Source organism: Andrographis paniculata, unplaced genomic scaffold (assembly GCF_009805555.1).
Source record: "Andrographis paniculata isolate CXL003 unplaced genomic scaffold, ASM980555v1 Contig71END, whole genome shotgun sequence".
NCBI classification, from domain to species: Eukaryota; Viridiplantae; Streptophyta; class Magnoliopsida; order Lamiales; family Acanthaceae; genus Andrographis; species Andrographis paniculata.
The window spans coordinates 4074516-4362873 of record NW_026137608.1 but is presented as its reverse complement, the minus strand read 5'-3'; the positions used below and the strand labels follow the sequence as shown (position 1 = coordinate 4362873).

General features: G+C 31.3%; 24 protein-coding genes across 35 annotated transcripts; 13 read left to right on the top strand and 11 right to left on the bottom strand.

The window, feature by feature from the left end:
• Positions 1–27496: 27496 nt before the first annotated feature.
• LOC127265031 (probable disease resistance protein At4g27220) lies at positions 27497–45544 on the top strand. Of its 4 annotated transcripts, none has more exons than XR_007841873.1 (8): positions 27497–27698; positions 28115–28235; positions 28320–28422; positions 38000–41067; positions 41795–42262; positions 43616–44134; positions 44600–44661; positions 45269–45544. XR_007841873.1 is itself a non-coding variant. In XM_051294680.1 (7 exons), the coding sequence occupies exons 4-6, from the start codon at positions 38035–38037 to the stop codon at positions 44090–44092; spliced, it is 3978 nt and encodes a 1325-aa protein (XP_051150637.1). In that variant the 5' UTR covers positions 27497–27879; positions 28115–28235; positions 28320–28422; positions 38000–38034; the 3' UTR covers positions 44093–44134; positions 45269–45544. The 4 variants fall into 4 exon arrangements, 1 of the variants encoding a protein (XP_051150637.1); XR_007841872.1 differs by having other exon boundaries at positions 27497–27879; XR_007841874.1 differs by having other exon boundaries at positions 27497–27879; positions 44600–44687.
• Positions 45545–52441: 6897 nt separating this feature from the next.
• Positions 52442–54496, bottom strand: LOC127264828 (secreted RxLR effector protein 161-like). The gene is made up of 2 exons (XM_051294373.1): positions 54430–54496; positions 52442–52950 (listed from the first exon to the last, which is right to left on the bottom strand). Exons 1-2 carry the CDS (start codon positions 54494–54496, stop codon positions 52442–52444), a joined length of 576 nt encoding a protein of 191 aa, XP_051150330.1.
• Positions 54497–57242: 2746 nt separating this feature from the next.
• On the top strand, positions 57243–58759 carry LOC127264827 (UDP-glucosyltransferase 29-like). Its single transcript, XM_051294372.1, has one exon. It carries the CDS (start codon positions 57243–57245, stop codon positions 58614–58616), a length of 1374 nt encoding a protein of 457 aa, XP_051150329.1. The 3' UTR covers positions 58617–58759.
• An 11904-nt stretch (positions 58760–70663) lies between these two features.
• Positions 70664–72243, top strand: LOC127265086 (UDP-glucosyltransferase 29-like). Its single transcript, XM_051294769.1, has one exon. It carries the CDS (start codon positions 70696–70698, stop codon positions 72040–72042), a length of 1347 nt encoding a protein of 448 aa, XP_051150726.1. The 5' UTR covers positions 70664–70695; the 3' UTR covers positions 72043–72243.
• An 11713-nt stretch (positions 72244–83956) lies between these two features.
• On the top strand, positions 83957–85573 carry LOC127264701 (UDP-glucosyltransferase 29-like). The gene has a single exon (XM_051294202.1). The coding sequence runs from the start codon at positions 84000–84002 to the stop codon at positions 85365–85367; it is 1368 nt and encodes a 455-aa protein (XP_051150159.1). The 5' UTR covers positions 83957–83999; the 3' UTR covers positions 85368–85573.
• Positions 85574–89420: 3847 nt separating this feature from the next.
• On the top strand, positions 89421–90911 carry LOC127264988 (UDP-glucosyltransferase 29-like). Its single transcript, XM_051294608.1, has one exon. The coding sequence runs from the start codon at positions 89421–89423 to the stop codon at positions 90744–90746; it is 1326 nt and encodes a 441-aa protein (XP_051150565.1). The 3' UTR covers positions 90747–90911.
• Positions 90912–94086: 3175 nt separating this feature from the next.
• On the bottom strand, positions 94087–96837 carry LOC127264703 (AP-4 complex subunit sigma). The gene is made up of 4 exons (XM_051294204.1): positions 96644–96837; positions 95574–95660; positions 94528–94596; positions 94087–94455 (listed from the first exon to the last, which is right to left on the bottom strand). The coding sequence occupies exons 1-4, from the start codon at positions 96782–96784 to the stop codon at positions 94321–94323; spliced, it is 432 nt and encodes a 143-aa protein (XP_051150161.1). The 5' UTR covers positions 96785–96837; the 3' UTR covers positions 94087–94320.
• A 6723-nt stretch (positions 96838–103560) lies between these two features.
• LOC127264692 (leucine-rich repeat extensin-like protein 4) lies at positions 103561–105234 on the top strand. The gene has a single exon (XM_051294192.1). It carries the CDS (start codon positions 103733–103735, stop codon positions 104942–104944), a length of 1212 nt encoding a protein of 403 aa, XP_051150149.1. The 5' UTR covers positions 103561–103732; the 3' UTR covers positions 104945–105234.
• A 12081-nt stretch (positions 105235–117315) lies between these two features.
• Positions 117316–120724, bottom strand: LOC127264925 (uncharacterized). Its single transcript, XM_051294523.1, has 2 exons — positions 120010–120724; positions 117316–118100 (listed from the first exon to the last, which is right to left on the bottom strand). Exons 1-2 carry the CDS (start codon positions 120594–120596, stop codon positions 117452–117454), a joined length of 1236 nt encoding a protein of 411 aa, XP_051150480.1. The 5' UTR covers positions 120597–120724; the 3' UTR covers positions 117316–117451.
• Positions 120725–126463: 5739 nt separating this feature from the next.
• Positions 126464–131510, top strand: LOC127264872 (uncharacterized). The gene is made up of 4 exons (XM_051294433.1): positions 126464–126678; positions 126838–127105; positions 127341–127393; positions 131101–131510. Exons 1-4 carry the CDS (start codon positions 126639–126641, stop codon positions 131313–131315), a joined length of 576 nt encoding a protein of 191 aa, XP_051150390.1. The 5' UTR covers positions 126464–126638; the 3' UTR covers positions 131316–131510.
• Positions 131511–131572: 62 nt separating this feature from the next.
• Positions 131573–136283, bottom strand: LOC127264871 (proteinaceous RNase P 1, chloroplastic/mitochondrial-like). The gene is made up of 7 exons (XM_051294431.1): positions 134534–136283; positions 134366–134455; positions 133821–134002; positions 133610–133730; positions 133258–133326; positions 132675–132804; positions 131573–132090 (listed from the first exon to the last, which is right to left on the bottom strand). Exons 1-7 carry the CDS (start codon positions 136214–136216, stop codon positions 131894–131896), a joined length of 2472 nt encoding a protein of 823 aa, XP_051150388.1. The 5' UTR covers positions 136217–136283; the 3' UTR covers positions 131573–131893.
• A 4686-nt stretch (positions 136284–140969) lies between these two features.
• LOC127264887 (probable glutamate carboxypeptidase LAMP1) lies at positions 140970–144349 on the top strand. The gene is made up of 12 exons (XM_051294456.1): positions 140970–142067; positions 142143–142210; positions 142300–142381; positions 142460–142552; positions 142627–142779; positions 142895–142963; positions 143047–143134; positions 143344–143427; positions 143495–143583; positions 143678–143794; positions 143869–144009; positions 144093–144349. Exons 1-12 carry the CDS (start codon positions 141105–141107, stop codon positions 144273–144275), a joined length of 2130 nt encoding a protein of 709 aa, XP_051150413.1. The 5' UTR covers positions 140970–141104; the 3' UTR covers positions 144276–144349.
• On the bottom strand, positions 144268–154576 carry LOC127264888 (probable ubiquitin-conjugating enzyme E2 37). The gene is made up of 6 exons (XM_051294457.1): positions 154288–154576; positions 154133–154202; positions 153864–153969; positions 145408–145506; positions 145152–145292; positions 144268–145082 (listed from the first exon to the last, which is right to left on the bottom strand). The coding sequence occupies exons 1-6, from the start codon at positions 154424–154426 to the stop codon at positions 144432–144434; spliced, it is 1206 nt and encodes a 401-aa protein (XP_051150414.1). The 5' UTR covers positions 154427–154576; the 3' UTR covers positions 144268–144431.
• Positions 154577–166428: 11852 nt separating this feature from the next.
• Positions 166429–171127, top strand: LOC127265079 (bidirectional sugar transporter SWEET17-like). Its single transcript, XM_051294757.1, has 6 exons — positions 166429–166593; positions 166710–166746; positions 166839–167052; positions 167226–167387; positions 168475–168594; positions 170810–171127. Exons 1-6 carry the CDS (start codon positions 166560–166562, stop codon positions 170963–170965), a joined length of 723 nt encoding a protein of 240 aa, XP_051150714.1. The 5' UTR covers positions 166429–166559; the 3' UTR covers positions 170966–171127.
• A 5535-nt stretch (positions 171128–176662) lies between these two features.
• Positions 176663–179259, bottom strand: LOC127264990 (uncharacterized). 4 transcript variants are annotated; one of them, XM_051294617.1, is made up of 5 exons: positions 178894–178955; positions 178574–178662; positions 178046–178121; positions 177814–177958; positions 176663–177014 (listed from the first exon to the last, which is right to left on the bottom strand). In XM_051294617.1, the coding sequence occupies exons 1-5, from the start codon at positions 178894–178896 to the stop codon at positions 176953–176955; spliced, it is 375 nt and encodes a 124-aa protein (XP_051150574.1). In that variant the 5' UTR covers positions 178897–178955; the 3' UTR covers positions 176663–176952. The 4 variants fall into 4 exon arrangements, with proteins under 4 accessions (XP_051150574.1, XP_051150576.1, XP_051150575.1 ...); XM_051294619.1 differs by lacking the exon at positions 176663–177014 and adding an exon at positions 177366–177747 and having other exon boundaries at positions 178894–178954; XM_051294618.1 differs by lacking the exons at positions 176663–177014; positions 178894–178955 and adding an exon at positions 179122–179259 and having other exon boundaries at positions 177366–177958.
• A 236-nt stretch (positions 179260–179495) lies between these two features.
• On the top strand, positions 179496–190498 carry LOC127264989 (uncharacterized). Of its 6 annotated transcripts, none has more exons than XM_051294612.1 (7): positions 179496–179643; positions 187708–187760; positions 187948–188098; positions 189049–189383; positions 189560–189625; positions 189714–189759; positions 189955–190492. In XM_051294612.1, the coding sequence occupies exons 2-7, from the start codon at positions 187758–187760 to the stop codon at positions 190155–190157; spliced, it is 804 nt and encodes a 267-aa protein (XP_051150569.1). In that variant the 5' UTR covers positions 179496–179643; positions 187708–187757; the 3' UTR covers positions 190158–190492. The 6 variants fall into 6 exon arrangements, with proteins under 6 accessions (XP_051150569.1, XP_051150567.1, XP_051150571.1 ...); XM_051294610.1 differs by having other exon boundaries at positions 179603–179721; XM_051294614.1 differs by lacking the exon at positions 179496–179643 and adding an exon at positions 185399–185472 and having other exon boundaries at positions 189961–190498.
• Positions 190499–193228: 2730 nt separating this feature from the next.
• Positions 193229–195203, bottom strand: LOC127264681 (rac-like GTP-binding protein ARAC7). Its single transcript, XM_051294178.1, has 8 exons — positions 194702–195203; positions 194526–194613; positions 194327–194436; positions 194142–194205; positions 193996–194060; positions 193847–193912; positions 193627–193745; positions 193229–193531 (listed from the first exon to the last, which is right to left on the bottom strand). Exons 1-8 carry the CDS (start codon positions 194798–194800, stop codon positions 193495–193497), a joined length of 648 nt encoding a protein of 215 aa, XP_051150135.1. The 5' UTR covers positions 194801–195203; the 3' UTR covers positions 193229–193494.
• A 2196-nt stretch (positions 195204–197399) lies between these two features.
• On the bottom strand, positions 197400–206756 carry LOC127264739 (uncharacterized). The gene is made up of 17 exons (XM_051294242.1): positions 206374–206756; positions 204721–205252; positions 204271–204531; positions 204044–204135; positions 202814–203023; positions 202333–202737; positions 201196–201371; positions 200998–201091; positions 200829–200885; positions 200420–200554; positions 200249–200314; positions 199121–199228; positions 198882–199043; positions 198664–198786; positions 198419–198520; positions 198152–198351; positions 197400–198036 (listed from the first exon to the last, which is right to left on the bottom strand). Exons 1-17 carry the CDS (start codon positions 206515–206517, stop codon positions 197541–197543), a joined length of 3363 nt encoding a protein of 1120 aa, XP_051150199.1. The 5' UTR covers positions 206518–206756; the 3' UTR covers positions 197400–197540.
• A 4063-nt stretch (positions 206757–210819) lies between these two features.
• Positions 210820–220196, top strand: LOC127264880 (uncharacterized). Its single transcript, XM_051294446.1, has 17 exons — positions 210820–211415; positions 212055–212586; positions 212768–213028; positions 213159–213250; positions 214815–215024; positions 215101–215505; positions 216336–216511; positions 216610–216703; positions 216817–216873; positions 217254–217388; positions 217500–217571; positions 218179–218286; positions 218364–218525; positions 218627–218755; positions 218927–219028; positions 219107–219336; positions 219429–220196. Exons 1-17 carry the CDS (start codon positions 210918–210920, stop codon positions 219988–219990), a joined length of 3825 nt encoding a protein of 1274 aa, XP_051150403.1. The 5' UTR covers positions 210820–210917; the 3' UTR covers positions 219991–220196.
• Positions 220197–223734: 3538 nt separating this feature from the next.
• On the top strand, positions 223735–226067 carry LOC127264736 (uncharacterized). Its single transcript, XM_051294238.1, has 2 exons — positions 223735–224034; positions 225270–226067. The coding sequence occupies exons 1-2, from the start codon at positions 223853–223855 to the stop codon at positions 225403–225405; spliced, it is 318 nt and encodes a 105-aa protein (XP_051150195.1). The 5' UTR covers positions 223735–223852; the 3' UTR covers positions 225406–226067.
• Positions 226068–226587: 520 nt separating this feature from the next.
• Positions 226588–228602, bottom strand: LOC127264734 (pectinesterase). The gene is made up of 2 exons (XM_051294237.1): positions 227595–228602; positions 226588–227521 (listed from the first exon to the last, which is right to left on the bottom strand). The coding sequence occupies exons 1-2, from the start codon at positions 228598–228600 to the stop codon at positions 226830–226832; spliced, it is 1698 nt and encodes a 565-aa protein (XP_051150194.1). The 5' UTR covers positions 228601–228602; the 3' UTR covers positions 226588–226829.
• A 64-nt stretch (positions 228603–228666) lies between these two features.
• Positions 228667–233212, bottom strand: LOC127264733 (sucrose synthase). The gene is made up of 12 exons (XM_051294236.1): positions 232972–233212; positions 232031–232155; positions 231670–231948; positions 231070–231598; positions 230892–230987; positions 230633–230806; positions 230442–230558; positions 230206–230372; positions 229880–230104; positions 229245–229808; positions 229008–229146; positions 228667–228920 (listed from the first exon to the last, which is right to left on the bottom strand). Exons 2-12 carry the CDS (start codon positions 232126–232128, stop codon positions 228891–228893), a joined length of 2418 nt encoding a protein of 805 aa, XP_051150193.1. The 5' UTR covers positions 232129–232155; positions 232972–233212; the 3' UTR covers positions 228667–228890.
• A 32576-nt stretch (positions 233213–265788) lies between these two features.
• On the top strand, positions 265789–268745 carry LOC127265074 (eukaryotic translation initiation factor 3 subunit K). Its single transcript, XM_051294749.1, has 8 exons — positions 265789–266010; positions 266165–266221; positions 266343–266393; positions 266508–266570; positions 267522–267572; positions 267697–267763; positions 268007–268089; positions 268206–268745. Exons 1-8 carry the CDS (start codon positions 265873–265875, stop codon positions 268404–268406), a joined length of 711 nt encoding a protein of 236 aa, XP_051150706.1. The 5' UTR covers positions 265789–265872; the 3' UTR covers positions 268407–268745.
• Positions 268746–275605: 6860 nt separating this feature from the next.
• LOC127264680 (pectinesterase-like) lies at positions 275606–278348 on the bottom strand. The gene is made up of 3 exons (XM_051294176.1): positions 277945–278348; positions 277227–277856; positions 275606–276589 (listed from the first exon to the last, which is right to left on the bottom strand). Exons 1-3 carry the CDS (start codon positions 278249–278251, stop codon positions 275889–275891), a joined length of 1638 nt encoding a protein of 545 aa, XP_051150133.1. The 5' UTR covers positions 278252–278348; the 3' UTR covers positions 275606–275888.
• Between the last annotated feature and the right edge of the window lie 10010 nt (positions 278349–288358).

Genomic DNA, 288358 nt, shown 5'->3' with positions numbered 1-288358 from the left:
ACATACATGTTTACTGACATTGAATGTGGTGATGATAACTTTGGTGTTTGTGTGTGAATAATAAATCTGTCCAAAGATAGGGTGTTGTTTGACACACTACTGTATTGTCATCATTCGATTGTCAAAACAAGTTTATCACTAGTGAGTCAGTAATTTGTCCAACGACATTTGCTGATGTTGCTTGATAACTTGAGATATAATTGCTACTTTATTTTATAAATTCACATACGAAACATTCAGTAGCTTATAGACATGTGTATTCAGTTGCTAATAAGCATTCTTTATTTTCTAAGGAATCAGATCCGTATATATTGAACATGATTCTGATTATAATTTAGTTTAAGAAAATTATAAATTCATTAATAATGCATGCTGCGTTTTGACGGTGAAGATCAAGTATTTGACGTTGCCAAAGTAACCTCTCTTATATAAGATTTTTTCTTGATAATGTAAGTGTTTATGTGTATTTTAATTCATGTGATTATTCTTCGGCCCAAAGGCAGTCGGTAATTGACAGAATGAAATATACATCTGCGATAGTATGTATGGGACGATTATATGGATTTAACTTATGTGAATGGTAAATCAGTCCAAAGATTGGTTGCTGTTTGACATTACTTATTGTTCGTATATGATTATTGCAACAAGATGACTGCTAGCAATCAATGTTATTGATCCAAAGATTGATCATTGATGTTGCACTTAGTGTCTTGGGATGAGAATGCATTATTATTGAGCTTCATTATGATTCATTTGGTTGCATGAATCATGACTTGGTATTAATAATAGACCAACTCACTCATACGGCAAAAAAAAAAAAAAAAAAAAAACAACAACACTGCTCATGAGCGTAGTTATTTGAGAAGTGGGACAAGTCCAACGCCTAAGTCTGATTATCATTAAGAAAAGCACTCCATAAATTTTTAGGAGTACAATATATGATGATATGGATTCCTTGTCGAAATTAAGAAACGCTTTACCAAAAGCGATAAGGCAGAAATGCGTACTCTTCTCATTACCATAAAGTATAACGACAAACATAACATAAGGGAGTACATCATGAACATGTCTACTATTGCTACTAAATTGAGGGCACTTAAGTTAGACATTTCGGAGGACATGTTTGTCCCATTAGTCTTGCTCTTGAAATTAATTTAATTTCAGTTCATAGACACACCTGGGGGTGGATTTTGGTGTAACAACACACATCAGTGTGTCTATGTAAGATTATTTTATTGTCGAAATCAATTGATGTTGAAAGATACATCTATATGGGTGACGACAAGAAAGTTCAAGTTGAAGTCATTGATAATTTTAGATCATTATTGAGTACTCGTTACTATTTCAATTTGGATGAGATATTTTTTATGGTACCATCTTCAGTCAAAATTTAATTTCGATCTCTATTTTGAACAAATTCAGTTATTATTGTTCATTCGAATATAAAGTTTTGTCTCTTCCAGAATTCAAAATCAATTGCAACTAGTGCATCATTTGATAATAATAATCACCATTTAATTAATAGTCTGACTTCATATCATGAATTAGTTATTGAACATATTCATACAACTTCCACGATTACGGATCCGCTTAATGAATAAAGGGTTTCCACATAAGTTCTATAGTGAGCATATTGCTCATATGAAAGTGGAGCCATATAAGATACTTCGGTTTAGTGGGAGCTAATTAGTAGTGTCCAAATACTATCAAAGTTACTTTGGTTTACACTGCACAGTTCAGTATTCAATGTTTAATATTCAGTGTGCAGTATTCAGTTGTTTTGAATTAAAGTTAAGATGGATCAGTTGGAAATAGGCATCTTAAGATCACATTATATGAAATTTCCATGCTGTGCATCCGTACTTGATCGAATCTTAGGTTATATTAGTGTTGTGACCATTGATCGGTCCCATTGCGATAAATGCAGTGACGGCCGCTTTGATCTGCATTGACATGACTTATAGATAAGATTGGTAATGTACATTAAGGATCTAATAGCAAAACATTCATGAGCTCATAAGGTTATTCAGTGTACATTTACATTTACCCAAGTGGGAGATTGTTGGATTAAAAATCCAATTGTGGGTTAAATGTAACTATTTGGGCTATCAGTCAGATTAAGCCTATATTAAGTGATCTATTAATTTATTGGGCTTAAATGTATTTAGTAAGTGCGGGCCTCCAATGTACAGAAACCCGGTAACTTATTAATTGGGTGATGAGGCCAATTAATAATAAAGGATATAAATAGGGTTGTGATCCCAGGTCTAGACGCAACAACCATTACGTTCCATATCTCATCGTGGGAGTAACGGCAAAAACCCTAGCGGTTTTCTCAGGAGGGGTTGCGCCATAGACTTGAAGAACACAAAACCCTCAATTATTAGCATATTCGTATTCGACTATACTAATGGAATAAGGTTAGATTTATTTTGCTTTATTTTTATCTCAATTATGACAACACGGTAGATCCTGTGCTTAGGGTTAAATTCCTGATAAGTTCCAACAGTTGTTACATTTTGGATATTTTTTTCAATTTTGATAGCTATTGTTGTTTCAAGGTTAAGTTTTTCATAAATGAAACGTATACTAAAGGACATGAGGACATTGCATTAGAGCAAGATTTAGGGATGACAATAGGCCGAGTATTGGTAGGGTTCGGCCTCGATCCAAATACATATTGTTAACTTCGAGACCTGAATTGGACCTTTTTATACCTTGACCTAACCCAAACAACATCTGATAAGACTCGATGGACTCGCGAAAAACTTTTACAATTCTTAAATTTTAATTTAAAATTGGACCCGAATTTAGATCCGGACCCGATAGATATTAAAATTTATGTATTTATTCAAAAAAAATTATAATAAAATAATAAATAAATAAATTAAATTATAAAATATTTTTAATATAACTTATATTGTTAGAATTTTCTTTTCATATATATATTATTGATATACTATTAATCGGTCCGACTCAAATCCGAGTCCGAATAGGATTTACCATTCGATCCAACTCGAACCAAATAAGGGTACATAATACCCGACCCGACACCCAAATAATGGGATCCGATCCCAAGACCAAAAAGCCTCGCAATAGGTTTACTTTTTTTTTTCACTTTATTATTTACTTTATGTTTTTAATAGTCATTCTAATTTTTATATATTTAAATTGGAACACTCGATTCAATGTCAGATACACATTCTCAAATAGCTTGGAGACTCAACTTATTTTCTGTATTTTACTGAGTTGTTTGGGGTGTTTCTTATATTCAATCGTTGTGGTTTAAATTAGTGGAATAAATTATTCTATTTTAGGTAAACTATTAAAGGCTACATGTATACTGTTAAAAATTTTGGGGAAAAATAATGAGATTGTCTTATTGATCATTGAAATAAGGGGTATATATATAGACAATATAAAACAGACTCGATATACTCAAATCTAAATAATTGAATTTATGGATAAGACCAATCGAAATATAATAAAAATACAAAAATAGATACCTATATTTAACACCCCCTCAAACTCAAGTAGGTGTTGTAGAAATCAACTTGAATTTGTCCAATAGCAATCGGAAGCGGCTGGGAAGAAGAGACTTGGTGAACATATCTGTTGTCTGATTTACGGAGGATACCGAAACGAGATTGACAGCACCACCGACGACATGCTGTCGAATGAAGTGAAAGTCAAGCTCAATATGCTTGGTACGCTCGTGAAAGGTATCATTGTGGGTCATCTTCATAGCACTCTTACTGTTGCAGTGAAGAGCCATAGAAGATGACTGAGGAATGCCAATATCAATGAGTAATCGACGAAGCCATATAAGTTCTGTTGTAGAGTCAGCAAGGGTATGATACTCGGACTCGACACTCGATCGAGAAACTAAAGTCTGCTTCTTGCTGCGCCAAGAGATGAGAGAATCACCCAAAAAGAAGTAGAAACTAGTGGCCGAATGACGACCAGTAGGATCACCAGCCCAATTACCATAAGAGTAACCGCTAAGAGTCAAAGACGAGTGAGAGTAAAAGTATAGACCATGCAGGAGAGTACCTTTCACATAACGAGGAATATGTATGGCGGCAGAGTGGTGAGAGGTCCTTGGAGCGGCCATAAACTGACTCATAATATGGACTGCATGAGTGATATTTGGTTGAGTGATAGTCAAGTAAATCAAGCTCCCAACAAGTTGACGATAAAGGGTAGAGTCATCAAGAAGAGAGTCATCATGAGGAGTAAGTCGAATGTCATAGTCAAGTGGTGTAGAGGCTACTTGACAGTCCGTGAGACCAGCTCGTGTAGAAGATTGGAGGCATACTTAGCCTGAGAGAGAAAAAAATCATCGGGAAAATCAGAGACTTCGAGCTCCAAAAAGTAACAAAGGGGACCCAAGCTCTTCATCTCAAGTTGCTGGCTAAGATATGCATGTAGATCAGAAATACTAGACACATCATCTCCCGTGATAATCTAAATTTTTAGTAAGTCGAATAACATATATAAGGTTAAATAGACTTTATGAGATACAAATAAAATTCTCAATAGAAAAATTAGGTAACGGACAGATCCTACCAATAGCTTGAGGATATGCTTTATTACCATTAGCTAGAGTAACATGTGTTAGTGAGTTTGACGGATGAAACGTTCAACACTTGTGTGTATTAGGGCTTTATGATACTTTTCAACTCCTCTTTCATAATACATTATGTTTTTTTGGTGTGTATATTATCATCCTATGATCATAATTCTTTTGTGCGTGATAATTTCGATTTTGATTTGGCCGGTTCAGGGACAAAGCTGCAGTTATATATGTTAATGATATGAAATTGCCAGCTTGCCTTTTGTTTTCATTGGCCTTTTTTATTTTTGGTTTGCACAAAAACGTGATGGTAGATGTTTATGATTGTCATTAATTTGTTATTAGATACAACAAATTGATAGATGATGTATGAATATTGAAGTCTTGCATCTGCCATTGGAATTGTTGAAGTTTTTTACCAGTCTAAAGACCGTAAACATACATAAGATACTTATTGAGTATATATTTCCAAGAAGAAATAATCAAAAATGGCCTGTAGCGTGCTATATTGTGTTAGGAAAATTTGATACGGTAGGGTAACAATAGTAATAGTTTAGATATGCATAGTTGTATTTCGACTCTACTGTTGAATATCACGAAATTAATTTTATGGGATAATCCGTACGCTCTCTTTGATTTTAAAAGAAAAATCAAGAGTAAAACTCAAAGACAACCTCCATCTTTACAGCTCCAAATGAATAATTGCACAACACTGACATACAATATCCCCTCGTAGTTGTGGGCTCTGGTATGGATCTTAAGTTGGACGCCCAACTTTCGTTGCACATAGCATGATGGCATTGACTTTCACTACCACTGTCGGAGCCACAATCGCACTCGACTAGCGCATTGTGGACATGTTAAACAATCGGTTTTTGATTGACGACATCAGAGCAATGTCAATGGACACGACACAATGATTGTAACAAAACCTAACGACGGGAATTGAACCCGCGCATGGTGGATTCACTGTCCCCCCTTCCCGGGAACCCAAAGTGTGAGAGTTGGGTTGGGGTAGAGAGCCGTAAGCGCGCATTTCAGATATCCAATAAAAATTCATCAACATAATCAATAATAATCCAATCGAACCCCGTTGTTATTTGGCTCGAATTGATCATACCCTCTTTCGCGCACATCTTCAAAATGTTGAGAAGAAGTATTAAAGGAAAGAGTTGAAAATATATTATTCTTTATTTTCCGCAATCTGTTGTAATCATAAAGTATATTTTCCATACTTTAAATATATTGTATTCTTTATTTTCAGCAATCTGCTGTAATTATGTTGTATATTTTCCATACTTTACGTTGTAATCTTGGCTATATAATAGAGTTTTCTCATCACCACAAATTAGTGATGATCGCATATCACTCTTACATAGTATCAGCCTAAACTCTACGAAACCCTAATCTGCTTCGTTCTTTATCTGATCATGGCGGCACAAACCACTGCAATGATCAATCTCGTTCAAATTTAATTATCTTCATCCACTTATCTAATGTGGCGTCGTCAATTCCTCTCAATGGCCGCCACCTTCGAATTCATGGATGTCGTCGAAGGCACAGCCACTGCACTGGCCAAAACTGTTCGGAATGATGCCGGTGAGGAGGTGCCGAATCCTCTCTATTCAGCATGGTTTCTCCAGGAACAAAAGTTGTTGGGAGTTTTTTACGCCACGCTTGAGTCAGAAGCGATTGCGGAGGTCCTGGACTGCCGCTCCTTCCGATCAGCCTGGCTCGCTCTGGAATCAGCGTTCGCGCGCCAACCAACTTAAGGAGGAACTTCTCTCCTTGCGTCGTGACGGCCAACCAGTCACTGAATACGGAAAGAAGTTCAAGGCGATCTGTGGTCAACTCTCTGCGATCCAACGTCCGCTTGATGAAGGAGAGAAAAACCACTAGTTTCTTCGTGGCCTTGGACACGTCTTCTCCAACTTCGCTGATACGTGAATGTCCATGAATCATGTCCCTCCTTTTCGTGATTTGCTGCACCAAGCAGTGCAGTTTGAACTTATGCAAAAATCCATGGAGGGAGCGAATGCGCCGTCTGTTGCCTTCGCTGCCTCTTATGAGCCGCCTGGAGGCCGTGGTTCGAACCAGCCCAGGCATCGTGGCACTCGATCGACGAGTCAGCAGCGTCGTGGAGGTGGCCGTCAAGGCGGTCGCCGTCCCTTCACTCCACGGTGTCAGCTTTGCCGTGGAGAACACTATGCAGATCACTGCCCTCGCTACCTGGAGTTGCAACTTGTAGCCTCCCGACCAGCCGGATACAACAACCAAACTGAGGCGGTGCACCTCGCTCAAGCCTTCAACACAGCCTGCAATGTGGGTGACACCCCTCCTTTGGATTGGTACGTTGATTCAGGGGCATCAGCTCACATGACAAATCAGCCCACCCAGTTGGATTCATTTGTGCCCTATTCCGGTAAGGGTTCAGTTATTGTTGGCAATGGACATAATATTTCTATTTCTCACATTGGCTCCGGTCGTATATGTCATAATATTGATCTGTTGGATGTGTTGGTAGTTCCAAATATCTCTAAAAATCAGGTCTCCATTAGTAAACTGACATCAGATTCCAATGTTGAGGTGGTGTTTACTAATATGTGTTTTACCATTCAGAATCTGTTGACAAAGGAAGTACTAGCTCAAGGAAAATGTGATAATGTCCTTTATGTGCTTGAGAAGTGTGACGATAAATCGGCCCTCCTTACAGCTTTGCGCCCTAAAGCTTTAGAAGCTAGTTTTAATTTGTGGCACTTACGCCTTGGACATGTTTCTTTTAGCACTATTGCATTGTTAAATAAATTGGGACATTTATCAGTCACGTCTGTTTTGCCCAATCCAACTATTTGCTCTCCTTGCCAATTGGCAAAAGAGCAAGAAATTACCGTTTGCTTTGAATGAAAAACGTGCTACTTCTGTTCTTGATTTGGTGCACTGTGATTTATGGGGGCCTTCGCCTGTTCCATCCTCTGTTGGTTACCGTTATTATGTTGTTGTTGTGGATGATTTCTCTTGCTTTTCTTGGCTCTATCCTCTGCGTGCTAAGTTAGAATTTTTTGAGGTTTTGGTTCGTTTCTACACTTTTGTTTGTACACAATTTTCTCGTGCTGTGAAAGTTTTTAAGTCTGATGGAGGAACCGAATTTGTGAACAAACGTGTAACTGACTTTATGAACCAGTATGGCATATTCCACCGCCTCTCTTGTCCATATACTCCACAACAAAATGGGAGAGCTGAACGAAAATATCGTCACATTACTGAGACGGGTCTTTCGATGCTATTTCATGCTTCTGCTCCGGCAACTTTGTGGTTTGAAGCATTCACCACAGCTGTCTATGTCATCAATCGGCTTCCATCCGCTACACTGGGCAACACATCACCATATGAACTGCTATTTCAATCTACTCCCAATTATGCTATTTTTAAACCCTTTGGATGTCGGGTATTCCCTTTTCTTCAGCACTATGCAAAGAACAAACTATCTCCTCGCAGTCGTCCTTGCATTTTCTTGGGTTATAGCAGCACTCATAAGGGGTTTCGATGTTTCGATCCTTCTTCCGCACGCATCTACATTACTCGGCATGCACAGTTTGATGAACAGGTTTTCCTCTTCTCTGGAAATGCTTCGGCTGCAAGTCATGATTTACCTGTATCCAGTTTCTTGGAACCGACCTCGGTGCCTGTTGCTCATTCTATATCTGATTCATCACCCCCAGAACCTGTGCCATGTCGCCTACTTCCTTATCTGAAGTTGATTACGGAAACTCTGGGACATGCTCCGGCTGATGATCCTGATGTTCCACCATTGCCTGAATCGCCACCACCTACGGTACCTACTCCTGGGCCAGTTAATGCTCCTATACCGCCTCCTTTACCTCCGCCACCTCTAGCTCCTCGTCGGATGGTCACTCGATCTCAATCGGGCATTTTCAAACCGAAGTACCCTGTTGATCTAGCTTCCACTACTTTACTTACCTCTCTGGCAGGTGCTTCCGAGCCACAAGGCTTCAAGTTGGCCTCTAAATATCCTCACTGGATGGCTGCGATGCATGAAGAGTTTGATGCACTCCTGCAGAATCAGACATGGGATTTAGTACCTCCATCCCCTAACACCAACATTGTTGGCTCAAAATGGGTGTTCCAGACCAAGTACCTATCATATGGCTCTATTGAGCGTCACAAAGCTCGACTTGTTGCTCAGGGTTTTACACATGTTCCCGGCTCGGACTTTCATCACACATTCAGTCCTGTTGTGAAGGCCTCTACTGTTCGCACCATTCTAGCACTCTTTGTACATCATAATTGGTTTTTGCATCAACTGGATATGAAAAATGCCTTCTTAAATGGGGGTTCTGGACAAACCTGTCTACATGGCTCAACCACCGGGCTTCATTGATCCTCGGAGTCCGACTCATGTGTGCAAGCTCAAAAAGGCATTATATGGTCTTCGGCAGGCCCCTTTAGCTTGGTTTCAGCGTTTCAGCTCGTATCTGTTGAAGTTAGGATTTCATCAGACTCGTTCGGACTCGTCCCTATTCTGCCTTCAGAAAGGGTCGTCACTTCTATACCTTCTATTGTATGTTGATGATATTATCCTCACAGGAAATAATCGGTCTCTTCTTCAACAGTTTATTGCTCGCACTCATACAAAATTTGCTATTAAGGATCTAGGGCGGTTGAACTATATTTTGGGGTTAGAAGTTTATTATACTTCTAATGGTCTTTTCATTGGACAGGCTAAATGTGCTCATGACATTCTGAATCGTGCTGAAATGTTGGACTGCAAACCTGTTGCCACACCACTAACTACCGGCACATCCTTGCAGAGTACTGGCTCTTCGTTTGGTGACCCTACTCTTTATCGCTCTCTGATGGGGGCGTTGCAGTATCTGACTCTTACGAGGCCCGACCTCTCATTTGCTGTTAACACAGTCAGTCAGTATCTCCATTCTCCTACCGATGAGCACTTTCTGGCCGTGAAGCGTATTTTGCGATACGTCAAAGGAACTCTTCATTATGGCCTTCACTTCACACATCATCCCAAAACTTCTGTTGTGGGTTATTCCGATGCTGACTGGGCCAGATGCCTCGAGACTCGTCGCTCCACTTACGGTTACTCTATATTCTTTGGAGGAAATCTCGTCTCTTGGAGTGCTAAGAAGCAACCTACCGTTGCCCGTTCTAGTTGTGAATCTGAATATCGAGCCTTGGCCAACGCCAGGGCCGAGGTTGTTTGGCTGCTTAATTTACTCAAAGAACTTCATCAGTCGCCCACCCTTCCTGCAACGCTATTCTGTGACAACAGAAGTGCCATTTTCCTCGGTGAGAATCCTATCTCTCACAAACGAGCTAAGCATATTGACATTGATTGTCATTTCATTCGCGAACTTGTTTCTTCATGCAAGCTGCTTACTCAGTTTGTGCCCTCTCATCTTCAGCTCGCGGACATTTTCACCAAGGCGCTGCCGCGACCGGCATTTGAGCTTCTGCGATCCAAGCTTTGTGTTTGCTCACACCCCACGCAACGCTTGACGGGGGGTATTAAAGGAAAGAGTTGAAAATATATTATTCTTTATTTTTCGCAATCTGTTGCAATCATGAAGTATATTTTCCATACTTTAAATATATTGTATTCCTTATTTTCAGCAATCTGCTGTAATTATGTTGTATATTTTCCATACTTTACGTTGTAATCTTGGCTATATAATAGAGTTTTCTCATCACCACAAATTAGTGATGATCGCATATCACTCTTACAAGAAGGCTCTCGGCTTTGTTGATTTTGGTTGTCATGTCTTATACGTATTACGCCATGACTCTTTCGAAAATACAACTTTTGATTGTTGAGAAAATTTAAATTAGTAGAATAACAAGAGTAATGACCTGGATATTCGTATCATGTTCATACATGCTTTTTGAAAATTTTATTTCCACCCTATGGCCGAGTATAGGGAATAATTCTAGATTTTTAATTTGATCTGATTCCAGTTTTTGCAATTTAATCTTCTTTTAATGCTCCATATTTTACAAATTTCATACCATATAAGATTGATGTGTGACTTTTTACAATTTTTTTAAGGAAACGTGAATTTTTACATAATTAGTACAAATTTTCCAATTAGATATGATTTTTCAAAAATTGACACAGTTTTTTATATTTTAATTTGAAATTATATTTATTAAATATAATTAATTTTTATTTCATTCCGCATAAATTAATTTGTGAAGAAAATTCATGCCTGCTCATGAATGGACATAATTCATCCCAATCGAATTGTACTAAAATTATCCAGCATGTTGCTGCGTATTTCATACCTCATGTTAATTTATTGTTTATTTGGATTCTTTTTGTTCTTGAAAATTTTGTAAAGGGAATTGCTTAGAGAAACTACAGCTGCTTTTGGTTAACAATTGGATTATTGAGTTTGAAGTTGAGTTGAGAGTTTTAATTAATATTTGATTTATGATGTAATATATATATATAAATTTTAAAAACTAAAAATATGAGTTTAATTATTTTAATAGTTAAAATAAAAAATTTTGAATGAATTTTGAGTGGTTCCAGTATAATTTAATATTTTAAAAGAATAAAAAAGTTTGAAATATAATACTCCATCCGTCCCAAACAAGGTGCTACATTAGGCATGAGATTTTATGTGAGAAGTATTAAGTAGGATAATTTAGTAATCAGGTAATGTGATGAAAAAAGAAATGTATATTTTATTTTTTTATTAGGGTGATGTGATGGGATAAAGTGTGGAGATATACATTAAGTATAATGAATTATTTCCTAATTTAAGAATATTGCAAGGTATTTCGATCATACCAAAAAAGAAATATTATACGATGTTTGAGACGGAGGGAGTACTAACATGGCGTAGGAAGCCAACTAAAACAAAACCACAAAGAATAAGCCACGTGTATATTTTTCGAAAGAGCAATGAGCCGATGAACTCAGCAGATTCAAAATCGAAGTTCTCAACATACTCATTGTTTGGTTACTTCGGAAAGTAATAATCAATAGAACAAACAAAATCTGACATTAAAATCAACAATAGCTACCAAAATTAGAAAAATCTACGGGTTTGTCACCGTTATTTTATTTGTAAATATGCAGGTATTTGATAATAAAATTGAATTGAACAAATACATGAAGCTGCGAATTGTATTTGAATCAAAAATTTCAGTTAATCGAAAATATTTGTAATATTTGCAAATAATTCAAACAGAACCGAATATAATTATTAATATAAATTTTAAAATATAATAATATAAATATTTTCGGTTCGGATAACCGAACCGAAAAATATATGAAAAACCGAAATCAAACTGAACCGAACAAATATCAAATATACAGTATTTGTATTCGAATCGAATTTGTTTGGTTAACGAAAAATTGGGTTCGGTTCAATTCGGTTCGATTTTTTTGCCTACAAAAAACCACAATGTAACAATATCCATTAAAATTAACACAAAAAACAACAAAACTTAAAAATCCTAAACCAACAAAATAACACTCCCTCAGTTGTCTCGGGTTAGATGACCCATTTGATTAAAGATACCATATTTTAGGCCGTGTAAATAAATAAATTATTAATAATAAGTTTTAATATCATTTTTATTATTTTTATATGAGTAGTGTCGTTGATATTTTTAATATTTTATTTCAATAAAATATATACAATATGAATAAATAAAAATATATGTTTATTTATTTATAATTAATTTAAAATTATTTTAGAAAAATAAAGAGTTTTAAATATAGATAAAAGTATTTGTTTATTATAGAGAAATATAAATAAAAGAGTTTTCTAGTTGGTGGTAAAAAGTTAAAAATTTAATTAAATTGATTTATATTAATTAAGGATGTGTTTGTTTGGGGGTTTGGATTTTGAGTTGGGATTTGAATCGTAAAAAATTTGAATTTGAATAGTTGTTTGATGTGAAATAAATTGGTATTGATGTAATGTTTTGAATGTAAAATTGATTTTTAGTATAATATAAAAAATAGAAAATAGATATTTGATTTGATATTTTTTTTAAAAAAAATTTGGATAAATAGTGTATTTGGGGAAAAATGTCCCAAACAAATACACCCTAAGTTTTTTTCAAACAAATAAATTTATGAAAATACAAGACATTTTTCTTTTGGGTGGATAAAATAATTGATCATCGGGTGGCGAGATTGAAGGAATACTAAAAACAAAAAAAAAGAAAAAACCTAAAAGATCACCATGTTCCTAACCAGAGAGGGAACAAATTGATTTTAAAATTTATTCGCATTTTGGATGGGTGCAGATCAAACAACGTTAAATAAGGAGGGTCAATGGATTAGACGTAAAATTTATGTCCGTCAGATCAGCGCCACGTGGCCGCTACGTAGATAATTTATATTTTTTATTTAAAAATAAAAATTATAATAAAAAATACTAATATATAAATTATTAAAAGTCACGTAGTGCTGACTTGACGTGCATATGGATAATTTTATTTTTTATTTATTTATTTTTAATTTTAATTTTATATTTTAATTTATTTTTATTTTTATAATTGTATTTTTTTTATATTTAAAAAAATATAAATATAAATAATCCACGTGGCGTACACGTGTCAGCCACGTGGCACTGATATAGCGGACACGCCAGCCTGCCATGCAAATGCACATTGGCATTGAGGACTAAACTGAAATTTTTTTTCACTTACGGGATTAGTTTAAGACAACCTCCAGTTACGGGTCTAAAATGATAAAGAGGTCCAGTTACGGGACTAAAAAAACAGTTTACCCTATTAATTAATTTTAATGTATTTTATTTACTAAATTATAATTTTTTAAAAAAATTTAAAATAATTACTATTATTAATTATTACATATAAATTATTTTATTTGTGAAATATATATTTATTAAAATTATATCAAATAGAAAAGACAAATATCATTAATTTATTTATATATATTTTTATATATATAATTTACATTAAAAATAAATAAATTAAATTAAATTAATAAACAATAATTAACATAATAAAACTATATACCAAAGATGTATTCTCTTATATTTTATACAATTTCAATAAAAACTTATTATTATTTTTTAATAAAAAATATTTTTCTTATATCTAAAAAATAAAAATAAATATTTTATAATATTTGCAATAATTTGCAATAATTAATAAAAAAAACTTTTCAAAAATTTTAAAACCAAAATGAACAAAATAAATATATTAAGAAATATTATATAAATATCTTTAATTGTTCATTTTACATATAAACAACTAATGTCAAACAGTTGTTTTACCAAATGCTTTAATACAAATTGCTAATTGAATCAGCTAATCAAACCAGCTAATTGATCAACTAACACTATTTGAATAGTCTAACATGTAAAATCTATCGACTAATTGTCAAACACACCCGTAAACGTTAGCTTGTCCTTGAGCAACACAAATAGCTTGATCAGGGGACATACTTATTTATTTAGATGAACTTGAACCGAATTCATTTCAGAACCAACATTTTTATATATTTGTGTATATTAAAACACATGCACTCTAAATATGACAATTCAAACACAAAAATACATTTAGGCATAAATGGGGAGTCTGATCAATTCAAAATAAAAATAAAAGCTATATATGAATGTTTATATGTATATATTAGATTCAATTCCATGTTATATATGGGTATTAAATAAAACATTAATATTTATTATTTTTATATACTATTCATACTGATAAATGTATATTTTAAAAAAAATAACTAATATAGTTATTTGTATTGGTTAGTAAATATTTTTTTAAAAGAAAATGATTGGCTAATTGTTGAAATTCAAACACAATACATATTTACAGAAGTTTCCTTTTTTTGAAAAAAATAAAAAATATCAAATTTTATATTCATTCCGTCCCATAAAAGATATCTTATTGAAAGTCGGTACGAGAATTAAAAAAATAATATTATTTAATTGAGAGTGGATATAAAGTATAATATAAAAGACTAAATTACCCTAATAACTAGGAGTAATTGTGGAAAAATATGAATAATTTTATTGTAAAGTGGATACCACAGTTACTAAATAAAGAAACAAAGACAATTGTTTTGCTACGGATAAAAATAGAAAAACAAGACAACTCTTTTGGGATTGAAATAATATATTTATTCAGTATTTAAAGTATTTCATTTGTTTTTCTCATTTTAAAAATTAAATTATACTCCATCCGTCCCTTTTCAATCTATCTATTTTTTCATTTTGGTCAATCCCATAACAAAGTATCAATTTTATTTTTTTAAAAGTAATTGTACTATCTACCTAACATTAAAAAAATCCTTCTAATTTACAATATATTACACAAAAGTCATTACATTTATATTATACAATACCAACAAGGTTAGTTTAGTCTTTTCACCTTTATTTCTACTGCATCTCAATGTAATATTAATATTTCTAAAACTCCATGCAAAAAGTAAATTGATAGATAGACATGAGACGGAAGTAGTATTTATTTATATCATATTAAATAATAATTTCAATTCAAAATTTTAATATTTATAAATATAACAAAATATCAAAACCAACAGACAAGATCTTGATTAAAACCAAATAACAACAAAACAAATCATTATAATGGCAATAGTTATTATTTATAACTCTGTATGTCCCAATATAATAGTCTTATTTATCATTTTTTTCCGTCCCAAAACAATAGTTTTATTTTCATTAATAACCATATTACCATAAAATTATCCCTATTTTTTCATTTTTATTACACAATTGTCATTACTTTTTACACTAGTACATTCACAAGAGTAAAAAAGTCTTTTATCTATATTTTTTCCCAACTACCAATATAATATCAATATTCCTTAAATCTCGTGTCCAATCCAATTAAAACTATAGTTTTGGGACGAAAGGAGTATTATTTTTGATAATATGGGACATGCAGTCGCTATTCGGTATCGGGAGTTTGAACCATGACTCCGTCACAAGTTCACTCATGCTATCAGGTCATTCTTTACGAACTTATTGTGATTGTTACTATTTTATAGTGATGGTTCACATAACATGTTTCTAATGAAAAGGTCACATAATTAAATGTCATTGCACGCCAAATGTATAGTATTATTGGGAGAGGATCCTCGGTCGAAAATTTATCCAATTTACTCTGTCTAACCTATAAGAATATGATAGATGTTAAATGTTTATTATTATTTTTATTTTTTCATTTTAAATCAAAAGTTCCAAATTTTGCAAATCAATCATCTCCTATTTTCTTTCATTCCCCTCTTTAACTCACTAACTCTCACACCCAAATTCTCCCCCCACCCAAAATCGACGGATCGACCGGGCTGACGCCACCGTCGACGCAGCCCCTGGTGCAGCCGCCGCAGACCCACCCAAATCCTCCCCCCACCCCCACCCCCACCCCAAAATCGACCGACTGCCGCTAATGCCACTGCCGACGCAGCTCCTCCAAAGTCTCCCCCAAATTCGACCGACCGTCCACCCTAGCCGCTACCTCCGCTGACGCCACCACCGACCGACCGTTCTGTACGGGCTACTATAGTTATTAAATCAAATTGTTATTATGATTAAATAAATATTGTTTTCATTAATTTAAATTGGATAGAGAATCTCCCTCATCCTGTTCTCTGCTCGAATTGTAGACCAGTGATGTTACATTAATTTAAGTAAGCAAGACGTTTATATATTTCATTTCTAATATTAATATGAAAGAACTTCAGTAAAACTGAAATGATCTTTGTCGATTACAATGACAATCACAATATAAACCAATGCATCCCCAGGAACAAAATATGTATTTTGACCCTTACACATTCTACTATAATCATCAATATCAACCATTCTATTACAGAAACAAAATGTATCAACTCTTTCCAAAATTAGTATTTGCAATACAAACTAATCAATCAAAATCTTATATCATGCATGCAAACATACACTTCCAACAATAAAACACAATGCAACATTCTCCCAATATTGCATTTAGTACGTAAAGTCCATATTTTTACAGGTGAGTCCACAAAACAAAGTTCTTTGAATTCATAGAAAAATCTTGACTCCAAATCTGTATAATATATATTTACATATATATATATATAATATGCGTGTATAAATACAGGTGAAGAAGACGTTTGAGGAGAGAGAGACAGTGATGGCGTTGAATTGGCTCGGTGGCTGCTATGGAGTGGCGGAGGAAAATGGTGTTCCCTGTAAGACGGGCTTGGTTTGTTTTCTCAGCCCATTTCAAAGCCCGCAAAAGTGGTTGTCTCTGCGTCATTTTTCTTTCTTGCTCTATAATTTTTCTTTTGTGTATAAAGATCATATATTTTATCCTTCAGTTGATTGCAATTAATCAGCCCCGATCGCAGATTCGAGTCAAGATTTCCCGATCTTGACGAATTTCGACGACGGGAGCGGGCGGTCGGTCGAATTTGGATCTTCAGCGGCTTTGGCGGGGGCTGCGTTGGTGGTGGCTTTAGCGGCGGTCGGTCGTTTTTGGGGGTGGGGGGAGGATTTGGGTGGGTCTGCGTCGGCGGCGGCGTCAGCCCGGTCGATTGGTCGATTTTGGGGGGGGGGGAGAATTTGGGTGTGAGAGTTAGTGAGTTAACGAGGGGAAGAAAAGAAATTAGGAAATGACTGATTTGCAAAATTTGCAACTTTTGATTTAAAACAAAAAAGAAAAAAATAATAATAAGCATTTAGCACTTGTCAGATTCTTATAGGTTAGACAGAGTGGATTGGATAAATTTTAGACCGAGTATCCGCTCCCGTATTAGATTATATGTGTATATTGATATTCAAATGTAAGTGAGAAAATAATGAATAGATGAAAATATAAAACTGTACTATGTGCCATCCTCCATGTATTATATATAGGAGAAACTAAATACCAGCACTTGCTACATTTAATTATTGTTCTTGTTTATTGCCAAGATTAAATTTGTTGGCTTAATGTTTTTAAGTGCAATGATTTTTTATAAATATTATTAAAAAAAGTTTGTATTGTGGAGCTCAAGTCGAAATCAGGAAGGTACTTGTGATTTAATTTGTTGCTACTTTTATTCATTTAGTCTATTTATAATTAACACCATGAAATTACCGGTGTAAGTTAAGATTTAACTTAAACGTAGCAGACATAAATCATTGTGATGGAACTAGTCAACAACTTCTTGATGTTGTTACAAAAGAAGTGTAACTAATTTTGACATATAGAGAAAGTATATTTTATTCATTCACAAAAAATTAAAATTTAATCTAAAATATTATTTTTAATATCGTCAACATAATTTTTTATAACCCACTTCGTGATTGATGGGAAAGTGCGATATGCCTTATTTTCCAATTGATATCCTCAGGTCTAACATATAAAAAAAAAAGTAATAATAATAAAAAGAAATACAAAGTAACAAATCAATTGTTTGTCTGGTACATTTGCACTCAATATTCTACTACAATTGAAGATGGTCACTAAAAAATTGTGAATTAAGGGTGTGATTGATCGGGGTTTGGATAGTAAAATTTTAAATTTAAATAATTATTAAATATAATTTAAATATATATATTTGATTTTATGTTTTGAACGAAAATTAATTTTCAGTGATAAAATAAGTGTTTTATTTGCTATTTTTAAAAGGAAAAATTAGTTGAATTGTAAAAAATGCCTAAAAATTCTACAGAAACACAACCAAAGTATATCATAAATTTGAAGGTCAGTGGTATGATACAAGAAAGGGTTATGGCATGAGCATCTTAGAGATGAAGGGGTGACCAACTTTAATATGTTTTGTATGCTGATGAAAGATATGATATGGTACGAACATTACTCATAAAATCTTCGGTTCCATCTAAACTTTGGGTATATAAGTTCTGTCACTTGGTTCGATTCCTCCCTTTCCCTTGGTCCGAAATTGCTACCTTGGTACGTTAGAATATTTTACCAGTTTTGATAAACATGGCGAGGATCTGAGGTGCATTCGCGTACCTTATATCACCAAGATAGCACTTTCTTGCGACTATTTTCATTAATGGATACCATCACTATGTTTTTAATTTTTCCTTGGTGGCAATGCATCAGCTCGTGCATAAAAACAACCTCGTATAGGCGCAAGTGTAGAATCGCACCGGCACACGGCCAATTTCCAAGATGGGTGCAACCGCTATCCCTATGTAGTGTAGTAGAGCCAAAATTATATTGTTCGCATCATCCTTCTTTTCTTGCTTGCGGTTCATTTAAAACACGTATAAAAATTCTCTTATATGATAACACATGAATATTAGGATAGTAGCATGTTAGTGAAGAAAAATCACAATGCGTTGCATAGGAAAAAAAACTAGGTCAAAGATTACGCTACTTGAGATGAAACAAATTCATCGGAAATTAATAGTATGCTTAGAGAGATTAGTTATTGCCTAGAGAGTTGCTTTAATCTCATCAATATTGTCCATCCTCCTAGCATGGTCTTTGTTGCGATCAACAATAACGCGCTCATATATGTCACACATCTCCTATGCCATATGTTGTAGTAACGGGCCATATAGTTCCTTATTTTGGCCGGAGGTGTGATGGAGGTGGTCTCTTTGAGTGAGGTATTCTCTATCCCTCGGTTGATAACTTCAAATTTTAGCATATCTATCTTTTACAAAATATATTTATTATTTGTAATTTTATGTAAAAAATGATCATAATATCTAATAATCTATGATATGCATTATCATTATAGTTTATTTGAAATTATTCGAGTTCCCAAAGATGATATTTACAATAAAAACCCTTTAAAAAGCAAAATTTGACCTTAAAGCACCTAAAAAAGCTACAAACATCCACTGGAATAAACATGAAGCGAGATTTTCTATCAGACCGTTTGTTTACACCCAACTAGTACTGGTTAATGAACTTCTTCCGTTGAAGTGAGATGGATGCGGTTTGAAGTGATTTCCAACCTTTGGAGCAACATTCTCGATGGAGTTAGCATTCTTCTCAAATTCGCAATGAAGATGATCGCAGCCCCGGGTGAAGCCTTTACCTCCAAGGTACTTATCTTACAATCTGTGCAACTAGTCAAAAGATTTGTCCTAAAAGCGATGATCGAGATGGATGGTTGCACTGAAAATGGAATTGCCTATAAATACCAACATGATTTTTATTATTTTATCATCGAGTGTTTATTCCATTCTACAATTCATTACTTGTATTCGGAGGTCAAATTGTATAAAGCTCTTTTCAGTAGTTTGGAGTGGCGGTCAGGGATATTATGGAGGATCGCTGTCCCTGACCTCCTAAGGCCGCTGCCGAAATCTATTTCTGGTGAAGTTTTAATGTTTTCCTCTTAGATTAGATGTAGAGTAATCTTTATTGATTTTAGTATAAATAATATATCATAAATGTCTATTTATTTGATCTATTCACTTAACCCATATTCACACTCGTTTAAGTTCGACTGTTGAAAAAAATTGTGAAGAACAATTAGAGATTGAATATCCATATTTTTTGACGCTTCAAAAGTATTGTCTAGATGGTTCGTAGCAAAAGCAAAATGGTAGCGATAGCAGCCTCATCAACTTTGTGATTTAATTCAATCTAGACTAAAGAGAGTTAATACATTGATAGACAACAAGTGAAACAAGTAATAATAATTAACTACACATAGATGTTTGTTTACTACGCCATAGACAATGGCTTTACTTTCTCATAGCATTCTTAGCTGTGAATCCGAGGATTCATTTTAATCTCTATGGTCAAGTACCAACAAAATTAACCATCTCCCTTAAATAAACAAGTATGATCACTCTTGCACCTACAAACATCACATTGTTGTAAGTATAAACTTGCTAACTCCTATATTCAGAACACTCACGTCGCACTACTTCTACCTCTTTCAACACATAAGGAGTTCGTTCACTCACCACTTCTATCATCTTCTTCGTATGAAATATATTCATTTACAAACGCTAATACTTTATTCATTGAATATGTTAGAATATAAAACTGAAATTCTCTTTTTCAATCATAAGAATTCGTAGATATTTATAGTGATGCACAAATCATTTAAATAATGCAAGAATCTTACAAATCTCTTAAATAAGATAACTATCATAAATATAATATATATTTTTTAAATATATTTTAACATCTCTCTTCAAATTCAAGATATCAAACTTGATTTTGTCAGAAGTGACCGAAAAAAATGTAGCCGAGATCTTCCACAAACGAACTTGAATTTGCCATTGACTAAAAGTGGTGTAGCCGTCCACTGGATTAGAGTCTGAATTTTTTCTCAACACCGTTAGAGTTGAAAATAGGACTCACTCGTTCACAATGGAACTAGAGTCAGAAACAGGACTCACTCGTTCACAAAAGAGATAGAGTCGGAAACATGAATCACTCACTCTCAATAGAGTTAGAGTCGAAAACAAGACTCTCAACGATGTTGAAAGTAGAACTCTGTCAGTAGACATCGAAATAGTAGAGATGGAGATGACATGAAAATGACAACACGATTGTGGATAAAAGCAAATACATCAATAAAATATATACAAAATGTTAGAATATGAAACTGAAATTCTCTATTTCAATCATCAAAATACGTACATATTTATAGTGATATACAAATCGTATAAATAAGACAAGAATCCAACGAAATTTATGATAAGATAACTAACATAAATATAATATATTGCTTTTAAATATATTTTAACACCCCTCATTAAACTCAAGATATGATTGAACAAACTTGAGTTTGTCAGAAGTGACCGAAAAGAATATAGCCGAGATCTTCCACGTACGAATTTGAATTCGCCAAAATTGACTGAAAGTGGTGTAGCCGTCCACTGAGTTAGAAGCAGAACTCTCAAGACCGTTAGAGTTGGAAACATGACTCGCTCGTTCACAACGGAACTAGAGTCGAAAACAGGACTCGCTCACTATATAAAGCTAGAGTCAGAAACAGGGCTCGCTCGCTCACAACAGAAGTAGAGTCGGAAATAGGACTCCCTCGCTCTTAATAGAATTAGAGTCGAAAATAGAACTCTCGACGGCGTTATAGCCAAAAGTAAACTCTATCAGTAGAGTTGTAGAGACGGAGACGAGATGGAAATAATGGCATGACCGAATAATATTTTATTACTTCATCTAAATAATATTTTAACACGGGATATAACATGTCATAAATGTATCCGGAGAGAATTTGGCTCTAATACGATAGAATATGAAACTGAAATTCCCCTTTTCAATCACAAGAATTCGTACATATTTATAATGACGCACAAATGACAAATCATCTGAATAATACAAAAATCCTATGAATCTCTTAAATAAAATAACTATCATAAATATAATATATATTTTCTAAATATATTTTAACAGAATCATTTAATTCCTACCACGTTATAAATATACGATCTTATTGTCATAGTCACCTTTAGTGCACTTATTACTTCACATAATTTCTATCACATTCATAACATGCTTTTGCTGCTTTATAAAACAATTACACGAAGCACTCACTTCCTTAGGTTTTTCTTTTATCTCTCTTTATTAAATAACAATAGTAGACTTTAAGTTACAAAATTAGATTTAATTATCACTTTCGCTTTAGATTTTTGCCGACTCAAACTTTTAATTCTTTGAGTTATTTCTTAACTTAAAATCCTTGGGCTTCGACCTAAAAATCACCAATAAAAAAAGTGCAAAGCTATTATTTTGATATAACAGAGGTAGACTACAATTCATTTTATAAAATATCTCACCCCTAAAATTTCATTTTACTAAATATCTTACCCTTCCAATAGCCAAATGCGCAAATAATTACTATCTTTTCATACTACCTCCCTCGAGTTATCAAATTTAAGGATCATTTTTCGAAGATTTTAACCTTAAGATTTATTCTTTAGAATTAGTTCGAGATTCATGAGCTTTTAAGCTTTATTCTTTCTCTATTCTTATTTTTAATTTACTAAGCTTTTGGTTGGACATTGCTCAATGTGCAGCGAAGTGTGTTTGTTTGGAGGATTCTCTAAGATTTTCATTATTCATTAATTTTTTTTTAAAAAAATATATGTAATCAAACATCTATTTTTCACTTTTTATATTATATTAAAAATTAATTTTATATTCAAAACAGCATATCAACACCTATTTATATCACATTATATAACTATTTCATTTCAAATTTTTACGATTCAAATCCCAACTCAAAATCCAAACCCCCAAACAAACACACTAATGACAAAGAACCAAGTTTTACTCCATCATCCCAAACTCAGAGACGTCTCTTTAAAAAAATCACGGCGAATCAAAGATATGTTGCCAACAACACTTCATCCACCTCAAATGGATCGTTTGGGAATCCATCAAATGCTGCCATTAACGCGAAACTTATTCAAGCTCTTATGGCTATCTAGGCAGGTACGATCAGTGACAGATCTGCGTTGGGGCTTGGGGGTCAACTGACCCTCCAAGCCCTTCCCATTTTTTTTTTTTTTAAGTGTAATTTTTTATTTAGTAATCAAATTTGCCCTCCCAATTTGAGATTAATATTCTACATAAACCTAAGATGACATCAAATTGGTATAAATGAATCGATGATAAAGTTTTTATATTATTTTATGTACACACAGAAACAGACGTTCAAATAAAAAATAGGCTCGAAATAAGTTGAAACTAAAAATAAACAATAAAGAAATGAAATAAATAAACATAAAAATTTTGCCCTCCGGAGCGCAAAGTTGGTTCCGTCACTGGTTGGTTCCGTCACTGGTACGATCGAGTGATATGCTGTAGCATATTCTCATTGTCAAGCAAACCCCTAATTCAGCAAGCTCAATTGATCAATGAGAAAGCCATATCTCCTGTCCAAACTACTTCTACCACCAACATTCCACCACCTATTTATTTTTTAACAAGATTATTTATTATTTATAAATTATAAAAATAATTTTTTAATTATAATATTTTTTTTAATTATAAAAATTGAGGAATTGTCGATAATAGACTCGCACTATTCTCATATATGTGTATATATATATACATGCTTTAGTTGTTGTATATGTTTATAAAAGAAATAACACATATCCGACAACACATATTAATATACTTTCTCTCTGTCCCGGCTAATTTATTCCATTTAGATTAGACATGAAATTTTAGGTATTATGTAATTAGTGAGTAATTAAAAAATGCATTAGTAAAAATAATTATAATTTAATAAAAAAAATTTTAGATTAAAATTAAAATGACTAAATAGTTTAATTAAAATAAAAAATTCCTATAATTTATAAATTTAAAATGTTAAAGTGTATAATTCTATTTCCAAAAGAGGAAATGACAAATTATATGGGACAAACGAAAATAGAAATAGTTGACAAATTAAGTGAGATGAAGAGAGTAATATATAACACATATTTTGATAGCACATTATATAATTATATGCACACATATATTTTAGTTTCAGTACAATAAACAAATTATACAACACAATATAGCATATAATTCACACAATAAATATTAATCCAATATATATACCAATAGCGCAAATAGAGGATCTTCTAGGATATGCTTGATTTTTATTTGAGTTTCACATTTTATGATATCTGAAGTTTGGTTAGTGTCAGGTCAACTTTCATATATGAATAAATCCATATAAGATTATTTGAAATTGAATATATTATTATTGTTAATAATGTATATATTTATTTTCAAAAATTCTACAATTATGCGGGACATGCGTTCATAGATGTAATATTTAAAATATAAAAGTAATTTTAATTTTTTATAAAAAATATCTGTATTTTATTGAATATTTTTATGAATAATAAAATTAAGAGTAAAAAAGCTAGTGCTGCACACAAGTATCTTGAAGAAAAATCTCCAATTTATTTTATTTTTTGCTTACGTGCTGAGATCTTCGAAGAAACATTACATTTATTATTATTGTTGTTATTATTATTATTATTTCCCAACGTCGCAGCTGTCCTAATTAAGAGGCAATAAATAACATTATCTTCTTCGTTGCCCCTACCATGGTCATACTGCCGTTTATATCCGTCCTACATCTCATATCATCTCAAATTTTTTCCGAGTTCAGGAGCATACCAACAGTCAAATTTCCTGACTTTTATCTGCACCATCCCGCTCCCCTTTATAGTTAGAACCCCATCATCATCTAACTTCACTATTACATTCCATTCCTTAAAAGAAGTGAGTAGATCACGAGAGAACGACATATGATGAGAATCACCGGTATCCATAATCCAAGAATCAGCAGTACTAACACTACACGCTGTCAGAACTTCACCAAGGTCCCATCATCAGAGCTGTCTTGTACCACAGCAGCACTGTTGGCACTGTTACTAAAATCAACTTTTGTATTTCCCTTCGTCTGTGGACAATCCTTTTTAATGTGCCCCTTCTCCTTTCAAAGATAACACTAAACTTTGCTAGAGGATTTTGATTTTGAACGCGACCTCCCATTCCCGTTTCCCCTCTCCTGTGGTCTTCCCTTACCTGCAAACAGACCTGAACCAGAACCTCTTCCAGAGAAACCTTTCTTTTTAATTTTTTTGGACATAAGGGCATCTTTGACATCATTAATAAAAGTTGTAGTTCTTCCATATAGCATAGTATCTACAAAATTCTCATATAAACCAGGTAGTGAACATAGTAAAATTAGGGCTTGATCTTCATAATCTATTTTAACCTCAACCCCTTGAAGATCAAGAATAATACGGTTAAAGGTACCAAGATGATCTTTTACCTGAGTATTTTGTATTTTTAGACATCTGGAGGGTGTAAAGACGTTGCTTTTGATATAGCTTGATCGTGAGAGAGTTTTTCTAGTACTGCTCACACAATTTGTTCCACCATATCAGTAACTGACAACAAGATTGCGGAATGAGCCATTGCCAAAATTTCCTTATTCATCTCCTCATTCGTGTCTTTAGGAAACTTGTCTTCTCCCTCGAACGCAACCACACATCCTTGTTTAATCAGAAGTGCCCTCATCTTGACCTTCAAGAGCGTGAAGTCATTCGACCCATTAAACTTTTCCAGATCAAAGTTATACGAGAACATCTTTAATCAATCAAATATGGCTCTGATACCACTTGTTATGAGAAAACGAGAAATATAGCAAAAAAAAACACAGAGGTTTTACGTGGTTTGGTGACGGTGTGTCAACCTACGTCCACGGGCAGGAACCGGAGAGATTTTATTATATTGATTCAGAGAGTTACAATCATGTCATACGACTAGGAACCATAGCTATCTATTTATAAGCATCCCAAAACACCCTAAACCCTAAGCCTATTTCTTATTAATTAAGATAAGCCCAAAATGAACCCTGCCAATTGAAACAACCTTTGCGCTTTGGTTTCAGGTCCGGTAGACCGCTAAATCTAAGTCACGTTTCAACATTATTTTTACACATATTTTACTAAGGGGTGAAACATACACGACTATAAATAAGTTTATATATCCCAAAAATATTTTATTTATATATTAACTATGTTACTGGTTAGAAATTTTGGGGGAAAATAATGAGATTATCTTATTGATCATCAACATAAGGGGCCTATATATAGGCTATACAAAACAGACTCGATAGACTCAGTAATCTAATATATGGATAAGACCAATCTAAAAATAAATCTACTAAATCTAAAATCGAATATAAAAAAATATCTCAACATCCCCTCAAACTCAAGTGGTATAACAAAAACCAACTTGAGTTTGACAAGAAAGTTGAAAACAGACGAAAAAAAAAACGTAAATAAAAATAATAGTTGACTCTCCACCGGAGCCGAAAACGAGATGACTCCACTGGAGCTGAAAATCACATGACTCCACTGGAGCCGAAAATCACATGACTTCACCGGAGCTGAAAACGAGATGCCATAAAACGAGATGACTCCACCGGAGCAAAAAACGACATGACTCAACTGGAGCCGAAAACGAGATGACTTCACCGAAGCAAAAAATGAGATGACTCCACCGAAGCCGAAAACGAGATGACTTCCCACCATAGCTGAAAAGAAGATGAATTTCCACATGAGCCGAAACGAGATAACTCCACCGGTGCTGAATACGAGATGACTCCACCAGAGCCGAAAACGAGATGACTCTCCATCGGAGCCGAAAACAAGATGAATCTCTACCGGAGTCGAAAACAAGATGACTCTCCACCGGAGCCGAAAACGAGATGACTCAGTAATCTAATATATGGATAAAACCAAATCTAAAACCGAATATTTAAAATATCTCAACATTACTAAAATATATAATAATTATTTTTACATAATCAATTTTAGGGTCTGTTTACATGTATAATTTTGAAAGATTTTACACTATCAACAATGATAATTTATTTTTTTTAAAAAATATATCAAATACCTATTTATCTCATAAAATATCTAAATTCTTATAATTTTTAAAAATTTGCAAAGTTTTAAAACTTTCTCATTGAAACTCTTATCTAATAGAAGTCTTTAATCTTCCATATTTATTGGTAATTGTCATTTAGTATGAAATTTTATATATCAAGTGCCTTTATTTCACCGGCACATGCATCAAAGTAAATAAACCTAGTGGGGAGTAGACAATATAAAACCAAAAAATTATGGTGTCGGAACGTGTTGATAGCATGTGCCTATAATATTAAGTATATATATATATATATATACACAATAGTAAAGAAACATTAGAATAATTCAAATTAAAATAGTAGTAATATATCTTCACGCAAAATGTTGCATGTATTATAAAAATCTGCTACAAAGTACAGAGGTGCCAAGTTGCACTCATATTTTAAAGTAGAGGAGACATCACCACGATGATATATTCATCCATGGTCAGAAGAAAGAATATATATATATATATACAAATATATTATATACTATAGACCAAGTTGTATCATTGCCAGTTTATCATTAATTAATTAATTCACTCTCTTGTCTTGTCTTTGTGTTCTAACTCCCAATTATTTCATCTTCATCTTCATCTTCATCTTCATCTTCTTCACTTTCAGATCCATCAAGTTCAAATTCAAATTCTATTCCAAATCCAAATCTTCCTCGCATATGCATATTCTTCAAAATCTGCATATCAGGTTTAATTGTTCAATATACATACATATATATATATATAATTGCTTTCTTTTTTCTCTGGATTAGTACATCATTTTAATTATTTCGTTAGAAATATCTTATCTTTATCTTATCAACTGGGATTTGCAAGAAACTAATGATACAATATTATTGAGCAATATTTTGGTCGCTGCTATCTTTGAGGTTAGTATTATATACTATTATCTTTGAAGTTTGTTTTTCTTTGTTTTCTGCGTATCTTTTCATGTCTCCCACAATTAAGTTTATAGGGTCTCGATTAGATCCTGTGCTGATATGTTAATTAATCTTAACTATTTCAGCATGCTATCCAACTCGAGACTTTATCAAATACTTAGCAAATAGATCTGAGATGACATATTCAACATACACATACTTATCTCTTTACACTTCTTTGCAGTTTATTGAAGTGTTCTTGTGTTCAGCCTCTTGTTGGAGTATATCTTCTGTAGAATTATTGTCTCCTTATTTCTCTCTACTTGGTATTTCTGTGATGTTCCAATTATGTTCAACTCTTCCAGGTTAGCATCATCCTCAATCCTTATCTTTATGTATTAAATTATCTCATATTATATTTTCTAATGATATTAAATACATACTTTCAGATATTATTATATGTATTCTGAGATGTCACTTCTGATAAAGCTGGTATTCAATCTGTGTTGCTAAGACCATTCACTCACATCTTCCTCAGAAAGTAGATTGGAGGTTTGTATATCCATTATCACTCACTAGTGTTTAATATGGTCATATTATGATGTGAACCTGTTATTTTTCATCTTTTACTTATTATATAGGTATTCCAACGCGACTATTTTCCTGTTCCTCAAACAAAATATAACTAGAATTTGAGCAACCGACACACAAATAAAATCGTCCCTATGTTAGTCTGTAATACATTATTGTCAACTGGGAACTCAACTTAAAACTCATAAAAATGGCAATCATAATAATAATAATAATAATAATAATTTAATTTTACGAATAGTGATTGCTTGAAGTTTATAGTTGTGTGTTCCATATATATATATATATATATATATATATACAATTTTGTGTGCGACACAATTAAAGATCTAGACATCGGTTGCTACTCTAGTGTTCTAACTGCCGGCATGATTCAATCTTTTACACAATCACACATATGGAGTCGGTAACTCTTTTGAACTTCACTACACCTATGATAACACCAAGTTCATTGAGTTTCATTATGTTCTATTGGTTGACATGGCTAAGTTAGGTATGGCACATTAAAACTTTCCCATCGTTTGCGGTCGAGGCTTGCAACTTTGGATTTTCCTAAAGATAACAATAGGTCTCTGAACGAGTACCGATCATTGTTGAATAAATCGGTTTAAATGGCCGATAGAATCTAATTTTTAAAGAATTTATCAAAGTTGATTTTTTGGTGAGTAGAAATGCATTGAGCTAAAAATGTGAATTAATTGAGAATCTCTCAATGGTTCGGACTGAATTGTAAATAAAGCGAGCTGAAATAATAACGGGCTTTTGGTAAATTACTTAAATAATTAACTAAACTAGGGGGAACGGATAAATTACTTAAATAATTAATTAAACATATGGGAACTTGTCTCACATTGCCTAATTGAATCTTTAATCATGTATATAAATATTGAGTTGTGTAAGAAATGTGGCAAGAAGTATGGCCGGGCCACGAGAGTGCCGGTGAGCCACATGCTCGCGTTAGGACACGTACATGGGCTCGGGCATGACTCGTACACGTACACAAGCACGGGCTCGGATCGTGGGACTTGGTAAATACTTGGCTTAGTGAGACTAAGTTTTGCAGGTTCAATTACCGAGCCTAGAATTTATGTCTCGAAAAAATCCCAAGTCTTGGAGTCGAAGATGAGCCCAAAACGCTAAGCCCGAGTGAAGACGGCCCAAGATCCGGATCATAAATGCCCTATCAGGAAAAGTTGACTATATCCGATTGCAATAACGCAAATCGGGATTGTAATCACCCAAAGAATATCATTGCCTTTAATGGCAATTCAATTATGGAAACAATATCGTTGTCTTTCATGGCGGCGGTTTCATTATTTACCCCCGGGTGGTGTGCCTATAAAAAGAGGATCCCTTCCATTCTTCCACCATGCCAACATCATACTCTCATCCTCCTTCTATCTTTTTTAGTCTTTTGGAAACTTCTCCAACTTAATTATATCCTCGGATTTATATCCCGAAGGTCCGACAATTTGAGGTTCCACTCTCATTGAAGATAAAAATTGTTTCATCTTTGGATTAGAACGTTGGCCACCGGAAGCACTACTGGGGCGTATCTAATTTTCGAAGAGATGATTCATCCCTAACTCGTTTTCATGATTAGGTACCTTTTAAACTCACAATATTCCTTGAAACTAACAACAGAAAATTAAATAGTGTGTTGCGAGACAATCGAACATCAATGATATTGCCGATTCGATTGACGCCACCGGCAACTATATTGTTCTATACATGGATACTGCTGCCGGAGCTGCTGCTGCCGAAGCCACTGCTGCCCTACCGCCGCCACTTCTTCAGTTGAGTCGGTTCTCGTTCAGGCCAGCTCTGTTTTTTCGGGATTTGTCCTAGGAAGATTTTGGGGCTTTTTTGAGTTTATGGCCGCCCCTCCTCTACCTTTGTGGCCCAAACTGTTGGTGTTGGGTTCAGTCCACGGATGATGCCCACATGCTAGCTCCCCAGCCGTTAACCAGCGGACTTTAAGAGGTGGCCAAAGAACATATTATTCTACCTGACCTTGATTGGCTTCGCCATGTTCATACTACAAGACAGCCCAAAACTTGGAGCCCAATGCAAATCACAATCACATGCGAACTATGCACCATGGGCCCGTGGAGACTATATAGTGCATAATAGAACACCATACTAGGTAGTCTTTCTAACACTCTCTATAATGTATACTGCATAATAAATATTGCGAAAGGCCTGTGGGATGCCCTTGAGAAAAAATATAAGTTTGAGAAGGTTGGGTCCAAAATATTTTTGTGGCTCGGTTCATTGACTATAAAATGGTAGATGACAAGTCAGTCGTAGTACAAGTGGAGAAATTTCAATATATAGTCCACTCAGTCATTGATGAATAGATGCTACTACTAGAAAATTTCATCATGAGTGTGTTGATGAAGAAATTGCCCCAGAGTTTGAGCAACTTCAGGCACGAGATGAAGCATGAGCTGAAACATATGGGACTTGAAAGTTTGATTGTCCGAATTCGGATAGAGGAGGACAACAGAAAACAACAGAAGGCGAAAGGTGGAGATGTTGCCAAGGCCAACTTGGTACGAGATCTCTTGAAGAAACGTGCACGCCAAACTCAGACATACAAAAACCAATGGATCGTGACAAGTCCTTACTATTCAAAAACAAAGATGAGTTAGTAGATTATCAAATAGTTGATTTCGTGTAACCCATGAGTATTGAAATACAACATTCAAAATGGATCATTAAATACAATCCAATTTATTTTTTGGACTTTTGATTCTTTTCTCTTATGCCTAAAATTCCAATAATAATAATAATAATAATACATGTTGGATAGAGGACAACTATGGCTGGACATATCTTTTAGTAATGTAATACCACCGGAATCGAATGGTGGTATGAATCGCGGCTGATGTGATACCCCCGATATTGAATAGAAGTTAAAATGGATTAAATAGACTACTCATATCAACAATGTGCGCATTCTTTTTCGAAAGCTCTATTGAAAAAACTCTAAAGTTTAACGTGTTTGCATTGAAAGAACTCCTGTTGACTTGTAAAGTCAGTCTAATTCTGATACGCGGCTTGCGGACTGGCATGTCACAAGTAACCAAACACTAAGTCATCAAGGATAATTATATCAACAAGTAGCAACCAATATCTAGCCTTTATTACAACATTACTAGCAACTCATTACAGGAATCTGGTCGTTATACAATTATACTAATACCTAAAACTTTTTGACTAGTTAAGAGTAAGTCACCTTGTTGAATCTTTCACTTGGATGGAAATTGGATTTTGCTTTTGCCAGCAAAATGACCGTCTCATTTAAAAGCTCGAACTGTTAGGGAAATGCAGTCATAACACGCCCCCTTACGTGCAAATGGAGGTAAGCGTAACTTGCACATGCATATACTGCAAATGGGGACGGTGGGACTCGAACTCGAGACCTAGCCAGACTCTGATACCATATCGGATGCAGAATGACCGTCTCACGTAAAAGCTTTGAGGACATTTCCAGTCGATTTTTCCTCCAGATTTTTTAACTTGACAATCACGTCAAAGGCTTCAGATTTTTCCTTCAAATAATAAACCCATGTTTTCCGTGAAAAATCATCAATGAAAGTGATGACATACCATTTTCCGCTATACAATTTGGGATAAATTGGCTTGAAAATATCAGTGTAAATCAACTCGAGTGCATTTTTAGCTTAAAATGATGTTTTCTTTTGAACTGAGGCTCTCGTGTGCTTTCCTAGTACACATTCTTCACAAAAGTTTTCTTCGCAGTTTGCATCTAACAGCCCACACACCATATTTTTTGTTGCCAAAATTTAATGCCAAATCTATGATCCATAGAACAACCCTGTCTTCAAGGTTTGCTCTCAAACATTTTACTTACACTGTACACAAATTGAGTTTGTACATATAATTCTCACCCATCACGACTCGAGTCACTGGATACACTTTCTTTTTATATCTTTCATATGCACGGAATACTCTCGCTCCATGAGTTGACCTAAACTTAGGATGTTGCTCTTTAGATCGGGAACATAATACACTCCCTCAATTGTTCCTCTCAAGCCACTATTTTGTACGAAGCAAATTGTACATTTTCCTTTAACCTGGGTTTTGGATCCGTCTTTGAAAGAAACATGCCCTTTCTTCACTTCTTGTAGCTCCTTGAATAGGTGCTTGAGCCTGCACATGTGGTTGCTTGCACCCGTGTCTAGATACCACGTTGAATCGGCAACATTATTGGTACTATTTTGTACCATCAAGAGAAGTTCTTCATTTTCTCCATTATCTATGGCAAGATTTGTATTTTCTTCAACCTTCTTCTTGTTCCAGCTGTCCTTCGTGTAGTGCCCAACCTTTCCACAATTATGACATTTGTTTTTATTACAATTGTTTGCAAAATGGTCATTCTTCCCGCACTTGTAACATTCAAGTGCCTGTATCCTCTGCTACGCCCAAGACTTATCATATTTTGTTGGTTGGCTTTGTAACACCTCCAATTTGCTCATACTGGAAATTTACCGCCATGGTGCATCATGAAGTCGTCACCTCCTACCTCGGGCCCTACAATACAGTGTTAAGGTTCATTTTCTCCATTATCTATGGCAAGATTTGTATTTTCTTCAACCTTCTTCTTGTTCCAGTAGTCCTTCGTGTAGTGCCCAACCTTTCCACAATTATGACATTTGTTTTGATTACAATTGTTTGCAAAATGGTAATTCTTCCTGCACTTGTAACATTCAAGTGCTTGTATCCTCTTCTAAGCCCAGGACTTATCATATTTTGTTGGTTGGCTTTGTAATACCTCCAATTTGCTCATACTGGAAATTTACCGCCACGGTGCATCATGAAGTCGTCACCTCCTACCTCGGCCCCACAATGCAGTGTTAAGGCTAAGATTAACTATAAAAGCGCATTGTTATATAACACAATCTGATTTATGAATATTTACAAAAAATACAATTAAACAAGAGGTTTTTTTGGTTAAAAATTTACATATAATACAAGAGATGTAAGTTCACTCATTCAGCCCGTCTTTCTATATCCCGAGATGTCCCCTGTCCCGGAGGTGCGATGCATACTTGAACCAATTATTTTTTTAAAAGCAGTCTAGAATTAAATTCATTTTAAGAATTAACATCAAATATGTCACCCCATACTTTTGAAAATAAAGTTTAATTCCCGTCAATCACAAAAAAAATGTGTCATGCCATGCCAATAGTGAATGATATAACAAAGATATTGAACTCGACAACTATGCACATGCACATATATACACATCCGTCAAACTGAGCAGCTGGAATAACCTCGACTCCATAATAATAGGCTCATTGTATCGTCTAAGTGAGAAGCCGAAATAACTTTAGCTCTATAATAACAAGATCACTAGACCATCATCAATAAATAGCCGAAAAATCTTCGACTCAAGGAAGGACCTGATAAAACCATAATAATATAACGGTCATCTGGTCACTTCCATATACCCACCATACGACTCCCACAATCAATATATGGATAGCCGAAAGTTGTCACTATTAACCACAAGACGCCCCATAGTTTGTAATAGCGAAGATAGGACCCCCATGTCTAGCCCTACCTTGTATAATGTAGTAGAATCCGTACAATCTAGAATCACCTAAGGAAACCCGGAAACTCTACTCCTTCTCGCGCCCTAACGGAATCACGTTTGAAGTTTGACATATGATCCTAAACTACTGGTAGACCTCACAAGTGATCAGTCTAATGAGTGGAATAATACCTAATACGAATGATTAGACCAAATGTGTCTTAACTACAATGGTCCTATAATTTATTTTTACTCAGGGTCCCAAAAAATTCCGAGACAGCCCTGTCCAAGACCATGATTATTTTCGGTCATTGGCGAGCGGCAACCAGTTGCTGTGAAAAAAATTATTGCCAATTACATGGATTGAAATAGTCAAACTAAGAGAATTTGCAAATCAAACATCCAACGTATATATTTTAATAAAATGAAAAATGATTTTGCAGAAAAGTAACTAAGGGGAGTGTATTCAATCTAGACTCCATAGGATTTTGTTGGACTTTCAAAAATTGGGTGTATTCAATTAAGACTTTAAAAAAATGGAGTTATTCAATCTAAATTTTAAAATATGAAAGTATTTAATACAGAATTTTAAAATCTTTTAAAATCTCGAGGTATTCAACAATTTATATACTTTTAAAGTCTATGAATTTTAATGAAAAATTGTAAAAATTTTGTATAGGATTTTGATGGATTCTTAAAATAACAATTATTATTATTATTCTTATTCTTATTCTTATTCTTATTATTATTGTTGTTGTTGTTGTTGTTGTTGTTGTTGTTGTTGTGGTGGTTGTTATTATTGTTGTATATGTAATAAATAATATGATAATATTTATTAATATTATTATAATTTTTAATAAAAATAATAATTTAAAACTAAAATATATTAGCAAATTATTATGATTTTTTTAAATATATATTTTTATATTATAAATATAATTTTAAAAAATATAATTTTCATAATAAATATGTACTTACTGTTTTCTTTTCTTTTCAATTATTGAACATAATATATTGTCATTTCAGTTTAATTCTCATTTTTCAATTATTGAATACACTATATTCTCATTCCGATAACGGTGAAATATATATTTAAAAAATATATATATATTTTGTTGAACCAATAATTTATATTTATTTATTTATTTTAATATTTTTTTCAAAATTCGTAAATTATATTTTTATTTTATTTATATACGTATTTATTTTTTATGTAAAAAAGTTATATAAATAATAATAATAATAATAACTAATAAAGAAATATAAAACTAATTTGATATGTTGAATGATAATATAATACTAAAATTATAAAATTAAGAATAATAATTTACAATATATTAATGTTACAAATTTTATGATACTTCTACATTATTAATAATTATATATTATTTATTAATATTAATTTTTTTTATAAAAATATAATAATATATAATAATTTAATTATAAATATATTACATTTATAAATTATGTGTTTGATATAAATTTATATAACTAATATATATCCATAAAAGAATTATTTTACAATCCTATAAAATCTATATAAATCCATAAAAAAATTCAATCAAATCAGTAGAAATTTATCTAAATCGATTACTAAAATCCATCGAATTCAACGTAGACTATGTGAATTTTCTAAATTCACAAAAATTTATAGACCTTTAATCCAAAAAAATCTATTAAAATCCCAATTGAATACACTCCCCTAAATATTTATAGGTTTAAAAATCATTTTAAGGCTCTAAACGTCGTTGAATGGCTTCTTGGGTCGTGCAAATTTCATTTAATATTGAGATAGAACACGAAAAGACGAAAAAGTAGACAATTCTGCATCAAAATATGAGTTTATTTACTTTAACAAAATATTACATATTTATTACTTCTACTTAACTTCCTAATTCTAAAAGCAAATTTTCATCTACTTCCTATACAAAAAATTCTTCTCTCTTACTCTTTATTTTGGTAATTTTTTCTTATTTACTCACTACACTTAAAATACTATAATACCCTTATTTAATATATTTTCACTTATTTTCTTCTCATTTGCACCTAAATGGAAAAAAAAAAAACAATAATATTTGCATAAAAAAAACAATAATATTTTCTTCTCATTTAACATAAACTTACAACAATTTCGAAAATAAAAATTATAATAATACAAAATAAAATAAAAATACACACTGATATATACTACATAATATTTGTATAAAAATTATTCATTTTAATCAAATAAAATATAGATAGGACTTTAAAAATGTCTTATAAGAATATTGATTATTATACAAAAAAAATAATTTCAAATAAATATAAAGATGTCAATATCATTTGTTAATATTTTATTTTTTTTCATAATGTACAAAGTACAAATAAAAATGTAAATTGATTTTGTATACAAAAAGTAATAGTTGAATTGTAAAATATATGTATATATATATATATAAAAAGAAATACCTGTCTTATTCGAAGGTTTGAATAAAATAGCGGATAAGTATTTAAAATATTTTATAAAAATATGCATTATTGCATAAAAAAGTATTCAAAATAAACATGGAAAATACAAACCTTCATTTAGCAAAATATAATTCAAATATAAAAAGTACAAACGACTACTAAATATTTGTCAAGTCGATGTAATATTTTGTTGCAATAATCTATATTGTAATGCAATCCTTATAAATATATCAATAAAAATTGTTAATGTATACCTACGCAAATGGTATTATTGCTTATGATTTAAGATGTTATAATAGAAAAAATAAATCTTATGAATAATAATACATTTGAATAACAATTGTAGACATATATAATACTCGATTGATTTAATAATGAAAATTCACACTATAATAAGTAAATAAAAAATTTCGTACAACTCTTAAACTGTAATACAATATATATTTATAAAAAAACAATGGTATTAGTCTAATAAAATATATGTAAACTAATAAATAATTTTTAAAATATTTTGCAAATATTAGATATACCATAAAAAAGTATTTTAAATGAATTCAAAATGTATTTGAGAAAATATTTTTTAAAATATAAACAACAATTAAATTTATGTCGATTTGATGAAAAAAAAAATCAAATATAACTAAATTATAAGTCAAATTAAAATATATCATATTTGTTTAAATGTTGAATCCAAATCAATAATAGAAACCACCTAGCCGTAGGTTCGACTTTGATGCATAAAGTTGGTGTTTGACTAGGGTAGTTTAAGTTGGTATTCGTATCGCCATTGGTGGTTGGAGGGAGGTTCATTATTAGTTGTCATAAAAAATTAAAAAAATATATATATAACAAAGAATGAACGATTTAGATTGTCAAACTTTTTACTTTAAACGATATATAAAAAATAATTATTTGTATTGTTGCATCTAATATTATCCGTACGTAAAGATTTATGAATGAAAAATATTAGATTATGTGGGGGTTGACAAAAAGGTAATTAAAATACTATTACGAGGGCAAAATAGGATATTTATGGATAAATTTATAAGTAGGGAATTACAAGGACTAAAAAGAGATTTGGAAGGAAAAAAATTATGAATAGAGACTGATATGAAAAGTAACTTGAGATTTAGGAATTTTAGAATAATTAACTGTTTTAATAATACTTTTATAATTTTGAATGATTAATAATAAAAACTCAAATAGTTGAGTAAATATTAATTGACTATTTTGAACTATTTTTAAATATTTGTTCAGCTCAATACTTACTTTTTTTTATACAAAATGGTATATACCATAACTACTTTTACTTCAAAAATATCAAAGCTAAAGATATAAAATAAAAATATTAAAGAACACACAATATATCCATATAAAACTTCAAAACTAACGCTATTTAATCATGGTTTGAGCTTGTGTTCTGTTTTCACTTTTGGACATTAATTTATTATCACACCAAAATCCTAAACTGCAACATCACCAATAGTCCTCAATTTCTAATTCTAATGTTGGATTTTGAATTTTCAGGCGATAGATCGAAGAATCATATTAGGCTTAAATATATGGATGCTGCTGTGGGAGCTTTGATTACTCCAGCTGCAGAGGAAATTGGCAACAAGTTCGTTTCCTTCGTTAAAAAGCAGTTCAACTATTTATGCTGCTTCAAACAGAATGTTGAGAAATTCAGGGAAAAATCCAAAGAGTTGAAAAATGAAAAAGATGATTTGCAAAAAAGAGTCGACCAAGAGAGAAATAATACGCATCAGATTCTTCAAAAGGTCTCTGACTGGATTGGAGAGGCTAGCAAGATTGAGAATGACCCTGGTGAAATTCAAGAAGGAAGTTCCCACTTGAATGATGGATGCTGCACGATTCGATCACATTATGAAATGAGTCGGAGAGCTGTAAAGGCTACTGAAAAAATAGAAAAGCTTCTACAACGGTGTAGAGATTTGGGAGATCATATATCGGTGCCTGGACTTCCGGCAGCACAGGCTTCTGTTCCACCTGGAGAAGCCCTTGAATTTTCATCTAGGAAAGATATAGAAAAAGGTGTCATAAGAGCTTTTAAGGATGAGAATGTTCATTTGATTGGGATATGCGGTATGGGTGGTGTGGGGAAGACTACTTTGGCCAAAAAAGTTCAATATATAGCAAAGGAGGAATTGGGTTTATTGGAAGAAGCTGTGATGGTTGTTCTCGGTCAAAATGTTGATCTGAAGAAAATTCAACTCGAGATTGCTGAATGCTTGGGTTTGAATGAGATTAAGGATGTCGAATCATACCAAGCTAGAGCACATAAACTACGTGAGAGACTAAGAGGCACAAGACGGACCCTCCTAATTCTGGATGATATTTGGGAAAGTATCAACTTGGAGGAATTAGGAATTCCTTGTAAAAGCGAGTCCGAAGGCTGCTCTGTTTTAATAACTACTCGGAACAGAGATCTGTTGAAAGAAATGGATGTTCAGATTGTTGCAATGGAAACCTTGTCTGAAGAGGAAGCGTGGTCCCTCTTTCAAGCGAAAGCTGGAGATTGCGTGAATAACTCAGATACACAGCCTATAGCCAAAGAAGTAGTGAAAGAGTGCGAAGGTTTGCCGCTTGCAATTATAAATGTCGGCATGGCGATGAAAGACGAAAATAACTGTGACAAATGGGAGAGAGCATTGGATCGACTAAAATGTCCCACGTCACCCAAAATTGATAAAACTTTAAGAAAAATTTATAACCCATTGAGGCTAAGTTATGATTACTTGGAAGATGACGATAGCAAATCCTTGTTGCAGCTCAGCAGTCAATTTCCTGAGGATTTTAATATTAGCCTCGAGGACCTAATCTTATGCAGCTTTGGGTTATGGATGTGGGAAGAAGGTTGTAATTTGATAAAAGCAAGAAGTAGAGTTTATGATTCAATTGATAAGCTTAAAAGTAATTTCTTGCTGATGGATGGAGACAGGAATAACACTGTCAAAATGCATGATGTGGTTCGTGATGTGGTTAGATTCATCGCATCTGAAGATGGCTTGGTCGATTTGCAGCATGAGTCGAGGGGATATTATTCTACCAGTTGCAAATGGATATTGGAATTTCCAGAAAAGGATAGTGATTTTCTTAAATACCTTTTGGGGCCTAATTTTCCAAGTCTTCAGCTTTTGCTCCTACAAAAAGGAGGATGGTGGGACTCAATTTTCAATGAGCAATTGGTTGACTTCCCAGATGTGAGTTACTTTATGTTACGTGGTCAGTCAGAGGCTTTAGAGATAAGCGACTTTTCCTTTATGGAGACAATGAAAGAGCTTCGCGTGTTGTCTTTCAAAGAAATATCGTGCAAATCACTGCCACAAGCAATTTTGTTGCTGAAAAATCTTCGGACATTGCGGCTAAACAATTGCCCATTGGAAAACATTGATGTTGTTGGCACGTTGTTAAGTCTTGAAATATTGAGTTGTGTTTGCTGTCCAAATATTCATGAGATACCTCTTGTTATAAGGGAGTTGAAGAAGCTGAGGTTGTTAGAATTTTCCTACTCCTCAGGTCTCAAAAGAGTATCTCCTGGAATCATATCAAACTTAACTGCATTAGAGGAATTGAAGATGTCACATAGTTTCAAGGGATGGGAATCAACAAAGCTCGATGAAACGAAGAGAAAAAATGCCACTCTCAAAGAGCTTGAGTCATTACGCAAGCTAACATGCCTCGAGATTCAAATTGAGGATGTTAGTGCGCTCGAGGAGGAGATTCAGCTTCCATGTGTAAAGAGGTTTAAAGTTTTATTTGGAGAAGAGGTTCGTAGGATTCATATTGCAGAGAAAGCTTTGATTTTGCAGGGATTATCAAAAGAGAACATTCATATTCCAAATTGGATCATTGGACTTGCAAGGAATAGTGATGTGCTATGTTTAGAAGGAGATGGTTCGATAAACTTTCATCTTTCACAAGTCCATAACACTATTAAGTCTTTGGAAGTTCGGGAATGTGGAATGCTCAAGTCATTGGTAAATGCAACCACGGCGGCAGCGACATCAACTGATTGTAGGAGCTTTGGATTTTTCAGAGAATTAAAGTCGATGGAACTTTATAATCTTCAGAGCATGAAAGAGTTATGTGATGGACCAATATTAGAGGGATCAATTTCTTTTAATAATTTGAGAGAAATGTATCTTGTAAGATTGCCATCACTTGAAAAATTGTGGAGTCCAAATCAACATGTTATGCTCAACAACTTGTTACGGGTATATTTGGAAGGATGCAATGAGCTACAAAATCTCTTCTCTTTTGAAAGTACCAAAGACTTCCCCTCAAATCTTGAAAAGATCCAAATCTGGAATTGCAAGAAGATGAAACAAGTGTTTGTTAATGGACACACAAGTCATGTTCTTATCCCAAAATTGAAGATGCTAGAACTATCCAACTTACCAAATCTTACTAGTTTTAGCAAAGCAGCGGCTAGCATTGAGTTTCCAGTGTTGGAGGTGTTGATTATAGAGAAATGTCCAAAATTTGTAAATTTTGTGGAAAGCAGTGAGAAGAAAGAGGAAGGAAACACCGACGAGAATAGCCCAATTACTCTTTACCTATTTGATCTCGAGAAGGTATGCATATCCACATTATTATTATTATTATTATTATTATTATTATTATTATTATTATTATTATTATTAAACATCTCACTCTCATTTTTTGCTGAAATTATTATTTTTTAAGAAAGTGTGTGGATCTAAATAGTAAAAAATAAAAAAATAAAAGTAAAAATAATTATCCAGTAATTTTGTATTTAAATTTAATCACTCTGTTCCAAGTAAAATAGTTCTTTTTATCATTTTAGTATTCCCACTCAAAAATTATCTTTTTTCTAAGCAAGTATTTTTCTTGAAATTTAATATTAGATATCTACCTTTCATTTTGAAAATTATATTAATTATTTTCACTGAAAATATTGTTGCAACCATTATTCTTATTTAGAACATCACATTTAATTTTTTTTTGTACATAAAAAAAATAATAATAATAAAAAGTCATTCATAAAGTAAAATGAATTTTTTATTCTTTTTATTGAGGTTAAAGAATTTAAAATACATTTGTTTAAATATAATAATATTAAATTCTTAAATTCCAAGTTTTATTATTTTTTTTTTAATTTTCGTACTTGCTAGGTACATATGTCTGTTGATGAATGTCTTTGAACTTCATTTATACACAATATCAATGCTACATTGCTACGTAAAAAAGTGAATGAAGTTATTCATCAATCTCATTGTTGTTTTATTCATTGAAATATCACTAATATTAACTAACTAAATACGGGGTATATTTTTGCAGGTTAAACTCGGTAGATTGGAAAAGTTAACCATATTTAATTGCAACAATATCAAAACCTTGTGTACAATTTCAGGAATTGATCATTTTGTCAATCTCAAAGAATTGTGGATTAAAGATTGCAAATTCATGGAACAAGTGATAGCAATTAAGAAAATGAGATGTGAAAGTTTGATTGTAAAAGATGAGGTGATGGAAGGACTTCTAAAAAAGAATGAGAATGAAGATGATGAGATAACAAACTACATTGTTTTTCCGAAATTGGAGCATCTATGGCTTCAAGAACTATCAAGTCTAACTAGCTTTGGGAAAGGGATTGAAAGCATTGAATTCCCTATGCTAGCCGAATTGGAAATTGTAGATTGTTCGAATCTCATGAGCATTATTTGTTCCATGGAATCCGATAAAAAATGTCACCATGAGGATGATGAAGATGAAGATGAATCCCTTCACTTATTCTGCAACCAAAAGGTACGTATGGTTTACCTCAGATTATTCTTTAGATACTGTTTCTATTTGTTGGATTATTGTGGTAGGCTTAATGATAAAGTTATTTGAATTGATCAATTATCTATCTCTGTGTTTAAAAATATTTAACTAAAAAAAAGCTTGTTTGTTGTAATTTTGTTTTTCTTTTGCATAATTTATAGTAAAATATATTTCTTCAAATTTAATATTCAATATTTATTTTTATTCAATCACCATATCCAAGTAAAATGATTTTTTAATTATTAATGATTATTAATCATTAAAACTAAGAATTTATAAAAGTATAATATGAAGAAATTAGCAAATTATTACATAATATATAACACATTAATTTGAAATTAATTAACAAATTGTCATAAGACATATAATATATATTGTGTCATATAATATGCTATTACATTATGTGATGATTTGTTATTTTCTTTATCTGACATTTGCTAATTAGATCAAATTACTATTGTGATAAAATCAAAATATATTTTTTGCTAAAATCAAAAAATACTATATTTTTCTATATATAATTATATAATATGTTATTCAAATATGTCATATTCTATATACATATATATATATATTATACATTTGCTAATTAGGTCAAATAAGCACTATAATGATTTGACCCAATCAGCACGGCAACGAGCCTATTGAAGTAACTACTTGTATTGAGTTTTAGTTTGCAATACAACCAAAGAACAAAGATAAATCTGAATTCTATGAGTTATTTTTATTACTATTATATAAAATTTTCAAATAAATTGAAAGCTACAGTAGATATACTTAGCATTTTAATATGCTCAGTATATATAATACTCACTATTTATTCGAATAAATAACAATTTTGTTATTTTAGTTGTTCAAACACGGAGTAACAATATGTGTAGATCTTATTATACATTGTAAATACTTTCGATCTTATTTATTTGCATCAATATTACATACAATTAAAACATAAGGGAAACATAGTCCTGTAAGGGATGACTTGGTGGTGCCACACATGGTTTGCCTGGTCGTATCAACCATTGAGATCTGTCTATAAGTACACATTTGCACATGTTTGACAATCATAGTATATTTATCATGCATGTACCCCTTATTTTGCTCTTTTGAATTTTAATTAATAATTCTATTAGAAAATATTTGGACTTTGTATTTGAAATTTTAACTGCATTATATATGCAAGAATTAAAGGTGAAAGACTTCATTTAATTATATATCTCAGTAATTTTAATTTATAAGTAATTAAATTTGATGCAATACCGGATGTCACATTCAATTAAGTCATCTTTAATTCAATTTATCTTTTAATCGGAATAGAAAATGCTGTTTGTTTTATAGGTTAAAATTGACAGATTGAAGGAGTTGCGAATTTCGGGATATGGAGACATGAGCAATATTTGGTGCCGGCATATTCCTCAGTCTTTCTTTATATCATTAGAGAAATTGGGGATAAGTAGATGTCACAACATCAAGAGTTTATTTTCTTCTGCAATTGTTGGGCACCTTGTCAACATTGAAGAATTATACATTGAAGATTGCAAGAAAATGGAAGTAGTCATTTCTGGCGACAAAAAGATGAATGATAGTTCAACGCCACTTCCAAGGTTGGCTGAATTAAGACTTACAGGCCTGCCAATTCTGGGGATGATTTGTGAATGGAGATTAGATATTGAGTTGCCATTGTTGGAAAGATTATGGATAAGTAACTGCTCACAAATGGAGTCTTTGTCGCTTGAATCTTGGACCGCACCAAAGTTGATGACTGCGGTAGTAGACTACAGGGAGTTTGAAAACTTGAAAGGAGTGAAAGATTAAAATATTTTTCTATGCCCACATACTATGTCCGCAAGCGTAGAGGTAATATTTTTACCTTTCTCTCAAAATTAGAGAACTTTTATACTTCCTTCGTCATTCAAATCTATGCTCACTTTCCTTTTTGGGTTGTCAATGAAAAATATTCTCGTTTCATTTTTAAGTAAAAAAAACTATTACATTTTTGTACTTTTTTTACTATAAAAAAGAAAAAGTAACAATTATTACTCACTTTTATTAAAACTCGTGCCGGTCAAATGAGCACATATTTGCACGAGGGAGAGTAATTTTTTAGGTATTTGTCTTGTTTTATAATCAGCTATATTTTTGCATATTTATATTGAGAAATATATATACATATAAATTTTTCGTCAAATGAGTAAATATGGTCAAAAATCATATTTCATTTTTCTCCTAAAATAAAGATTTCATTGAGAGGTCAGTATATGATCATCTTACCTATGTTCTATATATATATATGTATATATATGTATATATTAATTCCTCTAGGAATCAAATTTATTACATGGACTGGAGGTCGTAGAGATTGAAGAAGTTTGAATAACGAAAAGGTACCGTTAAATGGCCATATTTTAGTGTAAGTAATTATAGCTTTGTTGATAAGTTTATAGGTTTATTTGTGTAAGTTTTCACCAATATTTCTGCATTATCTATTAAAAAAAAAATGAAGAAAGAAGAAGGGAGATTCTACCTTCTCTGACAAACATTATATATAACTTATTTTTCATTTGAAATAGCATATTCTAAATTTCTATTTTTGTTTGTTTATATATATATATATATATTTTTCCAAAATATATTTACTATTCATTCAAGCAATATATATATACTATACAAAGAAAATCACATAAAAACTTAATTACTTTTGTATTAAATTTTATATTTAAAATAACACAAGAAGCAATTATTTTAATTAGGTTTCTTTACAATTTTAAAACAATTTAAAACACCTAATACAACTAAATAGTATCCTATTGTGTATTAAAACATTAGGTTCAATACTTATTTACCATTTAAAACCGCCATGTTTTAATACATATTTTCAGACAAATTTTTACTATATTGAAAATACGAAAATGCTTCCTAGCAAGATATATTATAGAGTTTGTATTTGTGTTTGTGGTATTGTTGACCAAATGTTATATTTTGTTAAATTAGTTCACTGGCGATTAGAGGAGGCAATGGAGGGAGGGCAGCTGAGAAGGAGCAGAATGTGATGAAAACACTCACTCCAGCTAGCAATCCTACTTGTATTTGATGAACATTCTCACTTAAAATCGATCTCTTTCCCATTTTGCTTTGGAACATTTTTTCCATTAAATAAGTTTTCTTGACTCATAATTTTGGGAGTTTGATGGAACATTGAACACTTGGGTGTATTAGGGTTTTATGATACTTTTCAACTCTTCTTTTATAATATATTTTTGTGTGTTCATATTATCATCCTGTCATCATAATTCTTTTGTCCATGATGATTTCGATTTCGATTTGGCCGGTTTAGGGTCAAAACTGCAGTTTTGGTTATGATATGAAATTGCCAGCTTGCCTTTTGTTTTCATTGGCCTTTTATGTTTTATGTTTTAGGGTGTGTTGATATATATATATAGTATATATATATTTTATATATTGATATATATATTCTGCCTAATATATCTCTTGTATAAATATAATATTGAACCCTAATTGTTTTTCAATGAAAACAGAGTTTATTCCATAAATCGTAACATGGTATCAGAGCCATGCTTTTTCCCGACCAAATCGAAACAACCCACGAATTCCAGATAGCATATTTCCGACCACTTCCGACCGTCACCGCCACCACCATCGTCTTCGCCGTCACGAGACCGGCCGGACACCGGAACAGTTCGGCGAACGGCGGCGCGTGAGCCTCACACGCGCCCGACGTGTTTTCCGGCCGGACGCCTCGCCGGCGCGTGGAGGCGCGTGCGGCGGCCGTTGGCGGCGATCTTTGCACCGTCGTGTTCGGAATTTGATTTCCTCCGCGATGGTATCTTCACTTCTTCCGTTTGAGCAGTTTTTTGTATCCGGTTGACTTTTTGTGTTTCGGGTTTGATTCGATTTCTGTCGTTTCGGCTTTCGGTTTGAGGTTTGAGATATTGTTTTCTCTTGAGTTTCTATGGAAAAGATGGATGTACATATTCCGATCAATATTGTTCTGTCCGGAGATAATTACAGTTTGTGGGCACAATCGATGAAAAGTTTTTTGATAGGTCGGAAATTGTGGCGAATTGTTACGGGAGATATAGTTGCCCCCATTGCTCCGGTTTCTATAGGAGAAGTTACGCCTACCACCACAGTTGTTGAATCTTATATTGAAAAATTGGAAGATTGGGATAGTAAAAACCATCAAATTCTCACTTGGTTACGCAATACTTCCACTCCGGCGATCTATGTTCAGCTTGCCCAATTTGACACTGCCAAGGCAGCGTGGGATTTCTTGGCAGTCCGCTTCCGTGCTACTGGTTTGGCACATTATTATCAGTTATGGAGCACTCTCCACGATCTAAAACAGGAACCAGGACAATCTATCAACGACTTCCTTGCCCAAGTGCAACCCCTTTGGCATCGGTTAGATCAAGCAGAGATCAGTCCTGATCATCTTCGCCTCATTCAGGTCTTGATGGCTTTGCGTCCAGAGTATGAGGCAGTTCGTGCCTCTTTGTTACATCGGCATCCACTTCCTACCTTGGATGCAGCTATTCAGGAGATTCTGTTTGAGGAAACTCGTCTCCACCTAGCTAAGGCTCCTCAGCTTGATTCTGCTCTTGCGGTCACTGCCCGAACTCCTACTCAGAGTCGTTCTCATCGTTGCAAAAGATGTCAGTCCTCTGATCATGACTTCGGTCATTGCCCAAAGGTGGAGTGTCACTACTGTCATGTTTTAGGCCATACTATACAGTATTGCCCCACTAGGCCGTCTCGCTCTGGAAGTAGTAACTACAAGCCTCGGAATTCTCGTGGACCTCAGTCTGGTACCTCCTCTGTCACAGCCTCTGCTGCGCCTGCGCCTGCGCCTCCTACGATTCAGGACCTGGAAGCTCTTCTTAAACAGGTTCTATCTTCCAATACCGCCATGTCTACCACATCAGGTAACTCTCCTTGGTACTTTGATTCTGCTTGCAGTAATCATATGACCTCTGATATACGCCTTATGACCTCCACATCCACCGCACCATCCTTACCTCCTATCCTTACTGCCAATGGTACCCATATGCGCATCACCCATACCGGACATACATCCACCTCATCCTTATCCCTCCCCGACACATACTGTATCCCTCAATTAACCTTAAATCTGATTTCCGTTGGTCAATTAGTTGATCAAGGTCTCACCGTGATATTTTCTTCTACTGGTGTGCAGGTTCAGGACGCGCAAACCGGGCGGACTCTTGGGAAGGGCCGGAAGACGGGCCGCTTATTTGAACTTACGTCACTCCAGGTCCCTCGTCCCTCTATCTCAGCTGCCACCACCTCTACACCATCCTGCCTTCAGTGGCATCGTCGTCTCAGTCATGCGTCTTCCAATAAAGTCAGGTCTTTGATTAGTCAGGGTAGTTTGGGTTCTGTTAAGTTTGAGTCTTTTAATTGTGTGGATTGTTCGTTGGGAAAACAACCTGCTGTGTCGTTTCCTCATAGTACTTCCATTGCGGATACTCCGTTTTCCTTAGTTCACTCGGATATTTGGGGACCTTCGCCCACTGTGTCTATGAATGGTTCTCGTTATTTTGTGATTTTTATTGATGACTATTCTCGTTTTACATGGATTTACTTTCTGCGGCATCGTTCTGAACTTCCATCCATTTATATGACCTTTGCTAAAATGATACATACCCAATTTTCCTCTACCATAAAAACTCTCCGCACAGATAATGCTCTTGAGTATACTGATTCATCATTTCTTAGTTTCTTATCTGATCAAGGTACTGCTGTCCAACGCTCTTGCCCATACACCTCTCCACAAAATGGTCGCGCCGAACGTAAACACCGACATATCCTCGATACAGTCCGCACCCTTCTCTTATCAGCCTCTTGTCCAGATCGCTTTTTGGGGGAAGCCGCACTCACCGCTGTCCACACTATAAATCGTGTCCCTTCCTCTATCCTAGGTAATGTCAGTCCTTTTGAAAGACTATTTAATCGTACCCCTGATTATAGTCTTCTCCGCCCTTTCGGTTGTGTCAGTTTTGTCCTCCTCCCTCCTCATGAGCGCACTAAGTTAGAACCTCGCGCGCGTCTGTGTTGCTTCCTGGGCTACGGGTTAGAACATAAGGGTTATCGTTGTTGGGATCCCATTTCCAATAGGCTACGTATTTCTCGTCATGTCACATTTTGGGAGGATACCAAATTCTCTTCCTTGTCTCACTTCCGAGTCCCCTTTGATCGTTCGTCTCCGTTCTTTACCTTGTCCTCTCCACCTCTATTCCCTTCCAGTGACACGGCTTCGTCTCCGTCTCCCGCTCCTGACGCTGTCCCGGTTGCGCCTCCTGCACCGCAGCTGATCCCCGAGTCTACTCCTACTCTCGACTCCGATACATCACCACCACCAGAGCCTGACACGACTCCGATCTCAGCCCCTGATCCTGGCCCTCGTCGTTCCACTCGGGTTAGTCACCTTCCTACTCACTTACTTGATTATCACTGTTTCTCTGCCACCTTGTCCCATCATGAGCCCAGGTCCTTTCGTGAGGCGTATGCGGATCCGCTGTGGCGGCGGGCTATGTCTGAGGAGTTGCAGGCTTTGGAGAAAACCCATACGTGGGATATGGTTGATCTTCCCCCTGGCAAGAAACCTATTGGATGCAAGTGGGTATTCAGAATCAAAACTCACTCTGATGGATCTATCGAGCGCTACAAGGCGCGTTTGGTAGCCAAAGGCTACACCCAGCAGTATGGTATCGACTATGAGGAGACATTTGCCCCGGTTGCTCGTCTCACCTCTGTCCGCTGTCTTATCGCCATCGCTGCCGCTCGTCGGTGGCCCCTGCATCAGCTTGATGTCAAGAATGCGTTCTTGCATGGTGATTTATCCGAAGATATCTACATGTCTCCTCCTCCTGGTTTTCCTACCTCTTCTAAGGTATGCAAACTTCGCCGTGCCCTATATGGTTTGAAACAGGCACCTCGAGCTTGGTTTTCGAAATTTAGCTCTGCTCTACTCCAGCTTGGCTTTACTTCTAGTGATCATGATTCGGCTCTCTTCCTTCGACGTGGGTCAGCTGGAATTACTATTTTATTGCTTTATGTGGATGACATGATCATTACGGGAGATGATGCATCAGGAATCTCCGAGTTGCAGGCTCATCTACACCGCCACTTCGAGATGAAGAGTTTAGGGCCTCTTCGGTACTTCCTAGGACTTGAGATCTCCGACACCTCCGACGGATATTATCTCTCTCAAGCCAAGTATGCCTCCGACCTCCTATCTAGTGCCGGTCTCACTGACTCCAAGACTGCTCCTACACCTCTTGATTCTGACTGTCGTCTTACTCCGATGGACGGCGTTCCCCTTGATGATCCGACTTTGTATCGTCAGCTGGTGGGAAGTCTCATCTACCTGACTGTCACTCGACCGGATATTGCTTATGCCGTCCATATCGTCAGTCAGTTTATGTCTGCTCCTCGGACGACTCATCATTCTGCTGTCCTACGGATTCTCCGGTACGTCAAAGGTACCCTTCTTCATGGACTTCATTATTCCGCTCGTTCCTCCTTAGTTTTGACCGGGTATTCTGACGCTGATTGGGCGGGAGATCCCTCTGATCGCCGCTCGACCACCGGGTTTTGCTTCTTCCTTGGCGACTCGCTTATTTCATGGCGCAGCAAGAAACAGACAGTTGTCTCCCGGTCCAGTGCAGAGTCTGAATATAGAGCCCTTGCCGATACCGCTGCCGAGCTTCTATGGCTTCGCTGGCTTTTGGCTGATCTTGGAGTGCCTCAGCCCTCTGCCACTATTATCCATTGCGACAGTCAGAGCGCCATGAAGATTTCAACAAATGATGTCTTCCACGAGCGTACGAAGCACATTGAGATCGACTGTCACCTTGTACGTCATCACGTTGCTCATGGAAGCATCTCCTTGTCTCCTATTTCCTCTGCTGATCAGACGGCCGACGGATTCACCAAACCTCACCTTCCCGGCCGTTTTCAGTTATTTTTGAGCAAACTCAAGTTGGGCTCCACCGTTCCACTTTGAGTTTGAGGGGGGATGTTGATATATATATATAGTATATATATATTTTATATATTGATATATATATTCTACCTAATATATCTCTTGTATAAATATAATATTGAACCCTAATTGTTTTTCAATGAAAACAGAGTTTATTCCATAAATCGTAACAGGGTCAAAACATGTTTATGATTGTCATTAATTTGTTATTAGATACAACAAATTGATAGTGATGTGTGATTTGTGAATATTGAAGTCTTGATCTTCCATTAGAAGACAGTCTAAAGAGCGTAAGCATACGTGACATACCTAAAATCGAATAGATTATGTTTCCAAGAATAAACAATCAAATATGGCATGTAGGGTTCGTATGTTTTGCCTATAAATAAGTAACTAAAATGTCAATTATAGTAGTTTGATAATGTATGGTGCCTCAATTTTTTTACGGGGTGGATGCTATTTTGAATTTTTTAATTCAGCGCAGCTGAAGTTAATCTAAATTCTTAATTATAAAATTGTTTATTTAATTAAAATAATTAAGTTTATAACTTAGGATTGTGATTGAATCCAGCATATGCTGAATCAATATGCACTTCAGCATATGATCTAATCTCATTTTTTTAAATAAAAATAATAGATCAGAATTCCATAATTCAATATTTTTTAATAAAAATAATCGATGTCAACATCGGCTCTTTTGTTTTTTATTAAAACAAATTAAAATTAGACGTGGAATGCAGGCACATTGGCATTAGATCTTCTGTCGGATAACTTCTATCCAACTGTATTTTTTATATAAAATTTTGAAAAATTTTATAATACTGCAATTGACCCAAGGCCGCCATTTCAATTTCCTCCAAATCTCTTCACTCAAGTCGTGAGTTGTTCTCTCTTTGTCCAGCAGTCCAATGCTGTCCGCTGCCGCCGCCGCCGCCATTGCCCTTTCGCCCTGTTGGTTTAAGGTTTAAATCATATTGTTCTTTATGCTAATTTTAATGGGTGTTGTTACATTTTGGATATTTTTTTCAATTTTGATAGCTATTGTTGTTTCAAGGTTAAGTTTTTCATAAATGAAACGTATACTAAAGGACATGACAACATTGCATTAGAGCAAGATTTAGGGATGACAATAGGCCGAGTATTGGTAGGGTTCGACCTCGATCCAAATACATATTGCTGACTTCGAGACCTAAATTGGACCTTTTTATACCTTGACCCAACCCAAACAACATATGATAAGACCCGATGGACTCGCGAAAAACTTTTACAATTCTTAAATTTTAATTTAAAATTGAACCTGAATTTAGATCTGGACCCGATAGATATTAAAATTTATAAATTTATTCCAAAAAAAATTATAATAAAATAATAAATAAATAAATTAAATTATAAAATATTTTAATAAATAAATTAAATTATAAAAACTTATATTGTTAGAATTTTCTTTTCATATATATATCATTGATATACTATTAATCGGTCCGACTCGAATCCGAGTCTGAATAGGATCTACCATTCGATCTGACTCGAACCAAATAAGGGGACATAATACCCGACCCGACACCCAAATAATGGGATCCGATCCCAAGACCAAAAAGCCTCGCAATAGGTTTACTTTTTTTTCACTTTATTATTTACTTTATGTTTTTAATAGTCATTCTAATTTTTTTTATATATTTAAATTGAAACACTTGATTCAATGTCAGATACACATTCTCAAATAGCTTGGAGACTCAACTTATGTTCTGTATTTTACTGAGTTGTAATTGGGGTGTTTTTTATATTGAATCGATGTGGTTTAAATTAGTGGAATAAATTATTCTATTTTAGGTAAACTATTAAAGGCTACATGTATACTGTTAAAAATTTTGGGAAAAAATAATGAGATTGTCTTATTGATCATTGAAATAAGGGGTATATATATAGACAATTCAAAACAGACTCGATATACTCAAATCTAAATAATCTAATTTATGAATAAGACCAAATCGAAATATAATAAAAATACAAAAATAGATACCTATATTTAACACCCCCTCAAACTCAAGTAGGTGTTGTAGAAATCAACTTGAATTTGTCCAATAGCAATCGGAAGCGGCTGGGAAGAAGAGACTTGGTGAACATATTTGTTGTCTGATTTACGGAGGAACCGAAACGAGATTGACAGCACCACCGACGACATGTTGTCGAATGAAGTGAAAGTCAAGCTCAATATGCTTGGTACGCTCGTGAAAGGTATCATTGTGGGTCATCTTCATAGCACTCTTACTGTTGCAGTGAAGATCCATAGAAGATGACTGAGGAACGCCAATATCAATGAGTAATCGACGAAGCCATATAAGTTCTGTTGTAGAGTCAGTAAGGGTACGATACTTGGACTCGACACTCGATCGAGAAACTAAAGTCTGCTTCTTGCTGCGCCAAGAGATAAGAGAATCACCCAAAAAGAAGTAGAAACTAGTGGCCGAATGACGACCAGTAGGATCACTAGCCCAATCACCATAAGAGTAACCGCTGAGAGTCAAAGACGAGTGAGAGTAAAAGTGTAGACCATGCAGGAGAGTACCTTTCACATAACGAGGAATATGTATGGCGGCAGAGTGGTGAGAGGTCCTTGGAGCGGCTATAAACTGACTCACAATATGGACTGCATGAGCGATATATGGTCGAGTGATAGTAGAGTAAATCAAGCTCCCAACAAGTTGACGATAAAGGGTAGAGTCATCAAGAAGAGAGTCATCATGAGGAGTAAGTCGAATATCATAGTCAAGTGGTGTAGAGGCTACTTGACACTCCGTGAGACCAACTCGTGCAGAAAATTGAAGGCATACTTAGCCTGAGAGAGAAAAAAACCATTGGGATATTCAGAGACTTTGAACTCCAAAAAGTAACGAAGGAGACCCAAACTCTTCATCTCAAGTTGCTGGCTAAGATATGCATGTAGATCAGAAATACTAGACGCATCATCTCCCGTGATAATCTAAATTTTTAGCAAGTCGAATAGCATATATAAGGTTAAATAGAATTTATGAGATATAAATAAAATTCTCAATACATAAATTAGGTAACGGACATATCCTACCAATAGCTTGAGGATATGCTTTATTACCATTAGCTAGAGTAACATTTGTTAGTGAGTTTAACGGATGAAACGTTCAACACTTGTGTGTATTAGGGCTTTATGATACTTTTCAACTCCTCTTTCATAATACATTATGTTTTTTTGGTGTGTATATTATCATCGTATGATCATAATTCTTTTGTGCATGATGATTTCGATTTTGATTTGGCCGGTTCAGTGACAAAGCTGCAGTTATATGTGTTAATGATATGAAATTGTCAGCTTGCCTTTTGTTTTCATTGGCCTTTTTTATTTTTGGTTTGCACAAAAACGTGATGGTAGATGTTTATGATTGTCATTAATTTGTTATTAGATACAACAAATTGATAGATGATGTGTGAATATTGAAGTCTTGCATCTGCCATTGGAATTGTTGAAGTGTTTTACCAGTCTAAAGAACTTAAACATACATAAGATACTTACTGAGTATATATTGCCAAGAAGAAATAATCAAATATGGCCTGTAGCGTGCTATATTGTGTTAGGAAAATTTGATACGGTAGGGTAACAATAGTAATAGTTTAGATATTCGTAGTTGTATTTCGACTCTACTGTTGAGTATCACGAAATTAATTTTATGGGATAATCCGTACCCTCTCTTTGATTTTAAAAGAAAAATCAAGAGTAAAACTCAAAGACAACCTCCATCTTGACAGCTCCGTAGGAATGCTCCAAATGAATAATTGCACAACACTGACATACAATATCCCCTCGTAGTTGCGGGCTCTGGTATGGATCTTAAGTTGGACGTCCAACTTTCGTTGCACATAGCATGATGGCATTAACTTTCACTACCACTGTCGGAGCCACAATCGCACTCGACTAGCGCATTGTGGACATGTTAAACAATCGGTTTTTGATTGACGACATCAGAGCAATGTCAAAGGACACGACACAATGATTGTAACAAAACCTTCGCATTTCAGATATCCAATAAAAAGTCATCAACATAATCAATAATAATCCAATCGAACCCCATTGTTATTTGGCTCGAATTGATCATACCCTCTTTCGCGCACATCTTCAAAAGGTTGAGAAGAAGGCTCTCGGCTTTGTTGATTTTGGTTGTCATGTCTTATACGTATTACGCCATGACTCTTACGAAAATACAACTTTTGATTGTTGAGAAAATTTGAATTAGTAGAATAACAAGAGTAATGGCTTGGACATTCGTATCATGTTCATACATGCTTTTTGAAAATTTTATTTCCACCCTATGGCCGAGTATAGGGAATAATTCTAGATTTTTAATTTGATCTAATTCCAGTTTTTGCAATTTAATCTTCTTTTAATGCTCCATATTTTATAAATTTCATACCATATAAGATTGATGTGTGACTTTTTACAATTTTTTGAAGGAAATGTGAATTTTTATATAATTAGTATAAATTTTCAATTAGATATGATTTTTCAAAAATTGACACAGTTTTTTATATTTTAATTTGAAATTATATTTATTAAATATAATTAATTTTTATTTCATTCCGCATAAATTAATTTGTGAAGAAAATTCATGCCTGCTCATGAATGGACATAATTCATCCCAATCGAATTGTACTAAAATTATCCAGCATGTTGCTGCGTATTTCATACCTCATGTTAATTTATTGTTTATTTGGATTATTTTTTATTTATGTTGTAATATATATAAATTGTAAAAATTAAAAATATGAATTTAATTATTTTAATAGTTAAAATAAAAAAATTTAAATGAATTTTGAGTGGTTCCAGTATAATTTAATATTTCAAAAGAATAAAAAAGTTTGAAACATAATACTCCTTCCAAGGTGCTACGTTAAGATAATTTAGTAATTAAGTGACCTGATACAAACAAAAGTGTATATTTTATTTTTTTTTATATGATGGGATAAAGTGTGGGGATATAGATTAAGTATAATGAATTATTTTTTTATTTAAAAATATTTGCAACATGTTTGAGACATACAAAAAATAAATGTTGCACGCCATTTGAGACGATGGATTACTAACATGACCCAAGAAAGCTAACTAAAACAAAACCCCAAAGAATCAGCCACGTGTACATTTTTCGAAAGAGCAATGAGCCGATGAACTCGGCAGATTCAAAATCGAAGCTCTCAACATTCTCATTGTTTGGTTACTTCGGAAAGTAATAATCAATAGAACAAACAAAATCTGACATTAAAATCAACAATAGCTACCAAAATTAGAAAAATCTACGGTTTTGCCACCGTTATTTTATTTGTAAATATGCAGGTATTTAATAATAAAATCGAATTGAACAAATACATGAAGCTGCGAATCGTATTTGAATCGAAAATTTCAGTTAATCGAAAATATTTGTAATATTTGCAAATAATTCAAACAGAACCGAATATAATTATTAATATAATTTTAAAATATAATAATATAAATATATTCGGTTTGGTTAACCGAACTGAAAAAATATATGAAAAACCGAAATCGCACTGAACCGAACAAATATCAAATATGCAGTATTTGTATTCGAATCGAATTTGCTTGGTTAACAAAAAATTGGGTTCGGTTCAATTCGGTTCGGTTTTTTTGTCCACAAAAAACCACAATGTAACAATATCCATTAAAATTAACACAAAAAACAACAAAACTTAAAAATCCTAAACCAACAAAATAACACTCCCTCCGTTGTCTCGGGTTAGATGACCCATTTGATTAGAGATATCATATTTTAGGCCGTGTAAATAAATAAATTATTAATAATAAGTTTTAATATTATTTTATTATTTTTATATGACTAGTGTCGTTGGTATTTTTAATATTTTATTTTAATAAAATATATACAATGAATAAATAAAAATATTTATTTATTTATTTATAATTAATTTAAAATAATTTTAAAAAAATAGTTTTAAATATAGATAAAAATATTTGTTTATTGTAGAGAAATGTAAATAAAAGAGTTTTCTACTTGGTGGTAAAAAGTTAAAAATAATTAAATTGATTTATATTAATTAAGGATGTGTTTGTTTGGAAGTTTGGATTTTGAGTTAGATTTGAATAGTAAAAATTTTTAATTTGAATAGTTGTATGATTTGACATAAATAGGTGTTAACGTTATGTTTTAAATGTACAATTAATTAATTTTTTGTATAATATAAAAAATAAAAATAAGTGTTTTATTTGATTTTCTTTGAAAAAAAAAATTGGATGAACAGTGTATTTAGGGAAAATGCCCCAAACAAATACACCCTAAGTTTTTTTCAAACAAATAAATTTATGAAAATACAAAAGACATATTTTTTTATTTTTTTTTTTTTTGGTGGATAAAATAATTGATCATCTGGTAGCGAGATTGAAGGAATACTAAAACAAAAAAAGATCACCATGTTCCTAATTAGAGAGGGAACAACTCGATTCTAAAATTTATTTGTATTTTGGGTGGGTGCAGATTAAACAACGTTAAATAATAAAGAGGGTCAATAGGTTAGACGCTAAGTTTATGAAACTAGAAATTTAAAAATATGAAAATTTTGTACAATTTTGTTAAATCATATATGAAATTTGTATAATTTAGTCTAAAAATAAAATTAGGAGGCGGGGCCTCCTGTTGGGTAGAAGGGGGAAGAGGATCGGATGCCCAGGAGTAGATGAGACTTTTGATCACGGCAGGTAACATTAAATAACATCCCACTTCACGCGACGCTACAGATATTTTTAGTGATAACAAGATCATAGTCAACTCTATTAATTACCCGTAGACTCATAATAATACTGCAATAATAATCCCTACAAATTAATTACAATATATGTATAGATATATATATATATATCGTCTCTTTCACTACTCATCTTTCTCATTCATGGATCCTCCACAAGCTCCACGTTTCAAAATCCTAATGTTCCCATGGCTGGCTCATGGCCATATCAGCCCTTATCTTGGGCTCTCCAAAAGATTATTAGCCACAAAGAATTTCCATATCTACGTCTGTTCGACAGCCATCAATATAACTTCGATCCAAAGCTTCATCCAAAGCAACAATTTGGGGGACTCCATGGAAGCTGTGGAGCTCAAATTAGAGCCATCCGTACATCTTCCTCCACACTACCATACCACAAAGAATCTCCCTTCACATCTCTTTTGCGAACTCTTAAAGGCCTTTCCGACAGCCAAATCGAGCTTTTCGGACATCATCACTGCCGTAAACCCTGATTTGATCGTATTCGACTCTTTCCAGCCATGGGCGGCAAAACTTGCAGCATCACGAGGTATTCCAGCAGTTCATTTTTTTGTTGCTGGAGCAGCTACACAGTCGTTCGATCTTCATCACTACTGTTGTCCTAGTGATGGTGGCTTTCAATTTCAAGAACTATCTATGAATGGTTATGAGAAGAACAGTTTCGATGAGCTGACGAAGCTTCTCAACAACGATATTTGCAAACAGGGCGAGGTGATCTACAATGTTTGTCACGACCTATCGTCTGAAGTTGTCCTGTTGAAGACCAGTTGGAGCTTCGAGGGGAAGTACATAAACTATGTTTCCAGTGCTTGCAACAAGAAAGTATTACCGACAGGCCCTCTTGTAGTAACAGATTCATTTTCTTCTTCTGGCGACGACAATTCAGACATATTACAGTGGCTAAGCAAGAAAGACCATCATTCGACTGTTTACATTTCATTCGGGAGCGAATACTTCTTGTCGGGGGAAGAAGTCGAGGCAATAGCAAAAGGGTTAGAGCTTTGCGAGGTGAACTTCATATGGGTTCTAAGATTTCCTCTTGGGGAGGAGACAAAGACCATAGAAGAGACACTTCCATTAGGGTTTCTTGAGAGGGTTAAGGAAAGAGGTATAGTGACTGGATGGGCACCACAGGCAAAGATTCTACAACATCCTGGAATTGGTGCATTTCTAAGTCACTGTGGATGGAGTTCGATAATGGAGAGTATGTACTTTGGGGTTCCCATTATAGGGATGCCGATGAAAGTCATTATGGTTGTCGACACCAATATGTTGGTGGGGTGTGGTGTTTGCTTGAGGATTCCAAGAAAGGACAATGAAGGGTATAAGGGAGAGGACATAGCAATGGCGATGAGTGATGTGATCTTTGGAGAAAGTGGAGAGAGACTGAGGTGTAGAGCTGAAGAATTGAGTGAGAAGATGAGGATGGAAGAGGTTGAAGAAACGGAGGTCGTGGCTAACCAACTATGGAAGATTTGTTTGAAGAATCGGCCATAAGTAAGAATTAATTATATCTCGAAAGGAAACCCAAATAACTTTAAGTGACAGAGTTTGTATGATATAATAAATGGGGATTGTGAGCTTGCTTTTGTACTAAGGCATTGGTGATGGGGACTTCGTTTGACTTCCCTTTCTGGTAACTGATTTTTATAACACAATCGTTTCTTTCTGAATAATTTGTAAATTTATTATCAAGGAAATGAATAGGTGAAAAATAAAGTTGAAGCACAAATTCTATTGAAGTTAGGATTAAAATGAAATTGGGATCGAGGGGATAAGATAAGTGCTCAGCCACAAAAAATTGACAAGTAATTTATTTATAAACATGAACTGATCAATTCAAATTCATTTCTATGTATAATGCAACAAGCCCCTCTCCGATAGTGACTGGTTAGATTGGAGAGATACTATCGGGGTCGGTCTGGACATTTGAAGGGCAAGGCCAAATAAAAGTCGAGGCCTTAAATATAAATATATATATATATATAATATTTTTCTACTTATAATAAAATTATATTTTTTTCTAGTAAATTTAATGTAAAAAATATCAATAATAATAATAAAGCAAAATTGTTCATAACTCACACCTAGTTTCAAAATTGTTCATAACCCTTATACTATAACAAACGGTATATGAAACTCCCGCAATGCAAAAAATATATATGAAAAATATCTTCTCATCACTAAAAAATTATAAAAGGGATTTCATACAACGTTTTTTAATATATAAAGAGATATCAAACAATTTTTAAAATAAATAGAGGATTTACATTGAGTTTCGAAACTACATACGGAGTTATTGACAATTTTTCCTAATAATAATAATAATAATTTTGTCTAATATTTATTTTTTTTTAATACAAAAAATATTAAAATAAAAATGAAAGACCCCTACATATATATAAATGACATATTTTATTTTTTTACCTATAATAAAATATAAATAATTAAATAAAATAACTCTTTCTAGCATTCTTAGATAAAATATTAATAATAGTATTGATATTAACTTTTCCTAAACAATATTAAAACAAAAGTTAGGTGCCCTAAATATGTATAAATAATATATTTATTTTTTATTTATAATAAAAATTTAATAATTAAATAAAATAAAATTTCTAACATTTTTATATGCAAATATAAATAATACTATTTTTAAATTTAGAAGGTACATGAGTTTGAACCTAAAACCTCAAAAAAATATACATTACATGTAACGTCATATCCATCTATTAATACATTGACGACAATGTAAATGGAAGTTGTGATAATTGCAACCGTTGCAACTGTCATTGTCTTAAGTGCCTATAAATATCAACATGATTTATCTTATTTTATCATCGGGTTTTCACTCTCTTTTCTACAATTATATTCAGAAGTCGAACTGTAAAAAGCTCTTTTCAGTAATTTTGAATGGAGTCATGGATATTATGGAGGATCTTTGTCCTCTTTCTGGTGAAGTTTTAATGCTCTCCTGTTAGACTAGACAGAAAAGTAATCTTCATTGCTTATAATAGAAATAAAAAATGAAGTATCCAGGCTCCGTTTAGAAAAAACCCAATTAGGAGCATATCTCTCGGAAACGGTCTGATGTGATCAATTTTTCGTAGGGATATTGAATTCAGAAAAACCTGTGCTCAAAATAAAATTCAAATAATGAACTGATCGGATTAACCAACCGTGAATCAAACATTGTAGTCATCTGTCTCGGTAGGACATGTATTTCTATTACTGATTGTGGTGGACAGGGAAATTCATATCGAATTTATCTCCGCATATCATTAATTTCTTTGTTTATTTGATTTGTTCACCAAACCTATGTTCTGATGTGGAGCAAGGGCTCCACCCGTTGTTGGTTTACAGCCGACGTCGTCGCAGCAAGCGGACCGAGCCGACAGTGATTTAGTTATTGATCTTTATTATTGTATTATTTGTTATTGTCCTATTTAATTAGTTGCGGACTTAATTGTTAGATTTAGGATTAATCGTTATTTAAATGTGTGGTGAAGATATTATTGAAAATATTTTTTTATTATTGAGAATATAAACAAGAGCCTTCTGGATATTTGGCAATAGTGTTGCGTTTGATTCTTTGAGTGCTAACATGTTCACACTCTATTGTAAATAACAAATATATATGGAGTATCCATATATTTTCACGCTCCAAAAGTATTGTCAAGGTGATTCCTAGCAAAAGCAAAATGGTATGATAGTGTTAACGCATGGTAGATAATGGGTGAAACACCAAAGTAATAAATATAGAGTTGGCAAAAACTGACCCGACACGACAATTCGACACGAAATAATTGGGTTTGGATCAAAGATTTTAACCCGATTATGTATACGGGTTGATACGAATCCGACACGATAATAAACGGGTCGGGTTAGGGTTGAGACTCTCAACTCGAACTCGACACGACAACCCGATTATAATATATTAATATTGATTAATATATTTATTATATATATAAAATAATTATAATTTAATAATTTTTTCATAAATTAATTTAAACTAAATTCAATTTTAAATAATACAACCTAATTTACACTCAAACCAATAAAAACTAACATAATACGACAACAAAATAAAAAAATTATTTAATTTGAATCAAAAAATTAGACTTAATTATATATACGGATCAACGCGAGTCAACCCGAACCCGACACGATAATAAACGGGTCGAGTTAGGATTGAGTAATTTAACCCGTTTAAAGTAGTCAACCCGACCCGTATTGACGCATTGCCCGCTCTAAATAAATATAAGATCTTGTTAACACAATCGTCTTTGCTGCACTTATTACTGTACACAGTTTCTATCACATTCGTAACATGGTTGACTGCTTCATAAAACAATTACATGAACCACTCACCTCATTAGATTTTGCTTTTATCTCACTTTATTAGACAACAATAGTAGACTTTAAATTACAAAATTAGATTTAAATATCACTTTTGCTTTTGATTTTTGTAGACTCAAACTTTTAATTCTTTGAATAATTTTTCAACTTAAAATCATAGGAGTTCGACCTAAAAACTCACCATTAAAAAATCTTAAATCTATTACTTCCTCCATCGTTCAATTGTGTGCTCATTTGACCTGACACGAGTTTTAAAAAAATGAATAAAAATAGAAATTTTTACTTTTTTGAGTAAAGAAAAAGTAAAAAATATGATCATCAATAATTTCCTTATCACCACTTTGATTTTTTCGCAGTTATTACTCGTCATTTCACATCCAACTATTGATATCGAAAATAAAAATTGTTGATTATCCATTGATATAATTTATATTCTCTACAATACAATAATAAAATTAAATTATATCAGGAAACCAAATCAAAACTTACCAAAAGAGCATAACAAAATAAATTAAACAAATCTATCTGCTAAAATGTCAATGAATTTGCAATAAGTAACTAGTTTATTATAAACTGTTAGGTAGTATAGTATATGTGCGGAGCCAATTATACTTATTTATGTATATGCATATCATATCATGAATTTGCAACAAGTAACTAGTTTATTATTAATGTGAATGTCATTATTATAATTATATATAGAAAAAAACCAACTATGTTTTTTAGTGATTGCATTCATAAGTTTAACACTAATGAGCAAAACCAAAGTGCACATTAGTAGCTTAATCGGCAATTCCAATATATTCCATCGATAAGTTTGTGAATAATGGGAACAAAGATACTGAGTAAGAGCAAAGACGGTGACTTGATGTTTTTTAATTTGATTAGTTGTATGATGTGATATAAATAGGTGTTGATGTGATATTTTGAATGTGAAATTGATTTTTTAGTATAATATAAAAATGAAAAATAGGTGTTTGATTTGATATTTTTGAGGGAAAAAAATATGATGAATAATGTATTTAAAATTCAATCCCCCGAACAAACACACCCTTGATGACTCATTATTGGAGGCCAAAAAACAATGAAAATCCTTCCCCAAGACTTGGTGAAGCAGAAGCCATGCCCAGACTTTTTCTCTTTCTATATTTCTCACAAAAATAATAAATATACTTTCTTTGTGGTTCGCCTAGTGTGACTTTTCCGTCGAGCCTCGTTTGCAGGGTATTAGGTTCGATCGAAAATTTACCCAATGCGCACTTTTGAGTAACGAATGTGGATTCTCACGTTATAAAAAATTAAATAAATAAATAAATATACTTTCTCTTTCATTATTTTTGTCTCATTCCAATATAGTGGAAAACATAACTAAAAAGCCATCGTGTAATAAATTTTTTTAATGACTTGAATCAAAGGTGCCAAGTGACACATCATATCCACTAAAACCATTGCACATGCTCTAAGTAAATTAGAATATTCAATCAAGACAAAGGAAAGAGAAGAAAAAATGTTAGAGAATTTATATATACATTAGAAGCTCACATATAACATATATATATATATATTCATCATGCATCCATATATATACGCATTGATATATATATACATATTCAATACTTACTCATATACTTACTCACTAGTTATATTATATTAGGGTTGTTGATGTATTTTTTCAATAAATAAAAAGTAAAATTCAAAGATATGGAAAATATCTTTAAATTTGATTAATTAGCGTCTGAGATTAGAAATCTCTAAACAATGTACGGTACATACAAGGAAATAACTGGAAATTAAATGCTGAAAATTTAAAGTGGTGATCCCCAAATCTGACTTTACTTTGTTGAAGTTGATTGAAGATGCCTTCTTAAATAAAATCAAAATCCTTAAATATTTCTTGAAGAAAACGTTTGGAACCGTCGCCAGCAACCGCCATCAACCGCCCAAGACGAAACGTTTTGAAACGTCGCCTGGTCAGTTACAGCAACCACCCACCTCCTTTATTGACAAGTGTCTTCACCCGTCTGGCCAACCGCATACCCAGCCGACCAATCCAGAGACTAACTGATGATCGCCAGACCAAAAGACTCATTGACCGCCCCCACCAAGCGACCAAATTACTGTTCACTTAAGTGGGCAATCAATTACCACCCGACTTGATTGGTCCAGCCGCAAACGTCCCGATTAAGAGACCATCCGACTTGAGAACTTTCCGACCTGAGGACCTTCTGACCTGCGGACTTTCCGTCATGAGGACCTCCCGACCTGAAGACCTCCCGACCTGAGGACCTTTCGACCTGCGGACTTTCCGTCCTGAGGACTTTCCGTCCCGTGGACCATCCGATCCGCTAACCAACCGACCTGACTACCCGACCGCAGACCTTCCGACCTGACTATCCGACCTGCTGACCAACCGACCTACAGACTTTCTGACTTGAGCGCAAATTTTTCTACTTTTTTACCCAACTTCGGATCCTACCTTCCTTCGAGACCCTGCTACCATTATTTTTATTATTATTATTATTTTTTATACGTAACAAAGGTAAACTGTTTTTTTAGTCCCGTAACTGGACCCCCTTATCATTTTAGTCCTATAAGTGGAGCCTTTCGCAAATTAGTCCCATAAGTGAAAATTTTTCGTTGTTTTAATCCTCCGGCGCCGGAGACGCCCGCGTGGCTCGCCGGAGGTGATGTGTCCACCAGGTGTCCCGCCAGGTCAGCGACACCTGGCGGACACGTGGATTTATTTTTTTTTTTCATTTTTTTATTTTTTTTAATTGGACCAAATAAAAAAATAAAAAAATACAAATAAAATTAAAAATAAGTTTTAAAAAAAATTTAAAAAAATGAAAAAAAAAATTCCACGTGTGTCCGCCAGGTGTCGCTGACCTGGCGGACACATCACCTCCAGCGAGCCACGCGGGCATCTCCGGCGCCGGTGGACTAAAACAGCGAAAATTCTTCACTTATGGGACTAGTTTGCAATGGGCTCCACTTACGGGACTAAAATAATAAGGAGACTAAAAAAACAGTTTACCCATTATATTATTTTTATTACATAATAAAAATTTATAAATTTTCATCAAATAAATATAATATAGTCGAAACCAGCTAAGGCACGTATAGAATTAAGAAAACAAATTAAAATTGCTTATATAAACATACCAAAAGAGCATAACAAATCAATTTTATTTTATTTTTGGTTCGAAAGCCGAGCAATTCATTGCACAAACTAACTATTTAGATACAAAAAGCACGAAAAGAACTATAAGACCGATTTGTGCCTAGATTTCTACTCAAACCACACTGCACCTAAACATAAATAAAAACTTCTTGTATAAACATTCCAAAACAAGAGCAATTGCGCTGGATGGCGAGCCGACGTGGGCCAAGAAGTCGCGAGGTAATGAACGGCGGAGCACAGTGGTTTGGAAGACGATTGTGTGCATCGATTATGTGGGGATGAAGAAGATGGAGAGGCCGCGGTATTCGGAGTTTGTTCAGGGGCGTAACTACATTGGGTCAAGGCCACTCCCCCCTTTAATTTTTATTATTTATAGAATTTTAAAATTTTATGTAGTAAACAAGTATTAAAATTTTGGTATATAAATTTTTTTTGTACTAAAAAAATTTTTATTTATATTTTTATTATAAAAATATCAAATTTTAGTATATCAAAATTTTGGTTATGATCTAATATTATATTGATTTTTTTTTAGTACGGTAACAATGGCATTTTAGTATTCGGTATATACAAATAATTCAATATATTGATATCAAAATTATTATTTTAAATTTTTTAGTGTTTGGGTATAAAATAATATATATCTATATTATACCAAAATTTATGTATGATTGTAATATATACATTTATCATATCGATTTTTTAGTATATCGAATTTTCAGAAAAAAAATTAGCCTCTCTTATATTCGAGTTCTGGTTCGGCCGGTGGTTAGGCTTCACAACTGAAGAGTTGAGTTGCGCCCGGATGAATTTTGCAATTAAGGACGCTTCCTATTATGGTTAATTTAATGTTTTGAATTTAAAAAAATAACTATATAGAAAAAAAAAAAAAAAAAAAAAAAAAAAAAAAGCAAAAAATATCCTTATTTAAAAAAATAAGCAGACTATGGAAAGAAAGTGGGTATAATTTTAGTCAACGGAAAGAGTATATTTTATATACAAAGAAAATGTGTATAATTTTGACGGACCGCGAGGGTGTATATATTTTATATGTACTTATTAAAATAATAATTATATATTTTTATAAATTGAAATAATAATATTATTAAATAAATAAAATACTCATATATTAATATTATGTATGTTTGTTATTTTTATAGTAATAAAATGTAATTTTCATTATGTAAAATTTTAAGGATATTTTTAATTTAAATTATATTTTTACTTAAATAATGTAAAAATGTTTATAAATTTTAATTGATTGTAACTTTAAATTAAAAATTAAAATTAAAATTAAAAACAATTGATTAAAGATACAACATTAAACAAAATAAATCATTCATAATATCTATTAGATATATTAATTGACTATTTATCTGAATTTCTATCATTTTCAATATAATCATTTACAAAACCGAATTGCTATATTGGTCCATACCGGAATCCCTTCGACTTAGTCAGATTGAAAAATAGATTCGTCAAATTGTATTTAAATAATATTTTGTGGTCGGTCGAGTACGCACAACAACTTACCAACGAGACTACTTAGTAATTGCATTCGGGTAATTAATATAAAACATTTACCTAGTTTGTTGTGCAAGTATATAATGCTCATTCGTCCGTGAAATTTTTCAAAAATTAACATAAGTATATTGTAAGTCTACGAAAAATCGTACTCTTCCGTCCCACCAACATACGATCATTTTTTTCTTTTATGTCCGTCTCATACTCTTTCTATTTTTAGTAAATTTATTTATATTAAATATACTTAACAAATATAAATCAATTTAATTAAATTTATAACCTCTTGCACAAGATTTATTCAAACTCTTTTATTTCTATCTCTCTCCTCAATAAATAAATATTTTTATTTATATTTAAAATTCTTTTTTTTTATAAAAATTTAATTATAAATAAATAAATATTTTTAATTTATTTGCATTATAGTATAAAATTTTATAATCTACAAAATGATGTCATATTGTATATATTTTATTGAGATATAATAGTAAAAATATTTAAAATACTAATAACACTATTCATATAAAAATAATAAAATAATATAAAAACTTGTTATTAATAACTTGGGAAAAAATCAATTTTGGTCCCAATATAAAAAATTCATCAATTTTTGTTCCAATATAACCAAAATTTATCAATTTTGGTCCCAATATAAAAAACTCATCAATTTTGGTCCTAACATAAACAATTTTAATCAATTTTGGTCCTATTATAAACAATTTTTATTAATTTTGGTCTCACCGTTAAAAAACTAACGGAAATTGCTGACGTGGACATGACGGAGGTGACGTGGTAGTTGACCTGGAAAGTACACGGCCATTTACAATTATACACGGCCATGTTGTTACAGGGCCATGTATATTTTAGTGTATAATTATACATGGTCATGTTGTTACACGACCATGTACAATTATACACGGCCATGTTGTTACGGGGCCATGTATATTTCAGTGTATAATTATATATGGTCATGTTATTACACGGCCATGTACAATTATACACGGCCATGTTGTTACATGACCATGTATATTTCAGTGTATAATTATACATGACCATGTTGTTACACGGCCATGTATAATTCTACACGGCCGTGTATCTTTCTGTTTCAGTCTAAAATTTTAATTTTTTGTTATATTTTTAAAATTTTTTTAAATTTAGAATAGTTGATATAGTTAAAATGGAAAAAATAATAATAATAATCGTAATATAATTAAAATATATCAATTTTAGTTCAAATATAAGTATTTATCGAGTACGTTTTTTTGGAAGATTTTGTCTAAAATTCTATTATTTAGCAAAAAAAATTCTCTTACAAAATTTTAATTATTATTGTATTGAAATTTTTACTAAATAGTATAATTTTAGACAAAATCTTCCAAAAGAACATACTCGATAAATACTTATATTTGAACTAAAATTGATATATTTTAATTATATTATGATTATTATTATTATTATTTTTCATTTTACCTATATCAACTATTCTAAATTAAAAAAAAATTAAAAATATAACAAAAAATTAAAATTTTAGACTGAAACAGAAAGATACACGGCCGTGTAGAATTATAATGGCCGTGTAACAACATGGTCATGTATAATTATACACTGAAATATACATGGTCATGTAACAACATGGCCGTGTATAATTGTACATGGCCGTGTAACAACATGGCCATGTATAATTATACACTGAAATATACATGGCCATGTAACAACATGGCCGTGTATAATTGTACATGGCCGTGTACTTTCCAGGTCAACTGCCACGTTACCTCCGTCATGTCCACGTCAGCAATTTCCGTTAGTTTTTTAACGGTGGGACCAAAATTGATAAAAATTGTTTATAATAGGACCAAAATTGATTGAAATTGTTTATGTTAGGACCAAAATTGATGAGTTTTTTATATTGGGACCAAAATTGATAAATTTTGGTTATATTGGGACCAAAATTGATGAATTTTTTATATTTGGATCAAAATTGATTAATTTCAATTATATTGGGACCAAAATTAATTTTTTCCCTAATAACTTACCTAAAATATCTTGTTCCTAATCAATGAGGTCATCTGACCCGGGACAAAGGAAGTATAAAATAACTATATCTATCATTATAAAAGTTTGTCGGGAACATCCGCGCAACAAACTATTAAAAAATGTATATAATTATAAAAATTATTAATAACTTTCATTTAAGAAATTAAAAATATATATTATTTTCTTAATATCTATTTTTTAAAATATTGTCATCGAAGGCTACAATAAAATTAAAGTAAAAAATAAATTATTGTCGTGACAACCACAACAAATTTAAAAGATTAATTACAAAAATTTAAAATTAAAAAATTAAATGCATAGTAATACATAGATAATTTTTTTATTTATTTAAAATTATTATTGCATAAAGTTACAACAAATTTAGAGACAATATATTTATTTTTTATTTGTTACAGACTTCAGCAATAAATCAAAAAAATATCAAATATTGTTGCGTAAAACTCCGCAACAATTAAATTATATAACTTTGTATTAAATTAACGGCAGAAGCTGTGACAATTCATCGTGACAAAATTTTCGCGACAATATTGCATTTTTTATTTACGCGCAGATCAACTTCTCTTATAAAATGCATTAATAAACAACATTTTTTATATTACAATCCACTTCATGACATGTTCGAATTATAATTTTTTAGTTATGCATCTCGATGCATATTTAAAATTATTGAAGCACTGTACTTGAAAAGTGTTCCATCCACAATCAAGAACTATCCACCTAGTTTGACCTTCAAGGGTCTTGTACAATGAATTGGTTAAATTACACAAAATTCACTCGTTGTTTCATAAAATTGTATCAAATCTCCCGTACTTTTAAAAATGCGTTAAATTTCTTCGTAGTTCTATAAACTTTGCGTCTAACTCCCTCAGTGATTCTTATTTAACGGTATTTGACGTAAATGCGCTCAAACTGCGAATAAATTTTAAAATATTAATTTCTAAACCCCTAAAATTAAAAATATATTTATTTTTTTTTATATTTACCCTTTAAAAAATAGTAAATATACTCAAAAATAGTTATTTTTCTCATGTTTTAAGAGTTTATTTTTACTATTTTTTTAGGCTAAATATATAAAAATAAATATATTTGTAATTTTAGGGGTTTAGAAATTAAGATTCTAAAATTTATTCGCAATTTGTGTGCATTTAGGTCAAATATCGTTAAATAAAAACCGCTGAGGAGGTTAGACACAAAGTTTATGAAACCACGAGGAAGATTGACGCAGTTTTAAAAATACGAGAGATTTGGTGCAATTTCATTAAACCAGCGATGGATTTTGTAAAATTTAGCCTAATGAATATATAAACTCTATTTTTCTTATTTAATTTTTTTCTATTTTCTTAATGTATTTCTCGAAATCTTTAACTTATAAATTTATTCGTTTTTACAAATTGGGTTTCATTGATTTTATTTTAAGAAATTAATATATATAATTTACTTTCACAAAATCCAACTATATTTGTCTTGATTGGTAAAATTGTTTTTCTGTAATATATAATGAGAGTGCGTTATTATAAACTTTAGTATAAATAATACTGAAATAAAATAATCTTACTCATTTAGGTATAATTAATTATTCATAATGAAATGTATTATTGTATCAATTTTCCATCTAGGAATTTAATTAATTATAGCAAATATGTGAGTATATAAATTGAACAAAATAATACTATCTATTCTAATTAGACAAATGAAACTAGACTTGCCGAAATGGTTCAAACCGTTAGTTACGATTTTTTAAAATATTAAATCAAAATTGAATTTTCCGAATAATGATTTTGCTTACAGTTTGACAGCTTCGATTTCGGTTTATAAACAACCGATTTCAGTTTAAAAATCGTCCGATTTTATATATTTATTTTTAATATTTTCCTTTTTATTTCCTATTTTTTCTAAAATTTTATTTAAAAATAATTATATATAAAAAATTATAAAATTTAAATAAAAAATAATATTATAGTATTATTATTTTTTACTATCACTAATAATTATTTATTTTATTTAATATTAATATTATTTTTATTTTTATAAAAATTTAATAATATTACACATCCACAGCACCAATTCTCCTCTTTCTTCCTCCTGTATCTTCTCCTTTCCTCCAGTTCCTTTTATTTCTTCCTCTTCTTCTACACCTATGCTACTGCTGCGCCGTCACCCTAGATTTATTATAAAAAAACAAATCGAGCCACCGGTTCAAACCCGCCGTTTGAACCGGCGGTTCACGGTTTCAGAAAATGACAAAACCAAACCCGCCGGTTTTCGCCGGTTCGAACCGAATGGGCATGTCTAAATGAAACGTACCCAAAGAGTAAGAAACAGTTCGACGTCTCTTCTTTTGCCGAATGATCACTTCAATATTTTATTACAAATTGGACTTATATATATATATATATATTAGTATGCCTTGGGCAATTAAACAATATATGTAATCTCGATCAACAGAGCATATCCTCAATAATGGATCTTCCACAAGCTCCATCTGGTTTCAAAATCCTGATGTTCCCATGGTTGGCTCACGGCCATATCATCCCCTACCTTGAGCTCTCCAAAAGATTATTATCCAGAAATAATTTCCATTTCTACATCTGTTCGACAGCCATCAATATATCTTCAATCGAAAGCTTCATCAAAGGCAACAATTTGGGGGACTCCATTGAAGCTGTGGAGCTCAAATTGGAGCCATCCGTACAGCTTCCACCACCCTACCATACAACAAAGAATCTTCCTTTACATCTCATCCCCACCCTCCTAAAAGCCTTTCAGACAACCAGATCAAGCTTTTCCGACATCGTCGACACGTTGAACCCTGATTTAATCATCTATGACTTGTTCCAACCATGGGCTCCCAAACTTGCAGCATCACGAGGTATTCCTGCAGTTCATTTCTATATTGCTGGAGCAGCTACAAGGTCGTACGGCTACCACCTACATAACAATTACTTCCCAGAACTACAACTGAATGATTATGAGAAGATGAGTCTTGGTGAAAAGATAAAGCTAATCAATGCTGTCTTTGAAGAGGGGGAGACGTTCAGTGATAATCTCGAACTATCGACTGAAGTTGTCCTGTTGAAGACCAGTTGGAGCTTCGAGGGGAAGTACATAAACTATTTCTCCGATTCTTGCAACAAGAAAATTTTGCCGACAGGTCCTCTTGTCACGGACGCTAATTCTTCTTCGGATGAGAATTCAGACATATTACAGTGGCTAAGCAAGAAAGATCATCATTCGACTGTTTACATTTCATTCGGGAGCGAATACTTCTTGTCGGGGGAAGAAGTCGAGGCAATAGCAAAAGGGTTAGAGCTTTGCGAGGTGAACTTCATTTGGGTTCTAAGATTTCCTCTTGGGGAGGAGACAAAGACCATAGAAGAGACACTTCCATTAGGGTTTCTTGAGAGGGTTAAGGAAAGAGGTGTAGTGACAGGATGGGCACCACAGGCAAAGATTCTACAACATCCTGGAATTGGTGCATTTCTAAGTCACTGTGGATGGAGTTCGATAATGGAGAGTATGTACTTTGGGGTTCCCATTATAGGGATGCCGATGAAAGCCATTATGCTTATCGACGCCAATATGTTGGTGGGGTGTGGTGTTTCTTTAAGGATTCCGAGAAAGGACAATGAAGGGTATATAGGTGAGGACATAGCAACGGTGATGAGTGATGTTATTTTTGGAAAAAGTGGAGAGAGGCTGAGGCGTAGAGCTGAAGAATTGAGTGAGAAGATGAGGATGGAAGAAGTTGAAGAGATGGACATCGTGGCGAACCAACTATGGAAGATTTGTTTAGAGAATCGACCATAAGAGCATATCTTACAATCACTTTCTTTGTTACATTCTTAGTTTTAGTTAGTATCTTTATTATAAAATACGGTTAACAATGCACATATTACATTCTGTAAGATCAAATTCAGACGCCTCGAGATCTTGTCTATCGCGCATAGTTTGTCTAGTGTGACTTATTTTGGGCTTAATTTACAAGCTATTAGATTTGTGGATGTGAGTTCTCACTGTTATAAAAAAATAATAATAATAAAAAAATAACAATTAATTATTAGCTAAGTATTTTAAAAAATTAAATTTATTAATAACTTATCAAGCAAATGTAAATTCAAAGTATTACATCCATCTACATATTTTTTAATCATTTAAATTTATTTAATTTTTTATATCCAACTTCAAGCCTTAGACTTACTTAAAATTTTTATATTTAATTCAATGAAATAACCAATAAAAACAATAATTTCTTCAACTACCTTTTGAATCGAACCAAACTCATGGAAATAAATTATTTGGGAAATACATCAATTCGAATTTATTTCAATCAATCAAATTTTCAAATACTACTATATCCACAAATTCCAATGATTTTAGTATTTCCAAAGAATAATAATAAAAATTATATAATATTTTGACGATTTATATAAATTAATATCTTGAAATGAAAATATAATATTATTTTAAAAATATTATTTATATATTATTAGACTAAAAATGTAAAAAAAAAAAAATAAGTTATTACGTAGTTCCATAAAATTATAAAGTTACTTGAGAGGTTTATAAAAATTGTAAGGATTATTACTTGAAAGCGATGACAATAGTATGTAATATCCGATCTAAAGTCGAGTTGGTCTATTAGATATTTTGTTAATTGAATATTATAAAGTTGGTGTAAATTCGTTGACTTCAAACGATTGCATACTGATTATGCCAAATAAGACAACTATAATTACGCTAATTAAAAATGGTCCGGGCTTGTCCTACCATACATAGGTGTGTTTGTTTAAGGGTTTGGATTTTGAATTGAAATTTGAATAGTGAAAATTTTTAGTTGTATGATGTGATATAAATAGTTGAAATTTGAATAGTAAAAATTTTGAATTGTAATAGTTGTATGATGTGATATAAATAATTGAGATTTGAATAGTAAAAATTTTGAATGGTGCTTTTATACTATTTATTGTAACTTCATTGGAGTTTGTTAGGATGGATCTTTTTCAGTTTATTGTTTTAGATTAGAATGCTTATCATCATGAGAAATACTATATTACTCCCTCTGCCTCACTTCTCATGTCCACTTTTTCACTTCGGTCCGTTCCACTTATTTTGTCATTTAAAAAAAAAAAAAAAATTATACACTTTAATTCTATTTTAAAAAATTTAATTTATAATTTTTTTAATTTTAATTATACTAATAAGTTATCTTAACCTTAATTTATAATTATTTTTATTATATGATAATTATTTTTACTAATATATTTTTAATTATTTATTAATTATACCTCTTCTAAATTTCCGTGTCTACAGTAAAGCGGACAAAATATCCGGGACGAAGGGAGTATTAAAAAGGAAAGTACTGAAAATTTGTTATGTAGATTTTGGTACCATATTTACTTTAGGACTTGATTGTTCTCCATTACTTAATTATGAAAAATAATTTTATTTTGGTGATATATACTCTTGAATTTTATTAGAAATAGTTTCACTCTCTTGAAAGTTTTTTGTTACATTCGTCTCGGTTTAGATACACCGAGTCATTCTGCCAACGATCGTAGGAGCGGGCCAATCCATGATATACTCCTCGTGGATCCGATTGATTGAACATTTCAATTGTATTTCAGTGCATTAGGTAATTGATTTGCAATATATATTACGATCTGACTACGTCTTCTACGTTCACTCTTGATTCTTAATTACTTTTGTTGGGGACCAACTTTGGCTTTGCAGTCTTGGCTGTCGCTATTGGTTGTTAACTTGTTGCTCTCTTTCGTTAGTCTATCAAAACTCGAATGTATTCATTGGAGTTGTTGTTGTGGATTGATTGATCGGTGTGATATGTGTTAATGTAGCTAATTAGTAGTTGGATAGTAATCTTTTTACTTTTAACGATTACTTAGTTCTACTTGTTCGATGTACGACATTGTTTGTAATTAAACTTCTTCATTTCCTATCTGTTTGCTCTATCTAAAATTTAATTTCATAGTATTTATGAAAAAATAGCGGACATGTTATTCTCTATGAAATTTGTGTCGTAGCAAATACCATAAAAATAACAGACTTGACAAGTTGTACAAAGAAATTTCCAACAAGAGTTATTTATTTTACCAATTTTTTTGTTATGGTCATTTCTTGTAGCACAAAGTTATACTTTGTTGTGACGGTTTAAATGTCGTAAAAAGTGGACATCCCACGCACGCCTAGGGGCGTTGACTAGAATTATTTGTTACGAAAAGTCTTGTAGATAAAAACAATTGTTTCCCAATTGCATGTTACGCCCTAATGTTGTAACAAAAAAAAAAAGTTTTGGTTAAGAATTTCTAGGTGTGATGAAAAAAGAATTTTTTGGTGGTGAATTAATGTAGAACTTCCTAATCTTCTTACAAAACAAAAAACTAATCAAAGGGGCAAGAGACATTTTGATATGGAGGCAGAATAGTAATAGGAATTTTATGGTTAGATCCTTCGTAAGACAGCTGCAAAATAGTCCAACTCAGCTCCCACTCACTTCCTTTTCTCTCACATCTGCTCCCAATAATAAATCTAGGGCGACACATAGTTCGCCTAGTGTGATTTGTCTATCGGGTTTAGTTTTAGAGTATTATGTTCGATCGAAAATTTATCCAGTGCGCACTTTCGCATAGTGGCTGCGGATTCCCACGCCATAAAATAATAATAATAAAATATAGATTTTTGTGCGCTCTACTCATTTTTCTTTTTTTTTTTTGAACTGATCATTATTTGCCTTTATCACAGGTGACAGAACCGGCCCTAAAACTTAGGGAGACAAAATGTCATTTTTTTTTTAATTTAATATTATCTTTTTTGATTTCTTACAATGCAACTGGATAAACAAGAAAGAATGAAAAAAATAGCTAAAAATTAAATTTTTAGAAAAATATTTAAGAAAATTTAATAAAATTCAATTATTTATACTAAAAAAATTTAAAGTTTAAAAAGTATAAATTAATAAAATTATAAAAATTTTATTATTTTTACTATAAAATAAAAAAATCGAAAAATAGAGGGAGGGGGCAAAAATTTTTTACACTAAAAAAATCCTATATTTTAAGGGTTGGGAGTCAACTGCCCCTAACTCTTATGTAGCTCCATCTTAGCTTATGTATTTCATCTTCTTTCCCTCCTTTTGTTTCCGATTCCAATAGGTGTGTTCATACAAGAATACAATTGCAAAAACATAACAATAGACAATAAAAAATAGAGAAATTGAAATTATATAGAGAATGAGAGTTTTTTCTCGTTTAGTCCAATTGAAAATCTAATACAGTGATGTAGAAAAATAATACTCCCTTCGCCCCCACATAATTTGTCCCTATTTTCTATTTTCGTCCGTCCCAAATAATTTGTCCTTTCTATTTTTGGAAATATAATTATACACTTTAATCGCATTTTAAATTTTAAATTTTATAAATTTTTTAATTTTAATTAAACTATTTATTTATTTATCTTAATTTTAATCTATAATTATTTTTACTAAATAATAATTATTTTTACTAATACACTTCTTAATTACTTACTAATTATACTTTGCCTAAATTCTCGTGTCTATAGTAATACACCATATTACATGGGACAGAAAGAGCAAACTATTATTTGTTCAAAAACAACATATATATATATATATATATTTGTGCTGGTGTAGGAGAGACTAGTTTCACCATACTTTTTTGTTCCCTCACTCTTTCTCTTTCTTTGTCGTGTCATTGATATTTTTAAATTTGTTTTTCTTTCCTCAATTTCTAATGGCAATTTGGGTTTTGGTTTTTAATAGTAAATTTTTTAATTAAAATAGTTATTTGATGTGATATAAATATGTATTTATGTGATATTTTGAATATAAAATTTAATTTTAATGTAATATAATAAATAAAAATAGATATTTGATCTGACATTTTTTTAAATAAAAATTAAAATAGTAAAATCGAAATTCAAATCCCACGAGTAAACACACCAAGTAGATAGAGTTTACTTGATAGTAGATAGGCTTTGGCATATAATAGATGGACTTGAGAAGAGTCCACCATTGTATCTACAAATAGAGAAGTCCTCGAGAGTGCAAGCAATACACATCATTAAGGCCCGTGTTTGGATTGACTTTTGTAAAATACTTTTGGCTTCTGCTTCTAAAAGAATATTTATTCATGTTTGTATTGAATTATCTTCAAAAGTAGAAGCAGTTTTTAAACTTACAATTTTAACCATAATAATAATAATAATTCATTTATATAAAAATTTAAATATAATTGTATTTTAATTATTAATTTATATATTTTAGTTTAATTAAATTTAAAATTTATGATTGAAAATATCAAATTTTAAAAATATAAATTTTAATTATATAGTAGATAATTTAATACTCCATCCGTCCCACATAATTTGTCCCTATTTTCTATTTTAGTCCGTCCCATATAACTTGTCCTTTCCTTTTTTTTAAAATATAATTTTACACTTTAATTACATTTTAAACTTTATATTTTATAATTTTTTTAATCTAAATGAAAGTATTTAGTTATCTTAATCTATAATTATTTTTACTACACAATAATTATTTTTACTAAAAACACTTCTTAATTACTTACTAATCATATTTTACCTAAATTCTAGTATCTACAGTAACACGTCCAAATTACCTAGGATGGAGGGAGTATTTTTAAATATAATTTATAAAGTTAAAATAATTTGTAGAATAGTAATATACATTTTTATAAAAAAATCAAAAAAAATACAAGTATATTTTATACATAAATTTTAATAAATATATTTTCAATTAGTTTAAATAATTAAAAATTTTAAATATAATTTATAAAATTCTAAATAAATAAGAAAATTTTAATAAACAATATACTATTTACATTATTTTGTCCTATTTGATAATTTTAACAGTTTAAAAGTATTTTCAACTTTATTATATCCAAACAGTTTTTTATAAAAGTTGCTTTTATAATTATTCATTCAAATATAAAATATAACTGCTTCTGCTTCTGCTTTTGCTTTTGCTTTTATGCTTTTAGTTTATGCTTATTTTTTAAGTAAATCCAAACGAGCCATAAGTATTTTCATTGAACTTTTGTATTTATATCTTCATGTATTCTTAGTGTGCTTGTGAGTTAGTACAATGATGTTGCACTAACAATATTCTCAAGGGTGTCGAGAAGTTGCTATACAAATGGGATGGAATTTGAAAAGAAAATATTCGATTCATTACAAAAGGAATGTGATCATCGTCAAATAATGCACGGGGAACATTTACTACCCTATTGATGTGGCTGTGTGGGGGATTCCGGACATCAATAGGGTTATGGTGTGTGTCTTGTGCTCATGGTGGAAAATTTCTTAGAAAATTGTCAAAATTTCATGAGACAATTATGGGTTCGAAAGAGGCCAAACTTCTCACAATTTAGCATATGTTACACTTCATTGTTGCAAGATAAGGATTGCCATAGACTCATATTGACATTGAATCTTAATATTTCTAATGGCACTAGGTGAATTTTCAGTTACTCGCATTTTTCGAGAAGCAAATACGGTTGAAATTGAAATCGAACGTTAAAAAAATGAACTAAGAGGACAATTTTGCCCTCAAGTCTCGAACTTGGTTCCGTCACTTAATACAAACATGGAATTTGGAAATAAACTGACAAACAAAAAGTAGAATTTAGAAATTAAAAGTGAAAGCGAAAGTGAAAAGCAAATGGAAGAATTGAAAAATATACAAGAACCAAATTACAAGTGTAAAACATAGAAAAATTTAAGATTCAAAATTTGATAAAGTAAGATGAATACAAAAAAAAAAAAAAAACAAATTAAATTATTGTTTTAAAACAAGATTGAAGATTAAGAGAAATTCGATTGTCCCTTATGTAAGAAAAAAATAAAAAAATAAATTAAGAAATCAAAACTTTCAGAAAAGATTATCAGATTTCTAGATTTAAGAAGACAAAATACAGTAGCAAAAGAATAAAAGAAAATTAAATGAGAAAAAATGCATAAATTCACCTACTTGTGTGTGCGGTCTTCCACTACGTCCATTTAAATTTCTAAATTTTATAAACTGCATATTATATCTTTAATTATTTACATATATATATATATATAATACATATTAAACGGATGTGTTTCTTTTGATGAGTTTGAAAAAATAATTGGTTTGGATTTGGTATGAAAATAATGTTTGATGGAATATTTTATGAAAGGAAAAAATGTATTTTTTTCGAAAAACGCAGAGTCCAAATAGTAAAATTCGGAGAAAATCTGGACAAGGGCTCTTTTCGCCCTAACCCAAGATCAGGTCTGTATATGTTAGTCGTCCAATATACTTTTCAAATACTTTTTTCGTTTTGTCATAGATGATTTTTTTTTTCGTCCGTCCAATGAAAGATTATTCATTTTTGTTTTGGTAAATTTACTAATTTTAAATACACTTAACAAATACCTCTTACATATAAGACTCATTCAAAACCTTTTTATTGTTATATCTTTCTTTAATTAATAAATATTTTTATTTATCTTTAAAAATCTCCAATTTTTTATAAAACTAATTTATGATAATGATAAATAAATAAATATATTTTTTATTTATTTTTATTATATAATATTTTATTCTCTACAAATTATATCGATATTGTAAATATTTTATTAAGATATAATGTTAAAAATATTTAAACACATATTTTAAATTTCTTTTAATCATTAAATACTTAAACTTCACTATTTAAATAACTAATTTATATTACTTAAATTCTCGTGTCCAAACAAAAGGCTTCATCTTTACCGGAACAAAATTTATCTTTATATTCAATATATGTGTGAGTTTATATATATTTTCTCCATCTTAATGCAATAGTATAATTTATTATTTTTATCCGTCACAAAATAATAGTCTCGTTTTTTATAAATAATCAAATATTATCATAAAATTATCTCTATTTTTTTATTATTATTACACAAATGTCATTACTTTTTACATTAATATTCGCAAGGACAAAAATATCTTTTACTTATATTTTTTCTACCGATATATAATATCAATATTATTTCAAATCCCGTGGTCAATAGTAAGATAATAGTTCCGGAACGGATGGAGTATATATTTGTTATATGAAATTTTTGTTCTTTTGTGTTTGTTTGGGGATTGGATTTTAAACACGCTATTAATTCCATTTTTTTTTCCAAAAACATCAAATCAAACACTTATTTTTTATTTTTTATATTATACTAAAAATCAATTTTACATTCAAAACTTCACATCAACAACTATTTATATCACATCATACAACTATTCAAATTCAAAATTTTTACTATTCAAATCTGAACTCAAAATCTAAACCCCCGAACAAACTAGTTGAACTGTAGGATTAATTTTCGAAAAATTGATAAATTTATGACCCACCTATAGTCTTTAACTTTTAATTGTTCCAATGCATTACAAGTTCATTTTATTTATTTGTTATAGTATATGGTATCTATCATGATCGAGAATAACTCACTAGAAAGAACTATATCCTAGTTGATAGAAGACTGTAATTTTATTTTATTTTTTTGTCAACAGACTTTGGCGATGATTGGTTGAAAGTGTTGAAAGTTGATTATGTAAATATTTTTGAATTTGAAATAATATTTTAAATTGTAAGATTATTTCTATACAGAAAGTCATAAAGGACGCAACAATTTACCCTAATTTGTTTTATACTAACTAGTGCGCTCACCGTGCGATTTGTGTTAATTAATATAATATTAATGGAAATATATTAATTATGTTAATTAATATAATTATTTTTATATAAAAAATCAAAAATTAAAAAAAAAAATTGATCGTGTAGGACCAAGCCGACCTCAAATATATATATATATATATATATAATTCAAACTTAGATGAAGTGTGTAGCTTAAGTTTGATAATTCTTTATTTGGAATTAGGTCATTGATTTGGAAAAGTTTTGGAAATAGACCTATTTAAAATTATTAATGGCAATTCACCAATCTCTCTTTAAATCTGTTGATAATTACGGATTTGTTGGTTTGTTATTTGAAATCAAAAATATTATGTTTATTATTTAAAAAAAAAAAAGAATATTATATTATTTGTTTGACCATTCTTAATAAAAACAATTTTTTATAAAATACTTCTTCAGCATCATTTTTTTTTATTTTTTTCTTGTCTCATTTCAATTGGTATATTTTTATCTTTGATCAAAATTTATTAAATATATATATCCTTAACAAATATTTTTTCTGTACTATTTTAATTGACACATTTTAATTTTTAGGAAATTTATCAATATTAAGCATACTTAACAAATATTTATTCCATCTCTTGACAATCTATCCATTTTTTTATTTTGATCTGTCCTATAATAAATTATTCATTTTTTTTTTTTTAGTAATTGTACTATCTACCTAACATTACAAATACTCTTCCAATTTACAATATATTACACAAATGTCATTATTTTTATATCATACAATACTGATAGGGTTAATTTAGTCTTTTAACCTTTATTTTTACTTTATCAAATATAATACTAATATTTCTAAAATTCCGTCCAAAAAGGTAAATTGATATATAGATATTGGACAGAGGGAGTATAAATTAACTGAATTAAATTTCTAATATTTTACAAACAGAACCCACACTAAATCCTTTTAAATATATTTCTCTCCTCGATCAATTTAATTGATAATCTAATCTCTTACACTTAAGATCTATCTAAAAAAATTTTTTTCTCTCTCCTCAATAAATAAATATTATTATTTTATGCATTTAAAACTTTCTATATTTTTAAGAAATATTTTATGGGAATTATAATTAAATAAAAATAATCTTTTACTTAATTATATTATATACTTCATCCGTTCCAAAATAATAGTTCAATTTTTCTATTTTCGACCGTTGCAAAACAATAATCTTATTTATATAAATAACTATGTCACCATAAAATTACACTTATTTTTTTATTATTACTACACAAATACTACTCCCTTCGTCTCATAAATATAGTCTTAATTGGGTTGGGCACGATATTTAAGAAATATTGATATTATATTACAGTGATAAAGTTATTTATGAAAATAAGACTATTGTTTTGGAACGGACAAAAATGGTAAACAAGACTATTGTATTAGGACGGAGGGAGTACTATTTTTTACACAAATATATTCACAAGACATTTTTGTCTTTTAACATTTACTTTATAGTATCCATTTTTAATATACACTACAAAAAAATATAAATTTTGTAACAAGATTTTTTCGTTCTTAAATTCACTTTTTCCGTTACTAATGATATTAGAGACGAAATTAGAGATGGAATTACATTAGCTACGTGAACTTTAGAAACGAAATTCCGTTACAAATATACTATTTTTTGTAGTGATAATATCATTATTTTTAAAACGACGTGTCAAACCGCAATGAGTATTCTTTTGGGACGGAGAAAATAAAATTTTACTCTTTATAAACTGATATTCATATTGTGAATATATATTTGATATATAGAGTTTAAAATATTTAAAATACATATTCTAAATTTTTTAAATCATAAAGTATATATTAATTTTTATTTAAAAAAATATCAACATCACTAGTCACACATAAAAATAAAATAAATAAATAAAAAACTAATATGATAAATCATTGTCATTAATTTATTAAGCTTTCACTATCTGAAATATCGTGGCACAAGCCAAATGTGTCAATTAAAATGCAATGAAGATAGTACAAATCAATTTAATTAACTTCATAGCATATAACATCATAATCATGTAGTAACCAGTCAAAATCCTTTTATTTTTATATTTTTTTTCGATAAATAAATATTTTTATTTATATTTAAAACTCTACATTTTTTATAAAATTAGTTTATCTAGTTAAAAATCGCATGCGTTTAAACATTTATATTATATGCGATATTTATTTTATTTTGATTTGATTCTACATTATTTGTTATATATTTTTTATTTCTCTTGTGTATAAGAAAAATAATAAAATTGGTAGAATTTGAAAAAAAATAAAAAATAAAAAAAAGATCAAATGACCGAAAAAATTAATTAAAATGCTCAAAAATCCAAGTAGGAGAGGAAGGGGTGGCGCGACTTTTTACATGCCAAGTAGGAGAGAACAAGAAACCAGTGCTGAATAGTCCCGGAGAAAGATTGTAACACGTAGGATACAAAAAGAGAAATATTCACGGAGATTTCAAGTTCTATCTTGTGCAATCAATCAATCTTAGGTGATGTCTACCCTTATAGTTATTTTTGTTTTCTTTTTCATAATTAGCGAGTATTTTAATTTTCTAGTCTAAGAGTGAAAAACAACATTGTATGAATTTATGATATTAGATTCGTTCCGATTTATGATATTTATGTAATTCTTAAATATTTATGTGATTTCTAATTTCTTTATTTTTTAATCTTTAGTTTAGTTGTGTATTTCGGCTGGATATTTCAATTGAATTAAAGATTAACTATTAAACTAAATTAGACCTTCGTAATTGCGTTTAATTTGGCTAAAGTAGCAATTAGGTGCATGCACCAGTAGGAAATCATTGAATCAATTTTAAATATTTCGCTTAGGTAATTGTTAAATTGAATTAGGCACTTCTAATTCGTAAAGAGGTTAGGCTAGTAAATCCTTTGTATCGTCACTAGAATTTCAGTCTAATGAATGAATCAGTTAACGACGTACTTTAATTGTCAACAAACTAAAGAAGAGTTGGTTAGCAAGTGTGAGTAAATTAAATATTTATCAATAATCAAATTCAAATTCCAAGTTAGTCAATTTGATTTCTAGGTTAGAAACTTGTTTTTTTTAAAGTTTGACGGTTGAATTTTCCATAGATTTTTACTGTGCTAATTTTATTTTTGTTTATTTTTATTTTTATTTTTATTTCGCTTCTTTCAAAACCTCTCATCTTGTCATCAAACTATGGAAGGGAAAAACCTTTTTGATTCCTTAAGAAGACAACCCTACACCAATTATATCGTTGGACGGAGGAAGAACTATAATTTGATCAAAATCCTTCCCTACGTCGGCACTAACAATAATATAAAATGGTTGAAGATTCTCTCGGATATTTTTGCAAATAAATCTATATTTTCATAATATTTTTACAATTTATTTTATTTTTTATTTAAAATTTATCAATTAAACAAATATTTTTTAATTTTTTGTATTATAGTATTAAAATTTGATTTTACACTCAAAATATTATATCTATCTATTTATATCACATCAATTATTTTATAATAATTATATTTTTATTTTAATTATATAAAATTTTATGTTATATATAATATATAAATATTGATAGAGTTTTATATAAGTTTAATTCCAAAAATAAATATTTTATATGTAAATATAAATATCTATGTGTTTTTAGTTTGTTTGTTTGCTTATTTTGAGGTTGAAACGAAGAAATAGAGTACAATGTAGATAAAACAAAGAGGATGCGAAATGATGGAAAAATTTGTTGCGGATGGTTTTAGAGTAGTTTATTTATAGATTTTTCAGTATTTGTTTCGATGTTCTCCAATAAAACAATAATCAATATTTAAATAGAAATTTTGATTCAAAACTTAAAATAATAATAATAATAAAAAATTAAAATAGTGGTATTATAATTTTTAATAATCTTAAGAAAGAAATAGTGGCAATGCTGAAAATATAAATATGTAGATATCACAAAGTCTATACTGTATGTGGTAGCAATTCACTGATCTTCCTTTCCAAATATCATATCCTCAACCATGGATCTTCCACAAATTACAAGTTTCAAAATTCTGATGTTCCCATGGTTGGCTCATGGCCATATCAGCCCTTATCTTGAGTTCTCCAAAAGATTATTGTCCAGAAAGAATTTCCATATCTCTGTCTGTTCGACAGCCATCAATATCACTTCAATCGAAAGCTTCATCAAAAGCAACAATTTGGGGGACTCCATTGAAGCTGTGGAGCTCAAATTGGAGCCATCCGTACAGCTTCCTCCACACTACCATACCACAAAGAATCTCCCTTCAAATCTCTTACGCACTCTCCTGAAAGCCTTTCAGACAGCCAGATCAAGTTTTTCTGAAATCATCACGACACTGAAGCCTGATTTAATCATCTATGACAGTTTCCAAACATGGGCTCCCAAACTTGCAGCATCACAAGGTCTTCCAGCAGTTCATTTTTTTGTTCCTGGAGCAGCTTCGTCGTCGTACAACCTTTATCACCACGGTCGTTGTATCGATAACTATAATTTCTCAGAACTACGTCTCAATGATTATGAGAAAGGGATACTTGATGACACGGTGAATTTTTTCAATAATGAAATCTGTGACAAGGGCGAGGAGTTCTATTTTGTTAGCATCCAATCATCAACAGAAGTTGCCTTGATGAAGACCAGTTGGAGCTTGGAGGGGAAGTACATAAACTATGTTTCCGGTGCTTGCAACAAGAAAATATTACCAACAGGCCCTCTTGTCACAGATTCATATTCTTCTTCCAACGACGAGAAATCGATGATATTACAATGGCTAAGCAAGAAAGAGCATCATTCGACTATTTACATTTCATTCGGGAGCGAGCTCTTCTTGTCGGAGGAAGAAATCGAGGCAATAGCAAAAGGGCTGGAGCTTTGTGAGGTGAACTTCATATGGGTTCTAAGATTCCCTCTTGAGGAGGAGACAAAGACCATCGAAGAGACACTTCCATTAGGGTTTCTTGAAAGGGTTAAGGAAAGAGGTATAGTGACTGGATGGGCACCACAGGCAAAGATTCTTCAACATTCTGGAATTGGTGCATTTGTAAGTCACTGTGGATGGAGTTCGATAATGGAGAGTATGTATTATGGGGTTCCCGTCATAGGAATGCCATTGAAAGGGATAACGTTTCTCGACGCCAATATGTTGGTGGGGTGTGGTGCTTGTGTGAGGGTTCCAATGAAGGAGAATGAAGGGTATAAAGGAGAAGACATAGCAATGGTGATTAGTGATGTGATCTTTGGAAATGGTGGAGATAAGCTGAGGTGTAGAGCTCAAGAGTTGAGTGAGAAGATGAGAATGGAAGAGGTCGAGGAGATGGATGTTGTGGCTGACCAACTATGGAAGATTTGTTTAAAGAATCGGCCATAAGCTATCATTAATTTAATCATGGAGCATAATAAGGTTAAGTGTTCGACATTTATAAGTTGTTGAATAAACCAATAGATATATAATATTGTTTGGTAGATTATGAATATTTTTATTTTTCTTCAATGCAACCACATGTTTCTTGCAAGGTAATATGAATATTTGTGATTCTCGACATAAGCATTTTCGTCGTTATATGTCTACTGCATATCTTTTATTATGACCAGTCGGAAAAATCGTTCTCAATTATCATCATTTTCTTGGTATATGAAACAAATATCAAAGTATATACTCACGTAATAATGGTTGATGATATAAAAATATGATCCTATTAGGCAACTATGATACTAAAATTTATTTTATAAATTCAAATTGTCAACTAAACATCTTGCAACATGTTGTACCTATTAATTTATAAAAAACATTGTTCATAGCTTCTACGTGGTTTCGAAATTTAGTACTTTAAAAATTGTGCGGCAGTCTTTTATACTTTAACAAATATTGCATGAAATCCCGCCGTACAAAAAATATAGATGAAAAATCATCTTCTCATCACACAATATATGTAAAAAAGGGGTTTCATGTCACGAAAGGCGTCGTGCAATTTTTAAAATATATGGAATTTACGTTGAGTTTCGAAACCATGGACAAATTTGCCTTAATTTATTAAAATTACTAGTTTATGAGGTCACTCACCATAGTTTCTGTAAGCATGCAACATATATTTGGTTTGTTTACCGGTAAGATTTTGCAATTAGTTTTACTATTTAAATTTTTTAAAAATATATATATACTCCATTTGTCCCATATTTATATATTCATTTATTTTTTGCACGGAGTTTTAGAAATATTAGTATTATATTGAGATAAAATAAAAATAAAGGTAAAAAGATTAAATTAACCCTATTAATATTGTATGATATAAATGTAATGACATTTGTGTAATATATTGTAAATTTAAAGGATATTTGTAATGTTAGGTAGATAGTACAATTACTAAAAAAGGAAATGGATACTTTGTTACGGGATGGACCAAAATGAAAAAAATAAATAGATTGTTAAGGGACGGAGGGAGTATATCAAATCAAATAATTATTTTTGTATTTATTATACTCCCTCCGTCTGGCTTAAGGGTCTCATTTACGTTTTGTATCATTTTACTAACATTAAAAATATTCTTATATATGTATAATTTTTTGCACACATATGTCATTATAATAGTATTATTAAGACGAAGTATTTTTGCTCTTTTTTTTATTTGTATTACGTTTTCATATAATAATTAATATTCAAATATCAATACACAAAAAGTAAATAGAATCCTTAGAGCCGGACGGAGGTAGTATTACATTATAATTTAATTTTATATTCAAAATATCATATTAATATATATTTATATCACATCAAATAACTATTCCAATTTAAAATTTTACTATTTCCAAGAACAAATAGCTCATAACAAACACCATTCATTTGTGGTAAACGAAAGTAATACAAACTTTTCATATTTAATTACATATCGAGTTGTTCGTCTTTGTGTGGATAATCAAATGATTAATGAAACCCGACATGAGTTTCTTTTCTTTTTCTCCTCTTTTTCACGTCATATTCTCTCTCCGTCACGTCATCAAAGAAACTCATTTCATTTTATACATCCATCAAATAAACTCATTTACACAAATTTTAATTTCTTTTTTCTTCATATTATTAAATTTTCTATTTTCAAAATAATTTAAATTCATTTCATTGCTTTTAATATTCTATTTTTTAGGTTATTATGTATGTTGTTATGTTTATTAATTTTCATATTTTATTTTCTAGATCATTATATATGTTGTTATGTTTGTGGATTTTAATATTATTACGATGTATTTTACATCCGATGTTGTAATTTATAGTATTTTTATTTTTTTTTCCAATTTCAATTACATATTCAGTAATTATATATATTTTAATTATTTTTCTAATTTAATGAATAAATTTTAAAATAATTAGAAAATTAAATTGTTATTATTATTAATTGATTATATTTAATTAAACATTTATTAAACAAAAATATATTAATATTGGTATCATTTTGTAAAAAATAAAATTTTATAAAATATAAAAATAAAAAAATTATTAATAAAAATAAAGTGTATAAAAGATAACTAAAAATAAATATTTATTTTTGGCATGTAAATTAAAACATATGACAAGATTATATCCATGTCAGAATTTTACGCCGAAGCTGCAGAAGTAACCCATACAACACTCTGGCATCAAATAATTTTTTTTTTTAGAGAAATCCACCTATGTGAATAGCCTAATAGTTAGGTCATGGCTGCAGGCTCCTACTAGGGGACTCTTCTAAAATTTGTTTCTTTTTTATTTTAAATTCAAATTAATACTAATATGTACACTTTTAAATAAGAATATATATATATATATATTTATATATAGAATATTATACTCACTCCGTCCTTTTTGAAATGGCTTTTGGAATTTTGTTGTATATTAAAAAATAATAGTATTTTATTGGTTAATAAAGATGGGTAAAAGATTTTAATATTTTTGTCCATTGACTTTTTGTATAAATAATTGTATGTATAATATTATATTTGTAATTTAAATAAAAATTAAAAGTATTTTGGTATTAGTGTATAATTATTTTTCCTAAAATAACAAATAAATACTTTGAAATGGGACAACACCAAAATCATAAAAAAATACTCCCTCCCTCCCATAAATATAAAGAATATTAATATTATATTGGTAGTTGATAAAAAATATGGATAAAAGATTTTTTTTGCCCTTGTGAGTATATTAGTGTAACAAGTAGTGGCAATTGTGTAATAAAAATAAAAAAGTAAGGATAGTTTTATGTTGATACGATTATTTATGGAAATATGACTGTTGTTTTGGGATTGACAAAAATAATAAACAAGACCATTGTATTGAGACGGAGGGAATATTAAAATACTATTTAAATCAAAATTTAAATTATTATTTTAAACATGCTAGATTAAATACATCCAGTTCGCACCACGTTTCATATATGTCTGAGAAGAACATGGCCAACTCTATTAGCCGTAGACTTATTGGTATGTGTATATATATACACGTTCTGGCAGCCCTTACTACAAGTCAATTTCTTTAAGAGAGAATAATGATGGTCTCGTTGTGCGGGGAAGTGAACTTGTAGTCGCATGATCATGGTTCAAATTTGGATCCTTCTAGGTTCACCTGCTACGTATGGTTCGTCTAATGTGATTTGCTTTGTGAATTTGCATTCAAATACCTGCTGCGGTTCCCATGTTATCATAAATAAATAAATAGTACTCATTCCGTCCTAATACAATAGTTTTGTTTACTATTTTTTTCCGTCCCAAAACAATAGTCTTATTTCTATAAATAACCGTATCACCATAAAACTATACTTAATTCATTTTTATTACACTATCAGTTTTAAGTATTGTTATTAGTACAACGAATGTTTATAAAAAAAAAGTAACTTAAAATGTTGATGTCTAGTATGATCACTTCAATATTTTATTATAAATTGCATTATACATATACATATTAGGGAAAAATTGTAAAAAGTATAGCTCACGTATACCCATTATCACTTTTGTTCTGTATTTATCTCGTTGACAAAATATATTTTACATGTTTACAAAAGTCGTTATTTCTGTCCTTTGGCGGCGCGGGATATTTACACCACACGCGGTCACGGGCGGCCAAATGATAGAAATAACGATTTTTACAACCATGTAACTTATATTTGTCAGCGACATAAATAGTAACCATGTAACTTATATTTGTCAGCGACATAAATAGTAATAGGGTATACATATGATATATTTTTTTGCAATTTTCTATCTCTCTCTCTCTATATATATATATATATTAGTATGCCTAAATACAAGACAAAAGTAATAATAGGGTATACATATATGATATATTTTTTTGCAATTTTCTATCTCTCTCTCTCTCTATATATATATTAGTATGCCTAGGGCAATTAATACAGTGTATATATATATAGTCTATCCAAAGAGCATATCCTCAATTATCATGGATCTTCCAAAAGCTTCAGGTTTCAAAATCCTAATGTTCCCATGGCTGGCTCATGGCCATATCAGCCCCTTTCTTGAGCTCTCCAAAAGATTATTATCCATAAAGAATTTTCATATCTACATATGTTCGACAGCCATTAATATCCTCTCAATCGAAAGCTTCATCAAGAGCAACAATTTGGGGGACTCCATGGAAGCCGTGGAGCTCAAATTGGAGCCATCCGTACATCTTCCTCCACACTACCATACCACAAAGAATCTCCCTCCACATCTCTTTCGCGAACTCTTAAAGGCCTTTCAGACAACCCGATCGAGCTTTTCAGACATCCTCGCCACACTGAAGCCGGATTTAATCATCTACGACACTCTCCAACCATGGGCTCCCAAACTTGCAGCATCGCGAGGTATTCCTGCAGTTCATTTCTTTGTCGATGGAGCAGCGTCAAGATCGAACGACATTCATAGCAATTTTCCAGAATTACTTCTGAATGATTTCGAGAAGACGAGCCTTGGTGAGGAGGTGAAGTTTCTCCATAATGATATGTTTGAAGAGGGCGTCATGATGTCCGATTTTAATATCGAACTATCATCCGAAGTTGTCCTGTTCAAGACCAGTTGGAGCTTGGAGGGGAAGTACATAAACTATGTTTCCAATTCTTTCAACAAGAAAATCTTACCGACAGGCCCTCTTGTAAAATATCAGGATTCTTCTTCCCAAGACGATAATTCAGAGATATTAGAGTGGCTAAACAAGAAAGACCATCATTCGACTGTTTACATTTCGTTCGGGAGCGAACTCGTCTTGTCCGAAGAAGAAGTCGAGGCTATAGCAAAAGGGCTGGAGCTTTGTGAGGTGAACTTCATATGGGTTCTAAGAACAAAAGCCATAGAAGAGAAACTTCCATTAGGGTTTCTTGAGAGGGTCAAGGGAAGAGGTATAGTGACTGGATGGGCCCCACAGGCAAAGATTCTGCAACATTCTGAAATTGGTGCATTTGTAAGTCACTGTGGGTGGAGTTCTGTGACGGAGAGTGTGTACTTTGGGGTTCCCATTATTGGGATGCCGATGAGAATGACTATGGTTGCCGGCGCCAATATGTTGGTGGCGCGTGGGGTTTGCGTGAGGATTCCGAGAAAGGAGAATGAAGGGTATAAGGGAGAGGACATAGCAATGGTGATGAGGGATGTGATGTTTGGAGATGGTGGAGAGAGGCTGAGGTGTAGAGCTCAAGAATTGAGTGAGAAGATGAAGATGGAAGAGGTGGAAGAGATGGAGGTCGTGGCAAACCAACTATGGAAGATTTGTTTGGAGAATCAGCCATAAGCATCGATGAGGATTAGATCTATCAGCTGCTCATCTGATCAAGTGTACTGATTTGATCGGATCAAACATATGTATGTAAGTTTGGCAATGGAGGGAATAACATATAGTTCCTTCGTTTCAATACAATAATTTTATTTTTGTCATTTTTTATCCTTTTAAATCAATAGTCTCATTTTGTCATTTCTGTAACTATTTTTCCACTCTTTTACAAAACTATCTCTACATTTTCACAATAACATAAAATAGGGATTTTTGGTCTTTTAGAAACACATTTATATTTCCTTAATTCTTGTGCACATTTCAAATATCTCTAATTATTTTGGGACGAACGAAATATTATATTATAATACAATATATCTATTTTATAGTAACATATCATATATTGAAATATGTATAAATGCATGTTGATTAACTCGTATAAAATATATTGATCCGATCGATAATATTATTATTTGTTGTATCAAGATTTGACTTTCCATTCTCCTAATTGATTTTTATTATATTGCCCTTTTCTATCATGTTAACAGTATTTTTTGTTAGATCAAGATTTGACTTTTCTTTCTGCTAATTGATTTTTATGATTGCCATTTCCTATCATGTTAAGACTTAAGGCCATCTCCATAGAAATTTTTTTTTTTTTTTTTTTGGGTTAGATTATATTTTCTTCATGCTACGTGAGCGGAAAAATCCATTTTATTATATATTCACATCAAAGGGATGCATTCACAAAAACTTTTAAAAAAATTTCCTCCCTGTCGATCATTAAATTATTTATTTTAAAATATTGTACAATATTTTAATGTATTGTTTAATTAGTTATTTAGATTATATATGTTGTTATGTTTGTCATTTTTTAATATTTTATTATCTATGTTATTATGTATATTGTTATGCTTGTTGGTTTTGATATCATTATCGGTGTCATTTATATTTATTGTTTTCTATTATGGATTTTGTTATTTATATTATTTTTGAATTTATTAAAATTGTAATTACATATTTAGTAATTACACAATATTTTTTAATTTTTTTTTTTAGTTTATTGAATAATTATAAGATAAATAAAAATAAATAAATTAATATGATTAATTCATTATATTTAATTAAATTTTTATTGAATAAAAAATATATCAATATTAATATTATTTTATATTAATAAAAAAAATTTAACTGTGTACAAAAATTCTCTTCCTTCATAAAAACATTTTATTTTTTTTCTGCAAAATTTCCGCTCCTTTCAAAAACAAATTAGGTTTCTCAATTTAGTTTGCGGAATCAGATATTCCGATTAAATCTGTAATTTTAGATCTATTGAATCTCAAATTTTGCTCTTGATTATTTCTAACATAGATTTCTCCTTGTGGAGAAACCGCCAATGTGAATGGCCTTAGACTGCAATATTATATGCAAAAAAGTAATTAGGTAGATTAAAGTTCTACAAAAAAAAAAAAAAAAATTACATTCTTTGGTTTTCAAAGCTTTCTCAGAGAAATGAATACATAAAATTTAAATTAAAGCATCAAACTGTATTCAAGTTAGGACTCTAAACTGAACATAGAATGAGGGAATGAGATCAATGCCTTAGAACAAAAACTTGACAAGTTTTTTTTTTTATTTACTGCTGGAGCATATATATACTCTATATAAGTTCGTTTTTATAATACTCCCTCCGACCAAAAGTATAATGTTATTGTGTTGGACACGGGATTTAAGAAATATTGATATTATATTGGTGGTCGGTAAAAAGTACGATTAAATACTTTTTTGCCCTTGCAAGTATATTGGTATAAAAAATAGTGGCAATTGTATAATAATAATAAAAAAATATGAATAATTTTACGGTGATATAGTTATTTATGGTAATAAAACAATTGTTCTGAGACGGACAAAAATAGTAAAGAAGACTATTGTATTATGACGAATGGAGTAATATAATACGAGTATCTTTACTACATAAATATATCTTTGAGAATAATATGGGATTCAATATTCTTAATTTTTTTTTATTATATATATAATGTATTTGTTGTGCTTTTTCTGTTTTAATGTTTGTGATGTTTTGTTCATAAAGTGTTATTGTTTTGTTTATATTATTCTATTAAAGATTATATAGAATGGTTGCATGTGCTATTATCAAGTGAGGTACTTGATTTTTTTTCTATTTAATATTTGCTATTTAAATTAATGTCATGCCATAACTTTAATAAAATTATTAAATAATATTATAATATTACTAGAAAATATAATCATGACTTTGCTTTGACACACAAAAACAACATGATTTGTAGGGTTAGTATGTTTAGTTATATAGCTTGTGTATTAATTAAAATTACCGTTTTACCCCTCCTTTAATTAATTATCACAGTTGAATAAAATTTTAATCGGACAAATTATGATTAATCAGTACTATCAGCGACATCATGTCCTACTCCAGCATTAAGACTTACAATTATGTAATAGAACATAATTACTCTATGCACACACATCGGAAACTCATATCTGAGCCCCATAAATAAATTCATTAAAACAATTCTCTTCCGAAATTCTAGCTAGACAAGCATTGAGTCTTTAACATGCTTATGCTCTAAATCCACACTTATTTCTAAGGAATTACATATTTTTCAGTAAATTTGATTCTACAATATTGAATCTATCTTGTTGTGTTTGCTAAAATACCTTTGTCCAAATAGAGATATAGTTACGGTTTGAAAATCGATCTGAGTTTGGCACAGAAAATCATGCTTGAATCTCAAAAAATATGCTAAAAAAATTTTGGCCGTGCTCGCGCCAATAAATGTCGGAAAGCATTAATCACTCACTAGTAATGTAGCAAAGGGGAAGGGTTTGGGACTGATGATCCTAATCCCTGCATAATAAGGGTTACTGTAAAAATGATGTGATACATTGTTGTGTATTCTCTTCAATATTATCTATTTATTTATATAATTTATTAGAAAAACAAAACTAAGATTAAACAATATTACATATAACGAATTGGGAGTATGTCCAAGTAACTAGGATACTTATTCAAATTGTAAAATCAGAGTTTTTCGATGCCTTCCCTAAGCAGTGCAGAAAAGCAAGCGCAAGAATATCAATCCAAGTTTGAAGCAATCGGCGAGGACTTGACAAAATCTTAAATTGATAAAAAGAAGTTTCGAGATAGATTTTTTCAATGTGGAGCAAGAATTGGGTGCTGCTAAAGGACAAGAACACATATATGTTACAAAGAACAGCTTAAGGAGATTGACTTCACTCAAGAACATCTAAGGAAGCAAATATAAGCCTATATATAGAACTTGAGGGAATGAGATGGATTCGGGAAAAAGCAGAGTCATCGTACAGAGAAAAGGAGCAAAATGCTTGAATTGAGATGTGCACAATATATGGAATTGTCTTGAATTGGACTTGATACAATATCGACAAGCATTTACTTTTCATAAATCCATCATTGCAGTATAAATGTCTAGTTTTGTCGAAACAACAGATCTTAGAGAGGGTGCGAGAGAGAAAGATGCAGAACAAACACAAACTGAGATTCAACTTTCAAGTGTGAAGCAGAACAAATACTGACCTATGATGCTTTCTCCATTAGCTGTATAGGGGAGAGGATATTGGTCTTGCTTGTCTCGACGATGCAACCATTCATCACCATTTCTTCCAGCATGAAATGTGCTTTCTCCAAATGGAACATGATGTCCAGCTCGCACTGCAAAAGAACACTCGACTTTGAACAGTGGAAGAAACACAATTTCTTTTATTTCTCTGAACAAGACCTTACCACATTGCCAAAGTGTCGATCCATAGTTTCCACCAGCAAATGTATGAATTCTAATATTGCAAGCTCATTCTGCAAACATGGTCAAGAGAAAATAAATAAATAAGGCGGACAGCATAATCAAGAAGAAATCAAGAAACTAAAACTTAAACACAAGGCAACAGATGCCAGACTGGTCATTCTTAAAGAAAAATGCAAAGACACATTGGAACCTCCACGCCACACACATAAAATATTAAACAGAATAATTACTTTATTTCATTTAGATGTGTGTGTGTGTGTGTGTGTGTGACTGATGTTACAGAATGTGTGTGGATTAGTATATCTAATCATAATTTTGAAGTACTCACATCATCTATAATCTATCCTCATATCTGTGTTTTTTATTTATTTTTTCAAAGTTTAAAAAAGCAAATAACAACATATCTTTGCGATCCTGTATTAGAATGAGTTTGCAATTCTACTAACGTATAAGGACAAAATGCTATCGACTGTAGTTTTCAGACTAGTAACAACGTGCAGTCTATCCAAAGGCTGTTGGCAAATATACAAGCAGCTAACATTAGCCCAAGTTATTACAGCTTTAAGATTTACTTAGGAAGCCCTTATTGTATCATACAGTATTGCAATGACGGCCATTTGTCATCACCATTTGCATAAAGGAATAGAACTTCATAAAAACACAGCTGATGCAGATGAAGAAGTTTACCCAACCAAATTATGAACAATCATGTTCTAATAATTTGGAAAGAGAATTAGCAAGTAAGAATTACAATCATCAAACCATAATGCTAACATTATGATTGCATTATGCATATCTTGCATATACTTCGTTGCATAATTCTAATCTGAATCAATCACCATGTTTCATTATAAAGGATTCGAGATATATCAACGTGAAAGCAGCCTCTCTCTGCATCCACACACATATAAGTGGGCTGTGTGAGGATGCACTTAAGGATTCTGTACATGCACTTCTAATGCTAAGAGAAAACATCTAGCATGCATCAGCCATAATGGATTCTTCAATATGAGACAATATGACTTACTTCTTCGTTGTCCACTCCAACCAGGAAAAATAAAGATGCATATCGCCTATACACAACTTTGTAGTTTCGATGTTCAACAAAGGAGCACTGTTCAGCACAAATGAAAGATACAAGTGAGCAAAAACAATGAAAAGGGTGAACAGAAAGCATATGTTTTCTCCGCTATATGTCTAACATTATTTACAACTCTTGAGGAGAAATAGGATAATGTGTTGCGTCAATGAACAAGCATCTATAATACTGTATAAAAAACAATATAAAATAGCAAATTGATTAAGATTTTAATTAACAAGACATAAATGTTATCAGACACATTTAGGCATATCTAAAGCTACAAAAAGAACAATAAAAGAAGCAAAGTATCGCCAATGGATTATTGCAAGAAGATGGCCAGTACTTTATTCGTAAATTAAATACCATCGAATAATTCATCACTTAGCAAAACATAAGAGAACAGAAAGGAAAAATGCTATCTAGCTAAATTCAAAATTCAAGATAACTGATACATCAAATACATAATTTTTAACAACCTAAATTATTGCAAGAATATGAACTTACTCTATTAGTAAATCAAATACATAACTTTTCCCAGAAAAGATCCCAAGTTCTTGTTATGCTTCTTGAAAATACTTCAGTTCTACACATATAACAACAGATCTAAGAACTCACAGTAACAGCCCCCTTACGTCAAGTAATACATCCCATTAACAAACACAGCAAGAAAGCACCAAAAATCAGTTCATTTGAATCAAGGACAAAAATTGAAAATATAACATCATATATTATTTACTCAGCCCAGCCCGACACAAGTAATTTCATCTTCATCCCGAGGTAGCAAATAAACGTAAAACTTAATCCTTTCTAATCTAAATTGCTCGCATAACCTTAGAATACAATACAACTAGCCATCAATAAAAGTAAACCAGATACCATTTCCACAGCAACTAATACACCCAACAAAGTAAAGATTTCCAACGATCTATGCATAATTTAAACAGAAACATTAATTAACGAAATCAGAAACGATGTAAACATAAAAATAAAACGCGTGATTGAATACAAATTAGGACCTGTTGATCGGTGCGGACGAGGCATTTGCGAACTATTTCACCTTCGAGAGCCCGCCGCTCTTCAAGTGTAAGATATTCATAGTATTGAGCGAGACGGGTCTGTCCCTGCTTGTTCACCATCAGCACGAATCGAATCCCCATTTTTGAGGTTTTTTAGGTTGCAGCCGATCTCTTTCCTCCGCAACGTGTATTTGAGAAGTTTCTTTGTAGCGATTTAGACTGGCCCGGTTCCGAAACGGCGGTTCGAACCTCCGATTCAATGTTTTCAAATCTGAACCGGAGCCAGCATAAAATGGAAACCGAACAGTTTATGGGTGTCTTTGTTTGGAGGTTTTGATTTTCAACTGGGATTTGAATTAAAATAATTGTACGATGTGATATAAATATATGTAAATGTAATATTTTAAATATAAAATTAATTTTTAAAATAATATAAAATAAATAAAAAATAAATATTTTATTTGATATTTTAAGAAAAAAATTTGAATAAATTGCGAATTTTTGCAAAATCCCTTATATGAACCTTCTCCGCCAAGGTGGATGAAAATGAAAGGAAAAAAACAAAATGAAGGAAGAAAACAAAAAATAAGGATAAAGAAACGAAACGAGGAGAAGAAGAGGAGAAATTGACGGGCGTGTAAATTAAATTATTAGGCCAAAATATTATAATACTAGTATATTATAATTAAATTATTATATATTATCATATTTTTATAAAAATGATGATAATATTAATAGAAATAGAAATAGAAGTATTACTGTTAAAAAAATACTACTTTTATAAAGTAAAATTATTTTTATCATTTTATTTTTAGAATCTTGTCGGATCCTAAAATTCGGAGGTTTCAATACTATTCGTCGATTTATTGGTGTGTATTCCGGAAGTACTTCAAAGAGCCTGTTCGTCATCGGATTTAGGGCCGCTCTTGCGATGGAGCCTGCACAGCTTCAATCTTAAATGGGGCTTAAAGCCTAAACAACCGATTTCGATGGATTTAAACTAGCATCTACTAAAACTCGGATAAATTTACTTGAAAGCGGATAAAAATATGCTAAAAACATAAACAAGTAATTCAAATTAAAATGCATAAATGGAAATTAAAAACTACGAAAAAGAAATTGAGAAATATGCAAGTTCATCTCCTGTGTTTTTTCCTAATTTGAATCTTAAGATAGAATAACCGCATCTTTCCAGTAAAATGGGCACAGTTCCAATTATTCTTTCGTCACTCTCAACCGTCTGGTAACCTCCCATTACTGCCTCCAATTGTCTGGTAACCTCGCCTCCAATTGTCTAATAACCTCTTTCCATCAGTTACCTGGTAAGCTCCTTCCATCTGCTCCTAACTACCTAGTAACATCCTTTCATCCACTCTCAACCGCTTCCATTGCCTCTGGACCAGATCTGCCGCTTACTCCGACTTGTTTCCATCGTACTCCTAGTCAGTCCACGGGGATGTATCCCCAACGGCCGCGAGTTAAATGGAATCTTCGGTTTTCCTCTTGTTGGCTTGTTTCATGGAGCTTTTTGAATAAAGTATGAAAGTGCATAGGCCCTCCACTAATATTAAGTACGAAATTATTAACCCAGAGCCAACGGAGATAGTTATCCCATGATCCGTGGTAGTTGTTGCTTTTTATCTTATGGAGACAACATTCTTCTGCTTTGTGAAAGCACCACAGTCCAATGGAGGTAGTTGTTTTTAACCCAATGGAGACAGCACTTTCTGACCTTATGGAAATATTGTTCTGTGATGGAAACGCTATAGTCCAAGGAGTTGTTGCCCTAAGGTCCATGGAGGCTGCTGCTTTCGGTCCTGTGAAAGCACCACAATTCAATGAAAACTTATGCATTTGGTTTTGTGGAGGCAGCAGTCTTTGGCTCCGAGGTTTGAAGCTCTCTTGTTGTTGAGCGACTCCATGGCCAATTAGCTCTGAGTCCACTTTTATCTTTGAGTCTCCTTCACGTTGAAGTGCTTTCGGACCCATGTTCAACAAATCTATATAAAAATCAAAATTATTCCTTAATGAATTATTATTTATCCAATTGTTCCTCCTGTATATTTATGAGACAATTTTTATACAAGCTCTCATAATTTGAACTAAAATGACATAAAAATTGATTACGGAATTTAAAAAATAATATTATCTGATAAATAACGTTAGTTGTATTTTGTATTTTTTAACTTCATAATATTTGTAATATTTCTCGTGTAACTAAGTATATAATTACTTTTTTATATAAAATTTAAAAATATTATATTTTAATAATATGTGATCATTTTGATGCGTAAAAACTATATATATATATATTAATTTTTCTTTCTTTCCCATTATTTTGTATAATCTCTCTATGAAATTACAACATGATTATAAGCCAACACTTAATTTCCTCATTTCGCACACTTGATGATGGTTGGGTAAATGGATCTTTGGCTACGGTTCATTCTAAACGGGTTGGAACCCTCTGGTATGGTCGAAAAGAAGACGTGCTCATTAACATTTAAACCTTCAATAAACAGTCTTCAAAAGAATTTCCAACACTTAAATTCAAGTAAATTTAAACAATATTAATATTCATACATACTAAAAATTGCAAAAATAAACAAACAAAGAGATAACCATTGCATAATTTTTTTATTTTTATTTTTTTTTTAAAAAGTAAAGTTTGACATAATTTTATAGCAACTTGGCAAACCACAACAATCTTGCCAAATTCTGTAATTTACGTTGCAATATGATACCCCTTCATCAAACAAACAAAAAAGAAAAAGACACAGTTTTAGACACAGTTTTACCGGTGTAATTTATCTTATCAAGCCTAGTTTACAAGCCATTAAATTCAGTTGTAATTTTACTTAGAGTGAATTTAAAGAATAACAATTGTATATTCTCACGTCATATAAAAAATAAAAATCAACATGTCTAACAATTATTTGCGAAGAAAAAATCAATAGGCATCATGATAAATAACAGTAACATAATATTTCCTTCATCCCATGTACCGTATTCGAGTTACTGTAGATACGGGAATTTATAATAAGTATAATTAGTAGATAATTAAAAATGTATTAGTGAAAATAATTATTTTATATTATAAATAATTGTAGATTAAGATAACTAATTAGTTTTATTAAAATTAAAAAAATTATAAAATAAAAAATTTAAAATGAGATTAACGTATAATTATTTTTCAAAAACAGAAAGTAACATGAGATATAGAACGGACAAAAACGGCAATATAAATATGATAGGTGGGACGAATGAAATAATAAAAAGGCATGAAATCTACGAGACTTAGAAATGAAATACAGTAATATGCAAACAAAAATTCTAAATTTTTTTTTTTTTCCCCCTAAAAATATGAAATAATCACAATTCAAGTTTTACTATATTTCTCCTTGTTAAAACACAATATTTTTCTACTGTGAAACACAATATTTCTCTACTGTGAAAGTAAATTTTCTCCTACATAAATTACATTATAAATAGCTACAAATGCACAACTAATGCTCATTATGTTTCAATGACCAACAAAATAAGAAATAAATAAATAAAATTAAGCAACAACGATCTTATCAACATTACTCAATTTTTGTTGCAATGATCAACGAACGGAAAAATAACTCATAGAAAAATCACTAAAGAAAGTTAAAAATTTAGTATTGTAAAAAAAAATGATTCATAGAATATGAAAAGATAACACGAACAACCACAATTAAGTCAATCTATTTCTTTATGTAATAAAAAAAATTAGTCATCCCTCGACTTAGAGAAAAGAATTTGATAAAGTCATTTTATAAAGTATTATTGTATACAAGAGAAACTTAAAAGAATATAGCAAAAAAGATGAGGATAAGCAATTGGACAAATACATAGTTGATTTAACCACACAAATACTATATAACTCTCTTTCAGCGAAAAGAACAAAATACAAAAGTTGAAAATTGATATCAAATCATTAGAGATTAACAACGAGCTAAAATGATTAAATTTAAAAGCATATTGATTGTATATATAAATGAAAAATAATTCAATCTCACAAAGAAGACAAATAAATACTATTTAGCATCAAAAGAGACAAAGTCATATAGGTTTAAAGTAAAAAAATCATCACCAATATAATATTTTTATGTACAATTGGTAGACTCATGTATGTTGCCAATGAAGAATACATTTCTATGGAAAAATAGAAATTTTTACTTTTATTAAAAAAGTTATAGATCAGAAAAATTCAAAGAATAAAACAACTGAGACAATAGTTAATTTATTTCTAACAAATTTATCAAGAAACTTTTAATCAATAAGTTACTGCACTTTTAATTAATGCAACTGGACTTTCTTATCCTTTAGAAATATATTATCACCAAGTTAATGATCACAATCAGTCTCCTAGACAAGAATTATATGAATAATCCTTATTGGTGAATTTATTATTGGTGATACCAGCAATAAAAGAGAAATTGTCTCTTGACAATGATATGAACATTACTATTAAATGAAATAATGCAAAGTCTCATCTCAATAACTTTGATCTAAAATTTAGACGAATAGCATATATCGACGGATTGAATATCAATTTAATGATTCAACCATCAAACAACGTAGACACAAATGTAAATGACTTGGGATGGTTAATTTTTTATTGTTAGTTTTAATTTCGATTCGATTATATTAATTTGAGTTTATTCGAATTTCGTTCTCCTATGTAATTTGTATTTTTGTTTACGAAGTTTGTTCCTTAAAACCTATTAATTCACGTACGAATTCACCCCACCTTCCTTTTGTAATGAATACTTGTGGAATGAAATGGTGGGATCCAATTGAATAAGGCCCATTAATAGATCATAATGACACAACTAATCTAAGACAACATTAAATAATTAGCATTGATAACAATTAAGCCGTGAAAATCAAATGAACTATGAAAAATGGGATCCTAACATTGCCTTAAATGCAACAACACTCATGGTAAAGATAAAACTCACATGAAACATTACTTTATATAATTAACCATTAAGGGTGTACTTGTTTAGGGGTTTGGATTTTGAGTTAAAAATTTGAATAGTAAAAATTTTGAATTTGAATAGTTGTATGATGTGATATAAATAGATGTTTATGCGATGCTTTTAATGTAAAATTGATTTTCAGTATAATATAAAAAATAAAAAATAAGTGTTTGATTTGATATTTTGCTAGAAAGAAAAATAAGATGAATAGTGAATTTAAAATCCAATCCCCCAAACAAACACATCCTAAGGAGAAACCAAACCGTCCATAGACCTACAAGGTGTTTAACAAACAATTTTATTCGGACTTTTTAATTTGCTAAACAATTTTTAATTATTTATTAATCAAATAGTTACTTTAAGTGCTTGATGAATTATCTTTTTAGAATGACTTATTAGATCTAAAATTTTAATTTTTAAAATTATATAATTCAGCGTCTAGAAATAATTTTTCCACTCTAATTTTCATTTATTTTTACATTATCACCAAACATATATACAATTTATAATTTACAAATAAAATAATTGTAAATAAATAATTAAGTGCTATCAAAGAAAATATGATATAATAGTTAAAAATAAAATTATATATTATTTTTCAAAATATTGTAATTTTTGGTCAAGATTTGACACATGTCTAATCAGATTTAACGCATATATTATGTTTGTGTAACCCACATCCTGATCCAGTATTAATGGTCCAACCTGCCGGGCAGTCTCCTCCAAACAAAATCTCATCCGTCGAAGCCATTCAACGTGCGATATATATCGATGTCCTTCATCCTAATTTGATATGCGCCGTTATTGTGTGATTTTACTCTCACAACAAAATTCTTTCTACTTTGGCGATATTCTTCGTCTAGTTGCTGTGTGTTATGTGTTTCAAATTTTTGGCCGATTTACCGTTGAATTGAGAGGTGATTCTTCTGTGTGTCTTGGGAAATGTTTGGTGTGATTTTCTACGATTTGATTTTATTTATATCAAACTCTATCAATCGAGTGTTGAAATTTCTTGCTTAAATTTTGAGTGAATATCTTATGGCCGTCGCCGGTCTCGCTTTGTATTTGGGTTGCTCTTTATTTCTAAGAGTAGGACTCTCTTCTATGTCGATTCTATATTTTTCTAACAGCAAATAAATTTCATTTCGAGTTGTATAAACATATACAACTCTTATATGGTAGCTCATTACAATTTGATTCAATTGCAAATAAATTTCCACCATTCAAATTCAATTGCAAAGTATTAGGTTCAGCCGAAAATTTACCCAGTGTAGCGACTGCGGATTCCCACGTCAATTAAAAAATATAAAAAAAAACCTCTGGCCATTTCCATTTTCACCCATATTAAATTCCAACATATATTTTTCTATATGTATATACACGTATATTTTGTTTTAATAAGTTATTCCTTTCTAATTGTTTTCTTTTTTTAATATGTAACTGTGTCATTTAAAAGAGGGGAGGGTTTATTAAGAAAGCAACAGCTGAAAAAAATTGTCTCTTTGGTAAGTTGAGGAATTGAAGTCGCGAATAAATTTCGTTATTTCCAAACACCTTTCAATTTTTATTTTTTTAAAGATAAATATAAATATATAAACTGATAATTTTATTTTTTAAAAAAATCAAAATAAAATGTCAACTATTCATTTATAGTGCCCTTTCTTTCACATACTTTTATTTTTTAAAAATATTACACACTTTTAAATTTTATTTTAAATTTTTTAATTTATTTTTTATATTTTAATTAAATTAATTAGCTATCTTAATTTTAATATATAATAATTTATATTATAAATTAATTAATAAAATCGGACATCCAATATCCAATGCGGACCGAGAGAGCATTAATTATTAGGCCAAATCATAGAAAATGATACAATATGAGGAGTAAAGTGCAATTCAAGTGGCTCCACTTTTCATCAGTGATCTCAACCAAAAGCAAAAGAAACAAGGAAAATCAACTACGAAGACATAAATTTCAGAGAGACACATTAATGCTCTTCCAACCATCCATGGCGGAACCTAATTAGCTTCCTTCAACCTATCCAATTCAATTCAATTCAATTGCCCTCCCCCTCCAATGGACATTACGATCTGCTTTCTTCTACCCCTTCTGATCCACCCCACACTCGCCGGCGCTGTCGTCATTGTCGGCGGCGGAGTCGGCATCGGCCTCGGCGGCGTCGCCGGCGGCAGCGGCGGAGGGGTCTGGATCGGCGGCGGAGTAAACCCTCCGGCGACGCCCTCCGCCCCAAATATGAACCAGGCGTACACTGCCCTCCAGGCCTGGAAATCCGCCATTACCGACGACCCACGTGGGATTCTCCGGTCATGGATTGGCCCCAATGTCTGCAACTACAGAGGCGTTTATTGCACCGATGCTCAGGATTTTCTGGGAAACCCCGCCGGAAAATCCATCACCGCCGTAGATCTGAACGGCGCTAATTTGCAGGGAACTCTCGTCAACGAACTCGCCCTCCTCACCGATTTGTCGATTCTCCACCTCAACGGCAACCGCTTCGCCGGCGGCGTGCCGCTCGCCGTCCGGGAAATGTCCGCCCTGACGGAGCTGGATCTCAGCAACAACCGCTTCTCCGGCGAGTTCCCGGCTGCGACGCTTTATATACCTAATCTGGTCTACCTCGACCTCCGATTCAACTCCTTCTCCGGCCCGATCCCCGGCGAGCTGTTTAACAAGAAGCTCGACGCCATTTTCCTCAACAACAACTTCTTCTCCGGCGAGCTGCCGCAGAATTTGGGCAATTCGCCGGCGTCGGTGATTAATTTAGCCAACAACAGATTTTCCGGCACGATCCCATTCAGCTTGGGGTACATGGGGATTCGGGAGATTCTCTTCCTCAACAACCAGCTCACCGGCTGCATCCCGGAGGGCGTCGGAATGTGGACGGACTTGCAGGTTCTCGACGTCAGTTCCAATGAGCTAATGGGACACCTGCCCGAATCCCTCTCCTGCCTCACCGGAATCGAAGTTCTAAACTTCGCCAACAACAAGCTCTCCGGCGAGCTGCCGGATTTGGTCTGCACACTCCGGAGCCTCCTGAACCTCACCGTCGCCGCCAATTTCTTCTCCGGCTTCAGCCAGGACTGCGACCGGCCGGCGTTCCGGAACCTGTTCGATTTCACGTTCAATTGCATTCCGGGGCGGCTGCTGCAGCGGCCGGTGCCGGATTGCTCGGCGGTGCCCGGAGAAGGGCTGAGCTGCCTGCGAATCCCGTCGGCGCGGCCTCTTGCGTGTGGGACATTGGTGGGAGCAGAGGTAAGTCCACCATGACTGACCATTTGAAGATGATCGATCATCGAACCGGATTAATTATTTTTTGTTTCTGGCAAATCCGGACCGACGGGACCGGACCGGCGGACCGACCACGTTCTGGATAAAGACACGCCGGATAGGGTAGAGCACTTTAAAATAGACCTTTTTTTTTTTTTAATTATTAGTATTACAATGTTCATGTATGTATGTATATTATGATGTTTTGTGGATGATCTGGATTTTGTGTTCTGGGAGGCCTACAATTTCTTGGTTGTAGGGATTCAGGTCCGAATTGGTGTTTTTATTTATCTGACACTATTTATTTTTTTAAAAATATTATATTAAATATATATATTTTTTAATAAAATATTAAAATAAATACTAATTTATTATTATTATTATTTTATTTCAAATTTTTGAATTTTTATGGCGATGGGGCCCGCAGCACGTGAATAAACAGGGGATGTGGGGCCCACGTGCAATTATTTGGGAAATGCCTTGTTTGGGTTTACCTTTATTTGCGCTGCCCGTACAGCTACCCCAAATATTAGGGAAGCTTTTTGATGCAAGGGTGGGGTGTGTAGAGAGCACTTTATGTTTCCAGAGGTTATTTTCTTTCGGGCAATTTGAGGGTGGTGGTTGCGTTTCGGGCAAGTTATACAGTTATTCTGTCCTTTTTATCAATTTTAACACTTTTACTGATGATTGATTTTGATGTTATCTTTGGGTTTATATATTCCTTCGGTCACTCGAATAAATATATGGTTTATTTTATTGGAAAGAACAATTCATTTATAGTATTATGATACTGACATACAGTAATTTATTCGTTTCAATTCAAATAATTTTTTTTATTTTTTATTTTTATTTGTTCTAATTTAAAGAATTCATATTTAAGGTGTGTTTTTTTGGGGGATTGGATTGAATTTATACTATTCATTTAAGTTTTTTTTCCAAAACATCAAATTAAACACTTATTTTTTATTTTTTATATTATACTAAAAATCAATTTTACATTCAAAACATCACATCGACAACTATTTATATCACATCATACAACTATTCAAATTCAAAATTTTTACTATTCAAATCCCAACTTAAAATCCAAATCCCCAAACAAAAACACCCTTAAAAAATATAATCATACACTAATACTAAGATACTATTAATTTTTTATTTGAATTACAAATATATCATTAGATATATATTATATATATAAAGTCAAAGTGCAAAAATATTAAAAATTATTAACACTTCACTGGACTAATAAGATATTATTATTTTTTAATTTACTACAAAATTCAAATAAACCACTTTGATTTGAGATTAAGGGAGTATAATTAAGAGAAAATAACAAAAATAACTATGATATAAAAATAATGACATTTGTATAATATATTGTAATTATAAAAGAATTCCTAATATTAAATAAATAATACAATTAGTAAAAAGCAAAATAAATAATTTGTTATGTGATTTGACCAAATTTTTTTAAAAAAATAGATAATTTGTTATTTTATATTCCTTGTGACTATTACGGAGTTTAATTAATATTATATTTTAATACTCTCTTCATTTCTTAAATAAGTATTTATTTATTTTTTGCACGCGATTTAAGGTATATTAGTATTATATTGATATATAGTAGGAATAAAGTAGAAAAGACTAAAGTAATTTTATTACTATTGTGTTATACAAAAATAATAATATTTGTATAATATATTGTAAGTTGCTAGGATTTTTAATGTTAGGTAGGTAGTAAATTACTAAAAAAATAAATAAATATTTTATTACGAGACAGATTAAAATAAAAAATAGATTATTTGTTATGGGACATAGAATAATAATTAGCAATAGTTTTGATTTGTAAAAATTATTTTATTTCTATAATATGTAAAGTTAATGTAAAAATATTGATGTAAATAAATATAAATATCGTAGTATTTGTAATGTAAGTGGAGTTCATACATAATATAAAGATTTTATGTTTGAATAATACTCCCTCCGTCCAGCTAGAAAGTATACATATTTTTATTTTGGGACGTTCAATTACAAAGTAAACATTTTATTAAATACCTTATTTTTTTCCACAAATACCCTTACTTTACATCACATCATTACTTTTATACCAAAAAGCAAAGGCAAAAATGTCATTACACTACTTTTAACTACCTACTACAATTAAAATACTATTATTTCTTAAACACCGCGCCAAAAGTAATTGTATACTTTATGAGTGGACGGAGGGAGTAAAAAATACCACCTCCTTCGTCCGGCTTTAAGGGGCACAATTATTTTTTGTTTGTTGATATTTAAATATTAATTGTTATATCAAATGTAGTAAAAATCAAAAAAAAAAAATAGAAATATTTTTACTAGTTTTTTATAATACTAATATAATAAAATTATACAAATATAAAAATATTTTAATATTAAATATAATGACTCCAACAGGAAATGTAGCAATTAGAAACAGAAATAAAGAATAAGAAATAAAATACTATATAGGTGTGTTTGTTCAGGGGATTGGATTAGATTTCTACTGTTCATTTTATTTTTTTCCCCCAAAAATATCAAATCAAAAAATTATTTTTATTTTTAATATTATATTAAAAATCAATTTTACATTCAAAATATCACATCAATATCTATTTATATCACATCGTACAGCTATTCAAATTCAAAATTTTTACTATTCAAATCACAACTCAAAATCCAAAACCCCAAACAGACACACGTATATTTAAAGGAGGGCGTAAGATTTACAAATAAAATTGATACGAATTTGTAGAGATTTTGATTTTTTTTCATCTTTTTTTATTAGTTGTTGGTTTTGTTTGTTTAATATTTTAGTTAGGGGTATTCCTACATGAGATATTTATTAGATTAACATCGGTAATATAAAAAATAATATTTATATTAAATATTACTCATTCTGTCTCAAATATTACGCAATATTTTTATTTTACGCAATAATTCAAATGGAGAGTATTAAATATAGTAATTTAAAAAAAAAATTAGATATTAAGTGATGTAATTGGAGAAAGAAATAATTTTTTGTTTGACACAATAATTCAAGTGGAGAGTATTAAATATAGTAATTTGAAATAATTTAGATATTAAGTGATGTGATTGGAGAAATAAATAATTATTTATTTTTTTATTTGAGTGATGTGATGATTTAATTTGAAGAAAGAAATAATTATTTATTTTTTTATTTTTTACTTTTTTACTATATTGTATTAGATATTTATATTTTCTTCGTACTAATTTAAAGTATTATTTTTATTATTTTTGTTCCTTCTACTCAAAAATATTAATTTATATTATAGTAAAAGTAATTACATACTAATTTCAGAGTACTCTTTAATTTTTATATAAATTAAAAGCATACTATTACAAATATAATAAATTATAGATAAAGTACTAGATGTAAAAATGTCAGAATTATCCCACACATTTCCACTGATTAATAAATATTACTCCCTCCGTCCATTTACAATATTTATGTTTACTTTTGGCTAGTGTAATGATATTTTTGCCCTTACTTTTTTGTGTAAAAGTAATGATGTGATGTAAGATAGGGGTATTTGTGGAAAAAAATAGAGTATTTAATGAAATGTTAACTTTACAATTGGATGTCCCAAAATAAAAATATGTAAACATTGTAAGTGGACAAAGAAAATATTATCTTTTAATTAACTAAGAACTCTATATGACACATTTGAAATGAAACAAAGAGAATATATTATATTGTTGTTATTTGTTAGGGAAATGAAAGAATAGCAAATGTTAGAATCATATAATTTTTAAAGTTTGTTGTGCCTGTTATATATTTTGGCCCGTGATAATTGAGGTCTAGAATGCACACAACCAACCCGCCCAAATTGAAGCCCGGACCCGGCAACCCACTACCCGACCCAATCTTTTGAGAGACTCGTCGGTTCGCAAGCTGCCTGGCTTTGATCCGGGCTGGACCGGTTTGAACCGGTCTGGACCGCTGGTCTGTTCTGTCCTCTATATATAGGCTGATCCATTGAACCGGTACACAATTTTATTCCAGAATATTCATTCATTCAGAGAACAACACAGAACAGAACCTTCTCGCGATTCTTCTCTCATGCCCTAGGCGATTCCTTCGTCATCGCGTCTGCCTTCTCCGGTGAATCTGTCCGGCGAGTTGGGAGTTCCTCTTCCCCGTTGATGCGCGCCTCTTCCCTCGGTGTTTCTACGGTTTGGTTTAATCGATTTGTGCCTTTATGTGTGTCTCGCGATGTATATGCTGTTCGCGGTGTGATAGGCTTGAAATCGATTGTGTTTCCGTAGATAAGGGTTCGGGTTTGTGTGTTTGTTGCGTTTCCGTGGCGTGTCGTTTGTAGTTGGGTCTTGGATGTGTGATTGATGTCGGTTGGTTTGATATTAGGGTAAACTGAGTTTGAACTGTTGCTTCCGTAATAAATCGAAGTTTTCTTTAAGTTTTCTTCGATGTTAATTTGATTTCGAGAGAATATAGCCTATTGGATCTTGGATTAGTAGTAACAAGTGGTATCAGAGCTTTTAGGTGGCTAACTCACTGTTTCTTTCGAAATTGAGAAATCTCGGTTTGTTTTTGTTTTGGATAAAACTTGAAACCGTGGTTTGTTTTCTATTTTTTGTGAAAACTTGAGTCAAGTCCTTATAAACTGTTTTTTTTTTTAAGGATTGAAACTGTATTTTTCCCAAATCTTGAAAACGCGAGTTGTTCTCTGTTATGTTGAAAGGATTGAATCTGAGTTGATTATGTTCTCTGGTTTTGTCGAAAAATTGACAATAGTCCACTGTTTTTCGAAATCTTGAACTGGATTGGTGTTAACAAGACTGTTACTTGCGCTGTTTGATATGTTGTGATCTGTTTTGTACAAATTCATTGATTATAGTGGGGTGATGTTTCAATTGTTCAATCCTGTAGTTTTGAAATACAATCTGAGAATTGTGCGATTGTTACTTTGAGTGTTTGGAACTTGAATACTATAATTGTGATCACATTGGCCTTAAAGTGAAACCGAAAATTGTGTTTCTTGTAGAAGTCTGTCTTACCTGTGACATTCTTGGTTGATTAGGCTGTTGGTTAGTATAGTCCTGTATTGTGCCATCCAAACTATACTAATTTGTGTATTGAGTGCGCAGTTTAAAAGGTGAAGGTGTAACAGGTTGACATCGAAAAAGATTCTAATAGACAGTCAAACAACTGTTGCGGAGCTAGGAGTGGGTAACGAATAGCTTATCCCTTTATTTTTGAAGTAGTAACTGTTTTGTGTTCTACTTGTGTTGTTTGCTATCTCTTTTTGGGTTGTGCAGTAACTGATTTGTGTGTTACTTGCCTAATTGTCAAATCTATTTTGGTGAAGCCTTGGTTGTGAAAATAGATTGTTGAACAATTGCTGCTTTGCCTTATTTCGGATTGTATTGCCTTTGGTCGGTTTTAGATTTAAAAGATTTTTCAATTATTTTGAAAGTTTGTTAAAATCTTTTAAGAATTGTAAAACAACCATTGTTCTTGGTTTTGAAATTGTTTGGAACCGCCACTGTTTTGGTTATATTTGAGAAAATCATAGCTGGTTTGATTGAGAATTGTTAAAATCAAAACTGTTTTTTGTTAAAATCAGTTAAGTTGAGTTGCTGTATTTTCTCTTTGTACTTGTACCATTCTTTCTTGTGCTTTATATCCCGTGAGTATATTAAGTGGTCTGTTTTTTCCCATTGGCTAACCCCTTATCTCAAAAGAGAAATAGGTTTTCTGTATTTTTCCTTGTTGTTTTTTGTAGGAAAAATTGTTGCTGTGCTTCGAGGGTAAATTCTAAATCCCTTGCCTATTGTGTGCAGCTTTCTGTGTTTGTTTTTAAACAAATTTTTATTCCAAAAATCTTTCAAAACAAACTATTTTTCGAAGCTGTTTTAGCAAGTAAGTGTGTTGGCCAATATGACAGTTCTTGAGGGAAAGTTAGGGGATATATTTGCTGTTAGGTCTAATTGTTTACCTATGTTAGAAAATGAATGGTTGATTGATTCGGCTTGTTCTTATCACATGACTCCATTAAGATCAATTTTCTGTGAATACAAAATGTTAGAAAATTGCACTGTTGTTATGGCTAATAATCATGTGTGCAATGTGCTTGGAATTGGTAGCATAAATTTGAAATTTAATTCTGGTTTTGTATTGAAATTAAATAATGTGAGGCATGTTCCAGAATTGTCAAGTAATATGTTGTCTTGTGCATCCTTAGCCGAATTAGGACTTGAGGGTAAATGGGGGCCTGATTTTATGAAAGTTATAAAAGGATCTTTAGTTGTTTTTAAAGCTGAAAGGAAAAATAATTTCTATGTGACCCAAGCTGATCCTATGATTATGCCTGCTTGTTCCATTAATTCTATTTCTGAAAATAAAATGTTTTTGTGGCATAAAAGGTTAGGTCATTTAAGTAATAGGGGTTTAGAAATATTGCAAAAATCTGGATATTTTGGCAATGATATGTTTTCAGCTGTACAATATTGTGAAAATTGTGTTGATAATAAACAAACTAAAGTCCATTTTTCCTTACCCCATGTTGAAAAACGTGAATGCTTTAAATATATCTTGGAATATATATATTGTGATTTGTGGGGTCCCTCTTGTGAGTCTACTTTTGGTGGTTCTAGATATTTTTTAACCATTGTTGATGATTTTTCAAGAAAAACTTGGGTTTTCTTAATGAAAAATAAATCTGAAGTTTTTGGGTTTTTTAAGAATTGGAAAATTCAAGTTGAAACTGAAACAGGCAGAAAAATGAAATGTCTTCAAACTGAAAATAGTTTAAACTTTTGTAACACCTGGTTTGATAACTTTTGTGTGCAAAATAGTATTAAAATGATTAAAACAGTCCCCATGGCACCCCAATTCAGTGGGGTGGCCGAGAGGATGAGCTGGACCCTTTTGGAAAGGGTTAGAAGTCTTTTGACTTCATCCGGCTTACCCGAAATGTTTTGGGGTGAAGCTGTAGTTACAGCAACATATTTGATAAATAGATCACCCTCTATCCCCCTTAAAGGTGTATGTCCCGAAAGTAAATGGTTGGGTAGAAGAGTCGACATTTCTAATGTTCGTGTATTTGGGTGTTCTGCTTTAATACATGTTTGCAATGATGGTTTTGATTTGAAAACTGAAAATTGTGTTTTCTTAGGTTATGGTGTTATGGGGTATAGATTGTGGCTTTGTTCTAGACCCGGATTTAAAACTATTTTTAGTAATAATGTGACATTCAATGAATGTGAAATGCCATGTTTGAATGTGGAAAAATCTGAATTTGAATATGTTGTTTCTGATTTTAGTGAAACAAACACTGATTGTTATAATACTCGAAATAAGGTGGAGCATGATAAAGTTGAGATAGAAGAGGGAGAAAATGAACACTTTAATTCTAATTTTTGTTCTGTCAAACAGCAGATTAGGAGTGAATTTGAAAGTATACAATTTGATAATTCTGAAATTGTTGATATGGATTCTGAAATTGATTCTTGTGTCTGTTCTGCTGCTAAAATTCAGTCTGCTTTTAAAATTAAAAAGACTGATTTTAAGGACAAAAATGATGTTGTATGTTGTTCTAAACCTGCTGTAATTCATGAATTTAATTCTGATTTTGAAGAAGCACAGTCTTGTGATGTAAATACAGTTGATACTGATTGTGAATCAGAAAATGTGCATTTTGATGATTTAAATAATGCTGATACTGATTCTGAATGTGCGCTGAATGTGCAATTTGTTGCTGAAATGCATGTTGTAAGTGAAGAAGTATGTTCTTGTGATGATAAACCTCTTAATATTGATCTTGAATCTGAAATTCGTGCTAAAACTGTTGATACTGTGCAAATTGATTTTGAATTTGATTATGAGGTTGAAAAGAATAACACTGATTTTCGTTGCAAGTCTTTTGAAAGAAAAAATATTGTTGTTGATTACAAATATGTGCAGTTTTGTGATATACATGTAGATAATACTTGTTGTGAATCAGATTGTGTGCATTATGACAGTTTAGTTAATGCTGATATGATTTCTGATTCTGTTTTGTGTGTGAAAACTGCAGCTGAGCAACACTTTGATTCTTTACACGAAAATGTTGTTGTTGATGATTTTGACAATTGTGGTCAAAATATGGTGGAGTTAGATAAAAACAGTGAAACTGAAATCTTTGTTGATGATTTTCAAATTGGTGTTGCTGCTGGGCATCATATTAAGGAAAATTTTGAAAATTCAGTTTCTGAAATTGAAAGCAATGTTGGAACTGATTTAAATGAGAAAGATGAGATTGAAAATTACCTATTTGTTAGAGATGGAGTTAGGAATGGTCCTATATTGTTCTCTATGTTTGGAAATTTGAAGTTATCTTCTTTAGCTTGTTGTATATTTGATGGCTTATATGTGAATGAACCTATGATTGTTAGGGAGACAAATAGTTCTTGGTATAAGTGTCAATGTTTTGAAGCTTTAAAAGAAGATATGAACTCATTACTTAAGAATGAAAATTTGAATGTAGTTCCTAAAACTTATGATTGCTTTGATTATGTTTTGTTATCATTGATTGTAAATGATATGTGCACTAGAAAACTTGCTGATCTTCGTGTTTGTATATTGTGTGATGCATGTTCTTGTTGTAAGACACAATTACAATGTTTAGTAGCTTTGTTAATTGTTGAATTTGAGTATAATCCTATTGGTGAAGATGCAATGCTTTGGAAGGTTGATATCTTTGTATCTTGTGTGAAAATTGTATGCTTTGATACATTTGATTAGCCGGTGCTACTTGTGTGTAGCTGTAGGTTTTATTATGTATCATATTAGGTTTTCATATTGTCTTAAACCTAACTTGATTTCAATTTCTTTGTGCAGGAGAGTAATTCAACAATAGGCTAAAATGAACTGTTTTTAAAATGAACTAAAATATGAGGAAGCAATGAAAGTTCGGACCGTGATGACACCCGAGAAAACAATCTTCCACGCCCAAAATAAGGTGGAGATTTGTTATATATTTTGGCCCGTGATAATTGAGGCCTAGAATGCACACAACCAACCCGCCCAAATTGAAGCCCGGACCCGGCAACCCACTACCCGACCCAATCTTTTGAGAGACTCGTCGGTTCGCAAGCTGCCTGGCTTTGATCCGGGCTGGACCGGTTTGAACCGGTCTGGACCGCTGGTCTGTTCTGTCCTCTATATATAGGCTGATCCATTGAACCGGTACACAATTTTATTCCAGAATATTCATTCATTCAGAGAACAACACAGAACAGAACCTTCTCGCGATTCTTCTCTCATGCCCTAGGCGATTCCTTCGTCATCGCGTCTGCCTTCTCCGGTGAATCTGTCCGGCGAGTTGGGAGTTCCTCTTCCCCGTTGATGCGCGCCTCTTCCCTCGGTGTTTCTACGGTTTGGTTTAATCGATTTGTGCCTTTATGTGTGTCTCGCGATGTATATGCTGTTCGCGGTGTGATAGGCTTGAAATCGATTGTGTTTCCGTAGATAAGGGTTCGGGTTTGTGTGTTTGTTGCGTTTCCGTGGCGTGTCGTTTGTAGTTGGGTCTTGGATGTGTGATTGATGTCGGTTGGTTTGATATTAGGGTAAACTGAGTTTGAACTGTTGCTTCCGTAATAAATCGAAGTTTTCTTTAAGTTTTCTTCGATGTTAATTTGATTTCGAGAGAATATAGCCTATTGGATCTTGGATTAGTAGTAACAGTGCCTTTAATTTTGTTCTTGATCATTTTTCCTATGCTTGAATTATTGTAAAGTATTTGTAAAAGAAGATATGTATAGTATTTGTTGGGTTTCGTTTGTAGATAAATAAATAAAATGATGCGTATCCTAATAACTTCAATTTTTAGGTGAGACGGTTATTTATATTATCTAATTAAGTTGTTAGATAAGACAGTTATTTACATCATCTAACATAGTATTAGAGTTTTAGGTCTCGAATTTGAATCTCACTGTCTCCATTTGGTGGCGTTTATCCCCTTTGCCTGTAAGAGCGTGTTGGTTGACTCTCATTTGTAAATAAATGATGTGTATATTAATAGCTTAACATTTTAGGTGAGACATTCATTTACATCATCAAATATAATTAATATTTCATCCGTCCAACTACAAAGTATACATATTTCTATTTTGAGACGTCCAATTACAAAGTAACTATTTCATTAAATACCTCATTTTTTTTCTACAAATACTCTTACTTTACATCACATCATTACTTTTATACCAAAAAGTAAGGACAAAAATGTTATTACACTACTTTTACATGTCCACTATAATTAAAATACTATAATTTCTTAAACTTCGCGCCAAAAATAAATGTATATTTATTGTTTGGACGGAGGGAGTAGTATTTATAAGAATAAATTATATGTAAATTATCAATTAGTTATGTTATTTAATCTATAAATAGTATTATCATATTGTAAATAATTATCGAATCATTATTAAATAATCTTCAGAGATCATATCTTTTGGTTAGCATATAGTGTGCAATCTTAGAATGTGTTTGTTTCAAGAATTTTAAAAGATTTTTATTATTTACATTAAATTAAATAATTATTTTTATTTTTTATATTAATAATAAAAATCAATTTTACATTAAAAAATACTATATCAATACTTATTTAATCACATCGTATAATTATTCAAATTTAAATTTTTTATTATTCAAATTCTAACCTAAAATCCAAACTTCCAAAGAAACACACCTGACTATTTCGTTTATAGCATAAAGAAGTACCTTCGCATTCCTTTTTTTTCTTTTTCTTGCAAATGTCTTATAATATGTATTTTAACGACTTCTTAAATTCATCATCCAAGTTATCATCAACCAAACTACATCAACTCAAATCCTCTTGTGCTCGAGTGTCAATATTATTCACATAGCAACCTAATGCCAATGTTTGATAATAGTTATTCGCAATTAAATTATGGTGATTCAGTGACGGAACCAGCTTTGCAGCTCTGGAGGGGCAAAATTGTTATGTTTATTTGTTTCATTTTTTTTACCGTTTATTTTTTAGTTGCAACCTATTTCGAGCTTTTTTTTTTATTTGAAATAGATATTCGGTTGTTTCTGTGTGTAAAAAAAATAATATAAGAACTTTCTTGTCACTCATTTCTACCAACTTGATGTTATCTTAATTTTTTCAATTTTTATTAACACTATAATGTGGTTATGAAGAAGAAAAAAATGAACGGAAACAATATTTACGATAAAAATATTTTATTTTTTATATAATACATTTATAAATTAAAATATTATATATTATTATAAATTAAAATAATAACAATACAGAGGTTTATGTAGAATATTAATCCCAAATTGGGGGGAGTAAATTTGATTACTAAATAAAAAATTAGAAAAAATTATACTTAAAAAAAAAAAAAAAAACCCAATGTAGATTCGTCACTGACTATAGTTGATATTATTTTTTAAAGTTAATAGATGACGACTACAATATGAGATGTATCAAATATTTACGATTGATTCCTCAACAAGACATACAATAGTTTAAATATCAACACAATTGCAATTACTATTCTCATCGATCTCACTATAGGTACAATCAAGTGAGCATATTGGATATTTTTTATATCCAAATGGTTATGAATCAACATGGCTTTGAAATAATAGAAAGAATAGCTCGTTTTTAACTAAGATGTTTGCTGGATTTGAGATAAAAAATTTCAAATATATTTAAACTAAATACATGGATAAATTTTCAATAACCGAAAATTTTCATCACCATCTATTGATTATAACAACTTAATGTTCATCCTAGATTCTTGACCCTATTATTATGAACATCTCTCTAATACTTCATATAGTTCACTACAAGACATAGAAAAGAGATAAAAAAAAAAAAATTCACTATTTGTTATTAAAAAAATAATAATAAAATACCAATATTGTTCGAACTCGTAATCATGTAATAAGTCATGAAAAATATAATGTCGATTTCGTAAACCATTGAATGAATTATATACAACTTTGCCTACTACTATTACTACTAATAATAATAATAATAGCGGCGGCGGGTTCCCACGTCATAAAAAAAATAAAAAATAGTAGTAGTATGGCCTGGTGGTATGGGAGTTAGACAGGTTCAAGCCCCCTGACGCTTCAGGTCACCTGCCACACATGATTGCCTAGTGTAATTTACCTGTCGAATCTAATTTACAAGATATTAGGTTCGGTCGGAAGCATAATAATAATAATAATAATAATAATAATAGTAGTAGTATTAGTACAAGTCATTTCAAGAAATGAAAATTGTATTAAATTCAATAAACATATCAAAACAATACATAATCAAAGAATCATATAATTCCGAAATGTCCAACCCCACCAAAAAAGAATAAAGAATACTCCCAATTTTCAAATCCACGTCGAAACAATTTTCATCTAACTCAAAAAAATTTCAATTACCAACTTCAAAAAAAAAAAAAAAAAACAAAAAAAAAAGAAATCATCATAAGTTCCTAAACAAACATCAACTCACTCCCCTCACCCATCACCAGCTCCTTCCTCAGCCGCTGCGAAAACAGCCGGCACGCGTCCATACTCAGGTCCACCGCGGCCGCCACCGCGACGAACAGCGCCGCGTCGCCCATGCAAGTCACGTGCTGCACACCCACCTCCACACTCGGCTTGCTCGCCCTCCCTTCTCCTTCAACGCTCGACTCCATCACAAATCCATGCAGGTTCGACCCAGAAATCCGGAACTTTCCGCCCTTACTCACACTCAAATTCCCTTCCGCAATTGGAATCCCACGATTTATTCCGTCCCCCATCACGAGCTCGAATTTGTACCCGAGCCCGTCGAGCGGGCCCCTCTCCCTCCACGCCTCGAGCCGGCCCCACGGCTTCCAGCTGGCGGCGGGCGCGGGCCCGCTCGGGCGAAGGATGAGCCACGCCCCGGGGTTTGACCGTGACACGCGGTCAGAGCCCGGGGATGACGGCACGAAAGGTGTCGTCATTGAGGCTGCCGCCACGGCCGAGCCCGATAAGTCATAGACTACTACCATCCACCCTTTTCGCTCCCTCCCGATGCGGTCTTTGTCGCCGGAAAATGTCCTCAGCCATCGGCGGCCGCCGCCGCCTTTGTTGTTGAAGTCACATGGGAGTGATCTGATCATTTATTTGGGAATAATAAGACAAGACATATGGAAATCAATGAGGAACATTATTTGTCGTGACATAGACATGAAGATTAAGTTTTAACCACCAAATCTTCTTTCCCACATGGAAAGGGAATCAGATAGTTTTTTTTTTTTTTTTTTTGAATTAATTAATTTCTTGATTAAGAGGTAGGCATATTCTTTTTATTTTTTTAAGATGCGGTAGTTTGAGGGATCATGATAAAAATCCACTGTTCATACAAAAATTTTCCTTCAAAAATATCAAATTAAATATTTATTTTTTATTCTTTTATATTATTCTAAAAATCAATTTTACATTTAAAACATCACTTCAACACTTATTTATATCACATGATGTAACTATTATAATTTAAAATTTTTATTATTCTAAATCCCAATTCAAAATCCAAACCTCCAAACACACTTATTTTATTTTTTGACCGGAGCATCGGATTCTTTTGACATTTTATTAGAAAAGTCACCTAATTAATGCAAATTTCTGATTTTTTGTTTTTTTTATACCGTGGAAATCCGCAAAATTTCATAATCTTTTAATAATATAATGTATGGTCACTCACTTCACCTGACAACATTCGTGATGGCAGCGGTTCCATGGCATCAAAAAATAAAATAAAATAAAAATAAAAATAAAATACTATTTAAAAAATGAAGGATTAACTAATAAAATAAGTATTTTTGTTGTTTCTATATACAACTTTACTAAATAATTTAGTGTGGGTACTGTAATAACGACAAAATAGTATGCACATCAAGAGCACATCCATTGGATGTACTAAAGAAAATGAAAGAATCTACAACAAAATAAATAAATGAACCTCTAATTCGACAGCCATTAATTGCCTTAATTTAATGAACTAAATTATCATTTCTAAATATAAATATATATATATATATATATACAGTCAGTGGCTCATTGTATTATTTTATTATTTATTTCACAACTAGATGACTGTATTTCATTTCTATTAATGCATCAGCATCAGCAATATGGAAACAAAGAAGTCAAACGTCATTATCGATAAAAGCATACTTAAAAATCATTAATTAATTGGATTAAATATTGCCATTTTTTTTTTGGTAATAATAATAACAATAATAATAATAATAATAATATAGAAATATTGATATTCAGACAAGTAAAGAATGGTGGGTCCCAAAGTCCAACTGTACAAGAAAAACTCCAAGAAATCCACCCTCACCATAACGGCGTACGATAGCGAACAATAAAACGGTTCGCTAAACTACGTAGGTCGGGTGCGTGAGTATTATTATGTTAATATATATTATTTGCTAAATTGGACATCATCTTATTTTTATGAAATTGAGTCAAATTTTATATATTTTAAAAAATGCATCAATTTATTTTGTAGTTTTTTAAACATTGCGTCAAATTTTGTATATTTTTAAAAATGCATCAAATTTTTTTGTGATTTTTTAAATTTTATTTTAACTTTTTCGATAATTCTTATTTAATGGTACTTGACATAAATGTGGACAAATTGTGAATAAATTTTAAAATCTTAATTTCTAAATCTTTAAAATTACAAATATATTTATTTTTTTTTAGGTTTTAAAAATTTATTCTTACTGTTTTTTTAAGTTAAATACAAGAAAAATAAATATATTTGTAATATTAACTGTTTAAAAATTGTGATTCTAAAATTGATTTGAAATTTAGGCGCATTTACGTCAAATACCGTTAAATTAGTACGCAGTTTTAAAAAAATAGATATATTTTTAGGATATTTGATATTTGACATTTGACTCAGTCTTAGAAGTCTAAAAATTTGATCCAATTTTGTAAAATTACATGTAAATTTTGTACAATTTAACATATAGTATATATATATATATGAATGATGAAGACGAGGACTTACCGTGATCGATTATTCCGATCGGCGCTGAACTTGCAGCTGAAAACCGGCTGCCGGAGATTCCCCTGGATCTGAAACACCACCGGGCTACACTCCGGTTCGCCGCCGAACTGGAAGACGAATCTCGGATCCGGTTCAGACCGGACCGTCAAATGCAAGCTAGCCGCTGCGTTCCCTCCGGTTCGACCGAGCTTTGTCCAGCCGGTCTGATGCAAGCAGGCTTTGGTCTGAGCATCGCCGAGATCGATGCACACGTGTACAAAGCCCAGCAGCCTCCGACCCTTGATCCCGCACGTGTGGCCTCCCATACGGCCAGAGAAGACTGAGATTTTGAGATTGAGCCGCGAGAGTCCCCGGAGGGCGTCGGGGCGGAGGTGGAAGGTTGCGGCGGCGGAGGTGGAGGATTCCGGCGCGGTGGCGGTGGAGACGGGAAGGAGGGCAGTTTGTGGAGGGAAGTTTTGAAGGTTGAGATTAGCGTAGCATGGAGTGGTTGAAGGGTGGACTCCTGAACCGGCCGGTCTGGTTCGGGAGGCCGGCAGTTGAATGGCCATGGATTCTACGGTCAGCCGGACAAAAGGGCAAGGATCCATGGCTAGAGAGAGAGGGAAAGCAGGGTTTGATGAGTGAGAGTGACTGTAAGGATGGAATATATGTATAGAGGTTTGATTGTATGAGCTGTGTCTGTCTGTTAGGACCGATTGAATGATTTCCTATTGAGTACACTAAGGCTGTGTTTGTTTTGGAGTACTCTATGGACTTCCGTTGAGATTTAAATAATAAAAAATTTGAATTAAAATAATAATATGATGTGATATAAATAAATATTTATGTGATGTTTTAAATGTATAATTTAAGAAATAAAAAAAAAGTATTTAATTTAATATTTTTAGAAAAAAAAAATTGTACAAATAGTGTAAATCTTTGCAAATTCTTCGAACAAAAATACCGTAACATTTGTTAGAAAAAGACAAGAATATATATGTAAATGGTGTGTTTGTAGCTGTATTCTTTTTATTTGATTTTTGTAGATTAAAATATTTAATTCTAAATTATAAAATATAAATATCATTGGAAAATATAGACAAGCATACTGATATGTTCTTGCTTGATTATGAAATGAATATGAGTGCATTCTTTTTCAAGTTTGATTTTGAATAGTGTAGTATTTTTTTCAAGAAAATTTTATATCTTTACAAAGAATAGTAGGGTTTGAACGGTGTCATAATTTTTCATAAATTTTATAAAAAAATACTATATATATTAACACAATTTATATAATAGAGATAATATTCTATTGATCTACAAAAGATCAACAATTTAATACAAAATATTAATTTTAATATTATCGACACGACTCGTCACTTACATTCATCCAAAAATATAAAATGACCAGCCTATAAATGTCTAATAGAAAATGGAGTTACGTAAAGGATGATGGGGTGGTGTGGAAGTGGACCGTGAAAGAAATAAGGGTTTTGACTATATAATAATAAAAAAAAAAATGTTAATTAAACTTCAAGAATGAGAGAGGCTAGTTTTGAAATGAATTATCAATTGGAATATAATTTTTTTATTTTATCATAAACAATCTAATTTTAATTGATTTGACTTAATGAATAAATTGTTTATAATTAATAAATATATATATGACTATTAGTTACTTTTCGAATTGAATAGAAATTCTATATACAACAGTAAATTGCGAATTCTAAAGTGTTTCATAAGAAATTGGGTATAGTTGCTTGTGCAAACAAAATGACACTTATTAAGAATAAGTATATCAATTAATATTAAATTAAAATTAAAATAAATTAAAAAGAATTCATAACATAAGTATAAAGAAGATAATTTTTTTTCAACCTTTTTTTTTCTTATCTTTATTGTAATTTGAAATTTGTCTCAGGTATGTATATATATGTGTGAATGTTGTGTTCTCTTTATATTTTTATTTGTAATTTCTTTTTTTGGTCCTAATTAATAAGTTTTCAATAATTGTTTGGAGGTTCAATCTCTAAATATGTTTTTAAAAGAATGAAATATATTATGAGGTACGTTTAAATCTGATTGACTGTATAGAATTATATGTTTTCAAAAGAATAAAATATATTATGTTTAAATTTGATTGACTGTATAGAACTATGTGTAATTAATTTTTTTATTGGAGGAAGTAAATTTTTGTGGATATAGATACACGACTATTCATGTGCAAGTGCAGTAAGTGAGTTGAGTGTTTGGAGAGTTCTTCTCACCTTCATCCCGAATAGAAAATTCAAAAATCTTATAGTATAATAGTTTGAATGTTACTTTCTTATTGAAAGAGAGAGCCTATTCATTTACTTTAAGGGATTTGTAGAGAGATTTGCTCATATATTGATAGACGAAAATTTTATTAGATTTCGTGTACATTCTTGGGTAGAAAATTTGCTCGAAGCTGCTAGATTCACAGGGCCAAAGACGATATCTTGAAGAGGTTTCCAACATCTATTGTGGCATCGAATGCCAGTGTGACGGCGGATCGCCTGCAATAATATCCCTATTCAGAGCACAACCACTAAAGGCCAATGTCTTGCATGTTTCCTTTACAGATGAGGTGCATATGCATATGCATGTGGTAGAAAAATTAATGCAATTAAGTTTGTGTTAAGATTTATCGTACCATGCTCCTGCCAAATACACAGTGGAATATGTTGATACCCGAGACGTAGGCCTGTTGAAACCCATTACTAGTTTGTTATTTGCTCTTTTTTTTTTTTCCCTCAAATAACAAATAGACTACGCTATTTGAGCACAAGAAACTTATACTCCCTCCGTCCGATAATTAGATATCCATTTGCTTTTTGCACGTAGTTTTAGAAATATTAGTATTATATTGAGATGTAGTAGGAATTAAGTAGAAATGACTAAAATAACCTTATTAGTATGTGTGATATAAATGTAATGATATTTGTGTAATATATTGTAAGTTGTAAGGGTATTTGTAAGGTTAGGTAGATAGTACAATTACTAAAAAAAATAAAATGGATACTTTGTTATGAGACGGACTAAAATGGGAAAATAGGTACTTTGTTATGAGACGGAGGGAGTAATAGTTTGCATTTTATTCGGTTATACATATTATTACCATTCGGAATTGGATTTTGAACTGTGGAAAGAGATAACTATGGGATCGTTAAATCCAATCTACATGTAATTGTAAAAAAAAAAAAAAAAAAAAAAAAAATCTGTTGAATTATATTTTAGATTTGCAACACCTGAAACCAAACCAATCCAAAGAAACATGTTTCGATGGCATTATATTATTATATTATAATCCATTAATTAATTACCATTGAACTTATGAATGTTTTGCTTTGCTGGTTCTCAACAGATACAGATGATTCTATGTATAAACCCTTGTAATACATACGAAAAAGAAACATGTTCAATGTATAAATAAATACGTAGGTAGGTAGGTAGAATACATAATATATATATATATATATATACACACTGTGGTTGTGGGTCTATTAATTGTGAATGTTTTGTTGTACTGATCATTGCATGCAATTCCGACACAAGATATATGAAAATCTGATGTTGTTGGATCAGAAGATGATATGTAATGTTTTGAAATGTAATGGGTGATTGATTATGTATGTTCCATTGGGACAGCTAGCTCAATGATTTTATATATATATCATGTATATTGGCTCGTTCTTACTCCAAATACCATCATTATTCATCCTCCACTTGTATATACTATTCTTTTTAATAATTATATACTGCACTTTTATTATTATTATTATTATTAATGTGCTTTGATGATATATATATATATATTTTACGTGGAAATCCGTAGTCCCTATTCGTCGGGGTTTGAACCCAATGATCTCACGATCATAAGTTCAATCCCTACACTATGAGAGTATCCCTTACGAGACATGTGCTTTGATAATTCTCTTTTTTTTGAATAACGTGAAAATCCGCAAGGCCTAATAAGCTCTCACTAATCAAATAGCATAACCAATACACATAAACACATGGAACGAACCTTAATCAAATAGCATAACCAATGCACATAAACACATCGAATGAACATAAAATGCAATGCATGCCATGAATGCACCCAAACCCGACTAAGCCCATGATCTAATTGCTTTTAGAAATTTTGAAATCTTCAAGTTTTATTAACCAAGAATCATGAGCCTTTAACTTGGCTCTGATACCATCTGTAACACCCCGATCAGCTCAAACCAGAGCGTCACCGCCGCCGCTATCTGTACTTTGATAATTCTTGATACCGCTAGAAGTTGATCGTCTCCAAACTATGAAAACACATTGAAAGGACATTTGAGATTTGCATGAACACAATTTTTTCAAAATATTATCATCTCTTACAATGTATATCGGGTTTGAACATTGACTAGAATTTATTTTTCAAAGTACAACGAATTTCAAAGAAGTTTACAAAAAGAGGTTTGAAATTTTAACTTTTTTAAGATAAAATTAAATATTTAATGTGATATTATATATATATAAGTATTTAGTGTGATATTTTTTTTAAAAAGAAAACTTCAACTAATGTTCAAAAGTATTTATATAGACAGAAGAAATTTGTAAAAATAAATAAATTAAAAAGAAAAAGTTAAAGCAAAATATAATATTTGGAGTGTGAGGTGTGTTCGCTTAGTTTTTTTGGGTAGACATATTATCGATGTTATCGGCAGATCCATCGAGGTGAAGTTTCGCATAAATTAAGTCATCAAATATCCTAATTAACGAACATAAATTAAGTCAAATACAATATCCGTAATTGTATTTGCATTTGAATAGTTGACAACCAGGTTGAATAGTTCATTTTTAGGATTAGAAAATCAAATCCAATTACTCTTTTTATGCATGATTGTTTTGAATTGAGTTTTTCTAAATTAGAATACCATCATACAATATTTTCTACAAGCGTACCTAAGTTTATCAATTTAATTAGGGGTAAAAAAAAAAAAACTGATTGTTAGAGCTTGTTCTTCGATTGAGCCAGACACTTCCATTGCTTGACAATCCTCTGTCAAATTGTTTTGTTATTTTATCTTCATTAGATAATAATAAAAAAAATCTCTTTTAATTTATTATATTATAATATAAAAGAGTGAATCACACCTGTGGAGACTATCTCTTCCTGTATTACATTAATTTATGATAACAAAATAGGTGAATTTATTAGATTGACCGTAAGACGGTCATCCTAGCAGACCCAAATGGACTAATTTTCTCATATGAAATACTCCCTCCGTCCCAAACGAAGCGTCTTGTTGGGAGTTGACAAAGTATGAATAATTGTGTTATAAAGTGGGACCACGATTACTAAATAAGGAAACATGACAATTGTTTTGGGACAAATGGAAATTGAAAAACAAGGCAACTCTTTTGGGACGGAGGGGTATTTCTTAATCTATTTGGAATGGGACATAAAGGTTATTAATCTGAATAATTCAATTACGATAAACAAATATTTTTATTCATAATTAAGAATACAAATATTAAATTTATAATTAATTTTAAATTTTATTATATATTTAAAAAATATTTAAATATATTCATTTATTTATTTTTATAATTCGATTTGGGGTAGATATGACCTAATTTGCACATTTCATATAGTTTGATTTTTCAACTTTGTTGACGTGACAGTTACGAATTAATTTGGCAGTTGAGTCGAGTTGAATACGGCCGTATTGCGTAGAACACGGTCTTGTTCGAACATACAGCTCAGCCACCGTCTTAACTAATTTAAACACGGTCGTGTTGTAACTAACTATGCTCGTATTTATTCTCAAAACACACCCTCTAATATGTCTAAATGGACGTGTTTAGTAAAAAAAGAAAGAGCTCTAAGTCAATTTTCTTGGTAGATTAATGGCTTTTTCCTTTGTTTCGATGCGCTGTGGCCTGTTGTCTGCAGAAAGTTAGGGCTTAAGTTCGTAGGCTACCTCGTTCCTTCTCCGACCAACTTCTTGCCAACTTCTGGGCTTTTCCGGTTCCCTTCCACCCCAAGTTCATCCCATGCAATTTTGTCTCTCCTCCGGCCATCGACAGTGCCCAACGTGTGAAGCTTTGTCCCCGGCTTTCTAACATGGGTGTATTTGTATAAACACGGCCGTGTTTAATTATGCCAATTGAAACAGGTGTTATGTCCATTGAAACAGGTGTGTTTAAATTGAATATGACCGTGTTTATATCAGTTAAGACGGCAGTGGTTGTATTATCTGTGTGTTCGAACAAGACCGTACTTGACGTGTGATACAATGATATTCGATCCGACTCAACTATCAAATCAACTATGTTATCATAATTCGTTAAAATTTGAATAGAAGAATAAATTTTGTTTGGTATGAAATTAGTTCTGATAAATATCTTTTAGTAGGACTAAAAATAAAAAAATTGGGTAATGGAACTAGAAATGATTTTTTGCTAAAATTAACATACGACTTTACAAATCAGCCGAGGCGGCTGTTGAGGCGACGCTTGTTGGTTCAAAACGAATCATTCTTAATTTTGCCTTTTCCGACTTGACGCCGCGCAGATTTTGCAAGAGAATTTCAACTCCATACAGCGATCCTCAACAATTTGAGATCGTAGATTATCAAAAACCTTTGATGGCTGAGAAACCGGACCCTTCGTCAAGGTCATTGTCAGGTATGATACGATTCTCCATTTCTTTCCATTTGATTGCAAATCATACATTTTCCGAAGAAATTAAAGAACGTCACTCCAACAATTTATTTGTTTTAGCCCCTCTGGATTTTTTACTATCTGTTGGGTTGGTGTTATTTCGATTTTTAAAATGTTGGGCAGGAGTCGATGATGTGAAGGCCCCCAATGTTTTCGAGAGAGCAAAGGAGGAGATTGAGGCAATTTTTCATCACGAGAAAAACAAGCACCATCATCACAAGGAGACACATGGATTGCGTGATGATTTAGATAACAACACTCCAATGAGTGATGTGAAGGCTCCAAATGTAGTTCAGAGGGCCAAGGAGGAAATGGAAGCCATTATGGAGGCAATTCATCATCCCAGGAAGGAATCCAAATCTTCTAATTCATCGTCAGATGGTGAAACAAGGTATCCAAATTCTTAAATTCAAGTATTCTATGTGAAACTGCTGAGGAGATATTTTTGTTATATGATATTGTGCATTATTAGTCCTTTTCTCTACAGTTTATGTACAAGTTATGATAAATTTAGTACATGATTCTAATAGGGTCCTTTTATCAGTTTCAATGGAAAATACAGTGCTCTAACAGAGATACTGGGAATATTAAGTATGTTATCTGTTAACAAACCAGATTATATGCAGGAATGGTGCCACTAAGGATTGTTCAAAGTCTGAGAAGTCCGAGGGGCATTCAGGTTTGAATTTCTTTGTGGTACATTTTAAATTGGAGACTGTTTATAATGTTCTAGATGCTGATGTTATGCCTAAGTTTAGTTTGGTTACATCGGATAACCAACAATCTATTATTTTTTAGTACCCTTTATTTACATTTTCTGTTTCATCTATGACACATGCTCCTCGGAAGGGAATAGATGATATTATAGCTTCTGAGATGGTTAGACTATAAGTAGAAAATGTGAGAAAAGATTTCTATATAAGTAAATCATAATGATAAACCTTCACTTTTAAGTTTCATACTGAATTAGTTAGAGCAGAGGGGTGCTTTGTCCTATATCAGCCAATAAACTTTTAATATCAACTTGAAATGTATGATGTGGAGTAGCATTGGTTTTATAAGTGTGACTACTTGATGCTTGAGTTCAAACATAATGCAAAGCTTAAGCTGCATGAGAGTGGTAATCTGAATGGAGGAGTGTGTTAGCAGAGAAATAAAAGAGACGAACACTCACAAGGTGAATACTAATAGTTGGTAGGCTATTTTAGCACACCTGCCTACTACATCTTGGGAGTTGAAATAACCGTGTTACCGCTTAAGCAATGTGAACTTGGTACAATCCTCGTGATTTACCAATTCAGTCAACCAAACACCTAAACAAGGAAGCTTACTCTTCACCCTTTCTTAGAATTTGTTTCATACAAGTTGATCTTGTATGCATGCAGGAATAGGAAACCAGCAAAGGGCTAAAACAAACAAGATATATGCATGGTTGTTTTATGGTTGCAACTACCATGTGTATTTAAGTGTAAAATAGAGTAAACAACAAAATTTTTTACCCAGTTTGATTGTAAAACCTATATCTGGGGGATTCCATTTCAAGACTATCAACTAATGAAGCATAAAATAGGTCATTTATGAGCTGAACAACATAAAAAAATAAGCATTACCTTACATGCCTAACAATCCTTGCAAAATTAATGTTCAAGGTAATTGATTGTTCTATTTCAGTAATAACGCCAACAAGACACACCATCGAATTAAGAGTAAGCGGTCTTACTTGTCAATGCATAGCAACAGTTGGAAATCCTTCTCCATTTTGGTATGAGTTTTATGAACTCTTCAGAAACTTAGCAAGGTGACTCCATGAGAGAACATAAAAGAATACAACTCCTCTTAAAAGTCCTCTCTCTACAATTTTAGCCGAGTGGTTGTGTTGCTTGGTTTCAAGACTACTTTTCCACAATAATTGTACTCCAGTCCACTAAAGTAATTTGTAGCCAAATCCTCATTTGTCAATCCACAAAGATAATCTGGAATTTTTTATCTCAATAATTCAGTTGCTATTGTTTAATCCTAGCAACAGGTGAGACACTGGGAATTTGTGGGGTTTCCTAGTTGTCCACACATCAAACGTTATTCCACCGAAGAAACCGTATCATGGGATTTATTGTGGGCAGAAAGAAGATCAAGGGAAGTGTGGCGCTGGTAAAAAACTTGAAATAGCAAGAAAAATAATGCTTGGAAATTTTCTCTAGAGGATAAGTAACATATGCATCATATATAGTACTATCTCCGTCTCCTTCCATTTGCTTGTTTTGCTTTTGGCATGTTATTTTAAAAATAAAAAATAAAATTATTGGTATGGTTTTAGTTTTTTAACATTTTTGCCCTATGTTTGGGTATATTTTTATAAATCATTTTTAGAAGGATAAAAGAGGTAAGACCATGTGTAAATAAAGAAAAATTGCAAAAAACATCCCAAATTAGAAATAATAGTAAAAGATTGGGAACAAATGGAGTATAATTTAAATGAATATATTTTGTGTAAATTTTGTTCCAAATTCATCTTTATATTAGTCAAAATTTTGCATGAAATATCTATATTTGCGCACAAAATCCTAAATAAATATATATATTTTGCATTTGATATCACGAAGGTGAGCTATGTAATGAAATTTACACAGGTTATTTTATATGTTTGTGTAAAATTCTTGTACTTATATATGTAATTTACCATTTCCCTTTTACTTTCCAATTTCTGCATGTTCTGATTTAATGCAGATATTTATTTCCTTAGCATTGTAGTTCTAATTTCTTTTCAATTGTAGCCATACTTTAAAGCTATGTTAATGTTTGTGAAGCTAGAAGTTATTATTTCCAAGTTTTTTTAGTTTGCATATATGGTTTATATCATTGTAACATATGATTAATGTTGTGATATATTTAGATAGATGTTTTGGTTAATATTGTTTAGAATTATTGGCTATCATTTCTGTTAGGTTGCTGATTGGTTCTAATCAGCATGCGAAAATATAATAAACAACATATGAAAATGAACAAACAATGCATATTGTATAGAGTGTTAGCATATGCCATGTTGTAGACTTTGTGTGCTGAGATCAATTATAATGTATTATATGGACTATTGTCATGTATTGTATTTGTATTATATAAATATGTAACTTGTTCTGTTGATTTATACATAATATGTTAGCAGTATGTATTATTTGTGCTGTTAGCACTGTGCTAACGACATCCTATCGTGAATATCTGCTATATTAGGTGGTTATTATTTGAATTTATTCTTTTTGTTATTCCATAATTTTATTAGTGATGAATAACTCAAAATTTTCTCCAAAATGTAACAATTAACAACTATGTCTTCTTGTAAATTTTATTGTGATTAAATGAAGAGGATACCGAGCATATTTCTGTGTTCTTTCTCAATTTACCAAATATTGATAAACCTTTCTTGTGTAAATTCAATAGCTAAGCTCAATCTTAAAGTGTCAGGTTGTCCTGTGTCCCAACATCCCAACAAAAGATGAGAGTTTATGTTTGGATTTGTATCTTGTGTATTTTAGATTTGCTGGGTCTGATCCATATACATTTGGTTTTAAAAGTTACTATAAAACATGTAAAACTTGTCCCATGTCTTATCCTCTGCAACGGATTACAAAATACCTTTGTCCCAGTGAGAAAGCTAATAATACCCCATCGCACATGAAAAGGTAGGGAAGAGTTTGAACTGAGTTTCAAAATAAGTGTCTAGTTTAGTGATCATATTTTAGGCATGAAAATGGACATGTTATAATATCATTCATGTAGCTGCAGACCGTTAGACTTCTGCAGATAGCATTTATACATGTAATTGAATGGCAAACACTAATGTATGTAGGCAAGTTTTGGGATCAGTTTATATGGCCGGATAGTTAAAGGGACTGAGCAGAATATGAATGCTAACTAAAATGGTGGCGAAATTAGAATGAATAGTTTATGCACTCGAGCATTCCATGCTATTTCTGTGGGGTTTATCAGTCTTAGAGAGCAGAGACTTAAATCTGGGGAATAAAATGTTATGAAGAGTTGCCTTATGAACTACAGCCATAGTGAGAGATGCCATGGGATGGGTAGGACAATCCCAACCTGATCCACTGCGGATTGATGTAAGAACATAAAAAATCGATGAGGTATCAAAATAGTGGATAGATGGCATAACCCAGACCCATCCCAGACACGCAGAAATGACAATGTTTGGGTAAGATATCTGTTGCTTAGGCTCTGTTAAACTGGCAATGCTGTGTAAAATTATGTTCAGTAGCCACCAAGCATCTATTATGTATTGTTCACTGTGTTTACATTTTTTATATGAATGTCAATCACTTAATCTATCCATGCTTGAATGAATTATTTCGTTGAACTTTGCTCGCTCGACATTGTTAGGGAAGAGTTCGGTGAATAACAATGAGATAAAATCAGTCAAACAAAAGCCACATGACGATCATCACCTTCATCATCACAAAGAAACTCATGGAAGGAGAGAAGACATTGATGAGAATACGCCAATCGGTGAAATCAAAGGCCCCAGTGTTTTCGAGAGGGCTAAGGAAGAGATTGAAGCTCTAATAGAGACAGTCCATCGCCGTGGCAAGGATTGACAAAGAGATAGTATTCATTTTTCTGAGATCATTCCTTAAATATTTTTTCTCACATCATTTATTCACATATAACTTCTAACTGTAAGAATACCATGTACTATGTTTCCCTAACCATGGTGTCCCTAGAACCTCACATTTGGTAATGCACTACTCTTTACTGGAGCTATTACATCTAATCTATTCAGTTTTCTCTCATTGCCTATTCGTCGACAAAACTGCTGATATCTACTGAAATGGCCTCTGTTTTACAGCACATCTATACCAAAATCACCTATTCATAATATTTAATTTTGGCAATACTACAATACACTTATCCTCTTCTCATAAGTGGTAGCTTAACAAAATGAAGCTACACAAAAATGTTCGGGAGATACTGCCGCTTAATTGGCTGACAGTCCAAGAAAAAACCTTGGCCGTTGCCAACTCTTCCTAAGGGAGGTGATACAAAACCTCAAAGAAAAAGCTAGCTAAAAACTGGGATTGTCGAAGCTCTATCTAGATGTCATTACTGTATCACGTGCTGTCAAATGGCCTGCTAAACTGCGAATCTGTCTGAACCGCAAAAACTCATCCCATTGTCAAATCTGGAAATCAATCACACATCCTCCAAGTGCCTCTGCAGATTCCAGTTCTTGGATGATTGAAACAGAGTTTGAATTTAATCTTAATCCTTTGATTTCACGTTCACCGGGAACCTGTTTGTGCTGTCTAGTAACTTTAGGTTCGCCCCGAGATTGGGTCAGACTTTCGCTCTTCTGGGGAGGAAGGTGCAATTCTGTGGAGATAGTCATATTAAATTCACTTTGGTCTATTAGAGCAGTGAAAAAAGTGCAAATACGGCTCACATATTCTCGAAAGTTTTCTATAGTTTAGCATGGAGTAATGTTCGTGTACTTGTATAAATATATCTGGAAAATGAGACCTACCAATTAAAGATGAATAGCAGTATGAAATACCGAACATGATAAGTTCTATCTCTACACATTTTGAACCATTTCTGAAGTGTATTCCAGTTGTGTATCCGACCTATTTGCTATTTGCAGATGGATATAAGGAGACTAAGTTCAAAGGTTGTTTGGGTTTCAATTTGCTTAAATAAATTATACTCCCTTTGTCACCTAAGTTTGTGCTAACTTTGCTTTTTTGCCGGTCACCTAAAAATGTTTCCATTTCTTTATTTAGTCAAAGTTATATTACTTTTTTGTACTAGAAAAGGTAAAAAGTACACACCATATTAAGACTCGTGTTAAAAAATTTGAGCACATTTTTTGTGAAGGAGGGAGTATAATGAAGACAAGAATGTTCCTAAATGCATCTTAAAAATGATAGTGACTTATTTTGCTGTACTGTGAAAATCACCTCTTTGTGCATCTGAAGAATCTTCCCCTTGTAAGCCCGAATTTTCTCGAGTACAGCATAACCACATTCTATCATGCTCAGTTTCAAGATCGGACATTATGGGGATATGCCAGTGGCCTTTCTCCGATTCCTACAAAATAGCAAGTGTTTAGGGAAAATATCACATTTTCGAAGGCTATAGTTAACAGAAATTATGAGTGATTTGAATTTAAAAAAGGGCCAGATCCCGAGCAAAGGCATATATGATGCAAATATTTAGTAATTTTGTTTTCTATACTTTTGAAGTAAAAATAGTTAGTTGGATATAATGCTTTTTGAACGGAAAATGAGTATTGGCTATGATGCTTTTGGGGGGAAGATGTTAGATTAAGCTGCGTGAAGAAAGATACACAAACCCAATTTATTCAAATATTTCTTAACCAAGGTAAAAGATATCCCCATCCCTAGTTATCTCTCAATCACTTTTTCAAGTAAACCTCTAAGTTCATTTATTCGACTATTTTTCACACATTCCATGCAAGATTTACTTTGCTAACTCATAGGCCACAGTGTTAAAGCTAGCTGAGCATTAAGGAACACTAACCTGTATAACAATCGAACATGGCGGTGGCATATGGAAAACTGGACCAGTTTCAGTGAAGGTAAAATGAACCTTGCAATGAAAATAAAGAACAATTAAGATATGAAGAAATTATTGTGAGAATCATTGTATAGATTCACAAAGGAAGCTAATTAATCTAGTTTCACATTTAAATCTTCGTTAAAATGGAGGACACTAAATTGAAGTACAGTTATATCATCCAAGTAGAATGATGCAGTGTGCTACCAAACATTCATCACATCATCCTCATTCCTCCAAATTCGTACGCTAATTATCTAAAATGTTAGCAATGATGGAAAACAAATTGCTCGATCAATCATGTGTTGAAGTTCACCTGATGCCTTTCTTTCCACTTGGGGAAAAAATCATTGCCCAAGAGTTGAAATAGATGATCCCTCATTTCGTCGTTGGTTACAATTAAGCATCTAAACTTTATAGCTGCATATAACCAATACCTGAAAGATATATTATTATTTCCTGTGGAAATTCAAGATCAACTTAGCCGGGAAATCCAAATAAATGCTAAGTTACAGCAATAGCCTCACCAATCATCGTTTGATCCAGTAGGTGTTGCATAGAGAGCATCAGCATTTCTCCACTTTTCAATCAAAGACCTATTGAAAGGCTCGTCCATTTTCTCTCCAGTAATGCGCCGGTTATGTAAAACAACAAGCGGCCATTTTCTTGATGGAAGCATTTGGCGAATTCCATTCACAACGGCATTAACCTGGCAATGGCATAACCAACTATAAGGATTTATTAGAAATCAGAAAGTTCCGAGCTACACAACACTTGTTGGGAAATTTCAGTTCTAACAAAGAAGCCCACAAAAAAAGCAACCAAAATAGTTTAGTACTCGTGCTGTTTGATTTTATTTAGCTGAAAATTGTGTCTATTTACACACTTACAATCAATTATTTAAAGAGGGAAGGGCTCTTAAAAAACCACTTAGTAATATCACTAAATCTAGAATTATATTCGAAGTACATAAAGCTAAGCTCTTGCTTGTAAAATCTACCCTGTCTTGCAACTTGTAAATCATTATCGACTGGTTGAGCAATCCATAGATGTATTAAATAAAAATACTTGCCTTAGATGGTTTAAATTTTCTTTGGCTATAAAGGCCAATATTTGCTGCATCCACTACTGCTTCAAACGGTCCATAATAATCGAGCCACTTCTGCAATAAAAAACAAGCTATTCCATATCATTATACTTGCATACGACTCTAACCAGACAAGACTAAAATGTTCCATACTTGGAATTTTTGAAAGTTCGAATTTTTCTCCCTCCTTGAAGCTAAAGCTGCCACTGATTCAGCAAAGTTTTCTGTTTCCACTGGATCAAGGTCAATCGTAGCCAATCTTTCTCCACAACTTTTGCAAGAACCATCAGATCCAACAGGTGAACGGCAGACAGTCCATTTTCCTTGGCCCAACCAACCCTTTCCATGCCAACCACCTCCCCCATTTTCCATTGCTTGCATTATCACCTGCTTATTCCATCTTCTTTTACCCACTCTTGAAGCAATTTTGCTCTTAAACCATCTCTCGATCAAATCTGCTGTTTGCTCTGAGACCTGTCTCACATTCGTCCTAAGTTTGTGCAATATGTAATAGACCTTGTCACTCTTCCCGACTTCTATGCTTACTCTCAAAAGGGCCTCCAGCTCAGGCTCCTCTGGATCGACACCATTCTCCAACATGTGCTTTTCAACCATAAACGCATTATCAACATCGCCATTGTTGCAGAAAATTGCAAGAGCAGGACCATAGGATCTCAACCTAGGATTTATGCCGTATTCTTTCATTTTCTTCACGGCATCAAATGCCATCTCACCATTGCTGAAAGCCATAGCCATTCTGGCAACAGATGTCAATATTGCTTCATTTACCGGAACTTTTTCTCTACACATCTCATTGTACATTTCAAATCCACTCTGAAGCGCAAACCTCTTTACATCATTACTAATTTGAATCCCATCATGCTTACTACCTGAAAAATCGGCATCCTTCATTTCCCGAACCAAACCTTCCAAAGTTTGAGAGCCACTTCCCATCGAAACATCGAAGAACTTTCTCAATCCCTCTTGTCTACAACTTAAACCATTCCCAACCACATCGAACTCAGCCCTCTTCAGGTGTTCAATTGCCGGAGCCTCTTCCGAATTTTGACTTCCACCACAAAACAATTTTGCCATTTCACCAAATCTCTCCATTGATTCAGTTCCAACAGACGAATCCCCGTCGACAGGATCACCTGAGCTCAAGCTCCGGCTGCCACTCCCACTTTTTGCTGGCTGAACCATACCAGTAGCTGCAGATGAACATAGATATAAAAGAACAGCATAGTGATACTGCCCCAACTGGACGCCTTCCATTTTTGCCAAAGCATAGAGCTTAAGTGCACCCACCACATCGCCCCTTTTTGAGCACGAATCCAACCCAATCCTCAGAATAGTTTCAGGAGGATCAATTTTAGGTTTCTTGGTCTTTTTCTCCCTCACCACCACATTTACCCCATTGGTTTCACCTTCAATCCTTATCTTATTCTCATCGACACTTTCTACTAAATTTTCACCTTTGAGCCTCGAAGAAGAATCTACTGAACCCACCGCATTTCTTCTTCTAGAATTATGTCCCATCTTCTCATTTATATACTTCCGTGCATCCCTTCTCTCAATAGCTTCCCCGGCACCGGCGCGATTTCTTTCGGGGGCTCTTGTGACATCCCCTCTGCTTAGATGAAAGAAAAAAGGACACCGTGAAAGAAAATTGGCATTGGGAACAGTACGGAAGTCGGTTCTTGAGAGACACAGAGAAGGAATTGAAGAGCGGAAGTGGAAGGTTTCGAGAGGAGAAGGGCATTTACAGTGAGACGATGAGGAGAAGTGGAGTTGAAAGGGCGAGGGCGACGCCATATATGGCCCCTGCGAGAGCATTCCGATGACCAACCGAGCTCTGCGTTAAGACATCATTCACCGTTATCACATTGGAGGCTGAAGGTACTGTTTGATATCTATTTTTAAGGAGGGACTAATTTTTATCCATCTTTTAAATACAATAATAATAATAATAACAATAAAAACATTTTAAAATAATATTTAAAATTCAAATAAATAAATAAATATGTAAAAGTAAAACTTTTATTACTCTATGATGATAATTTTAATAAACTTAAAAGGGTATTTTGAAAAATAGAAAAATAATACTTTGAAATGAGACAAACGAAAATAGTAAAAATGATATTTTGAATTGAGACGAGAAAAATATTAATTAATAATATATACTCTTTCCATCGAGACTAATGATGCGATTTTACTTATATTTTAATATAAAATTATGATAAATAAAAAATTAATAAAAAAATATTATGATAACCCCTGTGGTTTTTCGAATTCTCTGAAATCCCTTCGTAGTTTTCCGAATTCTTTAAAAATTCACTTCTAGTTTTAAAATTTCATATTATCTACTTGTGAAATGTTGCAAAAAATACCCCCACCGTTAATATTTAACGGCAATTGTACTGCACATGCCATTAATGCGTGTATTCTTAAAATTCACTTAATATAAGAAAGAAAATTACAAAATTACCCTCCATTATCTCCTTCATCTTCCCCAACGTTGCTGTCATGGTTGTTTTTTTCCTGCTCTCAATCGCTTCTTTTTCTTCGGAGTGAGGCGCACCTGTGCAATAATGGGAGTCGACAATTCCTAAATGGATTGGGGTGAGCTCGAACGGGGAAAAATAGTAAGAAAATCAATCTAAAATGTAAGCCTCAAATTGAAATTTTCATTTGAGAAAAGTAACGAAAGGAAAGGAAAATGTCTGAAATATTAAGAAATGTAGTATTGATAACGGCTGATGGATAAGAACGGTGGAGCATATATGAATTTTTTTTCTTTTTTTTCCTTGTACAATAAATATATTTTTTTGTGTGTAGAGTCACTTATTTATGTATGAATCAAATATATTTTTTTCAAGATCGCTAAATTAGGCATTTTTTTTAAAACTTGGATTAACACTTTAAAATTCTCAAATTTAAATTGGCAAAGGTTTTAATCGATCAATCTAACAAATATAATCAATCATTAATCGTCTAAAGTAAAATGAATCTTCTAGAAACAGGATTGGAAAAAAAATGGAAAAAAAAAAAGAAAAAAAAGGAAGAACGGCTAGGCGGGCAGGGAGTAAAATGAATCTTCTAGAAACAGGATTGGAAAAAAAATGGAAAAAAAAAAAAGAAAAAAAAGGAAGAACGGCTAGGCGGGCAGGGAAGAAGAAATAAGGAGAAGGGAGAAGAATATGTATGTATGTGTGTATATTTATGTGTGAAAATGGGAAGAAACATAAATAGAAAAAAAATGGAGAAATAAAAAAGAAAGAAGAAGAAAGAGGAAGAAGCAATAGAAAAAAAATGGAGAAAAAAAAAAAAAGAAGAAGAAAGAGGAAGAAGCAGGTGGGAGTGACGTATGCATGTATGTGTGTATCTATATATGTATAGCGAGAAAAATAATGGTTAAAGATAGAATAAGTGGTCAAAAGTAATAATATAGAAGTATAACGGTCCAAAAAAGTAAAAAGTTAACACTATTTAGTCCAATTTTGAAGGAAGGGGCGAATGTGCAATATTTTGGAAACACGAGTAAGTTTTATGCAATTTTAAAATCAGATGCGGTTTTTAGTGAATTAAAAAAACCACATGAGGATTTTTTGCTATTTTGGGGAGGGGGGAGAAAACAAAGAAAAGAAAAATGAACCACATTGCTAGAGGGTGCTGCTGCAATTAAACCTAAGCAAGCCTGCATAACATCTATTTGGTTCCATTTCCGGCGGATATGGCGAAGCCAAAACATTCGGTACCGTCTTAATAATTGCTTAGTCAAGTGAAGAATAAAAACAAATAGATGTGTACCTGTTGAGTTTCAATAATTTGACAATAAACTCTTGTCAAATTTTAAGGTATTTCGATTTCATAAAATTGCGTCAAATTTTTTGGTTTCATAAACTCTATGTCTGATCTTCTTTAAGCATATTCCACCTTCACGCGCTTAAACTGCAAATAAGTAATAATTATATTAATTAAAAATTATATGATGGTTCCATAATTTTAGCCAAATCCCCGTGAATCTACTAATGAAGAGCATACTTCAAGAATTGACTTTTATATGAAGTAATTAGCATTATATATAGGTTAACAAGCCAAATTTAAGTTTTCATAGCCCGAATACCTAGACATTCTTTGATTATCACACTAACTAAAAGGAGAAAATAAATTTGCTCAACTAAATAAAATAAAATAAAATGTAAGGCGGATTACCAAAGATGATTAAACTATAGCATAGATATGAATTTTTTGTTCGAGATATAAATTTTGTTCATCTACTAAAAATCAAGTTCATTGATTAGTTTGATAAATTGGTTATACTTGATCTATACGCATTCACAACCAACCTTTCATAACTTTGTCGATAGTTAAGGTACGACCGTTAGCTATTTTTCTAATCGAGTGAGAATCCTAAGTACGGCCATAGTTTTATTGACTCGACAGCTTTAAGTAGTAGAAAGACTCAATTCAATTTAACAAAATTCCTACGCGGATTTGTTCAAAATTGATTATAATTCTTCCCTAGAGTATTCCTCTAAGTTGCTACACAAATTGGAAAATTACACAATTACGGGTGTCAATCTCCAATTTAGCTACGAAATCTCAAATCAATACGTGCGCAATAATCAATTTAAGATTTCTAAACTTATGAATTAGAAGAATTAGAAATACCCAATATCGATGAACACCAAATTAAACAAAACCAAGTCTCACAAATTCAATCTCAAACATCAATTCACACCTACGCTAGAAATGAATTTACTGAATTCATAGAAATTGAAAACACAAAACAATTGAAAAAGTTCATCATGCCTTCAATTCTTTAGAAATAGATAAGAAAGAACAATATAAGAATAGAATAACGCCCCGAAAAGTCGTCTGCAATTCTTCTCCAAGTTCTCTGCCCTCTGCTGTGTTCTTCCTTCTCTCCTTTCAAGAAATATGGTATCGTGGTAGAACGTGGTAGTCCCCTTCTCTTCTCCTTTTTAATACCAAATCTTGTCTCTTAATTCTCCATCCCATGGTCCCCTTTAATCCTTTACATTTAAATTCCCACATAATCTTTATAGTGTATTTGCAAAATTTCGCATCAAAAAGTTGCTCAAAATATAACAAAATATTATCATATATAGCACATATCACTAGACATTCCAATTTAAATAAATAAATAAATAAAAAGTGCTAATATGATCAATTGAAATGAAAAAAAAAAAAAAAAAAATAGTAATAAACAATGATACAATGGAAAAATGTTTAAGAAATCATGCAACTAAGATCATAAAAATCGTTTAATTTTAGATGGCTTCTCCCTTACCTTAGAGGCAGTATCATTCATACATTGAAAAATTGATATATAATATAGATTATCTATTGAGGCCCTTGTTACAAGAAAGCGTGGAAGAAGTATGATGAAGTGAAGGTCATTGCGAGACAAGTTTTCTAGCCAATCTTTCATACTCAATCTTTTAAGTACGATTTAAATTTTTTCTTCTTCATCTCTCTGCTATTTCCTTGCAAGTACGCGCACCACTATCAAATAGTACCCGGTAGAAGGGATTTCATTATAGGGAGGGTGGTGGTTCTAGTAGGCCTTTTGAATCATACTTTTGTTTGGGAAAAAACTTTGTCGTTAGTCACTAAAATACTTGTACTTTGAAGATATACTCACACTACAAAAAAATAATATATTTGTAACAGAATTCCGTCCCTAATGTTCACGTAGTTAACGTAATTTCATTCTTAATTCCGTATCTAATGTCATTAGTAACGGAAAAAGTAGATTTAGAGACAAAAAAAAGTTTTGTTACAAAAATGATTTTTTCTTGTAGTGTCAACACTGAATCCACATTATCTCAAAAAAAATTTTAAGAATTTTTCATTACATATACTCTAAATGGCGATAACAATAATCAATTAGGACAATAAGAAAGAAGTAAATGAATATTCAAATAAGAATAAAATATCAAATAAAAAATTGCACATTTTGATTTTAATCTCTATCTATGAATTAGTTGATATTTTTGCACTTCACGATAGGATACAACCTCACTAATGGTTCTAACTAAAAAAAATAAGACAACAATATAAAAAAGTACTAATGCTAGATATAAAGAAGAAAATAAGTAAAATAGATAGATCATATCTAATGTATTTTTTTAGGGTAAGTTTCGGCCGAATCAATATCCTATAAATTAGACCAGCAAAACAAATCACAATAGACAATTATGTGCAACAGACAACCTCTAGACATATCGAAAGTTTGAACTCATAATCTTTTTATAATTACAAGTTCACTTCAAATTACTAAAACATCCTTTATACGACCATCTGATTTATTTTTAAATTAATAGAATCTTAATCACAAGATGTACATAGTAAAAATTTTAAATATTATGTTCATTATTCAAAATTACATATTGCATTAAAAACAAGTACTTACCAAAAAGAGAATTACTATAAATATAGCAATATTTGTGATCACCATATATATAGTGTAACATGATTGTATAAAAACTAGTATAAAAATAACAATATTTGTGATCACATGAATTAGTCTGTCTTCTAGGTACACATATATGAAAATGGAACCTCTAGTTACATTATGTCTTAAAGTAGCACTTTATCCACAAGAAGATCCTTTCTTGTTCGTAAACAAAGACCTTCAAATTAAGGCCGCCGGCGCCGACCACCTCCCGGCGTCGTCTCTCTTAGAATCCAATTAATGAAATCTCCGACGATGGTCGCCGGAGCAGTACCAACCCTCGTCGACGTCGCCACTTCCATCACTCTCTTCTACTACCTAATCCCTCACCCCTCCTTCTACCACTCCCTCTTCCTCTCCCTCTCCTCCGACAACCAATCCCACGTCTCCCACCATCTCCACATCCTAACGCGCCGCCCTCACCCCGCCGGCTCCGCCGCCAACGCCGCCGCCGCCGCCTACGTTCTATCCAGCCTCACTTCCTACAACATCCCATCTCACATCAAACACTATTTCGCCGCCTTGACTTACCCAATTTCCCGCTCCTTGCTGCTCACCCGCCCGCCGCCGCAACCGCCGCTGGAGTTCCCTCTCCGGCAGGAGATTTACCCCGGCGACCCCTACGCCGACGTCGCCGATCAAGTCGAACCCACCTTCCACGCCTACGCCAAGTCCGGCACCGCCGCCGGCGCCGTCGTGTACGCCAATTACGGGAGAATAGAGGACTACGAGAAACTGAAACTAATGGGTGCCGACGCGTCGGGAAATATAGTCCTCGCCAGGTACGGGAAGATCTTCCGAGGAGACATAGTGAGGAACGCTTACGCCGCCGGCGCAATTGGGGTTTTGATCTTCACCGACAGAAAGGACTACGGCGGCGGTGGAGGGGCGGCGAGATGGTTTCCCGACGACAAATGGATGCCTCCCTCCGGCGTACAAGTCGGCACCCTTTACGACGGCGAGGGAGACCCTACAACGCCGGGGTGGCCCAGCACAGAGGGCTGCGAGAGAATTTCCGATGTCGAGGTCGAGAATTCCGGCAACGTTCCGGTGATTCCGTCGCTGCCGATTTCGTGGGCCGACGGCGATGCCATCATCAGGTCGATTGATGGACAGGTGGCGCCCGATGATTGGCAGGGAGGTGAGGGCGCGCCGGTCTACAGAACCGGACCCGGTCCGGGGATTGTGAATTTGACTTATGAGGTAAGAGGTGATCACAATTTGCAGTAGACATATAATAGGTGAAGGAAGATTGAAAAAAGTTGAGATATTTTGTAGGGGAAACAAGTGATAAGTAAGATTGAGAATGTGATTGGGATCATCGAAGGATCAGAAGAACCTGACAGGTACTTCGATTGCAAAAGATCAAGAAACAACACAATGTAGTAAAAATTCGATCTTTATAATTCATTGGATGATGAGCAACCTTTGCTAGGTTTGTTATCCTGGGAAATCATCGCGACGCCTGGACTTTCGGAGCTGCCGATCCCAACAGCGGCACAGCATGCCTGCTAGAGGTCATAGGAATGGATTTGTATCCGATTCTTGTTGGCAAGAGATTAGTTTTAAATTTCTGAATTATGATTATATTCCAGGTAGCAGAAAGACTTTGGAAGCTTCAGAAAAAGGGGTGGAAGCCAAGAAGAACTATAGTATTGTGTAATTGGGACGCCGAGGAGTACGGCCTGGTCGTAATTCTTGTTGTCTTAAATCTGTGCTACACCTAATAATTGAAGAAGACTGATTGATTTTTGTTTGTCAGATAGGGTCTACGGAATGGGTTGAAGAGAACAGGCAAATGTTGGCAGCAAAGGCTGTCGCTTACTTGAATGTCGATGTTGCGGTTGCAGGAGCTGGATTCAAAGCTGCGGCAACTCCGCAGCTTGATGAATTGATCGTACAGGCGACGAAGCAGGTAGACAACAGATCAGATGAAATTCAACTGCAAGGGTGAATAAGGAGTTTCTGTTTGAATGTATAGATAGAGGTTTATTTTGGGTTCTTCTGCCTTGTTTTTATGTTTGTTTAAGGTTTTGGATCCGGACAATTCGTCGCAAACTATCTATGATTCCTGGATTAGCTCAGAAAGAAATCCGGTGGTAAGTTCAGTATTTGAATGGCTAAATTAGGCGCGACGTTTCTTGCATTTTTTAAGGATGTAATAGTGAAGTTGTGGATGAAGATTGATCGACTAGGAGACGGTGGTTCAGACTATGGAGCTTTTGTGCATCACATTGGTATTCCAGCTGCGGATGTATCTTTTGGAGGAGGTAATACGCTCGGTAACCTTCGGTAATCTTTGGTTTCGATATTAATGTTAGAATATGCTCGATGCAATGACTACACTGCCGGTTATTCGCCTGATTTTCTCAGGAAAATTTGTTGAAGTTGCTTGTTCTCAGGATTAGATGATCTTTCTGCATTGACCCCTCCATTGTATAAACACAATTTGATTATTTGAAGTTTTCTGATAACTCAGGTTACCCTGTTTACCACTCGATGTACGATGATTTTGTCTGGATGAGCAAATTTGGCGATCCGATGTTCCGAAGACATGCTGCAGGTTTGGTTATGTTCTTAATCCAAGCAACAAAATGCATTCTCTCTTATGGCTGTTTTCGTTCGACCAGTTGCAAGTGTTTGGGGTTTAGTCGCGCTAAAGCTAGCCGATGATGAGATTTTACCATTCGACTATTACTCATATGTTCTCGAGCTTAAGGTATGCGCGCATTCGAAAATGAGTTGTATTTATTTTTTGGTCTATGTGTACACATTGAGTGCATCTGAAGAGTAATTTCTTTCGTATACAACAGAAAAGTGCTGAAGGCTTGAAAATTGAAGTATCTAGTCGACACATTACCCTCGACCCTCTGCTAGAGTCAATTAACGAACTCGAGAGGGCAGCAATGAAGATAAACGACGAGAGGAAGGTAGAATACTTCAAATGATGATTTATTTTCGTGGTAAAGTATTTATTTGACTGGAAAGGAATCGAATTCGTTAGGAACTCCAACGAACAAAGCTATGGATTCGAAGCCGGGGTAATGTCCAGAAAGTAAGAGAGGTAAACGACAGGTTGATGATGGCGGAGCGCGCATTCACTGATGCAGACGGGCTTCCGGGAAGATCGTTGTTCAAACATTTGGTATGTCTTATATAAACAATCGCAATCCCATATCCATAACTATCTGCGACTCGACACTAATAAAATCTTCTAATTCACCTCAGATCTATGCGCCGTCAAAGCATAACAATTACGGGTCGAAAGATCTACCTGCAGTATACGATGCGCTTGAAGAGGCGAAGCGCCGGAACACTTCCGAGTCGTGGCGCTCTGTACAGCATGAAATCTGGAGAGTGTCCAGAGTTGTGATGCAAGCTTCTCTGTGCCTCAATGGTGAACTAACATGAAAATGAATGATTAGTAATGTAAAATGGTAAAAGACAATTCAAATCCCGAATTTACATACACTGTTGTTACTTCAGTGGGTAAAAAGGGAGAATGTGATGACCACAAAAACATTCTCTACTTCCATAAAAAATCAAGAAGTTTGAACCACCATTTCTTCACCTAAAGAAACCAGATTTTCTCTTCCTTGGCAAGCGTCTTTTAGCTACCAACAATGTTGATCTCACAGCTGCACTCTCATCCTCACTGTCTTCACTATCCAACACAATTGCAGCTTCACCTGTCTCGGAGGACACCAAACATTCTTCCAACTTTTCACCACAAGGAATTGATGTATTCTCATATTCTAAAACACTCGGCTTCTCCCTGTCACAGCCCTGCGTCTTATCTCCAAAATTCTGTAGCACTTCTTTAGCTCTTTCGGGAAGCTGAGTATCTTCAATAACTGCTTGTTTCCCTGCTCTCTGGTATGCAGCGGGTTCATCGACTCGTTGAGAAAGTTTACCACTTTTACCATTTTGACCAGAGGAAACAACTGGGGTATGTAGCGAAAGTTTCTTTCTAGTGGCCGGTAATTTACTAGGATTCTCAGCATGTTTAATAGAAATGTTATTAGCTTCTTTATGTTGCTGAATATCAGTTCCAAGAGTCGAACAATCATGAATTTGTGCTTTGATCATACTGCCATCAAACTTACTACAGGATCCTGGAAACCTTGACAACAGCTCCCTGCTGCTTCCATCAGATCTCTCTTTGCATAATAAGTGTTCAGGAACACATGTGGATGCATTTTGACCTTCTTTTTCATTCTGTTGCAGTAAGGCAATAAAATAGGTTATATCAAAATTAACTTACAATCTAACCAAATACAAACTTACATATTCTGTGTTTGGAAATTGATGAGATTCATTGCAATGTTTGCTTTCAGTTCTGCCACTATCTCCAGCTTTGGCATATTTTTCAGTCATGGATTTAGCTTTCTGATCAAAAGCACATCTGTTATATTTAAACTCTCTACTCTGCAAGACAAAAAACATCACTAACATCGCAGTCTGGTGAATTTAACGGCTAGAAAATAGTTTCATTGACATTGCAGTTTGGTTAATTTAACGGCTAGAAAATAGTTTAACTCACTGCTTCATGCATAAGGCCATCATCGGGGTTTGGCTCATTAAGTAGCAGCCCAATACTTGTCAAAACAGTTGAAATGTTTAAAGATGGTTGCCAAGTGCCCTGTTTAGATCAAATAAACAGATGTTAGGTAGGGAAGCTCATAATCAACATCTAATAGCTAGAATGAGTTAACTCTACCAAAAATGCAAATTGAACTGTTTAAAGCACAGTTGTACAGTCAAGAGTCAACTAAATCACTTCCAATCTCTACTACATAACAACCCAAATCTAATAAACCAGTTTCGTAATACCAACCTGGTCTGAGGGAAGCGTGGTAAGAGATTTATCACTCTTTGAGTGATTCCTAGAGTCATTTTTCCACTATTCAATGGCGCGCACATAAGGGGGGGGGGGGGGGGGGTTAACATAGAATTGCATTCCCCATTCGTTGCCACTAGACTTAGCAACTAATATAGCAAGAGGACTATTTTGCGCATACTATGACTAAGTGTGGTGTTTCTCCTCTCATCCACTAGGCTCTTCCTAGCATGTAAAATCCGAAATAACTAACCCGCGCGATAAAAGGATAAATAAGAAATCGTCACTTGCGATTGATAATAGATTAACTCACTAGTTCTTCATCCCCAAAAAACTTTAAAAATGTCATATTATTTAATTCTTAAATCAGCATATCAAACTATAAACTATCTGACTCCTACTTACTCAGCAAAGTGCCAACCAGTTTTCCTGTTATTGTGTTTCAGCTTTTCAGGTTTTGAAGGTGTAGAACAGCATGATCATCAGGGTTGGTTATGATGGTCATGCAGCTGGCTGAAGTGCCAACTTGTATTCAATTTTTAAATCATATTAATTGGGTTGTAAGAATTAACTTCGATATGTTTTACGCCAATTTGGGGGCAAAGACCTTGAATTATAATTATGTATACTATCCTTCATTCCAGAGGATTCATCCAACATTACAGTTTTACAGTGATTTCCCTCTTGACCCAATTGGGATGTTAGAATACAAGAATATACACATGATACCAAAGGAAGTGAAAGTCACAACAGAAGACTAAGACGCAGTCCAAACCAAGGTTGCCAATGCGAGGTTCTAAGCACCACACAATCGGACCGTCATATGGCCTTGGCCACAATTTAGTGAGACAGCAACCTGTCTATTATAAATATCTTAAATTAATCATTAACTATAAAATTATAACTTTCAATCACTAAATTTGATTGTATTGAAATAAAATATTAAAATATTAAACATCACCATTAAAATACCTAAAGTACAAATATATCACTATTAAAGTTTCAAACACCATAGAGAGATTAAAAAAAAAAAAAATTCTCAAATATCTTGTCAGTTCCTTATATGTATCATCTCCATCACTTTCTTCATTTTCATCTACCAAGTATCGTTAGAAGGACCACGACTACAATCGCATAAGACGGACGGATCTAAGGATTCACTAACACCTTTACTTCGTAGGTTGGAACAATCGAGATTATTTGAAGCACCTATAGCTTTCATCTACATGCTGCAATTTCAGATCATAATCTTCATGAACTAAATATTGAGAATCATCAACCCACTCATTATCACATTAAAATTATTCAAGAATTAAAAGATTGAAATTGCTTTCTTCTTCCCACAACTTTTGAAATTAATGTGCAATCTTTCCATTGTATTTAACATATACTAAATCATTTAGCTGTGCTTTGGTCTTTTTTTGTGTGTGAATCTAAAAAAAAATTATATCAAAATTTTGAAATTTTTATTAAGATATTAATATAACTAAATGTTTGAATTAATTTTTGTACAAGTTCAAATGTGTTCCAATAGCATTTACAATAAGTAAAAAATCAACAAAGACTAATAGTACATAATGCAAGTGATGGAAGCTCTTCATTCTCACCACTATATGCATCACACAAATCAACTAAAATATCATGAATTGATTGAACTTCAAAATTAAATTTCATAGATAATATATATATATACATGTTAAAATAACTTACAAGGACTCTTTCGTGTTTAGTGCTTGATTGCAAATTTCATCCAAAACTTCCACATTTTATCATAATGATCAGCTTGTCCACTAATTTTAACTTTCTTATAAAAAATTATCATTAAATAATTTCCGTTGCTTATGAGCAAATATAGGATCACATCTTTTCAATTCAAATTATTTTAAAGGATTGAAGAACTATACAACCCTGGAGAGCTTCAACTCCATTTGATCCTTCTCTCATTCCTCAATTATTTCCATTAACTTAGCAACCACCTAATCTTATTGCTCATAAAAGATTCAATTGTTTTTGTTCTGGCATGATTCATAGCTGAGGAAAGCTTGGGCATAGCTAACTTTCAGTGCCATCAACTATCTTCAAAGCAATCAAAAGAGAAAGTGTTGACCATAACAACCTTCCACCCGATCTCAAATTTTGATGAAAGCATGATCTTCATTACTTTTTTTCTTTTGAACTTATTATCACATATCGCTACAATCAACAATCATAAATAACTGACTCAATTCATTTACGTGCATGTTTAAACTTTGCAAAGTGAGAAAGGTGGTATCATAATGAGTAGCTACTAACCTCACAAGATCTCTACCACTTGTCTGTTCCTTTATTGTACTAAAAAAATTATATGTCAATAAATAAAAATCTTGACATCCCTAGCCCATTAAATGTAAGGTTTAAATTCGTTGAATATTCCAATGTCCCCAACATAAAATCTATGAAATGGACAGCATAAGATGTCCAAAAGATATTAGGAACGTGTTGTTTTAGTAATTTTTCCGCCACTTTATAATTTTCCTTATTATAAGACACAATTTGCACAATATGATGTCACTTGATAAATTCTCTTGTCAATAATCTAGAGGAAACCTTTTATTGAAATCTATTGACGCCCATCGGTTGAATAACATGATGCAAAAATGTTGGCAAATTCACTTGAGAAGAGAATTGAAGAAATAGGCAAAGAACATGTTCAAATTGTGACTTTTAATAGGGCAAATTATAAAGCGGCAGGAAGACAACTAAAACAATGCATTCTTAATATATTTTAAACACCTTATGTAGTCCATTGCATAGATGACATTGAAAAATGAACAAATTTAAATCTTACATTCAAAGGGCTAGGGATGTCACCACTTTCATAACATGAAAAAATTTTGAGTGCAATAAGGAAAGAACTGGTGGCAAAGATCTTGTGAGGCCTGTGGCTACTTGTTTTGCCACTACATTTCTCACCCTAAAAAGCTTGAACAACCACAGATATGAATTGAGACGATTATTTGCAAGTGCTGATAGGAGCAATAATAAGTCTAAAATGTCAAATAGTACAAAAAAGTGATAGAAAGCATTCTCTTATCCAAATTTTAGGATCGGGTGGAAGATTGTTTATGGGCAACACTTCCTCTTTTGATTATTTTAAGGATAGTTGATGGCGATGAAAAGTTAGCCATGCCCGAGCTTTCCTCAGCTATGAATCATGCTGAAAATAATTTAATCTTTTACAAAGAACAACAAGACTAGGTTGTTGGCCAAGTTAAAAAAAAATAACTGGGAATCAATAGAAGCATCAAATGGCAGTAAAACTATAGGGAGCTGCATTGTTCTTAAATTCTTCAAAATATTTTGAATTGAAGAGAAATGATCATATATTTGTTCATAAGCAACTACACTTGTTTACCGATGTTCTTGAAAATGTGGAAAAATGAAAAAATTAACAGACAACAAATTATTACAATAAAATACGAGGAAGCTTTGGTCAGCAATTGGCAATCAAACATCAAACACAAAAAAAGTCCCCACAAGTTTCTTAAACTTGTATTTTTTATTTTTCTTCATTTTTCATGAAATTTAATTTCGAATATTAAATCAATTCTTTCTTGATATTTTAGTTGCAGGAAGAGATGCAAATAATGGTCATAACGAAGAGCTTCAACTACTTACAATACGTACTATTAGTCTTTGCTACTCTGCTGCCAGTTGTGAACGCAATTGGAGCACATTTGAATTTGTAAATAAATTAGTTCGGCATTTAGTTATATTAATATCTTAATAATAATCTTTAACTATTGATATAATTTGGTCTTTAGATTCACACCAAAAAGATAATAGAACGGAGCACAAGATGTTAAACAATTTGGTGTATGCCCCAATACAGTCGGAAGCTTACACATCGTTTTCAAAAGCTGCAAAGGAAGGAAGCAATTTCAATACTTTATTCTGGAAGAATTTCAATGGAATAACATGTATGATTGTCGTCGTGGTCTTTCTAACCAATCCTTGGTAGGTAAAAATGAAGGAAAGTCATAAAAATGATATATTTAATGAAGACTATCCTGATATTTTAGAAATTGATGGTTTTTTCATTTATTTTAGATGATAATGATTTTTTTAGGCGTTTTAAAACTTTAATAATGACATATTGGTACTTCAGTATTTGGACAGTCATGTTTAATACTTAGGTATTTTATTATTTTGATATTTTATTTGAAACTTAAATCAAATTTGGTGATTTAAAGCTTTAGTTTTATATTGTATAATTAAATACTATAAATTTATAATAGGCATGTCGTAGACTCGCTATATTGTCGGAATGGTGGGCGCCATGTCACCTACGCAATACAGCGGTTTGATGGCACCGTGCCCAGAACCTCACCATAACAGCCTTGAAGACTGTACTCTGTTGGGATAAATTGATTAACTTATGAGAAAATTGATAGTTGTAGAATGTGAGGGAATAATGACAACATAAGTCTCCACCTCCATACTTTACAAACAACTGAGAGTGTGTTTGGCATAGGGAAATGAAGATAGATAAATAGAAATATTTTTATTTCTCTTATTTGTTTGAGTCAGAGAAATAAAAATTGAAAACCTAAAGTGTGTTCTTGTTTTTTTTACTATTTAACTTTTACGATCTCCTTTAAAAGTATATTATTCCGATCTCATATAAATCATATCTAAATTATTATTAAAACATAAAAAATACTAACTAGATATGACTATTTTTTCAAGGATTCTCATTTCACTAATTTTTTCTTACTTGATTCATTGTTTTCTCCTTCATTCTCTCATTTTCCACTTGCAATATATAGTCTCTTCTAGATCGATTCATCCAGACTGTTGTATTCTTTTTATATTTCTCAGTTGAATTCTGTATCTTATGAAACAAAATAATCAATTCTTATTCTTTGTTCAATTCTTTTTCTCTACAATTTTCTTCTCTGATTTTCTATGTAATTCCATTCTTTTTACCAAACACATCCTAATAGTTTATGAAACTAGCTAACTTGAGCATGATCCCAAGATGTGCATGCCCAGAGAGTTGGGTATGATGGCCATGTTTTAGGTTGATTCCATGATATAGAGTGAGTGCTCATGACTTAGTATTACACTGGACCGCCCTATCATGCACTTTTAAAGATAATTAAATTGGTTACCTTCTGCCTAAATAGGAAAGTTAGAATATTCTGTTAGAGAGAATGTCCTATAAACTTACTTACCTTTGTAGTAATGTAGAGGAATAAGGAAGAATCGGTTGTGTTGGTCCAAATTATAACCTACCCGGAATTCCTAGTGAACTGTCTTTTTACAATAGAGGATTAATAAATTACTTTAGAAAGAAAATGTTTTACTTCATTTTGTGTGCGTAAATGTTTTTGGATTATGTTATTCCATGTCTGTTTATTTTTTTCTACTTACTCAACATAAGTGTATGCTGATTCTTTACTTTTTCTATATGTGCCTTGAGTGATTTACCTAGGGTGTGTTTGTTTGGGGGTTTGGATTTTGAGTTGGAATTTGAATAGTAAAAATTTTGAATTTGAATAGTTGTATGATGTGATATAAATAGGTGATGATGTGATGTTTTGAATGTAAAATTGATTTTTAGTATAATATAAAAAATGAAAAATAGGTGTTTGATTTGATGTTTTTGGGAGAAAAAAATTGGATGAATAGTAGAATTTTGTTAGAATTCTACAAACGAACACACCCCTAATGTATTGAATATGGTATTGGAGCATATGGGCCTGAATCATCTAAATATCATTCTATTTTATGTCATGTAGACCTTTGAGATACTAAGAATTTTATGTAAACTTATTGGCTTCGGCCACCACTTTAAATTATCTGTGAAATTTTCATTTTCTTTAAATCACTTAAATTTTATTTAATAAAAAAATTAGCCATAGTGTCACGCTAGAGGGCCTACGAGTCAATGTGGGTCCCTTTTGTGTGGCATAGTGTGATATCTTAGTAAGTAGCCAACTGGAGTGTTACAAGCCTGCTACCTACACTAAACAACAAAGAAAGTTGCTTTTAAATCCAACTCTAGAAAAAAAAAAGGCCAACAAATATTATGCAAGATGAAGACCATATGTATGAAGAGACTAAAGAGGCATACACATCAAAACTAGCATGAGGAAAGTAAAAAAAATAAAGGTGAACTATTTATTAGAATTTGAATCTCATCGTATTTGATTATATATCTACTAAAAGTAGCAATGTTTACATTTAATATAAGACCTATGAAAACTATATTTTGTTTGATATAAGACTTATATTGTATTTTGTCATTTGAAGTAATTATTAATCCAGAGAATTTCTTTAGTGCTATGGTTGTAATTATGTACATATAGCATATTATTTGTGTTAAAATTTATATAACAGTCATCCTGCTGTAGTGGTTTAGTGGTCCATTCTATTTTCCTTTATCCAAGAGCAACAACTATGCCTACCAATCAACTTTAATGAGTTGGTTCTCATGTAATAGTCTTGATTGGATGCCCTCTGTAATGCTGCTTTATTATCACAAAGTAATTCCGTTTGTTTATCATCATAGCTAACTATAATATCTCATTAAAGTAATACCAAGCTATAATTCTAGCAGGAGGTGTTTCAGCCATCAAAGTTCAAAGGTTTCTTAAATCACAGCACCAAATTCCGGTTCAGCACTATAAGTTGATGTTGCGAGAAATTAGTTTGTTTGGTTCTGTTTTGGTGTGTTGGTGTGTTTTTCGAATAGTAAAATTTTCACTGAAATGATTGTTTGATGTGATGGCATACTTGGATCATAGAAGAATGGACAAGATGCCAACAGAATTTCTCTATTACTGTAAAAATGTTACAGCATTAACAATGGCATGTAAGTTAATTTCTCTATGGCTTTATTTAGAACAAAGTTGATTTTGTACAAATGAAACAGCTCTAAGTATCCTTTGACTTCAGAAAAAGGCCAAGTATCACATCCACGACAAGGCTATCTTAGTAGCTTAAATGCAATGATAATGGTAGGAGGTTGTTTCCAAGAGAACTTGGATAAAAAATATTTGTAACAATGTTTTTGTAGCCTTTTAGTGTATTTTCTACAAGCAAAATATTTGGCATTACTTATGTTTGAATTAGATATTGTACAGTGTTGAAGCAAGAAGTGATAGACTGATAGCTGAGCAAAAGCATCCCAAATCTAGGTGTTCCCCAAACTGGGTAACTAACTATCTCTTTGATGCTCTTCTTATAATTTATGTAGCTTTACTACTTGCTTCCACTCTTATCCTACAACTTAGAAACAAATATAAATAAATCACTTATTAACCCTTGACAGATCGCCAAAACCAGCAACTCCATTTTATTGGTTATGATTACTATAGCTCCAGTACTGAAAAGTGAACTATCTCTTTGATGCTCTTCTTATAATTTATGTAGCTTTACTACTTGCTTCCACTCTTATCCTACAACTTAGAAACAAATATAAATAAATCACTGATTAACCCTTGACAGTTCGCCAAAACCAGCAACTCCACTTTTTATTGGTTATGATTACTATAGCTCCAGGACTGAAAAGTGAACTTATTTCTTGCACACCTTTCAATGATTATTCTTTAAAAAACACAAAAAATAAAATAATAAATAAAATGTGTTTAAGAAGCATTGAATGTAAGCACAGTACCTGCGTGTGCATAAACATAATAGCATGATGAGTTTATTTGTGCACAAGACATTTCCTATATCACTCCATATTCTTTCTAAAATTTTATACAGTGCCGTACCAAAAAATGTTCCAATTCTTTCAAATATTTCATCAAACCAAACAAAACAGAACAGGAATGACAAAAATAAGACACCAACCTAATCTGTGAACCAGAATAATGCTGGAGCAAAATGGAAGCTTCTAGGAAATGAATGCTCAACCCATTCTCCAAATCAAGTAACCAAGGTGCGCGAAAACAAACATAGCACAAAGTGAATAAATTATGCATTCTCCCAATCTAAGATCAGCAACCCATGGAGCTTTAAAGGAAGAGTATCTTTAAACATATAAACCAACAGCTCAAGCTAATAAATCTTTTCTACACCCATCGTTTCTATTTAACCATTGATGGCTACAACAGAAAATGTACAGGTACAGTAGTGCATAAATAAAAATTCTGGAGGAACATACAAACCTTAGGCGGGAGATTGAGGATATCCAAGCATATGCGACCACCATTGTCAATGTTTGGGTGGTATATAGGAGTAGCAAAGGTCACAATAGGAGGTTGAAATGGGTACCTTAAAGTAGAAAAATTATATAAAAATAAATAAAGCATCAGACAATAAATTGCATGCCAATCTACAAACAAGAAAGAGAGAAGAGATCAACAAAATAATTCCCAACGGCCACGAACAAATACTTGAAGCGATTACTAAAGAGAAAACAGGATAGACAAAATACCGTTCCGGTATTTGGATCTTAATTCTAAACACGCCATTGGCGTACACACTTCCCTCAGGTCCTTGAAAGACTGCAATCAAAAGGAGAAAAATTACATAATCATATATTCTAGACATTTAAGGAGGGACAGGAGGGAGATGGTGGGAAACGCATACGTGCATCGATGGAAGTTAGCGACGAGGCAGAAGAAGAGGCGTCGGAAAGAGAAGGAAAAGAGGCGCCAGGAGGTGGATCGGTGTGCAGTAGTTTCAATTCCTTCTGCATACGTAGATTCAATCTGGCGGCCTGCGCCATTCTTATTCAGTAATTCAGAAACGTAGTGCAGAACGAGACCAGAAATTGAGAGAATTTCGGGTTTGATTGTTTAAGACGCTTCAAAATCATCTTTGATGAGACGCTAATTAATATCGACTGTGACCTAAACTGTTAGAATTGATTCTAAACCCTAAACCCGTCCGTTCCCCGGGCTCCTTTTTTTATTTAATCCGAATTTGACTTTTTTTTATAATTTTTTTTATGTTTGTTTTGATTGGTTCGAAAAAAAAAAAAAAAAAATAGTTGATATTAGTATTAAAATAATATTTGAATCTATGACCTCACATTTATTCGTCCAACCCTTACACCATCACATGTTATTCTTTACGGACTTGTTTGTGTTCATGTTTGATTTCTCTTGTTGTTGTTATAAGTGACCGATTTATATTGGAGTTTGGGAGTTCAACTGACACTCCAAATTCTTCCTAATTTTTTTTAAGTGTATTTATTTTTAATTTTTTATTTAGTAATCGGATTTGTTCCCTCTAATTTGGGATTAATACTCTACATAAACTTTTATATTATTATTATTTTAATTTATAATAATATTGTCACGTACAAAAAATAATAATAATAATAAAAATAAGGATAGCAAAATTTTAAAGAAAGTTAGACACGAAGTCAGGTGGAAAAGAAGAAAAATTTGCGCTCAGGTCGGTTGGTTATGTCGGATGGTCTGCGGCCGGATAGTCAAGTCGGTTGGTTAGCGGGTCGGATGGTCCATAGGTCGGAAGGTCTGCGGTCGGATAGACAGGTCGGTTGGTTAGCCGGTCGGCTACGGAGGTCGGGCGAAGTAATGTCTGCTCATTTAAGTGAATAGTAGTTTGGTCGCTTGGTGGGGGCGGCCAACAAGTCTTTTGGTCCAGCGACCAATTAGTCGCTGGATTAGTCGGTTGGGTTATGCAGTTAGGCGAGACGGTTGCTGTAACTGACCAGACGACATTTCAAAACGTTTCTTTTGGGCGGTTGATGGCGGTTGCTGTAACCGACCAGGCGACGGTTCCAAGCGTTTTCTTCGATGAATATTTAAGGATTTAGATTTTTTTTTTTTGGAGAAGACATCTTCAATCAACTTCAATAAAGCAAAGTCAGATTCGGAATCACCACTTTAAATTTTCAGCATTTTTATTTCCAGTTTATTTTCTTATGTATGGTTGGTACAGTGTTTAGAGATTCATAATCTCATAAGCTAATTAATCAAGTTTTAAGGATATTTTTCATATCTTTAAATTTTACTTTTTGTTTGTTAGAAAAAAATATATCAACAAATATATAATATTTTAATTTATAAATATATTATATAAAAAATAAAATATGTTATCTTAAATATTGTTTCTGTTCATTTTTTTTTCTTCACAATCATATCAATCATATTATAGTGTTAATAAAAATTAAAAAAGTTAAGATAACATCAAGTTGGTATAAATGAATCGACGAGAAAGTTCTTATAGTATTATTTTTTGTACACACAAAAATAGCCATTCAAATAAAAAATAGGCTCGAAATAAGTTGAAATAAAAAATAAACGGTAAAAAAATGAAACGAATGAACATAACAATTTCCCCCTCCCCGGAGCCACAAAGCTGATTCCGTCACTGGTTGTTATGGAATGAATATGTTCTGATCAAGTATTTTTTGTGTGACTTATGTATTTTCTGCATGTTAGTATGGAATCAAAATGACTTGACTAATCATGTCAAGAACTTTTTGGCTATTGGTATTATAGATATTGCAGTAGTATGTGTAAATTCACTTATGTTTTGTTTGCTTTCATTTTTTTCCCAATATTGATGTGTACGGTTGACCTCAATTGGAGGAGATTTTTTAAGAAATTTTTACAGAATTATTACAAAGTTATTAGTTTTCATCAGTGTTACATAGTCAACTGGTAAACTCCCTTAAACTTATTACCTTTGTCGGTAACTATAAGGTTTGGATTCTAACTTTGGTGATAGCTACACGATTTGAACATTGGAATTTGCTATTATTTTATTGTGATTAACAGACATTTTTCTACTGTGTATTTGACAATGTAGTTGTAATGATACGCTGTATATTCCAAAGTCATTTGAGAGAAAAACTATTGTACAATATAAATACTTCCATCTGTCCGACCACAACAATTGGGTTGGACATGTGTTTTTGGAGTCCAATTTTCAACAAGTCCATTGTCAATATATGTAAAATAATAATAATAATAATAATAATAAAATTGTGAAAATAGAATAAAATATTTTAAGATTGTGTATAATTATTAAAACAAATTCAACATATCCGGTTGACTTGTCATGTGCCATCACTCCTTTGAAAAAAAAAATAAAAAAATAAAACTGATTTTTATTTTTTCTTTAATATTTTGGAACCTGCATGAACTTTTTCAAAAAAAATTCTTTGTAAATTAAGAATTTGTTTCTTTTGGATGAGTTTTGGGGAAATTGATTTGAGTTTCGACTAAATTTAAATTTTAAGATGAGTTTGGATTTTGGTGTTTCTTTAGAAGTGTAAGTTTGGTTTGAACTTTGAATATTTTGAAGTATATTGATTTAATATATAATAATTGTGTTTGTGTAAAAGTATAATATACTAAATTAATTTTTTATTTTGGTAGTAAAATAAAAAATTAAAAAGAGAAATTGGGTTATATTGTTTTGAGTTTGTATTGTAATATTAGCGTGGTTGTTCAAAAATCGCCTAATCGATTTCGAAATCAATCAAACGCCTCCAGAGAAGAAGTTCGGTGTTGGAAAATTGTACAGGTGCTACACCCATCTTGGGGCTTCTCCCATTTTCCCTCTCGCCATTGTTCACCCCCTCGACATCGTCTCATCGCATCACTCTATGACTATTCGTCTTATGGGTAACGATTAGAAGGGGGTTGGTTGGTGTTTGTCTTTTTTGAGTGGGTTGTAACCTTCATAAAAAAAAAAAAAAACCACATTTAAAAAAAGAATAAAAATAAAAATCGAAGCAAGCAACACAACCTTTACAAAGGCCTATGAAGTAGGCTAGAGGAATTGTCTAAGGGTGTGTTTGATTGGGGGTTTGGATTTTGAGTTGGGATTTGAATAGTAAAAATTTTAAATTTGAATAGTTGTATGATGTGATATAAATAGGTGTTGATGTGATGTTTTGAATGTAAAATTAATTTTTAGTATAATATAAAAAATAAAAAATAAATGTTTGATTGGTGTTTGACGTTCATTATTTTCGAAATAGTAATTCAATAGTAAATTTGGCCAAAACTTGTCAAAGAAGCAGACCCTAAGTAATTGTTATAATAAATGAGTATAGAATATATTATATAAATATATGGTTGTGTTTTGTGTTTATATTATTATATATAAGCATGAAATGAAATGTAAATCTTTTTATACCATCCAAATTTATATTTACTTTCCCTTTTTTGGTTTTTCATAAAAAATATTCTCATTCTATTTTTTAGTGAAAAATAACATTTTTTTTCTATTTTTTCTTTACTATAAAGGATTTTTTTTACATATTCTTTTTAAAATTCGTGTCCGATCAAATGAACATGAGTTCAAATGACAGAGATAATATGTGACACTTCAGCCCGCAATCCACACAAGAACAAGTGTGTCGGGATCGTAGACTGACCCCACAGGTCAACACGAATCATTTCAGTGCGTTTTTGTCCTCACTCACACGCACCCTGGGAGAACAAGCACGCTTAACCCTAGGGCTCCAAAAAAACAATGTGCATATTGTTAACTTTAGTAGTCTATTCAATCTATTTAACTTCTAACCAACTCCGAATGATTTAATACCGGCTCATCCACACACACGAGAGTTGGTCAAGCAATAACCCAACTCCGGGTATCATATAATATATCTATATATGTATATATATGAATAAGTATATATGTATTACTCCCTTTAGTTATTTTTTTAAAATGTGACCACTTTCTATTTTTGTTTGTCTTTTTAAAAAAAAAAATTATTTTTTTATTTAGTAAAATATTATAGTATTACCTTTATAGTAGGATTTATAGTTTTCTTATTATAAAAAACAAAAAGTAACAAAAGTTATCAATCAAAATTCCATACATCAAAATATGTGCTAAAAGTTTTGATTATATTTTTGTGAGAGAGATCAAATATTTTGTATGTATATACATAGATATAGATAGAGAGGAAATGGGAGATTGAGAAAGTAACAGATATGAATTATTGTCTTAAATATCTCAATCATTATTATAAATTAGTACAAACATTTATAGATTTTTTCATCAAATAAAAAACAGTCACACAACATCGACTTAATACATATGAAGATATTATGTGATAGATTATAATGTGCTTGATGTATATATAACAGTAATTTATTAATACTTTAATTGCGGTACATCCCACAAAATCCATCATTTTTAACCAACACTTTGATCCTCATACCCGTTCAAATTCAATCTCTAATGCCTCAGTATTTTTAATTTATTTGTTTTTTTCAATAAAATAGTTAATTTTACAATATAGTTACTATTTATATTTGTAATACTTCCTTCGTCCGGTTAGAAAGTATACATATTTCTATTTTGGGACGTCCAATTACAAAATAAACATTTAATTAAATACCTCATTTTTTTTTTACAAATATCCTTACTTTACATCACATGAAGGGCAAAAATGTCATTTTTATTACTTTTAACTACCCACTATAATTAAAATACTATTATTTCTTAAACATCGTACCAAAAGTAAATATTTACTTTGTGTGTGGACGGAGGGAGTATGTTATATATATATATATATATTTGTAATATTGGTTGGGATTATGTGTTGAACCCTACATTGTTGTATGAAGAAACACAAGATTCATTCAAGCGAGTTTTCAATATTAAGTGCACACTGGGTAAACCCTCGACCGAACCTAATACTCTGCAAATTATGCCAGACAGATAAGTCACACTAGGCGAACCATGTGTGGCAGGTGACCTGAGGCGTCAGTTCACGGTCACAAGTCCAACCCCACACTATCAGGTCATCCATTACGGGATGCGTTTTCAATATTTTTTTTAAGTACATGGTGGTCGTGCACAAAAAACTATTTTTACGGATCAAGATTTGGCTATTGCTCCAGCACTAAGGGAAACAATGCCAACAACATATCAGTCTTTGTGCACACGATTTAATTGCAAAATATTATGAGCATCGTATAATAAGCGTTTACATATATTATAAGCATTTTACTGAATACCAATAAGCATATTTGTTTATTGTATTTAGCATGTTACTGTATTATCAAATACTATAAATGCTATTCAGAAAATGCCACAAAAAATAAATTGTAAACATACTTTCGAAAACCTATTAACACAAATAGAAAAAAAGATGAATAAGCATTTAGATATTTTGTACCCAACATTTTATTTAATACGAACAAACATCTCCTTGTATTGCGTTTAGCATGTTACTGTACTATCAAACATTATGAGTGTTATCCAAAAATTGCCAAAAAAAATAATATAAACATGTTTTCATACAAACTACTGATTTAAACTAATATCTACACGGAAAAAAAGCATCAAAAGAACGGCAGTTTTCGGCAGCGATCTAGACAACTGGTGATCAACTATTCGGAGAAAAAAGAAGAGAGGGAGGAAGAGATACATAGAGAAGAAGAAGAGAAAGAAGAAGAAGATGGCGGCGGCTGCTAGGGCTGGGGAGGCGCTGCCGCGGCTAGGCAGTGAGGATTGTCTGCGCGATTCGGTCTATCACAAGAGAGAAAAGGAAAGGAAAGAGAGAAAGAGGGAGTAGAGAGAAAGAGAGATTTACGTACATACAAATCCACCATTTAACTTTTTAGATTTAAAAAGATAATCCTACCTCTCTTCAATCTAAACCATTCAAATTTATTTATTATGATGGATGGTCCATATTTTATCAGCATGGTGCTGATAGTGCACACATCAGCGCCCGATCCACCTCCTTGTAATATCGTAAAAATTACTTTCTATAGGAGATAATAATGTCAACTTTTTTGTCTGCTAAACTTGTGTATAATTCATATATAATTACTTTAACTAAATTGTTCTTATTTTTTTCATTTATCCAACTACTTTTTTTTATTAACTGTTTAATAAAATTTTCATAATATGCTAATTTTACTTTTTACCTATTCTACTTTTACATTAAAATAATAATTTCTACGTCTCATATATTGTGAAATATTTTGTTTTCAACACCGAAATTGAAGTGGGTAATATCAAGTGAATAATTGAGAATTAAGTGATGTGATGAAAGAGAAAAATAAATATTCAATTTTTTATTTAAATGATATAATAAAAATAAAATATAGTTAATATTTTCTATTTTGAAAATATTGTAAAACATGTGAAACAAAAAAAAAAAATTAAGGTACATAAGGCGAATGAACACTGCAAGAAAAAATAATTTTTATAACAAAATTTTTTTGTCTCTAGATCTACTTTTTCCGTTACTAATGATATTAGAGACGGAAATAGGAATGAAATTATGTTAGCTACGTGAACTTTATGGATGAAATTCCGTTACAAATATATTATTTTTTTGTAGTAGAAGTATTATTTTTTAATATTAATATCTATGTTAGAGACATAAAAGTATGTAGAGACTCAAAGAGACACACTCAGGATTGAACCGATAACCTAGTCCTCAAGCGAAGCGAAGAATGTCTCACAACTTAATCTACAAAAATTTGACCAATATCAACATTTAGTTAAATATAAATGATTTCAAAAGGTCAAATACAAAATATGTAAGTTTGCATTTGTTGTCATATGGACAGTGAAGATAATCTGATGGTCCGTTTCAAACTATTTTATTTGTCAAGTGCAAAGTAGTTAGATGTCATTAGATTTATGTATACGAAATCCTTGAAAAGCTTAACAAGATACTCCCTCCGTCCATTACATCCATTATCTAAGTATCCGTTTGCTTTTTGCACAGAGTTTTAGATATATTAGTATTATATTAGAGTGTAGTATGAATAAAATAGAAAAAACTAAAATAACCTTATTAGTATTGTGTTATATAAATGTAATGACCACTACCAGAATAATAGGCTATAGCTACCGTAAAAAAAGTCACGGTTTCACTATTGGTTGGTGACTTTTTACTGAACAGTCACGGAAAAATTTACGGAACCATCACCGCAGATTTCCGCTGGTGACTTTTTTAAAACTGTGACACTTTCGTGAAAATAAGTTGCAGAATAATTTCCATGACATTTTCGTAACTTAAAATATCCATGGAAGTTGCATCAACCCCGTGACTTTATATTGTCACAGAGGTTGTGGGATTGCTGAGATTTTTAAGTCACGAGAGTTACAACAAATTCGTTTCTATTATATTGTCACGAATGTTGCAAGAATCTTATGGGTTTTCTAACTCATGAATATTGTAACAATATCGTGACAAGTTTTAGCGACAAATAATACAACAATATCGTAACTATTTTTCGTGACAAATATTGCAACAATACCATAATTATTATAGTCACAAAAAATTGTAGCATTTTCAAAGATTTTTAATCACGATAATTGTAACAGTAAAATTTGCAATTATCACAAAAATTGTTGCCAATTCTATTACTGTGAATATTTTTTTAAATAATACTGCTAATTTCATAATTTTTTTTTTGTATTTCAATTTATATTGTAAAGCAAAAATTAAATTAAAAAAAATTAACAGACAAAAATACCAAATGAAATATGATAATAAATAAAGGAAGAAATCGTTATATAAAAAACAATACAAATAATAATAGACTATCTACTAAAATCCAAGAAAGTCAAATCCAATACTGACATCAAAAGTTCAAATAATAATATTCCTAAGATAATGACAATCCTACTATATCAATCGGAATAAAAGGGGTGACATTAATTGTTTCATCACTGTCACCTTGCTCAGATCGTTGATGTGTTTCGATTGGAGCATTTTCATCCATTTGTAGTGGTTTAGGCACTTGAGAAATTGACTGAAGAAAGGGCTCTACAGTATTCGAGATGTCATCACTAAATCGTAGGTGTGGGTTGTGTGTATGCGCAACAAACTGCGATAATGTCTTCACATACTTTTTCAACTGTAGTACACAAAAAGAATGATCGTCTATTAGTATGTTGAATTAAAAAATTTATAACTAAAGGTAAAAAGTAACTACATTCAAATAAATAAAATTACCGGGCGGCGGCGATTTGGCGAAGGTTGGATTTGATCCGATAGTTTTTTCGGGTAAAATTTGAAGGGAGCGTGCTCTATAAGAAAAATTTTAAGAGAATGAAAAAATGAAAAAGAAAAAGAGGAAGAAAAGGAGGAAGAAGAAGAGAGGATGAGAAGAGGAACACCGTTGCGGCGGCCTAGGAAGTTGGGTAGAGACGAAGAAGAAAAAGAAAAGGAGAAAAGAAAAATCGATTGAAAGAACGGAAGGGTGAAGAAGATGGAGAGGGAGAGGGGAAGCACCTGGGAAATTTTTTTAATTAAAATAAATAAATAAAATAACATCAAAAAATTTTACAATAAATATATTTAGACTATCTAATTTGGATAAAAAAAAAAAAGACTTGAGTTTCTGAATTCAAAATTATATAAAAGACTTGACTGCATTCCCGAAAAAAAAAAAAGTGCTGGTAGAGGCAAGAATAAAAATTAAATAAATAAAAAAAAATAATTTATCTATGAGTTTTGACAAAGTCAGTAGAACAAATTATAATTAATTGGCAAATTGAATTGCAGCTTGTTGAAAAATAAATAATTAATAGAAAATCCACAAATACCCATGAACATGCACCAATAATGTAAAAATACTTACGAGTTAGAATATTTTTGTATGATAGATTTTTCTCAAATCAAAGCTTCGATTGACGATTGAGGAAAGCACTACAAAAGAGACTTCTTCCAAATCAAAGATAACAAACTTTTCTGTTTCTTGATGATTATGTTGTTTAACTTTGTTTTATTTATACACCTAATAGATAATATTTTTTCCTTAATTATCTCAACTAATAAGATTTGGATTTGAAATATAAGAATATATAAATCTATATATATAGATATAGATATATTCTTTCCTTAAATATTTAAACTTGTTAATTGAATCTTAAATTGATATAGTCTATTAATTTAATATTAGTAATATATATTTATTTATGTGAATTTCATTAAATATTTACATAAAAAATCATAAAAATATACGTTGCAATCAACCTATTGCAAAATAATTTATTATTTATGCCTCAATTTTGAATAGCCATAAAAAAAATATTAAATAACAATATATGTAACACATAAAAATATTACAACCATTTATATTATTTTAAAAAATTGCGAATAAATTTAGTAAGAAAAAAAAAATTATTTGTGGATATTTTCACTACTTATTAATTTGTGAATTCACACACTTTCAAAATAGATATGCTATGATCATGAGAGAAACAATTCAGATTGTTGCAAAATTCGGTGACATTTATTGTGACATATCAAAATTATTGGAATTCTATTGAAATAACGACATTGTAAGTGAGTATTGCGGAGATATCGCTACTTTGCCGTGACTTAAATAGTCACAAAATATATTCCATAACAATATTAGTAACAAATAGAAACATTGTAGCTGTTTATGTTACTTTTTTTATTAATTTAAATAGTTGACAATAAATTTAATCCGTGACAATTAAAAATTGGGAGTATTTCCATTATTTATATTATAACTTTAAAGAGTCACAGAAATATATACCATAGTAATATTTGTGACAAAATAACATATTGCAGATATTTTTGTTACTTGTATTGCAACTTAATTTAATTTCGAACAATTCCGTGACAATCTGTGTGATAAATCATTTTCATCGGAATTTGTTTGCAACAAAATCCATGAGATATAAATCCTACAGATAGTTTCGTGACTTATGTTGCTACTATAAATAGTCACGGAAAATAGTGTGTGACATTTTCTACAATTATTTGACACGGAATAGTTTGAATTAAAAAATTACAACATAATATTGTCACTGTTTGGTTGTCCGTGACTTTTTATTGTCACGGATTTTAAATCTGCAACAATTCGCTGTGACTATTGGCCTGTTTAGTAGTGGACGTTTGTGTAATATATTATAAGTTATAAGGGTATTTTTAATATTAGTAGAAAGTATAGTTACTTAAAAAAAATAAAATGAATACTTTGTTATGAATGAGACACACCAAATTAAAAAAATTGATAAATTATTAAGGAACAGAAGGAGTATTAAATAAGTTAATTAGGAATATTATACTATTCATAATAAAGATTACTTTTGTATTTTGAGAGATTTGTTAAGTCGTTAACTATGTTTTAAGAATAAGAAATCAATGGTGATTTATGTTTGAAAGCAACTCATAGTTGCTGGAGTTTCAGATGCCACAAGTGACAATTGAAGAACACACAAGTTGTTTATTTAAGCAATGAAAGCCCATGCAACTTGAAGAGCTTAAAGAAAAGATTTCAAATTGGTGTTAGAGGTGGATGAAACAATTATTATCAAATATTAGCATTTATAGTAAAAGCAAAAGTCAATGGATGTTGAAGTTTGGCAAGTAATTGTTTTTATGAAGGACATTGCATTTACTCTTTTTTTTTTCTTTTTTTTGGATGACGTGAGAACCCGCAGACGTTACCCGAAAGTGCGCACTGTGTAAACCCCGGTCGACCTAATACCTTCAAACTAGGTCCGATAGGCAAGTCACACTAGGCAAATCATGCGTGGCAGGTGACCTGAGGCGTCGGGGGTTTGAATCTATGACATTACGGTCACAATTCCAATCCCCACACCACCAGGCCATCCCTTATGGGATGACATTGCATTTACTTTTGGTAAGATGTACCGTAACATTAAAGCTGGTAATTGTAGTTGACGTGAGTAGAGTTTGTGTGTGGCATTATGTATTTGTCCATAGGACCGGTTAGGGTGCTGATTTGAAAAATTCAGCACCGTACTGATTTTCAAATCAGCACCCGTAATATATATAAACAACACACAATTTTATTATACACAACACATGTTGTATATAGTAAAGACATGTGTTGTTGGTTTATAATTATAAGTGTATTGTAAAACAGTATATGGTGTGATGAAATCAACTATTATTTGTGTTGTATAAGACTATAGCATGTGCTGTTAGTTCGTGTTGTATTTGTGTTGTTGGTTTATAGTTACAAGTGTGTTGTATGACAATATATAGTGTGCTGAAATCAACTCGTGATGTTTAAAACTATAACATGTGTTGTTAGTTCATGTGTTGTATTTGTATTATATAAATACATATATATATAATGTCTAATAGCACTCAGTGTGCTGCCGTGTGTTGTCAGCATGGTGCTGAACTGTAACCGCTATCATTTGTCCATAATACAATGGGCTTTTTATGAATTAAAACTTTAAATAGTTGAAGGCCAACCATAAGACAACAATACTTGAATGTCTTGCCCTTCAAATTAATGTATAGTTGTTTAGAGTATTGTGCGACCATAAGTACTATTATATATATATATATATATTGAATTTTTAAGAAGAAAATAATATGATATATATATATATATATAAGGCGAGGTCAAAGAAGCCAACCCCAATAATTGGGAGAAAATAATTTGTGTACAGCTTTTGAAGCAACAGTAGACACCAATTACTTAATCGAAATAGGCATATGCCTCAGCCTCAGTCAAAGCAATCGACGAACTCAATCATTTATTATACCTGTGCTGTGCCTCTACTGTACTTGTCAAGCCATGGTTGACAAATAAATAAAAATAAAATAACCAGAGATTATTTCATTAATCAATTTATTGACAGCAAATGTGATCACATACATATACGTCCTGATCAGATCAGACGATTACATTTTTATCTATATATCAATTTATTTATTTATTTTCAAGTGGGAATAGCTCCTCTCGTGTGTCACACTACTTCTCCACGATAATTAATTAATTAATTAATTTCTTAATGAAAACCAGTACAAAGAGCAAAGAAAACGTGTTTGGCTTATCAATATATCCTCCTTTTCTGTACTGCTCAACTGTCCCCTAAACCAACCCTAGCTTCCTCCTCCTGCATCTTCTTCTTCTTCTTCTTCTTCTTCTTCCATGGAGACATTAACATTCGTCGTCGGTGTGATCGGTAGGTGCTTACTTAGTACTATTTTAGTTTCTTTCTCCATTTCATTATTGAGAAACATTGTATATGTATATCAGTATATATATGTTGGATCTGATGATTGCGCGTATGATTTTCAGGGAACATAATCTCAGTTCTGGTGTTTCTTTCTCCGGTGTAAGTACAATTTCAAATTTAATTAATTAGTTATGATGCTACTTAGCTTGAGGTGGTTGAATTAATGTGGAAATGATGGATTGATAATTTAGGAAGACATTTGTGAGGATTGTGAAGCAGAGATCGACGGAGGAATTCGACAGCCTGCCTTACATATGCACGCTGCTCAACTCGTGCCTCTGGACGTACTACGGAGTGACGAAGCCTGGGAGTTACCTTGTGGCTACTGTCAACGGTTTCGGAATCGTGGTTGAGCTCATTTACGTCGCATTGTTCCTTGCCTACGCTGCTACTCCAAGGAAGAGGGTAAATTAATCAATTCATTCATAAATTAATTAATCGATTTATTCAGATATTAGTTATTCATTGGATTCGGATTTGGTTCCTGATCAGTAATTAGTTGATTTATGATTGATTGATCGATCGATCGATGATATATATATAATTGATTAATTAAGTGAATCGGATTGGGAGATCAGGCTCGAACAGGCATATTAGCTGGAATTTTGGACGTGGGAGTTTTTGGTGCAGCTGTATTAGCCACAGCTTTGCTGTTGGAAGGGGAGGCTAAGATCAATGTAATTGGATTTGCCTGTGCTGGCCTTAATATCATCATGTATGCCTCTCCTCTTGCTGCCATGGTACGTAACCATTCTCTTATGATCTACAATATATATATATATATATATATGTTAAAGTTTTGTTTATTTGCATTTTGATTTTGATTTTGATGTTAAATTTATAGTTTTGTTTTTAGAAGGAATACAGTATATAAAATTATAGTGTATTCATTTTTATTTGAATTTGAAATTTTTTAAAATAGTATTATGAACTAATATTTGTATCAGAAAAAATAATATTTTTATGAAAATTATACGGACTGAATAAGTGTAAATTTGAACTTGAAATAAAAATAACAAACAAACATAAATTTAAATGTAGAAAGTTCCAAATTTAGTCATGATAACTATGGCCGTGTATGTTTTCTTAACTATAATTTGATCCTTTATTTTAATAAAATAAATCTTATCCTCTTACATTTAAATTTACATATAAAAAATTATTCTTTTTTATTTGTCTTTTATAAAACAAAAAAATTATAAAAATAAAAAAATATTAAAAATAAAAATACTCCGCAATTTACGTATAAAAGTTTTTTTTTTTTTTTGAACTACTCTACGTCTTTCATGTGATTATTATTACAGTACAATATTACTAATAATGGCTCAGACATCATGTGATGAACACTGACGGAGAAACCAACTTGGGACATGCTTCTGCCCATTTGTCTATTGAAAAAATAAAAATAAATAAATAAATAAAATCAAGGGTCAAATTCGTCTTTTTCTATATATATATATATTATATATTTATGTTTTGCATGTTAATTTTTTAATATTAATTATTATATGAAAATACAGTACAAATTAAGAAAAAAAAATATTTTTATTAATGTCTCATAATACTATTATAATAATATAAAAATATTTTTAATGTTAAATACAATGACACAAGAGAGAGTAGTATTTATTTATTTATTGTGGGATCGGTATTATATATAATTACGGCCACTTATCATTAATCAACCCAACTTTAATTTCATTTTTAGTCATATTTATTTAATACAAATTGTCGAACCAACTTGTGTGGCTTTTTTTGACAGAACATATTTTGCCAGAATTAAATTAGTTGTAGTAAATATATAATGAAATTAAATAATTATTGCAGAAAACAGTGGTAACACAGAAAAGCGTGGAGTATATGCCATTTCTGCTATCATTCTTCCTTTTCGTGAACGGAGGCGTTTGGACATTGTACGGCGTACTTATGCGGGACTTGTTTGTCGGAGTGAGTCATTCTTTAATATCTTTGTACTATGCCTCATATTATTATAAGATTGAATCCTATTTTTACATTATTTATTATAATAATAATCACATCCACCCAAATCTTTTTTAATTTATTATTCAAATTTAAAATATCTTAAAAACTTTACATTTTTTTTAAAAAAAAATTTACTCTGTTTGATTTATGTTCTTTAGGTTTTAGTAATTTTTTTCTTTTTTACTTTATTGATGTACAATTTATAGAATAATTCAAAATAAAAATATATGAAAATTACACCACTAAAAATATCATGCTAAAAAAAAAAAAAGTAACAAATAAAATGGGATGAATGTAATATTCCATTTGTCATCTTGTCATTAAATAAATATATATTCTTATTGTTTTTAGTAAAAAAAAAAACATAACACTTTCATATATATATATATATTTTACTAAAAATAATTTAATTGTTTTTATCAAAACTTGTCCAACTATATTAGTATAATTTTAGATGACATAAGGAATATTAATTAATTAGAAATATATTGTACGTGTAAGTATTTTTATTTATTTTTTGTGTGTGTGTGGTGTTTTAATTATTGATGTCTTTGGGGTGAAAGGTTCCTTGGATGTGGTATTTTGTATGAAAATGTGTATTGCATATAATAGTTTTGAAAGATAAAGATAAAAATAAAAATAAAAATAAAAATAAAAAAATCCATATTTTATAAAAATCGGTATTCTTTCAGTAAGTTACAAAAGTCCTTTTCGTGTGATTCGAATAAAAATAAATCGAGCTCAAAACTCTTCAATATACTTGTTTGTTTATATTACTCAGTAAAATATAATATGATTGAATTATTATACAAAGGTGTATATAATTATATATATGAGAGCAAGTGGTGAAGAAGATCTTTATATATATAATTCTGATAGTGATAGCCTCACCTGTTTGATTGATAATTTCCACATAAATTTATCAAAAGTGGGAACAAAATAGAGAGTCTATTTTAACTTATCTTCGTGACGCAACATATTATTATTATTATTATTATTGAATGTATTTTGCACGTTTGTGAAAGATGAGCTATGGTGACAGGCTGTTGCATGGCCCTACCTACTTCTATTTGGCTGTTTTGAGGTTATAATTTGCTTAGCCTCACGCTTCAACATCCACATAATAAATTGAAATAATTCCAAATCATGAAAGTGACCCACAATATATATATATATATATATCAAACGTCGGTAGCATTTCTATCACAGAATTAGGCTGATCTATAATATCATATAAAAGTTTATCTTTGATTTAGATTTATTTTTTTAAATAGTTTAAAATATTTCAAAAGCATTTTGGTTTATTTGGTTTTGATTTAAACATAAATTTTAATTTAATATAATATTTTTTATAAATATTGGTTTGGTCGTGCTTTGAAATTAATTTAAAATAAAATATTGATTTAATTTTTTAATTAAATGGTATTTTGATGTTATATTTTATGAAAAAAATAATGAATTTTTTATTGAAATTGTATCAAATGAATAATATTGATTTTAGTTTGAAATTATAAAATAATAAACTACAAATAAATCCTTTCATTCTTGCAATTAAGGTTTAGTATAAAATAGGACTCCTATCATCAAAGGTTTGTTCACTCCGTATTTTTGGATGTATGTATTTTTTTTCTTTTTTTTTATTTACGTTAAATACGAAGAATTGTATTAGTGCTATAAAAAAAAATAATATTTTGTTTTGAATCATTGAATTTTTGTGAATAGATATATTATATATTGTGTTAATTTGTGCATATTATATTTTTATTAATAATATTTATAAAAAATTATTCTTCGATTTTTGTTACAAGTATTTTGGACTTTTTTAATTGGTATGAAATTATTAAGAGAGAGAGAGAGATGATTATGTGATGTAATAAGTGTTAGATTTTAATAAAAAAAATATCGTTTATATAATATTTTAAATTATAAGCAATTTTGTGAAGCCGGATTCTTAGACAATGCGAACATAAAATTGAAGTTATTAGTTTGTTTAACATTTTTTCTAAATGAAATGATAATTGAATATAATACTTTAAATAAAAATAAAAATTTGAATGTTAGATTCCAATGTTTTATTTTTAATGAAAAATTAGAATATATAACCTCAAATAAACATAGTGGAATAATTGACTTTATTATTGTGATGAAATTAAAAGTTTTGTTTGCATGCATGGTGCAGGTTCCAAATGGGATGGGATTTTTGCTGGGAACACTTCAGTTGGTGCTCTATGCAATTTACAGAAATCACAAACCAGCTGCAACGCTCTTACCAGCTCATCATCTCCACAATTCCCACACAGATCCACTGCTTCCACCCTCTTCTCAACAATTTTGATTCATTCATTCATTCAAATATATATATATATATATATATACATTTTCTTGTTTCTCATAAGTTTTTTTTTTATTTTTGGTTATTATTAACTATCATTAATTTTGTGAACAAGGATAGATTGAAAGATTATATATAGTGTAATGCTTGAGAAACATATATTAATTGGTGGTGGTGTTGGTGAGTTTAATATCAATTTCATTTATAGTTGTCAACATGTTTTTTTGATAACGTGGGAATCCGCAGCCGCTACCCGAAGGTACGCCCTGGATAAATCTCCGGCCGAACCTAATACCCTGCAAAGTAGACCCGACAGGCAAGTCATAATAGGCGAACCATGTGTGGTAGGTGACCTCACGGTCGCACCCTTACGAGACTAGTTGTCAACATATTTTAAATATTTGGCTTATGGCTTATTGTTTAAATTAGAAATCTATATATATATATTATATTCATAATAGGTCTTTGATTTCATAATTAATAAATATATACAATTATGAAATTCTACAATATATATATGGTATTAAAGTCACATTTCTTTTCAAAATCCAACCTACCATATACATGGTATTAGAGTTATTTTTTTGAAGAATTTAACTCGCAATGTACTTGAAGGCTTCTAGAATAGGAGATTCTCACCGGTAGCACGTGACAACGCATTCGAATTCTATTGCCAGTTTCCTCACTTGTCTGTCAAATTTATTTTGATTATGATAAAATTTATGTTTAACATTCGATCATTTGTTCTTACTTTGTTAAAAGCTCTGCTTTCAATTCTGATTCTATTTAGAGATTTATTCATTCTTTTTACTATGATTTTATTCAAAATCATACTTCCGACTCTAACTTTGTTTAGAGCTTTGTTCTTTCTTACAACTTTGATTCCATTCAGAGCATTTGTTCGGTCTTCCGACTCTAATTTCATTCAGTGCTTTTCTTTTGCTTTTGACTCTAACTTTGTTCAGAGTCCTATGCTATCAATTCTTACGGCATTTAGAGTCCTACTTTTACTTTTGACTCTAACTCTTTTCAGAGCCCTATTTTCGCTACCGACTCTAACTTCATTTAGAGTATGTCCTGACTCTGATTCATTGAATGATTATATTTGTGTCATCTTCAATTTCTCTTCACAAATTCTAGTTGGTTTCTACAATATTAGAGTACGAGGGATGTTAAAATATTTTAATGATTTAATGTATTTGTTTAGATTATTTTTTTTTATTTGTTAGGTAAATCAGTTAATATATCGTTTATAGAATTTGATTTACAAAAAATTAATTTAAAATTTTTTCTAGACCAATTAATCGGTGGGAAGAAATACGTTGTGCTAAATCAATCAAATTAATTGAAATAATTTTAATTAGTTGGACTTGAAAACTATTTAAAGTAAACCTAAAAGAGGTTCATTTGTGGGCTTGATATAAAATTTTGAGTTGAATAGTTATTTAGTCGAGCAATTAACTAATTAATTTTGGGAGTTGGTCCCAGATTGTAAAACACACTCTTAATGACATGTTTATGAAAAATTGTGTTTACTTAAAAGTTACAAGAATTATGGTCAAGACACTTGAATGTCAATGAGCCATATGCACGCACGTTGAACACCCGTGCAACACAAATAGAGACACAAATGTGCATGGGCATGTGCATGAGCACAAACTCGAGGTTTAGGGCTTGATAAATGTATGATTTTGCAAAACTAAGTTTTGCTCCGAAGTCCAATGCTAAATCCAAATTTCATTTTATTTTTTCTTAAGACAAGCCAAATTGTAATCTATGTGAAATCCTGCTTCGTGCTTGGTCCAAATCACAGGTAAAATTTATCCAAACTTGAAGACAGGTTATCCATTATAAAATTTATCAGAATTAATTAACGGAAACCTCTACTGTCATTATGGATGGAATTTATGAGTTATAACTATAGTTACAACTGTAAATTACACCAATTGTCTCAATTCCACAAGTAAAGTGTCTATACAAATGGCTCCACTCACCTTCATTCTTTAGAACAACTCCAAATGCAGTGGGTTGTGCAAAAATTGGGAGAGAGGCTCCAACCCACCCCCAAATTCCTCCTATTTTTGCAGCCCCCTACACTCCACTCTATTTTTGGAGTGGAGTTTGTGTGGTGTTTGTGTATTTTTTATTTTTATTTTTTTGGAATATAATGTTTATTTTATTTTTTTTAGAAAATGATATGTAATTTTATTTTTTTGAAAAATTATGTATAATTTTATTTTTTGAAAAGTGATAATTTTATTTTTTTAAATAATGTATAATTTTATTTTTTTTTAAATGATATATAATTTTACCTTTCGAAAAGTGATATATAATTATATAGTTTTTTAAAAATAATGTGTAATTATATATATTTGAGTTATATTGTAAAAATAAATTAAAGTTGGGGTGTAATTTATAAATATAAAAAGTTATATAAAATAATATAAAAGAGGAATATATAGGAAATATACTTTTTAGAGTGAAAAATTGAAGTTTACGATTACGGTAGAGATCAACTGCATTTTTACTGTAGTTACTGCAAAAATGAAGGAATGGGTTAGAGATGGTCTCACACCAACATCTTTGCTTCGTCTTCTCTCTAGATCTTCTAACCCTTTTGAACTATGTTTTCCAAAAATATTCTCTAACTTTTGACCGTCTTTACACTATTTAGATAATTTTCAATTGATTTTTCAATTTTCTTCCAAATTTTTCTCTAAATTTATAACCCACTCTATCTTTTCCTTTAAAAGGAATATTTTACATATATATATATTTTTTTTATTTTTAAACAATTACATAATATTTATTCAACTTTTACTTATTTACATATTAACCTCAACATTTTTTTTCAATAAACTCAAATTATACCATTTCGGTAATTTTATAAATAACAATAACAATTTATTTAATTTGATTATTTTTATGTGGAGAAAGTAATGAGTTAAAAATAAATAAAATAAAGAATTATGATAAATCACAAATATAGTAAAAAAATAACGACAAAAAATAAAAATATAATTAAACTAAAATATTATTCATTGCAATAACCTTGGTAGCGTAGTACTCCTAGTAATGCATTCTACAGTGCTCTATATGCATGATGGTCTCTTATCCGCCTGTGTCAATTGAGAAATTGCTTAAACCGAGCATCTTCGTCGACGATCATTTCAACCGTAACAAGTGATGTATTTGGACCATCTACTATCGGTGCACTGAGATCATGTTCATCTTTAATAATCATATTATGTATAATAATGCATATATACTAGAGGTGATAAAAATAGACATGATCCGAAAATTCAAATCCGAACCCGTCACAGAAAACCGTGATTGAGCCTAAAAAGTAGGCCCGAAAATTTTTGGGCCATTCTCAGCCCATTTAATAAATTAAATAAATTTTCAAATATATTAACAAATAATTATATATTGAAAATAAAAATATAGTCTAATTATTTAGATTTTGAATTGTGACTTATACATCAAGGGTTCAATTCTCATATCTATCTCAAATATTTTAATTTAATTGTTTCAAAAATAATTTTGAAAAAAAAAAAAAATTTAAACCGGGCTGGCCCGACCCAGCATGGTTTGGAGTGGGCCATGCCCGAGCCTAAGTTCCCAAGCCCGACATCAAACTAGACCAGGCTTGTCCCGGCACGAAAAATCGGACCGGCCCGAAATTGCCACCTCTAATGCACGCTTCTCATCTTTCTTACACGCCTCTGATTTTATTACAAAATATTGTTTCTTCCGGTCCCGTGGTTCATAAATAGTTTACACTAGAGTTGACCACTTTAGGTATATATCATCGGCTAAATAATATATCATGTCGTCTCTTTTTCTTGGATAACATAATTCACAGGTAAAGTAATACCCTGTGTAAGATTGCCAAATAAATTTGAGTACTTAGCACATTTATGTCATTGTTTGCCCCCGACAAACCAAAATAAGCATGGCATATCTAAAGATCATAATCAACCACAATTTCTAAGATGATCGTCGATTTGCAAAGTGTTGTATAATATCTGGCAAATACTGTGGGACAATTTTCTACTTCCAATGCATACAATCTAAACTACCAAATATTCCGAAAAAACCACAATTTTGCCAATAGGCAGCAGCTTCGTCACATCATTAACATTAGGTAATCTTAGGTAAGTTCTTGTAAAAATTTCAATAACAACATGGCGAAATCTCTTAAGACTCTCAATTGTTGTTAACTCGCCGATTTTTACATATTCGTCTGTTGCATCTGCCGGTACACCATATGTCAACATTCGAAAAAAGAGGTTGCCTTTTGGAGATTTTATAACCAAGCTTTCTTGCTCTACCATGTCGTTGTTGGAAGTATCTATCATGAAATTTAACACTCTAAAAAATATGAAGAAAGAGAGATCGTGACATTCGATACCGACACAACAAAATATTTCATCGTTGTATTGTGAATTATCACTTAAGTAATCTTTGAATAAATTGAAATATGCAGTTGCACATTTACAATTTATCACTTTACGACAGGGAATAGAGCCATAGAGAAGGATTGTTGAACATGTAAAGATTATCTTATCATCTTTTATTGTTATTTTGAAGCATTTGAACTTATACTTCATGTTCCACTTCAATATAGTTGTTGAAAATATCTAACTTTTGAAATAAAAGATTCAGCTGAGTTCTAAAGCTATAGATGGAGAACTACAAGGTGAGAATAGAGAAATAAACATCCTTTGCTAGATGATATGCGATATCCACTCGGATCAATAAAAACTTTTTGGTTACTCTATAATCTGAATGCACAAGGTCCATCGGCTATCACTCACACGTTTAAATCTATCATTATGCCTTTGCAACCCTACCATCCTATACTTCCACATAACCACAAAATGGTTTCAAAAAGTATGGAGAAAAAAGTAAAGGGGAAAAAGGTAAGGTCATGTTTACTTATGTTTTTAATTCTATCTTTATATTATTCATCAAAAGTTTAATCTCTAAAATAATCACATTTAATATACATTTTTCATTTAAAATAGACATAATTGCTTATAACCTAAATATGGATTAAAAATTGACATCATTCTTTTCATGATTTAAAGACTATAAAGTTCATCATGCTTTAAAATTTTTTACACAGAATTCCCTTAAGTGTTGTGCGGTGCTTTTTAAAACACAAAAAAAATTGTGTAATTTTTTAACAGAAGAATAACAAACTTTCCATACTTTATAATTTTATAATTAATAAATTATAAGATAAACTACATATACACCTATATATTTTATGGAAAAATGTAAAAACAAAAACAAAAATACCTTGTATTTTATTTATTACAAAAAAAAAATTAAATACCGTGAACATTTTTACTATAATTTATTCATAATAGAATAAAATAAAACAATTGATATTGAAGGCTTATTTTTCCGATCATGTCTAAAAAACTATACGTATGTTCATCTTCAAAAACCATTTGCATAACAAGCCCATGATTATTATTTTTTCATTCTTATTTTTAAATAGAAAGATTATCGTTTGCAAACATTATGATACAAAAATGTGGTTTTATGTTTATTCTATTCAATTTTAATAAAACACAAGAATGTGATATAATTTACCCAGCATTACATAAAAACCTATGTTCTATACAAAAATTGCATCAAAAACCTATTCAACTTTTTACTATTATCCAAACATTCCAAAATTTCAAGACATTTTCAAAATTCATATGTATGTGCAGTTCGGTTACAAAGCTAATTTAGGGAAATCAACACCCAAAAAGTACAAGATTAAAAATTCAGATAGCACTTATTCTTAATAAAGATAGCGCATGCTTTGTGCAATGAAAACATGTATTATCTTTTTATATTTAAAACATGTGCTCTATAAAAGTATATGTTGTGCTCTTAGGAGGATGTCATGTATTCTATGGGAGGAAGTGCGGACCGGGTAAACCCCCAGTCGAAGCTAATATCCTGTAAACTAAGCCCGGCAAGGCAAGTCACATTAGGCGAATCATGTGTGGCAGATGGACCTGGAGGCTTCGGAATTTGAACCCATGACCTGGATGTCACATGTTTTTAGTATTTTTGTAATGTATTTGTATAATATTAATATAAATAATGTGAATCCTATAGTAACATCATGTGTTTTCTTGTAGTTTTTCGTGTGCTACTTAATGTGACTTTATCTTGCACGTCCCAATTATGCGTTTGTTTGATTCACATTTATAACCCTGAAGAATTGCTAGCAAATTATGCTCAATATAAACCACGGCATAACATACATGTTGTCACTTCATAGAGATCGAAATATGGTCGCCAATTTCTATATTTCGAAATCTTTCTCATAAATACTTTTAAGTTTTGGCACTATTCAACACTAAATTTTAAAAAAAATAAATAAAAATAACTATCACATCAAATATTTATTTCATCTACAAAACATTACATTATCCAACTTTTTAGTAGCGCTAAGATTCTCCAAAACTCGAACTTCCAAAATCCTTATCTAAACAATGACTTAATAAATCTCTAGACTGTCGACTCCCTAGACACTCTGCCTATCACCACGTTAGGCAATTTTAGGACTAAGATATTTTGCAGCTCATACTTCCACAATCAACCTTAGGACTAAGATATCTGCAGCTCATAACTTCCACAATAAACCGTTACAAAGACTGGTAGTTCTCAACATTCCAGATCATGTTTAAGATAGTCAACAGGTAATCTTTTGATGCTGAACAGTTAAGACTAACAAAACAGGCATGGCTATCAAACAATTCACTCGCCAAGTTCTGCACGAGATGGAATCACGGGGATGAGGAAATTACCATATGGAGAATCAAATACTCGAAAATTACCCGTGCAGCCGTCTTGTTGAACCTGGGCTGCCGCATGATTCCTTGCCTGCTGAATCCTTAAATTCACATTGCAAATTTGACCCTCATTAACCTGGAGAGTCTGTTGAATCCTTAGACTCGCAGTGCTGCTTTCAGTGTCATGAACCTGGACAGGTTTCACCAGCAAGATTCCAATATAACAAGCACAGCACATATGAACATTACAGCAGAAACTAAAACGTAAAAGGCATACTCTTGGTTTACTTATAAGCTCCATGACCACATCTCTCTTGTCCAATGTCGGAACCATGGAAGCAAAAGCAGTAGGACTGATGCATCATGCAAAGGCAGAGTATAGGATTAGGATCCCAAAAGAAAGAACAGCAGAATCAACCATAGACATTATAAACTTATACAGTAAACTCATAAAATTAAAAATCATCTGGAATCTAAAGGATTGATTGCAAATTAGAGCCTTCAATTCAAAGACACTTCAATCTGAACTGTGGCTGCGGCATTTTGGGCAGTGTCAGAGTATCTCTTCTTGAAGTATAGAACACAACTGCTTGCCTAAATTACTTGGATACAGGGAATCTACCACCAATTTAATCTACCGAATCCGTAAACTCAGCAGGACTAAGGATAATCGATGTAGGGTGATTCCATTACATTTGATTCGCTTAATGGATCGCCGAAAAATCGAAGATATCATATCCTTACTATTCTGTGGGCTCAAAACGATCAGAAGTGAAATTAAACTCTAAACTAAACTAAAGATTACCTCGGCGAAGGTGCGCCATCGAGTTTCTTCCTTTTTGGTGGAGGTTTGAAACCCATCAATTTGGGAGTTAGGGCTTGCAAATCTGAACTCTGCACCAAGCATTGAACCGTTCAAGATAGTTCAAATTATTATAACTAAAAATAGGAGAAAATAAGGAATCAAATAAACATCTGTAATGAGTATTTTTTAAAAAAATTAAATTAAAGAAAAAGTTATGTTTGTGTTTTTCTTTTAAGACAAGCCAATACAATATTTTTTAAAAAAAAAATATAATTTTCAAACTATTTCATAAAATAAAACTTAAATCCTATGATCAATACCATGCGCTTTGTTTAGAAATTAACTTTTGAAGAGTTTTGAAATATTAAAAATAATAAAAAGTTAATATTGATATATTTTATAAGAATATAATGTTTGATTTCATGGTTAAATATCTCCGTCGCTCACGTGAGTTTCACGTGTCTAACCCTAATTTTATATCTATCGACTTTAATTTTAAAATTGTCACAGTAGCTTTTTCTTTTCCTCCATTCGAAAACTTTTCTCACAAAATTAAGCCTTCCTCTTCACACACAATATTCACTCCCAATCTTCGCCAAACCCTTCATCCCCAATCAAATTGCGATTGCCTGCATCGGAAGAAGATGGGCAACGGAGAACCTTTATCCAATCGATCTCCGGTGAAGAGGACAAATTAAAACTAGAAAATTAGAGAGAGTGGTGGAGAGAGAAGTGTGTATTTTGGTTGCCGAAAAAAAAACAGATAGCGGCGGCTGGGCGGAAAGACGTCGCTGTGAAATGACAAGAAGAGGGAGAAGAGCGGTCGTCGACGATGAGAATGGGAATGGGTTCGGGAAATGAGAGAACACTAGAGCAAGCGAGCAGGGACAGGGAGAGGGAGAGGGAGAGGCAAAGGAGAGAGAAGAAACACCGTCGATGGTGCCTCGCTTGCACGAGGATTCACTCGATTTCTAATCGAAATTCTATGGTTGAAAATTGTATTTTTCGAAGGGGAAAAGGACTTCGGAATGAAAGGGAAGGGCTTCTATCGATGAACCGTTCTATGTGCTGTAAGTGAACCATGAATACTCTATAGATATCCTCAAGCATACGCAGTGAGTCATATATAAATGTCCGGCCGCCAATATGTAAGTTACACATCACCAATTGAGGCTTTTTTTTTAGGAGAATGATTATATATGCTCTTTGGAAAAAATATATACATATATATTTAGAAAAATATTATCAATATATATATATAACATTCTATAAACAATTATATAATACTACAATTTTTATTTTTATTTTTATTTTTAAAAAAAAGGCAAAAGCAAGTACTATAAAAATAAAATGAAACAAATTCTCAAGAGTTTCCTAGTAAAAAATCCAAAAGAATTCATATATCTTTAAAAAAAAAAAACAAAAACAAAAAAAACTAACTTAACACGTTGATGTAAGAATTATTTTTATAAAGAAACCCCATTGAAGATACCTTCACCAGTTGAATAAGAGGAATACTAGTTGTCCTAATCATATGAGTTATGACATATGCCATTAATCCAGAAATGACAATATCACTTGTATTTTTTGTTGGTAATAATATAAAGGTTACAAGGATAAAGAAAAAATTAATCGAAAATTTTGAGTCGAGGTAAATTCTATTTTCCTAAAATAAGGTACATTTTGTTAGTATTTCCTCTCACGATGAAATTTTTTTTTTTTTTTTTAACGTGAAATGACTATCCTATTTAATGGCAACGACAAACAATGATCATTGGTGTGTTTGTTTGTTGGTTTGGGTTTAGGTTTTTGGGTTTAGAGTTTTGAATCGTAAAAAATTGAATTTAAATAATTGTTTAATATAATAAAATAGATGTTGATGTGATGTTTTAAATGTAACATAAATTTGGAATACTCTCTCCGTCTCTGAGGGTCACATTTATTTTTTGTGTCATTATACTTAACATTAAAAATATAATTATATTTGTATAAGTTTTAGTACAAATATCCTTCTATTCGTATTACAAGACACTAATAAAAGTATATTTGCAATTTTTTCTTAATTTGTACTATGTTTTTATATAATAATTAATATTCAAATATTAACACACAAAAAGTAAATGAAACTCTTGTAGCCGGACGGAGGTAGTATAATATAAATTTTAAAAAAAGGTAATTGATTTAGGGGAGCTAAGTAATGGTGAATTGATGTTTCGGCCATGGGATAATGATGAGTTGGAATTCTTCGATTAAGACCATTTAAGGATGAAGGTTGCAATTGGTGTTTCAAAGAGAAATAATTGAAGAAATTCAATAAAGCTGATGAAAGAGATTGGGTCAAGCTATAAAAAGAGATGGCAGGGGAAGGTCAGGCACTTCAGGCTTTCCCATATGCCCGGGAAGAAGCGAATCCATCTAAGCGGATTCCACTAAATCTTGTACATGGGGGAGCACAACAGAATCGTCAAATAGATCCGAAGGCGTTAGAGGAAGTTATATGCAGAGCATACGACGATCCTATGCGGATGTTTGCTAGGCCACAGTATCAACGGCCGTTTCCAGATCGAATCGTTGAGGAACATCCACTGCCGAAATATGTTTGGATCCCATAATTTACGTTGTTCTCGATAGATGATTCACGATCCACTATCGACCATGTGAGCCATTTTATGGCCCAATATGGCGGAGATTATGTCAATAACAATTGGCATAAACTGCAGTTGTTTTCCTTGTCTCTAATAAGACCAACATTTAGTTGGTACGCTTCCCTGCAACTCAACTCTGTGCATAATTAGGCGGAACTAGAACAGGCATTTCATGAGCGATTATACAGTCCGCTACCTGAGGCCACGATTATGGACTTGACCAGCCTATGACAAAAGACAGATGAGTTACCGGAACAGTTTTTTGAACGATTACGGCGAACAGAAAGCATGAGCGAGGTCCGCATTTCGGAGGACCAAGTAGTAAATATTTCGATTGATAATATTCATCCAGCTATTTGGGAGAAGCTGATTTTGCAAGGATACCAGGACTTAAGGCAGTTAAGATCTAAAGTGGAGCAGAGTCTCAAAGATATCCAAGCAGCCTGGAATCAAAGATACCGTGCAGGTGCCCATTGTGTGCAAGTACAAGCTGATCCAAATTTGAAAGACGAGTTGAAAGAAGCATGTCTTAAGGAAATTATGTAAGAAAAGTCATATACTTGTCCGGCTTTACGAAAGTCCCGGTGGAAGAAGGCAGATCCATGGTAGCAGTATTCTTTCAACATTATCAAGACCGAACAGATCTTTGAGTATTTGTTGCAGGATAATCAAATTCTCCTAAAAGAGGGACAAAAATTCCAATCTGACGAAGAACTTGAATTCATTTTGCAAAAGGCACGACATTTATGGCCATAAGGTTGGAAACTGCATCGTTTTCTGCAATGCAATCCAACGAGCTATCAAGGAAGGATGTTTGAAGTTGACGGATAAGCTAAAAATGAAGATTGATTTTGATCCATTCCCAGCTACAGTTAATTTAGTAGGAGTATGATTGATTCAACCACGCTCTAGCAAGACATGGCGGCCGAGACGGAAACCACTGAGACATAGCGTATTCGAAAGGCTAAGGTATAACAGTGGCCTGTCCCGAAGAACGACCACCCTGAAAAAAAAGGATTTCAGTATAAGATAGACTTTTACCACATAATACAGTGGCGGAAGTTAATTTTTACAAAAAAGAGATGTGGTCCATCTTTCGCTAGCTTTCATCTCGAAGGGTGTGGAGGAGCTTTGATTTATCCGCCACATCCTCTACTTGGTCAACTAGGCCTTCCAGAATGGAAACGCATTCTGGATCTCCGGTCTTAAGCTTTTGGATCATGCAGAGTAGTGACATTAGATAAATTCGAAGGTTTCCAGAGAAGAAGAAAGACCGGCCAAGAAGGTATCAAGAGGGTTTTTCGAGCCAAACATTGCTTGCAGAGAGTCAACAGCTAGTGGAGGAGCACGGGCAGCGGAGAAGTATTTGTCTATGTCCACTAATGGAACTAAGGCTGGTGGAGCAGTAGTTGCGGATGTGGAAGCAAAGCTGGTGGATGGTTTCTTGGGTGCTGTAAAGACATTAGGAAGAGGTTAGTTTACATCATCATCAAAAAAATGTTGAAATTGGGAAAGGAATGACCTAGCGCGAGATGGGAGTCTGTTACTATAACATATTTAGTGTCCGAAGTAGACGCGGTTTCATCATTTGAGCGTTCGTCTACTAGTTTCACCAGATAAGTGACTGGTTTTTCCAGCAGTAAATAGGCAGACATTGATGTCTACCCAATATTATTGGAAGGCTGGCGTGACAATAGGCTGGAGTTGGTGGATGAAGTAGGCCATGTTTTTCATCTCCAAGACGTAAGAGTTCCACTGTGGCAGGTCAGCTGAGGGGATATCAATGCGAACCTCAATTGGTGGAGGAGCAGATAGCTAGTGGTCGGGACATCTTAGGTAAGGCCAAATTTCCGAGCCAAGAATTGAGGTTGTTAAGGTTCGATGCATAAAGGGTTGTATCGTGAGGTAGAGGAGCAGCCAATAACTAGAGGCCAAGCTGCAAAATATTTGTTCCAACATACACTAGAGCGGCGGCTTTGGGCTAGATTTCCATCCCTTATTCGGAGAAACCAAGAGGGACTGCATCCTCTCTAACAACGGGCAAATGAATTCATTTGGTCTGGGATAGACACCTAGTAGAGAATGGACAATGGAATAACAATTTCTTATGGGCAAGGGGCCAGAGAGAAGTTGGTTTCCCAAGAAAGAAGAAGGGCATGAAAAATTTGGTTTGACCTATAGAATAGTACATTCAGGAAAATAGAGTCTTGCCCATAGGTCCAAAAACCACAAAGGGCCGACCACATTAGGGTCTTTTCCGAGGGACTTGGCCATTTTTCCAAGCACATCGTTTATGCCTCGGTACAGAAAGCCCAGGAAATATGAGGCCAAATCTGTTTCTTATCCCGATATGATGGTATGCAAGATTGGCTCAACTTCCCTTAGTACCCCTTTGGAAAAAAAACAAGCGAAATATTTGTTGAATCAAAAAAAATAAAAGGGTGTTGTTCTCAGGGGGTCGACATCCCCGGTGAGGGTGTTTTGTGTCATAAATTAGACAGAGGTGATTTTGTTGTTGTATGGATTCGGGAATTCCAGAGAAATAGAAGTTTCAGAGAGGAGAGGTTCTAAAGCCTTCACGGGCAACTCAAGGATTACAACTACATCTAAAACAGTAGAGCTCAAAATATCGAAAGGGAAGAAAACACATTCAATCTGGAGTATCAGAAGCACAACAAAGCCCTAATAAGTTCACTATCGCGGGGAAACTGATGGGAACACAAAAAAATCATATCATAAATGCCTAAATCATGCCAGCTACGGGCAAAGTGGGGCTCTAATTTGTCTATTCATGCCCTAAAACTAGTGGAGTTACTAGGAATATTAAAAAATCAGGAAAGAAAATTATAAATTTTCAGCCACGGTTGGGTAAGTGAAATACTACCTGTCTGAAGAATAAAATCTTTTTGGGTGGCAATATAAGCATCATCTTTGGCTAAGGAAAGAAGCCTTTAATCACAATAATATGCAAGCTATACATATTATCATTTTTATACCATAAAAGACAGTAAAATGAAGAAAAAAATAAATTTAAAAATTACCTTCACAAGAGATTTCACAAGAATATTCTTTACTCCAAAGAAGATAAAATATAATAGTTGAAATATGGGGTTGAAATGTTATAGAGATAGGACTAGAGTGAGTAAGAAATGGGAGAACTTCGGATGGAATATATTTGAAATGAGGGACATATGGGGCTAGAGTTTCCATTTAAAAAAAGATCGAACACAACCGTGTTTGTTTACTAACACGGCCGTGTTAACCTAATTCAAATCAACGTGATTTTTTAATGATACAACACGGACGTGTATTATGTGAACACGCCTGTGTTCAAATCCTAGTGTGTCGTGAAACTTAACACGGGCATATGTAGCCTGTGTTTTAAAGACTGTTTGTAACCACAAACGTGGCCATGTTCCATAGGAACACGCCCATGTTTAATTCGGTGGAAGAGTTGTTGTTTTAAACACGGGTGTATTCATTTGTAACACACCCGTGTTTATTTCGATCAAATTTTCGGATGAGGTGTGATTTTAAACACGGCCGTGTTTGGTCTGAGTCAGCAGCCAGGTCAACATCCGTAATAGCTATGTCAGTTCAGTCCATTAAATTTTGAACGGTGAGACTACAAATGATGAGTATTTTTTTGGGTGAGACTAGTTTTGATATTATTTTTTTTTAGTGGGACCAAATATTTTAAAAAAAAAATTGAATGGGACTATAAATACTCATAGAAATATTACAAGCCCACTACAAACCAAATTAATTGGATTATTCATTTGGATTAATATATATTGGTCATGGGCTATTAATTAGGATCCAATATCAGATAATTTGTTAAAATTATAAATCAACTATCCCCACATTGGAAGTTAAACACAAAATTTGTGTTTATATACAATGTAAATAAATAAGGTGGCATAATATCGTGGCTAGGGCATGGGTATATTGACGATCCATATAATTATGAATGACATTTGATTTGCACTTGTTTCTTGATCCATTTTGGAAGGTCAAAGACTCTCCTTATATAAGAAAAAATATATATAAATATGGACCCAAATTGTTTCCATTTTGGGCCCTTGAAACCCAGTAACGGTCCCGGTAGATTAAGGCGTACCCATCATAAAATATTATTTTTTTTACTATATAAATAGGCTTTTGCAAGTTTCTCAAATCTAGGTTTGAGCAGTCGAGAGAATTCGGAAATTTCAACATTCAAAACGTATTTTGAAAAGTCGATCTGAAGTTAAGGTGATGTTTTCTTCTTTATTATGTATGCCCCCACCTTCCTTCCAATAGATTGCGGATATTTCTATTCATTTATTCTTATTTTCGATTTACTTAGATCTAGTTTTTCGATACGCTCTAAATTCAAGGTGATATTTCTTTTTCAATCTAGTTTCATATATGTTCTTTTTTTTTTCTCATTTGATAGCTAGGTTGTGTATTTTGCTATTCATTCAATTTTACTTCCAATTTTTTAGATCTAGTTTTTTTTCTTTAACCAGATCTAACTTTTTGATACATTTAAGATTTTATTTGACACATTTGAGAATTAAAAAACCCAAATCTATTGATAAAACAATATTGGTTTGAAAAGTCTTATAATGAATTGAGATTAGGGTTTTGTTGAGATGGTCAAATATGGGTTTAGGTTCAACCATATATAATTTTACCTTCTATTATTTTTTAATTCTCTATTATTTGGTTAAAGAGTTTCGGTGAAATACATTACTTGTTGGTGGCTTCAATTGAAATCAAAGTGCGTTACAAATTATCTTGAATTTTATATCGTCTTATTTTATTATTATTATTATTATTATTGTAAAATTCTCTAACAAATGAAAATTAAATTCAATTGTAAAACGAGTATTTTATTTTTATATTTTTTATTTTAAGGAAATTTGAAGATCGAGGAAAACACAATATTTTTTTCTCCAAAGGATTGCACATGCATGTTTCTTAATTCTAGATTTGAGTGGATAAAATAGAAGAGGGTTAATTACGCGACTAAAAAATAGTTTTTTTTTTTTTCTTAAAATATTGTTGATGGCATATTTGCTTTGAACAATATTGGAGAATTTCTATATAATGAAAAACTTCTCGTTAGATGGTAAGTGGGGGTAATAATAGAAAATTTAATATAATGAATTAAATTTCTTGGTATGTGAAGTCGATGGATTTTGTCATAAATCAACCAATTCATAAAATATTGTCATTCTATATAAAGAGTATTGCTCATGTTTCTTAGATCTAGATTTGAGCACTAGAAATTAAGATATGTCAGCATTCTAAATATTATTTTTAGAGAGTCAATTCTAAATTCAAGTTAATGTTTCATTTTTTATATACTTTAATATGTCTATATATTATACAATGCTTATCTTCCTTCCCTTTTGAAATGGGCCTCTGTTAAAAAATAATAGTATTTTATTGGTTAGTGAATATGTGCAGGAGATTTTGATATTTTTGTACTTTAACTTTTTGTATAAAGTAATTGTATGTGTAACTGTATGTTTGTAATTTAAGTAAAAGTTAAGGGTATTTTGGTATTAATATAGGATTAATTTTTTCTATAATAGAAAATTGATACTTTGAAATGAGACAAATGAAAATGGTAAAAATGGTACTTTGAATTGGGACGGAATGAGTATTTTTTATTCTTTCAATACACTTTAAATTTAAATAGTGAAAGTTATTCAATTTTTGCCGTTTTCTTGGAGCAAGATTAAGGTAAAAGATAACACAACACTTTGTTATCTTTCATCCAATTTTTTTACAAAATTGTAAGAGTTCTTTTACGCCAATTTCTATTTAAAATTTCTTAAATAGTGTTGACAAACCATTTTCTTTGAAAAAATCGTAGTAAATGAATTTTCTTATAACAATCAAAATATCTATATATATCATTGGTTTTCATTGTACATCTTTTATGAGAGATTGTCATTTTTCATCCATATAAAAATTTTCTTGCACAAGTTTGTTAAATATAGATTTAACATAACCAATGAAAAACTAAAAATAATCTAAACTTCTATACATTGTATGTAGAGTCAAAAATTTTCATGTGATGTTTATTCTTGAAATCTCTTTCCTCTCTCTCTTGGTACATTATTGACATTGTTTTCATCTACTTATGCTTTTATCCCGATTAGATCTAGTTATTATATATATGCTTAAGATTCTTTCAATGCTCAAGTTTGAAAAATTCAAATCAATGGCTAAATTAACTGAGAAACTCAAATATATATATATATATATATATATTTATATATATATATGTAGTTGTTTGGTATAATCGTTGTTCTTTTGATATATTCAAAATTTGACAAAAAAAAAAAAACTCAAATCAATTGGAAAAATTAAAATTAAAATGGTGAAAGAATTATGAAATTTATTATAACCAATGAGATTATGGAAAGAAAGTAAATATTTGATGAGTTGTTATTTGTATGAATATGATATTTGAGATTGTTTTTTTGGCAGTTTTCGAAAAGGACACTGCAATTTGTTGCCCTTAATCCTCTCTTGACAATATGGTAAGAGTTTTTAAAATGTACCGAGTCATTAGATGATGATAATAATAATAAGAAAATAAAGAGATTAAATTTTGTATTAAGTATTATTATTTTTTACTAATCTTATGATTGGCTTATAGTAAGACTTCCAATATTATTTTTGAAGCATTTGATCCTAATTAAACCTCTATACCTCATTGTGTCGTAGGATAATCATCAATCAAATATTAACAAAGGAAAGAGAAAAGTATTAGCCACAAGTGCTGCTCATAGAGAAGATCAATCGGCTCTAGTTGCTCCGAGTGGTCAAAGACCACAGCAAAATAGGAGAATAACTCGGTCACAAACTTTAAATAGAGGTATTCTTAACATTTTTAAAGCATTAGCATAAGTTTCATTACTTTAATTTTATTAAGCATATTCTTTTCAGAACCATTCTTGATTTTGCATTATATGTTGTGTTAGTATAGATTCTCTAATAATCATCAAGTTGGAACATTATTTTGAATTTTTTTTCAAAAAGGTTTATTTTCCATGTACATAGGGATGTAATGTAAGTCATTTTTATTGCTTACACATGATATGTAAGTATATTATAAACTTCAGTTCTTTGAGGTTAAGGATGAAAATAGTTTATTTATAAGGTCTGAATCTAATTATATATCTATATATGATATGCACAAGCCAAATGTTTTAATTTATTTATTGTAAGTTAATGCACAATAACATTCTTTTAATTTCAAAATTCAACCATAATATACCAACATATGATCTATTGCATTTATCTTAGTATTAATTTATTTTAAAGCTAATGCACAATACTGTATCCTATATATGATCTAAATTGTCTACTTTTTTTTATTATTATTATTTCATCATTCATTATGAATGGAAGGTTTTTATACACACATATATTAATATAAGGTAAAATTGTCTATAATCCGTTTTTAATTAGAAAATTTTTTGCACAAATCTCCTGTATGGTTTAGAATTTTCATGAAATTCTTCATGGTTTAGAAAATATTGCATAAATTTTCTAAAAATTGCACGAAATTCTTTTGTACTTTATAAAATACTGCACAGAAACCTTAAAAATAAATTATATGCAATATTTTTTTAAAATATAAAAGAGTTTCATATAATTTCTTAATACAAGGGAGAATGATACAGACTTTTTTCAAAATCACATGATATTTTTCCATATATATAGTTGCAGCATAACAATTTGTATTGAAATTATCACAATACTCCATATTTGAATTTATAGCGGTTATTGAGAATCTAAATGTGCATAATAATGCGATTGCAGCTGCTGAGTCGAACTCTACTTCGATGGTGCCGGTGAACAACGGAGCTACTGCGGTGAGAGCCGAGAGGATGAATTCTCCATCAATGGTGGGGAGGACTGAGGGAGACACTGCAGTAGATACGGAGAGATCGAATCATGCCCAAAGGATTGCCAGAGTTTCTCCATCAGAGATAACACCGGTGACGGTAGAAATACCACCGTGGGCGATGGAGAGGGTTCACCGATACCAAATGAGATTGGAGAGAAGAAGAATCACTTCTGAAACTACAGAAGTGATTGAGTATATTTTCAAAGAAAATTGGACCAGCAGCAGGAGAATGCAATCTGTTCCAAGTGTTCGTTCTCATGCTCGATCTAAGTAACAAATTATAGGGATAGAAAGAAGACGCTATGATTTCACCAACATGTCTGCCATGAATTGAACAACTTCTTCACTAAAGATGCATTAATTCCTAATCTTTTATTTCATATCTAATAGTGATGATACTGATGGCCTTTCCATGGTCTGCAGGCTGAACGCCCAGAAGCTCAAAATGAAAGATACACAGATAGGAATCACGATGTTTCGAGGGAGATGGTAAGTATATCGATCTTGAAGATATACTGATTTTATTTCAAAAACTACAACAATCGTCATATCTGAAAATTGGCTTTCCATTTTGTAGATGTACCATGCTTTATTCGGTAGCGATGTTGAGGTAGAAGAAGAAGGTAATGATTGAGTTGTGCGCTCATATTTTTTTTTTTTGCCGTCATTGATTAATTATTTTTAAATAACCATCTCACCGAAAAATTTAAATTTTAGGATACAATTAAATTTTTTTCGTAAGCTCAAGAAACCCCTAAATTGAAAATTATAGTTTACCACATAGACAAACAATCGCATAATCAGATCTCTTTGTTCAGCTGAAGATGAGAATTTGAAGAAGAAATACAGCAAATCTATGACTCAGCCTTCTGCAAAAATTTCAGAGCACGTGAGGAATCGAGATGATATTTATGCTCGACTTTTTGGCCCCGATCATGATGAATTGACAGTTCCTGAATTGAGCAGCCACTCCAACAGGCACGATGATACGGATGAAGATTCGGGGATAGCTCTGAGATGAAGATTCGGAAATGGATTACACCGAAGAAGCATTCGTAACCCTGTTGATCTCTCCAAAACTTGGTTTTCTTTTCATTTAAAATTGTTTTTTTTATTAATGTTCTGCTTACATACGGCGGTGAATTCGTTCCCGGGCCTTGTACACAACGCTGATGCATAGAAATTTGGAGTTTGATGGAGAGGATGATAGAAGAGGAAATAGGATTGAGGTACGCGTCAATATAAAATTTGCTTTAAAGTAATTGATTGAATTATTTATATTTCTGAGTTCTTCATTGGAGGGAGAGATATATAATATATAATGAACTGTAATCGAATAAATTTAAGAAAATTCTCTTGCTAACTTGTTTAGAATAATTATTGGTTAAGAATGATCTAGTAATGCACTTAGTTTGTACATGCACAAATATTTATTAATTAGATTTAAAACTTTTAATATTAATGAAATTTTAAAAAGCATGATCTTTTGTTTTTAGTATATATGTGTGATAAAAGACAATAAAATAAATTTAAAAAAATGTACTTATAAACGTACATTTATTTTTTGGTATATTTCAGTTATTATTATTTACACTCCTTTCGTCTAAATTAAACAAAATTCACATTAACTTTTATATTAAATTAATTTCAACAACAACTAAACAAACTCATATATTTTGAATAAATAATAATTATTTTATCATATACATTATTATATTTGTTCAAACACATCATATATTTGTGACCTTTTTTTTTTTTTCCCTTCATCTGAATTTTAATTCTACAAGTCAAATTCATTTCTTCTTCAAACTCATTCCTTCTTCATTTGGATCGTAACTTTGGGTATTGACGACCGAGGATTATTGATATAAATATTGTTGTTATTAGAGTTACAAATGTTTGAAAAATATTACACTTTGTGCATAATTGTAACAATTAAGAGACGATTGTAATTTATTTCTTTTATATTGTAATAATAATTTAATAAATTGTGCATCCACTTGAGAAAGTAGCTGGATCTGCGGCTGCCAAATGACGCGGAATGTCAACATTCTTATTATATATTGTACTAGTTATATTTTTAAAATTCAAAAAAAAAAAAAAAAGAAAATGATTTATAGGATTGGACCGAACGAGGCAGGTTTAAGTTGAGACTATCTCCAACTCATTCCTTCATTTTTGCAGTAGGCAGAGTAAAAATGCAGTTGATCTACAGTAATTTTATTTCACTCTAAAAAATATATTCCTTATATATTCCTCTTTTATATTATTTTATATAACTTTTTATATTTATAAATTATACCCCAACTTTAATTTATTTTTACAATATAACCCAAATATATATAATTACACATTATTTTTAAAAAACTATATAATTATATATCACTTTTCAAAAGGTAAAATTATATATCATTTTTTAAAAAATAAAATTATATATTATTTTTAAAAAATAAAATTATACTCGCTCCGTCCCACATAATTTGTCTCTATTTTCGTCTGTCCCACATAACTTGTCCTTTCTATTTTTGGAAATATAATTATGCACTTTAATCGCATTTTAAATTTTAAATTTTATAATTTTCTTAATTTTAATTAAATTATTTACTTATCTTAATCTTGATCTATAATTATTTTTACTAAATAATAATTATTTTTACTAATACACTTCTTAATTATTTACTAATTATACTTTACCTAAATTCTCGTATCTACAGTAATAGTCCCATATTTTCTAGGACGGAGGGAGTACAATATATTCCAAAAAAATAACAAAAATACACAAATACCAAAAAGACACCGCATAAAGTTAAGTGTTACTCCAAAAATGGAGCATGGTAAGTTCATGGTCTATACTCTATTTATGTTTTTGTTTTGGTCCCATAAAGCTCATTTTTTGAATTTGTTATATTATCATTCTTGACAAAACAAATTAAATTAACAAAACAATTTGCAGTAGGTTAGAATTACTTTATTTTGTGAAATAAGTATATATATATATATATTTAACTTGGGATATTTATTTAAAAATCCCCTCATTGTTAGACAAGAGATGACAACCAAGAAAATATTCGATTGTTAGCGTATCAAATTGATCATAGTAATTATGTTGATTTTACAGCAGTTATTATCATGTTGGTCACTTCTGTATGATATCTTTGGGCTTCTTCAAATGGGCTATGTATTTTAATAATGGGCCCTCAATTTGGAGTTTTTTCTTATTTCTTAAAATCTTTTAAATTAATAACTTATTTCTTTCTGTCAAATTTATTCGTTTTTTTTTTTGTTGTCCGTTAAATTTATTTTATCCCTATATTTGGAAAAATTTTAAAAATCATATTTAATTATTATCATTCATTTAACACTTATTTTATAACAAATACTACTAATTTTATTATATTTTTTCTACCTTTTTATTTTTTTAATAAAATATTTATTTTTTTTAAATACCGTATCGAGCCCAAATAAGCTAAATATTGCGGACGAATGGAATATTTATTTAAATTAAAATGTAATATGGAGAGCGAAGTCAACAAACTTCTATAGCTAATTTTATAAATATATGGATATTTAAATTACTAAGGTGCATTTAGGTAAATATTTTGGATCACTTTAATTTTTTAGTTGACTTAAAAATAGTAAAGATAAATAAATCAAAGTAATATTATGTTTATCCAATATTTTTAAAATAAAAATAAATATTTAATATAAACTTGATTTAAAATAATATTATAACGTATTGTTCATAATAATTACATAATAAGTTCTGTGACATTTTATTTATTATATTTCCTGACAATAACTTATAAATGATCAAAATAAACTATAGAACCGACAACTAGATTTATATAATTCAGAACTAGATCGAGCGGGACGAAAGATACCCGTTATGTCCCGTCCCACAAACAATGCATTTAATTTCTTACAGGCTTAGACGAAATAATCATTTAATATTTTCTATGTTCAAATATTTATTTACTTATTATTTTTTACAGTGGCTGTAAAATGTATATAGAAGATCAAAATGCTTCTATTTTATCTAATTATTGTAAAAATGTGAGGAAACAGTGATTATTATATTGAGACGGATAAAGATGACAAAATGAAACTATTATTTTGAATCGAGTGAACTATTATTTTTAGAGATTTAAATTTCATGTGGGATGGTCATTTAACATGTTTGAACGCAGGCAACTCACAACCAAATGCATTATGATTATTAAGGTTTGGACAACATAAGAAGAAGTAGACGAGAAAACAATAAATTCACTCTACAACTGCACGCACACTTTCCGACACCGCCGCGGTCGCTGCCGCCGTGTGGCTAGGAGCCACTCGGAACCACCACCACCACTTGTCACCTATGCACACCCGCACCCGCAGCAAAAGATTCCTCGGCTATATCAAATTCGAACAAACAAGCATGCAAGAATCAATGGGAGCTTATAACATGTTGTCATAAATTTAACATATATATATATATTCTGACTCACGCAATTGAGGAGCATCCGGGGCTGTGTCGTTTCTTTCTTCGCGCCGCGGCAGCCGTTTCTTTCCTCCTCGGAGGCTGGAGCACGACCTTAATCGCGGTATCAAAAACAGCCTTCACGTTCTGTAGGGGGACAGTTGTTGTTAGAACCTTAATAAGCATCGAAAATTACAGATAATTGTAATGAACAATGTCATATATTATATATATATATATATATATACTTGTTGAGTCTTTGAACTGCACTCAATATAAGCTGCTGCACCAATCTGTTTCCTCAGCTCCTCCCCCTGCAAGAAATCGAGTTCCATTAATGACTAAAATCTGACTGAACAGAACCAATTCAAGGAGAAGAAATGTTGTTACTACACACTTGGGGTGTTGCAATGACGTTAGATCCCATTTGATCGGACGGATATCCTCTGTCTTCCCGAAGATCTACGGTGCAGAAACGATTAACAATTTGAAGTTATAAAAAAGCATAGAGATAATTACAGGGATGGATGGATGGATGCATACCCAACTTTGTTCCTACAAGAACAATTGGAACATTGGGGGCAAATCGACGAAGCTCAGGCATCCACTGACGGCAAAACAAGAGCGAAACACGGCCGTGTCAGTCGTGCAAATCGATGGCAAAATAAGAGTGAAGTTAACACGGCCGTGTTAGTTGTGCAAATCTAGAGAGAGTTAGGCGAGCAGACCTTCTTGAGGACATTCTCGTAGCTGGCCCTACTGATTAAGGAGAAAGCCAATACGAATACGTCAGCCCCTCTGTAACTAAGTGGCCTCAACCTGCTGTAGTCTTCTTGGCCTTCACTTACAAGAAAGTTCATTACATTACACAGATTAAACTGAACCAAATGTGGTTTGAATTAATTAAATGTAGGTTTATATATATACCAGCAGTGTCCCAGAGGCCCAAATTGACGATGCTCCCATCCACAGCCACATTTGCGCTGAAATTGTCGAACACAGTTGGAATATAATCCTGCCATTCCCAATTTCATTACACCCTTAATCTGTGTTAGAAATTACAGTCGAAGAATGAATGTAAAGTTAGGTTAAGAGAGGGGTACAGTGGGGAATTTGTTGCTGGTGTAGCAAATGAGCATGCAGGTCTTGCCTACAGCTCCATCTCCCACGGTGACGCATTTGATGAACTTTGAGGCACTCATCTTCTTCTTCTTCTTCTTATTACATAGAGTTGAAGCTCAACGCCCAAATCTAGCTAAAAGTTAATTGCAGAGAGAGAGAGAGAGGGGAAAAGGGTTTTGTGTATCTGGTGGATATAGAGAGAGAAAGAGAGGAGGTGGGTGCAGACTTGGAAGTTACAAAAATAACACTATAAAAACAAAGCTTACAAACAGTGTCTGTCCGCATGTGGTCGTCTTGTGGATGTGTGTGCTGCTGCCTCTGTTGAGAGAGAGAGAGAGAGAGAGAGAGGGAGGGAGGGAGGTAGGGTCAAAAGAGCACACTGTCACTTTTCATCCCTCTCGATGAATTTCAAATGCAACAGAAATATTTTTTTGAAATGGCCAAAGATTGTGCTTTTTTCTATCTCTTTCTCTCTCAAACGGCTATGGCAGCACACCAACCAGCCAGTGATAGTATTTAATATGGTTGTGCAATGCTGCTCTCTCTCTCTCTCTCTCTCTCTCTCTATGTCTTGGACTAACACATGAAATAAATTTGAACAGGGAGGCCGGTGGCTTCAATTTTCATGTGATAAAAACTTCTTATGACATGCTTTCTCTCAGTCTCTCTACCTCCTTGTTTTATCCTTTGTTTGTTTGTGTGGAATACATTAAGGGTGTGTTTGTTTGGGGGTTTGGATTTTGAGTTGGGATTTGAATAATAAAAATTTTAAATTTGAATAGTTGTATGATGTGATATAAATAGGGTTTGATGTGATGTTTTGAATGTAAAATTGATTTTTAGTATAATATAAAAAATGAAAAATAGGTATTTGATTTGATGTTTTTGGGGGGAAAAAATTGGATGAATAGTGGAAATTCACCAAAATCCTTCAAAGGTGTGTTTGTTTGGGGGATTCAATTGGATTTATACTATTCATCCAATTTTTTTCCCCCAAAACATCAAATCAAATCAAATCTCAAGATTTAAATAGTAAAAATTTTGAATTTGAATAGTTGTATGATGTGATATAAATAGGTATTGGTGTAATGTTTTGAATGTAAAAATGATTTTTAATATAATATAAAAAAAAATAGGTATTTGATTTGATGTTTTGGGGGAAAAAAATTGGATGAATAGTGTAAATCCAATCCCCAAACAAACACACCCTTAAAAGAAGAGAAATCGCAGTAAAAAAAAAAAAAAAACAGAAATCAAAATTAAAAAAATGATCCTGTTGAAATTAATAATAATTCATTTTGATTTTAATATAAAAAAAAAAAATTAATCCATTTTGATCTTATTATAAGTTCGATGGCATATTTATCAAATTCGAGAGTGGAAACCGATCAAATTTCTTTCCTTAAGACAGTTGTGCGTTTTATGTTTTTCTTTTAAGAACATTGCTTATTATTAGTACATGGCCCACATCCTAACTCATTATGTTTAGGTCAATATTTTTTTGTTAATTTTTCAACCATATAATCAAAATTATTTAAAATTGTTTATATGATATCAAAATTGATAAAATTTATATTAAAATAAAAATTAAATGCATATAGATGGGGTTTTTTTAAATAAATATCCTAAATCAAGAATTTTTTTCAAATTAATTTTGACAAATTGAAGAGTTTTCAAAACTCTTTGATTGTAGATTTAACGAGTTTCGAGAACTCCTTTTTGTAGTAAATCATTTAATAATTTCTATCAACATTCTAAGGAGTTCTCATGACTCTTTAAATTTACAATATTTATTAAAAAATAATTTATCAAACACCAAAATTAGTTAGTTTATTGGTCAAATAACTAAAAGTTCTTCTAAAAAATTTTGAAAAAATTGTTTACCAAATTAATTAATAGATGAAATTTAATTTGAATTAAATTCATAATTTTCGAAATCGATTATTCAGTGAGTTGAGGTTAGGCATATACATGCCGGTAACAATAAACCATAGACACGCCTACCACCCGAATTTAAAAATTATAATTGTATGCATGTATGATAAATAATTATTTAAAATTTAAAAAATTCAAATAATATATATGATTGGAATTAAGTTTGATGTTTATGATCGAACGTTACCAAAAATTAATTGTTATCATTTACGGTGGTTTCGATTCGGGCATTAATTGCCCCAAGGATGGAGGTGCCTATAAAAGGCCCTCCTCACACCAATTTCTATAACACACCAACACCAATACCTCTCCTATCTCCGGTAAAGTTTTCTAGTAAAGTTTTCAGTGAGTTCTCTCCCAACACGATGCGTGCTAACTTCATTTTAGTTTATCAGAACTTCGAATATTGGAGTGTCATCTAATTTAGAAACGAACATCGGAAGCACTACCAGAGCGTATTTGTTTTTACAAAGAGATTTTATACCTCGACTCGACGTGATTATCGAATTTATTTTGATAAAATTATTAAGATTATCAAATTTATTTTCATAAATTGATTATTGAATTTATTTCAATATAATTTTCGTGATTATCGAATTTATTTTGATAAATTATTTTGATAGCGAATTTTATTTTTCGATAATTATGTGATATTCTCGTAATATAATAATTTCAGAAGTTACCATCAGCTTTTAAAAAAAATCAATTTTCAACTTCAAGTCTTCTGAAAAAAACTTAGCTTCAAAAATTGTGTCCAGCTAAAACCAGCCCCCACGAACCAATCCAAACGGGCCTTATTCTTAAACTACCAAAAACATTGAATGATCAACTACCAAAATTTTGACTGACTCATTCCCATTTAGTTAACTCCACACAGCCACCCATTCACCTTTCAGTTTCCATTCTATTCGACACACTTATCCCTTCCAGTTTCTTGGTCAGCATCACCACACTTTCCATGCCGCTTCGGGCAGCCGCCGTTTGTTCCGGCCTTCGACTCATCATCTTCCGATCAAGCGGCCGATATGCATTAGGTTCAACTTTGTCTTTTCTCTTCACATCACCTCTTGCCTTTCTGCTATCATATATCTTGTGAGTGTACACCCCCGCGGCCTCTGATGTTGTCTTTAGCCGCTTTTTCGTTTTTCTTGAGCTGCCAGAAACTTCACTCCTCTCATCATCTGCCTCATCAGTTTCCATGGGGCAATCTCGCTTCTGCTTCCTCTTACCATCCTCACGAATAATTAGACGCCCTTCAGAATCCATCTCGAGATCATCTTCCAAATCAGGCTTCCTCTTTAATGGCTGTGATTGTCGAAGTGCAGACCTTGTTCGCAGACTATCAAGTAAGTCGAGGGGCTTGTCAGCCAATTGCTTGGATCTGGTTGTAGCTACCATGTTAGTTCGAAGACATGTAAAGCAACGGTCCTTAAGGTTATGTGTAATGCATGGCCATAAGTACGACGTGATGTGTTCTATAGAAATATTCTACTAACCTTAACAGAGATGCCTTGGAATGCATTGGGTAGGAAATCGTTCTTGGACGAGTAGTAATGCCCTTTCCATCAGCAAAATCAGAAGATATGCTTGTGTGATTCCATCGACTCGTTCTTGACGTAGTTGCTCTTAATTGAATTGATCTATCTTCTGAGGATTTTGCAGGCTGTTTCCTCACGTTTCGCTCCATAAGCTTCATCTATTCGGATAAATAATAAATATATGTGTGCATACATATTTCTTTGAGGAATTTGAAAATCAGAAACCTTTCGAATGTTTGTTAGGAGTTTCATATGCTCCTCAGGCATGACTTCTTTGACGGCATCCAGACCACATTTCCTCACGAGCATTCGCAGAAGCAATTTAACCTAAAGACAGGAGTACATGTAAATACATGGACGCCGAGAGACAATTTTTATAAGAGCTCGGAAACACATTTTCTGGAGGATGCATAGAATCTAAATCACATTCATTAATATGATCTATGGAAGAGCTAAATATTTAATTTTGCCTCGAAATGGTTTCTGGTATCATCTTGCCAATTCAGCAACCCTTCCACCATACTTCGCAAATGCGCTTGCAGGCTATCAGCTTGCGATTTTGCAACCAATACTTTCAGCAAACCTAAATTAGCCTACAACAAATCCAGCAACACACAGAGCAAATGAAAAACAGCTGATTGCGGGAGTTGAGTCTAATTTTCCTTTTTTTCTTTGTGGGGCTACCAACCTTGATTGTTTCACTGTTTTTCCTTTGTAGTAGGAGAAGAGCAGATGGAAGAACATTGTAAGCAGCAGAAACAAGATCAGAGAACTCGTAGGCCAAACGAGCTAAGCCTGTCATCGTAGCACTGATCATATGGGGGCTCTCACCAGCCAGGCCACCAGCAATCTACATGTGAATAAATCCAACAGATTTCTCGATGTAAAGGGGCAGATGCACGTATTTGAGACCTCGAAACCACATACCATGATAAAAAATTGGTGCAACTTCTCCTTGCCATCATTCTCATCTTCACAGATATGACCAATCTGGACAAGTATATCGGATGCCCTGTTTCTTGTTTCCTTGCTTGCCTACAAAGATATAACCAGATACAACCATTAGAAAAGTAAACATTCCTGATTGAGAAAGTCATATAATTGGCTAGAAAAACTTTAAACATTTTCATAATCTTCAGTTAAGAAAATGCTATATCTAGCTGAGAAAAACTCTGAGTCATAATAATTGTATAAGTTGAAGAGAAAGTTAGTGGCTCCAAGTGAAAAATGATATATAAATGCATATATATAGGTTTAAAAAATATATATATTGTTTGGTTTATGTGTCGGTTGGGTCAAATCAGCATGGTGTTGATTTGATTCAATCAGCACATATTTATAAAAAAAATAACAATATTCGATAGCACATATTTTCATAAATCATTATATAATTACATGTAGCAAAATATATTTTGATTTCAACACAATAAGCAGATTATACAGCGCAAGACAATATAAACTCACACAACAAATATTAATACAGTGTATAATAACACACATATGCTTCTATATAACACTTTGCATTGTTTGTTGAAAATCGATCTCATATTTCTTATGAAAAAGCTGTTGAGCTTTCCACATCACACCACCTAATGATGAAATACTAATTGTTTCAAATTGGTGTGCTAACTTGGTCAAATCAGCACTGTGCTCACTTCTAACCACCACCACATATATATATTTAACAAATGAATCCACGGCTCATAAAAGAAGCCATAAGATCAGTCTCTCCAACTTACTATTCATCAAATTTTTTGAAAGCTACTGTTGAACTCTATAAAGCATCAATTATATACACTAACCCATAGAATAAATAAATAACATAAATATTTAAGTTCTGGAGCATCGACAAAGCAAGTATATGGCTTATAAAAACACACTCAGCAACATACAAAAATCTTTTGGTGTATGAAACCCTTAAACAGTGCTAAGTGCTAACAAAGGACATGCTCCCACAACAAAGGAGAAATATAGTATTAGAAGCTCCACCTTTTGAATTTTAGTGTAATCAAAATACAAATTAATCAACAAGAGTCGTGAATGGTCATGCTGTACCTCTTTTAGAGCTAATATAATTTCAGTAAGGAAAGAAGCAGTTATGTCTTGCTTCTGTTCGGATTCCTGCCGGCATAGGCACACAAAACTCAGTGAATGTGTTTAATTGAACAACCTGGTTTTCACCTCGGCTGATCTAAAAGAAAAGATTAAACAAATACATCTTGTTACCTTCAAAACATAAATAATCAAGAAGTATAAGCAGTCAAGTCTGTGGTGCTTAGCAGAAAAATGACAAGACGACAGCAATTCAATCATCAAATTGAGCATCTCTCCGAGTCTTCTTGAAATGAAATCGTCAGATCCCTGTTCATGTCTCTTCAGTTATACTATTTAGAAAACTCAACAGTACTAATATGGTCAGCATTTTTAGCCCCCTAAAAGGAGTAGGAGAGTATACATGTCATAGCGGCACTAGGAACTTTAACAACGCAACCAAGTTATAAATAGGATACCACTTGTCAAAATTAGCAAAGACTTCCAAACCTGTATTTTTTCATGGAAGCAATACAATACCCAATATATCTTGGAGGGCAGTAGAAAACCTTAACCAAGTTTAAAAAAACTACATTAAAAATACCTGAAAGATTATAGACAAAACTCTATACGCCCTTTTCTGGATCAAGCCATCAGCATCCTAAAAACATAAACCATACACCAAAATTTCATTAAAAAATTTTATATCTGAAGGTTTAGCTGTCTTCCATAATATGCAGGGTGATAGGTGAAAGATAAGAATGCAGGTGAACCTTCAATGCAGGTTGTATAGCAGTAAATAGAAGATCAATTTCCTTTGAGTCCAACCCAGGTAGAAAGGAAACTGCAAGGTCAAATAGTCGAGCCCTGTATTCAAGAAAAGGATTATATAAAATTGTTGGAAATGACATCTAGCATTCTTAACACATGAATGTGAATGCATCAAGACAGCAAAAGATCAAACGACTCACCTGACTTTTGACCTTAAGCCATCATTCGATGAGTCAATCTGCATCATATTGGAATCTTTTGTATCATTTGAATTAGCAGCCTCGTGGGTAACCTTTAAAAGCTTCTGCATGGTTCTCTTGAAAAACCATGAGACCACTTGTCTATCAGATATCGAAGCAAGGTCACCAATAGTAGACTGCCAGAAACAAGTAAGGTTATTAAAACAAACTGTTCGTGCTAGCTTTTAGAGATAAAAACTACTGAAAGAGGTTCCATTAATGTAGTTGGATCATGTAAGCAAGTAACTTTGACAAAACCAAAACCTATTTAGCATTATAGCTACCACCCAATTTTATTTTTATTAGCCTACTTTTACAATTTCCAATATATATGTATTCATGGATATCCGACAACCTATCCAAACATAATATAAAGAACAGCCACAGTACCATATTATGAATAAGAAATCTGAATGAAGGTAAGAAACTTCTATATTTGTTTGGTTGTTGTTTGAAACTAAAATCAGCACTATTTACTCCACACAGTTTCTAATAAAAATATGTTTTTCTCTCACAAAACATCACAATAAAATACTATTTCAACAAAAACTCAAATCAACACCCTATTTCAAATCAATTTCAAACCACAGCCAAACAAAATTAATGTTTGATAGACCCATTACTAGAATTGTCCTAATTTTAAAGAAATATCCTTTCAGTATATCCTGCAAGTTCAAGTAGTTAATTTACAAAAGATTAATATAGACTGCCGTACATACACAATCTAATGGTTCTTTACCATGAACTATAATCTACTTTCATGAAATATTTCATGTCTTGACAATATGCACCACATTAGAAAAAAAAAAAAAATGAGCATCAAAATTCAAGAAGGGTTTTCTAACTCAATCGCAGTTAACATAAAAAACATTCTGAAATAAAGATCGCTTGTCTTAGTTGTCTAGCACATGAAGCAGAAGGCAGCTTAAGCAAATAACAGGTAGTAGACTACTGTACCACAATAGGAGATATGTTGCATATCCACAGAGGCTATAGAAAAAGTAAGTTTCTCAAATATTGAAACAGTGAAGATAGATAAGTTAATTATCTAAATAGGCATAACCAATTAGTTTGCTGGCGTAGAAGCTACAGAATTACCTGCAAAATGGCAGCAGTATCTTTGGAAGACTTTAAGTAAACATGTGTAAGAGCTGAAAATAATTCATGAGCTGATGATTTCAATGAGCTCAAGTTTGATTCAGAAACTTGTGCAGTATAATGGGCAATAGCTCGTTCTTCCGCTAATTGTAGTTCATAATTTGTACTATTCTCTTTTCCTTCAACAATCTTCTTGTTCTGCTGAATAAGAATCTGCAAGCTGGAGCATATGATACCACGAACATCAGGCTCTTCTTTAAGAGTAGCACATAAAGCTCCCTCCAGATCCTTGAAACTTTCAGAAGTATCAACTGGGAAATTGCAAAATGATGGCAGCAAAGACCACAGGGAGTACACAATTCCATCAATACTCCTTGCAGATTGCAATTTTCCTTCTTGCTCAAGCTAGATTGAATATTGGCTAGTTAGCAAACAACATAACCAGTAAGTGCTAATAAAATATTTCCAGAGAGATCCATACCACTGCAGACTTCTGCTTCATTTTTTCTACCAAGGGCAAAATTGACTTGGAAAAGAATTGCAAATGAGCACCAACAGTATACTGTTTCAGGATAGGGAATAGCCAAAGATTGCTTTCAGATAGATCTTCATCTTCCAAATTCAGTGGTATAAGATTCAGGAAGGCCTCTGGTCCCATAGAGCTAAGTGCTGCTCCTGCACACTTGGTCAACTGCAAGAGCCATTTGTAGTATCAAAAAGACCAATGCATATGTTAGATAATAAAAATGACTGTCTCACCTAAAAGTTTAAGCTATTAGGGATAAACACCATTTACTTATTTATTTATTTATCTACAAACGAGAGTCAACCAATAGGCCTCTCACATTCAAGGGGATATACTCCACCATATGAAACTTGCATGTAGACGACAACGAATGAGGACGGTGAGACTCAAACAAAAGACCTATGGCTCTGGTGTGCCATGTTAAGAAGAGATCCGACGTTCCAACTTAAAACCAATCGGTATTAAAGTGAGTAGTCTTTCACTATAAGGTAGGGGAGCCCCAATATTAGTTCCACTGTGGGATACTCAACAGTATATCAGACAGAAAATTTTGTTAAAGATCATTAATGTGTACAGGTGTGCATTCATCATTGTCATGTAATGTGATTAGATGTTTATCAATTATTTTTGAGAACAACAATGAATCAAGCTTAAAGTACATAAGAATACCCATATTAGCTTTCAAGCTTTTAAAGGACTTTCTCGAAGAAAATTTCTTTATATATTCATTAGCATTGTGATTGTTGATGCTCCTAGTTACTATTCCTCGTAAAGTTAAACTAGACAAAGACAAAAACTATGTTTTGAACTGATTCTATATATATTCATATTAAGTGCTGGGATGGGAAAGAAATTCTTGGCTCACTTTCAAGATAATTGTTTCTTTAAAGTACTAGGACAAATTAAGATAATAGGCTTGTACTTTTAGGTTATCAAAAGAGATACAATTTACCCCTCAAAGATGTCAAATTCGAAACTTATTTCTAATCATCTGCTGAAGATGAATTTAAGGACAGTGATATTGCATCACAGCAATCACACATGCTACTTGAGAGGAATGGCAAAACCTTTCTAAAGAAAATACCGAAACATGTTGCGCAATAAGTCTTTTAAGCATGTTAATAGAGTTAGAAACAGAAGAACTGAATTATTTAATTGAAATTATCTATCATCATTAACAATTACCTGTTTCCTGAAAGCAAACCTTTCACCTGGCAACTTTTGCAAATCAGCTAACTTCTTGAGTGTTCCTTTCAGTAAGTAAAATGAAGACTTGCCTGTAATTTAGGAAGAAAGTTAATATTAAAAAATTTTAAGGAAAAAATATGTCATAGATGCTCAAATGATGAAATGATCGTAGAACAAAGCATTTAAGAACAAATGAAAACGTTCTAAGAAAGCATTGTATCTACCTAATTTGTTAAACATGGTTGAAGCAATTTGAAACGACATATCCCAGAGAGTTCCATAGTGATAATCAAGCAGACTTTCAATGGTCGAACAAACTTTTTCAATGATTGTGGGACCTGATTTCCTTACAGCTGCATTGGCATTGGTTATAATCTCATCCACACCTTCTTTGATCAAGCTCTCATCAATACATGAATTTATTAATCTTTTAAATGTTGCCACTGATGCTACTGCAGCCCCCACATGTTCAGAAGCCAAAACCTCTGGATAGAAAGAAAATACAGAATATTATTCATGTGCATATTATCCTTTGATATAATCGAAGAAACTCATAGGAAAAAAAACAGAGGATAACATATTTAAATACTTAGTTACAGAATCTCCAAATCATCTTTTCGTCTATAACTAAGGGAGAACTATAGATCCAAGAAACAAAATGAGGAATTATTAACCTTTCAGTGCATTAAAAATGACAGGAAGCTTGACCACACATATTTGCCTGTTGCGAGAATAAACTAACTTCATCCCAATGTTCAGCAGGCGAGTAGTAAATTTCATACTATCAGCAGTTGATGGGTTTGCAGAAACTGATAAACCTAAAGAGCATAACAAATCAACCAGGAGTTCTGCAGATATGTCTCCAGGAGAATGGAGGCATAGAGTATTTAGTCCATCTGTTATGCGTTTGGTAACAGTGAAATGTTTCAGTTCCAGCAACGATTTGTAGTGCTTCAAGATTTTTGTTGAGGAAGTTGAGGCAATATAGGGCAGGAAAATTTTAAGGGCATCAAGAATGTATATAACTTCCTGTGCAGCTTTGGGCCTTTCTGAAACACTTGCATTAGATCCCCCAGCAAGAGAAATATATCTCTCAAAGACATTTACAATGACTTCACTTGCTTGTGAATGCAATGGTGCTAACATTGGTGCCGACTGAAAATACTTCAGGACTTCACGCAGACATAAATGTGATTGCTTCCTCACCTGCATTGCACCATCCAGCCTCGTGCTTAGTGAGGATAATCAAGATACCATATTGAAAGATAAGAAGAACAGCTACAGTTTAAATGGAATACTCAGTGACATACAGCTCCCCACTCATGGATTCTTCATCAGCCTTCACATTAAAAGGCCTATTATTACATTGTCCATTCTCCACTACTTAATTCATTCAACAGCATATAGAGAAAAATAGCATCGTTCGTCTATTATTTATGCTATAACTCGGTAAATATTATCTATCAAAAGCACAAAAGCTAAATCCAAAATCATTTATCGTATTACTGTTTGTAGTTTAGAAAAAAGATGGGGAGATAATTTCGAGTTCTCTTTGCTTCGAATAAGGATGGAACGTCAATTCCCAAACAAAAGAAACACCTGCAGTTGCACCTAGAGTTATTAAACTAACCTTAGCTCGCGAGCCAAGCTCAACCCACCTCGTTAACAACTAACTCGACTCATTTATAGAGATAAACAACCTGAGCTCGAACCAAAAAATTATTACTTTGTTAAATGAGTTGAGCTCGAGCTCGGCTTGCGGGTAGCTCGGGTAGCTTGATTGAGCTTGTTAGTGATTACATATTTATTTTATTTTATATATTAATAGAGTATATATTTTTTTTATATCAAAGTTTGTATTCATTAATATAATTTGAATATTTTATTTTAATAAATTATAAATAAAATTAGATATGTTTAATTTATATATTAGAAATATATATAATATGTATAAAATTTGAGCCGAACTCAAACTCAAGCTCGAGTTTTGAATTTGAGTAACTCAAAATTTTAACAAGTCGAGCATGTACCTCTAACAAGTTCGAGTTAGGCTCGAACATTTAACAGCTCTTGTGGCACCCCAAGAAAACATGATCTTTCGGCAAAGCTTCAAACAGGTGATTCCAAAGTAAAAATAGATGAAAACTACGATCGTCCTACCTTTCTTCCATGTCTCATTAAATCAAGAAAATATATATAAGCTTTTCCGATCAAAAAGAAAATATATAAGCTTCTATTACTCAAGTTAGAACATACATTATCCCCCAACCGAAAAATAACCAAACCAGATAAAAAAACATACATATTAAAGATACGATTTTTCCAACCTTTCCTAGATCATCAGTTACATGACTAATGAGGAAGCCATACAACTGCGACACATCTTCCCAGCCACTCTTATCCTTCACAATTAACAATCGAGACGCACACTCCAATTCGTGCGCAACGGAATTATCCCCAACGGTTTCCATACAGAGAATCCGATTCAGAAGCTCTGATAAATAACTGTATTTTTTTTCTTGAGGAACGGCGGGGGGAAATCGGTCGATCACTGAAGAAAGAATGGCAATCAAGGCGTCCAAGAGGGGGCGCGGACTGGCGATCGTGAGAGGAGCACGTTGCTCCAGAGTACGCGATGGAGGGGTTAGAGGAAGGTTCTGATCTTTGAGTTCCTGCGACGTGGCTCCAATGGCGGCGCAGATATGGAGAATGGTGCTATTTCTTCGATTTGCTGAACTGCGACAATAGCGGAGAGTAATAAAATAAGAAGAAAAAAGAGTGAGGCGCGCGGCGTCTAGAAATCGTTATTTTGTGGCTTGAAAGTGAAAGGCCTAAGCCTAAGTTATCCACGTGGCAACTCCTGAATATTTTTTATTTTTTTAAAATATTGTATGGACCCCACTACTAAGCTGCAAATCTATTTTTAGAGCAAAAGCAATAGTTGGAAAAAGTCATCTATATTTCAGGGTGTATTTAATACAATTCTGCATAATTTTGTTGAATTTTTTTAAAAAATTGGGTATATTTCTTCAAATTTTTTATTATGTTTAAGGTGGTGTTTGGCAAATAGTTTTTGAAGAGTTTTTAGTTTGTTGAATAGATTTAGCTGTTTGACTAGTCAAAAAGTTAATTTAGGTGTTTGTTAAATTAATTTTTTTGAATAACTTTTTGACCCAAAAAACTAATTTATGAAAAGCTAACTTACCCAACGTTTTGAAATAGTTTTTTCAATAAAATTTTATTCCTTATATGCCCTTAAAAATTTATTATAAAATTTACACGAATAAATATATTTTGATTATTTTTAAATTATATTAAAATATTTTATTATATTATACTTTTACTTTTATAAATTTAAAATAATTAATTTTTATATAAAAATTATTTTAATTGTAAAATATATAAATTTATTAAAATCAACATAAAATATAAAATATAAATACTAATAATTTATTTTTTTATTAAAATTACATTATATAAATTTTATACTAAAAATAAATTAAATTTATTGAAAATTATAAATATAATGAACTAATAGATAACTAACATAATAAATATACACGAAAAATTTATTATTTTATATTTTACATTATTTTCAATAAAAAAAGCAATTTATATATTTTAATAAAAATATATTATTTTTAAATCTAACTGTAATAAAAATAAATACTTTTATAACACTTTTACAATTTTCAATAACTAATAACAAAAAATTTTAAACATTCTAAACTCAAAAAACATAATCGAATATATTATAAACAAGAATAAAATAGAAATGTCCTTAATTGTCATTTTACGTATAATTTTACCAAACATTTTAATACAAACAGCTAATCGAATCAGCTAGTCAAACTAGCTAATTGAATCAGCTAACAGCTAACAGCTAATTGAATCAGCTAACAGCTAACCGTTAATTGCCAAACACGCCCTAAATCTCGAAGTATTTAATTTAAATTTTTTAAAAAAAATTAAAATCATGAAGTATACCATACATAAATTTTTAAAGCCTATGATTTTATTAAATTTTCATAGATAATTATAAAAATATTGTACATTACAAAATTTCTCCTTAAAAAAAAAATCTCGATATTATTATTATTATTATTATTATTATTATTATTATTATTATTATTATTATTATTATTATTGTTCTTGTTGTTGTTGTTAATATATCATATCATATATATATATAAAAGTGCTCAAAACTGGATCCCATTTTTTTTGTAAATTTCTATAATCCTTCAATTTCAGAATTTTGAGATTTTTTTGATTTTTTTAATTACAGTTTTTTAATTTTTATTTTTAGATTTAGAGTTAATCTTTTTTTTAATTATCAAAATAAAAATAAATGATTGATGATGTAAATGACAGTTTTGAAATAGTAGGATAGCAGTGGTTTGATAGTGGTGGTTTCAATGTTAGTGGAGAAAAACTGATTTATATATATATATATATAGACATGTGAGAGAAGGGTAATGCGACTAAAGGGTGAGAATAAAAATATTGAAATTTATTATTATTGATGTATTTACAATGAATTATTGTTTTCTTTTTATAATATTATATATTATATTTATTATATATATTTTTTGAAATAATAGTTTTTATTGTAATATTTAGTTATTTTGTCATTCTTCTTTATTAATAATATTATATATATTTATAATTGTTAGATTTTTTTATTTTTTTTTAAATTGTTTATTTTTTTATATTTTTTCTGTCCACCCATAAAGTTGGGGATCTTAAATACTGTCCTTCTTCTAAATATGAGAAGTTGTTTGCTGGAGTGGAGGGTTCAACTGAATAATTTTTAGATTTTTCTTTGTTACTTTCAAATTGTTTGTTTTGTTGCTTTTTTTTTCTTTTAGGACATAAAGTTGAGATTCGAAAAGGGTTGTCTTCTAAACAATTATTTTATTAAACATTATTTCCAATTGATTATAATTTATATTAAACTATATTTTATTTTAATTTTTTATTCTTTTAGTGATTTTCAATGTTATTGGAGAAAAACTAATTATATATATATAGATAGATATACATGTTATCGCCCTTAAAGTAAGAAAAGGGTAATGCGGTTAAAAGTGTGATAATAGGTAAATCGAAATTTATTATTTTATATTTTTGTTTAAACATCAAAGTTGTTTGCCGAATGATTTGTAATATTTATTCATGTAATATTTGGTACTAAAATTTTATTTATTTATTTATAAATTACTTTAATATATTTTATCATATTTATCTTTTTGGATTTAAATTTTCTTTTTTTATGACTTTTTTCTTTTTATTAGTGAAGTTATAATTTATATTATTTTCATGTATTAGTTTTATAATTACTATTTTTATGATACATAATTAATTTTTTTTAATTTAAATTATAATAGGATAACTTGAAATATTTATGCCTATGACTATGAATTTTTTTACTAAAATTTTATTTATTTATTTATGAATTAATTTAATAATTATGAAACTAAAATTAAATATATTTATTTTTGTAATATTAAATATATAAATTTGATTATCACATATATTATCATATTGATGTATTAATTTGTATATATATTCTATTAGTATATTTAATTTTTATAAATGATATGATTTTTTATATTATTTTATAAATGAGGTGGTTTTACGATTTTTAAATACATATTTTTTTATATGAGATACAAAAAATCATATAAAAAATATAAAAATAATAAAAATATATATAATTTATTAATATTTTTAAAAAAATGTATATGTCTTTTTTTTTTTTTAGGTCGGTAATAACACAGCTCATCTTTCTCTTTATTTACTTTACAGACAAAAGAGAAAAAACAACTTTAACTAACACATTCTCTATGCTTGTAAAATCTAGGAATCTTCCATATATATTATATTCCCTTCAAATTAGTTCTCATTTTATTTTGTTATAAATTTGTTTTTGTTTTTAAGTAAAAAATACTAATTTTTTAATATTTTTTTTACCATAGAGTAAAAATTTCTTTCTTTCTTTATTTTTTTAAAAATTGGTGTTCGACCAAATAAAAACACAATTGGAGGACTGAGTTATATAACTTATAAATTTTATAAATGATATTTAATATCTTACTATTTTACATATTTATTTTATGATAATATTCTAAATATTATAACAATGAATTAAAATTTGAGGGTGTGTTAACTTTATATTTTTTTTACATGTTTTTTCAAAAAATTTAATATATCACACACATTTATTATTTTTATATTATTTATATAATTCATTATATCTCAAATAAAAAATACTATTTCAAAATATTTTACAAAACAAACACACTTAATATCTTTGAATAATACTTATATAAAATCTAAATAAAAATATAAATATATAAAAATAAATTATTTTTTAACTAATAAAAAACTTAATTTATAAAAGATAAAAAATAATAAAATATAAAAACAGATTTGTAAAAATTTTAAATTTGAAAATTATATATTAATTTTCTATGTTTTTAGTAAAAATACACGCAATTTATGGTTTGTTATTTCATTATTTTAAATCAAAATAAATATTACTATTAACTTTTCACAATGTTTAGTAAAAATAAAATATTTTTTTTACAAAATATTATATTAAAATACAATTTAAACAAAAATTATAATTCAATACTCCCATTTAAAATCAATTTCAAATTAAATAAACACAAATTTAATTTAATTTAATTTAATTTTTTTTTTTATTATTTGTAAATCACAGCCATCCCTAGCCCAAATCCCGTCCAAATGAAAACATGGAAAGCCAAGCTAATAACAAAACCCTTAAACGCCGTCGTATCTATCTGCTTCTCCGCAAAACCCTAAAAATCTTAATCCGCTCCCTCCACATTGGCTGATCTTCCGGCGAATAATGGAAGGGATCGAGATGGCCGCGCCGCCTCAGGACCAATCATCGGTGGACGAATTCTGCTCCGCCGTCCTGTCGCAGTTCAGCAATTCGAAGAAAGAGAACCATCTCCACATCTGCACCGCCATTGGAGCCATGTCGCAGGAACTCAAAGACCAGAACCTTCCTATAACCCCCATCGCGTACTTTGGAGCAACGTGCTCCTCTCTCGATCGCCTGTTATCAAGCGTCGATCCCCCGTGCCACCTCCTGGACGCCTTGATTGCCATTCTTTCTTTAGTTATCGACCGATTTTCTCCCGCTGTCCTCAAGACGAAATACAGTTATTTATCCGAGCTTCTGAATCGGCTTCTCAGTCTGAAAACCGTTGGGGATAATTCCGTTGTGCACGCATTGAAGTGTGCGTCTCGATTGTTAATTGTGAGGGATAAGATTGGCTGGGAAGATGTGTCGCAGTTGCATGGCGTCCTCATTAGTTATGTAACTGATGATCGGGGAAAGGTTGGAAAAATCGTATCTTTAATATGTATATGTTTTTATCTGGGTAGGTTAGTTTTTGTTGCGCTGATAATATATGTTCCAACTTGTGTATTAGAGGGTTATATATTTTCATAATTTAATTAGACATGGAAGAAAGCTCGAACGATCGTAGTTTTCATCTCTTTTTACTTTGGAATCACCTGTTTGAAATTTTGCCTAAAGATAATTTTTTCTTGGGTGCAACTGTATGAATTTCTTCTGTTGGATTGTTTGGGAATTAAAATCCTCTCCTTTATTTGAAGCAAAGAGAACCCAACATTATCCCTTAATTTTTTTATTTTTTATTTTTCTAAACTACAAACAATAATACGTTAAATAATTTTGGGTTTAGCTTTTGTACTTTTGATAGACAATATTACCTATTAATAACATAAATGATAGAAGAACGATGCTACATTTCACTATTCGCTGTTGAATCAATTATGTAGTGGAGAGTGGACAATGTAATAATAGGCCTTTTAATGTGAAGGTGGATGAGGAATCGGTGAGCGGAAGCTGTCTGTCACTGAGTATTCCATTTAAACTGTATCTGTTTTTCTTATCTTTCTATATGGTGTCTTGATTATCCTTCTAAGCACGAGTCTGGATGGTGCAATGCAGGTGAGGAAGCAATCACATTTATGTCTGCGTGAAGTCCTGAAGTATTTTCAGTCAGTACCAATGTTAGTACCATTGCATTCACAAGCAAGTGAAGTCATTGTAAATGTCTTTGAGAGATTTCTTTTGCTTGCTGGGGGATCTAATGCAAGTGTTTCAGAAGGGTCCAAAGCTGCACAGGAAGTTCTATACATTCTTGATGCCCTTAAAATTTGCCTGCCCTATATGGCCTCAACTTCCTCAACAAAAATCTTGAAGCACTACAAATCTTTGCTGGAGCTGAAACATCCCATCGTTACCAAACGCATAACAGATGGGCTGAATGCTCTGTGCCTCCATTCTGCTGGAGACATATCTGCAGAACTCTTGGTTGATTTGTTATGCTCTTTAGGTTTTTCAGTTTCTGCAAATCCATCATCTGCTGATAGTATGACATTTACTACACGCCTGCTGAATATTGGGATGAATTTAGTTTATTCTCGCAACAGGCAAATATGTGTGGTCAAGCTTCCCGTCATTTTTAATGCACTTAAAGGTTAATAATTTCTTGTTGTCATCTCTTAATTATAGACTAAAAGATGATTTGGAGATTCAGTAACTGCTTATTTAAACATGTTATTCTCAGTTTTTTCCATGAGTTTCTTTGATTAAATCAAAGGATAATATGCACATGAATAATGTTTTTTTTTTTTTTTTTTTTTTTTTTTTCTGTCCAGAGGTTTTGGCTTCTGAACATGAGGGGGCTGCAGTAGCATCAATGGAAACATTTAAAAGCTTAATAAATTCATGTATTGATGAGATCTTGATTAAACAAGGTGTGGATGAGATTATCACAAATGCCAATGCAGCTATAAGGAAATCTGGCCCCACAATCATTGAAAAAGTTTGTTCGACAATTGAAAGTCTGCTTGATTATCACTATGAAGCTGTCTGGGATATGTCATTTCAAATTGCTTCAACCATGTTTAACAAATTAGGTAGATACACTGCTGTATTAGAACATTTTAACTATTCCTTAAAGTTTTGTCTATGTTCATTTCATCATTTGAGCATGTATGGCATTTTTTTTCTTTAAATTTCTGAATTAACTTTCTTCCTGAATTACAGGCAAGTCTTCATTTTACTTATTGAAAGGTACACTAAAGAACTTAGCTGATTTGCAAAAGTTGCCAGATGAAGACTTTGTGTTCAGGAAACAGGTAATCATTATTGATGGATAGATAATTTTAATTAAATAATTCAGTTCTGCTGTTTCTAACTCTATTAACATGCTTTCACAAAAAACTGATTGGGTCACATGTTTCAGTATTTTCTTTAGAAAGTTTTTGCTAGTCGTCTCAAGTAGCATATGTGATTGCTGTGATGTAATATCACTATCCTTGAATGCATCTTCAGTAGATGATATGAAATGAGTTTCGAATTTGACATCTTTCAGGGTTAAATTGGATTTCTTTTGATGAACCAAAAGTATAAGCCTATTTTCTTAATTTGTTCTAGTACTTAAAATAAACAATTATGTTGAAATCAAACCAAGAACTTCTTTCCCATCACAACACTTAAATGAATATAGAGAATTAGGGATGTCAAATGGGGCGGGTTAGCCCCGGACCCGCCCCGGACCCGCCCGGACCCGCTCTTAATGGGGCGGTTTCGGGTCTAAATAATATGTTTTGGGGCGGGTTGTGGATTTAAAATTTTAAATCCGGCCGGGTTCGGGGCGGGTTACGGGTTTTACTAAAAATCCGCCCCAACCTGGATCCGGACCCGAACCCGGATATTTTTTAAAATTATTATAACTAATATATATGTACATTTATATAATAAAAATATATTATTTATTTACTTAAATAATTTTAAATATAAAATTCAATTAGTCGACTGCTCCAAATAATTTTTTAACCTAATATATGTATATTTATATAATAAAAATATATTATTTATTTATTTATCTTATTTTTATGGATCAATATTTGATTGTTTTTTTTTTGTGCTTTTAATGCTATTTGTTTTAGTATTCGATTGTTAAAAAAATATTTATTATTATATATTTTTTAAAAAAACGGGTTTGCTGAGTTGGCCCCGAACCCGGAGGGTTCAGGGCGGAGCGGGTCCTGGGGCCGGGTGGAAGCGGGGCAGGGCGGGTCTCGGAGCCTAATATTTTCTAGCGGGGCGGGTCTCGGGGCCTGCAAAACCCATCCCGAACCCGCCCCGTTGACATCCCTATAGAGAATCAATTCAAACCATACAAGGTTTGTTCACTTCGTGTTTTTAGGTGGAACGATTCTCAATAAATATTATTTAAAAAATGTAATATACACACATTAACACAATATATAATATATATATTTTACCCCACTCACAAAAAGTCAAACACAAAATATATATTTTTTTTTATCTTACCAACATAATTCCCCGTACCTAACATAAAAAAACACATCCATCCCAAAATACAAAGTGAACAAACCCACGATTTGGTTTTTACCTTTGTTCAGTTAACTTTATGAGGTATAGTAACTTATGAGCACCAAAAAAGAATGCTATTAATAATGCTATGAATATATAAAGAAATTTTCTTCGAGAAAGTCCTGTAAAGGCTTGAAAGCTAATCTGGGTATTCTTATATACTTTAAGCTTGATTCATTGGTGTTCATTTAATCACATTACATGACAAAGATAATGCACTCCTGTACACCTTAATATTTAAACAAATTTTCCTGTCTAATATACATTGGTCTTCTTGATACAACAAATGGCTTCTTGCAGTTGACCCAGTGTGTAGGAGCAGCGCTTAGCTCTATGGGACCTGAGGCCTTTCTGAGTCTTATACCACTGAATTTGGAAGATGAAGATCTATCTGAAAGCAATCTTTGGCTATTCCCAATCCTGAAACAGTACACTGTTGGAGCTCATTTGCAGTTCTTTTCCAAGTCAATTTTGCCCTTGGTAGGAAAAATGAAGCAGAAGTCTGCAGCGGTATGGATCTCTCTTGGAATATTTTATTAGCACTTGCTGGTTATGTTGTTTGCTAACTAGCCAATATTCAATCCAGCTTGAGCAAGAAGGAAAATTGCAATTTGCAAGGAGTATTGATGGAATTGTGTACTCCCTGTGGTCATTGCTACCATCATTTTGCAATTTCCCAGTTGATACTTCTGAAAGTTTCAAATATCTGGAGAGAGCTTTATGTGCTACTCTTAAAGAAGAGCCTGATGTTCGTGGTATCATATGCTCCAGCTTGCAGATTCTTATTCAGCAGAACAAGAAGATTGTTGAAGGAAAGGATAATAGTACAAATTCTGAACTACAAGTAGCAGAAGAACGAGCTATTGCCCATTATACTGCACAAGTTGCTGAATCAAACCTGAGTTCATTGAAATCATCTGCTCGTGAATTATTTTCAGCTCTTACAGGAGTTTATTTAGATTCATCTAAAGATACTGCGGGCATTTTGCAGGTAATTCTGTAGTTTCTATGGCAGCAAACCAATTGGTTATGTATATTCAGATAAATAACTTATCGATCTTCACCGTGTCAACTTTATTATTTGTGTAACTTGCATTTTCTATGGCCTCTGTGGTTATGCAGCATATAGCCTATTGTGCTTCAGTAGTCTAGTACCTGCTATTTGCTTACGATGCCTCCTGCTTCAAGTGCTAGACAAGCAATCTTTATTTCAGAATGATTTTGATTTTAGCTGCCGATGAGCAAGAGAACTCTTCAATTTTGATGCTGTTATATTTTTTTTCTGATGTGGTACATATTGTTGGCAAGACACGAACTATTTCATGAAAGTAGATTATAGTTCATGGTAAAGAATTGTTTGATTGCATACTTACAGCATGCTGTATGTATTAATTTGTAAAATTTACTACTGGAGCTTGCAGTATACACTGAAAAGGTAGTATTTCAAATTAGAAGGAAAATTCTAGTAATGGGTTGATCAAATTTCCTGTCTACATAGTTCACATATGTGATATATACTTTTGTTTCCTTACCTTCGTTCAGATGTCTTCTTATTTTCATAATATGGTACTGTGCCTGTTTTCTAGTTTATGTTTGGATTGGTTGTCGGATGTCCATAAATACTTGTATTTTGGAAAATATAAAAATCGGCTAATAAAAATAAAATTGACTGGTAGCTATAATGTGAAATAGTTCTTGGTTTTGTCAAAGTTACTTGGGTACATGATCCAATTACATTAAGGGAGCCTCTTTCAGTGGTTTTTATCTGTGAAAGCTAGCACCAACGGTTTGTATGATAGCTTTACTTGTTTCTTCTGGCAGTCTACTATTGGTGACCTTGCTTCTATATCTGATAGACAAGTGGTCTCATGGATTTTCAAGAGAACCATGCAGAAGCTTTTAAAGGTTACCCAGGAGGCTGCTAATTCAAATGATACAAAAAATTCAAATATGATGCAGATTGACTCATCGGATGATGGTTCACGGTCAAAAGGCAGGTGAGTTGTTTGATCTTTTGCTGTCTTTATACATGCTTGTGTTAAGAATGCTAGATGTCAGTTTCAACAATTTTATATAATCTTTTTCTTGCATACAGGGCTCGACTGTTTGACCTTGCAGTTTCCTTTCTACCTGGGTTGGACTCAAAGGAAATTGATCTTCTATTTATTGCCATACAACCTGCATTGAAGGTTCATTTGCATTCTTATATTTCACCAATCACCGTGCATATTATGGAAGATAGCTAAACCTTCAGATGTAAAAATTCTTAACGAAATTCGGGCATATGATTTTATGTTCTTAGGATGCTGATGGCTTGATCCAGAAGAGGGCGTATAGAGTGTTGTCTATAATCTTCCAGGTATTTTTAGTGTGGTTTTTTTCTTTTAAAAAAAAAAACGTGTTTAAGGTTTTCTACTGCCCTCCAAGATATTTTGGGTATATTATTGCTTCCACAGAAAAATAGTGGTGTCGAAGTAGTTGCTAATTTTGACAAGTGGTATCCTATTTATAACTTGGTTGCATTGTTAGATATATGCTGCTGCATGAGAAATTTTGATGCATGCTAGATGCAGTTGTATTTTTGTGGGTATGAATAAGGTCTTTCTTCTTGTTGTATTTTGTTAAAGTTCCTAGTGCAGCTATGACATGTATACTCTCCTTCTTTTAGGGGGCTAAAAAGGCTGCCCATACTATTACTGTTGAGTTTTCTAGATTTTATAACCAACAAGATGTGAACAGGGTTCTGACGATTTCATTTCAAGAAGACTCGGAGAGATGCTCAATTTGATGATTGAAGTGCTGCCCTCTTGTCATTTTTCTGCTAAGCGCCACAGACTTGACTGCTTATACTTCTTGATTATTTATGTTTTGAAGGTAACAAGCTGTATTTGTTTTATCTTTTCTTTTAGATCAGTCGAGTAGGAGAGGTGAAACACGTTTCCAATTTGAACACATTCACTTAGTTTTGTGTGCCTGTGCCTGCAGGAAGGATCTGAACAGAGGAGGCAAGACATAACTGCTTCTTTTCTTACTGAAATTATATTAGCTCTAAAAGAGGTACAGCGTGATCATTCACGACTCTAAACTTTATTTGTTGATTAATTTGTATTTTTATTTGATGCTAAAATTCAAAAGGTGGAGCTTCTAATACTACATTTCTCCTTTGTTGTGTTCACTTGTGTGCACGTGTGTGTGTTAAAATCTACTACATGAATCAATTATTTTCATTTAAAATACATCCAAACCAAACACGCCTTCATACACAAGGTGAATACACTTGACTTTGCAAGATCAGAATCATGAGAAATATTTTGTGTTCATATGATAGCTGGAATCTTTGTTGTGAATCATGGGTCGGAAACTTGAAATTGCACCATCCATGCTCCATCTCTTAGTTTGTTTTATTCTGTCCTTGGTCTCTCTATAATAGTCTGGTTTACGGCTTCTTTGGATGAGCTGTGGATTAATCTGTTAAACCTATATATATGCATTTATATTTTATCTTTCACCTGGAACCACTAAATTTCTCTTAAACCTATAATTGTTATGACTGAAGATTCTGAAAATGTTTAAGTTATTATTCTTTAACTTCTATCATTTATGTGACTTCCTCAATCAGGAATGTTTACTTTTATGATGGTTGTATTTGGTTATATCATTTTAGGCAAACAAGAAAACAAGAAACCAGGCTTCCGATATACTTGTACAGATTGGTCGTATCTGTGGAGACGAGAATGGTGGCAAGGAGAAGTTGCATCAATTTTTTAACATGGTATGTGGTTTTGTGGCCACCAATACGTGCATCTAACCCCTTACATTGAGAAATCTGTTTGATTTATTTGCATGTAGGTTGCTGGTGGCCTGGCGGGTGAGAGCCCCCATATGATCAGTGCTGCGATGACAGGCTTAGCTCGTCTGGCCTACGAGTTCTCTGATCTTGTTTCTGCTGCTTACAATGTTCTTCCATCTGCTCTTCTCCTACTACAAAGGAAAAACAAAGAAATAATCAAGGTTGGTAGCCCCGCATAAAAAATAAATAAAATAAAAATTAGACTCAACTCCTGCAATTAGCTGTTCTTTATTTGCTGTATTGATTGCTGGATTTGTTGTAGGCTAATTTAGGTTTGCTGAAAGTATTGGTTGCAAAATCGCCAACTGATAGCCTGCAAACATACTTGCGAAGCATGGTGGAAGGGTTGCTGAATTGGCAAGATAGTACCAGAAACCATTTCAAGGCAAAGGTAAATGTTTAGCGCTTTGGTAGATCATATTAATGAATGTGATTTAGATTCTATGCATCCAATAGAAAAAGGGCTTCCGAGCTCATATAAAATTCTCTTGGTGCTTAGATTGTAAGTTGTCAATTGTGTCATAAGGTGTGCATGTATTTATATGTGTAATCCTGTCTGTAGGTTAAATTGCTCCTGGGAATGCTCGTGAGGAAATGTGGTCTGGATGCTGTTAAAGAAGTCATGCCTGAGGAGCATATGAAACTCCTAACAAATATTCGAAAGGTTTCAGATTTTCAAATTCCTTGAAGAAATATGTATATACACGTATATTTATGGCATTATTTATCTGAATGCATGCAGCTTAAGGAGCGAACTGAGAGGAAACAATCTGCAAAATCCTCAGAAGATAGGTCAATTCAGTCAAGAGCGACTACATCGAGAATGAGTCGATGGAATCACACAAGGATATTTTCTGATTTCGATGATGTGGAAACGAGGAACAGCGACGGTGAGTTTGCTGATGGAAAGAGCATTTCTACTCGTCGGAGCAAGTTTTCCTCTGCAATGCAATCCAAGGCATCTTTGTTACGGTCAGTAGATATTTGTGTAGAACATGCGTTACACAACCTTAAGGACTTTGGCGTTTTAAATGTTTTTGAACTAACTTGGTATCTATGACCAGATCCAAGCGGGCCCGCAAAGCTGCAAAGAGTTTACAAGAAGACTCCTTCAACCAATTGGACGACGAGCCCCTCGACTTACTTGATAGTCAACGAACAAGATCTGCACTTCGACTATCACAGCCATTAAAGAGGAAGCCCGATTTGGAAGATGAACTCGAGATAGATTCTGAAGGGCGTCTAATTATTCGCGAGGATGGTAAGAGGAAACAGAAGCGAGATCCCTCCTTGGAAACTGGCGAGGCAGATGATGGGAGGAGCGAAATTTCTGGCAGCTCAAGAAAAACGAAAAAGCGGCTAAAGACAACATCAGAGGCGGGGTGGGCATACACTGGGAAGGAATACGCTAGCAAAAAGGCAAGAGGTGACTTGAAGAGAAAAGACAAACTTGAACCCTACGCATATTGGCCGCTTGATCGGAAGATGATGAGCCGAAGACCGGAACAACGGGCAGCTGCCCGAAGAGGCATGGCAAGTGTGGTGAAGCTGACCAAGAAACTGGAAGGGAAAAGTGTGTCGAATGCCCTTTCGATGTCGAAAAAGCGCAAGAAGAATGGAAACTGAAAGATGAATGGGAGTGAGTCGTAAAAAATTTTGGTAGTTGAGCGATACTCTTTTTGTTCTGTTGGGGACGGTGAAATTATGAATATGGTGATGGTGGCTGCAGTTAGTTATATTATGCCTCAGACTCAGTTGCTACTTTTTCTTATATGCATTGTAAAATCACTGATGGTGTGTTTATTGGTAATGTTTTGGTTTTGATTTTGTTATATCATTTTTTTTTTAAATATTAAATATTAAATCTATTTATTAGTTATTATATTAAGATTTAATTTTATATTTAAAATATAATATGAAATAATCATTTTAATTTAAAAATTTATTACAGAATTCTATAAAAAATTACACCTTGAAACTAGTGCTGACAAGGCGGGACAACTTTTCTATTTATAATTATTTGATTAGTGTTTTCATGTGATTTTTTTTTTTGTTTTGTTTTTTTTATATAAATTATAGAGAATAATTCAGGTAATATAAAAGATAATACTCATCATTTATCTTTTATGTTATTGTATTTATCATTAAAAATATTTTTCATATAATTTTTTTGCATCATTATAAGGGTCTGTTTGGATTGACTTAAAAAATAAGCAGAAGTCAAAAGCAAAAGCAGTTCGATTTTGTGTTTAAACTGTTAAAATTACTTAAAAGGACATGCAGTTAATATAATAGTATTTTTCTATAATACTTTTATAATTTAATTTAAATTTTAAAATTGTACTTAAAGATTTTAAATTAAAGTATAAAAATTATACTTTTAAATTTTGATTATTTATATTTTAAAATTTTAATTTGAGGATAATATATGAATTAAATATAAATTTACAATATACTATTAAATAATTTGTCTTTTATAATTTATTTTAAAATTTTATAAATTATATTTAGTAATTTAAGTATAATTAAAAAGTTTATATACTTCTATTTAAATTCAGTATTTAAATTTTAATCCAAATATAATACATAAATTAACAATAATAAATTAATTATATTTTTAAATTTTTATTAAGATATAATATATAAGTTATTTATTTTTATATTATATTATATTATTGTATTGTATTTATTATTATTATTATTATTATTATTATTATTATTATTATTAAGAAGGATAAAAGTGCTTCTGCTTATTTTACAAGCTATCCCTAATGTGCTTCTGGAAAGAGCACTTTTCAGCTTGAAAAGCTGCTTCTGCTTTTGGACAGAAGCCAATGCAAACAGGTGTAAACTACTGTTTTTAGAAGTAGAAGTCAAAAGCTCCTGCCAGAAGCAAATCCAAATGGTGCTTAATAGATGTATTTTTATTATTTTCTCTTAATTTGTACTACCATTTCATATAATAATTAATACTAAAAAATCAACACGAAAAATAAGTAAATAAGACTTTTTAAAGTCGGACGGAGGTAGTATTTTATATTAAATATTAATTTTTGTGAAAATATAAAATATAATCGAAAAGAAGTTTTTAGTAAAAAACAGTATGATTATAGTTTTATTTTTAAAAAATAAAACAAAACTAAACTGAAGATGAAAAAAAAATAATTAGTAAAAATAGAAAATAAGTGAAAATAATTATTATTTAGTAAAAATAATTATAGATTAAGATTAAAATAAGTAAATAGTTTAATTAAAATTAAAAAAAATTATAAAATTTAAATTGCGATTAAAGTGCATAATTATATTTTCAAAAATAGAAAGGACAAGTTATGTGGGACGAATGAAAATAAAAATAGGGACAAATTACGTGGGACTGATGGATTATTAGTTATAATCAATTCTTTTTTTTTTAATTTTTAATTTTTAGACTCATTTAAAAATAATTAAAAAAATTAGTTTCTTACAAACAATAAATCATCACTATAACAAAAGCTCGTATGACATATAATTTTGAACAAACTCGACCGTGTTAACTATAAAACGAACGTATTGTTTCAATCCAATAATATATTGTTGTATTTATACAAACATGAGCTAAATACGCACGTGTTCAATATGTGATAGAGAGAGATTTTGAAAAGCTGCCGGAATCAGTTTTGTAAAGCTGGAAAAAAAATCCAATAGACAATCGGCCATGGAAAATGGATTCTAGAATGGAGTATTGTTCGATCAAATGCAAATGGTTTCCCGTTTGTTTTGGAAGAAATATTCTCAAAAACGACGGCAGGTATTTATTATTCCACGATGGCATGGCGGCAGTTCAGTCGCATACGCCGCCATTAGCGGCCGGTTCTGGTAGCTCGGAGGCTACTGCTCCGGTTGATTGTTAGCTAATAATAAACTGTATACGGCGGTGCCGGAATCTTCCGCTACCACCGGAAAATTGCTACTCGCTCAATCTATGTTTTCTTGAAGCAAGCACTGGAAACTTCCATGATAGTCTTTTTCATCTCTTCTATTCCAAAAAAAAAATTTTTTTTTAAAAAAATGACTTATAAAAAAAAATTGAAAAATAAAAAAACACAATTGATACAAATTTGGGGAAAATTACATAACCATTTAGTTCCAATTCATTGTTCGAGAAGAAAACCCTAATTTCACCCCCGCAAGGAGTATTAGTTGTTAGAAACAAATAAGTTTGAAGAAAATAAAGAATAGTACGATAATCAACGAAATATATATATATATGGTCAAATCACAACTCACTTCACGCCAACCCCAAATTTTCTTACGAAGCAACACCACGAAGGGGAAACAAACTATTAGGCTATGCCGATGCCGAGTATTTGTCTGACTTGCACAAAGCAAAATAAAAAACTAGTTATATATTTAAATTTGATGATACTATAATATCCTGAAAATCCATCAAATAGACAACAATTATTACATCATCAAATGCCAAAGTATTGATTATTCATGAAGCGTTTGACTGAGGTCATGACTCATAGTATTAAAATAATTGTAGATTAATGTCTGAAATAAAAATTCTCCAACAATGTTGTTTTGTATTGTCCAATTAAAGGGTAGATACATTAAAGGATACAACAAAATATATTTTACCAAAATTCTTCTTACTCACGACCTTCAAAAGAATGGTGAAAATGATGTGCAACAAATTCGATTATTTGACAATTATATTTATTAACTAAGGTTCTACCCGTGCAACAAATTCGATTATTTTACAATTACATTTATTAACTAAGGTTCTACCCACACAAACATTCAATAAATTGATAAAGGAATTGGAATGTGTCACTTAAAGATCTCAAATTAAATCCAAACTAAGAAGAACGAATCAATACAAGAACAATGTACTCTTTTCCTTCGTTATTATTTTTTTTTCCACGAGAATTTTTCTTAATAAAATTTTAATGAAACACATCATTTATATAATAATATTCAACGAAAAATGTTGTACACTTACTGGGTATATATCTACGATATGTTCAATAGATGGATGGTTTTACATTGGTGTGTTTGTTTGAGGGACTTGTGAAGATTTGTATTATTTATTCCATTTTTTTTTTCCAAAACATCAAATTAAACACTTATTCTTTATTTTTTATATTATGCTAAAAATTAATTTTACATTCAAAACGTCATATCAATACCTATTTATATAGCATCATACAATTATTCAAATTCAAAATTTTTATTATTCAAATCCTAATTCAAAATCCAAACCCAAACAAACACACCCTATTGGAATTATATAACACAATAACACATGTATGAGTTGTGGAATTTTTATTGCTTTAACCTCACTTTTCTCACTTATAAGTATGTACTAGCCCGGAGAAGTATAATTTTACACATGTATGGGTTTATTGATGGCTGGGCTGGGGCCCGGCCCGGGTGTTGAACGGTATCGAGGATCCCACCCCCGCTGTATTGCAAACCCCAAACCTACGGAAATTTCCGATCGACCATGGAAGGACTGCGGAAAGCATACAGCGATGCCGTCGCGCAGGCGCAGGAATCCAAGGCAAAACTCACCTCTCTTGCCTCTTCCTTAGAGAAAACTAACAAGCCCCTCGACTCTCTCCCTTCTTCCTCTTCTTCTTCGTATTCAACGGACCACTCTCGCTTGCTGCTGGCTCGCCCCTCGAGGTATGACTACCCTCTTTCATGCCTTGCGATACTACAGCAATTCCTCTATTTGCTTGCGTTTAAAAAACAACAAAAAAATTGGACGTTGGCTTGACTTTTTATTCCTCTTTGCTTCTGGACTTGATATCTTTGGGGAAGTGATATTGAACATTGATTTCCTTAAATTTGAAATATGGCAACTGCAATAGGACGAGATTTGTATTTATCACTATTAATTATAGATACAGGATGGATAGTCATAGAATGAACTAAATTACTGTGACTTAATGTTCTGGTTTAATTAAGGCAACGCGTCAAGTTTTGGTGTCTGGTTTGATGCTGTTGTCAATTTTGGTGATATGGTTGTGTATATGAGGATTCTTATGCCCAATGATGAATGAATTATATATACACGACTCACAAATGACTGTCACTTGAATAAGCATTCGATGCATGGATTGATAACTTGCAATGGTTTACTGGGATACTTATTTTGGGGCTTCATGATATTTCAAATAGAGTCGTTGCCCATTGCCATTTTGTCTTTACCGATCAGAATGAAAATGAGCATTGGGTTGATGCTGCTGTGCTGCTACAGAATTTTGTTTAAATGACCAGTTAAGGCTAAATAGTCTGAAACACATACTTTCTGACTGACAAAATTTGGTCGCAGTAGCATTGGCTGATTGATTCCGTATATTGTGACTATACTTTTGTTCTCTAAAATATGCTCTCGCCTGATTACATTAGTGAAGCATGACAATGTCTCATCACGAAAGAAGCTGATGCTGCACTTCTTGTATTCCACACAACTTTGTGTCAAAAACAAATAAATTTTAACTAGACTAACATTGACATAAGATGTGCTGTCAAGCTTCTATTAGAATTCCTTTTATCTGTAGTTTGTCGAATTGTTCAAACGTACCCCTATCCAAGTTTGAATTAAAGACATATTGCAGGCTATTTACCAAGGACGCATTTGTATCTGAGTAGTATTTGAAATGAATGCCAAGGCAATTTGAATATACTACAATTGCGCTTATAGTGACCCTTTTGTTTTTCTTACCATGGGACCTTATCAGCCTTTTGAATTTGTTATATTGCTTCTCAATGGAGTTTTCTTCCACAGCTCTAATGATTCTGATCTTCAAACGTAGAGAATGTGTGATGTTTGAATTTGTTTCAGTTTTCTGTAGTGTTAAGTGGAAAAGGAGGACATAAGAGAACACAATTCAACGTTAATCCTTTTAATGCAGGCAATTTGTATCACTTTGGACATGCTCAAAGATTTGTGCCATTTGCTTTGTTGCTGGAGTTTTTGTTGGTTACACTCTGAAACGACGAGTCAGACGCTGGGCATCGAAACTTCTACGAAGATTAAAAGATGATTAAATTTTCAGGTAATGAGTATATTGAGAGATGCTTGAAACATGTTAGAGAAATTACAATTTTGAAGATTACAAATTGTAAGTGGTTTCTGGGTAAAGTAGCACGGATCATGACTTCATAGTGTCACAACTTTGAGCTGTTAAATCAGCGGATCATGTAGCTGAGCGTGTTAAGTTTTCAATGCTATATTGTTGTAAAGGTTCACTTATCCTGTGTATGCTTGAGCACCAGATACGCCTCGACTTTGAATATTCTTCCATGCAACTTGAACCTTGCTGTATGGTGACAGGTGACCAATTACTGATAATGAAGGGGTTTGTTGTGTGAATGAAGGGTTGCGTTATTATTGTTGTTAGTTCACGGAAGAGAGTTCAGAACTCTTTGAAAACCCCAATTAAGTTGGTTGCGGTATTCCACCAAACTATGTAGTTTGTGCCTCTTGTGAATATACTCCCTTATGCTCTATAATATTGTAAAATAAGAGGCGAATACCATTTTGTGGTACACGTTATCAACTTTATTCCATTTGTAATCAATGCGAACAAAGGTTGCATCAGTATGGGAGTAATTAGGGCAGTATGGTAAACTTAAACCCCTACAAGTTTCGCTATTTTTGATATTTGGTGCACTGAGTTAACTTAGAAAATATACCTTATTGAACTATATATGCTTGGTTGATTATGCCTTTAATTTTTGCGGAATAGTACCATTCTCCTGTTCTTCAGGTTTTTGAATTATGCAGCTATCTTTTGGGTTACACACCTTAGGTAAATCCTTTGGGCTTATTCTCTTCAGGTGTCCGGTGCTTGGCCATTTTTTATATGGATATTAACCAAACATAATCCTCATCCCATCGACTGAATATAGTGTTCAATGCTCATATATTCTTTTGTGATCTTTCTTTCTTTCTTTGTTTTTTTAATCATTCATCCAACTCTTCTTCAAATTTTGGGATATTTTCCCTAAGTGTGATTGAGGGAGATTTGCGTGCAATGGTTGAAACATATCATCACCCAAGGGCATACTGTAGTTGGTATTCTCTAATTGGTAGTGATTCATGCATGAAAGGCGCAAACAATTTAGGCATATTCCCTGATGTTGACTAGATCATCATCACTTCAAGCAGTTTAATATGTTACGGTCTAGTTGTGTTGAATGTGATCGATCTCAGATTGACTAGATTGTCGTCACTTTAGGCAGTTTAATATGTTTGGATCTTGTAATGTGGACTCCAAACTTATCCTTAAGGATCAGCAGTAGAATAGTCTTAACTTGTGCTTATGTTGGCACTTGACAGGGCTTGGGCTCAAATTATGAAAGAGTTGCCAAATTACTCTTTCTCTCTCTATTTCTCTCTTTAATTGGCGTAATATTGTATGTACTTCTTGTAGAAACCATGACATGTTCCCTCTTGGTGTTTCTTTCTACTAACTGCTGAAAAGTGGGAAAACAGTTGATTCAAACCAGCCACCTGCCACATGTAGGAACTCTTCTACACTGAACTGTGTAACTATGTCTTCACTGCAGTTCTTTCTGTACCCGGCCCATGAAATCCTCCGCTTGGTATCTGCGCCAGGTCCGGAATTCCCACACTCAATGTACTCCACCATATCCAAATTGCTGTGCTCATTCCACGCAAACCATCCCCGGGGGTGTATCAGGTCTCCCAAATAGCTATTAACAACAATTGTCCTCGAGTAATTCCTCCACGGCCTGCCCAGGTAAGTCGAAAAGCTTCTTCTCTTAGAGGGAATGAATTCTGTGGCTGCCTCTATGGTGCAACTCTGCAAGATTATCCCTGTATTCTGATTAGGATCCTCTCTCCCTTGAGCTGTGATCATGTTCCTCTGGCCAGGGATAGGTTGGCGCACGAGTATCCTACAGTTCTGGAAGACTGCTGCCGCGTTCCCAAAGATGAAGTCGATGGTTCCCTGGATGGAGCAGTCGCGGTACAGCTGGCGCAATGAATGGGCATACAGTGTGTCTTGATAGGAAATGATCCTGCAACGGTAGAATGCCGCATTGGATGTTACTCGTAGAGCCACTGCTTGGTGCTTCTCCGGAGTCGCTGTGTTTTGTATGGTTAAGTCTCTGGCCAAGAATTTGTCTCCTTCCACAGCTGCAACACAACTGATTCGAATAATTGATTATTTTGGCAATCTATAGTAAATGGAATTGAGAACTTGACCTACTTAATGTGGCTGATTCGAAGGTGGAGTATCCATCTGCAAAGTTTCTCGACCCGGTGATGATTGTCGAGTTCATGTCATCCCCAATCAGCATAATGTTGGTCTTATCTCTCGAGATCACGACATGCTCATGATAAACTCCTGCCTTGATCTTGATTCGATGAGTTTTGGGGCCCATATATGGCGCCCTTGCAATGGCCTCGCCTATGGTTTTGTAGTCTCCGCTCCCATCAGAGGCTACCGTCACATGTGGTCTCGGATTCTTGTACTTTCCGGTTGTGATCTTGACAAGATCCTTGGTTTTCTTGAGGATTTGTTGTTGTTTGCTCTTTGGGCCCTCCACGTGCCTTGTGATGGCCAAGCTATTGCTGATCATCTGAGAAACCGGAATCAGCAGGCTCTGGATATGTTCGACACGGCCCTTCGAATGTGGATCCGGATAGAGCTGTTCCAAGTCCAGAAACCCGTTGATGCAGGTGTTTTCATTCGTCATCGCTGCGCTGAGAAGTGTCTTGACACTACCGTACCCGTGATTCATGCCCAACTCGTGGATGGTTTCGTTAAGTTCATACCTCGTCTGATCGAGCAGTTCCATGCAATCTTGGAGAGCATTCTTTTCCGGGGTGTTCAGCTCTATACCCGAGAAATGAGATACGAGGCTTGTTCGGGCTCTCTCCACCCGATCGGCAGTTTGGTTGATCAAGAACTCAAGAATCTGGATGAATAGGCCATGGCTGCTGTAATCTGAAGGCCGCATGGAGGATAGAGTTGAAAAACACAGAGACGGATAGAGGGTCTCGGCGCAGACCTTTCTAACAAACGTTTGCAGAGTTCTGTCCGATTGTTGATTAGGACGACGACGACGACAACTGTGATGGTTTCTTGAATGGAAACTCAGCAATGAGAATGCCACAAGTATTGCTGCACAGGCAACAAGAAGAAGAACAAGAAGGCCAACCATTCTGCTCTGGACTTTGGTCAGGTTCTTGGAGGTGTTTCTTGATTCCATTTGACCCCAAAGAGCCAATCTTGATCATTCCAGTGAAGATATTTGAAACGAATGCAAGAGATGAAATAGAGACCAAATAGTATGGACTGTTGTTATTGCACAATAGAAATGTCAAGGATTACACCAAAAAAACTGACAGGGGAAATGTAAAACAACGACACTCAATTTGGGGAAAGGCAAAGAGAACAAAACAGAGAGTCTCAATATTCCAGCAGCAATGGCAACACCAGAAACTTCCATTCTTATTACAGCAGCAGCAGGTCTTCATTGTCATCGTCGCCCCCGTCTTTTTACTCGACAGCCAACGGAACAGCTTCAGCCTTAACAACAACAACAACAATGTTTTGAGTCGAAAGATCAAATTGAATGGCGTAAAGGAAAGATGGGAAGAGTGAGTTTACTCATACCAGTTTGCGATACTTAAGCGCATAGAACATCTCAAGGTAGCGTCTGATCTCAAGGCGGTCGAGCTTCGAGACATATTTCCAGAAACCGTAGACTCCGGCCAAGGTCAACAGCCTGTCTGAATAAATCTGCCATGTATACCTGGACAGGAAACAAGAAAAGGATTGGTTTCTTACCACATTATCCACAGGCAAATTCGACCTCGTAAACTTATACTAGGAATGAGAATCAAAATATACTTCTCCTGGATTCGTTTCAGGCCGCCCTCAGAGATACTTTCCCAGTACGATGGATCCTTCTTGCACTTCTCGAAGAAAGCAACGAGTGTCTCGGCAACCTGCTCGCCATTGTAGGGATCAATATGGAATCCCGACTTGCCATTGACGATGATCTCAGCCGGACCACCGTGCAGCGTCGCGAATGTTGGTAAACCACAAGTCATGGCCTCGACAACAGTCAGCCCGAAAGCCTCGTAGAAAGCAGGCTGCACGAACGCGCCCTTTGTGTCAGCAATGTAGCGATAAAGTTCGCCATTCCTGACACGGTTCATCTGGGAAGAAATCCATCTGAATTGGCCGTTCAGCTTGTAGGTCTCGATCAGATCGTACATCTTCTTCATCTCCGCCTGCTCTTCCAAGTCCTTGGATTCTTTCCTTCTGTCGCCCCCGACTACAACAAGGTTCACCAGCTCCCGCAGCTTTGGGTTCTTGGCGTACAGCTCCACAAGCCCCGTCAGGTTCTTGACACGGTCGAGCCTCGCCATGGTGAACAAGATTGGCTTGTTCCTGTCCTTGAGCACACATCTGTGGAATCAAAATTAGTTAGTTAGAGCTTCAGATTGTTCGACATTTCTGAGCGATGAGTGGAAACTTACAGATGCTCCTCATTTTCGACGTCGCTGAAGAGAAGCTCCTCGATTTCGGGGTGTAGAGCAGTGAGTCGCTTTTGCTTCTCGGTGTACGGGAAGTAAAGGTTCATGTCAGCCCCGGGAGAGACGATGTTGAATTTGGGATCAAAGACATCGATGCCGTGCACGACTCGGTACAATCCCGGCATTGTGAAAGCCATGTGGCTCTCGTATTGTCCGACAGTGTCCTTGCTGGTAACACGAAAGGAAACGCAGTTTTCATTAGCATTAGTAAAAGCAGCGTTCATCGATCGAGGTTAGAAGCACGTAAAAGTCGTGCATTATCGACATACTTTCCGGCAATCTCTTGGAAGGTACTGGTGATGATGAAGTCGGTGTGGTTCATCGCGTACAGATCCGCCGTAAACTGGCAGGAAAAGTGATACTTCTCGTCGTAATTCTTCAGGTAAATATCCGAATCCGGATACTTTGTTTTCTCCAGAGCATGAGCAATGGTACACTGCCAAGAATCACACAATTTCAGATACAAACTCTTTAACATTCTGCAGAAAGATCAAATTCGATTCACCTGTGTGACGCCGAGCTTGTGAGCTAGCAAAGAGGCGGCGAGGTTGCCCTCGCTGTAGTTCCCGATGATCAGATCGGGCTTCGCCTGCAGCTCTGAGGTAATCTCCTTAGCAACATCCTAGGAAAAACAGAGTTTGTAAGCATTGTTAATTCGCCTTTAGTAATGAAAATCGATCGAATATGATTAGTTACCTCAGTGAAGGTCTCCATGTACGGCCACACTTCGAAGCGGGAAATCCATTTTCGAACGATTCCATTCTCCGTCCTGAATGGAACTCGGAGAATGTGGGAGTGCTCTGTACCGAACACCTTCTCAAGGCGCTGGCCGCAGGTGGTTCCGACAGCATCCGGGAGCAGCCGAGTCACCTGAATTCAACAAAATCGATGATCCATCCATCCATCCATCCAGCATTGTTAAAATTAAGATGCAGATGCAGATGGAAGTAATTACGATGAGAATCCGCGGCTTGATATCGAGTCCTTGCTCCTTGATGCGTTTGAGCATCTCCTTCTCCAATGCCGGGACTTGATCCAAGATGTAGACAACCTGGGAAGAAACTTTCAGACCTACAAATCGATCTGATCGATCCATTGATGGATTATTATTATCATTATAGTATTAGTACTACCTGGCCGCCGGTGTCGGGATAGCCGAGGACGTTCTCCTGCGCGAAGTAGCCGTGGGGGGAGAGGATGACGACATTGAAGACCATGGGGATCCGGCCGAGGAATTTCTCGAGGGTGCAGGAGTCGGGGGCCTCGAGGAGGTCGAGGAGCATGGAGATCATCTCGGCGACGCGGTCGGCGGAGTGGCCCCAGCCGCGCTCGAGGCCGATCTCCTGGAACTTGTGCTCGAAGTCGGCGTAGGGGGTCTCGGGGGGGAGGGTGGTGAGGTACTCGTCGGCCTTTCTGAGGACGGTCTGGAGGGAGTTGAGGTTGCGGATCCTGTCGTTGAGCATCATGGTCTTGCCCTTGTAGTGGTGGCGGCGGAGGAAGTCGAGCAGGGGGGACATGCTCTCCCTGTCGTGGAACATCTTGGCGGAGAGGTGGCGGTTGAGGAACTCGACGCCGTTGCCGATCGACTTGGTGAGGGTCGGCTTCGGGAAGGACGCCGTGAAGGGCTCGAAGTCGAGCTCCAGGACGAAGTTGCCATTGGAGCTGCAAATATGTAAGGAATTCGATGAAGATGAAGATGAAGATGATGTAGTAATTGTTAGGACAGGGCGTACGTTCCGTTGACGAGGTCCTCCTTGAAGTGGAGGTACTCCGGGACGGAGAGTTCCTCGACGACGAGGGCGTTGACGTTGACGCGGACGTACTCCCAGACGCCGGGGCGGAGGCGGATGGCGAGGGCGACCCAGGGGGGGAGGACGATGGCCTCCTGGGTGCTCTTGAGGACCTCCTGGAAGGCGTGGTCCTGGAGCTTCTCCTTGTCGGCGGGGCAGATGGCTTCGAACTCGGCCACCAGCTGGTGGGGCTTGAGGATTCCCTTCCCGTGCGCTTCAACTCTGATAAATTTGATAGTAATTGATTAATTCAGCATGCATTAATATTGGTAGAAGAGATAGATGATTAGGTTAGTGGTGGTACCTGGAGAGAAAGAGCAGGATCTCGTTGCGGTGGGCGGCGAGGGTGGCGTCCATCCGCTCACGGAGGCTGTGGACGCGAGTGAGAACACGCTCCGCCATTCTTGATTGATTCTTCAACAACGTAACCTAAAGATAGATAGATAATTAAGAGCAGAGTCGCCGTCACACGCAAACACTAGTGTACGATTTTGATTTGCTTGGGGTGGGTGGGTGGGTCTGTTCTAAATAAATAAATAAATAAATATGGATATATATAGTAGGACGTAGGAGGAGAAGATGACGAGGATGACGGTGCAGCGACACCTAGATTAATTAATAAATTGCTTACCTAACCCTCTAATTACATCTGTGTCAGAGAGAGAGAGAGAGAGAGAGAGAGAGAGAGAGAGAGAGAGAGAGAGAGAGAGAGAGAGGAGTGGCGTGATAAACAAGGGTGGCAGTCCACGTGGCAAGAATCTAGAACCTCGACATGGGGAGTCGGTCGGTGAGGAAAACTACAGTACTGTAACGTGGTGAGTAAGTGAGAGAATCAGTTGGTGCTGTTTATGGGTTCATGAATATCACCTCTAACGAGACGACTGACTCACTGACTGACTAATAATTCAGCACTAATTAGTTAGTTATTATAATTAAATAAATCTAGATAGATAGATCGACCATTAATGAATGAATGAAAGAAAGATCTTAATTGCACAGCACAGATAGATAGATAGATGTCATTTAATTTAGCGATTAAATTGGAAATGGTTGGTAAGGTATGTGTATGTGTATGTGTATGTGTATGGGAGACGAGGACGAAATCTTAACAATAAGATTAGTAATTAAGTGGAGTAGTTTGTTACAGCAGTGTAAGATTCCCTATTTGTTTGATTGCTTGCTGCCACCCACCCCACCCCACCCAGAGAGAGAGAGAGAGAGAGAGAGGGAGGGAGAGAGAGGTACCTGAACTGAACTGAACTGAATCAATCAATCAAACAAACAAAAAAAGAGAGAGAAACAGTGTGGGCTTTATTCCTGAATACCGACCGGCCTGCCTGACTCACTCACTTTATGAACAACAAACACCAGAAGAGAAATAAAAGTAGACAACACAAAATGCGAGACAGAGAGAAGGGCGATGATGGCGAAGAAAACGAGGAAACTCAACAGACGGACGGTGGAACGAACGAATCAATGTGAAGAGTGCAGGAAGGAATTAGGCTCCTTTTATAGGCCCCAACCCAACACCCACCCCCCCTGCTCTTTCTTACTAACCAATTAATTAATTGATTAAAATACAATAGTAGAGAGACATGAATTGAATGGAATCCAGTGGGTGGGCGGTGATACTGCTAGTACTGTACTAGTAGAAGGATATATTTGGTGGACCCTCTCCCCTCCAATGGTGTCGACATTTCCATGGAATTAGATTAGATTAGATTATATTAATACTCACTCGCTAGTACCTTCTTTTTATCTTTTTTTAATAGGAGTATTATCCACTCCCTTTCTTTCTTTCACTTTTTGTATCTTCTACTTGGATATACTCTATACTAATAATATAATCATATTTATTATTCATTCCATCCATTCTCTCTCTCTCTCTCTCTCTCTCTCTCTCTCCATATACTATTATATATATTGACCTATCAACAGTCAATATAATTATAATTCAATTTGGTGAACATGTCACTATTAAATAATTAATAATATTATATCGCATCTTATTTTGTATTTTATAAATTTTATAATCATTTGTTTGTTCGGGGATTTGAATTTTAGCTTAGGATTGGAGTAGTTATATATTTTGAATTTAAAATTAATTTATACTATAATATAAAAATAAAAAAAATAAATATTTGATATATTTTGATTTTTAAAATTAATTTATAGTATAATATAAAAATAAAAAAATAAATACTTGATTTGGCAAATAACTTTTTGAAAAGTTTTTAACTTATTGAATAGCTTTTAGGTGTTTGACTAGTCAAAAAGCTAATTTAAATGTTTAGTAAATTAGCTTTTTGGGGTCCAAAAAGCTAATTTCTGAAAAAGCTAACTTAGCCTTTTGAAATAGCTGTAAAAAAATATTTTATTCCTTATATGCCCTTAAAAATTTATTATAAATTTTAAACAAATAAATATATTTTGATTATTTATTAATTATATTATAATATTTTATTATATTATAGTTTTACTTTTATAAATTTAAAATAATTAATTTTTATATAAAAATTATTTTAATTGTAAAATATATAAATTTATTAAAATCAACATAAAATAAAAAATATAAATTTTAATAATTTATTTTTTTATTAAAATTACATTATATAAATTTTATACTAAAACTAAATTAAATTTATTGAAAATTATAATTATAATGAACTAATCGATAACTAATATAACAAATATATATACGAAAAATTTATTATTTTATATTTTACACCATTTTCAATAAAAAAAACTATTTATATATTTTAATAAAAATATATTATTTTTTAAATCTAACTGTAATATAAATAAATACTTTTATAACACTTTTATAATTTTCAATAACTAATAACAAAAATTTTTAAACATTCTAAACTCAAAAAAACATAATTGAATATATTAGAAACAAGAATAAAATAGAAATGTCCTCAATTGTCATTTTATGTATAAACAGCTAATATCAAACAGTTATTTTACCAAATATTTTAATACAAACAGCTAATCGAATCAGCTAGTCAAACTAGCTAATTGAATCAGCTAACATCTATCAGCTAATTGCCAAACACGCCCTTAATATTTTGGAGGAACGAGGGGAGAGAAGAGAAATTTGTACAAATTGTGGAAATTCCACAAAATCTCGAAAACAAACACTTGTATTACATGCTATACTAATATATATACATATATATATATATATATTTAAATTTACATGATAAAAATACATTGATGCATACAAACTGGTCTTTGATAAATGTATTTTTTATATTAAATATTAAAAAATATTAATAATATTTTGTATTAAGTGGTTAATTTTTTGTAAATGAATAAAGTATATATTATATATATTGTGTTAATATGTATATATATTATATTTTTGAATAAATGTGTTTGATATAAAAAATTGTATTAATAATATAAAAAAATATTATTTTGTATTAAATTATTAATCTTTGTGAATAAAAAAAAATATATTAATATATACATATATTGTATTTTCTAATAATGTTTATGAAAAATAATGCCACCAAAAAACAAAAGTGAAAAAACATAAAATATATATAATAATATTAATTTTATCTCATTTAATTTATTACTCATTCCATTCACTAAATTTATGTCTATTTTTTTTATTTGTCACAAAAAAATATACATTTTTTATTTATAGAAAATAATTCTTATGCACTCTTTAATTTATACAATTTCATATTACACTTATTTAAAAAGTATCACAACTATTTACAGACTCAATTTATTATAATATTATAATCACTAAACTATATATCCAATGTAAATGTGCATATATTTGGTGGGCAAGAAAATATTATTTTGGTCATAACAAATGAATATTTTATAAAAATGAAGAATATTTTAGAATTTGTGTATTAGCTACTTATTATAATAAAAATAAAAAATAAAAATGAGTGAGACAGAGAAAAATGATACATTGAATTAAAACGGAAAAATATAATATTTTAGACATAATTTTTAAAAACATATTTATTATGAATAAGTACAATATTTCAGCAATAAAATATATATTTTAGACATACTTTAAATGTTAATTTGATTTAGTATGAATACATATGCACAATGAGCTACAAAAACAATATTTTAGAAATTAGATTTGATTTACTATAAATAAACACAATATATGTCAGCAACTAAAATAAGATTTAAGACATAATTTAAATATTAGATTTGATTTACTATGAATAAACACAATATTTTAGACATATAATTTAAATATTAGATTTGATTTACTATGAATACACACAATATTTCAGCAACTAAAATAATATTTTAGACATAATTTAAACATTAGATTTGAATTACTATGAATAAACACAATATTTTAGTAATATATATATATATATATTAGGCATACTTAAAAGGTTAATTTGATTTACTAGGAATTAATATTCACGATATTTTATCAACATACTAATATTTTAGACATTATTTTAAAATTAGATTCGATTTATTATAAATAAGCACAATAGTTCAAAAAAACAAATCTATATATTTTAAGCGTACTTAAAAAGTTAATTTGATTTGTTATGAATATATATGAATTATATTTAAACACATATATAATAATCTCTCTGTCGTTCAAATTTATACATTTTTCTTTTTTTATTTGTTTGTTATCATCAAAATTATTCCAATTCTTTTTTAAGTAACAAAATACTATATTTTTTTATTTTTCCTTTATTATAAAAGAAAAAAAATTATATTTGTACTTACTTTTTTTTCAAACTCTTACCAGTTAAATGATTCTTTCATGTCTCGTCTATCGTGTCTCGTTTACTGTAGATACAAAATTTTAGAGGGGGTATAATTAGTAAATAATTAAAAATATATTAGTGAAAATAATTATTGTATAATAAAAATAATTTTAGATTAAAATTAAGATAATCCATTAGTCTAATTAAAATTATAAATTAAAAATTTAATATGTGATTCAAATATATAATTTTTTTCTAAAAAAATAAAAGTGGCAGAATAATAAATAGGACAAAAAAAAATAAAAAATAAATAAATACAAAAAGTGGGATAGATGAAATATAATTTTACACGAAAGAGGGAGTAATAAAGTGCGACAGGGATCATTTTTTTATTATTTTTTTATCAAAGTGTAACCAAATAAATAATAATAACAGTGCCTTAAGGGATCATGTATTTTTTTATCAAAATGTAACCAAATTTTTTATTTTGTATTCGGGACGAAGCTACTTCTCCGAGCCCCAATTTTCTTTTTCTTTTTTTTTTTTAAATTTTTTTTTTATTTTTTTTATTTTAAATGTAAAAATATAACAATTATAATGAATTTGCCTGCCGCCTGAGAAAATCGACATTTCACCCCCTAAGGTTCGAAAGGTGATTTCTTCACTGTTTTGTATTAATTTATACATTGCATTATTTATCACAATATATTACTCGCAACATAATATTTTACCCAAAATAATAAAAACGAAAATACGAAGAAAAAAAAGAAGTAAAAAACACAAACAAAAACACTTTCTTAATTTATTAATAACTCACATTTTGTGTGTTCTTTCACCAACACCCAAAAATATATTTTTTCCAAACAAATTAAAATATTACACACATTCATTATTTTTATATTAGTTACATAATTTTATATATTTCACATAAAAAGATTTTTTCAAATAATTTCACTAAACAGAACATACTATAAGAATCTCAACCAACAACTCAACAAATGTGCTCGCCAGGGTTGGAATATTTGGAAATAGAAATTTGTATTATTGATTGAAAGAGAGTTACAATATTCATATATATATATATATGTGAGTCCCAAATGACTATATACAAAAATATATGAATTAATTTGTATTTGCAAAAGACTTATATTTAGTTAGGGAGACATGACTAAGTCTGACTGAAACAACGGAAAGTAATAGTATCTGGCCAGGGCGAAGGTGGTCAAGCTTATACAAGTGGTCTGTCTTGCGACCCGTCCCAAGTATCTGACCCGTCTGTGTGTCCTGAAATTGCACACCAGAAGTAGAGAAAATTATAGTAAGACCTTGCTCAACCAACTTACCGACAGGCGAAGGTTTAGGGCTAATTTGTAAATAACATAAACATCATCAAGGTGAGATGATGAGATATGTCCAGTGTGGATAATGCGCATGGAGGTGCCATCAACGGTAAGTATAGGAGGGGGTGAAGTGATAGGTTGGAAGAAATATAAAAGGTGATGATGAGGTGTCATGTGATTACAACAGAGAATCAATATACCATGTGTTGTTACTTGATGTCGAGGCTAAATGAGGGTGGACCGCTAGAACCTAAGTGAGCATGTGACGAAGGTCCTCAAGAGTGAGAAGTGGCTGAGGCGACTGTGATACGCTAGTGGCAGTAGCAATGATAGAGAAAGAGTCGGAAGAAGAGAACTGACCATTCTTCGGATTCTTGGGACAATACTGACGGATGTGCCCCTTTTGATGACAGTAGCGACACTCAACTTTAGGGCAGTAAATATAAAGATGATCAACATCCAGGCAACTGTGACATTTATCAGACTGAGGTGGCCGGGCATCCTTGCGAGTATTCTTGCGATGAGGAGTAGAAGAGAAAACTGTCAAGGCCGAATCTAGGGTAGGCGCCTTGAGAATCTTGAGATGACTGTCTTCAAACAAAATCTCCTTCATCGTTGTCTTCAATGAAGGCAAGGGATGACGATAAAGCAAAGAAGCACGCACAGACTCATATTATGGACGTAAAAAACTGAATCAACCAAAAGTGCTTAATCTGTATATTTGCTTCGTCAATGCGACCCCACAGAGACTGCATAGTGGAAAAGAACTCATTCATATTCTGGCTCGAGTCATGTGTCAGCATATTCAATGACCCAATAAGCTGATAATAATGCATATCCCAAATGGCATGATATCGATACTACAAATAATCTCAAGCTTTTTTTTTTACAGTGTCCATGCGACGAAGTTGAAGCTGAATGGACTTGAAAGATGTATTCCGAATCGAAGTACGAATAATGTGATTCTTACTATCCCAATCATCCAAGGCCTCCCGATAATCCATGAGCTCTTTATTAGTATAGAGATGACAACATGAGCAATCGGTCCAGTAAAGTCACCAGTAACATAGCGCCATAATCTTTTACCAATAAAGAAGTTTTTCATGAATTCAACCCACAGATCATAATTATCACAAGAAAGAAGAACAATAATTCCGAAAAGCGTCTACACGATCCATATTAAAAACCATACTATGAAGCGAGAAGATCAAAAATAGTATAGCGCACAAAAGAATCATTGAGAAATTAGACTGAGGAAGCCAACCCAGTAATATTCGCAAAATAAACTCGAATCAAATGGCAAAACCGATCATACCAAGATGTCATAAATCGAAACAAGAGGTGGCATCCGGAAACCGCCGGACGCGCCCTCACGCGCGGCGGGAAGGCAGCAGCAAAGATGGGTGTCCGACACTGATTTGCGTCACTGGCGTGTGTGGTCGCGACGTGCCGCCGAAGGCGACGAGATTTTGAAGGCGGGTTGGTCTCGACGAGGCGGAGGCAATGGCGGCGATGGTGGTGTCCGGTGAGCGGCGGTTGACGACGAAACAAGGAGACGGCTCGGCTGGAACAAAATAAACCCTAATTTGGCTTTGATACTATATCGGATATGCAGAATGACCGTCTCACCTAAAAGCTTAAGCTGTTAGGTAAATACATTATTAATTTATATATCTGCAAAATGGAGTCCCTAACACGCCCCCTCAGGTGTAAATGAGGATATACAAAACTTGCACATGCATATGTAAAATGGGGACGATGGGACTCGAACTCGAGACCTAAGGCTCTGATACCGATACCATGTTAAAATATTTGCGGAAATAGAAAATTGTAGATGAAAGGTGAGTTACAATATTCATATATATATATATATATGTTGGCTCCAAATGACTATATACAAAAATATACCACTACAAAAAAATATCAATTTTGTAACTAGATTTTTTCGTTGTTAAATCCACTTTTTCTGTTACTAATGATATTAGAGACGAAATTTGAGATGGAATTACGTTAGCTACGTGAACTTTAGTAACGGAATTTCGTTACGAATAAACTATTTTTTTGTAGTGTACGAACAACCAGTATTTTTCGAATTGTTTTTCAACCATTCTACAGTAAAATAAAGCTTATTTATACTAAAATACTGTACTACTTAATATATACTTCCTCCGTTATCCAATTGTGTGCTCATTTGATCGGGCATGAGTTTTAAGAAAAATATTTAAAAATATAAATTTTTACTTTTTTTTGTAAAGGAAAGTAGTATTTTTTTACTAAAAAAAAAGAAATGAGAATAAATTTAGATGACAAAAAAAAAAGTAAAAATAAATTTGAATAACATATGAAAGTAATATTTATGAAAAAAATATATAAAATATTATATTGAATATTTACTTTTTATTTAAAACAATATCTTATTTATCAATTATTTAATTAATATTTATTTTTAGCAAAACATTTCAACACATAAATACACAATTATATCGAAATATAATTTAAAATAAAAGTAAAAAAAATAAATCAAATTCAATCACAAACACAAACACAAACCAAACAAAATATGGAATAAATGTAAATTCATCCATTGTTAGAAATTCTACGTTGTGTTCTTTAACCAAAAATAAAATAAAATACACAAGTTTTAAAAAATATTACTCTCTCCGTCATTCATGTCTATATTCACTTTTCTTTTTGGGTTGTCATCGAAAAATATTTTCATTTCCTTTTTAAGTAAAAATCATTCCATTTTTGTATTTTTTTACTATAAAAGAAAAAATTAACAATTATTACTCACTTTTATTAAAACTCATGCCCGATCAAATGAACACACATTTGAATGACGGAGGAAGTAGCATATTACACACATATGCATTATTTTTTATGTTTATATTCAATTCCACATACATTGTTAAAAAAAAAAAAAAAAAAGTCCTCAAATTATCTTACAAAACAAACCCAAGAGATTTAGGATTCATTTATTTAGAAAAGTTACTATGTTTGTTGTTTTATCATTTCAAACCAAAAAATCAATATTATTCACCTAATACAATTTTCAATAAAAATATATTATTTTTTTTTTTCTCACATAACATCATATTAAACCCCCGACAACTCAGGTCCACGTGCCACACATGGTTCGCCTAGTGTGACTTTCCCCATCGGGTATGGTTTGCAAGGTATTAGATTCGGCCGGGGGTTTACCCAAGGCGCACTTTCGAGTAGCGGCTGCGGATTCCCACATCATCCAAAAAAAAAAAAAAACTTCAAATCAACACCTCTTTTCATATAATAGAAAAAAAACAAAGTTTTTGTAGTCCCGTAAGAGATGGTCTGATAGTGTAGATGTTAGACTTTTTTTTATACATATTTTTTTAAGTTGAAAAATCATTAATTATGAGTAGTTTTTTTTAAAAAAATAAAATATATATATTATATTAAGACATATTTTATACATAGAATATCATATACAACCATTAGTGATATAATATTATATAATTATTTCTTATTTAAAAAATATTACATAAAAATATATGTTTTATTTCACCACAACAATGTTAGAGCTAAATAATTCACACGTGCGAAGAGAAAAAAAAAAAAACTTAAATCATAATGGATTAAAAAAAATTAAATTGCAAATTAGAGTGTATTATTTTGAAGTTTCATTTCAATTTTTTTTACCATACAATTATTCTCTACATTATTTTTATATTTTGAAAATATATATATATATATATATATTACATTATTTTGTATAACATTTATAAGCATTCTTAAATACTTGTGTAGTAAATTAAGGTACATGTAGAGTAGTGTTTTAGTTTTGTTAGATCATTTCAATTTTGATATGTTTATAAAAATAATTATTGGATATGATAATCTAAATTAAAATATTAAATATCTAAAAATATAATTTATAAATTAAATAATATAAAAGATAAGATTAGAAATTAATAAATATTTTATTAATAGTAAATAATCCCTCTACACTCAAATGAGATCTTATTTATTTATTTTCCCTACACTTTTCCAATAGTATTTTTGGAATATAGAATTTCATATATATGCGCAAAAGCTCACACTTTTTTAAATATTCACAATATGATTATTTTTTATTTTATTTTTTTGTATAGATAGTAATTTAAATATATTTTTTTTATAAAATAAAATAATATATGTTTATAAAAAATTATAATTATTGTATAATTAAATAAAAAAAGCTAATTAAATTCTAAAACAAGAGAGCTAAATTTTCTATCATGATGTGATTGATGACACTTAAAATCAAGAATTATACTCCCTCCGTCCCATAACAAAATATCCATTTTTCTATTTTAGTCCGTCTCATAACAAAGTATCCATTTCTTTTTTTAATAACTGTACTATCTACCTAACATTACAAATACCTTTACAACTTATAATATATTATACAAATGTCATTACATTTATATCACACTATACTAATAAGATTATTTTAGTCATTTTTACTTTATTCCTATTATATCTCAATATAATATTAATATTTCTAAAACTACGTGTAAAAAGCAAATAAATACCTAATTATAGGACGGAGGGAATATATTTTCATTTTACTCAGAATATTATGCATAATTCATTATTGCATTGCATACTTTTCATATGCTCCAATTTCATAATAGGAAAAGAATATTAATCCACTAAACATTTTTGGAATATCCAAATCCAAATTCTAAAGGACAGAATAGTTAGGCTGTTCTTTTTAAATGTATATATATATATATATATATATTCCTAATTTTGAGGTTATGAAGAATATCCACCAGCGACTAACTACTCGTATTTCAATATATTATTCTTTTATTATTTTAAATTAAAATTAATATAGTATTATTTAGTTTTTATAATTCAATAAAAATATAATACTCCCTCCGTTCATACAAGGTAAACATTTATTTTTGGCGCTGTATTTAAGAAATAATAGTATTTTAATTATAGTGAGTAGTTAAAAATAGTAAAATGACAATTTTGCCCTTCCTTTTTGGTATAAAGTAATGATGTGATGTGAAGTAAGGATATTTGTAGAAAAAAAAGTGAGGTATTTAATGAAATATTTACTTCGTAATTGAACGTCCCAAAATAAATATACGTATACTTTCTAATTGGACGGAGAGAGTATTTTTTTTTTCATAAAACATTATATCAAAATATTATTTAATAATAATTCAAATCAATGAAATATTTTAAATCGATTTCAAATAATAACCAAACAAATTAAAATATAGCAATATCCATTTTATTTTTTAAAATAGCAATATAAATAAATACAACATATTCGATTTAGAAACATCTTGTTTAAACAATTACAAGCTAATTTTTACGGGCAATCTGGGTTTGTTTGTTTAGTATTTTGATTTGAAATATACATATATATATTTATTTATTTAAAATATAAAAATTGTATTATTAATATAAAAAATAAAATTTTATTTTGAATGTTAATTTTTAGTGAATGTATAAAATATACTCCAAGTAAACTTTTCATTTGTCATTTTAATTTGTTCAAAACAAAATTTTATATTTACTTTTTTAAAAAAATAATAATAACTTTCAACTAAATGCAAAAATATATATATTTTTAACTTTTTACATTAATTTTCAAGGATAAAATAAATACTATATTATTTTCTTATACTATTTATCTATAAAATATTAATTTATATAAATCTATGTGCAAAAATTAAATAAAAAACTTATCATCTGCCAAATAGAATATATATTAAAAATCGCATAAAAAAATATATTGAAAGAATAAAACTCATTATTATTATTATTATTTGTAGAAAGTCGCCGACAGCCAAAAATAATCATACAAAGAAGTTTTATCTTTATTTTATGTTTTTTTATTCTCACGCTAGACTTCTTTTTGTTTATCATATATATACATACATATATATATATATACATATATTGATGAGGTCGTGATATATTACTACAATGATGGTGGATAGTTTTTTATACTTTTAGGATATATGAACAATGAAGGATCTTGGGGTTTGGGGTCAACTGACTTTTCAAATTTTTTTTAAGTATAATTTTTTAAAATTTTTTATTTAGTAATCAAATTTACCCTCCTCTTTAATTTAGAATTAATACTTTACATAAATTTTCATATTATTATTTTAATTTATAATAATATATAATGTTTTTATTTATAAATATATTATATAAAAAATAAATTTTTTTATCTTAAATATTGTTTTCGTTCTTTTTTTTTTCTTTTTCACAATCACATTATAATGTTAATAAAAATAAAAAAAGTTAAGATAACATCAAGTTGGTATAAATAAATCGACGACAAAATTCTTATATTATTTTTCGTGCACACAAAAACAACCGTTTAAATAAAAAACAGGCTCGAAATAGGATGAAACTAAAAATAAACGGTAAAAAAAACGAAACAAATAAACATAACAATTTTGCCCCCGGAGCCGCAAAGCTGATTCCGTCAATGTATATGAATTCCATATATTGTTATGAAATGATTGAATACTATATAATTTATTTCAAATTTCATATGTCGATGAAAAAATAAAAATAAAAATAATTGAGTGATGCTCACACTAGCAATAGAATACAATGCACTTTATTTGGTCATTTCATAATATTCTAAACAAATTAAAAAGCATGGTGGATAGTTTTTATACTTTTACGATATATGAATTCCATGTATTGTTATGAAATGATTGAATACTATATGTATATATATATATATAATTTATTTCAAATTTCATATATCAATGAAAAAATAAAAATAAAAATAAAAATAATTGAATGATGCTCACACTAGCAATACAATACAATGCACTTTACTTGGTCATTTCATAATATTCTAAACAAATTAAAAAGCATAGAACGGTATCGGAATGAAGCATTATTACAAAGGATCGATAATGCTCCCTTTCGGATAGTTGAACAATTATAAGTTCCTTTTATTAAAGATTCCCATTTGCGAATATATAAATTAATAAAGTACTCCCTCCGTCCACTCATAAATTATACAATTACTTTTGGCGCGGTGTTTAAGAAATAATAATATTTTAATTATAGTAGGTAGTTAAAAGTAGTGTAATGACATTTTTGCCCTTGCTTTTTGGTGTAAAAGTAATGATGTGATATAAAGTAAGGGTATTTGTGGAAAAAAATAAAGTATTTAATGAAATGTTTACTTTGTAATTGGACGTCCCAAAATAGAAATATGTATACTTTCTAGCTGGACGGAGAGAGTATATTTTTAAAAATTCGAATTTTTAGGAGAGACGGTCATTCTGCATCCGACACATTTTAATATGAAAGAATTTTAAGTTACAGTGTCATTCAACACAAAGAGTGTTCACATTGATTCAATTCAAATCCGACCCGCTCAAATTTGTTCAACCTGAAAATAACTTGTTAACCTATTTAATAATTTTTAAACAAGTTAGATGATCCGAATCTGACCTGACTAACACGGAATTGACCTTTTTATCCATTTAATTTTTTATTTTAAAAAAAAAATTAAAATTTTACAAATCAAATACTTAATTAAAAAAAAATAAATAAAAGTTACTAAGTCAATAAAATACTGTCGTACATACATACACAACGTAGTAAAAACTATTACAAATAAGATACTACTTACGTCCTGTGTAAAGAGTATCATTTGCTTTTTGCATGTAAAGTTTTAAATATTAGTATTATATTGATTCGTAGTTAAAAAAAATAAGACAAAAAGTATCTCTATTAGTATTGTGTAATATAAAAGTAATGACATTTATTCAAAAAATTGTAAATTGTAAGAGTATTTATTATATTAGGTAAGTAGTACAATTAAAGTTATGAAATAATACTCTTGTTTTTAGACGAATAAAAATGGATACTTGTATCATTCTTATGAGACAGATGGGTATACAGATTGTGTTCAATTTAAATTAATTTTTTTTAAATATTAAATTAAAATTATTTCATATATATAATAAATAGATTAATTAATATTCATATATTATAAATAGGTTGTCGTGTCGGGTTCGTGTCAATTTATATACATAATCGGATTAAAATTCTTAAGCTAAACCTAATTATTTTGTGTCGCGTTCGTGTCGAATTGTCATTTCGTATATGTTTTTGTTACCTCTAGTCAAATCGGGTAAGACATGAACCATCGCACAGAACTTCCACCCACACACCTTATCCCGATGTTATTTATTATTATTATCATTATTATTATTATTATTATTATTAAACATTTATGTTTAGTTGGTTGTAGGTTGGAATTAGAGTTTTAATTTGAAATTTGATATAAATATTATTTTGATATAATGTTATGTGAAAATAAATAGTACTGTATATTTTTAGGGTATGTTTGTTTGGGTGATTGGATTAGATTTTTATTATTCATTCCATTTTTTTTCCAAAATATTAAATTAAACATCTATTTTTTTTATATTATACTAAAAATCAATTTTACATTCAAAACATCACATCAACACCTATTTATATCACATCATACAACTATTCAAATTCAAAATTTTTATTATTCAAATCCCAATTCAAAATCCAGATCCCCAAACAATACCGTCCGTTAAATTAATTAAGCATGTATTGTAATCATTTTAATTATTAGATAGTGTAGTTTATGAACACTCAAATCAAATACACAGTAGATCGATGTAACAAATTTTAACGGTTGGCATTGTGCAGGTAGTTGTGGGGACAAATTTTGCTTGAGCCTCAATTGTAATAATTTCAAATTTGTTGGGCACCAAACATAAAAACTTTTTTCTTTTTAAGTTTAAATTGTATTCATATTATTGATGATGCAAATTAATAATGAGTTGATGAGAAAGACCAGACCAATTACTTTGCTTGTTTTATAAGAGGATTTTTTTTTTTTTTTTCTTTTCAATGCGAGTAATTTTCAAGAAGTCATTTATTTTATTTATTTTTTAACTCCCTCCGTCCCATGTCTCGTTTACTGTATATACAAAAATTTAGGAGAAATATAATTATTAAATACTTAAAAATGTATTAGTAAAAATAATAATTATTTAATAAAAATATTTTTAAATTAAAATTAAAATAACTAATTAATATAGTTAAAATTAAAATAAAAATAAAAATTTTTAAATAAAATTTAAGTTTATAATATTTTTTCAAAAAAAAATGACAAAATAAATAAAATTGACGGAAATAGAAATGTAAATATGGTAAATGGGACGGAAAGAGTACTATTTTCGTTCTTACACGTTTAATTTCAGAATATTGATAGGATCTAACAGTTAGATTACTACAAATTGTGCAAAAAGAAGGGTTTGTTTGAACTTGGAGATCCAAGCATAATAAAAATGTAAATTAAAAAAATTACTATCACATAAATATATACATTTTTATATTCCCTCTGTCATGTAAAAATTATGATATTATTTGATTTGGACAATTAGTTTTAATGTTAAGTATATTATTTTTATCTTTTATAATAAAAAAATAATAATCAAAACAATAAATAATTATATAATTTTTTTGCTGATAAACAAAATAAAACTATTTTCTTATGACAAATAATAAAAAAAAAGTGACTGTTTTGGTTTGACAGATCTAAATATATTTATATTATTATATTTTAAAAATTATACTTCCGTCCAAGGTTACCGTTTTTTATTTTCGTTCGTCCAAAAATAAGGTTACTATTTCCTAATTTAGTAATTGTACTACCTACTTCACATAATAAATACCCTTTCAACTTACAGTATATTACACAAATGCCATTACTTTTATATTACACCGTACTAATAGGGGTATTTTTGTCTTTTTACTACAATCCAATATAATACTAATATTAAAAAGTCTATGTGCAAAAAACAAACGCCACCCTTCCAATGGGACTGATGGAGTATTAATAATTATATTTGGTTCGATTTCGATTTGAAGGTTCGAAATATTTGTAAATATTTTTGTTTAATTGGAATTTTTTTTTTAAAATATAATATTTCTTAATTTCGGTTTGGTTGTAATTTTTTGCAAATATTTTCTGTTAACCAAAATTTTCTGTTCGGATACGATTTTCGATTTCAGATATTTGTTCGATTCAGTTCAAATATCAAATCCCTGCATATTTGCAAATACCCAAACCCTGTCCACCCCTCGTGCCGAGATATTTAGATATTTAATTTTAGATGTAGTAGATTTATATTTAGATTTTGTCTTTTTATATATTAGATTATTTGGATTTGAGTCTATCGAGTCTGTTTTGTATTGCATATGTATATAAGCCTCTTATTTTGATGATCAAACACAATTTTATTATTTTCCTCCAAAATTTCTAACACCTAGGTATTGTTCGTGGTTATAACTTTTGTGTGTCACAGATATTTGCCTATGATTGGCTAAGAACAAACAGAAAACAAATAACACACAAAATTTGTTAATTCATTTTGGTGTAACTACATGCATTTAGGCGATTTCAATACAAATGACGCAATGGCTCAAAAAACAAGAACCCCAAGGTATCATCTCCTATAGTCTTTTTTATACCATAAGACCATTTTGGAACAAGCAAAGAGATATCGCACGGAAAGGCGGATTAGGTCTTTATAATCGACATTTCTACGATAGGCCTTAGTCCATCTGGGGCTTCAAAGTAATAATTCCAAGAAGTTCGCTTTCAGAAAACTTGCTGGTCGCGGATTAGTTCATTCGAATAGAACAAACTCGGAACCGTCGATTGGCGCATGGGTTGGTGCGCGGGGCCTTACCGTCTAGCCGTTGGTACTCCGCATCTTCACGGAGAATTCAATTTCACTGGGTCCATGTCGGAGACAGCGGGACAGTCGTTACACCATTCGTGCAGGTTGCTACTTATGCGACAAGGAATTTCGCTACCTTAGGACAGTTAGCGTTACTGCCGCCGTTTACCGGCGTTTCCATTCAAAGCAACTAACACTTCTCCAAATAGTATGGGCCCTCTGACTTCCAGCTATGTGTTGTGCGGCTACCGCGAAGCGATACATCTCATGACGACCTCGATGAAACTATGAAATCCGCGAAGCTCGCTTGGCTACCTTAAGGAAGTGCTGCCCTTATTCCCGCTTTTCTCTCAGGTATCAACCTTCCTCGAAATTGCAATTCTAATTCTAACAAACTATCAGTCTAACTGAGAGTAAACGGGTACATGTTGATCTTCTTATCCTATTGAAAATTCATTTCATCATTCTTCAGATAAACTTCAAATCACCATGAACGTTCAAATTTTTTTTCAAATCAAAGAGTAGTGAAAATAAAAAGATGCAGAGATAACACACTATTTCTCTCGTTAGATTCAAACTCAATTTTTTACTCATTAGATTCAAACTCAAATTTTCACTCTCTTCCAAGATTGTCTCACAGTCTGCCTATAAAACAAATACACTGCATCAGTGTAATGTTTGATTTACCAACATTAGGGTTATAAATGTGCTACCATAGGCCTGCTACATTGTTTTGTTTTATTCTTGAACGATTTTCAACGTTTGACAATTCATATCCAAACAAAATATGTGCAAAAGAGGTACAAACAGATCATACAAAAGATTTTTCAGAACATTTCTATTTTGTATCGTCCTCGAGTTTCGACACTCGAAAGATTAATATAACATAGGTCAAAGCAAGAAATGATACTTTTGTAAAAAGATTAATAAAAATCGAAGCAAAGACACCGTTACTATTTTTTTACTAGCATTTTTACGATTCTTTTTTTATATATACACATTATATTCAATAATTACTTTATCTCAAAAATATAAATACACTACAGAAACAATAAAAAAAATAGTAATTAACATTTATACGATTGCATTACCTACAAATAAGGGACAACGACAAGAAGCAATGCTATTATTGTTATTATTATTGTTAAAGAGTTGTCATCAACTAAGGCCACCCCTTATTTTTTTTACCACTTCCCTCTTTCACCTAGATAAAAGAAATATATTAAAAAAATTAAAAAGAAAATTTTGTTGAATATCTCTGCAGCAGATATTTCATTTTTTCTTTTAATTTTTTTTATATATTTATTATAATTATATTAATTTTTTTGTTTTTATATTTTTGTATTTTATAAAATTTTATTTTCTACGCAATTATATAAATATAAATTTATTTATATTTAATTTTAAATATAAATAGTTTTGATATAAATAAAAATATTTTTTTTTGTATTAAAATGATTAAAAAAAATGAAATGAAAGAAAGAGAATATGAAATTTTTTTTGGAGAGAAAGATATATTCATATTGAATATCTTGTATTTTCTTTTACATTAATGAGACTGATTAGCTGAACTTAGTTGTCCTGTATTTTTCTTTTACTACAATATAATATGAGTAATTACTTATTCAATCAACAATTAATTATATAATTAATGAAAAATAACTATAGCAACATAGACAATCAATTTTACATACTAAACCAAACAAATTATTTTCCAAGAAACACGTGTTGTGGATTCTCATTTGTGTATATATAATTAATGATTGTGATTCTACATTCGATTTGGTATTAGAGTTTAGGCTAGATTTTGAGTTTGAGTCTCACCGTCCCCATAAATTTCGCATACCGACGTGCATCTGACGCAAAATTTGAAAATTTATAAAAATATACTCCTTTCATGAAAAAAAATAAAATTACTAGTAATATTATTTGTTTCAATGCAATGTGTAGTTTTACTTTTTATAATTAAAAAGTGAAAAAAAGTAGCATTATTTTTTACTTAAAAATTTATAATATAGATATATTTCAATGGAAAATAAAAAATAAATAAATATTTTTTATGACAGAAATTATTATTTTCTCATATCCGTTTGGATAAAATAATTTTTTATGTGTGATATGTAAATTGTGTCAAAAATATAAAATATATTATTTCAGATTAAATATTTGAGTTTTTGTAATAAGATTTTGACTTTTATATAATAATATTGTTTTTTTTATTATTATTATTATTGGAGAATAGCAATATAAAAATAGTGATAGAAGAACATAGCAATTATTTAAATAAAAAATTAAAATTCATAGAAACATACTGCATATACAAGATGAAATTTGAAAATAAACAAAAAAAAAAAATTGTAAAATTTAAAAAAGAATGCAACACAATATGCTCGATATCTATATCAAAAATCTTCTTTTTTTTAGGTTTTGTTATAATTTTTTTACTACTCATTCTCCATTTTTTTCAATAAAAGATATATATTTATTCATACAAAATACCATATTAAATCATGATTTAAATTAATACTTAAACTTAAAGAAAAAAAAAATCCAAAGAAACACACACAAAGTTTCTTGTATGCAACCACATTTATTTTGGTACATTTTTGGGTAAAAAAAACTCTTGTAAAAGTGCCTATGTTGGTACTTGAGTTTATTGTGGAAAATATCACACTTATTTTTATGATTAATATCATATTTCACCATAATTGTGTTTGAATATGGGATTAGAAGTTGAAAATAATAAATTTTGAATAAAATAGACATTGTGATATAAATATGGGTTTAATATGATAATTTAAATATATATATATATAGATATTTTATTTTAATATTTTAAGAAAAATGGGACCAACCATCAATTCCACATCAAAACACAACTTCAAATCTAGCAATTCAGTTGACATGAATTTTGTTTTTAACTTCAAATTTATATTTAGAGATTTTTGTGTGAATTTTAGCTTGATTAAGAATGACAAATTCCAAGTGGTTTTTGTAATTATTTGTTTATTCATAAGTTTTAATTCTATATACAATATTTTTTATTATTTAATTGATAATAAGTAAATTATATATGAAAATATTCTCACATAATTTGTTGATACTAAAAGTAATTGATATTTCAATATATATATATATATAGTTAAATAGCAAAAACATTAAAAAAATACTCTATTTGTTATGGTCGATAGTTAGGCTTTATTCTTTTGTAATTTTAAATTAAAATCGATAAAACTAAAATTAAAATTTTGGGAAGACAAATTATTAAAAAAATATAAATTTATTATTTTTTAAACTAAAAAAAATATTTTGGGAGCTGGGTTAGGTGCCCCTACCTCACTTAGTTCCGTCCTTGCATATAATCAATTATCTTTTTTAGGTAGCACTTTATCATTCACTTTTACTTGTAAGGCGGAATCTAATATTTTATATGTTGAATTCATCTTATACCAATATCTAATGAACAAATAGCATCTGTATTTAATATTTATTTTTCTATCAATTTTTTAAATGTTTGTGTAAATTTTGAAGACCTCACATAAAGAATAGTAGACAGGATTCATTCTATTAAATCATTTATCTTATTCAATTCATCCTTAACAATGAGATTCAAGATATATGCATGTATCACGTCTCTTCACCTTTTCAACCTATCTTTTAGATATATCAAACCACATCAATTGCACTTGCATTATGAATCGGTATTGTAAAAATATTTTTAATTTTCCAAGCCACCAGATCAATCCTCAATTTTTTTATTTTTTATTTTCAAATTGCATAACTAGAGTGACTAAGAATAGGAGGAAAATTCAAAACTAAATAAATAAATAAATAAAATTGTGTAAATTTCAATCATCATATATAAAATAGGTTTAAATGACATAAAACTCATATTTTGATAAGATATCCAAATATTCATTGTGAAGCAAATACTACATTTTAATTTCTTTATGAAAATTTTTAACTTTTTCATGTTAAAAAATTTAATGCAATATCTAATAAATGTTTTTGATGGAATTGTTAATAGATGTTGAATGATACTCATGCAATCACAAAATGCTTTTGATTCTATAATTCCAAATGGTCTCTCCTTAACAATAACATATTTTAGTAAGAGCTTTGCAACAATGTTATTGATCAAACGTGAAAAAATGAATTAACACCAACTGATTCATTCAATTTTTTATTTTTTATTTTTCGGTTGATAATTATTGTTGTTTATTTCAAACTTTTTATTCATGTGCTCCTCATCTTCAACTTCATTTATAATTGTCTTGCACATTTTCAAATGGTTTAACATAGCACTAGTACTTGTGTCTAACTTAGATTTGCATGTAATCAATGTAGAGCTATATTTGCATTTTGCTTTTATCTCTAAATTCAATGCTTACAAAATTGTTCTAAATAATAGATAAAGATTTTGATACTAAGACCATGACAATTATCTACCACTTGATTTTGAAAATCTTTCAATTATGATTAAGATTGAGTTTTTTTGCATAGAATATTTCATAGGATTGTAATTTCTTTTTGAACCTATTGACTTCATGAAACTTGTATAAATAAAACATAGTATATTTTTAGTGTAAAATAAAATTATTTAACTTAACAGTAAAATGATAAGATATATATATAATAATAAAAAAAAACTTTAAAACAAAAATTGCACATTTTTCACTAGCAATCCATGCTATGTTGAGTAGAAATATAAAGTGAATAACTAAACTAATTAATGAATGTATTGTATCTTTGATAACCAACTTATTAAATTCATCTTAAATAGTTGCAATAATCAGGATTCAAGAAAGATATATATATATATATGTATTATACACACGAGCATTAGACATAGACAAATCACTTATACAATCAAATTTAAGAAAATATCATTTATATATAACATTTCATATGTCAGTAAGACAAAATTATGAAAGTTTTGTATGAGAAATGAATGTGAAATTTAATTAAGAGTCATGTCAATTTTGTGTACATCTGTAAATTACTCAGCATCGGTGTAGTATTGAACAATAAACACACATGATATATAATACATCTATAGAAATTGATTGTAGATAGCGAGCAAACATACATAATCGACAATAAAAATAAACATACATAAAAAGATTCTATTAAATTTATATGTATATCAAACTTTTGAACGGTTGTGTGTGCAATTAAAGAGAATGAGAGGTGGAAGATCAATCAACAATTTGTGTTGTTCACTGCAAAGACAATTAGACAAATACATGATCGTGTAGTGTGCGGTGGTGTGGGAGGGATGGGGTGAAAAAAAATTAAAATTCGGATAGTGAAATTAAAAAGTGTAATTTACAAACAGGTTTTGGTTTAACTATGAGAAGTATAATAGTTTTACTAAATTATAAATGATAATAATAATAATTTAATTTATATAATAAAAATTTTAAAAAGAATATGATTGTATAAAAATATTTGGTTTGATTAATAGAAAAATATTAAAAATAGAAATCAAACCAAGCCGAATAGATATCTAATATGTAATATTTATATTCGAATTGAATTTGCTCAGTTAATAAAAAATTCGATTTGGTTTCAATTTAGATTTTTTGCTCACCCCTATATTTATGTATGTATAAGGGAGACGATAATCTCTGGTCGAAGAATATTTAAAGTCTAAGGCAGATGACATGTATTCATTTCTCTTCTATTTTTTTTTTCTTACTTCTTTACTGTTTTTTACATCATGTGTTGAAATAATATATTTTATCGAATAAGGTAAAAAGAAAAGTTATCAATCTTACAGTCAAAATGAAGACATTGGAGCATAATATCTTATGGGTTATTGTAAAGATGAAAAGTTGAAACAGTGGAGGATCAACGAATGTGCAAAAATGTTGGCATCTCGAGGCGTACAATCTCAAGCATATGGAGAACAAGTAAAATTAGAATTACTAATAGGAAATCTATTGCTTACCAAAAAAAAATGGTATGATCACAACATATTGTTAAAGTAAAATTTGATCCGGTAAGATTTGAAAATATCTTTTTAAAAAATACAATGAACATATAGAAGAATTAATAATAATAATAATAATAATAATAATAATAATAATAAAAATGAATGTAAGTAAGCACTTTGTGAAAATATAGATAAAAAAATAAAAAGGCATATCAATCTACATACTAACAACATATAACCCAACTTAACCGTAGGCAACAAATTATGTAGGCTGAAATTTTGTTTGAATGTTTTGTCTTTCGATGAAGAGGTCAAGAATTTTTCTTTCAAAAGTATGAATAATAATATATATATATGAGAAGTTATTTAATATCAGAAATGAAAGTGACAGATGCTATTTCACCTCCAAGGATTCCTATTGGTACAAATCATACAAGAGAGGTTTATTACCAAACTTATCTTCTCATGTGCTGCTAATTGACTTCAATACTCAAGCAATGATGAGCTACTTATATATATATATATAACTAAGAATATTTTCTATCACAAAAGTACTTGAAAAAAGAAACAATATAAATAGATTGAAATGCTCTTTGGAAATTAAAATAAAAAAACAAAATTGACTATAAAAAGAATGTCACAAAGAAGTGCATTATACAACAGATATGTGTTTAAATATTACTATTAATTATTCATCATATACTGAAATAAGAGACAATACTATGAAATGCATTGTTTTTCATATAGGAAGCAATATACTTATAATTTTTTATGTGTTTAAATATTACTATCAATTATTCATCATATAGTGAAAAAAGAGAAAATACTATAAAATGCATTGATTTTCACATAGGAAGCAATATACTTATAATTTTTTAACCATAAAATCGTTATTTAATCAATAATGCAATTACATAAGGGTCAAGAATGGGGCCAAAATGATGTTTTCACTCAAATTGTTTCATCAAACATGCAATTTCTAAGGGACAAGAAACATACCAAAGATTTTTTTGACATAATTTTTTTTTTTTTTTTTTTTAAGTAGGATAGTATAATCATTTCAAGTATTACCAACAAGTAAAGCAAAGTGGTCAAGTGTATCATCCAAAAATATCAACGTCCATAGTCCGATGGATTCAACATCCACATTGTATGACATTCCTTAACTTCTCATATTTAAACACTAATAATTTAGGTTGGTTTAAGGTAATACAAAGCTTGCAAGCTGAAATATCATCGTACATAGTGGATGACCTTGCATGTAATGTGCAAATGACTTTTGATAATACACACACAATTTTGAACAATTTATTTCTAAACTTCCAAGCGTCTACGGAGACACACTTTTAAATGATCTAGACGTGGAAGAACAAGTTATGAAAAACTGTCTACAATTTTAAAGGTTGTCCAAGAATCAATTAGTGAGTGAAATAGATAAAAATATTTTGATATATGAGATGTATGTTGAATTACGTAGGAATTGCTGAGTACATAAATTATAAGGATTTTCATTTTCGCCAAAGTTATATTCTAAATTATAAAGTGAAATATAGTGATAGCTTATGGATTTTTGTACTACTACTATTAGGAATGACAAATATGAATGACTCAAAAATATTTGTGCTATTTTTATTTTAAAATTTTGATTTGAAAAATATTTTGAAAATTAACCAAAAGGAAATGAGATATAGAGAAATCAATCTTTAGGCAACAAAACGTCTTCATAATCAAAATGATTGCGGCAATTAGCATCCCGACCATGCATGAAGACATACTGATGATATAATGTCATTTAAATATCAAACTAAATGCGAAAATTATTGGTTCATGAAGAAAATGTCTTAAATTCGTCTACCATAGTTGTCTAAAAGTGGACAGAAAATAGGAATGCAACAGATATTACCCAATAATCTGTTAGATTCAATGGACGTTAATCATTACAAGAATTACACTTTTAAATACCAGTAAAAACTACACTTTATCACTAAAAACTAACGTGAAACATATCAACTGTAGCACAAAAAAGTCATCTCCCGGAGTAATTGGATCAAAAGGCAGCATATATGGACATAACATAAGTGAACATACCTCACATCGGCATAAAAAATTATTGCTCTAAGCAACCAGTTCAAGTATATTTTTGTATAAAGTGATCCCTTAACTTTAGGTGTCTTGATTCTTCCTAAAAATCTCATATTTTCAAAAAAGATTATTAGCATACAGACAATAATAACAATACATTTATAATCAATAATGGGTAAATGATTTATATCATCACAAGTAGGTACAAAATCATATAGATCAACACTCTTAATAGTTTCTATCACTACTTCAAGTGGATTCGACAAATCCATGCAAGAGAGGCCAAATCCATACCCCTCGATACCTTTAAGTAGAGGATACGGGATTTAAATATCATATGCATAAGTCGTAGTTATTAATAAAAAAAGAAAAAAATGAAGTTAAATCAACATATGTTTTTATAATTATCACGAGAAAATGTTTGGGTTTATGAGGTTAGAAAATGTGTTTTAGGATTTATAATTAGTATATTTAATGAGTGATATTTTTGTAAATATGTAGAAAGTTTGAGGAGAAAAATTAAGATATGTATTCATACTTTTTTACTAAAAAGATCATGAGAATATTTTTAAATAATAAATAAAAAAAAACACATATGAAAAGAATAATAAATACAATTTTTAGTATGTATAATTATATATATTTTTGGCTTTAAAATATAGTCATATTTAATATATTTAGGGTGTGTTTGGCAATTTATTTCATTAGTTCAATTTAAAATATAGTCTTATTAAAAGATAAGTAAAACTCGAAATTGAAGAATAGATATTTACCGGTGCATTTGATATGTATATGAAGAAAGTTTAGATTTTTTTTTCTTTTTTCTAATTTTAAAATTTGTAAATAAGAATGTTTAATTTGTAGAATATTATTAATGAAATTTTGGTATTTATAGCACGGGATGAAAAGTATTTTCTAATTAACTCTTAAAAATATGTTTTATGTAGATTTTTTATGTTAAAAGAATTTTGAATTTGATTGAAAATTTGAGGTAAAGTATTAAATAATTCATTTAATTATCTCTTAGGATGTGTATATAAGCTCGGATTTAAAATTCCGGTTTTCTTAGTTAAATAGTATATTTTTTTTTTCATTTGATTTTGTATTTTAATTTTGAATTTTGTAGAAATAGTTGTTAAATTTCAATTTTCTTAGTTAAATATAATTTTTTTTGTCACATGGAATTTATTTATTATATTTTAATATTCATTCAATAATTTTATTATTTAACTATGGTGCTGATTATATAATTGCTTAGCCTATTTATTTATTATTTTTAATTTTTTTAAAACATCGAATTAAATATTTTATTCTCATAAAATACGAGATCAAATATAATTCTTTTTACTATTCTTAAAAATCCTCAAAACTTCAATAGACTTGTATTTAAATAGTGATTATGTAATTGAGCCTATTCAATTTATATTAAAATTTATTGAGTTGAGCCGTAAGTAACGTGTATATTAACAATTTATAACGAGGACAATATATAGAAAGAGTTCCCAAGAACAGACAGCATCATCAGAGGATTGCTCCATATCTATCCATATATATATATCAAATTTAATTTAATTTGTTTCATTACATATATACATCGATTGGCTCCACATTTATCTATCCGCTTCTTATTTATTATATATATATATATATATTTGTAATTTATAATATTACTCTCTTTTTTACACATATAATGTCATTTTTTTTTAATTCGTCTCACATATTACGTCTTTTTTTTTTTAAAAAAAAAAGAATTATACATTTTAATTACATTTTTAATTTTATAATTTTTAATTTTTTAAATTTTAATTATATTAATTATTTTTATTATATTATTTCTTTTACTAATATATTATTAATTATTTACTAATCACGCCTCTCGTAAATTTCTGCGTCTACCGTAACCGTTTCATGATATTTGAGACGAGAGAATATTAATTGGAAAATACAAGACATGTGGTAGATTATCTCAATTTGGTTGTTATTAGTAAGTTCAACAAGATTCATTATTTTAAGTCAGATCTACAAATTCATATAATTTTTCTATTTTTTATTTTTTTTGAGATTACTATCTTTATATATACTAGTGGAAAACTTGTGTGATGCACGATATTTTTATATTTTATTTTTTTATTCATCAAATATGTTTATATTTTTTTTATGTCTCCGTTAAATTTTTATTAAAAGAACACATCTATTATTTTCTTTTAAAAAATAAAAATTAGAATTTATGTAATCAGTAGTTATGTAATTAATATATATATGTATAATAACAAATTTATTTTTAAAATTCAAAATTATTATTTAATTTGAAATTGAATAGATAAGTATTCTATATATATATATCATAGTATCATATTCTTAATAATTTTATCAACTTTTATTATTATAAAATATTTATTGATTGTGTTAATTATAATTTGTTAAAATATGTTAATTAAGGTATATTAATTATGAATATTTAATATAAATTTATTTTAATAAAAATATCAAAAATAAAGAAAAATAAAATAAAATTATATAGATTTATTGAAAATTTATATATACACAAATATATTTGAATAAAATTATAAGAACTCCATTAAATCATTAATATTTATATTTTTATTTAAAATAAATAAGAAATTTTAATTTAAATGAAAAAAATATGAATAATATAATACATATATTATAAATAAAAATAAATCAATTTTATTGTAATATTATTATTTAAAAGAAATTAATATAGAAATTATTTAAAGGAACTAAAATAAAGGGAAAAAATTGTATTTGGTGGCTAAAAAAAAACATTGTGGTAAGATTGAGGGAAAATATTATAATTTTATTAATTATGATATACTTAATACAATTTAATATGTATTATATTATTAAAAAAAATGACAAAAAAAATATGATGGAGTGAATCTCCTTTTAAATAAAAAATAAAAAAAATATGGTGTACTAAACCTCGTATTGATCTCTTATATAATAATAATAATAATTTTTAACTTTTAATAAATACATTTATTAATCATAATTTCATTAATTATATCAATTAATATAATTATTTAATATAATTACATTGAAAGATTAGTGAAATTCCATATTTATTAATTACCGGTATAAATAAAAATTGAGAAAATATTACATAAAAAATTATAAAATTATGAGACTTATCAACGTTTTATACATATTAGGATTACAAAATATAATTACGTAGTTTTAATTTTATTCATTATCAATATAATTATTTACAAAAATAATAAAAATTACATTTTCTTAAATAGAAGTATAAATGAAAATATTATTATATTATAATTTACTTTAATCATAAAATTAAACCAATTATTTTATTATCTTTAAAAATATACTAATTAAAATTTTATTAATTATAACATACTTAATATCATTTAATACATATTTATTATATTAAAAAAAATTATTAAAAAATCAAAAAAATGACTAAAAAGTAATGATGAAGTGAACCCCATACTGATTTGTTTTATATATATATACTACCTGTTATTACGTAAATGTCCTTATTAGTATAATATTTGTTATTTTAAGCACTTGTACTTTATGGTAATATTGTATGCAAGTATGTGTAAATTGGTCAAAACACCCAAGTATTGTCAGTTATACTGACGATATTGGGTGTTGTTGAGGTTTGTGTTTTTCTAATTCCATTAGTTAATTTGTAGTGATTTAGTTGTAGAAAATATATTGATATGGATATCATTTTTTAGATCGTAAAATTTACTTTAATACAATAATTTAGTTATACTATTTAAAATCTATGATATATTAAAAAATACATTTGAAATTAATACAGGAGTTTTCAAATTTGGTGGGCACGCAAAACAAATATATATATAGATAATAATAATAATTTTTAACTTTTGATAAATATATTTATTAATTATAATTTCATAAATTATATCAATTATAATTATATCAATTAATATAATTATTTAATATCAATTATAATGAAAACTTTGGAAAATTTTATTATCCATTAATTATGGGTATAAATAAAAATTAAGAAAATATTAAATTAATTTTAAATTTTTTTAAGAATTAAAAAATAAAGAAAAACTATAGAATTATGAAACTTATTTGCGTTTTTATATATATTAAGATTACAAAATATAATTACTGATAATTTTAATTTTATTGATTATTAATATAATTATAAAAATAAATAAAATTACATTCCAAAGTTATTACATTTTCAATAGCCTTAATTAGGGGTATAAATAAACAAAATTATAATTTACTTTAATCATAAAATTAAATCAATTATTTTATTATTTTTAACGAATGTATTTATTATAATTTTATTAATTATGATATACTTAATAGCATTTAATACATATTTATTTTATTAAAAAAATCAAAAAAATTTGATAAAAAAAATTTGATGGAGTGGACCTCACCCGATCTCTTATATATATATATTATATTATACAATGAATATCTTAAATTATCTATATAATATATAGATAATAATAATAATAATTTTTTAATTTTAATAATTATATGTATTAGTTATAATTCCATTAATTATATCAATAATACATATATAATATTAATGGTAATCTATTAATTATATTAATTAATATAATTATTTTTATTAAAAAATTAAAAAAAAAAAATTGATCGTGTGGACTCACACCGACCTCAAATATATATTATATAGATTGGGTTCGATTTCTATGTTGATTATGTCAAACTAATATGGTATTATTTTGACATATTCAGTAAAAATGAACAAAATAACAGTAAATATTTGACAATGCGATAATACATACCATCCATATTACGATAATATATGATATAATTCTACATAATACAATATATATTATTAATTTCAACACAATAAATATGTATCCAACATAATACAATTATGTTGCGCTTTATATACATGCAAGTGTGTTTGTTTGGAGGATTGGATTAGATTTTCACTATTCAATCCATTTTTTTTTCCCAAAAAATATCAAATCAAACACCTATTTTTCATTTTTTATATATTATACTAAAAATCAATTTTACATTCAAAACATCACATCAACACCTATTTATATCACATCGTACAATTATTAAATTCAAAACTTTTACTATTCAAATCCCAACTCAAAATTCAAACACCCAAACAAACACACCCAATTTGTTCTGACATAGTCAAATTAACATCAGATTAATGGCCCCTATATCAGATCAAATCATACTGCTAATTAGTCGAATCCAACTGATTTAAATAAATAAATAAAGTAATTAGCGGTTGGAGTTCTTGCATATTCATTTGCTAGGAGGTATGAACCTCTTTGAGGTTTATTATTGGGGCATAAATCTGTTGTTAATCCGATGAAGTCAATACAGTGCTTATTTGATCGAATTATATATTTTAGGGATGACCAATATATATTTATACGTATTTCAATATATTTATAATACAATATATATTATATTATAAGTCAATATATGATATCTTATAATACAATATATGTTAAAATATGTATAAATATATACCGATAACTCATATGACATATACTGATCCGATCAAATCAGCATCATGCTGACTTGACCGGTTCAGCGATCTGCAACCTTATTATTATTATTATTATTATTATTATTATTATTATTTAAGTTAATATTATGAAATACTCCTATTACATACTATGTCCTCCCCGGATTATAGCATGATTTTACCTTCATAAATACTTTAGTTTGAAATATTTTACATATCCATGAGAATATAAACATAATGGGTGTATTTGTTTGGGATTTTACATTGATATATATATATATATATTTATATATACAGTGGCGGAATTAGAATATTAATAGAGGGGGGCAAAATTTTTAAATTTATAAAATAAATTTTTTATTTGTAAAATAATACTACTATTATCCACTTAATAATTTTATATTTATTTTTTCATACAAATATTAAATATTAATTATTACATCAAATATAATCCAAATAAAAAAAAGACAATCTTTTTTATTAGTAAATATTAATATATTATATTTTAGAAAAAAAAACCTAATGCACTTTTTTATTAAAAAAAAAATCAATACTTTGATATTTTTATAATTTTTTATTTATTTTAAATATTTTCTATAGATTATATATATATATATTATTTTTTTAAAATAAAAAAATTAATAAAATAAAGTAAAAGTGAAGTTGGAGTGGGGCAGCCCACCCTTGACCCTTAATAATATAAAAATAATAATTTTTTTATTAAATTATTGGCTTTATATCAATAGATGGAGAATGTATTGTATATTGTATAGTATTATATGTATATATAATTTTTAATAATATTTATCGAACAATTATATTAATAAAAAATTAAGGGTGTGTTAATTTGTTTAGTGAAATTATTTGAAAAAAATAATTTTTTTATGTGAAATATATAAAATTGTGTAAGTAATATAAAAATAATGAATGTATGTAATATATTAATTTTTTTAAAAAAAATTGAAAATAATGGAAAAACACACCCTAAATAATTAGGTGATTACACTAAATTATAAAATATATCCTTATGCAATAAGGAAAAGTTTAAACTTTCATCAATATGTAAGTAGAAAAAAATAACAAAAGTCTAGGAATGACTATACTATATTATATGATCAGAATGATTGTCTCACTTAAAAACTTAGATTGTTAGGTATATAGGTCATTAATTATTTTTTAACAAACAAAAGTTCTCAACAGATATATAATATAATTTTAAAATATAAAAATCTTAATTTGATTGTTACTGAACAGATATATAATATAATTTTAAAATATAAAAATCTTAATTTGATTGTTAATGAACACTAACAAATACCAAATTAAATATTATATAAATTTATGTGACTTTATTAAGTTAAATAAAATCAAATTCACAAAAACGTCGTTTAATTTTCATTTATCCCTTAAATGAAGGGTTGAAACCATTCAAAAAACCAGTGGGCAGATTTGATGGTTTAAGATAATACGCGGGAGTGGGACATGTGACGGTTTTTCTTGAAATTGCTTTTACAAATTTTAATGTTGTTGGGAAGCAAGTATTAATTAATTGATTATTTAATTAGTACCTTTTTTCCTGTGCTTAAACCCTACGTTTCCAATATGGCACTACTTATTAACATCATATTTTTATTTTTATTTTTATTTTTATTTTTATTTTTATTTGTTATCAAATTAAATATTATAATATACATTTAAGTACTTTGCTTTGGTGCAATATTTTAATCTCACCTGTTTTAATTTTGACTAACAAACAACTAGCTACTTAACATACTCTTAATTAATTGGTGCAGATTTACAATGTCCTACAGCTAACCTACGGGTGGGGTTACACTGTATTAATAGATAATACATAATATTATAGAGAGAACATTATATATAGTATTTTATCCGTTTCGGATAAATTGTTTCGTATAAAGTATATTAGTAAAAATAAAGTATTGTATAATAAAAATAAGGGAAAAAATTATTTTTAATTCTAATATAATCAAAATTTATCAATTTTGGTCTCAATATAAAATTTTTATCAATTTTGGTATAATTATAACCAAAACTTATTATTTTTGGTACCAATATAAAAAATTTATCAATTTTAGTCTAAATATAACCAAAACTCATATTTTTTGTCTCAATATAATCAAACCTCTTATCTTTTTTTGTTCTACCGTCAATAAACCGACGGAAAATGTTGACGTAAAAAGAAATCAAACCTTATATTTATATTCGAAGAAATTGCACAATTTTGCAAGTCCACGTCAGCATTTTCCGTCGGTTTGTTGACGGTATGACAAAAAAAATAAGGTTTGATTATATTGAGACAAAAAATGATGAGTTTTGGTTATATTATAACTAAAATTGATAAAAAAATTTATATTAGGACCAAGAATGGTGAGTTTTGGTTATATTGGGACAAAAAATGATGAATTTTGGTTATATTGAGATCAAAATTGATAAGATATTTATATTGGAACAAAAATGATTTTTTCTCTAAAAATAATTATAAAGTAAAATTAAAATAAGTATATAATTTAATTAAGATTAAAAAAAATTATAAAATTTAAAATATGATTAAAACATATAATTATATTTTTAAAAAAATAATAAATTATATAAGACGGACTAAATGAAAAGTATGAACATTTAATATGGGACGAATAAAATAATATAATACAAATATATCACATATAGTCTAGTACAACACATGCAACACAATATATGGCTTTATTATTTCACATAGCACCCACAATATTGTGCTATTTGTTTATAAAGATGTGTCATCCGTAACTCGTCCCCCCAACTACTACATTGTTGTTAATTAGGACACAATAAGATCAGATCTAGCCCGTGTTTGGTTAGTTTATATATATATATATATATATATATGCAATGAAGAATTCAACGTTAAGTATCATTTTTATATTAACGATACGACTCTCCATAATTAGTATACATTCATTTTAAAATGCAAAGTAATATCTGTTTCTTTACCCAAATTTTCCCCATTTTTATTATTTAGATTATGTGTTTTCTAAAAAAGATAAATTTTTTTGGATTGAATCCTCATTAAATACGCAGGTATCCTTATCTCACAAAAAATCTCATCAAATATTATTTAAATACCAAATTCAAACAAAAAATTTTCAAACTCAACCAAAAGAAACACATATAAAGTAAACATTTCATTAAATATCTCACTTTTTTGCACAAATACCCCTACTTTACATCACATTATTACTTTTACACCAAAAAATAAGGACAAAAATGTTATTACAATACTTTTAACTAACCACCGCGCCAAAAGTAATTGTATACTTTATGTGTGAACGGAGGGAGTATTATTTATTTTTATATGTTTTATATCTTTATATTATATAAAATTTTATTTTTCTACATAATAATTTGTAAGTTGATATATTTTTATTAAAATTTTATTTTAAAAATAAATAATTTTGATATAAATATAAATATATATGTATTTTATATTTAAATAAAATTTTAAAAAAAAATGTGATGCGGAAGTGATGAGAAATCCAAAATGGATTTCTTTGATGGAGGTTGTCTAACACGTCACCCGTAATTTTAAATGGACCCAATTATGTAAAGCCCCGAAAATAAAAACAAGTTGGACGGGCCCAAACCTAATATGGGCTAGGACTAGAATTGTGACTCAGCCCAAATAGGGGCATATTAGTCAATTTGCTTCCCCCAAGAACCCTAATTTGCAGAACCAATCTTTCTAGTGCATCGAATCTAATAATCCGGCGAAGCAGTGTCTGTAATTTTGCAGTGCTTATTGAAGAAGAAAGCGAAAATGGGAAGGGAACAGATAGAGAACGCGGCGAACCAAAATCAGCAGTCGACGATGTCGTACACGGTCGAGAATCTAGTCGCCGTTAACCCCTACAACCCCGACATCCTGCCCGATCTTGAAAATTACGTTAACGAACAAGTATGATTCCATTTTTAAATCTGTGAAGATTATGTATTTTGTGTTTGTGCTTGTGGATGTGTTTGTTTTTTTTAATTATTATTATTTTTTGGGTTAAAGAGATGAATTTGTGTTTTCTGAATGAATTTTTACTCTCGTGATGTTAAATATGTAGGTGTCATCTCGAACTTACAGTTTGAATGCCAATCTTTGTCTGCTGCGTCTCTACCAGGCAAGTTTTGAGCTCCCTCTCCGGAGGAGTATTACATTTCTGCTTATTTTCCAGTTTCGGTGGTGTTTTGTTGATTCAATTAATGGTTTGGTTTTACTGTGTGTGAAAACAAAATATGCAGTTTGAACCAGAGAGAATGAGCACTCAAATTGTTGCTCGTATTTTGATCAAAGTAAGAATCATACCCTGGTAGTACGGGAACCTATTTCTTCACTTTCTATTTTGAGTTTCTCATTGTTTTTTCGTTTGAATGGTGGTTCGTAAATTTTTTTGTTATGTTTTACAGGCTCTGATGGCAATGCCAGCTCCTGATTTCAGCCTGTGCCTCTTTTTAATTCCTGAAAGAGTGGTATATACTGTAGCCTTTTTCTTTTTGGCAAAAATTGATCCTCCATTTATTGTTTGCAGTGTTTTGCGAGCGTTTTGTTTTTTTAAAAACTTTACCTAGAGAAGGAATATGAGGTTGTTGATTTAGCTATTAATCACCGGTTAATGGAACTGAGAGACTGATTCCTGTTTTCTCCAAGAGATATGTTTGCTGTTTACCCTATCTGTTAAATTGAATTTTTTACGGATGAATTACTGGAATATTCATGATCTTGGAAACAAGCTTTCTTGTCAAAGGTATAAAATTTCTGTGTCGTTGCTTTGTTGACGAAAATGTTTTACACATGATTCAGATTTTCCATTAATTAGGTTATGTGAATCAAACATTTTGCAATACTCTTGTGGTTAATGTCTGAACATGTTTATGTTGTATTTTCATGACTATGGCTAGAGCTGGTTAATGACGTAGGCTGTTCAAGCCTATGCTGAATGTCCTGTATCCTAATTAAGTCTGGCATCGTGAGTGCATTATAATCTTGTTGAGTGGAGTCTTGAGTATCTAGTTGGTATCTATTTCTATATATAATATATAGTTTTTTAAGTTATGTTGAAATGTGTCTTCCCTAATATTTTCAAGAAACAATATTTAGTTGGTGATAATTTTAATTTGAAATGTCATGGTTTGTTTGATCAATTGTTATTATTATTATTTTTATAATATAGTTTTGTTTAGCTTGAATTGAGTTTCAATGCTTAATGGAGTAAATCAAGCGTGCTTGAGCTTGAACTCAGGTTCTTGCAATCAAGCTCGGTTGCAGTGCTACCCGAGCCATGCCTTTATCACAATAATTGTACTTCTTGTTTGCTCGCCACCGGGCATTTAATTTACTCAGTAGCTTAATCATTGAATATTTAGGTTCTTGTTATTCTAATTTTGTGATTGTTTCTCATGGCCCACATCACAACGCATCAGCAAATGGAGGAGCAATTCAAGACTCTTATTGTTCTCTCACACTATTTGGAGGTGCTAGCCGTGACCCCTTTTCTCTTGAAACTCTGTGCTACAGTTGTTTAAGCAAGATACAGCATTATCCATTGTCTTCTTTGTTTTTTTCTTTTTTTTTTTTTTTTTTTTTTTTTGTCTACAGACCACCAGATTCGATCAGTTTTGGGATGAAGTTGCTAAGATCCGTAACATATTAGATGCTGTGCCAGGTATTCATAATTGGTATAGAAAGTATTAGCTTTAAATTGACTAAAATTTGAGGGCTGTTTGGCGATTTATTTGTTTATTTGAAAATTTTAATTTAGATCGTCATTCCTTCCACATTGTTTTAATTTATATGTATCAAATTGTTAGGTGGATTAAGTGTTTTTGTTTTTGGTTCCCTTTTTGTTTCCGCATTCATGGGTTGTCTGTAATGTATGTGAATAACTCACGCACCTTAATGTATTCAGGCTTTGAGCAAGCAATGCAAGCATATATAATTCACGTCTTTTCGCTCACCTTCCAGAAAGTTCCGAGGTCCAGTCTTGGCGAGGTATAGTTATCATCTATTTATAAGCTCTTTCCTTGCTGGGTACCCTCGTAAAATGTTTGATCATTTTCTTTGAGATCATTCTGATCATGGATTTTATTTTTATTTTTTATTTTCAGTTTGTGAACATCAAAGGCCCCTCGCTAGACAAGTTCATTGAGCAACACGTTGCTAATTCTGGTTGGGCGGTAAAGAACCAGAGCAATGACCAACTCATCATCTTCCCTCGTAATGAATTCAACCATCCCGAGCTCAAGAAGAGCGCTGCAGATAGCATTCCATTAGAACATATTACCAAAATCCTACCGATCCTCGGTTGATCGACACTGGGGAGAGACTCGTTATGAGCTGAGCTGCTGGTGATCATTATGGTAAAATTCATGAGAAGGTATGTTGACCTGAGAGGCTAGACCCTTAAAAGCAATTTTACATCTCGCAATACCATCATATAAAATTGGTTTCAACACTTCTCATTATCTTAGAGAGCTATTAATGAATTGCACAAAATTTCCCGAGACCATAATCGATTTTATTTGCTATTGCATGCAGCCGTAGGGGTTCGGGTTTTACTTTGATTTCTTCTTTCTTTAATGATATGTTCACAGCTACTTATAAGTGTTAGTGTTGGTGTATTATTAATAGAAGTTTGTTTTTGCATATATGTATTTTTTTTTTTGTTTTGATAATTGATAGCCCTAAGGTCATAACCACATCTTTATAATATATTTATTTATTTTAATAAATAATTAATCGAATAATATTTTATATTAATATATGTTATTTTTTCACTGTATAATGAAAATAAAAAAAAGTAATAAAAAATCAGAACATAACTTCCTATGTATGTTCCTAGAGCTTCTGAGTTAGTAAAAAAATTAATTTCACTGTCTGTAAGTGTATTTTTTTTTTTATATAAAAAAATTATTTAAAATATCACTATTTATCGTATTAAATAATTGTTTCAATTGAATTTTTTTATTAATTCATTGCACAAACAAATAAGTCCTTATCTTTTAGAATATTTATTTCTTTCAACTGACTATAATAATAAACAGTCATGGAGGTGTTTTGTTTATTATGCATATTGTTTGGAGCAATTAGATTATATAATATCTATTATTTAAATTTATGTTTATTATTATTATTATTATTATTATTATTTTAAATTATCAAAAAATATTTTTTGTTTTTTAGTAAAAAGAATACCAAAATCATTTTTTTTTTATTTCTTTTACTATAAAAAATAATAATTAATAATCACTTTTTGTAATATTAATAGTTAATTAAAGTTACTATACTAATTCTACCATAATAATAGATAAAAATAATAAAATAAACTAAATATTGCATCAATTAATTTCATAATTTTATATACTTTCTCCCTTATAGAGTGCAAATGAAATAAATATTTCTTTGTAAAAGTGGGGCTAGTTTAATGTTTATATATTGATTATTTTTACTGGAAAGTTGGTACTTGATTATGTATGATGCTCTAGAGAGTATATATTGTGTTTTATATAAATATATCTGATGCACTTTAGAAATATATCTATACTTTATAGAAGTATATGTTGTTTTCTATATTGTGTTGTTAATTTTTTATAACATTATTTCAAGAGTTTATAAAGCACCGATAATAAGAATTAAGAAAATACTATTAAGAGTCCAAAAAGTTAAAAAATTGATCGGTGATATCTGAATAATCGAATGATGCTAAATAATTATTTAACTGCGTTATACGAAAAAATTAACACGATACTGATTTAGAATAATTCCAAATGTTATAATTCTACAACGGAAGTCACCTACAATATATATATATATATATATATTAGCCATATACAGAAATCTACAGCTTCTTAATCTATAGTTTGAATTTAATTAATATGCATGGATTTAATAATAGATTTGAGGATTGTTATCACGTGTTAGTTTATTTTATATTTTTATAAGATAATATAGTATATCTTTTTGTGATAAAAATCAATCCTAATAGATTGTATAAACTATTATTATACATTTTTCTATCTCAGTTTAAAATATTATTTTTAACAATTTTGTTTGTCTCATTCAAACGAATACTTTGGAGTATGAAAGAAGAAAATACTATTAATTCATACATTTCATTTGTGTTAGGTCATATGTTATATAAATTTTTATTTTTTTAACTTTAAACTTTCTTTGATACTATTAAATCAAACTAAATCACAAAAATAAAATAATTTTTACACAATATTTATCAACTACCATTAAAATAATACTCTCTCTTCCCTGATGTAAAAGTTATACTTACTTTTGGCACGAAAATTAATAAATATTGTATTAGAATGATAATTAGCGGGTTTTTAGGTTAAAAAATAAATTTTATTTGTAATGAAATGGTATTTGTATAAATAAGTATTATTGAAAAAATATTTGTAATGAGTAATGTGATAAATAGTTATTAAATAAGGAAATGTAACTAATAAGTGAACATCCAAAAATAAAAAGTGCAACTCTTGTTGAGAATATTTATTAAATTTTGTGTAAAAATAACTATATACCTTAACAATGACGAATGGAGCATTATTTTGTCTGCAATGAATCACCTTAAAATCATTAGGTGTTCTTTTTTCAAAACAAACTAACATATTTTCTTAAAAAATTAATATTTTGTACAAATTTATTATTTTTATATTATTTACACAATTTTATATATATCTATCACTCAGACTATCTTACAAAACAAATACACCCACTATTTAAATTAAAAACCAAATCCAATGAACAAGTAGTCAAGCGCTTTAATCACTTCATCCAAGGGCTTGTTTCTTTTGTACAAAATTTCCTATACATTTTTTTCAAAAAAAATAATATTTTTTAAAACCAAAACACAAACCAAGCATACCCCAAATTGATAAGAATTTAAAATAATTTTGGAGATTATTGAAATTGAAGCTATATTTTTTAGTTTGATTTTGAATTTGATTTTTTTATTTGAATTTTAATTTAAATAATAATATAATGTAATAAATATTTTGTGACAATAAAATATGTACGAACTCAATAGTGTGGTTTTAAAATTATAACCAAACTCACCCGGCTATCATTATAAAAATAATTAAATAAATTATATGAGTGATGCGATTCTTGGGTATTTTGAGGAGACTTGAGTGTGTTTTACAATAATTTTTGACTAAATGTAATTACTTAATATGATATTTTATAAAAAACAATATATTAAAAATAAATAAATAAATAGTTAACACACTGAATTTTTAAATGTGTAAACCCATTTTGCATAAGTTAAGTTGTTCAAATTAATAGCAATGATCAATCTATAAATTCAAAAGCATCGATTCAACTAAATTTTATCACTCTCGTGGGTTTATTCATCAATATCTTTTTTGATCGCACGAAGACCAGTGGCGGAGCAAGAATTGTTCTTTGTAGGGAGCTAAAAAATTTACATTTAGATTAAAAATTCAGATATATTTATTATTTTTAGTAGAATTGATAGTAAAAAAATATATTTTAATTCTTTCAAGATTAATATAAAAATATTAAATTAGTAAAAATCAATTGAATCTGAGTAGCCAAACGGTTTACATGACTAATAATATAGTCAATGTCACGGTGACCCCCGAGCCCCTATTTGGCTCCGCTAATGGGCATGATTCCCTATAAATATTACAAAATGTATCGTGTATGTATTGTCATTTTTGTCCATCATTATTTATGTCATTTTTATTTAAAAAAAAAAACTAATTACATACTAATTATATTTTTAATTTTATAATTTATAATTTTTTACAATTTTAACTAGACTAAATAATTATTTCAATCAATAATTATTTATATTGTATTATAATTATTTTTACTGATATACGTTTCTGTGACAGTGTATGTATATATGGGACAAGGAAAATATAATATATTTTCATATTAATACATTATACTCCCTCCGTCTAAATTCAAATTCAAAGTAGAATTTTTATTATTTTTTTCTGTCTAACTTCAAAATATTTACTTTTTATTTTAGAAAAAAATAATAATACATTTATACCAAAATACCTTTAACTTTTACTTAAATAACAAAGATACAATTATTTTTAATATAAAGTCAAAGAACAAAAATATCAAAAGTTCATACACACTTACACTAGCTACTCAAATAATAGTATTATATTTTAATTTAATAAAAACTCCAAAAAAACCTTATTGAAGTGAAACGGAGGAAATATATAATATACTATATTCACTCACCTTATATAAATAATTTATTATAAAATATTATTCTCTTCGTCTCACATAAATTGTCTATATTTTTTATTTTTGTCTATTCCACATATTTTGTTATTTTTTTAAAATATAATTATACATTTTAATCATATTTTAAATTTTTTAATATATAATTTTTTTAATTGTAATTAAATTATTTAATTATTTTAATCTTAATTTATAACTATTTTTATTATACAATAATTATTTTTATTAATACACTTCTTAATTATAATAACATGAACATATTATTCGGGACGGATGGAGCATTTTTTATATTATTGTTAAATGAAAAATACCCAATTACCTATTTTTGGCATATGGACAAAACAATTTTATGCTGATGTTGTAGTCAGAACCTATAAACAACATCTATTGACCCAGCTTGTGCAGTCTTATCAACCTCAACTTTGGATTGTGTTTTATTTGTCTTATCTATAATGGTGTATTCTCAAGATAAAATTGACTCTTTGGGTTTTTCGTCTTTTGATCAGAAGCGTAAAGAAACACACCATTTCTTTTTTATACTAAGGGAATTAATTGCATGTATGCAGATACCAAGTTGTGGTTGTCTTACACAGCTCGAGATTTTGGAACGATGCACAGTGAGGGTTCTGAGAGTGTGTAGTGAGAGAAAAAGTGTATCAATCCTCTCAACCCCAAACTTTCCCTTCTCCATATGTTAAGTGAGTGTCTGTCACATTTATCTCGCCGGAGGAAGGAGAAATCGGAGTTCCGATCAGGGGAAACATCAATATTTTGAGCAGCCTTGCTATTTGGTAGTTGTCAGTACGAGTTTGTGACGACGTATACCTGTGGAGGAGTTATTCCTAGGTTACCAGTATTGTGGGTTGAAGGAGATTTGGTTGTTTTTGTTCTTAATCAACACAAAGTGAACAAACTAATTCTTTGTTTTGATTTAATGAATAACCATCACAAATCACATAATGCTATAAATATAACATATATATACGTATCCCCTGTTCATTAAAATTATTCTATTTGGATTCGGCGGAGATTTAAAATGTTGAGATATTTTAGATATTCAATTTTAGATTTAGTATATTAATATTTAGATTTGGTCTTATCCATAAATTAGATTACTTATATTTCAGTCTATCGAGTTTGTTCTGTATTGCCTATATATAGGCCCCATGATTAATAAGATAATTTCATTATCTTTCCACAAAATTTTTAACATGGTATCAAAGTCTTTTTTTTCTCATGCCATAAATATAGCTTACCGACCCTCGTTTCTCCGGGTACATTCAACCTGGATTGTACCCGGAGGTCTTGTGATTTTGAGATCATGCTATCTGTCATATGTCCGTTGTCTGTCTATTGCTTGCATGCGATTTGAAATATGTCTACGATTTGTCATCTATCCGCTGCTTGTCTATTGCGTGCATGCAATCTGAAACATGTCTATAATCTTTCATATGTCTGTTGTTTGTCTGTTGCATGAGTGCGATCTGTTTGGTGTTTGCGATCTATTTGTTTTCGGCTTCGGTGGAGTCATGTCGTTTTTTGCTCCAATGGAGAGTCAACTGTTTTCGGCTATAGTGGAGAGTCATGTCATTTTTTGCTCTAGTGGAGAGTCAACTGCTTTCGGCTCCGGTGGATAGTCATGTCGTTTTCAGCTCCGGTGGAGAGTCATGTCGTTTTCGGCTCTGGTGGAGTCATGTCGTTTTCGGCTCTGGTGGAGAGTTATCTCGTTTTCGGCTCCGGTGAAATGATCTCATTTTCGGCTCCAATGGAATGATCTCATTTTCGGCTCCGGTGAAATCATGTCGTTTTCGGCTCTGGTAGAGAGTCATCTCGTTGTCGGCTCCGGTGGAATGATCTCGTTTTCGGCTCCGGTGGAGTCATCTCGTTTTCGGCTCCGGTGGAGTCATTTTGTTTTCGCCTTCGTTAGAGAGTAATGTCGTTTTCGGCTCCGGTGGAGAGTCATCTCGTTTTCGGATCCGGTGAAAAGTTATCTCATTTTTTGCTCCGGAGTAGAAAGTCATCTCGTTTTCGGCTCCGGTGGAGAGTCATCTCGTTTTTGGATCCGGTGGAATGATCTCGTTTTAGGCTCCGCTGGAGTCATCCCGTTTTCGGCTCTGGTAGAAAGTCATGTTGTTTTCGGCTCCAGTGGAGTCATGTCGTTTTCGGCTCCGATGGAGAGTCATCTCATTTTCGGCTCCGATGGAGAGTCATCTCGTTTTCGGTTCCGGTGGAGAGTCATCTCGTTTTTGGCTCCAATGGAGAGTCATCTCGTTTTCGGCTCTGGTGGAGTTATATCATTTTCGGCTCCGGTGGAGAGTCATCTCGTTTTCAGCTCCAATGGAGAGTCATCTCGTTTTTGGCTCCGGTGGAGTCATATCATTTTCGGCTCCGGAGGAGAGTCATCTCGTTTTCGACTCCGGTAGAGAGTTATCTCGTTTTCAACTCCGATGGAAAGTTATCTCGTTTTTTGCTCCAGGGTAGAAAGTCATCTTGTGTTTTGTTCCGGTGAAGAGTCATCTCGTTTTCGACTGCGGTGGAGAGTGATCTCGTGTTCGGCTCTGGTGGAAAGTTATCTCATTTTTTGCTTCGGGGTGGAAAATCATATCGTTTTCGATTCGGGTGGAGTCATGTCGTTTTCGGCTCCGGTGGAGAGTCATCTCGTTTTCGACTCCGGTGGAGAGCCATCTCGTTTTCGGTTTCGGTGGAAAGTTATCTCATTTTTTTATCCGATGGATAGTCAACTATTATTTTTATTTATGTTTTTTTTTTCGTTCATATTCAACTTTCTTATCAAAATTAAGTTGATTTATATTGTTTTACTTGAATTTGAGGGGATGCTGAGATATTTTAGATATTCACTTTTAGATTTATGAGATTTATATTTAGATTTTGTCTAATCTATAAATTTGAGTCTATCGAATTTGTTTTTGATTGCCTTTGTATAAGTCCGTGATTAATAAAACAATTTCATTAATTTTCCTCAATTTTTTTTTTTAAAAAAGGAATATTCTATTGAAAAGTGATAAAAGTAAAAAAATAATAATAATAATTTTTGATAATTTTAGAAATTTAATTAAAATTAAAATAAAAAATATAATATAATAAAAAAAATATTTATTGTAAATAAATATTAAATAAAAAATAATAATTAAATACTCCATTAAATATCAAAATAAATAATACAATAAATAAATTTAAGTGGACAAATTAAAAAGTAAAATAAGAGTAATTTTGATGGGACGATAAAGTATATTATATGCATTGACAGAGATTAACCAGTGACGGAAAAGTTAAAACAATTTCAATCATATTTATCTTAACCCATATACATTAATTACATTTCGTCTAAATTACCCTTCTTTCTTTCACCCAACTTATTACAAAACATGAAAAGTTCACAGACAGCCTTTTGGTTCCACGTCACAGTCTTCTCTGGGCTCGCAATATATTTAATACATACATACGCATATATAGGTATAGATATATATATTAATTTTAATCATATATATACTACTATATTTTCTTATATTATTAAATAATAATAAATAAATAACTCATTGGAGCCCAGACACGAATGTCACACCCGTCGAAGGCAGCCACATGTTCCCGCCAATAAAATCACCGACGCTAAATCTCGCCGCCTCCTCCGCCGCCATCACGTGGAATCCCGGCCACCGGACTCTGCCGGAGGTCCCGCCGCCGGCGCCCATATTGCCGTACTCCGCAAAATACAGCGACTTGTAGATCGAACCTCCGGCGCCGGGCCACTCCACCCACCCACGCGCCGCCACCGCGCCGTCGATGTTCGACTGCATCACCACCGCCCTCGAGTACTCCTTCCATGGCCGCCCCAGGAACGACTTCACCGAATTCTTCACCGGAGAATAATCCGACGCGACGGCGATGCGGCAGTTGTGGATAGAAAACCCTGTGTTCTGCCCGGGGTCCGTCCGGCCGTTAGCCAGGATGACGTTGTAGGAGCCGCCGCCGGGCGGGCGGCGGAGGACGAGGTTGCAGCTCTGGAAGACGGCGGCGGCGTTGCCGAAGATGAAGTCGACGGTGCCGTGGATGTCGCACTCGCGGTAGAATTGGCGGAGGGAGAGGGCGTAGAGAGTGTCCTGGTAGCCGGCGATGCTGCAACGGTAGAAGACGGCGTGGTCCGACGCCACCGTCAGCGCCACCGCCTGCTCCGCCGCCGAACCCGCCGTGTTGTGGAATCCGATGTCCCGCGCTATGAACCCGTCGCCGGTAATTGCTGACGTAAGCAGAAGTAAATTTACTTTAAATTATTATTTTCCCAAACAATAATACTCCCTCGCTCTCCATTAAAAAGTTTTTTATTTTTTATTTTCATTCATCAAAAATACAAAACAAGCTCATCATTTCTAATTTAGTATTTATACTATCTAACTTAACATAATAAATATCATTTTAACTTACATTATATTATATAAATATAATTACTTTTTTATTACAAAATAAATACAGGTATTTTTATCTTTTTCACTACAACTCAATATAATACTAATACTAAAATATTGTGTAATAAATATATTTCTAACTTAAACTATGTTACACAAATGTCATTATTTTGTCTTTTTTACTACAACTCAATATAATATTAATATTAAAAAAATATACCTAAAATATAAACAGTAACCTTTTTTAAGGAACAAAGGCAGTAGATTGTTCTCTTCTTTTTTTTCTCACACAATTTTTTCAAAAAAAAAAATATACACTAAAGCATATTTATTATTTTTATATTTCTACACCATTTCATATATCTTTGGATTAAATTTTTTTTTTTCCTAACAATTTCACAAAAGAAACACAAAAATAAATTTAAGCTTTAACAAAAAATAAAGAATCGAAATATTAAAGTTAAAACTCACTGAAAGTTGCAGTGCCTCTAAGGTTAGACCCTTTTGCGACGCTACCGCTGGCGGTAATAACTGTGGCGTATTTTCCGTCGCCGATTAACGTAATTCCGTCTTTATTAGTATTAATTTTCTCGTTATAAGTTCCAGCCTTAACGTAAATAACGAATCGGCTTCCTCTCGCGGCGGCGATGGCTTCCGCCACCGTTTTAAAATTCCCGCTGCCGTCCTTCGCCACCACAGCATTCGCCCTAATGAGCGGCGCCGCCCCACTCTGGAGCAATTTCCTGTCCTTCCCGGAAACCCACGCCGGAAATTCATCCTCCCCACCCAATCCCAAAACCCGCCGCCCTGTCCCCGCCGTCGCCGCCGCCGGAGATTCCTGTACGGACGCAATCCGATTGGCCAGCGCCAGCGGATTACTACCCAGCTCGGAAAGATAACCCATACGCCTGTAAATTTCTGCCATATAAACATTCGAAGGCACGTGACCCTCGACGGAGTCCTTGCACGTGTCCTGGAAGGTCAGGGCGGCGCTCAGCCACGTCTGGACGTCGGCTTTGTGATTTTCCGGCGACCGGCGGAGGGCTTCCCGGACCTGGTTCAGTCTCTTAACCGCCATTCCCATAAGCTCGTGGCAGTAATCTGTACCCAAACCAAAATGATTACAAAATCAATCATTAACAGCATCGAAATTGAAAATTAATCGAATTAGATCATATCAGAAACGTACCCATGGCGGCGCGGGCGTGTTGAGCTTCGGGGGAGATGAAATGGTAACTGAGAATCTCGAAATTGGAATCTGGCAGACCCATCTCAGAAATCGTTCGATTGACGAGGGCATCCAAGAAATCATTAGGATGTAATAAAGATCGATCATTTTGCAGGGTTTGGGCACACAAAGAGGGGTATCTTGTGAACCCACATTGTTTTATTACATGATCTTCGAGGGTTTCACTCGACACACCGACAAGAACAAGAAAGAAAATGGACACAACACATAAAGCAATTCTTGGAATTGATAATGATAATAATGCCATTGTGATATATGGGATTTTTTTATTTTAAATTTAATTTTGATACCAAAGAGAATTTGGAGAATTTATATATATATATGTATGTATAATGTGCAATTGGTGAGGAAGAAGAGTGAAGTGAACAAGGCTTTTTATAGAGAATTTTATGTTATGTATTTAATAGAGGCTTTAATTTAATATTGGTTTAATTTATTTTGGTATATATTTAAATGCAATGCATGTCGAGAGTCCCTTCATTTTACTCGCCATTTAATTTAATTAATTTCATGTCATTACTATGAATGTTTTTTAATTAATTCTAACGTGGCATAATTATATATATATATATATTCTCTCAATTATATTAATTGAGTTGTTTTTTTTTTTTTTTAACACTTAAAATACACATTTAAATATATGTTTTTCAAAATATTATAACTTAATTATTATTAACTAAACATATTTTTAAAAAAATACTCCCTCCGTCCCACATACCGTGTCTGCTACGCTGTAGACACTGTATTTTAGAAGATGTGTAATTAGTAGATAATTAAGAATGTATTAGTAAAAATAATTATTCGGGACGGACATAAACAACAACGTGGACATGGCATGTGGAACAGATAGAAACGACAATGTGAACATGGTACGTGGGGCGGAGGAAGTAATACTTTGTATAACAATCTGAACCCATAACCAAAAAAGTGATTTTTTTTTAAAAAAAAAAAAAACGTAAGTTGACCCTTTAATTTATGAGACTTTTTTTTTTTGTTTAATACTTAAAAAAATAGTGATTATCTATATAGTTTTTTGAGTTAAATATATGTGAAATGTAATTATTTAAAAAATAATAAACCATATATACCCATTTTACGAAAATCTATAAATATATATGTTGTTTCAGTACGCTTTTTGTGCTTGTTATTATTATTTTTTACATAAAATAATAAATATGATATTTTATATAAACAAATGCATTATATTTTTAATGAAAATTATAAAATTAAATATTAAAATAAAAGTCTAAATACTTGGAATAATAAATATAGAATAGGTAGGTAGGTCATATTATGTAGTGATAATAATATTATAATAAGACACAATAGCTATTTATATATATATATATATATCTATATATGCAGCTAGCTATATTATTAAAAGACGACAACTCAGCCTAGATGAGTGTAGAGTGTAGAGGAAGATGACCTCTTCTTGATTTGAATATTTCTAAGAAAAACAATATTTTTAAATTAATAAAATTTTAAAAAATGTTTAGAAATAGAATCTATTAATCCAAAAAATGATGTGCTACTGTTTATGTTCAATTTGAATTGAATTTGATGGTTTGTGTTATTTTTTTTTTTTTAAAAAAAAAGATAGTTTAAATTGATACTTTGTAAAATTATACTCCCTCCGTCCACAAACTATTGTCCTATTTCATTTTTTAAACACAAATTTTACATTTTTACCTTCCATTCATTTATTACTTTTAATCTTTACCATACAATTAAGGACAAATTTGTTAATTCATAACAAAAAGACAATCACCTAAAAAACTGTGTAAATATATTTAGGATAATAAAAATTGGACGGAGCGAGTCGTAAAAAATTCAAACAATAAAATCTGGGATGTAAAATTAAAAAAAAAAAAAAGAACAAACTTGGATCCTCTTACAAATGCCAAAAAAGGTTATTTAATTAGTTCCCCATTCACTTCAATTACTTTCATATCACTCTCATACATTCTGCTTCCTTTCTGTTTACTTGTATTTTATTTTACTAACTTTTTAATTAAAATTATAGTACTAATAAACTATTATTATTTCCGTATTCATTATACTTATACTCCCTCCGTCTATTTTCTAATATCTTAATTGATATTTACACGTTTTTTAAGTAATTAATTTTTGGTATGAATTGACGAATTTGTCTTTTACTTTATGTATAGAAAAGAAAATGATAGATAAAGTAAGGATAAAAAAGTATATTATGTGTATAAAAATAGAAATAGGATAATAATTATTGGACATTCCAAATAAAAAAATTGGATATTAGTTTGTGAATGGAGGGAGTACTATTTATTTTTCTTTTTTACTTGTTTACAAAATAAAAATATGCTATCATTTTAAAAAGTATAAATTATGGGTATGTTTCTTTAGGGGAGTTTGGGGAAAGTTGAGTTTGAGATTGGTTTTTATTTAAATTTTGGAATGAGTTTGGATTTTGTTGTTTCTTTTGTGTTTGGATTTGGTTGGGGTCTGAGGAGTTTTGATTGTACTGATTTGATGAATAATAAATAAAATAATATAAATGTGTATTAAATTGAATTAATAAAATTTATATTGTATAATTTTATTATGAATTTATATTATACCCAATATATATTTAAATTTTTATTTATTTATATTATAAAAAAATTTATTTTCTACAAAATAATATATATATATTATATATATATATATTCATTTAATTATAATAAATATTAAATAAAATTTAATTTTTTTAAAAAAACAAAACAAAAAAAAGGGGGGTTTGACGCCCAATTTATGGTGCACGGTATATACACAGTAAATTGGGGCCAAACCCTTGAAGAAACATACCCAATTTTTTATTTAATTATTGTGTGAAATTCTTTTGTGTTATATGAAAATTTGCACAAAATATGTTCTTCGTCCAAAATTGATATTTTGGTGCAAAATGAATATAATTATGTAAGTTTTATACAAATAAAATAAATATATTAAATAATCTTTTTTTTAAATAAAATAAATAATTAAATTTTTATTTTATACTTCCTCCGTCCAAATATGTCTGACACCAAAATTTAGGTAGATAATATTAAATAGAATAATTTGATAATTAAGTACGATGAGAGAAAAATATTTATATTTATTTGAGGCTATGGATGATAAAATGTGGGGAACAAGTTAAATATATTTAATTATTTTCTTTTTTAAAATGTTATAGGATGCTTAGGACATATCAAAATTAAAATATTGCCAGGTGTTTTGGGAGAGATGAAGTAGTTTTTTTTTTTTTAAAGACAAACTGTTATCTAATTCTTACAAAAACTATAAAAATAAAGGATTGATAGTATTATTTATTTATTTTATTAAAAAAATATTATTTAAAATCTTTTACTTTTTTTTTTATTTGTATAAAACTTACCCAAAATCTTTTATATTTTTTTATTTGTATAAAACTTACACAATTATATTTACTTTTATACAAAAATATTAATTTTGGATAAAAAAAAAAACTTTGTGCAAACTTTCACCTTGTTGTTGGACACAAAAACTTATCCAAACCATGTTAAATCGTAGTCTTTTCATTCTACTTAATTTGTCTATTATTTTTATTTATGTCCGTCTCACATAATTTGTCTTTTTTTTAAAAAAAAAATACAATTATACACTTAAATCACAATTGAAAATTCCTAATTTTATATTAATTAAATTATTTAGTCATCTTAATCTCAATTTATAATTATTTTTATTAAATCATAATTATTTTTACTAATATAATTCTTAATTATTTACTAATTACACAATACACAAAACTCTGCAAAATGAGACAATTTAAGTGGGATGAAGACAGTATCTAAAAAAAATAAAATAAAATTTGCATATTCTTTGATTAAAAAATTATTATATTTTGTCCGTCAATTTCACAACAAATTAATATACGATCCATTGACTCCGCTTAGGTCGTCTATAAAGTCATTGGATTGGATTGGTTGTGGAAAGTCCTATGCCCTCATTGATTCATGATTGAGAATAGATGTCGAAAATCTTCATGACATTGTAGTGATCGAACGGAAAACATGTCCCGACTGTTGTTATGGTAAGACGGTAATTCCTTTTTATAATAAAGATCGTACAAAATGTTCGATAGATCAAATGTTCGTTTAGAGTTTAATAATTTTAAGCTAAGATAGAGATTTATTATTCCATGGCTTGAAATTTAAAGGTTTTTTGTTAAGCCAGGAAATGATTGATTTTCTCTTTTTGGGTGTCTTTGTCTTGGGCGGTTTGAATTTTAAATAGTAAAATTTTGAACTAAAATGATTGTACAATGTGATATAAATAAATATTAAATATGATATTTTAAATAGTAATTAAATTTTAGTATAATATAAAAATAAAAATTAAATATTTGATTTGATATTTATTTTAAAAAATATTTTGATAAATAATAAAATTTTTATAAAAGAACACACACAAATTATTTGTTCTGGTTTTGGGCTGTCTGATGCTATTATTGATTTGAGTTTGCTTATTGGTGTTAGAAATTTTGGGGAAAAATATGAAATTGTATTATTGATCATTAAAATAAGAGTCTATATATATAAGCAATACAAAACAGACTCGATAGACTCAAATATAAGTAATCTAATCTATGGATAAAATCAAATCTAAATCTAAATATAAATCTACTATATCTAAAACTGAATATCGAAAATATTTCAACATCCCCTCAAACTCAAATGGTATAACAAAAACAACTAGAGTTTGATAAGAGAGTTGAATATAAACGCAAAGAAAAACATAAATAAAATTAACAGTTGACTATCCACCGGGCCGAAAACGAGATGACTTTTCACCCTATAGCAAAAAACGAGATGCTCCACCGGAGCCGAAAACGAGATGACTATCCACCGGAGTAGAAAACTAAATGAATCTCCACCAGAGCAAAAAACGACATGATTCAAACGGAGCCGAAAATGAGATAACTTAACCGGAGCTGAAAACGAGATGACTCTTCATTGGAGCAAAAAACGAGATGACTCCACCGGAGCTGAAAATGGGATGACTTTCCACCGGAGCCGAAAACGAGATGACTCTCTAGCAGAGTCGAAAATGAGATGACTCTCTACCGAAGCTAAAAACAAGATGAATCTCCACCGGAGCCGAAAACGAGATGACTCAATCGGAGCCAAAAAAGACATGACTCCACCGGAGCCGGAAACAAGATGACTCCACCGGAGCCGAAAATGAGATAACTTCACCGGATGCGAAAACGACATGACTCCACCGGAGCCGAAAGGAGATAACTCCACCGGAGCCAAAAACCACATGACTTCATTGAAGCAAAAAATGACATGACTCAACCGGAGCCGAAAACGACATGACTCCACCGGAGCTGAGAACGAGATGACTCCACCGGAGCCGAAAACCACATGACTCTACCGTAGCCGAAAACAAGATGACTCTCCACCAAAGCCGAAAGCGAGATGACTCCACCGGAGCAAAAAATGAGATGACTCTCCAACAGAGTCGAATCCGAGATTACTCTCCACCGGAGCCGAAAATGAGATGACTCCACCGGAGCCGAAAATGACATGACTTCACCAGAGCCGAAAACGACATGACTCCACCAGAGCCGAAAACGAGATAGATCGCAACACCAAATAGATCACACGCAAGCAACAAACAAACAACTGAAATATGACAGATCGTAGACAGATTTCAGGCAACAAACAAGCAACAATAAATAACAGATCGCACGCAGGCAACGACATATGTCAAATCGCACGCAGGCAACAGACAGACAGTTGACAGATGGTAGATAGCAGATAGATCGCAGATAGATTTCAGATGCAAATCGCAGACAGATTTCAGATTGCACACAAGAACAGACAGACAACGAACATATGACAGATCGCAGACGAGACATATTTGCAAAAAGACAGACTTGCAAATGCATTATCTCAAAATCACAAAACAAAACCTCTGAGTACAATCCAGGTTGAATGTACCCGGAGAAACACGGGTTGGTAGACTATATCTACGGCATGAGAAAAATAGGCTCTGATACCATGTTAGAAATTTTGAGAGAAAATAATGAAATTGTTTTATTGATCATAAATAAGGAGTCTATATATAGACAATACAAAACAGACTCGATAGACTCAAATCTAAGTAATTTAATCTATAAATAACATCAAATCTAAATATAAATCTCTAAATATCTAAAATATGTCAACAATTTGTTTTATTTGCTAATTTGTTGGGCACAGTGTTTATTTGAGACTCCCTTTTACTAATGAAATTGCCCATAAACCCTTTATCTGTGAATGTAGACATTTATTTGGAATCATATTAAAATGTATCTTTTAATCTTTAGCACATTATTTATTGATTGAGTTTTTATTTTATTTTTCTAGTAAATTTCAAACAAATACATTTTTTTAAATTAAATACTTCCTTCGTCTAGTCAGAAAGTATATATATTTTTATTTTGGGATGTCTAATTATAAAATAAATATTTTATTAAATGCCTCAATTTTTTTCAAAAATACTCTTAGTTTACATCACATCATTACTTTTACACCAAAAAGTAAAGACAAAAACGACATTACATTATTTTTAACCACCTACTATAATTAAAATACTATTATTTTTTAAATATCGCGTCAAAAATAAATATTTAGTTTTTATGTAGACAGATGAAGTATGACATCAAATTTCAAACCAAAACAAGACACGCTACGTTAATAAGAGAAATTTGAAAAAGTTTTGAGACCTTCCAATTAAAAATAATGGCAAAAAATTTAGGATCAAGAAAATATTCATTTATTAAAATTTGTTATTTTATTATGAAAGAATTGGTGTGTTCTTTTCGGATATTTTTTGTGTTTTGACTTTTTTTTAATATTAATTTGCTTTAAGAAAATATATTAAAATAAAAATTGGGTAAAAAAAATAGAAAAAGTGATTTTTTTTAATTTTAAAAAAGAAATAAAATAAATTTAGATGACAATTAAAACTGAAAAGTGATAATAAATTTAAATGACAGAGAGAGTATAATATTTTTTAAAATAAAATACTTATTACTTATATTTTTTATTTTTAAAAAAAAATGTAAAAACATAGAAAAAAAAAGTTTTGTTACCCTGAAATAAAACTCCATCCCTTCTAATTTAAAAATATTATTTTTATTATTTTTGTTTATATTATTTCAAAGTATTTTTTTATATTTAAAAAAAATTAATTATACATTAATATCAAAATATTTTAAACTTTTAATTAAATTACAAGTATACTATTAGATATATATATAATTATTTTATACATAAAATCCAATAACAAAAATATAAAATATCTTACTCAAGTTCATTGATAAATAAAATACTTATTATTTTTTTAATATACTATAAATCCCAAATAGCTTATTTGAATTGGGACTGACCAACTACTATTTATATTTCATAACTTGTGTATTATTATTATTATTATTATTATTATTATTATTATTATTATTAGACAAAATTTTCATAACTCTACTGTAATTTCGAAATTCAGCGTAAATTTTCTTTATATTTTAAAAATTGTATGATGTTTCCTTATATTTTAAAAATCGTTCTATAAAATCCTTCGTCATGCAAAAAAATATAGACTAGAAATCATTTTTTCATCGCATAAAAAATACTCGCTCCATCCGCCTCTAAGGGTCACATTTTTCTTTTGCGTCATTATACTTAACATTAAAAATATCCTTACATTTGTATAAATTTTTGTAAAAATATTCTTCTATTAGTATTACAAGACACCAATTGAAATATTTTCGTATTTTTTTTTAATTTGTACTACGTTTTGATATAATAATTGATATTCAAATATCAATATACAAAAAGTAAATGAGATTCTTAAAGCCGAACGGAGAGATAGTAGAAAAAGATGTTTTATACAACGCTTTTTTAAAATATAAAAAAGTATAATGCAATTTATAGGAGTATTATTAATATAGTTATGATAATTAGGGTTTGTTTGTTTAGTGTTTTTATTCGGTTTTTTTTTTTTTTTTTTTTAATGTAAGATATAAAAAATTGTATCAATAATATAAAAATAATATTTTACATTAAATATTAAATTTTATAAAAAATAATATATATATATATATATATAATCGTGTCAAAAAGTTTTATTTGTAAAAACAAAAACCTTAATTTTTCAGACGCTTAACATTAAATACCTATCTCCAATCTCCATCGGTTTTTTTTTGGATTTTTCATAGATATTATTTAAAATAAATAATAATAATAAATTATAAATGAATTTACAATGGACATTTAAAATAAATTTGATAACAATAATAATACTTTATAAAATCTATATTGCCTGTTATATATTTTTATGTGGATTTGAGTAATAAATATGATCCTCATAAATTTGTATTAAAAAAAAAAAAGAAAAAAGAAACCTTAGCTTGTTGGATTAACTCTAGTATTAAATAAATATTCTTTTATTTTATGGCAATTGACACATTTTTCAAAATAACTGACATAATTTTATTTTTATTAAATTATATTTATTTAAAATATATTTAATAAATATAATTTAAGTTAATTATTTCATTACATATAATATCATATTGTATATATATTTTATTGAGAGATATTTTTTTAGAAAAGTATTTAAATACACATTAATAAAATAACTCTTTATAATAAATTTACGAAATTCACGTACCTTAAATATTGTGTCACTAATTAAATATGTAAACTATTATGAGTTGAAGGGAATACGAATAATTTCATTATTACTCCTTTTATTCCGGACGAAAGTATCGGTTTGAGTTTTTATATTATATTAAAAAAATAATAATATTTTATTTGGTTAGTAAAAATATGTAAAATAATTTGATATTTTTGCCATATGTACTAATGAGATATTTGTAATTTATAATAAAAATTAAATATCTTTACACTAATGTATAATTATTTTTATTATAATAAAAAATAAGTACTTTCATAACAATAATAAGAAAAATACTTTCAATTGTTTATTTTTTGAGATAGTAACATAAATACATAATAATAGAGTAAATTGTACAAAATTCACATGTGGTTTAACGAAATTGTGCAAAATTTTTCGTACTTCTAAAACTACGTCAAACTTCCTCGTTGTTTCATAAATTTTGCGTCTAACTCCCTCGGCGGTTCTTATTTAACGGTATTTGACATAAATGCGCTCAAATTACGAATAAATTTTATAATTTCAATTTCTAAACCCCTAAAATTACAAAAATATTTATTTTTTTTATATTTAGCCTAAAATAGGAGAGTTGACGCAATTTTATAAAAATACATATAGATTTTGTACAATTTAGACTACAAAATAATAATAATAATAATAATAATAATAATAAATGAATGGGCTAAATGGATGATGGATTGGGTGATGAGTAGGACAAGTTGCCGGGAGGATAACTACACATGGCAACAAAAGACACTATGATTAGTCATCCCCAGCAAAGAAATTATAACGATAGTGTCTTTCCCTTATAATTTTGAATTAAAATTAATATTACTCGTTTTTAATAAACATATGCTCCATAATTTGTTTTATAAAATTATATATAAAATATTATTTAAATAAAAATTTAAATTAACATAAAATTTTAATTAATTTCAAATTACAATATATTTTTTTTAAAAAAATTTTTTATGTCATTCATTTTTTTATTCTATATCATGCTTCTTTTCCTTCTCCTTCACCAAAAAACATACATATATATATTAATATTTCTATAAAAGAATATTTTCCTTTATTTTTAAATTAAATTAAATATATTAATATTTATATTATTATGTTGAAATTAAAATTTTAATAATATAAAAATATAATAATAAGGAAACAAATAAAAAAAGAGAGTGCTCTTGGATTTTTGTGTAGAGAAACTATAAAAATTTTGGATTTATTTATTTAGTATTTTGATTTGATATATTTTTTATATGAAGTATAAAAAATTATATTACTAATATAAAAAATAATATTTTTTTTTATTGAATATTGACTTGAGAAAATAAAATATATTAAAAATAATATCAAATAAAAAGTTATTAGACAAACAAACCCCTATTTTTCTCCCCAGAGTCTACGGATTTGTTTTTGGATATCCTCGAAAAAACCTCATACTAGTGGAATTATTTGAGACTTATAAAGTGTGTAATTTTTTTTACCACTTCCAATGTGGGACTTGGGTTTCGTATTCAACTCAATTAAGATTGTAGTTTTGGGGCGGAGTGAGTATTTATTATATTTTTACATTAAATTATTATTATTACTGTATAGTTTTTATTACCGGAAAAAAAAAATGAAGTAAAAAAGTAATTTTTTATTACAAAAT

What these genes read in the sequence shown, in the direction of transcription:
- LOC127265031 (XM_051294680.1), top strand. Translation starts at nt 38,035, where the DNA reads ATGGATGCTGCTGTGGGAGCTTTGATTACTCCAGCTGCAGAGGAAATT. An exon ending in ACCTATTTGATCTCGAGAAG is followed by an intron (nt 41,068 to 41,794) that starts GTATGCATATCC and finishes ATATTTTTGCAG; the next exon opens with GTTAAACTCGGTAGATTGGA. An exon ending in ACTTATTCTGCAACCAAAAG is followed by an intron (nt 42,263 to 43,615) that starts GTACGTATGGTT and finishes TTTGTTTTATAG; the next exon opens with GTTAAAATTGACAGATTGAA.
- LOC127264828 (XM_051294373.1), bottom strand. Translation starts at nt 54,496, where the DNA reads ATGACAACCAAAATCAACAAAGCCGAGAGCCTTCTTCTCAACCTTTTG. An exon ending in GAAGATGTGCGCGAAAGAGG is followed by an intron (nt 52,951 to 54,429) that starts GTATGATCAATT and finishes TCGCTCATGCAG; the next exon opens with TCCATATTGTGAGTCAGTTT.
- LOC127264827 (XM_051294372.1), top strand. Translation starts at nt 57,243, where the DNA reads ATGGATCCTCCACAAGCTCCACGTTTCAAAATCCTAATGTTCCCATGG.
- LOC127265086 (XM_051294769.1), top strand. Translation starts at nt 70,696, where the DNA reads ATGGATCTTCCACAAGCTCCATCTGGTTTCAAAATCCTGATGTTCCCA.
- LOC127264701 (XM_051294202.1), top strand. Translation starts at nt 84,000, where the DNA reads ATGGATCTTCCACAAATTACAAGTTTCAAAATTCTGATGTTCCCATGG.
- LOC127264988 (XM_051294608.1), top strand. Translation starts at nt 89,421, where the DNA reads ATGGATCTTCCAAAAGCTTCAGGTTTCAAAATCCTAATGTTCCCATGG.
- LOC127264703 (XM_051294204.1), bottom strand. Translation starts at nt 96,784, where the DNA reads ATGGGGATTCGATTCGTGCTGATGGTGAACAAGCAGGGACAGACCCGT. An exon ending in TCGTCCGCACCGATCAACAG is followed by an intron (nt 95,661 to 96,643) that starts GTCCTAATTTGT and finishes TGTGCTGAACAG; the next exon opens with TGCTCCTTTGTTGAACATCG. An exon ending in TTGGAGTGGACAACGAAGAA is followed by an intron (nt 94,597 to 95,573) that starts GTAAGTCATATT and finishes CCATGTTTGCAG; the next exon opens with AATGAGCTTGCAATATTAGA.
- LOC127264692 (XM_051294192.1), top strand. Translation starts at nt 103,733, where the DNA reads ATGGACATTACGATCTGCTTTCTTCTACCCCTTCTGATCCACCCCACA.
- LOC127264925 (XM_051294523.1), bottom strand. Translation starts at nt 120,596, where the DNA reads ATGGATCCTTGCCCTTTTGTCCGGCTGACCGTAGAATCCATGGCCATT. An exon ending in GATCGGAATAATCGATCACG is followed by an intron (nt 118,101 to 120,009) that starts GTAAGTCCTCGT and finishes ATAAATGATCAG; the next exon opens with ATCACTCCCATGTGACTTCA.
- LOC127264872 (XM_051294433.1), top strand. Translation starts at nt 126,639, where the DNA reads ATGGCTGAGAAACCGGACCCTTCGTCAAGGTCATTGTCAG. An exon ending in TTCGTCAAGGTCATTGTCAG is followed by an intron (nt 126,679 to 126,837) that starts GTATGATACGAT and finishes AATGTTGGGCAG; the next exon opens with GAGTCGATGATGTGAAGGCC. An exon ending in TCGTCAGATGGTGAAACAAG is followed by an intron (nt 127,106 to 127,340) that starts GTATCCAAATTC and finishes GATTATATGCAG; the next exon opens with GAATGGTGCCACTAAGGATT.
- LOC127264871 (XM_051294431.1), bottom strand. Translation starts at nt 136,216, where the DNA reads ATGCTCTCGCAGGGGCCATATATGGCGTCGCCCTCGCCCTTTCAACTC. An exon ending in AGTGGAAAGAAAGGCATCAG is followed by an intron (nt 133,327 to 133,609) that starts GTGAACTTCAAC and finishes TTTCATTGCAAG; the next exon opens with GTTCATTTTACCTTCACTGA. An exon ending in TTCTTCAGATGCACAAAGAG is followed by an intron (nt 132,091 to 132,674) that starts GTGATTTTCACA and finishes CTATCTCCACAG; the next exon opens with AATTGCACCTTCCTCCCCAG.
- LOC127264887 (XM_051294456.1), top strand. Translation starts at nt 141,105, where the DNA reads ATGAAATCTCCGACGATGGTCGCCGGAGCAGTACCAACCCTCGTCGAC. An exon ending in GCACAGCATGCCTGCTAGAG is followed by an intron (nt 142,382 to 142,459) that starts GTCATAGGAATG and finishes ATTATATTCCAG; the next exon opens with GTAGCAGAAAGACTTTGGAA. An exon ending in GCTCAGAAAGAAATCCGGTG is followed by an intron (nt 142,964 to 143,046) that starts GTAAGTTCAGTA and finishes TTGTGGATGAAG; the next exon opens with ATTGATCGACTAGGAGACGG.
- LOC127264888 (XM_051294457.1), bottom strand. Translation starts at nt 154,426, where the DNA reads ATGGCGCAGGCCGCCAGATTGAATCTACGTATGCAGAAGGAATTGAAA. An exon ending in TCCTCAATCTCCCGCCTAAG is followed by an intron (nt 145,507 to 153,863) that starts GTTTGTATGTTC and finishes TGATCTAAACAG; the next exon opens with GGCACTTGGCAACCATCTTT. An exon ending in AATTTCCAAACACAGAATAT is followed by an intron (nt 145,083 to 145,151) that starts GTAAGTTTGTAT and finishes TTACTGCAACAG; the next exon opens with AATGAAAAAGAAGGTCAAAA.
- LOC127265079 (XM_051294757.1), top strand. Translation starts at nt 166,560, where the DNA reads ATGGAGACATTAACATTCGTCGTCGGTGTGATCG. An exon ending in CTGGTGTTTCTTTCTCCGGT is followed by an intron (nt 166,747 to 166,838) that starts GTAAGTACAATT and finishes TTGATAATTTAG; the next exon opens with GAAGACATTTGTGAGGATTG. An exon ending in CCTCTCCTCTTGCTGCCATG is followed by an intron (nt 167,388 to 168,474) that starts GTACGTAACCAT and finishes TAATTATTGCAG; the next exon opens with AAAACAGTGGTAACACAGAA.
- LOC127264990 (XM_051294616.1), bottom strand. An exon ending in GATGGCGCACCTTCGCCGAG is followed by an intron (nt 178,122 to 178,573) that starts GTAATCTTTAGT and finishes ATGATGCATCAG; the next exon opens with TCCTACTGCTTTTGCTTCCA. An exon ending in AGCTTATAAGTAAACCAAGA is followed by an intron (nt 177,959 to 178,045) that starts GTATGCCTTTTA and finishes AAACCTGTCCAG; the next exon opens with GTTCATGACACTGAAAGCAG.
- LOC127264989 (XM_051294612.1), top strand. An exon ending in GAATGCAATCTGTTCCAAGT is followed by an intron (nt 189,384 to 189,559) that starts GTTCGTTCTCAT and finishes CATGGTCTGCAG; the next exon opens with GCTGAACGCCCAGAAGCTCA. An exon ending in TGTTGAGGTAGAAGAAGAAG is followed by an intron (nt 189,760 to 189,954) that starts GTAATGATTGAG and finishes CTCTTTGTTCAG; the next exon opens with CTGAAGATGAGAATTTGAAG.
- LOC127264681 (XM_051294178.1), bottom strand. Translation starts at nt 194,800, where the DNA reads ATGAGTGCCTCAAAGTTCATCAAATGCGTCACCGTGGGAGATGGAGCT. An exon ending in ACGAGAATGTCCTCAAGAAG is followed by an intron (nt 194,206 to 194,326) that starts GTCTGCTCGCCT and finishes TTTTGCCGTCAG; the next exon opens with TGGATGCCTGAGCTTCGTCG. An exon ending in TCTTGTAGGAACAAAGTTGG is followed by an intron (nt 194,061 to 194,141) that starts GTATGCATCCAT and finishes TCTGCACCGTAG; the next exon opens with ATCTTCGGGAAGACAGAGGA.
- LOC127264739 (XM_051294242.1), bottom strand. Translation starts at nt 206,517, where the DNA reads ATGGAAACCGTTGGGGATAATTCCGTTGCGCACGAATTGGAGTGTGCG. An exon ending in AACCATGTTTAACAAATTAG is followed by an intron (nt 204,136 to 204,270) that starts GTAGATACAATG and finishes CCTAAATTACAG; the next exon opens with GCAAGTCTTCATTTTACTTA. An exon ending in ATACCAGAAACCATTTCGAG is followed by an intron (nt 198,521 to 198,663) that starts GCAAAATTAAAT and finishes TCCTGTCTTTAG; the next exon opens with GTTAAATTGCTTCTGCGAAT.
- LOC127264880 (XM_051294446.1), top strand. Translation starts at nt 210,918, where the DNA reads ATGGAAGGGATCGAGATGGCCGCGCCGCCTCAGGACCAATCATCGGTG. An exon ending in AACCATGTTTAACAAATTAG is followed by an intron (nt 213,029 to 213,158) that starts GTAGATACACTG and finishes CCTGAATTACAG; the next exon opens with GCAAGTCTTCATTTTACTTA. An exon ending in AAAACAAAGAAATAATCAAG is followed by an intron (nt 218,526 to 218,626) that starts GTTGGTAGCCCC and finishes GATTTGTTGTAG; the next exon opens with GCTAATTTAGGTTTGCTGAA.
- LOC127264736 (XM_051294238.1), top strand. Translation starts at nt 223,853, where the DNA reads ATGGAAGGACTGCGGAAAGCATACAGCGATGCCGTCGCGCAGGCGCAG. An exon ending in CTGCTGGCTCGCCCCTCGAG is followed by an intron (nt 224,035 to 225,269) that starts GTATGACTACCC and finishes CTTTTAATGCAG; the next exon opens with GCAATTTGTATCACTTTGGA.
- LOC127264734 (XM_051294237.1), bottom strand. Translation starts at nt 228,600, where the DNA reads ATGGAATCAAGAAACACCTCCAAGAACCTGACCAAAGTCCAGAGCAGA. An exon ending in CTTCGAATCAGCCACATTAA is followed by an intron (nt 227,522 to 227,594) that starts GTAGGTCAAGTT and finishes GTTGTGTTGCAG; the next exon opens with CTGTGGAAGGAGACAAATTC.
- LOC127264733 (XM_051294236.1), bottom strand. Translation starts at nt 232,128, where the DNA reads ATGGCGGAGCGTGTTCTCACTCGCGTCCACAGCCTCCGTGAGCGGATG. An exon ending in ACATGGAGACCTTCACTGAG is followed by an intron (nt 230,559 to 230,632) that starts GTAACTAATCAT and finishes TGTTTTTCCTAG; the next exon opens with GATGTTGCTAAGGAGATTAC. An exon ending in CTGAAACGAATCCAGGAGAA is followed by an intron (nt 229,147 to 229,244) that starts GTATATTTTGAT and finishes TTTCCTGTCCAG; the next exon opens with GTATACATGGCAGATTTATT.
- LOC127265074 (XM_051294749.1), top strand. Translation starts at nt 265,873, where the DNA reads ATGGGAAGGGAACAGATAGAGAACGCGGCGAACCAAAATCAGCAGTCG. An exon ending in GTCTGCTGCGTCTCTACCAG is followed by an intron (nt 266,222 to 266,342) that starts GCAAGTTTTGAG and finishes CAAAATATGCAG; the next exon opens with TTTGAACCAGAGAGAATGAG. An exon ending in TTTTAATTCCTGAAAGAGTG is followed by an intron (nt 266,571 to 267,521) that starts GTATATACTGTA and finishes ACAACGCATCAG; the next exon opens with CAAATGGAGGAGCAATTCAA.
- LOC127264680 (XM_051294176.1), bottom strand. Translation starts at nt 278,251, where the DNA reads ATGGCATTATTATCATTATCAATTCCAAGAATTGCTTTATGTGTTGTG. An exon ending in ACACGCCCGCGCCGCCATGG is followed by an intron (nt 277,857 to 277,944) that starts GTACGTTTCTGA and finishes GTTTGGGTACAG; the next exon opens with ATTACTGCCACGAGCTTATG. An exon ending in TAGAGGCACTGCAACTTTCA is followed by an intron (nt 276,590 to 277,226) that starts GTGAGTTTTAAC and finishes TGCTTACGTCAG; the next exon opens with CAATTACCGGCGACGGGTTC.